The 288,358-nt window shown below is 34.7% G+C and overlaps 1 protein-coding gene and 1 long non-coding RNA gene across 4 annotated transcripts; both read left to right on the plus strand.

The window, feature by feature from the left end:
- Positions 1–27,054: 27,054 nt before the first annotated feature.
- KLHL1 (kelch like family member 1) lies at positions 27,055–217,529 on the plus strand. 2 transcript variants are annotated; one of them, XM_064408609.1, is made up of 12 exons: positions 27,969–28,143; positions 59,075–59,186; positions 84,324–84,506; positions 92,827–92,963; positions 108,150–108,346; positions 145,245–145,457; positions 162,912–163,098; positions 178,099–178,323; positions 190,645–190,807; positions 203,722–203,934; positions 208,007–208,178; positions 209,158–217,529. In XM_064408609.1, the coding sequence occupies exons 1-12, from the start codon at positions 28,104–28,106 to the stop codon at positions 209,215–209,217; spliced, it is 1,902 nt and encodes a 633-aa protein (XP_064264679.1). In that variant the 5' UTR covers positions 27,969–28,103; the 3' UTR covers positions 209,218–217,529. The 2 variants fall into 2 exon arrangements, with proteins under 2 accessions (XP_064264678.1, XP_064264679.1); XM_064408608.1 differs by lacking the exon at positions 59,075–59,186 and having other exon boundaries at positions 27,055–28,143.
- Positions 217,530–265,162: 47,633 nt separating this feature from the next.
- Positions 265,163–270,846, plus strand: LOC135293928 (uncharacterized). Of its 2 annotated transcripts, none has more exons than XR_010356040.1 (4): positions 265,163–265,809; positions 268,466–268,549; positions 269,154–269,398; positions 269,776–270,846. It is a non-coding gene; the product is annotated as an uncharacterized LOC135293928 (long non-coding RNA). The 2 variants fall into 2 exon arrangements; XR_010356041.1 differs by having other exon boundaries at positions 269,154–269,359.
- The last annotated feature ends 17,512 nt before the right edge of the window (positions 270,847–288,358 follow it).

The following is a 288,358-nucleotide window of genomic DNA, read 5'->3' on the forward strand; positions in this document are numbered from 1 at the left end:
TTCTAGGAAAATATTTTATGTAGGGTATGTTGGTTTTCCATCTTATACTGTTACCACTGAAGTAAAATGAAAGTTCTGTAAAACATTATGTAGCATAAAAGAACCCATAAAATGAAATACTTCAGATACATAGGACACTAGTAAATTAAAGAAGACATATAACTTTTTTTTTTTCCTGGGTTACTCTGGCATGCCTTTAGCTATGGACTAGTGTCAAAAGAAATATTAGTCAACTTCCCTGTAATGACTCATATTAAAATACTGCAGTTGGACAGGATATGTTAATTATATTGCATTTTGTTATTCTAAGAGTAATTTTGAATGCCATTTTGAGATGTATTTTGTTAAATATCTATATTGGAGTGAAAGAAATTTGCAATTTGTTGATATGATTTATTAGACTTTTTTCTTTGCACTCTACTTTCCAGTCAGATTTCTAAATCTGAAGGGACAGAATTACACACTAAGAATAGGGCTGCTCAAAAAAATCCCTTTCAAATCATGACCAAATTATTGAATCTACACCCCTATGTGTTTTGTTTTGGTTTGGGCTGTGTTTTTTCTTCCTTTTGGGAGTTATATGACAGTGATGGAGGTGCTGATACCTACATGCTATCTGGTAATAAAAAGCCATAGTGTCAACAGAGTTATGGAATCAAAGTTTGAGATGACATTGGCAGATAAAAACTATTCTCATCTCAGACACGTGCACTTCTAAAAGTTACATAACATTGCTGCCTCAAGGGGTAGACTGGGAGGAAGGTCAGATGGGTCAAAGCAGCAGTCACAGTTGTGTGGTACATGACCAGGGAGCTGAGTTGTGGGCTCCTGTGGCTGTCACCTTTGTACCTTTCTCTGCAGTCCTATCAATCCTGTGCTGGGCCCTCTCCTCAAATCTCACCCCAAGAATCTCTCTTTCACCAATGTCTGTGTTTCTGCTTGTCTCCATCAGCACCCTGCACAGCCTCCACAGGTGTCTCTGCAAGCACCCAGTTCTGGTTGTGTTCGAGGGTGCCAGGATGTGGGAAGGGACAAGAATCTTGACTCCATGTTTCAGAAGGCTGATTCATTATATTATGATATATATTATATTAAAAATGCTATGCTAAAACTATACTAAAAATAATAGAGAGAAAAGATCCATCAGAAGGCTAGAAAGGACAAGAGAGGAATGATAACAAAAGCTGGTGACTCTCAGAGTGTCCGATTGTGTTTGGCCATTAATTAGAAACAACCAACATGCACCAATCACAGATGCACCTGTTGCATTCCACAGCAGCAGATAGTTATGGTTTACATTTCTTTCCTGAGGCTCTTCAGCTTCTCAAGAACAAAATCCTGGCAAAAGGATTTTTCAAAAAATATCATAGCTACACCCACTCCCACCTGTCTTTCTCCACAAGTCTATCCCCATGCTCTCCCCAGCTGCCTCTCCGCAGCATGTTTCCTCATCTACCTCTTCACATACATCTCCCAAAGTGTTCCAACCCAGGATATCTCCTGTGTCTCCCTCTTTCCTAAATACAGGTGAGCCAGAGCACATGGGGCTCCCCTGCCTGGCTGCAGTTTGGGGTGCAATGGGATATTTACAACAGTGTCAGCTGAACAGGAGATCTGTCAAGATCTCCTCCCTTAAGAGCACCTGGCAGCTCCCAGCTACCCAAACCTGCCACTTAGCTCCAATACTCGAACATTTAATGTCAGATCTTCCTCTCTTTTCTCCTTCCCTCCTCACTTCTTTCAGAGCTCAGTCTCATACTTTGCTACTAAGATTTAAGACTTTCTCAGTGGATGATGATTTTCATTGTTTCTACTATATGTGAAATACTGACTTTTTCCTTGTAGAAGGCAGGTTTACAGCTTTTATTCACTTGTAAACTAGTTACTTCCTGATCTGAAAAGGATTGGGTTGTGGGTTTTTTTTCTCTTTTTCTTCCAAACACATAACTTTCCTTAAAGCAACAATTTTTCACCTTTTCAGTCACTTCAAAAAGGTTCTTTAGAGTAAAGTATTAGCAGCCATAGCTAAAGTCAGGACAGAAGGTTCTATATTGTTAAGGTTACCAGTATCACTATTTTGCAAAACCATGAGAGAGATGTTTCGGCTGTTTTTCAGGGATAAGATTGAGCTGGACAAATACAGTGCTAAATGACATTTTTTAACTTTTCAAGCATATTAGATGGTTTTTGTATAGATATATCTTATAAGCAAAACATTAAAAAAAGGAAAAGAGAAATATTTTTATTAGTATTTTATTGGAGCAAACTACTAAATAGATTCTTGATATAAGGTTTCTGTTTTAGTATACATAACCACCTTTTTTATGCATTTCTTGCTTATAATTTTGTCAACATCAAAAAATGAAAACAAAGCAAGCAGGATATGAAATTCTCAAAAGTGCCCTTTCTTGCTCTGAATGGTTGGTTTTGTTCTATCATGATACCTATCTTTCTTTACTTTTGGATGTTTGGCTTAGGGAAGCTGTAAATGGCTGACAGGTTCTTTTGACATTTATTTAGATTCCAGATGGGACTTTATGTATGAATTAGCTTGAGGCCATGATAATGAACAAAACTATGAAACATAAAATGTTTTCTTAGCATAGGAGGCCGCCTTCTACAGAGATTATGTGTAAAGCCAAACAGTCAACAAATATTCTGCACCTGCCAAAAATTTCAAGAAACCTTTGCTGTCAGATGTAGCTTCATATGCATTGTATAAAGATGTATATCTATTAAAAAAAAAAATGAAGTGTTCTGTGTGAAGCAGTTTTACAGTGCTTTTCTCTCTCAGTGCTTCCTGTCTTTTTGGCTTACCTGTTTCCTGGAGAGTCTTAAGACGCATGAGCACATGGACTTTTCTTTATCTTTGTGCAAAACCCTTATTATTCATATCTTGAGGATTTAAACTATGAATTGAAGATGTTAATTTTACATTTCCAGAAGCTCACCAGCCTTAAAGAAAAGAGATTTGACAAATCCTCCCTACAGAATGACTGTGACATTCTAGTTCTGGGGTTTTACTCTAAGTGAAAAAGGCAGGAAGACATCTAATTTTTAATTAGTTCTCCCCATTTGGGAGATCATCTGATTTTACTGGCAGAATTAGCAAGTGAAATCACTCAAGAGCTGCCATGTAAATGTCCCCTACCCCTGGGGATTCAGTATATTAAATGAGTACAGTGTTAACCTGGAAACATCATTATTGATTTTAAATGAGAGCAGCTCTTAAATTTGGCCAAAAACATTAAGTTGAAATAATTATTTTGATTCCATTCTTGATCACTGACAATGAAAATTAGACCTGTATATCCATTTTATGCAGAAAAGAGGAAAATTTCTGTCCCCCTCCCTGCATTTTGTTAATTATAATAAATAATTTAAATTAATTCCAGACAAATTTCAGTGTTTTCTTACACAATGTTTTAGTCATTTCACGAAGAACAACTTGAAGGACATATCAGAGAATCAAAAAGGCCTAAAATCTTTCCCTCCTTGATATTTATTTTTTAACTTTTTTTGTTACCTTATACATAGCATGAAATTTTGCTGAAAGGATTTAGAAAAAATATCCTGAGGTTTTGTTAATTGGTTTATTTTTCAAGCACCATTTAATTATTCAAATTAAACTATTTCTATGGCAAATTTTCAACACTCGATTTAATTACAAATGAAGACCATTTCTGGAGTATCAGTACGGAAGCTCATTTACTGCAAAATTTACAATGCTTATGTAAATTCTAAATGACTGCACCCTGGAGCCATACAGACAGCTGTCACATATTTAAAGCTCAGACCTCCGAAAGTTCTTGAATAAGGACCACAGCCTTACTAGCCAGACTAGTCCTACAGAACTGTCATTCTTATCACTCATCCTTTTACAAACAGTGCCTAGAGATGAGCAGAGATTTGAGTAACTATGCTTCTCAGTCACTATTTCATAAATTTTACTGCTAATGCAAAAGATTTTCTTAAAAATAATCAAGCACTTCCAGATAAATATTAAGACTGAAAACTAGTTAATGTAAAAATGCACCACTAATGATACACTCATATAATGTTTTAATGTGTATATATATAGATATGCATATATATAGGTTAGAAATTGCCGTTAAGATCATTGAGTCCAGTAAATTGTAGCAAGCATATCTGACAGAATCACAAAAGAAACTACATTCAGGCATAATGCATTACTACAACTTTCCTAATTCTCTTCTATCTTTTACTCTAAAGATGACACGTCTCCTTAAAATAATGATGCATTCTTACATTTCAAAACACAAATTACTGTAAAAAGACTGGCAAAAAGAGGTCTTAACTTCACAAAACCACTCTAAGTCAATGGGGAATACAATACATCTTCTAAAATCAGACAAGTAGTATGCAAATCTAGCACAATAATGCAGAGGACTAATTTTAAATGTAAGTACTCTAAAAGGATAAATAAAAGCTGAGTGAAAAATGTATGTATTACATTTATTATCATAAATGAAAAAACAGGAAGTACAACAACTCTTCATGAAACTTTGCAGTCTTTAGAATTCTAGAAAACTAGATACTTGCACCAGGGAGAAGTTTATCCAGTTTTTGACAGCCTCAAGATACATTCCTTCCTTAGTCACTAATTATTTTTAGAAATCATGTATAAGAGGACTGAGGTTGAAATAATGATAATGAAATACAAAGAAAAGAAAATAATTTTTATTTAATGCAAATTTTAAGATGACATCTTTCAAAACACAGGTTCAGCTAGAAAGTGCATCACTTTTTAGACAGCTTTGTTATGCTGTTATATTTTATGTTTTATTGTATATAGTCCTACAAAATTTAGGGAAGTGTTCCAAGTTTTGTTGTAATAGATTTTGGTCTTCTACTACTAATACATTATTAACACCATTAATATTAATAAAGGGGAAAAAAAGAGGCAATTCTATCAAGAAAATGTATTATTATTTTCAGTAATATCTGCATCTGCTCTCAATGATTAAAATCAATTGTCATTATATAGAACACTATACCTAAAAATGGAAATTTGTTTTTAAGAACTATCAAGGAGGATATGAGAACTCATTAAGAGTTGAAAGACTTTTGTTAAACAGAAGCAGAGTACTTGAAAATGCTTAGAAATCAACATAACTACGTACAGCCTGCAAAAATGTATTAGTAAAAGAGAAAGGGATTCAATTCTATAGTGCTCTTCATCATGCAGTTATTTGCAGCTGTAGAATAATGATGTAAATCATCATAATTTTAATATTTCTAAGGAAAGTTTGTATGTATACTCAAAACCAAACTCACTGGAATCTGCGAATTTAAATTTCTGGGACTTTCTATTATTTCTTTCTATTTTTGGAAAACTGAGTAAAAATGCAGCTTCTTATCAAATTTTCAGATAATTCTGACTTGTAAATAAGGCCCAAATTGTCAATATTTATATGACTCATAATAAATGTATACTTTCTGCATATTTCACTGAAAACATAGTCCCTTTTACTGCTTTTGTCGGAGCTTACAAAAAGAAACTACTTTAGCAACTATTTGCCAATAAGCTTCCCTGAATTATTCAGTGAATAATGTTGGAATATATAAAGTAGTGATTTATTTATATAAAGAACCATTTATTTATATATACATGTCCTGAAAATATGAATTCCAGTTATGAGAGAATCTGCCTGATTTATAGGCCAGTCAATATGGTTTTTTACAGAATAAAGGGATCATTAGAAGTAATGACTTTCTCTTAATTTTCTCATAATTTCAAACTTTTCTTGTCTTTTTCTGTTATGATTTCTCAGAAAGTTGAGTCTTATTCCCCTCCAAAAAAACACACAAAAAAAATATTACTCTAATAAAAAAGAGACATTTAGAAAATGTTTATGACAGAAAAATATCTCCAAGCAGCTGGAACTCAACAGGTATAATCAAAGAGATATCTTGAGCAGAAGCTCTTTCAAACACTTGAAATGTACAGCAGTTCGTCAGCATGTGTTCTCCACCTGGCTACTATTGGTTCTTTTGAGTTACTGATTTTCATCCAGCCACAACAACTTGTAGCAGAATTATATTTTATGAACTATGGTTATGTCACAGGTCTCAAATTGTTATATGCAGGCATAATGTTCTCATTTAATACAGACTAACATATGAATAACTTTCTAGTGAGTCTAGATTTTAAAGTATGTACAAACCATATGATTCACAAGTACTGTGAATAGATAATCTAAACTCACTATGTGCCTTCCTAGCTCTGAATTTCCACAGAAGTACCTTGGTGTGACCTCCTTGGGAACCTTTAAGTAAACCAGCATGTGCAACCCACAGACTTAAATTGTGGTTGCAGTGTTACTTCCAAGCCATTGGCAAGACTTGAGACTTTTTGAGTTTTACATAACTGCTGGGAGACAAACTGTTGCCTTTTTTCTATTTTACATTATTTCTTCGCAGCCAGAGGAGTAGCCTAGGCTGTCAAACAGCTTTGTTTACTCCACACTGTACACCAACAGGGTAAAAGTAACATCCTGGACATCCCAGGAAAAAGCTTTAGAGATTTTATTAAAAGATGTTGGGCTAAAGCAGACGACTTCTCTTGGTTCCTTCTTTTGAAGCGGTGCTTTTATGCAATAAGAAAAGTAATATTTAATGTATTAGAAGACATACCACCAGTGTGAAAATAACTCCTATATCCTCTCTATGTTGACATGACTTTGAAATTCTGAAATGGGAGGGATAAATGAGTGCCAAATTTTTAATTTCTCTCAGCTTTTCAACTGCTGCACTATTATTGTGGATTACTTTACTAGTACTGTACTGACAATATTTTTTGAATGTCTATTACAGTTTATGAGGGGAAAACATGGTGGCAAACTTTTTCATTGTGGTTTGAGATTTCTATATGGCCATTCAGAAGACACTGGATTCAGTATACAACTTCGAGGTTAAAGAGATTGGTTCTGCAAATGGATCAAAACGAGACTCCTTGCAAACCTGCACATAAACAAAGCACAGTGATACTAGTGATTTAAAGTCAAAAAGGGAGAGAAATAAATTTTTTGACACTACATGCCAAATCCATATTTTGGGTTTGGGCAAAGCCAAATTTATAAACCCCAAATTAAGACTGCAAAGTGTCCCATTGTGTCATGCCTGCAATCAGTTTTCAGGGGAAGCATTTGTTCCAGGTTGCATCTACCAGTTACTCATGCAGTCACTGCTTATAAAAGGCCTCCAGAAAACAACTACTTGCCAGCCTGGATACATGGATCTATTCATCAGCTTGTAAAAGTCAAATCTGTATGCCAGCAAGACTTCTAGGACTGCACACTGTACTTAATTTCCACAGTAGATTGTGGGAAGCGTAATTGAAGTGTGTTCTCAGTCAGAAGATATGAATGGATGGACGAGAAGATAACAAGAGACTTATCTCTGCCACTGCAATGCAGATAAAATATATCTATGTAATTAAAATTATCTAACTATAATCTAATGTGGATGTTTGTTTATCAGGATTAATTATAACACACAAATGCTATTTATGGTTACAACTACACAATTAAGGACAACATAGTATAAAATTCAAATAACATATGGCATTTGCAGAACCAGCAGTACCACCAGAAAAAACATACCAGTTGTCATATTTTATTAATCTTATGATAAATTATTGCTGCATTGTAATTAAATGAGCAAGACAGTCAGCCAACATCATTATCAGAGCTCCTGTTTTCTTTGAATCTCTTGCAACTTAGAAATCCAATTTATGAATATTACATTGTTTTATTGAATGTGAATTACTGTAGAGATAGTGGGCTTGAGTTATTCTCCAGTAATATTGTTCCAATATAGTGATGATTTATGCTAGGTATTAATTTTGTCATGTTTCATATTGCATCTATTTATGTGTAGTTCTTGGCAAGAATAACTAGCCCAATATTCCTTAGGTAATGAGCTATTAAGTTCAACAAGTGAACTTACAGTGCCCTTTGAAATATAGCGTTCACATTTAGCTCTCATTCATGTCAGAGGTTAATAATTTCACAATTTAATAACTTCCATCTATCAAAGGTAATCAATATTATTTTGTTTCATATGTTGTAATGAACATAAATTTATCTTGGTCACATGTATCAGTAGCATTCAAAATTAAAAAAAAAAATCCTTTCTGTATCCAATAAGATTTTATGAATTAAAATACCACTGAAAAGGAAATGCATTGTGAAAAGATAGCCCTAATTATTTTCATTACAGAAGCTGGAGATACAATCCCACAGCAGATGAAGTATCTTAAATTTATTTTGCGTTGCAGTGCTGACCACTCTTTGGATAAATAATCATTAAAATAATGTAGAATCTTTTATTACTGATTCTTCTCAGCAACAACAAAATTCAAGAACCTTAAATCTGTCAGGGTCATGTACACACCTTGTAAGCACTCATCTTGCATTTAGGGGCACCAGAAAAAAGACATTTTGCCCCAGAATGTCTTAGGTATTACTATATAGACACAGCTAAATAAACTATCAGCCTATTTTGATTTGAGAACTCAACAACTGGTCAAGTAGACACTACAATTACTTCTCTAAGAAAAAAATCATTTGACTTAAAATGGGTTAACTAGTTCAAATAGAAAAGTAACAGTTGCAAGAACAATTTCTAGTAATTTCTTGAAGATCTGGATGTAAAAAAAAAGAGACTAATTATAGGTGAAATACTGAGAACATTACAACCAAGAAGAAACTAAGCAGAATTTTAAACTTTAAGGACTGTTCTACATGTTCTTCTTGTTCTCAGGTAATATAAAAATATGGACCACAATTCTACTATATAGACCTCTCCACTCAAAAGTTACAATGTCCAATCTGCGTATTAAATGGTAACTACTTTCAAATTATGTAAATGTGTGCACCTAAATCTATTCAACTGATATAAGGGATCAGTCCCACAGCAGAATCCTTTCTGGAAAGGGCCCTGCAAAGGATTTATCTGAAAAAAAGGATTGTAGGAGAAGCTATGGCACATGCATAATAAACAAGAATAACAAAAATAAACAAAAAACAAAAAATAACAAGAACAAAACAGGTCCCATTAAAAATCCCATGATTTTTTAGCAAAAACACATAATATTTTGCCTAAAACTGCATTAATATCTGGATAGCAAAGTAAACCTCTCTAATTAAATACATTTTCATGTGCAGGCAGAGAACTATATAACTCTTATACCAAACAAATTAAGATGCTATGAAGGAGAGAATTAATTTATATGTGGATAGATAAGATCATTCAGTAGATTATGTATGCTTGTCTTTTTTTATCAAGACAAAGAAATATTTTAAATCTCTCTTTTCAAATTGCATATTTATTTCACAACCTCTATTGACTGGAGGACAGGGCATATGACAAACAAACAAAAAAACCCAAACAAAACTAAACCCACCAGAAAAAAGTACATTTAAAACTGAATCTATATCTACTATATCCAAATAAACTTCTGTTGAAAGGGAAACAAAACCCTTCTTGATGTGCTCTGTGTCTTCAGAAGAAGGACTGTTAATCACACATGGAGAAAACAGCCTCCCTGGGGACTGGTATTGTCTGAAGAGTAATGGCACTGAACAGATACTTCTCACTACTGGCTAACTATTGGCTCATCATTCAGCACTCTAGTCAGTCTCAAATATGTCAATCCATTTAGGGAGCTAATAGTCCACCAAAAATGACTGGGATTTCAGTCTGCAATGAACATATCTGCAAAACAGACTTAAAAATGAAGAACCACAATAATATGCTGCAGTGCCTAAATTCCTTTCCAAATTTAAATTAATTTCACACAACACTTAACACTGTTTTTTCTTTCTTTTAATGGAGTATGTTAATCATACTGGAAACATGTTTGTAAATAATATTTTTTTACTGTTTCCAAATGAGCAATTCATAAACAAAGTATATTGAGAGTAATTATATGAAACAGTTTTAGAACTACAAGAGAAGAGAATTTGTTTTTAACATAATTGAACTAGTTTTTGTCATGAAATTGGATTGATATATTTTGGAGTACACAGCTATAATTTCTTCTGCAAAAGTAAGCAAACAAACAGAAATCAAACCAAATAATCAAGCAAAAATAATTCCTTACCTGTCCAATGGTCTGGTGAAAGTGAGAGGAGATGCATAACAAATGTGACTTATCTAGATGGGAGCAAGAAAATGGATTTGAGCTCTTAGAAAACTCAGAAGGCAGTCTTGAGTTTTCTGGACTATACAGCTTTGGATAAATTATATTTGAGGATCATAATGAGAGATATTTGTATGAGAGAAAAATATATATTTTTTTATTACATGTTGTGTTATTAATTCAAATTTCTATACAAGCAGAGTGTATTTGGACAGCTCAAACAAGTATTAAAAAAAAAAAAACAAAAACAAAAACATAATTCTGTGCTTCTTTTTATGATTCTGATTTATCTCATTAAATGACAGGCTAACACATTGCAAACCATCATTCTCTGTTTTCAATGAAAATGAAATCCTGAAAAATACTTCCAAAACCTTCTGCATAGATTTTTAAATGTAAATTAAACCATACAAATTACATTAAAATAGAAGGAAGAAAGATTCTATAGATCTTTATCAGTGTACTCATGTCCAACTCCAACAGAAGACATATGTTTCATGAAAAGGTTTCTTCTGTCATGTCTTCTGACACTTTAGTTTCTCCCAGTTCCTTCCACCATATTGCCAAAATACTATTGCCAAAAAGAGAATGAAGATCAAAAAGCCTTTAGAACAACAGAAGGAACATAGCAATTGCCAAATCAAGTGCAGGAGAAGGGTTTATTTGCTTATTTATTATTTTGTTTTGGTTTTAATTTCCCTTCTTAACCATTCTTTATCTCATCATTTTTATGGCCATTTCTGTAGCATCACTTTTCAGTCATAGAGGACTTTTAATTCTCAGTCTCACTTGGCCAAAACTATTCCATACATTATGCACTGCAGGGCACATTACCAAGTTAGACTTGTATCCACACAGGTAGCATTCTATCAAGGAGGAATAATATGACACAGAAGTCTAATGAGGTTAGTCTGTGCTTCCATCTTTTCTGCTGGACATTTAACTTCATTGAATTTGAGTTTTTTGACCAGTTATTCTTTCTAGCATCTATATAAATCCAAATAAACAGTTTATTAAATTACAAGTAAAAAAGTACTGTCAAGAGAACATAGTAGCTGTGGTGCCATCCAACTGTGAAGTGCATCTGAGACTCAGACATCATATTTCTATCTGTCCATATAATACACTTGGTTAAGAGCAAACACAGCATTTAAGAATTTCTTTTGTTTCAACACAAACGTAATGCACAGGCAAATCAGAGAGTGCTACAGGGTTTGAATACACCATAGCAAAAAATACCTAAAACAGTATGTGACAAAATTCCTATAGGCACTAGTAAATTAAATATGTCAAATAAAAAAAAAATATTGTCAGTAGATGTGTCTTTAGGTGCCTCACGCAGCTGTAATTTGAAGGAGGGAAGGAGGAGGACAAGGGGACTGTGTTATATCTGTCATGTCACTTTGAATGGCAAGGGAACTGATGGTGCCAAATCTTACCATTGACTATAACACAAAGCACAGATTTAACTTTCAAAACCACGTGTGATATCTGAGCACAATAGATTTTTAATGTGTGCAGTCTGGAACTCATTTGCAACTTGCATGACCTTACACTTACTCTATCCTATGTTCTTACCAATTTCTGTCTTCTGGCCACAGAATTATCATTTTAAATCTGCCTTAGAAGTGAAACTACATTTGAAAAAGGACCTGAAGACAGTACGGGGGAACTAGAGATTATAAACTTTGCATTTTCTCTGTTAGCAGTGAACCCAAAACCACTTTAATTGTTAGAAACACTCAGAGAAGGGTCAGGTTCCAGACAATATGCATACAGAAAACCAGATTCACTGATGGTCTATTTCCACACCAGGAAAATACATAAATACTTTGTGGAGTTTAGTGTACAAAATCGTAATAACTAATAGATATGTTTCAGCTACATTTTCTTCCATAAATAAGTAATAAAATGCAATACGTATCTAAAATACAGATAATAATTTTAAGTTTTCAAAGTAAAACTCCAGAAATTGGTGATAATTTTCTTTATAGCTAAAATGAAGAGCACTGAAGGAATAATCAATACCTCTGAAAGCAGAATTGACTTTGAGTACATTTTTTAATTAACTTCTTAAATCACAGTTTGCTTTTAACAACATTTTAACATAATGAAATATCATATTGTGTTTGCAGTGTTCACAAATGTAGACTATTTTTTTAATTAGCTAAAATCTTTCATTCTCATACTTGATGACAAATCTTCATACAGAAAACATAAATACAATGGACTGCAAAATTATCAGCTACAGCTTTGTAACTTTTTTCCTTGTTCAAACTTTGTAAGGATCATTTACACTAAAAGTCTAGAAGAGAATTTTATTTTTCCTAATAAGAGATGTTAAGGTATGTTTTTACAGTATGGATAATTTTAGTGAGAAAATTATGTCAAAGTCAATAAAAAAAAAACAAGCAACAAGTAAAACATGATGTAAAATGATGATGTATAAATATGATAATAACATAGAAGTAACATTTTATGGAAGGCTTGAATGTTTTAGATAAAGAATCAAAGTCAGATGGTTCTAATAGTTACCTGACATCTCTTAATGCCAAATGCTTTTAGTGGTGTTACTGGAAAACTGGTGTTAACTGGCCACAGGTATGTTAGGAAGAGTGGCACAAAAGTGATGGACATTTATCTCTATCTGTGCCATGAAAATTTGTACTTCTATCATTGGAATTTTAGTCTCCTTAGTTGCCTGTCTTAATAGTATAGTAAGAAATCTGTACCTAAGTGTCCATAGACATGAAGATTGGCTTTAAACAGCTGTGAACTTACATAAAGGGTGGAATCTTGTTAGGGCTGCAAGCCCATGACTATGCTATTGGCTATAACCATGCCCTGAGATAAAGTTAACTGAGCTGGACACGGCACAGCATGGGAAATGGCTGGATGTGACAGATAACAGTATGAGAAGCTGAAATAAATTACAGAGAGTACCATGAGGCATGGCATGGGGTGCAGAGGTGGTTAAGGCAGAATTACCCAAGAAATGGCCAAACTTCACAGCAAATTGGAGGGATAACTTGGGACCTTCAGGAAGGCAGTTTCTCACTGGCAAGCAGTGACAAGGTAACCATGTCAGCAATCACCGACATTGAGGCTGAGGCGGCACAAGGAATGGTCACAGAAATAAACAATTGGGATAAGGATGCAGCCAAAACAGGGATCAGTAGGGAAGAAGTAATTGAGGCCAATTAGGAGGAGATTGGGCTATAGAAAAGGAGGTGGCAAAAAGAGTCAAGATAAAGGAAAAGAAGTAATACAGTATGTTAATGTTGAAATTCCTGCTGCCTGGGTGTACCATCTGGGCAGTCCTGCACTTGATCATTGCAGCCTAAATCAGGACTGTAAACAAAACCTATTCCTCTGAGCATAACACATGAGTCAGCCCTGCAGGAAAGACACCTTAGAGGAGCACACCTGGAAAACCAAACCAACAGTGTCTCCATGTGAGTACATGTTCTGACAGCATCCAAATCTGTCCATCAATTCTAACAAGAAGAAAATTTTAACACAAACATTTCCACATGGAATCTGCAATTCATATTTTGGATCTTTTTGGACGCAGATATAATTTGAAATAAGAATACTGGATCCACTAGAAATATTATGTCAACATTTAATTATCTGGAGAGGTCAAAGCAATACTTTTCTTAATTTTAATTTTTCTTTTTACTTGCTGGTATTCACAGTTTAGGAATCATCCAAGCACAATTAACAAGTTGTGCTTTTAATAGTACCAGAATGCTTCTTTTTTGACTTACAAGAAGACGGAGATGGGAAAAAAGCAAAAGGTAGACAACAGAGACTGTGCACACATACGGGATAGATTAAACTGCTAGGAAAACTTTGCCTGAGATCTGAAACACTTGGTTTCCTGTACCTGAGGAAGAACTTGAATTAGTATCTTGAATTCATTGTGACTAATGGCAGCTACTCACCTTAATATTTGACAATGCATACACACACATATACAACATTGTTGGACTGCAACTCTCTTAAATGGTGTCAGCAAGAAAGCTATAAAACTTAGGTACATGAAACACACTAGAGAGAAGAAACAAAATTATTTTCAGAAGTATTTGTTAAATTATTCAGTTTGCTTTTTTTTTTTTCTCCATCCTTTTTTGCATGGAGCCTTTATGATCAAAAGGATAACTTTAAATATTTACTGCCTACTTTTAACAAAATACAGAATAAACTGCAAAAAATATAATTTACTGAGCTGAGAATCAAGTGCTACATGTTAGAGAATCCATTGCTTCAAGAAGACTAAATATGCATTACCTTTATTATCAAGTAAATTTCAACAGAATCTAACCTGCTCATATATCTCTAAATCTTATATTTTCTATGAAAAATTATTTTTTTATAATTTTTTATTAAAATAAAGTGTTTTCACTTCATTTGTCTCAGATTTATGCCTCTTGCTCCACAAAAGGAGAAACATATGATGAACTCCAAGCAGGAAAAACATAAACTTTCAGAAGGAAGCAGCAGAAGTCTATGGCAGTAATGATAATTTCTTATCTTCATTACAAACAATTAAATATGGATCTAAAAAGAAATTAAATTCCTTTAGAAATGAAAGCTCCCGTCTCACCTTCTATAGATTTATCCTTCATTTGTAACATTATGAATTCCAATAAGGATTTTGTTTTATAGCATTTCAGTGTATTCAATAAAAAAGCAAGCTTATCAAACCATGAAGTATCTAAAATTTCATACAGTACAGACCAGATTAAAAAACGGTTACTATGTGACCAAATTAGGGGATGCTATTTAATTATTTTAAGAGATGAAGAAGGAAGAGTTTATATGCAGGCAGATTTAAAAAAGCAAGCCCTGTATTATCTGGAATGGTTTCAGTTTTAACTATGTAGGCAAAACCCTCACATAGCTGTCCATTATTGGTTTCTTTTTCCAAGTTAGCATGAGTCATATTCATTAAAATTGTCATACTTCAGCAACTCTGACATTCAGAGAGAGTTTTCAAATGTATCTTTGAAATAGTCCCTTCTGTTGTTAAGATGCCATGGAAGTTACAGCCTCAACAGCACTCTACAGTCAACTGATGGAGACATGGATGAGCATAGGAATGGTGGCAGTGACTTTGGAACTCAGAAGCAGGCAATGCTTCACGAATTAATTCTTCTCCTTACAGAAGTGTCTTGTGAAACACTTCAGCTTACATTTCTGTAAAGAAAAAGAAATTACGTGGAAAAACCCAGAAATCAATCAAAAAAGACATGGGCTTAAATGCAAATAATGACTTTTTATTTCTTTCAGCATATCCCATCAAATTTTGTGTTTTGCATTTGTATTCTTGCTTAAAAAAAATATCCTTGACAATTTATGACCCAGTTTAAAAAATATGTTGCACCATTAAGTCTACTGCAATTTGGTCAAAAACTTATGGTGGGGCTTTCAGCTCTGAAACTCCTTCATGAAGATGCCTAACTCATATCCATCTAGATCTACCTCAAATCCTGTAGACAACACTTTCAGTTAAATCCTTTTCTTAGCTGTTATTTTATATTTCTATTGTCTCTAGTTTTCCTGGTCATCAGGATTCTTCATATTTTCAACCATTTGATACCTTTATATATACTATAGATGTAACTAAGATGGTAATTTAACCTTAAAACTTACTGGATCTATACACCTAATACAGCTGCAGTACTAAGGCTTATAAAATTTCTTTTCTGTGTCTTCAGTGCTTTGCTTATCAATTGTATTGAGATGGAAAACATGAGGCAAAAGCAACATACTATTACTTCCCATACAGTTTAGGTAAATAAAAATTGATGCTATATTGGGATATTTTCCAAGAATTGTTTACTGTGAAATGTTAATGAATACTAACTTAAATTTAATCAGGACAGGATTTCACATAAATTTCCAATTAAAAGAAATGTGTTCTTCTATTGCCAAGAGATAAGTGGTGTTCAACAAAGTTTAAAATAGATCTAAAATTCAATTTTTATTTTGATACATATTTTACTAAATACTTATCAAGTGGTATAAAAGCTAGTTTATTTGAGAATGGCATACAATCTACTTAACAAAGAGATTTAATTCATGATTAAGTGTTAGGTGCTTTGTGAGTCAGGTATCAGTGAGCAGCTATCATTAAAGGTACAAAGACAAATATTCACTAATTAAAAAAAGCATATTTAACAGAGAAATGTATTTCAATTTTTTTTGAAGATGAGTTATTCCTCAAAAAATAAATAAAGTATACCAGTACAATAATCTGAAGACAAATTTCAGATAACTATTGAACCTGAAATCCATATGAAACCATGGAATGGTTTTGGTTGGAATGGATGCTGATCTTTTCCCCCCACCATGGGTGGGGAACATTTCATTACACCAGGTTGCTCAGAGTTCCATCCACATTTCCAAGAATAGAACATTCACAACATCTCTGGCCAATCTGCTGTAGTGCTTTGCCACCCTTACAGCAAAAAAATAAAAAAAAAATAAAAAAAATTAATATCTAATTAAACCTTCCCTTCCTAATTTCAGTTTGAGCCCATTCCCTCCCTGTCTTGTCACTACATGCTCTTGCAAAAAGTGTCTCTCCGTCTTTCTTGTAGGCTCAGTTCTGGTACTGGAAGACCACAATTAGGTCACCCTGAATTCTTCTATTTTCCAGGCTGAACAAACTAAGTTCTCTCAGCCCTTCCTTGCATGAGAATGCTCAATCCCTCTAATCATCTTGGCTCTCCTCTTGCATCCAGAGGTGGCTCCCTGGATTCACTCCAATGGGTCAAAGTCTTTCTGTACTGGGGACCACAGAGCTGGATGCAGCACTCCAGGTGGGTCTCTCTAGAGAGGAGTAGAAGGCTCTTGACTTGCTTTTGATGCAGCTCAGGGTATCTATAGCTTTCTGATCTAAGTGTACATTGTTAGTTAATTTCTCATCTCTCATCCACCACCACCCCCAAGTCCTTATTAGCAGGGTTACTCTCCATCAGTTCACCCCAGCCCTCACTGATACTGGGGATTCACCGAATCACAGCTGCAGCACCTTGCACTTGATCTTCTTGAACCTTATGACATTCCCATGGGCCCACTTGTCAAGCTTCTCCTGGTTCTTCTGGATGGTATTCCCTCCTTCAGCACCCCTCAGCTTAGTGTCATCTGCAAATCTGCTGAGGGTGAACCTGATCTCACTGCCCACGTCAGTGATGAAAGTATTAAATAACACTGGCTCCAGTATGGACTGTTGAGGAATACCACTCATCTCTGATGTCCACAGGGACTCTGAATCATTGACCATTCTGTCTGGATGCAACTTTCCAACTGACTCCTCATTCATCTAACAGTCCGCTCATCAAATCCATCTCTCTCCAATTCAGACAAGTGAAAGATTTTCACTTCTGTTTGTCTGCAATGCTTTACTGCTGAATTACTTCTGGCTCCTTTTTGCAAATCTGTCACTAGTCATCTTCAAAAGTAATTTGTCATTAAAATGGCTACATTTCAAAAGCCTTTCTCCATTTGGTCACCGGGTTACTTATCATTCCCTTGTCTTCAGTAAGTTAACAGTAGCCAAGATAGCCATGGCAAGGGAGGGAATACATACTGTCAGTTTATCAGAAGCAAAAGGATAAGCAAGAAAGAGCTGAGTCATTACTTAAGGGGCACCAAACATTGATGCTGGGAAGGATGAAGTGTCTACACTTCTGCTTCAGATTCATTAAGGAGGTTAGGGATTAATGGACACCACGCTAAGACAAAATAAGGAAAAATAGTTACTTAGATACAGGTCAGATAAAATTTCATCAAGTTGGTGAACTTTTCTGCAGGGGATTTAGAAAAGTGGCTAAGGAAAGAGAAGAAATGATCTTCCAAAATATTAGAAAATAGCAAAGCCAATATTTTTTTTAAAGGAAGGGAAATTTCCCTGACAAAGTGGGTCCCATTGAGGAAGAATATGTTAGCATAAAAATATGGAATATCAAAAGGTGTTCACTGTCAACTTGTACATTATGCCCTAACAAATTCATTCAACCAGATACCTTATCTCATTAGTATGTTTGAAATATTAGGGTATTTCAGACAGTGCCTTGTGCTATTTTCTTAAATGGCCTAGAAAATTACAGTAAAGAAAAGTCTGCCGCAAGGTAAGAATATAAATGGTTGGAAAAATGTACTTGGCTGCTATTCGTTGCATGCAATAGTACAAGAAAAAAAGCCATGCGTGTTTATGTTATATATATTTGTCTTTCCTTAACTGTTTAATACATTTATCATTTTATAACAGAAAATAGAGTACACTATTCAATTTGCAGACCTCAGACTGGACTGGGCTTTGGAGACCTTTCTAAAATTCAAAGAGACTTGAGAAACTGAAGTTGTTTGTCTTCCAAAACACCTGCAAACTGAATGTTTGCTGACAATAATGCATTTTTAGCTTAAAATAATAGGAAAGATAGCCATTGTTCTCACTTAAAAACTACATCCTGCTAGTCAAACTGCACATATGAATATTTGGGGAAAATAAGAAAATTGCCCAAAAGTTTACCATAATGATTCTATTACTCATATTTTTTTCAGTCCTCTTCTTTACATTATCAGAAATAATCAGCCTTCTCATTTTAGGCAGCAGTGTTTTGTACTGCCCATATAACTTCTACTGGACTAGTAACACATGTTCTGATCATCGCAGTATTCTAATTAGTGACCTTTGTTAATTATGCATTCTTATTTATTATATGCTGTAGTGATCAAACTGTCAAGCTCAGGTTAGAACAAAAAAACCAAAAAATATTTCAGCCCCTATTTACACACTCGCAGCTGCAAACAAAGTTGTGTCTGAGTTTTACATTTAAATTTAATTTATATTTATTCTTATGGAACTGCTAAAACCTACAGGAATAAAATGGAAAAAAAAATATTGACTTTGCATTAAAAGCATATTTTTAAAAACCAGAAAAATATCTGTCAGTTACAAGTCACTCAAACTTGAGGAGAAATTTGAGGGGAGAAGGGGAGAAAAGAAGGAGAGTAAGAGATTAAGGAGAAAGACATCATTGCCACATAGATTTTTGTGGCATCCTGCTGGTCCTTCTTCACCTCGGTCTTCTGTGGTGGGGTCCCAGAGTCATTCTTCTGTACAAAAACACTTCTGTACAGTCCAAGTCCCAGGTATCCACAGGGCAGAAATGTCGCTCCCACAATCTGGGTTGGCATGTTTGCGACCATATAAATATTTTTTTTGTCTGGATAAGTCTTATCTCAAATTCCCATAGTCTGCACACTCTGGTGTGCTACTTGCAAGTCTTCACCTTTGTTACACATGGAATTAAGGCCTTCCTGTTTTGCCACCTGCACTTATCTCAAGTTCCTGATGTGGTGGCTTATCTTACAGGAACTTTCCTCTTTAACAGTGTTTTGAGAAATGCAACTGCATTCTTTAAGTTCTCACAACATTCTACCTCTAAAAAATTCTGTGAGCAAGGGATTAAAAATATGGCATAGTTTGTCAGGTAAAATCAGAGAAAATGCAGTAGGAAAACAATTCTGCAAACAGAAATATTAATAATTAATATTAATAATTATGTGAAATTTCAGACATATACTAATGGAAAAAAAAATAAATTAGAGTGTCCATAACCATAGAATCAAATCTTTTTGCTTTTGTACTATGAAACTAAAGCCAGGAAATTTCAAGTAATTTTTGATCTTAAATTGTAATGTTAACAGTTATTACTGTAAGTGTCATGACAGTTGGATGGAAAACTATCAAGTTGTTCAAACAATTACAATATTCTAATCTGATCAAATAGCATTTTTTCCAAGGGAAAAAGCCCCAACAGTATACACTTTGGGACACTCAGTTCAAATGAAAGTATGAATAGGCAGATAAAAAAAACCATTCTCAAATATTTGATTTTTTAATTTGGTCAGACGCTGAATGTAAACAATCGAAAGACCATTTGTACACATAATTATAGACAAAGCCCCTCTTTCCTTTTCAAAAGGAAGGACAGGAGAAGTGACAAGAGCTTATTTTATTGCCTTATGTTCAGTGCTGAAGAATTCTTTTGAAGAAATTCTATATTTCTGAAATAAACCCTGTAACTTCTTACTTACTTCTTTTTAATGCATTATTTGATTGTGATAGGAGATGTGAAAGAATGAAATGCATTGTAAATAAAGATTTCATTGTCATTAAAGTTACTTTAAAATTAAAATGGCAGTCAGAGATCCCCCATGAGCATAACTACATATGTATTTTCTTGTTAGGATTCCTAGAAAGAACATGAAGTCAGAAGTTGTCCAGACATCCACCATTCCTTGAAAACAACAGAAAAAATCTCTAACTAGGCAATATAAAACTTTAAACTACTCTTACTCATGTGACAACAAGGCACTTGATACAAGCAACAAATATCTTGACTGCAACTAGAAAGTTTAATATCATGGAGAAAAAGCCAGTAGCTTCCTAATCTGGAAATATACAATTTTTTTCAGAGTCTGGGAATCTGTCTTCTGAGACTGGAAAATACAGGAAGTATAAGGTACTAAAAGTTTGAGGTAAAAGAGTAAGTCAGGTGAAAGAATATACCTCTGTGAGGGGTCTTACATACCATGACAGATGGGGAAAAGAGGGAAATGCTTCTCCTGTTAACGTGTGTATATTACATTTTCCTATAAAATGAAACAGCAAAGAAAATCATAAGTCAGACTTATGAAAAAAACCTCCAAAGTTTCTTTTAAAACAACCTGTTCACAGAGGATCCTTACAAAATATATCATAAAAGGTTTTCAATGGCAAAATTACCCCAGAATAATATTTTTTTTAACTTCAAAAGCACCTGTGAGCTGAAATATAAGCATTGTAAGGTCCTGTGTAGAACAGTAAACAAAATGTCCCTGTGCCTGTTCTCTGCTCTGCTTAGCTGCTGGACGCAGGCCAAATGGCATGGCACCATTCACCTCCATATGGCTAAATGCTCTTTTCCTCCAAAATGCTGGCTGTATTCAAAGTGCCTACTGAGTATGTTCCCTGAATTATGTTAGCTTCTGAATGAGGTTGAAAGATGCTGGTTGTACAACCAAAAACAATTTTAAGGCTGTGATGCCTTATCAGTATTGACCATCTTATGCCAATTCCATTGGCTCTGTTTAATTTAATTAAGCCCAATATAATTTACTACTACGTGTGTAGTTGCAACATTTTAGCAGTTTCCTTTTTATAGAGACTACTTTGTAAACCATCAGTGTCTCTATTACTGTGATTTGCCAACATATATTTGAAAGTTTTCAATTCAGATTAAAAATAAACATTGAATAAAAGATCAGCAGGAAACTGTGTATTTTTTGAACAGAACATGAAAGCAAACCGATTCTAAGAAGATTCTGAATCATAGAAAAATGACAGCAACTATTATTGAATCTAGCGAAGAAAAAACATCCTATTTTCTTTGCATCACCAGAGATTGATGTCATTCATAAAAACACCACTAGAAGTGTTAGTTTTAGATCAAAACAAAACAACATAGTGATTTTTATAAGATATTCTAGCACTTAAAATATATAGTTACTAGTGTCTATGTGAATCAGCAAGCGGTATGGACAACTGGCCTTCAAACGCCTAACCATATCAGGTGGAGTATGGCATAGGAGCAGAACGGTGTGTGCTCTGCCAAACCTGTAGTAGATGGAGTTTACCTGTTTCCCTTGACTATAACTTAGGAGAGAAGGCATGGCATTTTCTTCAAATAAGGGTGATTTATAGGCAGCTTGGGAACTGTGGGTAAAACCTATGTATTTCACAAGAGAACTGACAACTGGTACACCCAGAGGACTTGTGGGAAATGATTTAGGAATATAAGAAGCTTAATATTCTTTAGCTTCCCTACTTTTTGAAAATAATTAGTGTCATAACTTCATTTTCTCCAGCCTTAGTTTACTTGTGAATCTTTACCCACAACAAATCCTGTAGCACTTAAATGAAATTCTCTGACCATATAAAAACTGCTTTAGGATGTTTTATAAAACTGCTTGTGATCCTGGTGAAATGGATCAAGAAATTGCTGTCCTTCAAGCTTATGTAAGATAAGCAACTGCTCTTCTAGGCTCCTGCAATGCTGAATAAAATGTTCAAGTCACCACTAAGGGTAATTCATATATCATTTTTTTAATCTGGCATTACTAAGGAAACACTCATCAACAACTGTGGAGAAGAAATATTTTAAAAACCTAAAATAATGCAGTTGGTCATGTCACCACACTTTCAGAAACCTAACCTGAGCTGTGCTAGCTCACTTTTAATTTTGAAAAATCACACCATTGAACTGTTTAACTTATTGAAGGCAAGATAATTCTGAAAAGTTCAATCTCAGTTGAAAACTCACTACAAAAAAAACCCATGCATAAGTACTGACAAGCGAAATCAGCTCTGGTTTACTTTTTGTCTGGCTTTGTTATTCCTTTATGCCATTAGAAAACAATCACAGTAAATAAGCGTAGGCATATCTATAGTATTTGAAATATGATTTTGCATGCTATTATGGGAGGAAAATCACCTCAACGACTTGACTCAGAGGAATACCAAAGCATTATGTGTATACATTATAAACAATGTAAGAGTTTAATTTCTCCCAACTAACATCTATTCCCAAGGTTTCTCAGTTTACTTACCAAAATAGATTCAGAATATATCTACATATCATAAAAATTGTTCAAAGGCTTTGTACACGCTGAAAGTTTAAATAATAATTCTAAAGCATTACTTATTTGCTTGAATCACTTAGCACACTGACATTTTTTGCACTGAGTTTTGATCTCTCAATGGATCTCCCATCCCATCAATTTCTTTCTCCACTTTCTTTAGCTTGAGTATTCTATAGTTCTGTTTCACAGAATCTTTTTAACACTCTCTAGATTCTGAATGTATAATTAACCACCCACAAAATAAGCATCTTTATAGCTGAAGTGCATGTTCATTCATGAGTGTGAGAGCTCCCACATTAAAGTGAGAATTGTTGTAACACTATTTATTCTAGTATCATCCTTGCCCAAAGCACAGTGCTCTCTTCCTTTTTTTTTTTTTTTTTTTGTGTGCTTATTCTCATCAAAATGTAGTGTCTTCTGGATTAATTTATGTGACAGCATAAAATTCAGTAACAAAATTATGCCATGTCCTTATAGTTTGTTGAGAGGTGTATCCCTTCTCTTATTAGTAACTGCCTTTCCCCAGTACACATATAAGCTCATCACTCTCAGACTCACTCGGTGCATCTTTTGACTTTATGGAATGTAGAGACTCACATAGACTAAGACTGCTCTTAACCCTAAGGGGTTTCTTCGCATGGTGGCTCCTCTGTTGCTTGTTTTATCAATCAATAACCAACTAAAACTCAACTTCAGTCCTAATCCACCAGTTCTCCCTGGGGTACAACATGCAAATAGCTTGGCATAAATCATGTGCCTAAAAATAAACAGTACTCCAAACCTTTGCAATGGAAAGAAGGAAAAAAGAGGGTTAATAAAATCTTACTAATTTGGATACCTACTTCAAGCTTTTTTTCTTTGCAAGTGCTTTTGACTACTTTGATTTATTAAAAGGATATATATCCCTAGGCCATTTTTCCTATAAAACATGAGCATGAGACTTCCTTAGGGACATGACTATGCGAATTTATTTCATTTGAAGAGCATTAGAAAGGCAAAAACACAAAGAGAAAGTGTCAGGAATCTGACTCATAACAGGAACATAAAGATTAACCACTTTCATCTGTTTGCCTGACTGATAGATAAAGAAAAAGCCTTGAATACTTTCAAGCAAAGTCTGTAAAGTTATTCAAGATTTGAGTGGCAATGAATAATCCAGGGAAACTACATCGGGGGTGGAAGTTGAGAAATGCTACTTAATAAACAAAAATACAATGTGAGACACAGTGTGCAACCAACAGACAGGAAAGTTTACCTGTGACCATTATTATTTTGGCTATACTTCATGGAACACGTAAGACACAGATGGAAGGCTGCAAGACATCAAAATGTTTCCTTTTGACAACCTAAAAAAACAAGTGTAATTTCATAGTTCTGATCATATGTCTATGTCAATCCCATATCAGTAGACTAAGACATATTTGACTAGTAAGCTAATTATTTTAGTGTAATTCCTATGAGTAAGGTCCCTAGAACTCAAGTAGGAGAACTATTTTTTCTTCTTCAGGATGGAGAAGCAAGCCTAGACAAATTACAGAGTTAAGTTAATATCTCTATGTACCAGAAGTTTCAACTCAAACTCAAAAGCATTTTGTTTTTCTCTCGTGTGATAATCCAGAATATGTTCTTTGCCTCCCCAGCATATGCCAAAAGCATTCACAGGGAAATATGAAGATAAGATTCTGTGAAAACCTTACAAAACCAACCTGTTTAATTCTTCTACTTCATCCTCAGGAAACCAATTTATTAATTAACTACAAATACTGACAATGACTGCTTCTTCAATATAGCTTTCTTGGGGGGTAGCTCTTCTTTACTGTATATTGACAAAATAATTGTGATCGTGATATGAACTAAGATAATCAAGGCAGTTTTCCAGATTTCATTTTATGATACTTAAGTGTTCGTACATCTTCATGCAGGAAAAAAGGCTGGCATGCATGCCAAATTAATGCATCTCTTACTGCAAAAAATTATTTATGTAGTAAAATATGAAAGGATCAAGTAATGTTAAGTATTCAGTGCCTATACATGATCTATTGAAGAACTGAGATTTTAGTTATTAAAAAAAATACAAGACTTTATTTCGGTTATGGACATAACTGAAATAAAAACATATGAATAAGAAATAACCTAAAGTATTTTCTACCTTTTTTTCTTATAATTGCTTGATAGCTTGTACTGTGTGGACAGGTGATAAAAAACCAAAATCACTTTCTTGGGTTGCACTATAATATATATTCATTGAGTGACCTCTGAAGTATATTTAGAAAAGATACTTTTTTTGGAATGTACTTTCACTTATTTTTATCTATTTAGGTATTTATCTATTTATCTAACTTATCAATGGTTCACATAAAATTATCTATTTAAATATTAAAGCAGATTTAAAAATTACTAAGATTTATAACATGACAAGAAATGATGCAATCCTCCTCAAATCAGAATATGTGAATAGGCCTAATCAGTTAAGAGGTATTAAACACAGAAGAGACAGTATTCTGTCTATCTGTATATTAACTGATTAAATATATTTTATATGAAGATAATCCCATCTTTTAGATCATGTAACTAGACACTAAGTAGCCAGTATTCACTATAGATGATTTCATATATTTCATCATAACAGATGCATTTCTAGACTCTCAGAAATTACTGAAGTTTCATCTGTCCTATTCTAGATGAAGATTTCTAGGCATTTCTTCCTGCGGCTCTCCTAAGCAGCATATACTTAGATCAGTTCCTGGATAAAAGTGAACTGTGTCTTCTGTTTGATTTAGAATGGTTTTTGTCTCTTTTATCACTGAATACTGAGAAAAAAGTTGAGGCACCAGGGAGTTTTTAGTCCAGCTGCTGTGGTATAAATCAATATTTAAAATGCACAGTGGCAATTTTTCTTCCTTTGAAAGTAGGACTTGTTACCCTGAATTCTTGTACTGTTAAATCCAAGACTTTATCAGTGTTAAACACAAACCCTAATATTGTTTTTTATCCAGAAGCACTACTCCACTGACAAATTCAACAAAACAGTAATATACTTCAGTCATGAAGTAAATATAACAGTAATAAAATTTTTAATTCATGTTTGATTTTTGTGCTTCCCTGGAGGAATTTTCAAGCTATAATACTTTATGAATGAGGAGTTAAAACATTCCAGCTTGAGAAAAATAAGTCCTTCAACCTTATTTATTGATTTCACAGAGTTAGAACAACAAACTTTTAAGAGCTCATGGGTGCATGGGTAAAGCTGGCCAATGCAAAAATTCCTCGTTGAAAATACAATCTGTTTCATCACTTTCTTAGGGATAAATCTTCTTCTAAAACATTACTTAGTAAGGCACAGGTGAATTGCAGGTATTCTGTCTATCATCTTATTGCCACCAACTACTCATGCGTGGGGTTTACGAGCCAGGTGACGATATGCAATTTCGCTTCCATATCCCTCTCCTACATTTCACCATAAAGCTTTTAATTCTGTAATTATGTCCCCGATGCAGTGTACTCTGTGACACCCCTCCCAAGTGGGCAGATGTTCCTAAGCAGATCTCTTATGTTGTGAAAGGAACCTCCCTTGGGTTTAGCACTGTCAGACTGCATTAAGAGCAGGTATGAAAGGTAAGAAGCAGATGTGTTATGCTATTTCTGTTTGACACACTGTATCTCTAGCCAATGTTTTCTACTGGTACAGCAACACTGAGCCAACAGGCTAATGAATGGAGCCTGTAGAATACATTGTTAACCTGCAACCTCATCCAGTCTGCATGCAGTCTATTAAGTCAGTACTCCTATTATTCACATTTTTTGTGTTTACTGCTGCTGATACATTTGTCGTTGTACTTTATTTTGCTTCCAGTAATATACAGCTGTCTCAGAACCAAAATACCAAGGTGAATAGACCTGCACTGGAGGGAGAAGAGGAGGAGGCTGTGAGGGCAGTGAGTGACCTGCCGACTTACTTGCACGACGAAGCTTGAAGCATCTCTTTTTGCCTCTGTCTCTTCACACTGACGGCCCCAGAGCACATCTACGTCACATGCAAGGGAGGGGGCGGCTTGGTGAGAGGCGCCGAGATAGACAGAAAATTGTATACTGAGGACCTTGACAGCCTCACGGGCGGGATTTTTTTTCCCCCTCCTACGTACAGTGCATATAAAGGAGCCCCGATTTCTTTCTGTGCCAGCTCTCAGGCTTTGCCATCCCAGATAACGGCAGGCATGGGACTCCCCAGAGAAACGGGATGGAAAGGCGGGAGGTGGAGAGAGGCTTCCAGGTGACTTTTTCCTCTCTGCCTGCACTCGGTCACGGAGCTCTAAGAGACTGAGGAGGTGCCACCTGCCTCCCGCCGTGGCTGCTGCCGCCGCCGCTCCTCTCCGGGCTCGCTCCCCCGTTAATCAGATTAGCGCGTCGTAGCAGCCTCCCTCACCCGCTCTTCCATCGCAAGTGTCCGTCTCCCCTGAGAGATTTGTCTCAATTCTGCCTCTCTCTCCTCCCCTTTCCACTGATCACCGTGCAGTTCTCGTCAGCTCTGGGCATCTCTCCCTCTCTCTTTCTCCTTTTCCTGCTGGGTGTCTCTGCCTCCTCTTGGCTCTGTGCATCGCTCCATCCATCCTCCCTCTCTCTCCGCACTGGTGTGTGCGCGCATCTCTCTCCGCCCGGCGGCTGCCACCCTCGCCCTACAAGCGCGGCGCTGCCCGGAGGAGCCGCCGCTGCCGCCGCCGCCGCCCGGCCCTGCCTGGCCGCCGTGAGTCCCGCCTCAGCCCGCGCCCGTCCCCCGCCCGCCGCGGCACCATGTCCGGCTCCGGCAGGAAAGACTTCGACGTGAAGCACATCCTGCGCCTCCGCTGGAAACTGTTCAGCCACCCCTCGCCGGCGGGCGGCCCGGCGGGGGGAGGCTGCCTGCCGCCCGACAGCAGCTTCGAGCACTGGGGACCGAGCCAGAGCCGCCTGCTGAAGAGCCAGGAGAGAGGCAACGGCGTCTTCTGGAAGAAATCCGCCTCCTCCGCCTCCTCCTCGGCGGCCACCACGGCCAGCCCGCCCAACGGGACGCTGCTGCCCGCCGGCGGCCGGCCGGCCGCGGGGCACGGCCCGGGACCGCCGCCGCCCCGCACCGTCTTCTACGTGGAGTCCCTGGAGGAGGTGGAGGAGGAGGCGGTGCCCGGCGGGATGGAGGTGGCCCGCGAGCCCGAGAAGCCCCTGGCCCCGCCGGAGCGGGAGGAGGCGCCGGGGGGCTGCGCCGATGGAGGCAGCCGGGCAACAGGTGACGGAGGCGGGCACAGGTAGGGGAGCGCGGCCGCTCCGGCGCCGCCTGCGCGGCGGGCACGGCCGGGTGCGGGAGTCACCGCGGGGCTTTGCGGCCCCGGGGGCAGGGGCGGGGCGGGGGCTCAGCCGGGCCGGGGCTCAGCCGGGCCAGGGTGCTGGCGTTGTTGCGGGAGGGTGAGGGTCTGGGCGCGGGACCGTTCCTATAGTTTGAACTGGCAGGTTTTGGAGGCGCTGGAAAGGGCTGCTGGAGAGCTGTCGAGAGTCCCGGTAGAGACCAGCCAGCCTCATGGTCAAGGTGCCGTGGGCCAGGGATGCTGCCCTTGGCCTTCCCCCTGCTCCTGGCCTGCGGCTGCCCCTGACCTGTCCCTGTCCCTGTCCCTCTCCTGTCCCTGTCTGCCCCTGGGCTGCCCCTGCCCGTGGAGCTGGCCCAAGAACAGGCTCCTCTCAAAGCCGGCGCTCCGCGCTGGGGATCGTCGCTACCCAACTTTCCCAGAAGTTTATTAAAACGCTAGCAGGAGGTGGTGGTGTTCTGAGTGCTGGGATGACAGGTGAAAGCTCGAAAGTAAAAGCGTCCACTTTCCTGAAACTCGGTGTTACAGCCTACCTCAGAGAAAAATAAGACTCTTATAAGAATTTTATGAGTCATCAACCGAGTGACAAATGAGAAGATGTAAGAACAAGAAAGACACATCCAGATTCTTGTGTTTCATACAAATGCATTAAATTGAATTTCTTTTCCTTCCCATTCCCTGCCCTCCTCATGTCCAGCTGAAACAGAAACTAAAATCTTTTGAAGAAGGAAATGTAGCTACCAGAGATCTTTCAGAAAAACTCTGATACAGATTAGTCCTAAGGGTAAAATGCCTCATTACTTTAACTCTGCTTGCTCCTGCCTCCCCACCGTTAAGATTACTTCATTTCAATTTCCCTTGTCTTTTTTTTTCTCTATGAAGAGAAATGTACTGTTCTGTTTCTGAACATGAAAAGAAATAAAAGAAATTATTTGGTTTGTTAGTTTTTTTCATATTGAAAGTTAAATATATAGTATTAAACATTTTAAGACATGAAGGGACAGCACTGTGCATGTTTGAATTAGTACAGCTTAGATAAACATATGGATGTGTAACTTTGATTATGTTACACCTTTTCAGAGAGCCCTAAAGCGTATATTCTCGCCTTGAATCTCTTATTGTTTTGCGAGTTAGCATAGTTGGTTTCATAGGAGCTACATAATTTAAACATGTGAAATAGCTGCTATGTGAGTTAGGGTATATTTTTAAAGCGAAAGCAATACTGAAGTGTTTATGAACACTGGAAGTTGTTCTGAGCAACAAGAAGGTGTCCTAGGATTTAATTCAAATTGTTATCAGATACACTACAAAGACAGGTAGTACACCAACCCTAAAATTGTATCTTCAAGGTTTTTGAGGAGGGAATGGGAGAAGTTAAAAACCATTAAAAATATAGTTTCATTCTATGGACTTTTCATTTAGGTGTGTCACTGATCTGAAATTCTGTAGAGATCTGCATACTAACAGAAACTTACTGAGTGGCACCACTTGATTTGTACATAAGAGTTGACTTGATAGAATGTATGTGACATTATGTGACTCTGTGACATTATCTATCTGATTACTGCTTTCGATTTTCATAATCTATTTATTTCATGTTCTTCATTCATTGTTACTGAAACAACACATCTAGTCATCAGTAGCTCATAATCCTGTTGAAGAAATATGCTCAAATTTGTTCAGATTTAAAATAACTGCTTCAGGAGATGTGATTTCATTATTAGTGAAAATGCCAGTTTTTGAAGTATGAAAATGTTTAAGATAGTTTTAGAGTCTAAGACTTGACTTTCTGTTTCATATCAAAGAATCTTTAATTTACCTCTACAAACTTTGTATGTTATGTCAAGAGGTGGTTGAGTGCTGCAAAATGACAGTTCTGTGCTTGAAAGTTCTATGATCCAACAATCTTCTAATGCCCTGGAAAGTTATGTCTCACTCATTCTGTAGGCATAAGTTTTTTACAAATTTTTTTTTTCTGCTATTGACATATATGTAGATGTGAAAATTGCTTTTTGTTTTTTATTTTTAGTGCCTACTTTGTATCTCCAAAAGAGTGATGGTTGGATTCCTGTTTGGGCTTTTTGTTTGTTTGTTCTTTTTATTATGTTTTTTCCCAGTTGGCCTTCTCAGTTTGGTATGTGAATTTTGTACTGGTGTCCTTTTTCAGCCTAGCCAGATTTGTTTTTCAATGGAGTTTTAGTTACTGTTTCTACATCTAAGCTAAACACAAAGCTGGAGGATCTTGAATTCTTGGGTTTTATGTTTTGTTAGATACTGTGGGATTTATTTAGTGAGAGATTATGGTTGTGTAATAATAAATATATTCTACTTCACTAATTTGGGTTTTTTGCATGTTTCTGAAGAACATCTGCTCATGTCAATTGCACAGTTTTTCTGTGCAAATGCAAGGTATAAATGTGGGTAGTCCTACTGGCATTAAGAAGACTGAAGGGTTAAATAGGGCATGTTATAAAGTACTTACCTAATTGTTCTACTTTCTATATTGTATCCGTAAAAAAATGGGTTACAGTTAACAATTAGTGTTAACATGGTCTGATTGCTTGAAATTGCTTGGAAACATGCATATCAAATTGGTTTAGAGCTGGCATGACAAAATTGTCAATAGATGCAGTGAGTATTTAAAGATTCTTTTTTTTAATCTTCATTTTCTAATACAAAACTGTTAGGGAAAAAAATCTATAATACGAATTTATAATTAAGATTTACAAATCAGCCTCAAAATGCTTGGAAAATACCAGTGCAAAGATTTGTGTTACATCTATCAGAGCCTCAAAGTTTGTAATGGAGATTTTACATACTCACGATGGCTCTTTTCACATGACTTGTTAATCAACACCCAACATGAATGGGGTTCACTTAATAGGCAAAGAGTTAGTATTTTAACCTCTCCTTCCTGACTGGGTGCTAGCATTTTTTGCTTGCCTCACACTGTTCAAATCCTATGAAGATGTAATTCCTCATGAGCCCTTGGCGCTGTTCACCACTACACTCAGTATGTTCCTCACAAACTAGTAACAGGTTTATTTTTACAACAGCCCTATTTTACAGTGGAGGGGCAAGCCAGAAAGAAAAAAAAAAATGAATTGATTTGTTTCAGTGCATATAGCACTTTTCTCCCACTACTTTCTCTGTTCTCACTTGCACCCATAAATGATGAGCCCATCTGCAAACCAGTCCTAGACTCCTCTGATTGTGTGTGAGAGGAGTGGAGAACATAGGATTCAATTAACATTTGCTTTAAGAGACGGTTCCAAGAAGAATGTGCCAGATATGCCTAACCCACGTAAAGCAAGCACTGACAATGCAGAAGTCTTTCATAAAACATACAAAAAATTGAAAACACAGTTTCTGAAAGAAGGTGGCAAATCTTCCCACCATTAGATGCTTTCTAATAGTGTACCATAAAGAAAGAAGCAAAAAGACTGAATACTTTGCCTTCACAGAGACAGAAACACAACAGAGTTTCATGCCCAAATATTGAGTTACTAGAAAAGTAGTGAGGAAGGCATTTTACTGTGTTTCTGTTGAGTTTTGTCAATGGAAAGTAAAAAATTCAGTAATAATGGGAATCCAAAAGGTTAATAAGTGAGAGAATGATTTTCTAATTCAAACATTAACTAAGAAATTTAGTTTGCAAGTCTCTGTGGTCAAAACTATTTATTTAAATTAAATCACTATGTTCAGTGTAGAATCAGGAACATAAAAATGTGCATGGTTAACCTATATGATCAAAGCTTTTATATAAGTATTTCTTTTGTGTTTTTCTGTTCTGAGCCCACAAATCCTGCATTTTGATGCTTTTGCCCATTAGTCTCCACTTCCAAGTCTTCCTTTTCTCCTAGCAACCTACAATCTTGTGGTTTGCATGCTGCTGTAGAAAGTTACGAATTTGAAACCTATCAAGATGAGCAACATTCTCAATGCAGCTTTCTAATTTAATGAAAAATATTTTGTCCATTTTTTAGAAAATGTAGATAAAACTGGCATAAAAATTTGCTACTTGACTACTTGAAGTACTACTGTAAGTTTATCTAGTCTTAGGAGAGGATTCTGGTCCCTGGTTTATAAGTAAATTGAGCTTTCTGTTTACAGCTTTCATCTTAGTACCTGAACTTACAAGAAGAGAAGAATCAAGATGCCTTTCTATTTCTTAGTCTACCCTGTGAACTCTCATAAATTCAAGTATTTTAACAGCTGATCATGTGGCCTTTCTCAGGTGCTAACCATATTTGAACCATAGCTTCCTTCTCCTGTGATAACCAGATCCTAAAATTTGATCCTAAAGAACTCAAATTAATAGCTGCTTATGTTTTTATATTGTCTCATGTAGGCTGCTTTGTTATGAAGGTAATTTAATGCTTGGCGTGGAATATAGATCACACAATTTTGCATTTCTAGGTTATGGAATCAGAAGAGGGTAATCCATTTGTTTTTGTCATGAGCCAGTTTTTCAACTTTATTATAAAACTTCTAAAAATGGTTATATAACTTGTAGGCTTTTATATTTATACTTTTAACTTTCACAGCTAAAGAATCAGGGTTCCTACACAACACAGGCCACAGACCTTTCTCCTCCAAAGCTCTTATTCATTCTCAGAGGATCTATGCTCCATGCATGGGATGTGGAAGAATCAGGCGATAAAAATAGTGCAAGATCACATAGCTGAAGACTGTATATATATATATGCGTGTATGGGATTAGATAAGTTATAAAGAGAATCTAGGTCTAGAATTTCCTAACTTTAAAAACTGTCTTTCGTACTTGTAGAACAGCATTTCTAAAGCTTGGCTGTTTGTTTTGGTTTGATTTTTAAAATAAAAAAGAAGAACACATAAGTCACTTCATGTACTGTCACTTCTTTTGTCCATCACCTGAATGCAGAACTGAAACTTGAGGATTCACTGTGTATCCCATTGCCACTTGAACTGATAGAATAACTGACATCCAAAGAAATTTCTTAATTTTTATGTTGGTGATTACAGTGGTGGTTGTGTGCTTTTTTTTTTTTTTTTTTTTTTCTGCTTTCCATGGTCTCAAAGGTTTCCCAACTACCTTCTTCAAATCTTAGGTTCCTTACCCAGAAATCATTACCTGGTTTTACTTCTCTTACCATCTGCCTTACTAATTTACTTACCAGGTTACTTTCTGTCCAGTCTTGCCTGTACCTTGTCCTAGATGCTTCCAAAAAGAAAGTCAGATTTCCTCTAGTTCATTAACATCTTCTTGGACCTCTCATTCTTGTGTTTCTCCCTATCTTGTATTTGAATTTCAGTATCATTTAAACCTTCCCTTATCTCCTTAGTAATTTTTAAAGAAAATCCTAATAGAATTCCCGTTCCTTTGTTTTTACCTCAGCTCCCTGTTTTACTTTGTTCTCTGATTTGTTCTATCTTCAGCTGCCAAGCTGATGGTAGTATTTTCTGTGTTTAATGGGTCAACAAGACACTTCAGTTTGAGTAACTCATTCAGTTCATGATGGGGATTTATCTCATCTCATCTCATCTCATCTCATCTCATCTCATCTCATCTCATCTCATCTTTATCTTAGATAGACATTTTTTAATAAGGTGAATTATCTTTCAGGTGTCCCTATTTCTCTTCATTGAGTGTAACAATAGTGTAAAGTGGCTAGTTCAGGTTCAAATGTTTGATTTAAATGTTTAATGTTCAATTAAATTTGGTAAAAAGAACACCATTTGAAGTTTGCATTGCAAATTCAAACTGTTCTAAAAAGATGGAATAAATGGATACAATTAATTGAACCTATTATATTTTCACAGTGTTAGTAAAAAGCATATCACTCATCTCAATAAAAGTATGGATGCTGCTAGAAAACATGAGTCCATTAAACACACTGGGAAGCAAAGGACTTGGCTAGTTTTTTGGTTGTTGTTACCCATGTACTTTCAACACTGACAAAACCAACCATTCTTTTTTCCTCTGGACTAAGTTGCACTGTTTTGCAGAAATATTTTTAAAAAATACAACTTAAGATTTGGCACTGAAAATATAAGTTGCACAGGGAGTGACTGAATCAGTGAAATACCTCTAAAACTGTGGACCTCTTAAGGGTAACATCAAAGAATATTACAAAAGGGAAATGCTTTTCAACCTTTTAATAGTCAAAGTAAAAGAAAGAACAGAGAACAGACATCTTGAATATCCAGTTGATGGTGAATCATTATAGATAAGTCTGCAGAAATACTGTTGGCTTGAATATAATTTTTTTTCCCTTGATAAAACCATTTCTGGAATAAAAATAGTAGGGACAGATATAAGTCTATATATGCTTGAATATATATGTATCATCTGCATTTCTCTCTTAATAGAAACATAATAAGATTTACATATATTAAAAGAGCATATATGTATGTAATTTTTATAGTTCTTAATGAATAAATTAGAGTTTATTCATATATAATATTTTTGTGAACAGTGAAGTTCATTTAAATATTGTACATGGAAAAAAGTTAGAGCATATTGTTGAAATCTGTTAAATTCATAAGAATGCTGCTGATACATGTAGATAAACATACTCTTAACACATAATCATTGCTTTCTAGCAGCTACTTCTTATCCTTATGACACATTTTTTATACCCTGTTGGAAGCAGTTTAAGAATTTGCTTTTTTTATATCTCAAGCTTGCATTTTTTAGGTGAAAATTACTCCTTAAATGTTATGCTATGATGTTTTGGCACAATTTCTTAGCATAAAAATTTCCTGATGTTGTTAGAACAATTTTTTAGAATATAGAATTGATGATCTAAAGTAAACTATTTACACTAGGGAAAGAACTAGATGTTATTAAAAGTTTCAGAAAGGGAATTCATCCTGTAAAAAGTTGAGAACTGCTGCAACTTGTTCAGGAAGGCAATTGTGTAATCATCCCTAATAATACTAAAAAAACAAACAAACAAACAAACAAAAAAAAAAAAAACCCAAAAAAAACCCCAAACTCCCAAATCCTCAAAATTTAACTTTACCAAAAATTTAATTTCATCAGTATGTAAAATTTCTGATTTCTATTTCAAAAAGTCATAACTTACCAATAATTTAATATGAACATAGATTGAAAATACTAAAATATTATGACTTTTTAGTAAGAGTTTAAGTAAAAGTTATAATTTGGTTTAGATTTTTTTCCATTAGTAATGTAAATATTTTATTTATAAATTTTTGAAAATATTGCTCTAAATTGTATATACTGTATATACTGTATATACAGTTATTATACTGTACATACAGTTATTTAACTGTATACAGAGTAGATACAGTATATATACTGTATATGCTACTTACATCAGGTTGAAACAGTGTCATCATTTGCACTTTAAAAATAGACTTTTAAGTGAAAAGATTTTTCTGCAAAATAAAAGAAAGTAAGTTTCTCCAAAATTCATGTTAAAATCTAGCTGGAAGTTTCAATACATGCTTCAAGTTTATGTTGCATTGTTCTTTCCACATCTTCTATTTCCAACTGAAGTCTTGAATATTTGTATGGGCTATGCTGAGGATTACTGTTAGTTAGTCCAGTATTAGAGTTCTGTAGTCCTAATGATATATATTCAAGGCATCAGAGGTGATTGCCATGGTTTTCCAAACCACATTTGTAATCATATTTCCTATTTCTTCACTCTTTAGTCCTTTATTGCATATCTCCCTGCCACATTTTGGCTGTCACACAGACCTTTTCTACCAATTAGGGTCCTGAATCCATTCCTTCATTTAGGCACATCTTATCTCTTGTTTTCCATTTTCATACTTTGTGTGGAATTTCATCTGTTCTACTTGACTCATGAAAAATATTGACTTTAATTAATGAGATAAAGTGGAAGATAAATGATGGTTATTTAATTCTCAGAAACTAGCCAACAGAAAAACACGGAGAGAATTAAGACCTCAATGGTTCAAGACTTAAGGTTCAAGACTTAAGGTTCAATGTGGTGTGTATTCCAAAGTTTGGACTACAGCTTAGTCTATTAAAATGGAACATTAGAAATAAAACATGTAATATTATGTAAAATTAAAAATAAGAGGTTTTATATTTTAGTGTTTGCCATTATCTCAAAATATATTTGAGAGATTTAAATGTCTTGTTCAAAACTTAAAAATTATTTCTTGAATTGAAACCAACAATCCTTATCATATGGGATGGACTTTATGAATTTAATAAGGCAATTATTTTCTTATTCTTTAATAAGTAGCTGGATGTAATTCATGGAACACATCATCTGCAGCTCGTTCTTTTTTTAAATGTATCAGTCAAGTTTTCTGTTTGACTATGTTTCATCAACATTAAAATATTCAACCTTTTGTAACATTTGTATTTTTCTGTCATCTGTTTTCATCCTTTCTCCCACTCTTACCATATGGAAAAAACAACACTGTTTTGACTTCGGTGTCTTTTTGCTGTTATGTAGATTTGCTTTGTACAAAACTCATGAAGGAAAACAAAACCAAATCAAATAAAAAATCACAAAATATCCGTGACTCTGAATGGATATAATCATGTGCAGCATCTTTGCCAAATATAGTCCTAGGACTGAATCCTATTTTGCCTCCTAATTCTTTCTAGAGATTCTTCAGTGATTTAAGTGATCCATACTTAAAAATAGTGTTAAATTATGTAAGGAGAAAAAAGTACAGGATGCATACCTCATGCCAAATTCTGTTGTGCTGTGTGATTTTGTTTGAAACTATAGTTTCTGAGATTATTTTATATTGTAGCTGGGAATAGGTTCTTTCAGAGTGTAGAAGTTGTTTTACCTTCAGCAATATGGAGAAAACATTATAAAAACCACTGCATCTGTATTTGCAGGAATATATGGCACTTCAGATACTCAACTTTTAGTACTTGGATGGACTTCTGATTGCCTACAGATAATTCTAATGAAAGATATAACTTCTTTTCATGTTCTAGACAACTCAGGTGCATCGCCTGTCCAAGCCTTCAGGCCAATCTGGTTCACTGGGGTTTTTTGCATATTTCTTGTTATTTCTCTGCTTATAAATTGGAATATGTAATATTAGTGTACCTCCAACCACTACTAATTTCCACATGCATTGCGATATTTTTATTCATGGAGTCAAATGATAATAGTTTATGAATGTCCAAAAGATTAAATTTATAAAATTATTTCTGCTATAGAGTTTTGTAGTGCTAATCATCATGTTAAATGCAAACCTTCTGTGTGTAATGGCTGGTGGGTCTATTCATTTATTGAATTCTCTTCTGTCAGTTGTTTCATCATAATTTTTCCTATTAACTTATCCACAAAGATAACCACTTCTTATATTAATTATCAGAAGTACAGAACAAAAAATACCCCTTCAAAGTAGCAATAGTAAGACTAACTCCAAAGCAAATGAGACATCAAAACAGGGAAGGAAAGAGGAGAAAGAAGGGAAGAGAGAAAGTAAACAATATAAAATAAACAACTCCATATTTTCAGTTAGTGGGAACAGTTTTTTAAACTATTTTTAGTCTTCTATTGATAAACATAAGGACTTCAAAATTCTGTCACATCTCAGAAGTTGGTTTTTTTTAATAGCATAAGCTTCAATTAATAATGGTTTGTTAATCAACAATGCCTTCACCAACATATTTGATGATAATGAATCCTCCTGAGTCAAGTTTTTGCATATCTTGACTTTGGTATTTTAATTTTGAAGATTAATGACTTTTGTTTGAAAAGTAATAGTCTTTGAGAGGATAAAAATTTATATGAAAGTGAATGCTTCTGTACACTGTTCATTGGAGATGTAAATGGAATTTATGAAATTGCTATAAAAGGGATTGAAGAGGAAAGCCTTGACATGCAAAATTAGGAACAGTAGTTGTATCTGTAGGAATTCAGATGTTTCTTTTGCACCCAGTATTTTCATTCTAGTCAATAAGGACTAGAAATAATGAAGTAGCATATGCTTTTTAAAAATAAAAATGAAAACATTCTTAAATTATTCACCCATATGTTATAGGAGAGAATTAAAATACATGCAATAATCTTGAAAGAACTTAAAGACCTCTGGAAAAATGAATATGGAATAGTGCAACTTGCTATCCTGTCACAACAATAATCAGCAGTGATGTGAAGTAGGATCAAATGTCTAAATAGCATTCTGCAGAAGTGTTGCACTTAGTACAAAGCAAGTAAAATATGAATGATGTATTCCATACTGCCGCTAAAATTTAATCATAAGCGTAGATGAACAGACACATAGCCTGTGAAAAGAGGAATTTCTATTCTCTGATCTGTTTGGGTAGAGCCTCAGCTCTACTGTATTGTCCAGAACAGTCAAGAAATGCATGGACTGTTTGAGGAAATTCCAGGTAAAAAAAGTTATTATCATTTTAGAAAACATGTTGTACCAAGAAAAGATTATCACAGGAAAGAAATGTTACTGTATTTTTTAAATACCAAACAGATTTACTGTTGATGGTGTGTACTCTTAATATCTTGGATTATAAGATTATAATAAACTGGACAAACTTCTGTCAATCATGACTTATTTAGACATGACAATCTTTTTGCCTTGAAGAAAGAAGCACATTCAATAATTTCTCACAAACTGTCAGTAAGTATCTTTCTATGAAAAGGTTGCCTGCAGATACCAACACAGATTTAAAAAAAAATCTAACCTTTTGTATGAGGATTCAAAGTTTTTTATCATTCACTTTTTACAACAGTCATTGAATGTATCTTTTAGAATTTAAGTACATCCTCTCTTTAAGTTTTATGACATCATCTGATTTGCTCTTCTGCTGGAGTACTGTGGGGTGCCAAATCTCATGACTACACATAACCAAAATCAGTCCCCCTCATTTAGCCATTTAACATAATGCACAGACTAACATCTTAAAAAGCTTAGTGTTTAAAGAAATTTCACTTACTGAACGCGAATTCCAGTGCTATTATTTGTAGGGTGTTTATTTTGTTTATTTGTTTTCTGGGATTTTTGATTTGTTTGCTTTTTAAGAACACTGAAAAATAAATTAATTGCATGGGCAAATTTATAAACTGAAACTAGCCTTTTGAGTCTGAGACCTTAAAGACAATATCCTAAATCTCCATCAAGTAAATGTTACAGTAAAATAAATTTATCCATAGTACTCATAAAAAAGAAGCTTAAGTGCATAATGAAAACTTGTGTATTTAGTTCACCAAACTGTAACTCTTTAATTATGTGAAATTTAGTGTGTTCCTTTTTGTGCACAAGCTTTGTTGTTATTCCCCTAATTATCCCACTCTATGTCATATTGCTTATTACATTATCTTAAAAATATTGTGGAAAATCTAATGAGGTTTATTACTTCCAGACAGTAAATTAGATACAAAATAAAAACTTAAAGCAATTTTGTATGGTTCCCTAAGTAATGGCTAGTGCTATCACTCTCACCACCATGAAAGTTGAAAGGTTGATTTTTCTTCAGGTGACACTCTTTGATTGGCATCAAACATTACTAAAACTGAGTCGAAATAAGATCTTTTTATGTGTAAGACTCTTAATCCTCTCATAGTAAAAGAGTCCACATTGTTAAGAGTGTAATGCATAAAATGAAACATGGTTGTCTAATCAAGGAGATTTCTGATTGAACTGTCCCATTTCCCTCATAGTGGTGAGTGGAAATGTAGCAAAAAAGAGGCAGTGAGTAATTAGGAAAGAAAGGAATGTGAGTTATCTTATGAACTCTAATATAAGAGGCTTACTTCAGATGGAGAAATTAATTGTAAGGTTTCTTTCCAACTTTTGGTGATTAAGAAATGATACAGATGTTTCTTAAATCTTTGGTCTGCTGTTGAAATCAATTCCTTTGTGCATGACGCAAAAACACTTTTAAAAGATTGGTGAAAAAAAAAGATACAAAAACCTAAAATAGTTGTGAGATTAATTAATCTCAAAATCAATTTGGAAACTACCCTTTTTTCTTTTTTTCCCCCTGCAATCTAAGTGTTCTTTTACAACAGAGATGTGTCTAGGCATATGTTATTTTGCAAGGTGAACTCAAATAACATCTCTTTCCAGGGGCTTGTTTTTCTGTCTTGGCTTTTTGTGTAGTCTAAACAGAGCCACCCATGATTACTGTACTGTAAGAAAAGCTCAATATACTGCAGGATCTTTACTTAGTTTGACTTTTTATGTTAGCATATGAAAACAGAAGTTGAACAAGACCAACCCAATCCAACAGATGGTTTGTGCATTCTGCTACAAGCAGATGATAAATTCTCTCTCTAGTGTATGCATTGTCTGCTGAAAGTTTTTAAGAAGGTATGATTATGGCCTAAATTGCTCAGAAAAATGTCAATGTCTTTTTTGTAATTTATGTTAAATGGTGAGGAGTCTGCATATTTCAACATATGTACAGTTGTATGCTTCTGTGATATACAAAATATAGACATTTGATATCTAGATATAGTAAGACAAACCAGAAAAATGCTAATTTCTGAAAATATTGCTGCGTCACTTTGCAAATGTCATGTTTTGCCTATCTGTTGCAAACTTTGCTGTCAGGGCCACAACACTGTAACAAAACTTTTCTCACTGTATGTTTGAGCACATTGAAATAACAATTAGATGGGTCTCACTTTCCTCACTGATTTGTATTGGTTTTTTAATATGTATTTTTCATTATTTAGTCCGACATTTCCTGGAGAATATGCAGATAGTAATATTGGCTTTTTATCTTTTGAGACAAAACCCACTGCATTGGAGGAGAGTGTGATGGAACACAGAAAAACACAATTCCCTTTAGTGTGCAGGTGAAATTTTATTTATCTAAAATTCCTTACCATTACTATAAAAGGCAATCTTTCTGTTAGAAAACAAAATCTAGTGTCATATCAGAGTAAGCAGCAGTTGTAATTACTCTCTTTCCACTTTTGTAAAGTTTTTTCTCTTCAGGAACAGAGCTTTGTCTAAAAATGTCTAAAAATACACCAAACACAAACTTTATGTCATGTAAAGTAGACAATTTTAAGACTATCAAAATTCTGATATCAAAAAGCTGATGTAATTTAAAGATTAATTATCTATCAAAACCAGATATTGTTTATATATATGACTATTCATGTAAATATGTTACATGCCTTGTCTTTGCTGTGTGATATTTCAGAAAATCTTGTAAGTTTATGTGTATTTTTGCCATAACCTTTGTCTTCCAATCCCTGATTTCCTTTATTTCATGCTAATTCATATAAGAATGTCTGATGATACCACATAGCAAATGATTACACTAAATTGGTCCATGTAGCAAATTTATTTAGGCTTGTTTGAAAATTAATGGAAACCAAAATGTGTTGAAAGTTTGAAAAAATAATCCTTGTGTGTACAATTTGATCATTCTGTTCTAATTTAATTCACTGTGAATTGAAGCGTTAGTCGGAAAAGATCTGATGCCTCTATTCTGTACACAAAGCAGGGATTAACATGAATTTTCTATGAAAATATTTTTTTCATAAAATACTGTTTTATAAAAAATAGTGGGAAGGTATTCCACTGCTACCATTTATTGATTAAAGTTAATAATTAAGATTTTCAGAATTACTGAAACTTCCTGTATAGCATATGAAAAGTCTCATTAAAAAAAAAAAAGTTTTTTCACAGATCATAATTAGATAGTTAAAAAGCCTATAGAGTATAATAGGAACTGGTACTAAATTATTCAAATTACATATTTGATTGAGATGATGAGGACGTTTTATTCTGTAATTTTTTGCATTCTGGTTCATGAAAACATCAAGGTTCTGATTGCATTGTTAGAATTATGGAAAATTATTTATCTCAAAATCTCATCAAATTGTTCAAGAGATGATTTCAAATTTCATAGAAGAAGAAGGAAAATATATTTTATTATTTATTCTCAGATCACAGACCATAGTTTTGGGAGTTTTGGCACCACATGAATGGTTTTAAATTGCATACTTTTTCTGAGCACATAAGTTCTTCCCTGTGAACAGTTCTCTGGCTTAAGTAATCTTCTGGGTTTTAGACTCTCGTATGTTTTTGTAGACTTGCTAAATTATTGAGAATAGATAAAGATTTCAATAACAGTAATAAGTTTTAGATGGATGAACTTCACAGTATTCCATGCCTTTTGAAGAAAATATGCTAAATAGTCTAATATGCTAAATTAGTCTTATATTAAAGTTTATAATTTACTCTCAGCATAATATTTCAGTCTGATTTTCCATTACTGCTGATAGCTACTCAGTAAGATGTAGTGTCAAAAGGAAATGAGCCATAGCGATTTTATAGATAGGAAATAATATATTTGGTAAAAGCATAATAGGGGCAAAAAAAAGTAGTATTATTCTTCTGCTAAACCTTTTGTCACATGCTATGTATTGTCCCTGCTTTGTGACCTTTTCAAATGGCATTTCATTTTAAGTCTCCACATTGTATTAGAAACTAATTTCTGAGATGAAAGCAACATCACTTAAGTTTTATAATTAGAAAATTTAGGACAAATGGCACACAAACCAAAGGAACTAGATTTTTAGTAAACCTCCTCTGACTTCCATAACTTTTCTTACTATTACTATTGTGTATTGGATTACTAGATCAAAAAGAATTTAACAACTTTTCCGAATTCTCTTTGCTAAAACTGCAGGCAGTAAGCTTTGGTAAACCACTTTCATCCTTGTTTTTCAGGTGATACATTAGTTTCTTCGATTTAATTTTACTCATCTAACAGAAAGACACCTAGTTCCATAATCATCTAGTCAATATAATGTACTTGGTATTTGAATATAGCTTGTTTTCAAAAAGAAGATGTGCATATACTGCACGTGATGAGTCCTCTGTGTGATGAGAGGGAGGCAGGATCACAGCTCTTGAGTGAGATCATTGTTGAGGTAGAGCATTTCAATGCATTTTAGCTATTTATATTTAGATTACACATTTTGGTGTATCTGTCTATGTTCTATGGTAAGTGGAGAAAAAATACATACTTTAAGCCATGGTTCTGCTGACATACATCAGATGTCTACAGTAGTATGGATTGGATTGTTGCTTAAAAGTGCTTAGATTTCTATACTACCTATTCTAAGTTTCCAAAAAGATTGTCCATGAATAGAATAATGAAGTATAAACTGGGGCAAGGCAGAATCTGAATTTTACTATTGCATTGAGCTTAAATTTCTGGGAAGGCAGCCCAAGCCTGATCATCTTAACCTAAAATGATAAAAAGAATGAATTAAAAGAGAATAAATACTCGTTTAAAGGTAGAAATTAAGAATAATTTTTAGCTGCTCTCTTTCATATATAGATGGAATTACTTCAAATTACATCTAATACTCTATAAAAGAAGACATTAGGATCAAATAGTAGTAACTTAGTAACTCAGAAGGTTCTAAAAGAGATGCAAAAGAAAAATTGCACAGTGCTGCTAAAGAAAATTATATAAACTACTTTATAATGAAAATTTTGCAAATTAGAAAAACAAATGCAAAATAAACATTTCAGAAGTTAAGTTACTTTTGGAATTGAAAGTGTTGATTTCTGTCCAAGGCACATATTTTTAACATTACTGAACCACCCGCTGAAGGATCTATTTGAATTATTTTCACATTTGCTTAAGAGCTGCATATAAGAATTTCATACAGAGATACTGTTGAGAGATACTGGATGAACATTTCTGAATTCAAGCAGAATTGATTCAGATTGAGGCTCAACTTTACTGAGCCTCTTAGCTATTGACAGAGCTACTGGCATTGGCTAAAATATTTTTGGTGTCTGGTAACTAGTAGTTCCTGATCAAATTTTGAGATTAGCCAAGACAAACTCATTGAAAGTTTTGAAAGAAAGTTTCTAACAATTTCATTTTATTGGATCTCAATGATTATTTTCCTTTTTCTTTTTTTCTCTTAGGAATTGACCAAAAATAAATACCCCATGACAAAGGAGTATCAGAAAAGCATATCCATAAAGCAGCAATGCGATAAAATCTGTATTTTTTTACTTTCTGGTAGATACTTTTGCTGTCTTTTAAATAGAAATTGTCACAAGCTCAACTCTTGTCTTAATATTTCATAACCTTAAGCCTTATAAAACTTTAACTCTGATATAAAATTTTAATAGCTAGCAGAAGATGCTGAATAAGAATGTTTTGAAAGGCGTTCTTTAGCACAAAGATAAAAGCACTGAAGTAATTGTGAACATTTCATGTTTTAAGAACTAGCATCAATGTCAACCTTCATTTTTTTGAGAAAACAATTCCACCAAAAGGTTAGTTATAACCTTTGGAAAAGGTTACTTTAGTCATACCAAGCAGGGAAGCATATGAAATGTTTGCAAGTCTTTGTGTTTTTTATGTGATTGTTTCTGATGTCAATTAAAAATATCATCACTTAGGCAATAGTGCACTTTGAAATAAACATTGGCAAAAGATTTAACCTTCAGAAAGTATATTAAAGGAAAACAAATACGGGGGAAATGATTCACATGTATTTCAGATTGATGTCTGCGACCCCCATTTTATTGTGGGAGTTAGATAGTAACATTTGAATTTTCACTTCTGACTGACTATATCATTTTGCTGGGCTTCATTGGTTCCTCTAAAATTAGAAACAGAAGTAATGAATGACAACAACAGAATTGAAGGAAGTCCACCTAAAAAATCATGCCTGAGATCAAGAGTATTTGATCACAGCTGGATGGGGTAGTCCATTTATGCCAAGTTCTTTCAGCCACAAGTAGGTTGCTTAAAGCTATATGTGGTGGCACTATATTAATAAATTATTGGCTAACTAATATGATTGATGGGTATCCAATGTTTTTGTGTTTCCTATCTTCAACTCAGAAATAGCTTCAAGGACTGAAATGAGGGACATTTTGTTTTGAGCTGTCATTTCTTTGCTTCCTTTCCATGCCCCGGTTGCTCTGTAGTTTACAGCACTGTCAAATATAGGTCACCTTATCACTGACTATACAAGTTGTGACAAGCATTAATGTGAAGGAGAGTTTTATTCAGAATAAAGGAAACAGCTTCTCAAATTATGTTTTCTTCCTCTTTTCTCTCACCCTTTTTTCTCTTGTTTTTTCTTCTCATTCCTCAGCATTGAGCTGTATTGCTGTCATAGCCCTGTGAAAATACTACTTTGTAAACTGCAAACATAATAAAATTGCTGGTCATGACAAATGACTCAAGTCAGTCTTTCCTATTAAGTCCATGTAATGGCTGCAGTATGTACTGTGCTGTACTGAGGAATTGGAGTATAGCCTCTGCGGGAACTAACCTACCAATTTTTAACCAGAAGTAAATCAGACAACAATGAATTGTCTTCTTCTTCAAGAGTATTCATAAAGTCTCTACTGTGCATTTTCTGTGGAGGCAAAAGTTTCCCAGATTTGTGGAACTTTGTGCAGCTTCTGTGTATTAGTTTTTCGTTTATCAGGTTTTGTTTCTAACTTCATTGTATGCAAATTTCCATGGGGACTTTGAGAAGGTTTGGTTCAATAAAATTATATAAAATTGACCCTTCATTTTATGTCTGGAAAGTGTGGACTTTAGAGACATTACCAATAACTCACAAGTATAAGGTGCTGACCAAGGTGCCTGTGCCCTATCATCTTAAACGTCTGGTATCTGATTCAAGTCGTGGTTATAAGAAATATTTCTTTTAAATAATATGACTGTGGTGGTACATTATGCATTCTAGATTACATATAGACACATAGACAAATAGAAGAATTTTCCATTCCCACAGAATAAAGATAGTGAAAATCTCTCAAAATGAAACTGTGCCTGTATTTTAAAGTATTAAGAAAAGAATGGTCTTTATTATGAGAATGCTAAAAGAGGATTAAAATTAAATTACTGTCATATTACCTTTTTGAGAAGTTAAAGACAAAAACTCACTGCCAGATCAAAGATTCCAACATCTGACTTATTAAGTGGCTGATAAGCATATATTAACATAAGGAAAGAGGATCAAATGGTATTCTATATTTATTAAGAAAATAAAATTATCGACAATGAATCCAGAGTTATTGTCGAAGTGGTAATAGCCATTTTTTAGCCAATTTAGACCTCTTGTTTCCGATATGTGGTGATTGTTCCCCAGTCTCCTTGATTCTGCAGTTATCAACCCTGAATTTAGTCTACTTTTGTTGTTGTTCAAATGTATTGCTCAGTCATTTAGAAGCATGAGATCTTTCTTCTGCCATAAGATCAGGTTAGATGTGATTATCTTTCATAATTTAAATAAAATATTTGGTATCCTCATTTTTCCTGGGTAAATAATTAACAACAAACTCAGCACACAGATTGTTCAGGGATATTTCTGTGGACATCTCTTCAGTATAAAAAATTACTCTTCATTTAAATTCTTCTCAATGCCAATCTTTTAGCTGATAATTAATTCATTAAAGTTCTTCTTCTTCCTTTAAAACAGGATAGGTTCTTTCAAAGGTGCTGAGGGGAGGACCTAACCAAATTTTTGTTGAAAAAAAAGAATATGTTGTTCATATCATATTCATAGAATTGCTGATCCTTTTACATGCTAAAACTTGTAAGCTCAGGGTTTCTTCCTTGTAACCCAGTTTGAAACTGTAACTTAGGTATTCATGTGCATATGAATCATGATTCTTATTTTATTTTTATACTAATTTCTTTGTAATAGAGCTAAGACAATGACTAGATGTTTTCTTACAGTTGATGTCACACTAATAGGTTCTGCCCATTATTCTGATACCAAAGATGGTTTAAGAAATGGCTTAAACCACATCAGATTGCTGTGCATTTCACAGAAAATTTGTGGATAAATAGCGAATTATACACACAATTTATTAATTTCTATTTCAAAAATCCTTTTATTTAGCAGTTTCTTTTTGGGACTGCTTGTCAAATTTTTTTCCAGTAAAAAGAAGACATCTGGTCAGAGAACCTACATGTGTCCCTCTGTGACTGAACTCTATTGTAAATAGAAGATTAGAAAAGATACATGTAAAAACCAAAACAAAACTGAATGAAGCATAGGGCTTTTCATATTTTTAAAACCTTGAAAATTGCATATTTTTATGTGGCTTCCTTGCAGGTATGACTCATTCTTCCATTGTGTGATACTGCAATATTTCTGCTATCCATTTCTTCTTCTTTGCTAGAACTATCATCTTCATTTCAAGGGAGTCTCAAAAACAACAAAAAAAAAGCAACAGGCATTTAAGAATATGAAACTAAAAGATGGTTCGATTTTAGAGCTGTCATTCTGTCAAGCTTTTTGAAAAATGCATCAAAAATATGAGTTCATTATAACAGAAAAATAGAATGGGATGGAATAATTTATTTCCTCTTTTTTTTCTATCATTTTCTATCATTTTTCAATATACAAGGCAAAGTTAGACATATGATAAAGACTTAATTTTTAGTAATAGTTTATCCAAAGATTAATTTTTGTAGAAATGCATTATTATGAAATTAATTATATTTAATTTATGTTATCAGATGTTTAGTAATAACTGTTTAAAACTCAGCAAAGAGCCTTCTGGCTTTGTTAGTATAAGGAGATAATGTGACATCTCAGACATAGATCATTTGATGCTCAGTGAAGCTCATTTGAGCTACTTAAGTTTCACCATTTATTTGGGAAAAGGATTAGCTTCCTCATTACATTATATATTATCTCATTATATATGAGATATATAACAAAGCATCTTTGGGAAGGAAGAGCAGAAGGAAGAAACACAGGAGTCATTTAAATGCTTTTTAAATGTCCTTAGCATTTGGTTACTCTCCGCATGAAAGGTCTACTGAAGTATACTATTGCTTAAGACAAAGGTCAAAGTTCAGGAGACAGTCTAAGCCCAGGACATACATCAGAACATCAGCATGCCTCTTCCTGACTATGTTGGATGTCTAAACTCTCTGGATTCTGGGACTTTTGGTTGGTTATTTTTTATTTATTTAACTTCTAGTTACTCAGCATAAATTAATCTGCTTTAATGGTGGAATTCTGATAAATACTACTGTACGACTATATTACCTCTTGAGTATTCTGGAAGCTTCTGATAATACAGAAAAATAGTATGAGAAAGACTTTCTCCATTTTGAAGAAATCAGTTCAAGTAGTTTGATTATTAAAGTTTCCATGTTTATGTTTGTACAGTGCTGTAACTGATAAATAAAATGGCAGAATACAAGAACTTGAAATATGATGGTGAATTATGCTGCTACTGAATTCTGTGCCCAAAATTTTCCTGTGAAAATTTTAGGCAAATAGAAGTCAAAAATAATTCTTCAATAAAATACAGTCACCTACATTGTAATTTTATTTCCTTTTTAAGGAAAGTTTGAGCATATCTCTGAATCATTTGTGAAAGATTGTCTTTGTTCTTTAAAGGGTTTTTAAAAAATTATTTTTGCTGACTAGAGGATTATGAAGGTCTTCATAAACTTAGTAGGCTAGATTAAAAGCATAATTAGGGAATTATGTAATCACACTTCACTTCCTGCTCACTTTTAAATGCACCTACTAAAAAAATTCAAAGTTACAGCAGACTGCTAACAGGAAGCACAGGCAAAATATTATTTTGGGTTAGTTATATACTGATATGTGTACATATATATACACACATACATATGTGTCTATATGATCAAAATATACCTTTTTGTTTAGTGGCAACTCTGTATGGGAAATAGGCTTGGATGTTGTTACAGTAACCATTCACTTCTGCACACTAATGATCATTCCTCCCCCACCACAGAGGGCTGAAAGACTGGAGGAGGTTCAATAACCCCATCCTGCCCTGTAGAGAATACCAGAAAGTTCCATCATATCCCATGATACATTACCAGAAGAAAATGAATCAGTTTTGGTAAAAAAAATATTTTCTAATAATTTACAGTACTATTGTACTATGAGTACAATAGTTCTGTAAATTATTTCTATAATTGATAAAAAGCCTATGACATTCAATGCAAAAAATTCCCATAAGCCTCATAGAGTTTTGAATGAAGAACTCATCTCTAGAAAGCATTACTTACTTCAAAGTAAAGCATGTGTTTTTATTTAAAAATAAACTCAATGTATTAAAATTTTATTTTAAGAATAAGAAATATATATATAAAATATTAGAAAATATAGGGTTATTTGTTGTTATGCAGTACTTGATATCAATATGTTTTACTGAATATATTAAAATCCTTTAAAATATTTATATCATTATGACCTTTTTAATAATTGTGATTTAATTTAAATAATAAATCAAAATATTTGGGAATAACAATGCCAATTGTTTAGACTCCCAGAAAGATACTATTTTATTAATTTATGCCAGTCCTGCAATGCTATTGAAAGTACCATCTTGACTTCAATCTAAGAAACATTATGTTACCTCTATGATAGTGTAAGATTTAAAATTTTTCTTAATTATATTATTGATTCTGTATTAACTGGAGAAATTTCAATAAGAATGTATTTTCTTTACTTAATAAGATCTTTCATGAACAGTATCTTCATTACACTTGCTCTTCCATACATAGGAAAAAACTAACACTGAAGAATCTATGATACCTTCTAAGTAAGATTCTTACAAAACAGAGATAGTGTTTTCATTCTCGAAAATTTTTTTTTTCAACTTTTGACTACTGAACCAAACAGAATTGAAAAAGCCAGTCTTCTTCCTTCATAGAAGCTTTACACGACAGTAGAGTTAAAAAAGGGAACAAATAATTAAGAGTTTAACTTTTTAAATAGCTACTAATGTTCAGAATGCTGTGTAAACAGAAGTGGAATAAAGAGTCACCAGAAAGGTCTAATAAAAATACAAGTTGGAGTCCTTATTCTATGAAGTAGGTACAGCTGTTTAAAGTTATCAGTATTGTCAATAAGTAAGGTAAAATGTGTGTGTGTTCAAGGACCAAAAGCATTGTCGATTTTCTTTATACTGCTAAATAGGGAAGTGAGAGCAAAAGGTGTTTCCCTCCTATGTATCTCCCCACTAAATTCACAAAAGAGCACATAATGTCCCTTAGCCTTGCCTAAGCCTGGCTTTAGGCATCTAGTTGAGGAGTAAAAGTGAGGAATACAAGAACTTGCCATAATGGGAGTAGAAAAAAGAGAAGTATTTCCAGGTAATCTAGTACATTTTAGGTCCATTACAGCAGCTAACTCAGTGTCATAAGTGGAGCCTCTCCTCATTTTCACCTTCAGCTTTGTGACTCCTACAAAGGGAGGCAAGAGGAAAATAAGGGAACATATGGTAGTGCTGTAAAAGGTATGCAATCTGTCTCTGTGGAGGTCAGGGGAGACTGAGAAGGTGCTCCTAGCGGACACTTCCTAGTCTATCCACTCTAAGTAATTGCTCTCAGGTCAGTATTAGGCCATGAAATGTGGTATCCTGCTTGAAGGAAACATAGTTGCATACTTCCGTTGAGTCCAGTATTATTCCAGAAAATTAGATTTGCTGTGGTATTAAATTTGTTGTTTTCTTGTCTTGCCATCTTTCCTATGTTCTACCTTTACATGAGCCTATGACATGAACATTAAAGGAAGATGCAAGTAGAATTCAATATCAGGCTGATGAAGTGACATTTAGAAACAGCTTTGTATTTATTACAGACAAAAAAAGCCAAATAGGTATAGATTTTTACATTCTAATTTAGGACTGTAAATCTCCTGCCCTTTAATGAGACTGTTACTGTCACTGATTGTTGCAATTTCAAATACCATTTTGAAAAATGTTTTTAGAAACTCAGAAACAATCATGTATTTTTCTACTAATTAAACTGAACAAATTTGGTGTGTCAGCCACATTTAATTGAGAGTGTTCTGCATGCGTATGGATTCAATACTGCAAAGCTGTCATCCATTAAGATGCTTTTTCTTAGCAGGATAAACTGAGTCAGTGTGCCTAACAGAAACAGGAATATAAATATAAAAGCAAATTGATGTCCTCATGCACGAGCATAAGTAAAGCATTCCAAGGAACAACACTCTAAAACGGCACTCTTTGGAGATGTACTGAAATGTTGCAATGGTTATTTCTTGTTTAATAATGGACTGGCAAAAGAAAATATTTCTAAACTGAACAGCAGGCTTACAAACACTTAAATGTTACCGAGTTAATAAATCTAAAGTAAATCTAAACTGCCATATATTGGAAATCCTTGAATTAGGGCTGTCCATTAATGTTGTAAAATTTTCTATGCATAGATTGAAGTGAATGAACTCTCCCTTCCCTTTTACTGTTTTGTTTGCCTTAAGGATTGTTGATCAATCTATCAATCAACGAGTACTGCAGATACCCCCTCAGAATAAAATTTGTAGCTACGCTTGTTATCCTTAAGCATTAAGCTAGAATTGCACACAGTTGTACTCCGGCAGCTAAATGTCAACATGTCAGTCAGACATTGATCCGTCTAAGTCTCTTCAAACATCTCTACTAAGACACTTCTGAAATAGCATTGCTAAGATTTCATTGAAGAGAATAAAACACTTGAATTTTTATCATTATTCTTTTATTTCATGTGGGTTTTTTAGAGCAAGAGAGTGTACTTTGCTATTCTGATACAGAAAATATACTTTAGAAATACTCATTTGTTTGTCATTCCCACAAAGTTATGCATGGGAAATCATAATATTGTCATGTGCTTGTTATACGAGACAGCTGATGGTTTGTGTGCCACCGTCTACCAGCTATATACAAATAACTGCTGAGGATGACAGTTGTGGTACTCCCACTTAGCAGCTTTGGTGGGACCCTCTCAGCTTCAACAGAATGTCTTAAAGAACATTCATGACATGTGAGCAGTTAGGAGAATATTTGTCCTTTGGCTACCCTGTCTGGCTTTTTGAGCCCTAAGCAGTGTCTGTGCTTAATAAAATCAGGAATTCCTTTCTGCAGGCTTTACACAAATCCAAAGCTCAGAGGTTATATTTCATTATTTATAATTCTTGTTGCATAGCTGGATGCAGGTACTTATCCACAGAAATGCTGCTGGATTTTTCTAATTTTACTAAATCTATCACTACGACTGAGCAGTAGCAATGTAACTATTATACTCAAGAAATATTAAAAAAAAAAGTTTTGGTTTGCATTTAATGGTCAGAACAATGCCTGCTCCAGTTCCTTCTTTATGCAAATTTAAATCTTTTTACTGTCTTTTCAGGAACAGTAAAATTTTACTTGCAACTTCTGACCACTGAACCACATAGAATTGGAAAAGCCAGTCATTTTACTTTACTTAGTTGCTGTGATGCAGACATTTGAATGTGGTCGAGCAATTAAGCACACATTGTTAAAAGAAAAGCCAAATAATGCATTCAGAGACCTCATAATATCCTTGCTGAAGGAAATGTCAGTAAGTGTCTAGATGAACACTGCTCTAAGCTCCACTAACAGCGAAGTTCAGTTTCCCCTGTGCAGATATCTAGTGCCATTTACATGCCTTGAGATATCTAAGATATGTTCCACAGGCTTGACAGGTACTACACTGGATCTAGAGGAGACCATTCTTTATGTGATGCCATCTGAAGCCCAGACAAGACATGTGAGAGCATCTTAGATTACTTCAAGATGCTGGAATGTGGGCAGCTGTACTGATGTAGCATAAAGAGTGCCACAGTGACACCTCTATGTTCAAGGCATAAAGACTTTTTTCAGTAACAAATAATAATTTTAAATATGCAGATTTATCTTGTGTTTACTTGGTGAACAAATGTACTGCAGGAAAGATAGTTTCATAATTCCACATGTAACATTATACATTTTTACTAATTTCTCCACTTTAAAACAGCATAACAGGCTGATAATTAATATGATACAAAATACTCATTTCTTACTTAATATACACATACAGCAGCCTTTGTTTCTAATATTAAAAAAAAACAAACAAAAGACCCCCAACATATCAAAGAGGAAATAGACTGTACTGTAATTTGGTTTTGACTATTGTAATTTCTTTTCTGGAAAAAAATCCCCACAGTATGAGCCATATTATATTGTGCTTTATGATGGCATAGCTGAACTATAGTATTGAAAAATGAATGTTCTGATAGAGGAATAAAAGTTGTCAATTGTGATCATGAAAAAAAAAAAAAAAAACTTCCTGAAAATATTTAAGATTCATATAGCACATTTGTTTCCATTTATTTTTTTCTCACCTATATTCTAAAATAGAGAGCAGACACATTATATATTTATATATACTGTGTTTCTTTACATGTTATAAGTTCTTCACTTAAATTGGTCCCTCCATCCTGAAGTTATTCATGCTATATATTCACTTCAGATACCTTGAAATTTCAAATCTAGGGAATAATTTTTGTAGATTATTTCACTTTCAAGAAGCACTCTACTACAAAGATTTATTTAATGATATAATCATTGACTATGTTGCTTGAAAGAAATACTATCTCTTACTTCAGGAGTTTGGAAGCAGCAAAAAAAGTGATGGATTTGTAACAAATCAAGAAGGGTTCATTGCATAGGCTTAAGACAGGTGGAGCACATACACAGAATTTCACTGAGGTACCTTTATTCTCAATAAATAAATACTGATCTTATAAGATTGTGATCAAGAGATAAAACCTATCCTCCTATCACCGGTATTTGAGTAAATCATGTCTAACCAATCTCTTTGTTAGATTGACTTTCTCAATTAATTAAAACCCAGGAAAGATTTTGGCACTTAAGCTAACTGATAAATGAACTATTGATATATGATGTAGGTGTAATCTGCCTCTGGTAAGTGTTCAGCTGCTTAAAAATCAATCACAGGATAGTTATTAAAGACTTCTTGTTATGTAAAAGGACATTTATTACATTTATGTTCGGAATCTAGTTTCATCCATTATTCTAATAGCTTGAATAATAAAATAAAAATTAATACAATCTGGAGGTGAAAGACAAAAGAGATTAAAAAATATTTCAAATATAAAAGTCTGATCTCCCATTGATTTTAAACCATTTGGAAGGAAAAGGAAAAAAAAAGGAGAAATCTAGATTTTGAAACACAAGTCTCACACACACAAGCAAATTACCCATGGGTACTGTTTTACTAATCACAGATGTGTACATCCCACAACAAATGCAAGGCAATTTGTATTAATATATTTCTCTTGCAACAGTGATAAGCTATTCCACGTTTCCAGTGTCTGTGGCTAAGAGTTGAAATTTTGGTCAGCTGATATGTACTGTCTTTTGGTAACATGTTTGGCCTGAGATATAAACACTGAAAACAATTACTAAAGACATCTCTAAATCTCATTCACTAAGCAGTTTTGAGAATTGCACAGATATCTTTTAGCAATTTTCAAGGTTTGCATAATTAGTACTATGCAGATAATTTTTTTAATTTTTCATTTTAACATTTAAATCACTTTTATTTTAGCTTTTTGTCCACTATATCAGAATCATTGTCCACTATCTCAGAATCATATCTTCCCAGTACAGTTTATATAATGAGCATTTCTCGTGTCTCTTGCTTGGCCAAATGATGAGCACTTGTACTGTTCAGCAGAACCCCTCTGACTCACCCTGAGGAGTGCACTCTCATATAATTTACAGAGTGCACCAGAAAGACCAGGAACAAGAGTGTCACCTCTGCCACCCATGTTCTGAACTTATCGGGCTGTTTACTGTGCAGTTGAACTAATCTGCCTTGTGTTCCTAAGTGACATGTGTGCACAAATACTGTCTGGATACCAGTGCTATCTGAGAGACACAAAGTCCTCAGCCTTCCCCAGCAAGCTGATGCCAGGTCTCCTAAGCAACCTGCTATGACTTGTTTACTCTTCCTGTGCCTCCCATTAGCCTTGATGACCTGCTGTCCAAGGACACTGTGAGTGGTGTACCTCTGAAGTGGCACCTCCTGGTGCACAAATAATGTGCATGTGCATCTCCTGAGTAATCTCAGGTCAATTTAGAATTGTTCTGCTTGCTGACAGTATCATTGTACAAAGAAATGCATTGCAGCAGTGAGAAAATAAGGAAACAAGATTGGCAAAACAAATTAGTATCTTACTGTGGCTTCTTTTGAGACCACGATAGCAGTCTCCCTCTGGTGTGTTTCTTTTCTCATCTCTATATCCCAAGTCACACAACATGCTAGTTCAGTAATTTGGTGCTGTGAACATTTCACAAGAGCTTCTCCATAGGTGTCAAACTCACAGCTGTCATAATTTTTATGAACCATTGTCCCTTCTGGTAAGTCAGCATCTGTCCTGCAGACTCAACTTTCTGCCTGACTGTCTGCTTCTAAGGATTGCAAGTAGCCACTCTGTTGTCTTCTTCAGTAACTCTAGGTTTCTACTTGCACTTGCCATTAACTGCAGGAAAAGAAGCAATAGCTCACCTTACTGAGCAGGAAAGTTTCAGCTGGAAAGGAAGGAAGCGGTAGAAAAATATGTGGTATTGTTATTGTCAAGCTAAGATACTTCCACACTGAAGCTCAAGAAAAAAAAAAATTAATTCTCTCTCAGAACTTGTGCAGTTGTAAGACTATCCTCTCTTCCAATTCAGGGTGTGGTTTTGCACATATGCATGTGTGTATATGTACATGCAAGGGACATTTGTGCAATGCAACTGCAGTGCAGACCATCTTGGCAAAAGTTGCTGTCTACATCTGGATGAGGTCTGCACTGTTATGAATTTTTTATAAAGAAGGAAAAAGGAAACCTGGAATTAGATGTGTTTGGTTTTTTTCTTTAGGAGTTCAGAGCACTCTGACAAAGCTATTTACCACACAGTGAAAAACTTCTGCTGCAATTGTGACAGTAAATAAATTCCTCTGCTCGTCTGCTCTCATTCTATACAGACAGTGATGATAGGACTTATTTTTCAAGAGTAAACAGTTTTTGTAGTTACCTTTTCTTATTTATTTTTATTTTTCAGCTTTATTAGAGTGTTCTTACTTGTGTTGGTTTTTTTTTTATGCAGATTTCTGAAATCTTTGCAATAAGCAATCCTTTAATGAGCGTATAGGTTTCTACTTTTTAAGATACAGCTAGATAGCAAAGTAAACAATCAATCTGCGGATCATCTGTTTTCTCAGTTCAGCATATTTTTCCAGGAATCAGCATGATTCCTGCCATAACAGTACTTGATGAACCACTACTTCAAAGCCCTTCTATTTGTTGTTATTTTGGCCACTGGTAAGTAGGCTATTGCAGCTAATGCTTAACTGTGGCCAAATCTATCAGAAGGAAATGACAGTCCATATAGTTTTATGTAGTCAGCAATGAATTTCACAGAAGTTTAAAGCTTTGTTTTTTTTCTGCAAAAAATCAATTGCAGCTAAGCAATCCTGTATTTTTGCTGTTGCTGTTGTTACATCTATGCTGAAAGATTGCCACAAGTTAAGAATGCACATGCTAACCAGGAACTGTTTCATGTAACATAAATGCAGTTTTGTTTTAAAAGAGATGATAATTTTATAGCTAGCTCATATTAACAAATGTAGATAGTAATAAGTAATTTATGTTACTGCTTGTCCTCATCAAACTCATTACTGCAGAGTCTTTCATCCCTCTCCCTAATCAGAAATACGAAAAATTCTCCCAAAAGGCCATCTTCATATCTCTTCCCTTTCCAACCCCCACAACTGAAATTTTCATATAGAAAAGTAATGAGAACAAGCTTACAGGACATGAAGTAAACAAGCTCTGGAAAACAATCTCCAGCTTTCAGTTGCCATTCTATTAAAAGTAGTCATTTCTCATGGTCAGAGCATAATTTAAGTGCATGGAGTTCCCTGTGAAAAAGCAGGGGGGAGTAGAATGGGAAGGAAAAACTTTACAGAATATTTTTGTAGAACTTCCTTTTAATTCAAACAGAAAATCAATAGGTTGCCTTAAAATTTTCACCTTCCTTAACTTCAAGACTGGGTCTTCACAAATGGTTTTGCTACAAAAGTGTAGCTCATTTTTTAGGGAGAAGGGAGATCAGGGACTGATGCGTGGGGAAGGGGAGCAGTGAGCAGAGGGTGATCACTACATGGATGCTGATGGGGTACAGCTCCAAGGCATCTGAACACAACAGACAGAGGCCAGGGCTTGTCACTGGGTCTGTTGCTAACCCCAGCACAGTAAACAAGGAATCACAGCCATGGTGCTTCAGAGGGATCAAACTATAAGAAGACAAGGCCAGAGAAAGACCTGGAGACAAAGCTACAGTGTAGACAGCAGTAGAGTTTTACTTTTAAAATTACTCTATTTTCTCTTTCATTATTTTAAATATGAACTATATTCCTGCATGCCTACAAAAACAGCAATAACTCAGAAAACTTGAATCAAGCCTCTATGACCACCAGTCTCTGTAGACATTAGAAGGAAGAGTGCTGCCTTCCAGTTTTTATTTCCCCATGGAAACACTCTTAAGGTGCTTGTGGGTCCTTCAATTTAGATCTAGTTTGAGACCTTAGAAATATGCAGTCAAGATTACAGGCGTATAAAGGAGGTTAAATATATCCATGAAAAATTCTGAGCAAGACTAAGAAACAAACAAAACAATATTTTAAATATTAGGAAGAAATGTACTTTGCTTACATCAAAACCTGGTAGGCAGGGCATACTGAAAATACAGCAATCATATGCCTGATATGGTGCATTTGTAAGATTTCTTTCATTGAAATGCTATATGATCTGGTTTTAATTTGTGAGATGTTAATATTGAACTATTAAGAGTATATAACTGATAGCAGACATAGTAACAATATGTTTATGAAAAGTGAAATTCTTGATCAAATCCTTGAATTAATGTTTGTTAAAAAAACCAAACAGAATGTTGGATCATATGTCAATGTCTAAGGAAACGTTTGTTTCTTCTAGGAATTCAAAAGGGCAGCTTCATGTTACAGACAAACTAGTCCCATTTTAATCCTCAGAAAATATTAGAGACGTTGATATTGTATGCACTATGAATTAAGTAGTTCAAAACAAAAGAGCTTCATGAAAGATAAGTTTTACCAACTCAATTAATTATCTTTCTTCAAAAGAAGAAATGGATACAGTTTTGTAACACACTAATAATACATTTTGACACTTGTAAGGTTTGATGTTAGTCTTTCATAAGATTCTAATTTAAAAGAAAATAGTTGGGTATGGGAGTTTTTTTACCAGATAAATGAGGTGTGACTTGCAATGAGTTCATTAATTTTCTCTGCTCTAGACTTTATGCTGTCAACATGCATAAATATATAATTATTTTAAAGATAATATATAAATTTATTGATGAAATCTGCAGATGATTCTGAAATTATAGAATCTTACATAATAATTACTAAATAGTGTGGTCAGCATCCATGCTAGTAATGGAATAATGCAAGGAGAATCTTTTGAATACAAGCTATTTCAAGGTACCGATGTATATCTACTAGGAATATGAATATTTCTATGATAGGAAATAGCATGAAGGATGATAAAAATAATGTAAAGCGAGGATCAACAAAGTTTGAATGCACAAATAAGAAGAGATTAAGACAATTTATGGCAACGATAATGGCATCACAAGAGCTACACATGCTATGATGGTATGCGTTTTGAGGAGAGCATGGGTCCAAAAACCAAACAAAACAAAGTAAAAACTTTAGACAAAAAAGGAAGAATGATCTGATAATTATGCATTAGAGAAAATTAATAAGCAGGGTAATATTTTCTTGACTGAAAGACAGGATTTACAAAGAATTTCATCATGACAAGTATTTGTACACAGGAAAGCATTTCTTGTGTACCCTAGTCTTCGTAAAGCAAAAGCATTGCCATGTCATTTCTGACTTTCTGGATTTCAGAACTGGTATTTGAGTTGTCTTGTAAATCCTGAATCCTTTCTGAGCAAGCAAAATAAGTAGGACTATTACTCACTTGATCCATGTGTGTATTTCTAGCGAACTCAATTGAGTTCTCGTGTGTTTTTCTAGACAGCTGTGGGGAATTCAGTACTAAGCACCATTCCTTTCTGCATCATGTTGCATGTGTATGGCTGCATTCATCTTCATGTATGCTGGGGCTCTTGCTGTCTGTTGCTCTCAGGTATGTTGGTAAATATGCATTTAATGACAGTTTACTGTACCTCTGACTTAGTAAAAGGTTTCTTGCAGGGATATTAGTAACAGTTTGGACTCTAGAAAACATTCAAGGAGACATAATCATGGAGGCTGGTCTGAATCATCTTGGAAGCCCCTGAAAAATGTGCACAATAAATAAAGAAGCTGTGGATTAATAGATATTTTGAGATAATAGTATTTTTTCCATTTATTCTTTTCTTTGAATATTGTGGCAACAATTCAGTTGTTTTGGATTTGTGTTTCTAATGTCAACAAATTCCATGTATATTGAAAGGAAATAGTATCTCTAATCTAATAAAATTTATTAAGTGTGAAAAGAGCACCTGCTTCTTTTTTCCCCCCTCCAACTCCCCCTGCCTTGTATTTGCCCTGTCACTGTTGAGCTATGGTCTTTTTTAGATGAAACCAGGAATTTCTTATGTAGAATCCCTTAAATAACATAATTACACTGACTGGTAGAAGTATGAGCTCTGAGGTTTATTAATATAATCCAGTTCTACTTTGTCTCCAGAGAAACAATGGAATGTGGAAAGGGACAGAAGAAAAAATAGAGTACAATTTATACTTATCTCTGATTCTCATTACACCCTAACCAAGAGACCATTTTTCTAATGAAAAGCATGTGTGTGAAGCCACTGTAAAGAGTTTTACTTCAGTGATTCTAGAAAAATATTTAGCTAGGCTTTTTTGCTCTTACTTGGTTGTCATTAACTTAGTGAAATACAAGATTTAAATGAAAAGAAAGGATAGTTCTGTTGTTGAAACATTGTATTAATGTACAGGAGATTTAAGTTTAGGTTTAGGCTTTACTTCAAGCCTTCTATGTAATTTTGTGGACAAGTCACTTAATCTCAAAGCTTCCACATGAAGATATGATATAAAGATATATATATATATATATATATATATAAAATTATATAAAAGATAGTATATAAAGATATGATATATACAATATATGATATAAAGGTATAATGAGATATAAAGATATAATATAAAGATATACTCATTTTTCTTTTTATTAGGCTTGAAGTGTAGTATTATTCTAATAACATGTGATATTAAGCTCCATGAAAATAGGAGTTTTTTTGCCAAATGTTGCAAAAGATATAATTCTACAACATTGTAAACTCTTTATGTTTTGCTAAGCTGCCTGATAACTTAAAAAAAAAGAGAGGCAAAAAAGATTACTGTAAAAGGATAGTTGTTAAAGAATTAGAAGAAATCTGATAGATTGCTCTTTTCATATCAGAGGATTTTCTTAGGATACAGCTATGAATGCTGATGTGTAGACACATTTAGGCATTCTTGTTTCTTCTACAACTGATCTGTTAAAGGTTGTTTTAAACACAGGGAGAACCTGAATCTATAGGATCATGGGATCATAGAATTGTGGAATGGTTTGGGACGGAAGGGACCTTTAAGATCCTTTAGTTCCAACCCCCCTGCCATAAGCAGGAGCACTTTCCACCTTCTGGGTTCCTCAGAGACACATTCAACCTGGCCATTGAACATTTCTAGGGGTGAATGGAAATGGTAGCATTGTGATTTGTATGCACAACCAGTGAAAATAAAAGACTTAACACTGATAAAAGACTTAACACTGAGGATATTAAGTAATTGTGCAGCCAAAGGCATCTTCTCACCATAAAGTTATGTTTAAATTACAATTGATAATATTTTAAATATTTTTTATTATTCTTTTCAACATATATTCTTTTCATAATTCTTTCAAACATATAAACAAATCAGCAAACTGAAATCTTCAAATATGACAGAATAAAAGTGGTAGAAGTGAAAATGAAGTCTGTTGTTAAATATAACTGAAGGATATATTGTCATAATTTTTAACTGTTGCACATTGAACTGCTTTTTGGCTGTGTATTACATGCATTTGTCTAATTAATGTTTGCCCTAAACAAAAGAAAGGAAGAAAAGAAAAAAAATTATGACACATAAACTGCCTCTTTACTCATACTGGAGAAACAAGAGAGAGCACTAAGAGATGCACCAAAAGATACTGGAAGGATATTGGCAGTGGGGCAGATTCTTGAGGAATGATGTACTTGGATTAAGATCAGTGCTTGCAGCTGTAGACTGTTTATAACTCCTGCTCATCATCTAAATTTTTATTTATTTTGTTGAAGGATTGTCTTTAAAAAAAAGGGTATTTTTGGTTTATGGTTTTGGTTTACAAAACTGATTTTTAATCTAAGAAGATGCATTTCAGTCAATGGGGAACACTACTCAAACCTCACTTTCTCCAAAGAACAGTGTTTCTTGATCTGAATAAGAGTGCTTTGTAAAGGCATAAAATCATACATGCATAAAGATCATGAAGAGAGGAGATACAGTTATTTTAAGCCATGTCATTCAATTTTTATGCCAAAGAATAATTGTCTATTTAGGTATCCACTTATGTATTAAAACAGAACTTTCAATTAGTTGCATTCTGTCAAGAAATCTTAATGTTTTGAAATGGTTAATTCTAAGCAGGTAATGTGAACTTGTTTTAAAGAAAGGGAAAAACAGTGAGGTGATTCAGTTGAGCTGAAAAGTGAATACTAAAGACATATCTTTGGAAGGGCAGATAGCTTTGAAGAAAAATAATTGGAAAAAAGTGATTATGATTAGAAGGATTAAAGTATATTTAAATGTGTGCAGTATATTAAATAATAATTGTGTCTTTCCAACATTTGTAAAAGGAGTCGGATTAATTGTTTCTGTCAAAGATGTGTTTGCTATTGACAAGATGGTACAGAACAGCTTAAATAGCTTTCAGAGATTAATTATGAATGCCAGTTTGAATCCTTTACAATATATATCTTATGAATAAATATAAAATGCATGTGCTAAGGAAAAATCTTTTAAAAACCTATTAAAAGCTTGGGGGGAATAACTCAGTCAATTGATGGCTAAGTCATTTCTACAAAGCTTAAAAGTATTGTGGGGAGGCTGGGGAAAGCACACTGTTTCTGGTCCTTGTTCTTGAAATTAAGTATCCCAAAATGACATGTTATTGTAATTAGGTTTTTTTCCCTCAGCCAACGTTTAACTTGGCATATCCTAAATGAAATTCCTTCTACATGATCTTCTCTAGAGCCATAAATAACGTTTCAGTTACATAACCAATGTTAGTGGTCTGTGTTGTCTAGAGAGGGCTTCCAGTACAGAATAGTGTCTGATCACATGAGCAAGAAGCTTTCCTGGGCTGGCAGCCACAGAACCCAGAGTTCTGGGTTTAAGACCCATGTCTCCCACTGCCTGAGGAGATTCCTCTTAACCTGAGCCATTACAAACTGTTACTCTTAACAGGTGGAGTGAATGATGTTAAAGGTCTTTTCCAACATAAATGATTTTATGATTAGTAAGTCCAGTATGTGTCTCTTCATCTCTTTTTTATATTTATGCTAGTCTGGATTCGTGAGGGAGTCTCTCTTAGGCTCTGTGTCTGTCTTTTCCCATCCTACAGCATAAATTCAATCTTGTTTCTCTTGCTGGTATTCCATGCTGGCTCAGTTAGGTGCTCCAACCTCTAGTTATCTTAACTGTTATGAAACAAACAAGTTTTTCTGTCTTCTATAACTCTACCTGTAATTAGTTATTAGTTTAATTTCTGGAAGTAATAGGCATACTGTTAGGCATCTCATTATATCTATGAGTGCAATGAACTATAATTTAGGCTTAAATCCTTTGGATTTTGTTCACCCTGCATCAGATTTTACCTGGCATTATTTTGTTATGAGCTTAGGCCTGTTTGGTCAATCAAGGATGAGCTGATGCAAGGTTACAGTATCTGCTATCTTGGTTCTTAAAATCTGCTAGATCTCTGGTTTTACAGGTCAATCAGCCAGCCTTTCAGTTGCACACATTTGCAAAATTTATATAAGAGGCAGGTCACTGCTGAGACGGTATTTCCAGAAGCAAAGAGAAAGGGTAAATTTGTGTTTGTTTCAGCCATTGACAGGGCATGGCAACAAAGAGCTGTTAAGTTCACTAGGGGTCATTTCATATAACATGTTTCATCTGTGAATTAGTATCCTTTTAGGCAGCCTAATAGAGCTTGATGGGAAGGCTATATTGGCTCTGTTTTTGTGTCTCTTAGGTTTAAAGGGTTTCAAACTCTAGAGTATAATAATTTGAAGTTAGTAATTTATCAGTGAGAGCTGGAATTGAATTAAGGTGCAAAGGTTATTTTAAAACATAATATAAATTTGCTCTTCTGTTTCATTTGGTTCCAAGAGTAGAATAGTTGATGGTTAGGTATGTAAGGATGAGTACTATACCATGATTAATGTGTATGTTATCAAAACATTGTTAGGACAATAAGAACCTTTTAATGATAGACAGGTTTGGGTTTTATTTTTCATTGGGAAGGATGAGGATGAAATTTCACTTGAGTTATTTTTAATTGCCTTTTTTTTTTCTTTTAACAACAGTAGCTTGTATTTCCAATTAACTTTTTATTATAAGAGCTGCCCACATTTAAATGCATATCCATTTCATCTGACAGTAGAAATGTTTGGTGTATAATTGTTTTTTCATGCCAAAACCTTTAAATATATTAATTAACTCTATCATCCTTTTAAAATCAAGTAAAATCTTTTTCCAATGATATAAAGTAAATTCATTTTAAAAGTAAAATTTACTTCATAATAGTATAAAACTTTATGTATCCTCGAAGTTGTCCTACTGGATTTGCAGCTCTGACACAGCAATTTTTCCTGTGTGTTGATACTATAGTTATGCAAAAATCTATTATCATTCTACCCATTTAAAATTATTTCACAAATCTGAATGTAAAGTACACATGTGCTATTGAGTAAGCACTGGCAGTGAAAAGTGCATATTGGACTGTAAAGGAAAACCTTGCTAGGTGGATTAATGTTACAAGCTCTGAGAAGTTAGGAGTCCTTCCTTTCTCTTTGCTAATAACTAGCATTCTCTTTTCCCCTTTCCTTCTTGGAGTGGCTCTCTGGGTGAGGAATGCCAGTGTGCTTGTAAAGATGTGTAAACATTCAAGTCTACGGCTATTTTTACCTAAATGCATTAAGTTTTTTAATATTATTTAAATATTTAGATTTTTGAATGTTATTTTACATACATTATTTATATTATTGTTCTTTAAATTGGCTCCTTGGTTTAATGTACTTAAGCTAGTTGCTCGTGGGCTTTGAAGCTAGTTTGTCTGTAGCCCAGAGTAATCTGCTGGTATGTTTGAACACATAGGCTTTTAAGAATACACAACATGATAATTGAGACAAATCCTTTTTCTTTCTGTAGAAAATCTTCCAAGAACATTCAAAATATAATCCATCCCACAGTCAAAATACTAAACCCTGTTGCTTCTCACCTCAAGCAGTGATGGAACATAGAGAAATCTACTCAATGATCCTAAGTGTCTTTTCCAACCTAATTAATTTTGTGACTCTATGTTTTAACTATTGCAAGGCACAGTTTCTGATATGTTTTGTTCTCTGATATTTGTGCAGCTATTGAAATTTATTACATTTGGTTACCTACATTACATTATTTACAGAAAATACAGCATTTTGCTAAGCTACAAACATGATTAATTCTGGCATTTATTGCTTCATTCATTGCTTCATTTTTACTGGCCAGGAGTTTTTCAAATACCACTTCATGTGTTGATGACATAGTTTCTCCAATACTAAAATGCAGTTAATAATGATGGCATTTTTTAAAGAACAATGATGTTGAATGTGCAGACTTTGTCTAGATAATATTTGAGTTTAATAGAAATATTAGATTGGTAAGAGTAAATTAGTATGAAGGGTCATATAAAGTCATAATGTGCTACATTACTGTTAATCTTTTAATCTATTTTCATTTTGAATGTAAAAACATTAAAGCAGTCAGTTGCTTCATATTTGTGCCCTTTCCTAAATGTCTCACATATGAAAAGGCATTGTAAGAAATTGATCTTTTTCATTTTTCAAAATTAGGTGAGCAAAAATCTCTGGTTGAGAATAGTTTGACATAAAATCCAGTTGAGATAATGGAGCCATGAGTTCAGTAACTGAACTTGGCTGAACTGATGTACAGTGCATCGCTGGTATCTTCTGAGAACTAATGTCTTAACCATACAATCCTTGAGACCCATAATACCATCTTGGACTGTACCTGGAATTTAATAGACAGATGATGCAGCTTACAATGCAGTCAGGTCACAATGCATCCTTGGAAGTATGGGTTTTTTTTCCCTTTCAAAACATTGTTAAGAATAACTAATTACAGCTAGCCAAGCTAGAGGAGGTCAAAAAGCCATACTCTGATCTGATAGCTAGGGTCGTAATTATTGTGCAAAATGCATGTGAAATAGATGAACTTCACAGTGAACCACTTGAAACTTCACAGATGATCACTGACCTTATTGAATTCCTCCTACACGTGTAGCTCACTAATACTGCTAACAGTGCTTGATACAATTGTGCTTTCACTCCTTTTGAATTGCACTGATTATTTTATTTTAGTTTTGTTAAACTAAAAGCTAAATGTGATATGACAAAACTCTTCGTGAGTGAATGTGTCTGTGTGTATGTATGTTTGTTCATATACACATGCATGCACATACGTATATATAAATATGAAAACTCACACATACCAAATGTATTATGTACAAAAATATATAAATACCTAATAGATTAAAGTCAAAGAAAAACCCAGAAGAGAAAATGTTCTGGCACATCAGATGCCTGAATGGTCTGTTCCCTCTCTCCATTCAATAGTTTTTCTGGAGTGTGGAAAACAAAAGGTAAAAGGCTAGGTATTTACTTTTCTTTTAAGAAAATGTACCCTCCAGTTTCTGTGTCTTAAGATACCACTGAAGGACTGTAAGAAAAGTGTTAATGCTATATTTGTATGTCTTTTCCTCTATTGCTTGAGGAACCTTATATGGTGCTCATGTGAGGAAATGTTGCTTAACCTAAGGATTACTGCATTTTTACCTGAGGGAGAAGCAGTCTTGTGGTCGTTCATCCACTAATTGCTGTTGACGTATTTTTTCCATAACTTTTTAATGTGTCTTACTTAAAGCACTTTGAATTGGTAAACAAAATCAAGGTTTTTTGTGGTGTGAGAGAAAGAATGAGAGGGCTATGCCAGCAAGCAGAGTGGCCTTTAACCGTGGTATATCCAGGTGCCAGAAACTGGGCAGTTGGGGTGTCTGAGTTCGGTTGTTGGAGAAATTCAGAAGCTGCATTGTGCATAACTTCTTTCTCTTGGTTTTTGTTATGCTCTCTCTTTTCTTTTAATGACTGTGTATATTGATAATAATAATTTATTGAAATTATTAAACTGTTCTTATCTCAATGCACATGTTTTACCTTCTTCTTATCCTCCTCCCCATCCCACTGGGGAGCAGAGTGTGGTGGGGAGTGAGGTCAAAGTGACGCAGCAGTGTGCATTCCAGCATTTAGAATTCCTATTAGAACCAAACTGTTTTCAGATATTGCAGTTGTATCCTAAATGTAACAACACAGTATTGGAATTGATAAGCACTTCAATGAAAGCATTTTGGTATTAAGGTAAACTTGTGATGTGTGATTTGTAACACAAGAACACGGAATGGATACACCTTTGAGTTCAGTGTTAGTTTAAATATATTTTGCATTTCAGCAATGGTGCAGGTGGTTTTCCACAGAATTAGGAGTTATGTCATGTATAATCAACTTACTAAATAAACTAGTTAATTAGTTAACTAGTTAATCAATTAACTGTGTTAAATGATTTCCTAAATATTTTTATAATCTGAGGTGCTTGCAAAATTATGTACTAAACTGATTTTTCTTAATTTCTATTATAACTGGGTTTTAAATCATCAGAAAAGATACTGCCAAGGGAAAAAAGTGAATAAATAACATGCAAACCAATAACCTTTTACTGTCTTTTATTGTAAATAGAATGATATTGTGCATGAAATTTTTTAATTACATACTTGTGCTAGCCATGCACATATGTCATTTATTAATAAATTTGCATTAAATTAAGCCCATAATGATAAAGTCATCATTAATTGCTTAAGGAAGGTGAGCATGCTATTTTGAAAGCAAGAAAAGTGATAAGGAAATGTTATTTCAAGAATTTTTTTTCCAGAGGCAGCATTTAACAGCAAGCATAATGATTGGAAGTCAGGCTTTTTGAGTGTTTAGGTGTCTGGTGATGTTTTAGGGATAACATTGTTCCATGCATGCACAAGTAGAATAATCTTGAATAAGCAAAGTTTTGGAAGAAAACTCACAGAGTTGGTTTATTTGTTCTGTTTTGTGGGGTTTATTCCCCCCAGCATTGCATGTACCTTTGAAATAACTTCTGCTGATGCCTTGTCAGTGGTAGTGTTTTAAATCAGAAAGGTCTGTCCAAAAAGAATGACTAGTATTTTACAATCTGTTGCAATTTCATGTTATGATTGAGAGATTTCATATATTATAGGATGAATGAATCGCTCTTTTTGACAGTGAGAAAAAAATATCATGTCAAGCACATTGGAAAAGTTTCAATGAAATATGAATCCTGGAAATCTGTGCCTGCCAATAGCATAATGCGTCCTTGACAGATGCCCAAATACAAGAACTGAGAAGCCCAAAAATTAGCGGGCTTGCACACATCAATATTTTAAATTGAATTCTCCATCACAGCAAGTCTTGGAGACATCAAAATCATTAGCAGGTGGATTTCATTAATAAGAGCCAGTCTCATACACAATTTTACCTAATTTCATTATATATGGTATGCAATGATTGCAATTATCCAACAAACATTTATTAGTAACTGTTATATTATGGCCACACAGTCTACAGAGGAGACATACTGGTTTGTTGCTCTGTTTAATAGTAACTCTTGTTTTAGTTTCTGGCTATTAAAATGCAATGATAATGAATATTAAGATTGTCAAAATAATTTGGAAATAAAGAAATTGTACTCCACAGTAACATGTATAAAAAATACAAGTGTGCTGCTTTAGTCTTTCATTAGTGAGAAATTAAAGGTCCTCTCTAGTAAAAAAAAAAAACAAAACCAAAAAAAGCCCTGTGTCTAGTTGGGAATTTACTGATGTGGAGTAAAATTTCTTGGCTTTAAACTGGAACTGTCAGTGTCTTTTTTGATAAACCATGAAAAAATGCATAATCAAGCAATTATTGTTAAAGTAATTCTAGTTAACATTGCTTCCTGTTAAAAGAAAATATTGCATGGTGTAAAGCGGTACACAATTTATCCTTGTTTCAGAATAAGATTGGCAGAAATCTTTGTGTTTGTTTTTACAGCACTCCTAATGAAACATGGGTCATGCTTACAGGGATTGATTTGTCTAAGTTTGTGAATGCAAGTTGCTCAGGTACAGGAAGGAAGCTGTCAGCAAAGCTCTCATAGCCTACAAGTCTCTCTGGCCAAGAGACTGAGCTATAACATTGCCAAGTTGTCACATTCTGCCCTTAAGCATGTATACGATAGTTTGATGTGTTCCGCTTATAAAACCTTTTCATACAAGTTGGGGTTTTAAGTGACAATTAAATGAAATTAATTCCACAGTTAGGGCTCTTTAACTATGCATTTTGTAAACTACTCATCCAAGGCATCAGTTTCAATAGTGAAAAATTGTCATATCTATAATCATTCTTAGAGGTAGGCTAGTAATTACAGCATTAATGCCTTCTCTTTTGTCTTACAGCTGCCAAAAATATGGCAACATTCAGTCATGACTGGAAATGGCTTTTCAGCAAAATAATCTCAAGCAAATAAATGGATATGGCTGCAGATAATGCTTTCTATAGCTAATGAATATTAGCTGTTGGGTTGAATAAATAATGAACCTATCAGGGCAGTGCACAGGACTAGGCAGTCTGTACAAATCGTAGAGCTATTTAAAATGTTTCACATGCAATCAGTTACTTGCAGTTGTGGCTTTTGGTCTGGTTCTTTAATTTTCTTTTTAAAATTTTATTTCATTTTTTAAACTAAGGGCAGGATTTCCTGTTAAGTGACTTGTTCCCTCCCCCTCAGACTTCTGATATGGAGGAATACTCTGGTAGCAAGAATTTTGGCACACAGCAACAAATCCTGAGGAAATAAACCCATCATGTCCCTTTTGCAGACATGAGATTGCCCTAGAGCTATTCAAATTTGAGGACAGAAGTGAACAGTCCCAATAACCTCACAGACAAAAAGGTGTCTCAGAGATACCCTATGCTAACATATTCATTTGAGTTCTATATGAAACATGATGAGGTCAGATATGAAATAAGACTAGTTTTGTTGCACCAATGTGAATTAATTGTAATAAATTCACTATTATTATACTAGTATGTCTGTGGCTTGACTGGATTTAAAGTGGTTAAAGAAGAATGTTAGTTGAGCCTCTATATTGTTGTTCTGTATATTACTGGATTTGATTTGTTGAAAAAGCAAATACTATTTAAATCTATATACCTTTGTGCAACAACAGCTTTTAACTTTTTGGATATTTTAATTTGTTTTAATTTTTAAAATTTGTTTTGATTTCATTTAATTTGAAAATTTTGAAAGTGCACTAGAAAGCACAGGTGAAGACTGTAAATATATATATATATATATATATATATGCATTTAATTTCCATTTGAACATATGTAGTGAAAAAAACCAACATTGTAAATATAAATCTAAAACACTGTGATACCTACTTGATTACATTCTTCATGATCTTTGGTTGTTTAATCCCAGAGGGATATTGGTAGTAGCTTGCTCAAGTCTGAGGCCTAAGAAACATGCTCTTCGCAGTAGGCAGGACTTTCTATCTCTTCTGAGTCATATGAAGGAACAGCACTAAATACATTCTTAGAGCTTTTTTTGTCTAAGTAGGATTACTTTAATCTAAATAGGCTTTAAAATGTCAATTATTACTGAATTTGGGTAATGTCTAGATCCTTTCTAGTATTTAAAAAAAAATGCAATTATTTATTTATTTAACACACTCAGATGTGTTCTATTGTGTTTGGATTTCATCCAAAAAATGAAAAATCAGTGCAAATCTATCTTTCTTTCTAATCTTGGGTACAGACATAAGCGATGTTACAGACATTTTTAAAGTGGGTTGATTAGAAGTACTTTCTGTTCTCTGTTTTTATATTAATCTTCTAATTTCTGAATATTAGATTACTCAAGAAAGACTAATAAGGTATAATATTCAAAAGTACAGTTATATTTTGTAACATTTTAATATTTATAACATTATAATATTTTATAATAGAGTAATATCAATACAATGTGTTTTAACACCTAGTATTATGATGAAGAGAATATGCATGAGTTATACTTCTAAGATATTTTTGCACAATTTCAGATATTTTTCTTTAAATAAGTTGTATGACTATAGAACTAAGGTTATATTCTACAATCAGTGGTCATTTTTAAGTGTGTTTCCAGAGATATTGGATCTGATATCACATTAATTATGTTGAATGAAAATTCCATAATAAAACCATTTGAGTGATTAAAGAATAATCTCAGAAGTTTGAGAAATTACTCCAAATTTGACTTTGTCATTCATATCTTGATGCTGTTTGATAGCTTTGTAAAGGCTGCAGGAGTTCTTAAAGATGTAATATTTTTAATTATTTTCTTAATGAATGGTATGAACTTTAATTTTTTGTCTTTTCAAGTATACTTGAGCTAGAATTTTATGTTATCCCAAAGCTAAAGGAATAAGTATTAAAAAACCTCTCAGTCACAGGTCTTAACTACTATTTGAATAGTGCTATAATTCACAGCTACTCTATTCTACACAGACAAAGTTTGATTCAGATAGTCAGGGAATGGAAGGCTCTGCAAATTAGTCCATATGCAGTGAAATTAGCTTGACATTTGAAAGAACATACTCAGAAAGCAAAAGTGAGTGCATACAAGAAAAAAAACAAGTAGTCTTGAGACTTGACTGGGCAGGCACTTTTTGAGATGGAAGCAGTTGCAGTACAAATTAGCCTGGTTTATAATGAGCCTGATTAAAATAAATCTTATTTTAGTCAGTAATTCTTAATTTTGAAATGGTGTGGGGTTCACTGAAGCTAATTGGGTGTGAATGCTAAAAATTCTGTAGACCTGGGAAATTAGGGGATATTTTGTAATACAAATGAATGTTTTTGAAACACTTGACAAATTCATGAATATTCCATATGGATTAAAGGAAAAATATAGCCAAATAATCATTGCTACCATGCTTTAAAGCTGTTCTGAGATAGAAGATGTGATAGAAGATTCACAAAATATGTGAATAGATTTTCTCTGTGTATATGACCTGCAGTTTGTTTCTCTTGTTCTGTATCTAAATATGAAGTGGGAAAGAAGAAGATGGAGAATGGTCTTAGAACAATTGTTGTGATGTAATAACCTAAGCAAAAAATGGGAGCCATACACAGCAATCAGTGTTGTTACAAAATACTCCTAGACACTTCTTTTCACTTACACCAGTGTGGCATTGTATAGAATGTAGGCAGAATTGTAGTTATTCGGAAATCCAGACATTCCTTTTGTCATCACTGGAGCTCAGCTTACAAAGGAGACTGTTGCTGCAATGTTGAGTACTGAAAGGCCTAAGGATGAGTACCCATTATGAAAAAAGATTCTTGGGTTCCTTAAATGTTTAATGCAAAAGGCTAAGTGCCCCAAAATGGAGATCCATAAAAGCCATTACACTTAGAGTCCTCATAAACTAGCTAATTTAGGGCAGGTGAAGAAAAATAAATATATATATACCTTTTGTTATATCTTGCTTTTTTTCTCATGTGTATGGCTGGAAGCACCTCCACCTGCGTCAGATTAGCAGACAGGACTGTCTCATATCTGTATCTCTCTAAACACAGGAGAAAAAAATGTGCAAAATTCTTGATCACTTAGGTCTGGCTTCTTTGTGCTATTTGCAATTAATTCTGTGGTTAGAGCACTAATGCTCTGCTCTAGATTCCTTCTGCAGAGAAAGGTCTGATCTTGGATTTTACAGACTGATCTGTGAAGGAGAGAGTAAACGTATTTCAGCTACTTCATCTTTCAAGAAAAATTAAGCAAAAGGCAGAGGGGTACAAAGAAATACCTTTGCCTTAATGGAAAAAATTTGGAATTCTAAGTTTTGATTTTTTGTTTGTGTCACATTTTGGAATTTAAAAAAAATTAAATGACAATTAATAATATGGAAAAAAATAACATTGGTGGTTTTTTTCAGTTCTGTGAGGTAATCATTAATTATGCCACTGGCTGCTCTTAGCTGTCTGTAACTGTACATAATATTGAGGCTTTGACTGGAGGTTTCATACTTACAAGTTTGCAAATTAAGGACAGTATTTAATGTAGATATATGCATACTTACCTTTTTATGTGGTTCAGTCTAGCATATCACTCTTAGTGCCTGATTTTGGCTTCTCTATATAGTAATTTTACAAATACTGTGGTAGACAAAACCACTATTAATGGTTAGGTGTTTGTGCTACCATGCATGCATATGAAAAATTCATTAGACCTTTTTCATATTGATCATGGAGTGAAGAACACAGCTTGGGTTTGTGCTGGGTTAATGAGTGGTAGCTATTATGAAATATGTAGCATTTAATTGCTTGCAAGTTAAATTCACAGTGTTGTAGTGATCCTGCAATGTAGAAACTGAAACCATCAAATTCATCTTAGACAGGATTCACCAAATTGTCAATTTTAATTGCTGTTTTCAGGATCAGCAAAAAAATGTACTGACACTTCAAAACAGCAGGGCAAAATCACCTACAATTTATTTCTGTATTTCAGACATATCTTTCTCACTGATTTACTGGTGCTGTGAAATTTGTGAGAGTCACCAAAAGATATATGACACTTGATGGATCTGTAACAAATAGCAGGAAGAGACTGTATGCTGCTTTCCACTGAATGATGCAAGCTCTATAAAAGCTTGTCTTGCAACAGGACACGGGCTGAATCATTCACACAGTTTACTGAAGGGCAGAGTGTGCATGCATGTGTGTTGTGGTCTCCCACCTCACTGAGTGCAGTACTTAACTGAACTAGAATTTCAATCTGGGAATTTTAAAGATTCAGCCTCCAGTGGTCTTTGACTTGATTTCCATTGCAGTCATAACATGTTTTAAGCTCTGACATGCTACCTATGCTGTGGAATATCAGCACATAATATAGTAGCACAATTAAATTTTATTGAAATGCATCCTAAGCTCAATATCCATAAAATACTTGTTTATCCTTTCTTGAATGTCATTGCCATCACTCACATATATAACTACTGTTTATATGAAGTCCCTATGTCACAAATTAAATTTTGGAATAAAATATCTCCTAATAAAAAAGAGATCTGCATGGTTGTATGTATTTGTGCCTGCTCTGAATGAGTAACTGTGTCAGCTAATTTACTTCGTTTATCCATATAGATATGGCCTTTCATCATGACTAGATAGTTAACACATGACATAAACATCTCAGCCAGAGATGCCTGAAAGATATGGGAGTTTTCCTCCATACTATATTAGAAAACTCACCTATGCCTAGTGTTGGCTTCATCAGTTTGTGAATGTGCAATCTTTAGTGTGTATGTTTGTAAAAATCTCATTCTCTTTGGAAGTATATTCATAAATGCTGGGTGATGATACTTAAATAATATAGGAGAACTACTCTGTTGAGTTATGTTTGACCACTTAGGTTAAACCACAAAAGCTCAGGGCAGTTTGTCATCTGGAATAGGATGTATTAACAACTGGGCATCAAGGAAATGTCTGTGTTTTGTGAGAGTGTGAAGCTTGTGTTTTTGCTAGCACTGCTCAGCTGACAGTGCACAGTGGTACACAATACATTTCCATTAATTTCTTGAGCTATTAAGAAAGGAAAAGGAATTTTTCTCATTTTCACTATGGCACCTACTTCTTGGTTTTCTTCCTCTGCTTGTCAGGCATTTAACTGCTCAGGCCAGTAATATTAGCCTGCTGTAAAACAGTCTTTACCCTTTGTCTCAAACTTCTCAGATGATAACTCCCACTGGGAGGACTTCCACTTCTGTAGGGAATTTGAGGTTGGGTTAAATTAAGTTTTGAATTTCTGAGTCCTAGTAATTCTTTTCATTCAACTTTTTGTTGGTAGAAATGGGGAATAATAAAATGCTAGAAAATGTTTAACCAGAGTGTTAAAAAAGTCTTAGGGTGTCAGTCTGTCTTCATGAAGGAGCTGGTGTATCCCCATTGTATTAACTGGGTAATTAAAATATGAATGGACCATGAATGCATTGTGGCTACTTGATGCCTGTGATGGATGCAGGACACTTTCCTGTTTTATGTAATTATTTGCCATATAAGCATAAGAGGCTTGGAATTTGGGTTTTGGGTTTTTGGGTTTTTTTTAATGAGAAGGAAACAGTCTCACAAATTTCATTTTTACAGTTACATGTTTTATTTATTTATTATTTCAACTCAGGGTCAAAATCTTCATTAACTGAATATGGTGAATGAGGGTAATGATTTTGATAGGCTTGGGGAAGAATGGAGAAAGAATGTCTATCTAAAGATAGAAACCTTACTTCTAAAAGAAGCTTATTCCTGGTCTAAAGCAAAGTTGTTTCCTTTCAGCAGGAATTTTGTCTACTGCTATGATAGTAAAAGGAAAGAGGGATGGAAAGGAGAGCAGCTGGGTGGTACTCTGATGAGGCAGGCTCACTTGAGTCTTGACCTAGAAATAGAGAAATTTTACTGTCAGCAACTTAAGAAAAGGTGGTTGTGCTTCTTGATTGTTCTCCAACAGCGTATGTATTTTAAAATTGTGGTTTCCTGTGTAGTTTGTTCTGTATTGTGTTTTCAGAAAGAACAGGTTGCCTCCTTTCAGGAAACAACTTACCTTTTTACTAAACTTGCATTTTACTAAAAGCGTGCGCTGGGGAATTTTACATAGCATGAGCAAACAGTTGCTAAAAACTTTTTCACCTGGAAGGGTTATATAAAATGGGTGTTTTCTCAGTAATGGCACCATTTCTGTCTGGACTATCTTTCATTTTCCCTCTCAGAATACATAAATTGGAAAGGAAATGTCTCCATTAGTAGTACAAACCTATACATTTTCAATAGTGTAGTGTTTCCTGTATTCTCCATGATTCAAAAAATAAATTCCTACAGCAAGATCCAATATAATAGAAAGTTCTGTCAGCAATGTGAATGTGTAAAATATATCAGTATGTGTCCTAGTCATTAAAATGTGACTGTGGCTAGCTAGGAGAACTCTGTTCAAGTTAATAATTGGTTTTCCAGGAACAGCTGGAACAAACTGCTCCCTCTATTTGGGCATGCAAAGCTTAAAAAGCAGTGGATACAGCATTAGCTCTGTGTGGGAGAGAGCAGTTCAACCAGCATCTTTTTCTGTTGCATAGCATAATTATTTAAAGGCAGAATAGGTTGAATATATGAGGTGAAGGGCAGAAGGTGTGATTTGTCAAGGAAATGTGATGGCTGCTCACTTGTGACAGATGTTTGTAGTGGTAGCATTATTACTATAGCTGTCAGGTGCCTGGCACAACCAGTATGATGAACATTAAAAAATCAGCTTTCCTTCAACAGCTTTCTCTGGACTTTAGGAAGTGCTTGGAACTTGAAACAGATTTTATAAAATTATCGTCTTTTGTTGAAATGAGTTTCAGAAAGTCTGAAAATGACTTTAGGTATGAATTTTCTGCTGTGCTACACTACAGTATATTGTTGTATTTTTTCATGGCGAGAGAAACACTATGAGATCTTAGTTACATTTTTAAGACACTGTAAGAAGCAATGAGTAGATTTGAAAAAGTATTAAAAAAATATTCCTTTGATTGGTGGATATTGTGCAGAACCGAAGAAAACAAAACAAAATATTCAGTGTCTTAAATCCTATCAGGCAACTCTGCTGTCAGTCAGGGAAAAAAAACAACAACCTTTTAGTTTAGTTTTTATTTGTATTTATCATCTTTTAGTCATGATTTAGAGATTTTGGATTTTCAGGGAAAAAATAAAAAGTGAGAACACGTGAGAGAAACAGCCCTGGAGATGCCAAGATCAGTGCAGGTGTGGGAGGATGTGTTCCAGGCGCTGGAGTTGAGATTCCCCCAAAGCCTGTGGTGCAGACCATGGAAGTTTGTGATGCAGCAGAGATCAACCTGCTGCTGGTGGAGGAACTCAGGCCAGAGCAGGTGGACACCTGAAGGAGACTGGCTCTGTGGGAGGCCTGCTGGAGCAGGCTCCTAGCAGGACCTATGGACTCATGGAGAGAGGGACCCGCACTGGAGAAGATTTCCTGGTAGGACCTGTGACCCTATGGGTCCTATGCTGAAAGTTCTCAAAGGACTGCACCCTATGGAAAGGACCCACACTGGAGCAGGGCAAGAGTGTGACCTTATCCCTCTCTACAACTTCCTGAAAGGTGGTTGTGGTCAGATGGGGTTTGGTCTCTTTCTCCAGTCAGCAGCTGGCAGAAGGAGAGGACACAGTCTCAAGTTGCATCAAGGGAAATATAGGTTGGATATTAGGAAAAATTTTTTTACAGAAAGGGTGATAAAGTTCTGGAATGGTCTGCCCAAGGAGGTGATAGAGTCCCTATCCCTGGATGTGTTTAAAAAAAGACTGGATGTGGCACTCAGTGCCATGGTTTAGTTGAGGTGTGGGGCGTGGGTTGGACTCGATGATCTTGAAGGTCTCTTCCAACCTAGTGATTCTGTGAATTCTGTGAATTCTGTGTAAGGAGTCCTCCCCCTGAGGAGGAAGGAGTAGCAAAGTGCGTTGAATTTACTACAACTCTCATTCCCTGTCTCCCGGTGTTTCTGAGGGGGAGAAGGTAGAGAAATTGTGAGTAAAGTTGAGCCCAAGAAAAAGGAGTTATTGGGGAAGGTGTTTTAAGATATGCGTTTTATTTCTCATTATCCTCCTCTGCTGATTGTTAGTAAATTAAATTAATTTCACCAAGTTGACTGTTTTTTGCTTGTGATGGTGATTTTTGAGTGATCTCTCGAGTCATATTTTGAGGTGTCTCAAAAGCTGTTAAAATGAGACCTGAAATTCTGAATTAAAGCAAAAACACACACACACAAAGCAAACAAAAACCCCTTCCAAGATACATAAGTAATCTTAAAAGACCAAATTGACTCAATTATATGTGAAGCTAAATGAAGTCAGTTCCACAAACTTGCTCTTTTCTAAAAGCATGCTCTGGGGAATTTTGCATCACTTGAACAAAACAGTTGATAATAACTTTTTTTGACTGAAAGGGTTATATAAAATGGATATTTTCTCAGAAATGGCACCATTTCTGTCTGGGCTATCTTTCATTTTACCTCTCAGGATACATAAATTGGAAAGTAAATCTCCATTAGTAGCACAGACGTGTAAATTTTCAGTTGGAAACTTCCATATCAGAGTGCTTTTATGTATTATTTCTTCCTGAAAATTCATAAGTGAATAAAATTGATAAAAGCTATCCTTGTAAGTATTTTGGTATGTCTTTGAAGACAACTGTCTTAGTTGTCTATAGTTGTAATGTAAAACAATATCAAAATGAAACTTTTTTAACCTTGTCAAATAAAAGCATTACAATATGTAATTTCTCTATCTTTTGAGGAAAAAATCCCCGTCATCCCAACCCCCCAACTATTGACTTGATTTAAAACCACCAATCCACCAAACTTCAATGTTTAAATGTTACATATGTTACATATGTTACTTTAAATGTTACATATACTTAATTTTTCTGCAAGTATTATATTATGATATTTTAATATTTTTTCAAAGTTTAAAATCATTCTATTGATAATTGTTGATGCTCACTCTCAGTCTTTATTTGGAAATTCCAGTTTTTTAATATGAGTCTAAGCTGTGTTGGGCTGCTGAGCCCATTTAGTTGTTCATCCACGGAATCTAAATTGCTGGGAGCTGTAAGTATTGGAGAGAGATGCTGAAAGTAATATTGACAGAAAGTGGTGCACAATATTAGTAGGAGTACTAGTAGAGGTGAGCAAAAGCTTGTGCTATTTTTAACACTGGGCACTGGACTGTGGAGAAAGAGGAGAGGAAATAGGAAGCTTGAAGTAGCTGTTTAGAAATCTGTGGAGGATAAAAGATGAAAAAGTATGAAGAGATAAAAGATCAATGGAATGTTTAAAGAATGAATCAAACATCCTAACAGTTTAAGTGGTTCTTAGGGCATATGACGTAGAACAAACTTGTTTCATCAATAAAAGTAATAAAATCTGGAAAAAACTGGGGGAAGACTGAGAGAAGCTAAAGCATTTGTTGTCAATATTGCTGAATTCTGTAAGTAATTGCTTTCAGAACAATGAAATTTTTAAGTAATTGTTCATTAATTAAATTAATTTTATTTGACATTTTATTTTTACAACAAAAAAAGTCAAAAATAAGACATTTTAAAAAGAACTGCAATCTAAAAAACCTCGGTATTTCAGGAGGCTATGGAATTTTTATGTGTTAGTTTATCACCACTGGCAACAGAGAGGTCTATGCTTGTAGCTTAGGTTAGGTCATTATCTGATGAAGGATCATAGATAAGAAAAAATCTGACTGAGAGTGTTTTGAATGTATTTTCCCTTTCCGTGGAGAGGGTTCTCCATGAAATTCTCCACCATAAGTCCATCCCACAGGCAGCGGTTCTTCAAGAGTTGCTGCAAGCAGGTCACTCTCCCACAGGCTGCAGTCCTTCAGGCATAGGCTGCTCCAGTGTGGGTCCCCCAGGAGGTCACAAATCCTATGAAGGAAAATCTGCTCCAGCATGGGCTCATCTCTCCACAGGCCTGCAGGTTCCTGCCAGTGCCACGGGGCTCCCACAAGTTCACAGCCTCCTCTCAGACATCCACCTGCTCTGGTGTGGGGCTCCTCCATGGGCAGTAGATGGATCTCTGCATCCCTGTGATCCTCCTTGGGCTGCAGGGGCACAGCTGCCTTGTCATGGTCTGCACCACAGGCTGCAGGGGACTCTCAGCTCCAGAGCCTGGAGCACCTTCTCCCCCTTCTTCTCCACTGACTGAAGGTGTTACTACTGTTTTTGATTTGCCCAACCTTGGCCAGCAGCACTTCCATCTTAAAGTTGCCTGGAATTGGCTTTGCTGGGCATGGAAGAAATTCTAGCAGCTTCTCACAGAAGCCACCCTTGTACCCCACCCCCACCCACACTTTTACCCCACCCAGGTAAAAACCTGGCCACACAAATCCAATACAGCTCCCAAACAAGGGAACTATTTTTTGTCCATAGAAGCAGTTTGGTGTGGTAGAGCAGACTCTTCTCATTGTCTGTCCCATGTTTCTTAAGAGCTCCTCAAACAATTTGTCCAGTATCACACAATAAACTGGTAGCTAGTATTTTGTTTCTTGTATCTGGTAATACTCTTGAGATGTACAGAAATACACAACAGTAGGGGATTCAGCTGTACTTCTGCTGGGCACACAGATCTCCTATGACTGTATTTTGCCTTATGGTGTCCAAAGAATGAGTTACAAGTATCTTGATTCAGAAATTGCCTTTAGGAGGAGACACCATTATAAAGTATTCAGGTTTATCTATAGAATGAGTTTATAATATGCACTGCATTCCTTATTTGTTTTTTTGTTTTGTTTTACATAGAAAAGGGATCTCTGAGAGAGTACCAATACATCTCTGAGCAAACATGGTAAAATTAAAAAGTCCTATTTGATATTCTGATTTTTTTTTACCTGGCACTTCTGCCTGCTGAAACTCTGGGCAGAACCTATAGTTGCAGATATGATTGCTGGTAGCTTTTGTTCACAAACAGAACTTTAGTCTTGCTGTTGCAGTAAGAAATCGTAAAGTTTTTATGAAACTCCCTCTTGCCTTTTTGCAAGTGATCACTAATGAGAGCCATGACTTCTGACAGTCCATCTTAGATGGTGCAATTCCACAGGCTATTGATTTCTAAGCATTCAATAAGTAATTTTTAGAGAAAGAATTGTGTGAAGTTTTTTTTCACTCTTACATATGGAATACTTCTTCTGGTTTTGCAAATTATAAATAGCAAAGCAATGTTTCTTTCATTGAAGAACTGGATATATTTTGTTTCTTGACTATATATTTTGGGTATGTACCCGATAATATACACTAAATTAAACTGAAAAGGTTCTGGATGGGTTTGCATAATCAATCCTGCATAAGTGAAAATGGAAAAAAAAAAAAAAGTTAAATACAACAGGATTTAATATTCCAGTAATGATGAAATTATATGACATTTTCTGGTTAAAGAGTTCTTTATTTGGGGTCAGGGCCTTCAGTGGAATGAAGAAAAAAGTATTCAAATTGAGTATTTAAAATACCTAAGTACTCTTACAAAGTTTTCTGTTATACACAGTGATATGAATCTGTTGTTTTCTGCACCTCTATGAATATAATTTCCAGAATGGAAGCATTTCTAAATCTAAACCTCTGTTTGCGCAGAGAAATGTGGTATAATTTCAAGTCATGTAAGTTCTCTATTTCAAAGTACTTCTTGTTATTCTTTTGTTTGGGATATGGTTTAACTACTGCTTTTACTAATTAATTAACAAGAAAGGTATAGGTAGCTAAATCTGTCTGTGAAGTCCCTTTTTCCCTGGCATTTTCTCTTTAAATGCTTGACATTACTTTAGCTTAAAGGTTTTCATTTCTCTATTCTTCAAATCAGTGGTTTTTTTCTTGTAGACGAGGACCATTTTGGAGTCAGATGGTTTAGATTCTCTATTTTTTTTCATTTTTGTTTACATTGTTTTAATATCTGAGATGGCTCAAAGACTGGATTTTTCTCTACACCTGCAGGCTCTTTAATTATTTCTCTTTTAAGAGCAGGATGCTGTTCTTAACACTGAAAATAGTCTGTACAAATTTGCTAAGGTGTATTTTTTCCTTTTTTGTTTTTTATTCTTTTTTAAAAATTATTATGCAATATACACTCTGGTTTGCCATTTCATAAAAAAAACCTTTTTAAGATTATTGGTCATTTGCAATGTTGATAATTTTTGTGAAACTTAGTATTCTCATGCTGCAGTCACCCTTCAGTAGCATTGCTATAATCTTGAGAAAGGTTTGATTTCCTTATTTCTGTGCAATTAACTAAGCCATTGAAAGTGTTTTAGGCTGTGCAACTCCCAAATGTTTGAAATTTCCACACTGGGTTCAGGCTTTGCACTTACCAGCTGAGGAGGATTATTGAAAACGTCCACCTGGAGTCTGTCCAGTTCACTGATTACACTGATTATGAGGTACACAAATGCTAAAAAGGGTTTTGAAAGACTTTAGGAAATTTTCAGTCAAAATTGTGTTGGAGTTGCTGCTGAATGCAATCACAAAGCCTCTCTCTCCATTTGTGGTTTGATTTGCTTGCACCTAAACGAGCAATATATGCAAAGAGAAAATGTGATTTTCTTATTGCTAATTGGCTCTGAGTAACTATATATGCCTTTCACAAACTGGTAATTGGTAATAAATGGTATTTGCTTTAACTAATTCCTACTTTAACAAGTTGCTATTTGAATTTAAAGCATTGATTATGCAGACAGAGCATTTGTAATGAAACAGAGATAGGTCCTGAATAGGAGTAGCAGGCTTTTTATCTGGGCTTTCTTAGACAATAAATAAAAGAGTAACTTATTGTCTTCTACCAAGCTTATTGCTTGCTATTTCTCATGATAATATTTAAAATATACTTTGGATGTTGGTTGCTTGCTTTTGAGCAGTCATTTTTTGACTTGCTAAGTGACAGATATACTGAGTTAGTGGGTAGAAAGTGTTGCTTATAAATGGCTAGCAGGAAACAGCAAAATTTGTGGCAAACACTGCCTAGCAATTCAAGAACAAAATAGACCAAGCTTTTTACAGTGCAATCTTACTTCACAAGACCAGCATAAATTCAATCAGGATAGTTCTCTTTCTGACCTGAAAAAGACAGCATTTTGAATAGCCAAAAAAGATTCAGGACTAGTATCCTATTGTTAAAATTTAAGCTGACCTAGACCTACCTTCTGAACTAACAAACAGTATGAACCCATTAAGATCTGCTCATTCCTGTTACTTTCCTTTCTCAGGACTGCTGTTGTCACTTCTAAATTCCCCAGAGGAGAGGAGGAAACATGCCTGTTTCAACCTATCAACCTCATTTATTAGGCATTACTTTATCTCTTGTAAATTACTTAATATTCTAATTCTCCAGCAATAAAACTAAAGAAATCTGTGTATGGCTACAAATGTAAAATGGAAAATAAAAAAAAAAAAAGAAGAACTGAAATATCTGCCCTCTGCCCATTCTAGTGAGCTTAGCTCTGTCAGTAGAGTTTTGTGGGAAAGCATTAGTTGATCAACCAATGATGTGAAAATGAACTTGGATTTCTGATCAACATGGTCGATCCAGATTAGCTAGGAACACATAAGGAAATTATGTCACTCACAGAATGAATGTGTTTGTTTTTTCCAGGAGGAAATATCTGGCATTAAGTACTTAACAATATAACAATATTACCTGTAACATAATTAAGCAAACATTTCTTTCTAAATCACCATTTTGTAACTATTTCTGTTGAGGAATCACATTTAATAACATTTTGCCAGTTCAGTTTCCTATAGACAGTCTCATGCATATTAAAAACTCTGAAGCATAAAAATAACAATATCAATTAATTTAAACCAACTGATAAATTTTCACTATTCAACTTAATGTTACAAAAGTGAATTTACTTATTTTAAATGAAATTTAAGTAAAGTTACTTAATTTTAAATCATAACTCATTCTGTTAATACTTGTACATGGCACAGAATAGGTGGTGAGGGGAGTGAGATGCAGAAGTACCTGTGTTGGCTGCCTGTGAAATTACCTGCATGTCACCTTCAATTATGCAGGATTCCAGCTACTTTAAAGGAATGCTCTGAAGCCTAGTGATTCCTGTGACAGAAAATGGACCAGCCCTTCTTCCTTAAACCTGCTGAGCCCTGTACAGTGAATGTAGAAGACTATGTGGAATGCTTTTGTACAAAACATAATTCAAAAGCAAATCACTAGCATGTCTCAAGGATTTGGGGGGTTTTTATTCTTTTTATTTTATAAATGCATTTCATTCTGATTTTCAAGAATTATTATGTTTATGTACTTTTCAATATTTTTTTTTCCACCACAAGGAGTGTAGACTGCATTTTCTTACACTTCTTTCAATGTAATTTTTTGAATGTAATACCTACTGAATTCAAACCTTGGGTAAGGAAACTGTTGTATTATTATTGTAAATAAAAAAAAAAATTCTTATGTGTTCCTTAATATTTATATTTCAATAGAGTATATAAAATGAGACTGGTTTGAATTGATTTATAATATTGTTTCATATGCTGGACTATGATAGGTTGTTTATTGCTCTTCTATTGATTATGTAAACTCTTTTGTATATATGTATTGAAGAAAAAAATTAGCTTCATTTGTGAAATCTTTCATTTTCAGCACTACAAGTCATATATATGATCTTAAGGCTTTCATTTGAATCCATCTCATTACGTCTTAGTAAAAGAAGAGGGTATCTTCTGTGTTGAGAACCGTTTAAAAATTCTAGCATAGTTTCCTATTTTCCTCAAGGACTAGTGCTTCCTGACACTTAGATTTTCCAGTGCAACACTGAACTAATTTCAAACTAGGAATAGATTGCTATATAATGCAAAACAGAACAAAACATTTTTTCTCCTTTTTATTTTTCCCCTTTTAAATATAGACATAATTATCTTTGCAGGCTAAATTCAGTTTTTATTAATAAGTATTTTGGATGAAAAGTAGGTATGTAATTTTTCATTGTGAGAATAATCAGAATTCATTACAGATTAAGTCAATTAGAATTTTATTTTTCTTTCCCAAGGAGTGCAAAATGGAAGTGATTTTGAGAAAGTAAACTAGAGTATGTGCTCAGAATCAGTGGAAAGATAGGATTGCTTTTTCCATCTGTCTCCCAATGCAGTAAGGTTTTTCCTATCTTGTACTTACAGTGATGAGAGCAGGGAATGGTTGCATTGATTTGCATGTATCAGATTCTAGAAGCTGTGATGGAGTCAACACTTGGTCACATCTTACCAACCTGGAGTGTCTCTTGTTCTTTACAGACTGTCAGGAGCCAGCCACCCCTTGCCACCCCACTGTGACATGGATTCATGTAGCTCCGAGGAATTCTACCAGGCTGTTCACCATGCAGAGCAAACCTTCAGGAAAATGGAGAGCTACTTGAAGCAGCAGCAGCTCTGTGATGTTATCCTGATTGCTGGTGATCGCAAGATACCTGCACACAGGTAGGATATAGGCATAAAACATTGAAATTACAAAAGTTAATGTAGTTTTGGGTATGTGTCTTTCTTAGAACAGTGTTTCCTGTTGCCCCTTATGATTCTTTCCTCTCTTTAAACACAAGTGTAAGTGGCTGGAAAAGGTGGGTTTGAAGGCTGGGGCTTTGAAGGTAAGGGTTTTTTGTACAGATTTTAAAAGTTCAAGTAGCACTCAACTAGCAAACTGATGGTAAGTGTGACTAACAATTCTCCCTGCTGTGATGCTGTTCTTATGTGAAGAGAATGTGAATTTCTGAAATGGGGTGCTCTATAGCTACACTGAACAGCATCATTTCTAGCTTAAGATCCTGATCCTGTGATAAGTCTGTTGTACAGAGTCTCTTAGACACTTATAGTAGAATAGTGAATACTTTCTTCCTATAACCTGTGCCTTTCAATGAACTAAAAAATTCTTATTTACTTATAATTATTGGGATAAAAATTATAGTAAATTTTAATTTCTAAAATTCTGTAAGATTGTCTGATATTAAAGCAGCTTGTATTTATGAAACTACTTGGTTTTGGATAAAAATTAAAATTAAAGTAGTTCATTGAGATTTTGGTCTCAGAAATAGGTTTTCATTTAATGCATGAAAATAAAAATATCATCCTAGAGTTTAGATTAAAATACAGACAATAATTCAGAATTTCCAGGTGAGCAAGTATTTTTGTATCTCAACTCTGCATAAGGCTGCAAACCAAGGGTAATCTATTCCTTGCTTGTGCCCTGATTTCTCTGGTGAGATACTAAATTCAGAGCAGGATTATGGTTCCCCAGCAGGAAGTCAGAAAAGCAGCCAGTGCATTTCTGAACTCATAAATTAACTTCCTGGTGCAGAGGAGTACTGTAAGGGCATCTTGGCAACTTGGACCTTACAAAGTTCCTTTTGCCCTGAGTGAACATGGACACAGAGACTATTTCTGTTAAACAAAGAAGCTGGATAGTCTGTATTCCAACTCCTATAACAGTAAGTAAAAGAAAAAAAAACATGCAATATACAAGACTGCAGAGCCAAATGCTAAGTAAAACCAGACAGAATCTTCATTAATATATTTAAATAATGGGGATTTTAAAATTAGTTTCTTTCATTTCCCCTATTATTTTGAATACAGCTGTTCATGTTTGGATGCATACCTTTTAGTAGTAAATTTAATTTCACATTTGTCATTTCAATTCTGCAGTATATATAAATCCTTCTGGAGCTGAAAACATGCCCTAATAAGAAGACTAACCATGAAATAATACCTATAATCCTATTTAGATTTTCTAATAAACCTTTGGACATTTTTACATGTAATTTTCTACTTCTCTGTCGTCTGCGGTCAAAATTCCAAATCACAAATAACTGGAAAATTTTGATAATGTTTATTCTATGTTTGTTTAGATAGGTGTGTCTGGACAAGCACAGTGAGTTGCTTATTTTACTGTAGTCATTGCAATCCTAGAAATTACAGGTTCAACTTGCCCTGCTCAAAGCAGGGTCAACTGCAAGGTTAGACCATTGAGGTCATACACAGTTAATTTTTAAATATCATCTCTTATGGACATTCCTCTCTTGTTGGCCTCTTCCAGTTTTTATCATCCTCATTGTTGGTAGTGATGCAGGTTGTGTCATCCAGGCAAATTTGCTCCATGATCTTGGTGAGGCAAATAAGTCTGTAGGTGCCTACATCCTTCTTCTTAGGGATTTACATGAAAATTGACTTTTCCAGTCTTTACAAACTTAGAAACTTCCTGCAATTATCATGATCCATTACAGATACAAGAGAGTGGCCCTTGAATAACATTGCAGAGCTTCCTCCAGTATTACACTTTAAACTTCTCCTCAAAACACACCATAATATATATATATATATAAAATAAAAAAAAAAAGAAAAAAAAAAGACTGAGACAAATAAAGCTTTTTTGTGCAGTGCACAAAATCTTTCAAAAGTTTTACATTTGCTTCCAAGGTACTTACAGAAACCCTTCTTTACTACAAAATCCCTTGCTGTCTTCATCTGTACATGATCTTTGGGCCTCTCTAATTAATTTTTTTTATGTTTCTATATTTCTCCCAGACCATTCATCTCTGCTTTCATTTTTCCATGGACTCCTGTTGTGTGTTTGGGAAATAAATATTGTTCAGAACTATAGCGGCATGATCAGAGTAAATGAAAAATTTTAATCAAGCAATAATCACATGGGTCAACATAAAATTAAGAATATGTGTTTGCCATCATTGATTTGGTTGTTCTGAGTGAAGGCAATTTACATGAATTGCACTGGTTTTAGATAACTGTGCTTGAAGTGCTGTGTTCTACAGCTGCTGAAGAAACAGCAAAAATGCTGGGAAGAAAGGAGCTAAAGTCACTGCAAATGATAGATGGACCTTAATATTTGTGCTGGAGAGTTCATTAAAACTTCCTTCTAGGACTGCATAATATTACAGCATCTTTAAACTCATACTGTAGTTTAAGACATTTTGATTAGTAATGCTGCACAAAACAAGATAGGAACTCTATGCTGAAGGGAAACAAAAAAAAAGAACAAATGCCATATAAGGCTTAAATTCATATGCCTCGATCCAATTAAAACACTCCCATATAACAGAGACTGGATTCAATAACACAGAAAATTCAATAGAACCAGAAAATGCAAAGAAGATGTAGAAGGGGAGTTATATCCTCAGCTTATAGTTCTGACTTCCATTGCACTTGTTGAGAAACCAAGAAATCGACTTTTGTTGTTGTTATAATATAGTCAGATATAGTTGAGTGCATAATGAGAAATACGAGTTTTTATTTACTGTTTTCTCTTAATATAACAAAAAATAAAGGTTTGGGTTTTTTTCCAATATTCAAGAAAAGGATCATGGGGAACTCCTACCATTGGCAGAAAAGGTAGTACAGAACTATTGGAAAATTACCTATAGCATATGAAACAAAGAAATACTTTAGTAAGGTTACCCAAAGCTTTCTACTAGTATTTGAATGACATGTGAAGATAAATTTAATAAAACCCCTTCAACCCCTTCAAAGGCAGTTAGCATTGTCTGTTTCAGTGCCCTGGGTGGTTACAACTTTTTCAATCCATTTTGAGTTCTAATGTAGAGAGGCAAACTTAAAGAATAGTATTAGTAAAATGAGGAAAAATTAATGGAGAACGTTTAGCTGAAAGACAAGATGAAAGAATAAAGAACGAGGCAGAAAAGAAAGGAGAACCAGGCAGAGAAAGAAGGAAAGTGTAGAAGCAGGGAGTGAAAGAAGAAAAGTGCGTAGAAAACAGAGTAAAAGCAGTACAGCACCCCTATGTTATTCCCAGATATCTGTAAGGTTTGATGAACTTCCCATATCAAACAGTGCATCTAAAAAGAGTTGTTTAACACAAGCCATTGTCTCTGAGTTTAAAAACAATTCATTCAAGTAATATGGTTGGGAAAGAACAACAACAGCAAAAATTCCGGCTATCAGAGGAGCAGCAAGGCAATTTAGATAAGCTTTTAATATTAACCTTGATTGATGATCTTGATATGGGGGTTTGGGTTGCTGGCAAGTTGAATGAGTGTTAGCAGTGCCCTGGCAGCAAAGGGGAGCCTGGGAAGGACCAGGCACAACATCACCAACCCATCGAGGGGTGATTGCCTGTCTCTGCTCTGTGCTGGTACAGCTTCACCTTGAGTATTGTGTGTAGTTTTGGGAGCCACAATATAAGGACATCACACTCTTGGAGCATGTCCAGAGGAGGGCATCCAAGGTGGTGAAAAGTTTTGAAGGAAAAATGGACAAGGAGAGCAGCTGAGGTCACTGGGCTTGTTCATCCTACAAAAAAGAAGGCTGGGAGATGACCTCATCACAGTCTACAGCTTTCTCAAGGGGAGCAGCAGACGGGGAGGTGGTGATGTCATCTGTCTTGTGACCAGTGACAGGACCCAAGGAAATGGAATGAAGTCAGGGGAAGTTCAGATTGGATATTAGAAAAAGGTTCTTCAGCAGAAGGGTGGTAAGTTGCTTCAACAGGCTTCCCAGGGAAGGGTTAAGAGTTCAAGGAGCATCTGATCATGCACTTAATCACATGGTTTATTTTTGTTTTAGGAGCCTTAAGAGTCCTTTTCCAGCTAAAGATATTTTATTACTGTATTAAACCAGAATACTAATGCTATTACTTTATGGACTGGAAAAAGGTGCAGTAACTGAAATGGACTTAGAAAGGTGAAAGAACCTACTCTTTTACTTTAAAACCATTCTCCCTTGTCCTATCACTACATGACCATATAAAGAGTCCCTCTCCATCTTTCTCAAAGGCTTCTTTTTCCAGTACCTTCAAAGGTACTGGAAGGCAGCAATTAAGTCATCCCTAACTCTTCTTTTTTCTAGGCTGAAAAAGCCAAATTCCCTCAATATTTTCATATGGGAGAGGTGCTCCATCCCCTAATCGTTTTGGTGGTCACCATTTTGATGACTCACTCTAAGAGGATGATGTCCTTCCTGTACTGTGAACTATACCACTATTCATTGAATGTGAGATTTTATTCCTTTCAGAAGTCAGAGCTTAAAATTGCAACTTTTTAAAAGAAATAATACTTATGAATGCATAGATATAATTCTATAGATATAGATATATATATATATGCTTACTTTCACAATGCCATCTGTCAAAAAGTAAATTAAAATTAAAATTTAGTGTGGAAAAATTCTAAATATTACCTTTTATCCCTAGAATCTTTGTAAATGAAAGCTGCTTGTATGCAGTACTCCAGGTGGGGTCTCACCAAAGCGGAGTAGAGGAGCCGAATCCCCTCCCTCACCCTGCTTGTCACCACTGTTTTGATGCAGCCCAGAAAATGTTTGGCTTTCTGTGCTGTGAGTGCACATTCCAGCCTCTCATCCAGAAGCATGACCAAGACAGTCTCAGCAGGACTGTTCTCTATTCATTCATTCCTCAGCCTGGATTGATACTGGGGGTTGCCCTAGCCCAGGTTCAGCACCTTGCACTTGGTCTAGTTAAACATCATGAGATTCTCATGGACCCAGTTCTTGAGAATATTCAGCTCCTATGTGCATTAGCATAATATACATGGAAAAAAAATAGTGTCTTGCCTATGATTTTTTAGTCTATATAACATCTGATATCTACTCAGTTGGCAGTAAAATATTATAAGAGTTTTCTTAAAGATTTTAAGTGATCAAAATTTGTTTTCTTCTTTTAATAAATGCACTCTCAGTGTTGAGGCAATTCTCTGTCAAAAGTGTATATGAAAACAGTTGTGAAAGTACCAAAGAAATATTCTATAATACACTAAAATATTGTGTATTCTATAATATTTAGTGTATACTATAATATACTAAAATATTTTATAATACACTAAAATATTTATTGTTTGCATAAAATAAAATCTGATATCCTGGGAAAAAAGGTCACAACCCTAATCAGTCATATCAGCTACTTATAAAAGAAACCAGAAATTGATCAGTCTGAAATTAGCTGTAAAGAGAAAGAAGTCTCTTAATCTGAAGAAATCTTTCTGGGTTCACAAACTCAATTTAAGCCATGAGTTACCTGCTATGAGTCTCAAGGATGAAAGAGTTTATTATGTATTCTCACTACCAGATCTGAAGTTGAAAAGGTGACATCCTCAGCCACCTGACCTTCCTTGATTAATAGGTCAACATGCCTTTAAACCAAGATTTAGGGATGTTTGGAGTCTTCTGAACTACAAAAAACAGCAGATCATTACAAATTAATTGATCTCTTTGATTTCTCACTTTTGATCTTCCATCTCAACCCTGGAAGACAATAAAGATTTACAAAAGGTGTCACCTTTCAGAGTTAAGTGTAATTAGCAGTTCCTCTCTCTTCACTTCAACTTGCAGAGCACTTCCCAAGGTAAAAGTTAGTGTCTTGAAACTTAGTCTTTTGGTTATAGTAAGGTGATGAAATAGCTGATTCAGTATTTCTGTTAACTATTGATTAGTTAACATAAGACACTTAAAAAAATAATCCTTGTTTTTTTATCACTATGTTCAAAAGCTTGTCTTGCTTCTGTAGGTGAGCTGCTACATCACAGAACCTTTCTGCTCATTTAAGCCATCTTCTTTGATAGGTGGTATGAAACAGTAAGGATAAACCTCTAAGAAAAATGGGTAATGCTGAGGACCTGACATGTGTCTTATATTTTTTTCTTTTTTTTTCCCCACTTTGCACTGGCTCTTGTGTGTTCCTGTAGACTGAATGCTCCTTTGCAGCTGAAATCCATTAGATAACATCTTTGATTTTTCTCACACAAACTGTGGAAAATCACATATTTTTATAGAAGTTTGTGAAAGAGATTTAATCTTTCTGTTATTTATTTTCTGCCCTCCCTCTATTGTTTTTTATTTGTTTTATATTTGACCATATATATATATACATATATATATATATATATGCACACATATATACAGTAAGATTATATAATAAGTAACTGCTGAACATAAATAATGTGAACTTAAAATACAAGATATTACTGTTAGAAAATATTTCCACTGGTCATTAACTGGTGTATTAAAATTTCTGTTCATTCATTTGTCCTTTTTTTTTTTATGCAGCCAAGGATTTTGGCCTTGCTTTTGGCAAGTGATCAAATCAAATATCCATAGCTGAACTTAAATGATGGCTACTAAATCTGAAGCAACAACTAATGGAAAATGAAATTAAATTAAATCTTCATGAATGAAATGGTCTCAAATTAAAATCTCCATCACATACCTAAATTACATCTCTGCTATCTGTGAGAATTTTGATCTCATAGAAAATCATTATGTTTTTTTCCTTTCTGTGATTTTTTGATGCTTTTATTAAAGCATCTATGAAGAATAAAGTCACTTATTTATGAGTGGTCAGAAAAAGTACTAGGAGAAGATTTACAAATATCATAATATATAAATAAGCAAACATAGAAGTAAATGTTCCTCAATGATGAAAAAATAGTAAATTAGGAATTTCTCATGACAGCACCAAAGTCTGTTTCTAAGTTCATCCTTTTGTAGTCATCCATTGATGTTTAGTCATTACATAGATATAAATGTGAACTGTTTATGAATTAGGATGTTGACTTCTAAAATTCATCATTGCTGGAGTTGAGCACAACATGAAAAGTGATAAAAGTACTATACCTGTTGAGTCATTTTCAATCTTTAGAGGCAAAGATCATATATATATGTCTTCAGTCTCCCCTACTTGCTGGTAAAATATAGCAGCTTAAAGCACTGTAAAATTATGAAGCCAATTCAAGCTGTCATATTTTACTTAGCTATCATGAGCTAAGAGTGCAAAAGCAATCAATTACCATGGTGGCTGATAAGACTTAACGTGTTTATCTTCACTATATTTTTAGTAATAATTTGCCCTGAACTAGCTAACAATATACAAAAGGCTAATTATTTTTCTCTTTGTTTCCAAGTTCTCCAGTTGTAATTGTAGTGTCTTTTATTAATATGTTTGTATGTCATGTTTTCAAATGAATCCAGAAATGTGGCCATCATTATGAAAGCACATGGTACACTATTTATATCTGTACCACATTTCTATCTCACGATCATCTGTGAATATTGACTCCTAACAAGATCAAAATTTCACTGTAGATGGTATTTGGAAGAATGCCTTAACTTAAAGCCCCAGTAATTACAGTCATACCTGATACTGCTGTGGTATTGATCTATATCAGATCTCTAAACAGTAAGCTATGAACATTTTGTAGGTATTTTCAAAATATATTCAAAATAATTCCTTGGACATGTTTATTAACAAAAGCATTGTATTACACAGTGATTTTATTACATATTTTTAGCGAGTAGCATGTTAAGCTACTAACAGTTTAGTAGATTATATTTAGTATAAATATAGATTATCTAAAGTCACATGCTGTTATTAAAGTTTATAACAAATAAGCCTGTGGGAACAAAGAAGAGTACCTCTGGATTATGAAATGCCTATCATTATTAAGTTGATATTTGATACTGAGAGATTCTCTTGTTAACAGTTGGGACATCTGCATGATTGGAAGATTATCAGAAAGACTGAGTGCTAATTTCCATGTCTGTTTTATAGTCATATGCTAAAGTACCACTTGGTTCATATCACAGGAGCCAAAATCAAATTAGAATTAAATGTCATTCTGTGTTTTGCTGCCAATGTGAATTAATAATATATTCCTCCTAATAATTTTAATTATTATTAAAATAATTTTAAAGAAGTTTATAAATATGTGATATTTCTAACACATATATCCAAGCAAATTGCAGCAGTTTCTTACTTCTTTTTTTTCAGACTTGTCCTCAGTTCTGTCTCTGACTACTTTGCTGCCATGTTTACAAGTGATGTTTGTGAAGCCAAGCAAGAAGAGATCAAAATGGAAGGCATAGACCCCAATGCGCTGTGGGACCTTGTTCAGTTTGCATATACAGGTATCGTGGTGCATACATTATGTACTTCCTATAGAGGCAGATGTGGATATTTTTGTTTGCTACATTCCAGTTAATTGTATTTTTTATTTAAATATTTTTCTTTTTAACCTTTATCATCCAAAATGTTTATTTACCATTTCTAGGGATGAATTCAGGTTGTTATCTCATCTCCAAACTGTCTAATATTTCAGACTTGTCAAGTGCATTGGGACAGCCAAGAAAAGGATATATTTTTCTTGGTCTTCAAATATTTAAAAGGAGTGTCTCATACCCACATGATTCAAATTAATAGGATCACTGAAGAAACAGTTGTATTTTTTGAAGAATAATCCTATGTTGCTGTCTTAATCAAATCTCAGTTTAAATATTGCATAAATCTTTAAAAATTTGAAAGAATAAAAAATTGAAGTTTAAATAAGAAAATGTTTTAAAAGGTTTTATTATGAGCCTGATGTTTTCACTTTCATTTCCTTTCATATGCTAGTACTCTGTTTTGAAGTGTGAACTTATGAATAACTCACAATTCACAGTTAATAACTCAAAGCTCTCTTCTGAATAGTTTTTACATTTTAATACATTATAGATTTAGGATTTATCCTTGTTAAGCAACTTGTTATGCACATTGTAACTGGAATGCATTAATCTGACAGAAAGAATGCTAATGTTACAAAATGAAGTAATTAGAAGAGTGGAACTGCCTGTAAGATTTACGTCGAATAACATAAGTATAAAATATATACTGTTTTCTATTTGTTTCCTGAAAGACATCCTTATATTGTTTAAATTAACCATATTTTATAATGATGATTCTATCATATATTTGATTTAGATTCAATTTTAAATGGATGCCCCAAACCCTGCAGTTTTAATCTGCTCTAAATACACATATAATAATTTAATCACAAATTCCTGTTTGCTTTGATGTATTTAATCAGGATATGGTCTGGGTTTTTTATGACATAATAGCTGTACCATCTTAATAGAAAACAGAAATGGCAAATAAGCATAATTTAAGCCAAAAATACTCTTTTTGATAATAATGTTTGAGAAATAAATGTTCAAGGAATGTAATACCATGATTTAGATAGTACTCTACATATTAAAAGGGTAATGCCTCCTCCCTCCAGCTGTGGCTTTGCCACTCAGGAATGTGCATCATCTGGAGGGTTTCAAGCTAGGGATCCATAAAATTAAATAGTTCATATAAGAAGGATATGAAGGATACGAAGGATACAATAAGAAGGATCTGATTCCTTGGTGAATGAATGGCACAGGAATACCGGGGCAAAATCAAGAATACCTTGGCACAGAACAGTGAAAAAGACTGGGGGTAATGTTAAATCATTTTGTAGGAGGAGGTTAAAGATAGAGGAGGTAAGAGAAGAGACTGTGTTGTTCCCCTGGAAAGAAAACTGTGGAAATCCTAAAGTAATGTATTGTACTTTTGTCTCAGTATTCATTAAAATATCACCTGGAAAGGTACAAAAGAGTTGTAATTGACAGCAAGAGATAGCATGTGAGTGTAGATTAAGGAAAGTTGGAGATTCAGAAGGATGGGGGGAAAAATACAGACATTTTCAAGAAGAATAAAGTTATTTAAGAACTTTATGGTTATCTCTGAGAACTTTGGAGACTGAATGAAGCAATGAGAAAGTAGAAGAAGCAAACTACTCCTTACCAAAAACGTTTAAAATTTTCAGCTCCTTTGTGTTCCGTGATTCTCTATGCCATGTGATGTACTCTGTTCATTATATGAGATGTAAAATTCAAAAGTTTCTTTTTGCTGTATGGTAAATAAGGGCCAGACTTCACAAATGGATGAAAAGAGAGCTCCACAGCTAGTATAATTTGCATGTTTTCTAATTTGCCTCATATTACTTTGCATCTGTAATATTCATTCATTTAAACAGCCACACAGTCCAAACTGCCTCAGAAATGGCAACATTATGTACTATTATAACATCACCTGGAAGAATTAGAAACCTAAGATGATAACCAAGATCTCTAATGTCTTTCACTTGAAGTGGCAATACACCATTATTCTTTTTTTCTAACTCATTTTGTAGACCAAATAAGACTTTTAAATGCCTTAAGTTTACACTTGCAAGTTTCACATATACTTCATGACAATAGAAGAATGATGAGGGTCGGGAAACGTGAGAAAATTTTACATGCTAAAAGATTAAATATATTGGATGCCATGGATCATTATGTTTTTTATTACTCTGTCTTGTATTTCTCTTCCATCAGGTTCTTTGTCCTGATTTATTCTTATTTATCCTTATTTATTCTTAGCTTGTATCCTTATCTCCTGGAGTTCATTTGGGATTATTTCTTTCTCTATGTCTTTTCTCTGCATCAGATATCTTAGCAGACACCTAAATTTCCTAGCTACAATTATGCTAATAAATTAAACAATGCTGGGGAAGGTTTGCAGGAACTGGAACACAATTGTCTCTATTGATCCTGGAAGTTTTAGCCAAATCCAAATAGCAATCTCTCTAACAAATGGTGGGTATACCTTGGATACACAGCTCATCATTAATGTGCCTAACCTTGCACAGAGGGTAAGGGCATTAAAAAGTGCTATGGGGAATTCAGTGATAACTCACATGATTCGTGAATTCCTAGAAAATAGTCCTAAACTTATTCTGTTTATTGAAATTAAATACAATCTGGGATTCTCAGTTAATCACTCTGTTTTCCCTTGACCTTGCTAGAGCAAAACCATAATTTTTTCCCCATTTTGTTTCCATCATCTCAGGTGATTTATCTAGATTCATAGTTTCTTATCTCCTTTCTTGCACTCTGGTTCCTTATTTACCACCAGTCTAGCTCATGTCCTCTTTCCCTTTGAGTCAGTTCACTTTCCTTTTGCTGCATGGATGTGGACACACAAGTGGAAATTTAAGAAAATAGCCACTGTTTGGATAGCCAAAAGTACAGAAGCCAAGAGAAAGTCCCTTTCAGACTTTTGATCGATAATCTGGAACATACATCTGTCTAGATTTAGGCAGAATATCTGGAGAATCTGGCTGCCAAATTCCAATTACTGATTGCACAATGTGTGAAAAAGTTTTCAGCAACTCATGTCTGTGACCAGTTTAGCTTTTTATTGTTTTACCTCAAGAATAGAAAACAGTTTTGACAAATGGGCAGTTATTTACTCCTATTTTCTTTTACTTGTCACTAACTTCTTAACTCAAAGAAATTTTTTTTAAAAAATCACCTATAGTTGCTGCTTGTTATAGAGATTTCCCCTGGGGACAACTGAAAGAAAAAAATACAGCTGAACTTGTTTGCAAAAATGTAGAAGTTAAGAGTATTGCAGTGCAAATATGTTTAGACGTGATTTAAAAGGTGGAACCATTTCCACATCTTATCATCTGTAATTCAGTCAATTTTATATTTTTTAAAATAATCTAGTCAAATTATTGCATTTTTACCTGTGAATCATACATATTAAGGAGGAGGTTAAGAAGGATAAAATATATGTGTCTATGAAAAGCATTATTATAGGTGAAGATATCATAAACTGATACCAGACCCTCCACCAATGTAATCTAATATGGTTGCAAAATATCAGAATTAAAGTTCATCCAAGGGAAAATTTTGTACACCAGACATATATAACGAAAAATAGTCCGAGGGTACATCAGGCACAGCATCACCAGCTGAGCATGGGAGGGGATTGTCCTGTTCTGCTCTGCACTGGGGTGGCCTCATCTAGGGTCCTGTGTGTGGTTTTGGGCACCACAATATTAAGAAAGACATTAAATTATAAGAGAGTGTCCAAAGGAGGGCCTCAAGCCCCTTCACACGAGATTTGTGAAGGGGCTTGAGGAGCAGCTGAGTTCACTTGGTCTGTTCAGCCCCGAGAAGACTGAGGGAAGACCACATTGCAGTCTACAACTTCCTCATGAGGGGAAGAGGAGGGGCAGGCACTGATTTCTTCTCTGTGGTCATCAGTACAGAACCCAAAGGAATGCCCACAGCTGTCTCAGGGATCATTCAGGCTGCATATTAGAAAAACAAATTCTTCAGTAAGAGGAGGTTGGGCACTGGAAGAGGCTCCCCAGGGAAGTGGCCACAGCATCAAGTGACAGAGTTCATGAAGCATTTGGACAGTGCTCTCAGGCACATGGTCTGATTCTTGGGGTTGGTCTTGTGCAGGGCTTAGATAAGTGACGCCTGAGGGTCCCTTCAAACTCAGCTTATTCTGTGATTCTGTATGCAAATAGGTTTCTAAGTAATTGGTGAGGTAGAATTACATGGTGACCAGCAGAGCATTAAGTCTTGTACAGGCTTGATTAGATCAGCTCCTCAGTGAAGGCACCTGCCAATCTAAGATTAGTAACAGGAACACAGAAAATTAGACAACCAAAAGTATTGATTTAAAGATAATAAAGGGTGCTGAAGTTTCTGTGAAGATTCAGTATGAATAATTCTGTAATTTTAAAGTTATGTGATCGATGTACCTATAACACAGAATTTGATTAAAGCTGAAAAAATTGGCATGTGTTAAAATATGTACTATAAACTCTGTGTTAGGTCAGTCTTGAGGTTGTTTTGGAAGTATTTTTTTATTTATTAATATATATATTTAACTTATATTTTTTGTAAGCAAATTAATAATGTAGTAATTTCATATTGTTTTATCTGAAATATGCACAAAGTTTTCCAATGACATAGCTACATTATAATGTAATTATGACTTGTATAATTCAAATTATGTAGATGATGTGAATTTATTAGAAAAATACTCCATCAAAATTATATACTTCTTGTTCTGTACATACACTCACAATGATAAATCAAAACAGATTTACCATAGTTTTTTGTAAAGGATATATTTGACCAGTAAAAAATATGCGACTTCATTAGTCTATCCACATTTTGCTGTATTTTTTTTTGGTTTATTCAAATAGACAAAGTATGTTTTGTCTGTGATATAGTAGAACTGTAACTTAATAGGAAATAAAATTTCCTCTTTTGCATATCTGCTCCTTGTGAGCCAACTGAGGAAATCAGAAGCCAACACATAGGTGCAATGGCTATGCAGAAAGTACATTTCATTTTTTAAGCAGCAAGATGATTGATAGCAAAAAAATCTATGAGATATTAGTGCCGTGGGATAGATGGATATGTAATCTTTGATATTTTAAGAATTCAATATAAGCAGTTATACAGATGAGTGTTTTTGCACCTTATTTTCTTAGATAGTGCTTCTTTCTTGATCTTAAAACTTGAGTTTTCATTATTTTCAATTTTGCTTCAATAGTTCAGAGAAGAGTGAAACTATAGATTGATATTCTGTTGTTTTTCTCCTATTGGTGACTGTGGGAGCCCTCCTTTGAAGATATAAAAGAGCTGTGAAGTTACTATAGATTTCCTATATCAGGAAATCTAATTAGCTTCAGGATATCTAATTAGCATACATTCCTGACAGTGATCAGAAGAGTAGGTTTGTTCTTTCATACTGTTAATGAAACTGGAAAAGCAAAACACATTTAAGCAATAGAAAACTAAAAATTGTTGATTTATTTATACATCTCTGAAAAAAAATAGAGAATATTTCATACATGGAGGAGGTTCAAGCCCTGCTATATAGCTTTTAATTAAACTTTATATGGGAGATTCTTTAATTAAAGTACTGTCAAGTGCCTTTGTCAGTGTTATAGCTAATAACACACACAGGGCAGACAGCAGGAATGCAGCAAGTAGGAACATGCCTTTAAGCACAAGACCCTTAGGTTCTTGCACCACAGAAACTATATTAATTAAATATCTCAAGGAGATATCTTTCTTGGTTTTGGTTTGGGGACTTTTTTAATTGGTGAAAGTGATTTGTTTATGTGAACTAACATTGAAGACAACTCAGCATACTTTTGGCTTGTGTCAATTATTAGTGTATGAGTGCAGGGGTTATCACAGCTACTGGATTATGCTACAGCATGCTGTTTGAATATGACTGCCATTGTTTGGAGGATGACAGTGTTTGGAGTAAAACTGAGGCCATTTCATTCCCCTTTGCCTCAGTGCTAGAGGGAAGTCCCAGACAACTCAATAGATACATCAAAAGGTATTTTATTAAAAGCTTGTGCTCAGGCAAATAATGCCTGGATTTTAGGTACTTGTGGCATTTTTTACAGTGTTTCAGGCTACTCCTCTCTAGTATATATTGATCACATTGAGAAGTGGAGCTACCCTGATATAATAAAGATCATTTCCTCTACCTCTCTGACATGTTGAATTTGTTCAAGAGTTATTTGTTCTCTAGCATCATGTTAGAGATCCCTGTGAAGGTGGACCATGTCTAAGTAGCACTTTTTGAAGGAGACTATTAACTACTGCTGTCCCACTACATTTTCTCTGCCATGTATTTGATGGTTGACTTTGCAGTTACAGACAATAGGCCCTTAAATTTCAATTAATTTCAGATGGGAGATCATTTGTTCCAGGATGTGTGATAAAAGGACAAATTAAGGTGAATTGATCTGAAAGATTTTGTCAGCTGTTCTGTAATAGAGAGTACAGAAAAATGGTCATATATCATACTAGGTGCTCATAGACCTTGAATAAACTTAACTTCTGGATATGGAGGATCCCCTGTGAAGTCTCTTCTAGAAGCAGATACTTGTCATGATACATGTCATACTTTTCAGGAGTAAATAAAGAGAGTGTTGCAAAGAGAGTTATCCAAAGAAGCCTTCTTTATCAGGGCTGCTTCAGTTTAGGAAGTAGGAAGTGGTAGTGATGGCACAATCAATAGAACCATAATTCAGATTATCTGTCCATGGATGTTCCACATTGATTATACTTCAAAGTTCATATGTACCTTTGCTCCAGTTACATTTCAGATTGACATTTTGATATATAGTGTTCCTCATAAGATTCTTATTTATGCACCTGGATTAAATTCTCAACTATACTGTCCATGTGTACAATGCAAGAATCTTTCAAAATTCCTCAATGTAGCTATAGGATCAGATTGTTATCTTCTGTCCTCTGTGACTGTCAGCCCACTTGGATAAAAATACCTTCCTTCACCAAATATTTTTCTGATCCTGAAACAAACAGTGGGCTTTCATATAATTCAGGTCTCTGGGAAAGAACTTCAGAGACCCATTTATCGTAAAGAACTGCAGACACTGACTGCCTCCCCTTTTTTTTTTTTTTTTTTTTTAATTTTTTTTTTTTTAGGGCAGATATTTTCCATTCCTGTCACTGAAACACAAAGTTCTTGCTCATTCCTGGAGCTCTACACTACACTCCAATGAATTGTTATTCTTCCTTTTACCCAGGATACTTCATTAAGGAACAGAATTGGTAATTATGTACCAGGAACCATCTGTTGTCTCATTCTTTTGACAAAGTATATGAGAATCACTTAGGAAAGAACTGGATATCCATAAATTTTGAGTATTCAGAATTATCTAGAATATTATGGAGAGGTAGATAGTGACTGTGTTTCCTTGTACTGTGATGCAATCTGCTATTCTGGAGAAGTCAATAAAAATAAATTCAGACAGACATAGGGAAGCAATGAGTATGGAGGGGAAGAGCAGATAATTGGGTGCACTGCAGGGTGCATTTTTAAAGCTGTCCCTTGCTAGGCTCAAAGCCTTCATCTCCAAAGAGAGATTAGAACAAGTATTGAACATTAATACAGGACATGGTTGGAAAGTGAGTGTTCCTTTGAAAAAAATATCATCCCTCTATGTTGCCATCTGGGACATGCCAGCCTATTGCTTAACTGGCATCAGTGAGTGATTAGACAGGCTGCTGTACGATGATCTGCCTCTTTAATGTGTTTCTTTCTGGAGCTCCTACACTGGAGATGTGTACCCATATCCACTCTCTTGAGCTCAGCTTTCTGGCTGTGTATCTCCTGTTCAAAAACAAAAGCAGAAGAATAATGAAAATTGCAATGGTAGTTTGTTAAAGAGGTCCTCACCTTTCAGGTGTTTACTCCTGCTTCTGCATTGTAAAACACCTTCAATGCCTTTATGCTCTGTGCCCATCTGACAGCAGCTGTGATGAAATGTACCCTCAGAACATGTACTCGAGTACTCACTTCTCCCACCAGTGCAATCCAGCCCAAAGAAAAGTAGATTTCATTAGGCTGTAGGGCAGACTCACAAGCAAAAATCTTTTCTTGGCAATTGATGCCTCAATTTCTGTAATTTTTTGTTCTCTAACCATGGATTTGGACTGCTCTGTGCTGTAGCACAAGTTGCCAAATCATTGCCTGAGAAGTTAAGAAGCTTATCTGGCAGAGGTGAGTGCTCCTGCTTCTGAGCTAGCTTCAGGTGTGGAGAATAAAATACTACTCCTTCCTTGTCCTTGAAACATTTTTTTTCCTTTTTTCTTTAATTTTTTTTTTTTTCTGCCAGAGTCCAGGTCTTGACTGTGTTCAGTCTAATAGAAAAGTTGTATCTCTCCAAGAGGTACTCCATATTTGGAACAAGTCTTGTGGAATGAAACTTCCCTCCCTTCTCAAGCTGAAGTTTGCTTTTGTTTACAAAGATAAATTTCTGGAGTGCCTTTTGATGTGTGCAGCATGATGATCAGAACATACAGTCTGGAAGCAAACATAAGTACTGACGTCCATTGACTAAAAGCAAGAAAAGTTAAGAGAAACTAAGGCCTTGTAGAAGAAATGAGATTTTTGAAATATTTCTTGTCATCTCACAGCTTATTTTGTGAATGAGTGCAAGATTTGTGTTGTTTGAAATTTAATTAGTAAGTGCTGTTTATATTTATGTATTTTTTGAGGTAATTTTTATCTTGGCTTTTTCTTTCTTTGTTTTAAGCTGTGAGTTTTTATTCCTCTATTTATATACATAATTCCAAATGCAATGCCTGTATATTAGCTGAATTATTGGTGACAAAATTGCTAACATAATGGTAATCTGTGCAAGTACAAACCAGTAATATTTAGCATAATCTCAAGAATGATATTAATATTTTAACAATTTTTCTATAACTAATGGAAAAACATATTTTCTATCTAGAGTGCTAACATATCTTTCTTCACAATTGATTAAAAGGTTTTATTAAGATGAGGCTCACAGCTAAAATGATTTGCTCCTTTTAGTCCTGTTATTTGTATGTACATCTTACCGGCGACTAAGTTCAAGTGTGTAAAACGAGCTAAGGCACGTGAATGGCATAAGGAGAAAATAACATTTTAATGTGTCTCTCTAAAAAGCTGATGTGCATGAGTCAGTGGAAAATTTTCTTTAAAACTTGACATTTCAGTTATACAACCAGAGGTGTTTTGGTTTGTAGCTTTGAGGGGATTTTTTCAGAACAGGAGATGAAAAGGTAACACGTGGTGGATTATTTTGGTTAATGTAGTTTTCTGATCTTTAGGCAGACATTTGTGAGAACTTTCCTGCTCAGGGCGATTTTAATTTCTTAATAGCATTTCCTTATCACTCTGCAGTGTTGTAATTTTTCATGCTATTTAAATAAAGGGGACTGGCACTACTGACGAAGGTCATGTGATTAGGCCAGTTTAGTCCACTTACTCAAAAGATATGTCATTAGGATGCAAATAATTATACAGTATTTTAAAAGAGTGAATCTAGTTAATTTATAAGAATTCGCATATTTCTGTGATGGTGTTTATTCATTTTTTACAAGCTGCATATTTATGTCTCTGGAATCATGTATGAAATTATTTTATACATAATAACACTTAAATGAATGGAGCTTACAGGAGAGGTGGAGTGGGAATATGTACAAGAGCACATGGTGACAGAACAAAGGCTTCAAACTGAAGTACAGTAGGTTTTGATTGGATAATAAGAAGAAATTCTTTACTGTAAGTACCACAGTACTCACAATACTGCGGCAGGTTGCCCAGAGAAGCTGGAGATGCCCCTGGAAGTGATCAAGGCCAGGCTGGATGGAGGACACCTGGTCTAGAGGGACGTGTCCCTGCCCATGGCAGGATGGCTGGAAGTAGATGATTGCCGTGCAACTGAGAGACAGGACTTTAAAGGAGGGGTGTAAAAAGTAGTCCAAGCAAGAAGCCAAAGCCTGAGCGAAAAGAAGTCGAAGTCGAAGTCGCTGAAGTCATTTATTGAAGTTGCAGTATTGTTCTCACAGTGCAGTTTTATACTGTTACAGCTCCAGGCAGCCACATCTTTTAGCAAAAATTTCCCACTAGCTGCAGATAGCCTATTGTTCACATTACGTGGCAGCCTTACAAAGCTATATAATTTCAAAGACCTTGATAGTTACGTACAGTTCTTTTCCCTATCTGTGGTCTCTTTTCCCAGGGTCTGTATCCCACCAAAGCCAGAACAACCCATTCTATAAGCTCCACTGTGGTCTCTGTTCTGTCTCCCCTTTGTTCTCCCATAGATGATCTTTACGGTCCCTTCCAACCCAAATCATTCTGTGATTCTAAATAAACACAGCCACAGAATGGCTTCTTCCTCAAGTACAGCTGATTAATGTAGTCTGCAGCAAATAATTAATAGAAAATAAAATACATTTTGATCAGAAGAAACTTCTGCTAGGTGAATATATTGTGTCCTGTTTTCTTTTCTGAAAATATCTTCACCTTTATAATAAGTATGGAAGACAATGCAACACAGAATTTATCTTTTAAGGCATAGGTCAAACTGGAGACCAAAAAATGTTTTGCTACACAGAAGATACTTTTTATAGCATTCTTCATTGACTGATGCTCGTGGATAGACATATCAACAAATATGAACATCAGTGTGTCTCAGTAAGTCAAACGAAGAGCTCCTTTTGTAGCTGAAATCAAGAAACAGCCATTCAGGGAGTGATTAATCTCATTCTGCAGTACATGACTGAAACAGAGCAGGTGAAAACTGCTGTAAGGCTTCCTGTTTCTCTCTGTGAACTGTAAAAGGAGATCTTGGGTGATGAGGTCAGGTGGCTACCTCAAAGTACCTAAAATTTGGAATGATTAAGATAAACAATGGCAAAAAGGTTTATTACAGAGGTGTGAGGCATAGCACCTTTTTAACAAGTTTTTCAAGTCTTCAATTGAATTAGATGCTTTTTCAAGAAACCAATTTCTTATTGTAGTCAATTAATCTACTATGCATAAAATGAATAAATATTATCTTGATACCATTTACTACCTTAAAAAAACCCAAAACTTAGACCTCCTAAAACTGATCAGCCTTCAGAAATAATTTCATTCAGCAACATTTCAAAACTGCAACACAACTGATCAAACAACATGAAATAGAAAGATTAAAAAGATAAATACCTAATTTCAAGGAATTAGTTTTGGACTTTGTTTCTAATTCCTTGACACTTCCCATGATTTCCCTTGGACACACAACACTCTTAAGAATGTTGAGGAGTTGAGGAGTCTTGCTATGAATGGGTAAGTGTGTAATTTCAAAAGAGAAAAAAATACTACTGTGAACATGATGTAAAATTATATTATGATGTGTTACAAATTTAGGTAAAAATTCATTGCTTATACACAGGGCAAATGATCTGTATCTACTGAGTTGTCCCACCACAGGTCCAGTCTGTTGGTCAATTACATGTGGCAGGCTGTTCCTGTGATACAAACTGACCTTATTTAACATCATACAAAGATGGGCAAAGGTGCAGTGGTTCCCTGTAAACAAAAATAGTTCTAAAGTATAGTCACTAGTGTAGCAGAGAGAATAAAAAAAAAAACAAACCAAAAAACCCCCCCCAAAAAAACAACCCAAAACAAAACAAACCAAAACCAAAAAACAGAAGAACCCCAAAAACACCAGCAACAAAAAAACCAAAACCAAAAACCTAAACAAACAAAACCCCAGAAACCAACTCTAAGATATAACTGTCCCTGAACTTGGGAAAAGGTTTAGCAACAGAACAAGAGTATCAGAAATTCTTATATTATCTCTGCTTCACATTTGGTAATGAGGTAATAAAATGTAGGTAGTCGCTATAAGAATGTATGCTAAAGGCAGGCATTTTAATTTCTGCATAAGCAATGCACATAAAGTTTTTCACAAATACAGCTATAATTTAGAATAACAATTAGAATTCATTAAAGTTCTTCTGACTGTTTTTTCCTCATATTTTTTCATCTTAATTAATGCAATGCAAAAGGAGATTTTAAGCTCTAGTTAATTTGTTTTTCTCAGACTAAGGCGCTTGTGCAAGCTTTTATTGCATAAAAATGTGAGGGGGAGGTGAATTGAAGAAGCAGTAATATTAATGCCCCTTGAATATCCCATTAAACATTTTTAAATAGATGCTTGGATCTTCTAATTGCCAATATGAAACTGTCTGAAGATTTCATATTTTATGTACAGAGCCCCTTAACAGCTTTCTTTTTTCAAACTCTGACCATGCTAAACACTCGATTAGCTCAATTCCCAGAGGAATTTGAATAAAAATGTCATAGCATTCTTCTGAAAAAGGGAATACAGACCTTGTAAACAAATTTATGAAGGTGTCTTGATGTTTTAAAAATAAGATAATTAAGATTTGGAAGACATTAGGTGGATTAAAACCTATCTATCATTGAAGCTAAAAGAATGAACAAATAATTCTTTAACTCATACTGAGTGTATTTTTCTAGCTTTTATCATAGATATATTAAGTAGTAAATTACTATTTCTGAATATAGTTAAAAATATGTCAAGCTATAATATATTCGTATGCCTAGATATGCCAGAAGTGGTTGTATGTTTACTTCCTCTATTAAAATGTAAAGCAGAAATGTGTTCACGCTCTTCTATAATAGTGTGAAGAATCTTCTTCAAAATGTCCATGTTAGTTACATAAAAAATAGATGACTCATAAAACAGATAATATTTTTTATTGTTTTAAACTTAGTTTAATCCTACTATTTCCAAACTAATACTGTACCACTACTAGTGTACCTTAAAGTGAACAGAAAATATCTCAATTTGAAAACAAATAGATTGATGTGGTTTCAACTGATTCCTTTGGGTTCTTCTCCTAAGGGTAGCTACCTTTAGCAATAAACAGGCCAAACCATGAGAGTGTGACCTTTCCTTATAAAGTTAGGATACCGAAAGTGATTCTTTCTACACTTACATTGCTTTGTAAATGCTACCTGGAACAGTTTTCAGTTTTGTAGGGCCAGAGACTTTTTTGAGCTCACTGTTGAAAAATAAATGGCGTTTAAGCAAAGGAGATTTAGAATTCCTTTTTTTTTTTTTTGGTTTTTATTTTTGTGGGGGTTTTTTTTGTTTGTTTTGTTTTTGGTGGTTTTTTTTTCTTTTTGTTTGGGTTTTTTTGTGTTTTTTTTTGTTTATTTGTATGATTTGTTTGGTGGTTTTTTTGATGGGTTTTTTGGGGGTTTTTTGTTGTTGTTTTGTTTTTTGAGGGTTTTTTTCTTTTTTGTTGTTTTTTTTGGGGGGGGAGTTGGTTTTTTTTGTTTGTTTGTTTGTTTTGGTTTGGTTTTGGTTGTTTTTTGTGGGTTTTTTTTCCATTTCTCAGGTCATCCAATTTTCAAAGGTGTTTTGCACATTTTTAATTTTTTTACTTCTGTTACCAGGATGGTCAGTTTTAACCTGAAAACAACTATCTTTTGAATGCTTCCACTTTACACACTGGAACTGTCTTCCAGAATTGTGTGTTGAGCTAGCCATTACCTGCAGGCATGCAGCAAATGTGGGAGTGTCATTGATGAATATATGGGTCAGCTAAGAATCTGCTTCTGAGGGTACCTTCTGATCACACTGCATAAAGATGGGGTATGCAGAAATTGTGAGAAAAGGTTAGCTAATATAAAGAAATCCTCATGTGACATTAATAAAATAATAAAAATAAGGAGAGGAAACCCAGTGAAATTAAGCTGTGCGCTTGAGCTGATGCTCTGACCTTTGCAAAAGGATGTATTATAACTAAATCTGGTAAAGTATAACTTCACAGTTTCCCTCTTATATTAAAAACTTGAGATAGAGTGGAAGGAGAAAAGATCAGATGTGTCGTGTTAATGTTACTGTATTTTGGGTGTGGTACTGCAATATAAAACGTCTTTTCTTTTCAATGGCATGCTGTTATGAAATTGAGGATTTTAGAACTCCTTAGTGCCATGCAATAGATTAGGATTTTTAGATTTTTTTTTATGTGACAACAAATACAAAGATTCTGTGGGGAAAAGAGTGAGTTTATCTAGGTGTTGAACTGTAATACTTTTAAGAGAAAGATCAATATGCACTTAATCCTCTTACAGACGGAAATTGCTTTTCTGAGCACAGCACAATAAAATCAGAAGTATTTATTGGCAATTTGTATTAAATTTGCACATTTCATTCTCCTATTCTTTTTTTTTATCAGTTCTCCAAAACATCCTTGTAATCTTTAGTTTGAAGATTTTTAAGTTATTAATGTAAGAGATTTACAAGATTCTAATGTAAAAATAAATTTTAATATTATGGTTTTGGGGAGCATTATAACAAGAATTACATATTCCAGCATAAAATAAATTCTTTTTAAGGTTTATTTTATTCTATTTTACCTTTTATATATTATAAAGTGTGTCAGTCTCCAAGGTAATGACTTGTGAAATTACAGAACTAAGTGCAATATAAGTATTAATTAATGGTTCTATTCCCCAGTATAAATTATTTTAGAGGAGCTATGTGTTATGAGAAGCCTGCCAGATGTTACTCAGATAACATTAATCCTAAAGTCACATTACAAATAAGCAACACAATGTTTGAAGACTGTTAAGCCTTGTATTGAAGATGTATTTATTTATGTATTTATGCATACTATACTAGATAGTTATTTCATTCTTTTCAAGGAAGTAAATGGCTGTGAGGTTTGGTCTGTTCCACTGAAGATAACACAAGTTTTATCACAAATTTCAATGAGAAAAAGAAAGGAAACCCAACAAAAAAAAACCATCCGCAGCCTGGTTGATATTGAGATATTCTGAGTCTTCTCTTCCATTTGATACAGTCTCTCTTTTTATGCCTGTTATATAGTTGAATTAATAGTATTTTAAAAAGAAATATTTCTAATACTGTAATTTCCAGGTTACTGTGGTGTTCAGTCAGGGAGGTTAATCCTTCTTTCCTTCACTTTTTCTGTAGAGTTATTTATATAGAGCTACAATTATTTATAAAAACATCTTTCAGTACTGTATGTTTTGTAAATACTAAGTAAATAAGTTTGCATTTGTTATCAATACTTTTTTTTTAGGCTGCCTGGAATTAAAAGAAGACACCATTGAAAACCTCCTGGCAGCTGCCTGCCTTCTCCAGCTCCCCCAAGTAGTAGAGGTTTGCTGCCATTTTCTAATGAAGCTTTTGCACCCATCCAACTGTTTGGGAATACGAGCATTTGCTGATGCACAAGGGTGCACGGAGCTTATGAAGGTGGCTCACAACTACACCATGGTAAGGCAGTTTTGGAATATCTAAATTCAAGTCTTGTGAATCCTATATGTCCTCTACAAGTAAAAATACTGTGTTAGGTTTTGGATTGAAATTATTCTGTATTATATTTGGTATTTCTATGGAACTTTATTTCATAAGTGAAAACCATTGAAATGATGATTCCTAAGAACTTCAGTGAATTATGACAATTGGCCTTCTATGATGGATGCACTGTTTGCTGGGTCAGAATGGTATATAACTTATTTAGATGCATGACCTCATACAGGTGATAATAGTAAAGTGTATGTAAATCATTATAGTACTTTTTAATCACTTTAGTTTTTCTTTAGAGAAGCTTTGTAATTGTCATTGTTCTGTATGGGAACACTATGAAGGGAAGTTGTGTTGGGTAGTTGATTTGGGGTTTTTTGTCAAGAATTCTAGTCATCCTTTTAGTCATCTGTGAAGTAGATTAAGATAGGAAGTTCTAGAAAGAAATTTTTATCTGGTAATATTTAATATTTTTCTATTTCATCTGACAAAACAGGTATGGAATTAATGTCAAAATTTAACCAGAATTAATGAAGCAGAAATATACTACTTATTCAGATATTAAATCATATTGATTTTCATAGTTTGAAAAAATTAAAAACATCTGGCTCATGAAATTAAGCTTACATAAAGAGCAGATTATATATAATTTATGAGAAATAATGATCCCTTTAGGTCTCTACTGAAATGATTATTGAAGTAATAGAGCACATTTCAGTGAATCTCTTTCTCTTGTTCAGTGTTTTTGTCCTTATTTTATGTACTCTTTTCTGCAACTAATAACACATTACAATTCACAGGTTTAGCTGTGTTTTTTATCACTACAGTTCAGATAGTTATACCCATGTTACACTTTTGGAGCAAGTTCTGTGATTTCTCTGTATTACACGCCCAAGCTAGTCAGTAGAGATAAATGAGCTGTAAGAGCAGAATTCATATGATCTTCTTTTGAATGAAATTGTATTAGGACTGAACAGATGTGTTTTGAAAAAATCCAACCTTTTTATCAACACATTTCTTAGATTTATATATTACTTTTATATTTTCAGTCTGTTTTGTTGTACAAACATGAGAAAAAGACTGAAAAACATTGATTTCAAAAAAATTTAAAATTGTTTATGATTCTTTAAAAGAACTTATTGAAATATTTTTGGGTGAATGAAATTGCTCATCATAGTACATTTGAAGACTTGTGACTACTACATATCTAAAGTATCACAAAGTTCACAAAGATCTGTGCCACATCTCAGATATTTGGTATCTAATTTATTATTCTTTTAATGCTGAGATCTAAAATCTGAATTATGTGTAATGGGATGAGAAAATCACCAAAAAAATGGAAGATCATAAAGGAATTTGGTTGTAATTAATAAGCAAGCTCTGATTTATCTTCAAGGGTATTTGCAAGCATGCATAAGTCATGCTTTCTCTTTGCAAGAACAACAGATAATCACCATGACATGGCAATATTTTTTCTGACCCAGTGAAAACATAACCCTAAAAGATAAGCTTCATAGTGTGTGATATTTTCACAGGCTTTGTGTTACTTCTTTTAGGTGTGTCAGCTCACATCTATTTGCCTTACTTTTTTGTGTAAATGTGTGTAGAAGACTACACACTTTAGGAAGGAGTGCCTTATTGCCTATCTTCAGTACAGCACTTTCAGTCAAAGAGAATTTACATAAGAGAAAAGTGATTAGTTCTTCTGCATGGGTACATAACCAGGAAAAACTTACACAGTTCAAGGAAGATACCCTGAGTGTGATAGAGGAACACCAGAGACCTGGGAATATGAAGAAAGGGGAGGAAAGTGAGAAGCACAGGCAAAGAGCAGATGCATAGTCTCTGAGGTGACAGAAAGCATTATTTTTTCCTTCAGATTTCAGGACAGTAGTATGGACTGTGATGAGGGCAAACATAATGTAGGGAAAGAGGGAGTTTCTTAATAAATTCCTCCAGTCTTATGCAGAGGACTTGAGGGGAAGTGCCAGCTAAAAAATTGGTGGAAAATTCACTGTTTCCTTAAAAAATAGTTCTCTTGCTTTCCAGAGAACTTCAAGGTCCTTTCTTTAAAGTTTTTTGGGGTGCTTTTTTTAAGAGTTCAAAGTGGTGTATCTCAAATTCTTGATATGTGAATCTTCTTCCATAATGTTATTGCAAAAGTTTGTTATGAATAGGAAGTAAAAGTACTCCCTTAACTCTTGAATCTTGTGCAGTTTATTGCTTGATATAAAAACCTCAAAGAAACAATAGTTCTGTACTGGTGTAGGAATGGGGAGGAAGACAAAGTTTTTCAAATAATCTTGCAAAAATAGGTTTATAGGCATGGCTTATATGACTGTGCAATAATTTTGAGATGACTTAAGTTGGATCTAATCTTTGAATAATTTTGCTTCTTAGCTAATAACATCGTTGAAAATAAATACTCATTTATTAATTTGAAAAAAACAAGTAAAAAAAAATAGCTCTCTGCCTGCATTATACCTGGCAAATGTTATACAGCTTTTCTCCACCAATTACTTTTAAGCAGAAAGTCACAATTGTCTTCACAATAGCATTCTAATGAAAATCAATATATTTTCAAGAAATATTTTGCTTCATTGAGTCTCCATAAATGTTTTAGTCTTCATTTTTCAAATAAATCTGCTTTCCTAGTCTCAGACTTGATATAAGTTCTAAATTACACTGTTGTTGTATGTCACTTTGTGCTTTCACATAACATGTTATGAGGGCAAGACATTTGAGCTCATAAACTTATTTATACTGAAGAAGAAAAAGCTCCTGAACAGCAGAAAAATTAATTTAAGAATCCTGTTGACAGGAGATATATAATTTCAGACACGTTTTCTCTCACACTGAATAACTTCTATTTCCCTAACCATGAAATCTGTGGAAACAAAGAATACCAGTTTTTGTTTGCATAGTGCTTGCAGGTATGCCCTATATACTGTAAATAAAATTTGTTAACTATGAAGTTATATATACCTTTCCATGAGCAGAGGTATAGTATCCCTGGTGTTTACTGGGATATTTAGTCTTAAGTGTCAAATATCAAACCATTATTTTGAAATGCAAAATCTAAGCAAGGAAGAGCAAATGAGTTCATAGAGGAGGGTAGAAAGTGAGGAAATGAAGATAAGCAAAACAGTGAAGGAAAACCAGATAACATTTGAAAAATCCTAGAAAATACATTTGCCATATAGCAAAATATGAAATTGGAGGAAGAAAAGAGGAACGTAGATTTCATAAAATTTAGTGAACTATGAGCATTGGAGATTTCTGTGTTTGTGTTCCCTGTACTATTTAGAAATGGAACTTGGATGGCAACATTGTAAATGAAAGCTTTACAAGGAAGAAGTTAGTAAGAGAAAAAATGTAAATTGTCATTGGTTTTTTTTTTTAGGCACATCAGATTTAATGTAGTTTGTTTTATTTCTGAGGTATGAAGTTGCCCTACCAGTGTTTTATGGCATGATATTTTATTTTTTTTAATTATTTTTAATGGATCTGCTAATTTAAATGGCAGCACAAATATCCATGTCTCTTGATTTACGAATTCTGTACTTCTTAATTGCAATCTGGGTTGTTACTAGCTTGTCAGTTTCTGAAAGCTTTCAATCTGCAGAACCATATGTCTGATAAGTTTAAATTCCTAGTTTATTGCCAGAGTCAAGTTAGTTGACTGTAGAATGAAATGCATGTGTGATGTCTTAAAAAAAAAGCAACATAAAAGCAGCAAAATGAAATATATTAATAAGTTGAAGCAAATTATTTCTTTAAGCAAGCATTTTTAGTGAAAGTTCTTTATTTTAGTTGTAAGGGGCTTCATATATAGGGAAGCTAACCTCTAAAGTCTGCAATTTATCAGCTTGTCATACTTGTCAGTAATTTCAGTCATACTGTATGGACTTATCTGTCTCTTTAGAAAACAGAGTTAATTTGAAATCGTGATGGCCACCTCGTTGGGATGCAATTTTTTTTAGAGTAGATTTTTCAAATATGCTCTAATTTGAACCACTGTGTGTTTATTGGTGAAGGTTTGTAATTAACCATACTAAATAGACTCCGTGGCTTTAATGTACCATTAGCCCTTACGACAACTACTTTGGTGCATTGGTAAATATTGAAAGAGGAAAAGTATCTAATATTTTTCCTTAAAAAGATAATTGCAGTTTGGTTTTAAAGCCTGGAAAATTATTTTTAAAAATACTCATACTTGGTATGGTTTTGAATACAAATGCTTTCTTTCTCCCAGTAAAGGCCATGGTTCTGCTTGTGTTACAATGTACAGGTAATGTTTAGAAATTGAGAGTGTTACCTTCCAAGATATAGTACCACATTCTTCATCTCATTATCATGCCATTTTACTTAAACCTGATTGCTTCAAACAGAAAATTGAAATACCTCATAGATATAGCTATTTAATCTCTCAGTGCTTCACCTCTTAGGAACCTTCATTGAAACCTCAGTGATCATTTTGCATCTTGAAACTGCAGTTTGAGAGTTGAAATGATAGAGCTTCTCCCCTATTTTTATTTCACCATATTTCAAAATGAATTGCTAAACATAATCTTGTAAAATCTTCAAATTACTTTGATGCACTGAGCAGAAGAAAGACCATAAGTAAAAATTCCTTGACCAGAAGAACATGAATGAATCAAGTGATTGATGTGTCTGTAACCCACTCATAATGTTAGCAATATAAAGGACATTAACATATGTTACAGTTCCAAGCCTGGGAGATGCAGAATGTTTGCAAGTGCCTTTGAATGAAGTGGTAAGAGGTGTTTAGCTTCTCAGAGATGCAGTTCTGTGCTTTGCACTGCAAGGGTCATTAGTCCCAGCACAACAAAACATTATTCAATCTTAATTATGAGCACGTAAGTATCTCAGTGACATGTGCTGACTCTATGTGGGCTCTTTAATTTACTGAGAAGTCTGATTGTACTGCAGATGGAGAAGCCGTTTCATTTAGTTGAAGTGTATGCCTTATGGAAAATTTTAATGATCTTTTATGGTGAAGAGCTTCAGTGATCATTTTATTAGTTATGTTTATTATCTAGGTTACAAAATTTCACAATGGGTTAAAACCTGTTGGGCTGGAATGGGGGAGGAGTTATAGGTAAAACCTTTCCATTTACAGCAGTTTATCCTGAAGCATATTGAAATATTGTAACGTTACTCCATATTCAAATTAAGAAAAATATTATTGATATATTGGTAAATGGTCACAACAGTCATTAATGAGTTGTAGTTATACATTCAGACATCAGAGGTTTATTTCAGTGCTAGTTTTAGTAGAGCTTTAACTAAAGTCAGATAACAAGTGAAGCAAGAAAACTCTCTAGTATTATAATTTAAATTTAACAGTTCTTTAAAGTCATGGTAAGGAGTAGTATTCCTCAATTTAGTGTTCCCACTAATCACTCCAAACCATGCACTGCTCACTCCCTCCCCCTTTTCTCTCCCCCTCCCCCTGCAGCAGGACTGGAGAGGAGAACTGGAGGCACAAAAGGTAAAGACCATAGGTGAAGATAAGAACAATTTACAGGAAACAGCAATGAGATAGGAAAAGGAACAGTAGCAGCAACAATAGTATGCAAATGACAGAGTGTACAAGAAGGAGGCAAATAATTCACATGTTCACTGTGGCGAAACCCCACAACAATACTCAACTCTCCATCTACCACACTAGCTGACCGGGAAGGGAGCTTTTCCCAAGTCCCTGGAAAATGACATAAAGTGGTATACAATAACGTCCAGGTCCTTGCTACCCCTCCTCTTGTCTGCTGCAATAATTAACCCTGTCCTGGCTGAACCCTGCTCCGGCTGATTAACATCATATATGTACAGGGTCGTAAGGTTTCTTGCCAGGGTCGGCTGTTACTCGACTCTGCCCCAGCACGGGAAAAGGTGGTTCTGGGCAGGCCACGCTTTCGAAGAAGGAGTCTGGACTCTTGCTTTTCGGTCTTCAGTTGAGTTTATTGATCCTTATCTACAAAGTTTTTCTGTCTGTCCAGCTGAGGTCTGATCAGCAAGACAACCAAGGGCACTCTCTCCCGCCCACGGGGCAGTTGTCTCTTTTATAGTGAAAACTACGTATTAGATATTTACCTTCTATTTCCAATACTTTTCGCCCTTGTTGGCAAGTGCACCTTCACTACGAACCAATCCACACATGCCAACATCATCTTGAACATGGATGCCAAGGAGAAGAAAGAAGAAGGACAGGGCACGCCCAAATTCCTCCATCTTGGGACTCCTGACCCATGCACAGAATTCTAGACCCCCCTGTACAACATATAAAACCCCCCTGTACAGTGCATTATAATTCAAATTTTATCAAGTGAATATCATCCCCTCACCATTCAGGCCTGAATTTCTCTCATTTCCTCACATTCAGGTGTCTTTGGCTTCCTGCCAGGGTCTCCGAGCCCCTGCCAGGGCTTTGAGATATCCAGGGCATCCAGAGAGATGCTCTGGGTTCCGACAGTTTCTTTCTGCTGTTTTATATAGCTGACCACATGCTGCTCAATAGATACTGATCAAATAACAGGTTTTTTAAACTTCAAATTGTACTTCATTTTCACCACTTTGACCTCTTCACCACCACATTGGTGACATATGGATAAACAGACAATGAGATAGATGGAAAGCTGACTGGACAGAGAGGCTCAGAGATCTCTGGTGAGTAGTAAAAAGTCCAGCTCGTGACAGCAAATAGTGAAGTTCCTCAAGGATAATTCTAGGGTCCAACACTGTCTAGCAACTTCAGTAATTATTAGCTGATAGGATGGAGTTCTCTCTCAGCAAGTTTGCAGATGTCATCAAACTGGCAGGAGGAGGTGATGGATATGTTTAAGAACAAGGCTGCTATTTAGAGGGCATGCTGAAGCAATGGGTTGAAGTCACAGAATCATTAAGGTTGGAAATTACTGCCAAGATGAAGTCCTGCCTTTGAATAAATACCACCATACCCACTAGTGACAAAAAGTGCCACTTCTACTTATTTTTTTTTAATACCTCCAGGGATAATGATTTCACCAGTTCACTGGAGAACATGTTCCAATGCTTCACCACTCTTTCAGTGAAGAATTTTTTCCTAATATCCTGAGCCTCCCTTTGTGCAACTTGAGGCAGCTTCCTTCCACTTGTCCCGTGTCTAGTTGCCTGGGAGAAGACGCCAAACCCCACTTCAACACAAACTCTATTCAACTGCAGAGAACAATAAAGTCTCTCCTGAACCTTCTTTTCACCAGGCTAAACCACCCGAGTAACCCCAGTCACCCTAAGAGGATTTGTGTTCCAGACCCTTCACTAGCTTTTTTGATTCATGGCCACTCATCCCCAAGCCTGCAGTGTTGCATGGGGTTGTTGTGACCCAAGTGCAGGACCTGCACTTTGCCATGTTGAGCCTCACACCACTGGCTTTGGCCCATCAATCCAGCCTTTCTGATCCCTCTGCAGCGCTTTTCTACCCTTCAGCAGATGACACTTCTGCCCAACATTTTGTTTCCTGCAAACTTACTCAGGATACACTTGATTTCCTCATCCAGATCACCAATAAAGGTATTATAAAGGCCTGGTCCCAAAAGTGAGAAGCATCATGAAGTTCAGCAAAGAGAAGTGCAAAGTCCTGCAATCTAGGAACAAATAACCCCATGTACTGCTACAGGCTGGGGAGCAATTGTCTAGGAAACAGTTCTGCAGAAAAGTACATCAAGTTGAGAGTAAACCAGCAATATACCCTTTCTGCTAGAAGGCCATCAGCATGCTGGCGTGTATCAGTGAGAGCGAGAAAGTTGAAGAAGGTGATCCTTCCCTGTTTGGCACCCATGAGACCAAATACAAAGTGTTGTGTTCCTTTTTTATTCCTCAGTACAAGAGAGACATGGATATAATGGAGTTAGTCCAGGGGAGATCAGCATGCTGATTGGATGCTGTAAGGCAAGTCTGAGGAAGCTGGGCTTGATGAACCTGGTCTACTGAGGGAGACCTTTCTGCTCTCTGCATCTAAACGATTGGGGGGATACAGACAAGGGTCCAGAATGTTGTTGAGGGTGCAGAGTAATAGGTAACAGACATAAATTAGAATATAGATAATCCTAACTGGATATTAAAATTATTGTTTTAGAACATTAGGAGTAATTAAATGCTAGGAAAGTAACAATCACTGGAATTTCTGGGATCTGTTCTTGAAGGTATTAAAGAAGTGACTGAAAATGTTGCTAAGTAACATGATCTAGTTAAGACATGTACTGAGCAGGGACTGTGACTACATGAGGTCACTTTGAAGCAAAACTATTCTGTAAGGCTATTAAATATATTTCCTATATGTTTTTAGTGGTAGATCTGAGCTATGTATCCAGGGATGACATGAAGCAAAAGTTCAGATTTTTTTTTTTTTTTAATTTTACTTCTCTGGGCAACAGATGGGTTTCCCGAAGCTAGTTTTTAATTGACTTTTATTAGCAGTAAGCTACTGGTAGCATGTTAGCAACAAGTTAACAGTAACACACTGATATTTTAAAACATTCTGCAATTTTCTGTGTCTTATGCTCAGAGTACTAATTTGGAGTAAAAAGTTTAATTATATCTCTATTTAAAATGCTTCCTTGATCTATATAGAATGGTAATTTTAAAGGAAACAGGTCCCTTCACTTGACTAGGTAAATTCTGATTTTTAAAGCTGTTATTCTGATACTCTTTTTAAAGGTTGGTTTTTTATAATATCCTTTCTTTTTCTACCATTCCTTGGACAAGAAAAATTAAGTTGAAAATACTCCAAAGACACAAGAATAATTGAAATAAATAATATTACCAGAGATAAAAAAATGAAAAATATTTTGTATTTACAATCCAGTATCAATTATGCCTGACTGATATTTTTTGAAGTTCAGAATTTCCTCTATTTTGCCCCTCTAAAGCCATACTAATGATACACAAAAATGAACAATTGCGGCAGTGCAAACACAAGCAAGAGTGACAGAATCCTTGCCACTTTAAATTGAACCACAAAATTTGATCTTTTATTTCTCTTGATAGGATTACTTTCTCAAAATATTTCAGTAGCTTTTTTTATATATAAACTATTATTGCTATTATTATGACTCCTATTCTCAATTTATTTTGTCTTTTATTTTTGAAAAGAAATTGTACTTTATAGATCACCTTTCATACTTTCAGTATTTTTAAGATTCTTGTTTGAAAGCAATAATCAGCACTTAGCGCAGTGTGCTGCTTTCATTTTTAAGTTCTCCTTAGTACAGCTGTGACATAGCACGTTACAGTAGCACTCCATCAAGACACAGTTGGAGAAGAGGAAGGTAAGAGCGTTTCAAGAACTAGCATATGGACAGCAAGATAATTAATAGAAAATAGAAAAGACAACTGCTGGTAGAAAAATACTGTGAAGTCTACAGAAAAATAGTTAAGGAAATAGTCTATAGTGCTTTAATCACAATTTGATGGCTTCACAATCACCAGGAACTTCAATTTTGTTGCCGAGATGCTATATTTAAAAGGTTAGTATGGCAGAATTCTGTATTATTGCTAGAGAGGGATGCTCTGAAAAGCAGTGTTCTCAGCTAAATAACCTTTTTACATTTTACACAAGTATCAACTGTTCCTATAGCTTTAATTTGTTTTTCAAGTTTATTGTAGTTCCAGAAAACTGAATATTCAGCAGCAATGTTAATATCCCATTGAACTAATACCTTCTATGCTTTAGGCATATATTTGCATACTAAGGGTACTGTGATAGGTCTCTTCTTCATATGATAATTGTCTGTGAGGTCAGCAGATCTACATCTCAATCTCTCAAGTGAAGAATATATCAATTTATAAATCCTGCTTTATCTGACTGAACAGTAGGCAGCAATAAACTACCACTCTTTGAGATATCTCAGGGCAAGAAGAGTTAACCTAACAAGCATTGGTGAGTGCATAAAATCAGCATGAATCTGTTTCAATATGTACAGAACTGCAAACATCAAATGAAAAAAGCACTCCAAAGACAGTGAATCTTGGAGGATTTTCATGCCATTCATGAAAAATAATGAAGATGAAAAACAAGGTAGCTCAATTTTGTAGCTGTAAATTCAAACCTTTGGGTCTGCATAGCAGTGTAAAATCAAATACCTGGCATTTTTCCATGTCTTTGGTAAAGTTAAAGGATGTGTCCCAGTACTAGGGATAAGAATTCTTTCTTTGTTTTCATGAAAGTATTCAAGGGTGGGTAAACAAGAGCCCTACATGAGTTCTTAGACTGCATGTAGAAAATTGTTTGACGTCTAAATTCTCTGAAAATGCAATATGTATTGAATTTCCTGTTCAGGGGTACCAAGAAAACATGACATAAGCTTTAAGTGCATTTTCTCTCTGCTGTTCCCAACACTTTAACACTGCGGAGTAGTTCTTTAGGGTAGAAAGAAGATTCACTGTTGCTTTCCTTGGGCATCTCAGCCAACTAAGAATATAGCCTAACTGGAATATGTAGCTGGTGGGAGGTGGAAAAGAGCTAATATTGGACAGGGTGATTGAGCTTATACTAGTATGGGGAACTCTGGTAGGAAAAACAGAAGAAAGAAAGATACAGGAATGAGACATGATAGAAAAGAGAATCTTAGTCTTTGGACGATGGTTAAAGCAAACAGAACAGTATTTGACCAGTAGAAATTTTACTCTATAGAAACTCCATCACCAAGATTCTTTTCCCTGTTCATTGCTCTGCCTTCTGAAATCATCAGAAGGCAGAGCACTGTTAAAATGGCTTGAAAATATTCAGTCTGATCTTATCTGACAATAATGTGTTCAGTACAATGCAGAACAGACATCTAATTTTTCTATTGACTAAGAAAAAATTTGCAGCCAAAGAAAAATAAAGTCAAGGAAATCTCAAGGAACAGTATGCTTTTGATACTTCCAGTACTGGTGGAAAAGAAAGCTAACACTTCAGAGTAGAGGTTAGCCCTCATCTTTCCTGAAGCAGTCTAAGAAACTCAGGCTTTACAGTGTTCTGTCAGTGACAGGAACCCTTCAATACAACAATGACAGATATTAGAGAATCTTAACACAGAGATACTGAGAAAAAAAATCACCTGCAAGTATTTCTTCCTAGACTGCAGGCAGAGGAACAAAAGAGTTTATGGTCTCACTTAACACCATTGATATTTAAAAAAAAAAATCTAATTAATAGACAAGACTTTGGTCTTTCCACTTCATTTGCATGTTGCTCTATCCTGAGACTTTTTATATGCTGTTCCATAAAATATTTCATTTTATTCACATTCAGAAAACTTATTGTTATTGCAAACTTTCAGAAAGTTTTTTTCTGTTGTGGAAGCATCACAACCTTGCCATAATAAAGACCTGGGTGACTGGACACAATGAGCTGTAGATGACAGTAAAATGACAATACAACTCACTCCAACAGAGACAGAGTATGATAAGCCTTGGTACAGGCTGTGGGTCAGCTGCCAGAAACTTACATCGTATCATCATGGACTGATTTTGTTTGTGGCCTATGTGACACCTCAGTGTCAGTACCAGGGATTGGGACCAGAAGGGCAGGGGAAGGGGCATATTGTTAATGCAGGCATCCAACACTGAGCTGCAGAAATTACTGCATTTCCCCTGGCTCCACTGTGTCAACTCACATTTAGGGCCAGCTTTGGTAGCTGGAACTGTGTGTGGGCTGTATGTGTGGGACTGTGAAGTTTTTCCTGACACAGCTTACCCACTGCTTTGGTTCAATTATTAAATAGAACTTTGCAGCATCACACTGTCTGGTGCTCTTTCTCCCTGCCCCCTCCTCCTTGACAGCTGTTCATGGTGAATTTTCTGCTTGGCACCAAGAAATAACAGATAATCTCATAATGATTAGAAAACATTCTTACCAGAAAGAATTTTTTTTTCTTTATGAAAACATTTAACTTAAAAACTATTACATTTTTGTAACTCATTTAGACTTAGACATTTTAAAGACATTTTAATACATAATAGCTACAAAAGAACCATATATATATGTATATAATATTTGAAACTGAATATTTATCTACTTTTATCTTTTCTTTATAGAAAAGCTCATCAGCCACATTGCATCTGCTTTTTTCCTACAACCTGTTCTGAAAAAGAAACAACAAAACTATACAACAGAAATATGTTGTGATTTTTATTTGACCAACATGTGAAATGTAGGAGGCTAGGCCTGGAAATACAGCTGTACATAATGAATTACATAATTTCATTTTTGCCTCTCCCTGTCTTTCATAATATCATTAATTTCTTTCAGTTTCCCTGTGTTCTTCTCCTCTCCCTCCTTCCTCTGTTCCTTCCACTCTCTCCCCCTCCTTCCACCTTCTCTATGTCCCTTTCCTCTCCTCCCTCTTTCTCTTCCTGCCTTCCTGCCTTCTTGTCCTCTCTGCTTGCTGCTTGCTTTCCTTCCTTCCTCCTTCCCTCCTTTTTGATTTCCATGCTTTACTCTCTCTCCATCCATGACGGGTTCCACCTCTTGGTCACTTAAAGTAGACGCACCCTTAATACTTGTCAATAGTAATTCTGTTCCACACAGAGGAAAAAATAGTAATTCTGTTCCACACATAATGAGACCTTTGAAATTAAGCTGGAAAAGGCAGTAAATATTGAAACATCCAAAAGGATTACTGGAAATGACAATATATATTAGCTTCACTGTTCAGGTATGCTGTTCATTCATAAGTATATATATATATATGATATAAATATGTAATTCTGTACATATATAACACATAAGCTATACTATATGTACTTATGGTTGTCAGGTTCAATGTAATGTAATTTTAATTATGAAGGCCTTGATGCTGTGTAAGCACTTCTCAGCAATAGCGAAAATATCCCTGTGTTATCAATGTTGCTTTAAGTATAAATTCAAAAATCATAAAAATGTTTCCCAAATTTTCTGAAAATGTAACCAATGCTGACATGGAATGAAAGCAGTAATTATTGTTGCAAGTGTTAAAATTTTCTAGGGAATGGGAAGCTTCTATCAATTCAGCATTCCCCTAGGTAGAGAAGACTTTTTTCAATTAACAATTATAGCTGGTTCTCATTCCCATGAGGATTTGGAATCTGGAGATTCTTTTTCTTTTTTTCATGATCAGGCTTGTGACTTTATGATCCCCCTTGTATGTAATCCCCTTGTATGTAACCCCAGTGTACTTGCAGCCTAGCAGCGAAGAGCAACTGTTCTATAGAATAAGATGAATGGCTCAAAAATTAAAGGAAAGAAGGGAAGAAAGATGGGAAGAAGAAAAAACCTCTTTGAGTGATTCCTTTAAATAACTTCTAATCTTTTGGAATTGCAGTTCCAAAAGCCTGTCTGAAGATGAGTGCTTCTGGATTACTTCAAAAATTAAAACATGCCTCAAAAGAAGATGAATCAGTTACTTCTTAGAAGGAAATAGCCTTACTTGATTTTGAGATCATTATCACATCTAGTACTTTAAAATTATTTTGAGTAGTAAAAAATAACATAATTTAAACAGACATAATTTCATTAGAGTCATTAAAGCTAATGCTTGTTTATACCAGCTGGCAAACAAATATACTTCTAGAATAACCCTATTAAGACAGTTGCAATTTTGTAAGGGTATTGCATAATCATTCATGACTCTCCTTATATTGTTTCTTTGCTTGCAACCCCTGCAATTATTTGTTCAAAATGGTGCCACATTACCATCATACCTGATGTTAACCTGTTTAGCCATTGTGTTTTACAGGGTTGAGTATATAATAATATGGTATAATTTGAGTGTCCTCCATAAGGGAAATGCTGGTGAGAGCAGGGTGTAGAGAATTGTGTGAATATTTCTTGGGGTGTTTCTGTGGGATGAAAAAGTTGGAAAATCTATCACTTAATACTGATGTTGTTGAAAAAAAAACTTAAAAGGATATTCTCTACGGCTGAACTGCCCATAATAAAAGACTGACAGTTGACTCAATGTTAAATATAATTTACTTCAGTAATTACTGAAAAATACACAAGCCACTGAAGATTAGACTTAACATCAAGAATCTGTGTTTCATTCTTCCGTAAGCTATTGTTTTAGAACACTAGAATTTTCAATTTCAATTTGAGTTCATAGTTACTGAGCTCTCATTACATGTTATAGGCTAGACTGAAAATTTTAGTGCTCAACAGAAATTGTATGTCATGGCAGTTGGGTATTTAAATTCTTTTTTTCAAAGAGTTCATGTTTGTTGTCAATATTTCTATTTCATTCTTAGAACTCCCCCTGGTGGATTATGTAAAACATAAACAGACTCTAAAGAATCTGCCTCTAGAGGCTAATTTTACAATTTTCAGTACTAAGAATATTTCAGTTACCATTTTATAAATATATGTATTATTTATCTTGACAGTAGCTATAAATATTACTTAAGTTGATATTAATTCTCAGAGAATCTCTGAGGTTTTTTGCTTGTCTATAATGTGGGTGTCCTCTAGCATAAAAAGGAGAGTTTATTTAAAAAAAAAACCCAAACAAAACCCAGTTCTAATAAATTGAACAGCCTAAAATCTGTCAAAGATAAAATGCTTGTCAGGGCATTCATGAGAAATACCAGCCATGGAGAATTGCCTGGGCTGGTTATTTAATACTAACATTATTTTTAATGTGCCCGCAAGTGAATTAGTTTCATATCCTAGGGAAAAAAATGATGAAGGATCTGAATTTGAAAGTATACCCTAAGTAAGAAAGACCAAGAAAGGAATGCTAGAGCACAGGAAACTGTGAGGGACAAGAAATATCATACTGATATGTAAGTACCTATGTGCTCAGGTTAAGACAGAGCAGCTAACTGGAAAAGTCTTTCTTTAATGTGTGAAACTGGATTTTATACAGATAACAACAAGTTGATTATTGTGAATATCTTCCATTCATTCATGGTTCATTCATTAAAGGAAGAAAGTGGAAAGTAGTAATGGTAAATGGAGTGGCAGGCAGGTAAATAATAAGAATTAGCACTTATCAAAGAAATTCTGATAAATTGAAAGAATATTAAAATAGTGAAAAGTGTCTGTTGGAGACCTGTAGAAGTAGACTTGTAAATAAATGCTGTTGTTTTTCAAGCTGTAGAAGTGAGAGATTTTATGAGGGATTGTCATTATGGAAGATTTGAAGATGTAAAAAATGTAGCACATAAGTATTGCTAATAAAAGTAGTAGACTGGAGTAAAATTGAGATAGTAGTTGCCAGGTTCCTTTACCAAATAATTACTAAGCCAAAGCAAATTCATAATCTCATGACCTCATGGTTTGAGAGCATCATTGAAACATTGGTTCTCAAAGATAAAATTGATTCATGTGATGACTTTACATAAAAATAAGGATAAACAAAAAATTGGTAGGACTTAACAGTCGTGATTACAAAAGTAAAAAATTATTATAACTAGTCAGCTTGACCAAATACTTATTAAAAACCAAGATAGTGAGGAGATCTAGATCTTTAAAATCAAAGGTATAATATAAAATTATGTGTAAAATTATTTAGATTTTGCATTACCAGAAAGAGGGGAAATGCTTGCACATAAGATTCTAACCAAATAAATAATTTCCTCCAGCAAAACCCCACAAAACAATCTAAAAATGAGCTAAGAAAATATAAGTAATGAAAAAATAAGTGCAGAAAAAGTAGAAATCACTAAATACAAGCATACAGCAGAAAGTGTCAAGAGCAAATTTTAACTATTTCTTTTCAACAAATGCAAGAAAAAAAGTAGGATTTTAATTGCTAAATCAAGAAAATAACAATGTAATTACAGTGAGATGGTACATGTATCTACCACTAATTGTATAAATGTAATGAAATGTAACAGAAACATGAATTTGCTTATAGTAATTACACTAGTTTCCCACATGTAGACCAGAGCAGGATGTGCTTCAATGAAAACTGGAGTTCCTGAAAGGAAATTTACCACAATAAAAATGAAGGTAAAATTTGGAGTTCAAAATATATTCTAGTATATATGTGTATATATATATATGTGTCTCTGTACATACATATATTTCCATATATCCTTTTATAGATATAGATACATATGCAAATATCATATATAAAAATATGTGTATATATATGTGTGTGCGTGTGTGTGTGTTTATATATGTGTATTTTTATATGTGGAATAGATAAAAACTCCCTTCTGTGTCAGTCTGGTGCTATAGGGAAAAAAAAAAAAAATCTAATCCCTGGATGCAGTGGTGGTTTTTAGAATTTTTTGTATAATTCTCATATCACTGCATTTAAATAGTGCTTGACATTTGGAGGGTGTGAAGAGGGGAGACACATAGGATTATAGGACAAGAGAAAATGTCTTGTAATAAATATCTTAGAGTGCTCAGGCTGTTTCAGCTTATTAAAAAGAAAAGACGACAGGGTTCCTGATGACACTGTATCTCCACAGGGAGAAACTAGTGAGAACTAAAGAGCTCTTTAATCTAGTTGAGAAGTCTTAGTAAGAGCCAATTCAGTTTAGATGGATTGGAAATAAAGTACTTTTCCATCAACGAAATTGCTTAAACACTGGAACAAACTGGGATAACTGCAGAGAAAAGCATTGAATTCTCCATCTTTAGGTATTTTCATCTCAAGATTGAATATGTTTGAATAAAATTGAGACAAAGCAGAAATTATTCTTAGTCACAGAGTAATTGGTGGGCTTCATACGCAGAATATATTTGACTAACTAATTTCCTGCCTTTAATTCTAAATATCTGTGTCATGATGATCTATTTTTTTTTTCATTGTTAGAGATTGATATTTTCTGATAAAAAGGTGGAAGAGAGGAGCGGGCTGCCATTTTGTTAATTCATGAATGCTGAAAACTGAGTGAAGGGGAATTGTGTGGGACAAAGGCCAAGTTCTCTTTAACAGGTTGCTCAGTAGAGGGAACATTTTAGAAGTTTAGAATGTCGTTAAAGAAATTTTGCTAAGCAAGGAATCCACAGAGAAGATAGGAAATTCCTTAGCTAAGGAGGAAGTTAAAGTTTAGAGGCAGTGGACTTTTTTTTCAGGGCATCCCAGAATGTTGAGTTGGAAGGGACCCACAAGAATCATTAAGTCCAACTCCCATCCCTTTAAAACACCATTCCCAAGAGTCACACCATGTCCCTGGGAGCATTGTCCAAAGGCTCTTGAACTCTGCCAGGCTGGTGCTGTGACCATGTCCCTGGGCAGCTGTTCCAGTGCCCAACCACCCTCTGGAGGAAGAACCTTTTCCTGAAATCCAACCTACCCCCCCCGACACAGCTTCAAACTATTCCCTGGGTCCTGTCATTGGTCACCATAGAGAAGAAACTTCTTGCAAGAGATACATAGAGTTCGTTGCTGCACAGAAATATATTGAAATATATTGCATTGTAGTTCAGTCAACAGAAGTAATAGTTGGTTGCAGTGTGCTCACTAAGGGAAAGATGCAAGGAATTTACCTCAGTGCTCCAGTGATTCTGGAGCCTATCCTAATATCCAACTATTCTTTTGAAACCTTCATTGTCAAGTGTCATGAGGGTATGACATGCACACATAACTCATGTTAAATGAGTTATGTATGCATGTCATAAATTTAATAGACTAAATAGTAGTCTTAAATTTAATAGGCTAAATATCTTACTTAGTTTGAAAAATACTTTAATATATAGAATTAAAAAAACTGAACAGAAATATGTGAATTCATGTAAATTCCCATAGGGATGCTGGCTATCCAGAGAATGAAGGATTGATTTATATAAGTAAAATGTCAGTATTTCTGATACTGGAGAAATAAGCTACTTACATGTTAGACATTAGCAACTATCCAAGTTCAAATTCAGATGATTAGTAGTTTACATGAGATGCAATACTTCTAACTGCTGCCATTATATCCCAGTGATAATAAAGAAGATTTTTTTCTTTCCATTTAAGAAAGAATAGCAAGATTTATTTACAGTAAACTATTTCTAGAGAGAATTTATAAAAGACAGTGCATCCAGGTGGTTTGCTCTAAGAATACCTAAAACTTTATTTTTTTCTTGTGTACTTGGGAATTTATCTTTCCATCTGAAAGTACAGAGACATGTTAAATGTGTACAATATGGAGCATCATTTAAACAGAACTTCAATCCTTTTACAGAATTCACATGGTAAATTTGGCTTACTGTTCAACTAGTAGAAACAATGATGATTCTTTTTTTGTGTGTGTTTTGCTTCTATTAATGTCCTTAAACTTTTGTATCTGGAGCTGAAAAGCACTGTAGAAAATGAGACATTAGACCACCAAAATGTCCCAATACTTCTAATATGTTTAAATAAATGACATGGCATTAAAAAATGCGTACAGCCCACATCTAATTTTCAATTTTCCTTTTAAACATAATTGTCAGTAATGAATAGCCTTATCCCAATTAAAAAAATATTAGTTCATCCATTAATTCATACTTACACCAGTGCACACTTATTATTCACCTTTTAAAATTCAGACTATAAATGAAAAGCCAGAGTTAGCTTGTATGACTTGGTCATGTTAATCTTGGTTGCCTGGTCTAAGCTTGGTTTCCATGCCTATTCTGTCATCAGTGGAAAAATAGAAGGTTCTCCAAAGGATATTTAAATGTCATCTGTTTTCAATCTCAGTAACAATAGCTACTTAAAGATAAAATATGAAACAATTCTTTGTAATGATTATATAAAATGTGGCTTCCACATTCTCATTTATGGAGACAAATGAGAACCACTTGTTCCTTTCAGAGAGTAATTCTCTTGCTCATCATCCATTCAACTCCTGCATCCAGATCAGGGACATGTGAACAGTCACCAGCAAGATGTAGCCTCATTGCTACAACTATTCAAATTTCACTGTTTAGATTATTTTGTAAATTTAGAAACCCTAAACATCAAAGACAGGCTCCTGAATTGTGTTCCAGAGACCAGATACTTAAGAAATCGTCAAAGTATTTAAATTATTTTTGTTGCTTGCAGATTTCAGTGGAAAAGGTCATCCTTTCAAAGAATGACATTAAATTCTAGTGGTGTGTACAGTTCCACATAAACAAGGATAGTTACTCTGTTTTCATTAGTTGAGCAAGCAGTGATTTCTTATTTGCTATAGTGATTAATATTTATTCAGTACATTTATTTGTTTTGTTAGGGAGCAGGTTGTAATTTCATTCAACCATTCCTTTCATAATAGGAAAACTATCATGGATTGATTTAAGAAAAGTAAGGTATAAACATTGTAATGTATAATGCCTTTTCTTCATTGATTAAGCTTAGAATAAAAAATGTCCTTTTAATTTCCATTATATATCCCTTATATATCTTTATGCAACACACTCTTGTTAATAAGAATAAAAGAAACATAAAATAATTGTGTATTTTTCAGATTTATTTTATTCTAGGCATTGGCTAACATTTGTATTTATTTAGCCTATATCCTTTTGATGTATGACAAATGTTATATGCTTTATAATTATGCAAACTTTATCTGACAGGTTTCTAGCCTGCTGAGATTACAGGTGCCTAGGTAGGGAAAGCTTTAAGAAGTAGACTTACAGGTTTATTTAGCTACTGAATGCAAGAGACAAAACAATGTTTATTAGTTCATATTATGTAGATTTTTCCTAGTGTGTCGTAACTTTCTTTCTTATCTTTAAATTGGGACTGTTCTAGGTGGTGCTGCTTTAATGTGATGGCAGTAAAAACATTGTATTTTTACTTTGCCAATATTCATTTCTGAATTGACACCAAATGAAATTTTAATTTAAACAGATATGTGGAGTATTCTGTGTAAGATTAAGGGTGGTTATTTGTAAGTAAAGGAATGCTGTTCAATTTTTACTTTTTAATTTATTATTTATGTTATGAAACCAATCTGCAGTCTTGGAACAAAGCTTAATCTTATGTGTCCCCTGAAATATTTTATCATAATTAGAGTCAATAATGAAATAAGACTCTAAAGTTCTACCAACTTATTCTATGACTACATCTTAATTAAATTATTAATTATAAAAACTACTTTTGGAAGGTCACAAAATGTCTTTTTATTAATTTTTTTTTTATTTTAACTCAGCACTTAGTTAACTAGGCTTGTATATTTTGATAAATTAATCACGAAAATGTCTATGAAACTCATCTTTCTGAACATTCTCTCATCAGCACATTTCCATCAATATCTGTTATGTTTCCTTTTTTTTACATCTGGATTAGAAATCTATATTCTTCTCTGCTGGCAGTGAGTTACCTAGACAAGTCTGCTCAAGAAATTAATCTGATATGATTCATAAAATAGATACTACTGAAAAGACATATTAAAAATAACAATATTTTTCACCTATTTTCATTATATTATTTTGAGGTCCTGTCAATTCTGAGATGTTATTTTAAACTTCTTATGATTTAAATTGATCTTTCTAAATAAAAATTTGACAGGCATACTGTGCCCTTTGGCATAAATACTGCTGTTCTTGTGTACTGATGATTAGTAGAATTGCAGAGAATCTTTTCCATTTGTAAAACTAAGCTACATCTGTGCTTTTCATGTATCACTTCCTATTGAAATTAAGGAGTTGAATTGTGATTTCTGTTTATGCTAATTAAATATTTTTAAAAGAAATTATGTAAATTGGAAAAATGTGTTTGTTTAAATCTGCAGTTTCACAAAACCAAATTTTGCCAGTGGCACCGGTAGTTCAGTATAGCCTCCTGCAATGTCTTAAATAGATCTAGACCTGTCAGATTTTTTTGTTGTTGTTGTAAGAGCAATGTATTGTGTTTAACAGTAATATAATTTTTAGAAGGTGAAGTGCTGTGCACTACTAATATTAACTAAAGAAACATCCCTCCCTTCAAACCCTTTCAGCAGGGTTATATCTTGCGAGTGTAGCTGCTGTTTGCAATAGGGTTAAAAAAAATAAAGCCTGAGGATGCTGCTATCACAACCAGGCAGGAAAGGAAATTGCTTTTCCTCAAAATATAAAGGTTAATGAGAATTAATAGTTTCACTTCTGTTTCATTAAAGACTTTCCTAAAGGTAGTATAGTCTAATTCCCTTCTTCTGTATCCTACATTGAACTAGGTTTTTAAGACTTTAGTTAAAAGCTGTTTCTCAGACATATATCCTTTTAATTTTCTTAAACTTCCAGTATGTGCCAAGAAGGTGCTGATATTTCATCTCCCCACATATTTAATTTATACAGAAGGCCTCTTAGTGGCATGTAGTAATATTATAGTTTGCTATGGATAAATTCTAGCTGAGTCAAAGCTGTTTTCTTTTATTATATCTCAGATGTCTTATTTTGTTTATTGTTGGCTTTGCTGTTGTTTGCAGGGGTGGGGAAAGTTTGTCCTTTTTTTGCTTTTATGTAGGGTGCTTTGTATTTTCTGGAATGCTCCTAAAGGTTAATTAACGTTCCTGCTTCACATGTAAAACATACCAGAATATATTGGATTTATCTTGGTTTATTCTTACTTGAACTATTGTCCCCTAAGATTTTATTTTAAAATAGTTATTATACAAGTCTTTGGATTTCTCAATGGAGAGCAACACACAGAGAGTCTACAGACCATCTGAATGACATGCAGCTAAAGCCAACATTATCAATTTTTAATGTGTGGACTCTCTACTGAAATTATTAAAATATTCTCTGCTGATGAAGGTGTGTGCTGCATCTGTATGAAGACCAAGCATATACTCAGTTGCATTAGCCAGAGGGTTGAAAGAAATTATTACTCCCCTCTACTCATGATGCCAAAATGGAATGCATTTTCCAGCTGGTGGCATTTCAATTGATGAGGAAATTGAGCCAGCTATGAAGCTGAAACAGGAAGCACACAATATATGAAGAGAACCTGAGAGGGCATTCACGAAGAAAGCTAAGAGACATGGTATTTTCAACATCCAATCAGGGTGGTATAAAATCATTCTTTTCTTACAGGTGCACAATGAGGGGATATTGGGCACCAGTCCTAAGTTGTAGTTTCTAAGTGAAAACCACATCTTTAAAGGGAGAGTAGTACTCATTGTAGCCGCTTTCTCTGAGAGGCTGTGGAATCTCTGTGCTTGGAAATATTCCAACCTAGACTCAACAAGGCTATGAGCATTCCGTTTCATCAGTCAACCTGATGCATTTAAGTCCGAATTTTCTACATTCCATTGCTGTGCAATCAAGGGAAAATGTAATATTCACATAGCACTCAGATGTACTTATTTGTGGCGTTATGCAATTTTCAATTTTCAGAAATTTCATGAGATTAGAACTATGATTCAGATCAGATTCAAAAGCCTGTAGTGGAATGTCTTATACAAGTGTATGTTTATACATGTTTATACATCCATATGCATGTGCATTTATATATTATATGTATTTATATATTTGGGGCATTACTGATCAAGTTCCAATTATGAAAACACCATTTAATCGATAATGCCCATAATTATGGACATGCTACTCATGTAATTGAAAGGAAGATAATTTAAAAGAAATGTGTTAATTCTTGTAAATTATTACTAAATAATAGCCTCTAGACAGATGACATTATAAACTAAGCACATTCTGCAGACAAATTTGTAGCCAGAGCAACAAAAACTATATCTGTGGCTCAAAAAGCCAAAACTATCAGCCTACGAGTGTAACTGCAATTCCTATTGTATTCTGTAATGGGCTTACTATGGAGTTAATAATTAGTGTTTCACACAGAAATTATGCTACATATTTAGAAAATAACAACTTGTACATGCAATCTCTTCACATAAGGGAAAACTGTCAAAACTGTGGAAATCACTGGCTGTTATGAAATGTCTCCTTCTACTTGGAATTGGACCTGTGACAAGATTGTATCCAAACCCAATCAATTTTCCATCAGTCTTGTGCTTTTCATAAGACTGAACACGCTGATTGTTTTGACTCTGAAGACATGAGCCATGTCTGACACACAGAGCAAGAATTAAAAGTATTGCTAAACTTCTCTGTGACTCTTCTGAGGATCTGTATTTTAGAGTAATCCAAACTTTTTCCTTAAACCTGTTTAATTCAGCTGTAAAACCTATACAGACTTCAGAGTATGATGCTTGGCATAGATTTAGACAAAATCTGAGCAGGAGTTGTGAAATTCCTGGGGGACTAAATAAACGTTATGTTAATTAGAATTTGATAACAATTTTAGAAATATATTATCTTAAGAATTTATTCAGAAGTACACCTGATAGTTTAGCTATTTGCAGTGAATCTTAGAAATGTATTGCTATGGCTTCCTCATGAAAGTTATCAGAATGTATATCCAGAAAGGATTTTGCAATCTAGTTTTTAAATACTTGCAGTTTTCTCATTACAAATTTTATACATATCAGCATAGATTAATGAATTCGGTAGAATAAATTACTGAATTATAATCCACCTTTTTTTTAACATTTTGGTAGCTAAATTGCATTTGAATAACATATGTTCTAAACATATGCTCTTAAGTCTTAACATTCTTAATCTGTTATATTCATCAAGACATGCTGAGATATTCTGCAACTGCCTTATTTATTGTATACTTGGTAAAAACCTCTTCCTTTTAAGAAGTGAAATCTGGAATATATTTTGGAATTGCATTACATAATTCAGTACCTCTTATTAAAGAGTTTTGTAAAGTACCTGCTGGTACTTTACAAAAAGAAAGTGGATATATATGAAAATACAGATACTTTGATTCATTTTCATTCAAAATGTTGCTGTACAATGAAGCAGAAGTGCAGAATAGTATCTACTGCTGTCTGTTTTTGTTTAACTAAATTTGATAAGAGGCAAGACCTTCCAGAGTTTATCAACACTTCCAAGTTTTCAGTAAAATTCAGAGTTAGCTGAAAATTTGCTTATTTTAAATAAGGTTGTATTTCCTTTGCAGTATCTTGCTTAGTAAAAATTAAAAAAAACTTACTGGAGAGGCTTTAAGAGACATTTAAGACACAAGTGACCTTGAAAGAGAGAATAGGATATTACTTCTCTCAAGTCAAGAATAGAGATTTCATCAAATCTATTTCAGCCACAGCATTAAAAGTAAAACAACAACAAAAAAAGGAATATTTGCCATTTATAGGCGTGTGCTTAAATTGTGTATTTGGCTGCAAGGGATTCTATGAAGGCAAAACCTAAATAGATTCAAACTGCTGTTAAATAAATTGAAGATAACATCCCAAAGATCTTCTAGGCATCTCATACAGGAAATCATTAAAATCACAATTTTTCAAACTCCGTGATACATGGAGAAGATAGAATATTCACCATTTAAACTCCTTCTAATCATTTCCAAGATTGCATTTGATCACTGGTCACAAATGCATCTCTTGCTTTAACCCTGTGCAGCCCTTTTTATGTACACATTTAACCACTGTGTATCACCTAAATACCTGAATTCTGTGCAAGACTTTATCAGGTATCAATAAATTTATCTGAATAAATACAATTTTAAATATAATGTATAGCTTCTAAAGCATCAGAAGATCCACTACTAAAAATTCAACAAATCCTCATGTCATTTCAAATCTTCATTTTAAAGAATGTTTCTGTTTCTATTCTGCTGTGTTAGGTAGCATAATTTCAGTGTAAATATCATGTAATAGTTTCTGTTTGTTTCCAGAAAAAATATTATATATATTATATATTTAGTTGTGTCGGGTCCTGCACTTGGGTCACAACAATCTCATTCAGCACTACTGTCTTAAGGAAGAGTGGCTGGAAAGCTGCTCAGCAGAAAAGAACCTGAGCCTGCTGGTCAACAGCCAGCTGAACATGATCCAGTGTCTGCCCAGGTGCCTGAGAAGGCCAGTGGCATCCTGGTCTGTATCAGCAACAGTGTGGCCAGCAGGAGCAGGGCAGTGATTGCCCCACTGTACTTGGTGAGGCCCCATTTTAAATGCCATTTTCAATTTTGGGCACCTCACTGCAAGGAGGACACAGAGGACCTGAGGCATGTCCAGAGAAGGAGTGGTAAAGGGTCTGGAGCATAAGTCTGAGAGGTCTGGGGTTCCTAGAATAAAGGAGGCTCGGGGATACCTTATCACACTCTACAGCTCATCTGAAAAGAGGCTGCTGTGATGAAGGGATTCATCTCTTTCCAAAATAACAAGTGACAGGACAAGAGGAAGTGGCCTCAAGTTGCATGAGGGGAGGTTTACATAAAGTATTAGGAAAACATTCTTCACTGAAAGAGTGCTCAAGCATTGAAATAAGCTACCCAGGTAAGTGGTGGAAACATCAACCCTGAAAGTGTTCAAAAGGTACATGGATATGGCTCTTGAGGATTTGGTTTAGTGGTGAACACAATGGTGCTGGGTTGTATTCAATAATTTTAGAGGACTTTTCTAACCTTAGTGATTCTGTATTTCTATGAACTTGAACACATCATAATGAAAAAATCTCCTAAAAAATCAACAGCAGGCCACAGCTGTAAAGTTGTCTTCGCCTCCTTCCCTTTCCAAATAAAGAACTTACAATCAGAAATTAATGCACATTACAGTTAGTTGACAGTATGAGATTATTTGATGTTAACTCTCAGAAAGAGTGAAACATAAGGTCTGTTCCCTCCAAATTTGTAATTTTCAAAGCAGCAATAAAACAAGAATAACTGTCAGTATAATCAATGTTATGTGCAGGATGGCAGATGTTTTACAGTTTCATTTCAGTCTGAAATTTGTCTTTTGGGATTTACACAGTAGATTAATAGATTTTCAGTATTAATGTAATAGTTTTTTAAAGTGTTTTATCAAACAACCTAATGTGACAAGTTTTCAGCAGCCTTATATCTTGACAATCACTTAAATACTGTTTTACATTATATACCATTATTTTGTTGGAATGAATGTGAAAATTCCATTGTTAATGGTCAGACGTCTTCGTGTGAATCATTCTATTTTGTGAAATATTATGGAATACAAAAATTTTAGTCATCTAAAAGAGGGCCTATCTTAATTGAATTTGTATCATGATACTGATTCTTGAGCATTATCCTGGATTTAATAATGTGCTTGAAGGTTGTAAGTGCTGTCAGAAAATGATTACCATATGAGTTTCTTCAAAAGTGCTTATAGTGTGAAAATCTTTGGAAGTCCCCTTTCAGTTGAAAGGTGGTTCTTTCCCAGAATCACATTTGTGTTTTGATGTTGATCTAATTTAAAATATATTCACTTTTTTCATACTAAAATTCTCAGGAATGCTTCAGTTTATGCTGGATGCTAGTTGAAAAGATGAATCAGAGTTCAACAATGGAAAAGAGAGCATATCAGGGAATTATTCAGACACATAACTGAGACCATTCCTGAACTTTTGTCTTTTCACTGCAATGGGTTTTTTGTTTCCTAGAGTGCTCTTGGCCAGTATATACATTTTCAATACAGTGATTTATTATAATTTAATCAGAAATTCTAACATTTTCATATGTCTCTGATATGATATTTTAAATATTTGGTATTAAATTGTTAAAATGGTTATTTGATTGAAATAGTTATTTGGTTAAAATGACTATTGTGTAAGAAATACTAGCATAAAATACCATTTGTAAATATTTTACTCCTTAAACAAAATTTTAACTGAAATATTCTCCAGAAACTGTGTACATGACATGACCCAAAACACATAAGATTTGAGATGCGTAGTGAAGATAAAAGAAACAGTATTGTTTCAAATCTTTATGATGTGGAGAGTCACAGAGAAATGCATTTTTTCCTCTATGATCTTGCAATTGCCCATGAATGCTTTTTTATTTTAATGGCTACCTGTTTTAAATTCAAATCTGAAGAACAGAATACCAAAAAAAAAATTCACGCCAGTGCTCTGACTGATGTTCCAATTACCTTTTGAAATACTATCTTAATTACAGTATTTATTAATATTTTATTAAAGTAGCGGCTTTTTTTTTTTGGACATGATCTTGCATATGCCTTCAACTCTTGCTTTGTGCTGTATTCCACCACATAGCAAGGCTAAGTAGGGTCAGAATAGGTCAATGGATGATTATAAGATTGCAAGTATATTTTTAGGTGCTACCACGAAGAAGAGTGCTAATGATTAAGTATCTTGTTTTCACTCCTGAATGTTACAACAGGACTGTGAATGAATTGTAAAAACAAGACCATAACCACTCAGCCCCTTTGAGTTACTAAAGACCCAAGAGATTATTTTGAGGCTTTCAAGTTTTGGTGCTAATGGGCTCATTAATCAGACTGAGAAATTCATAATAAGAACCAGAATGTATGAGTAGAAGACAGACAAGTTCAAATGGAGTGTTAGACATACATTTTAATGTTCAGAATGATTGCTTCTGAAAGCTACTGTGAAAGTGGCAAATTATCCATCTCCACATGTCTTTGCATTGATGCCTTTATAGAAAGAAATCTTCAGTGAATCAGATGTTTTTAGGCTCAACAGAAGAGTAACTGGGTTGAAACAAAAACTGAAACAATTCCAAGGCAGCTTCCTGCTTTGAGATACTGTTTAACACAAAGCAGAAAGGAATTGCTGATACTCTAGAGAGCTGTGCAGCCCTTCAGAAGGACTTGGACAGGTTGGAGAGAGGAGCTGTCTGAAATTCATCAAGGGCAAAACAAGCTCCTGTGCCTGTACGTTAATAACCCTGTGCACCAGTACAGGCTGGGGGCTGACCTGATGGAAAGCAGCTCTCAGGCCATGAGAAGGATCTGGGGATCCTGATGGACAACAAGCTGTCCATGAGCTGGAAGTGAGCTCTTGTGGCCAAGAAGGCCAACAGAATCCTGGGATACATGAGGAAGAGCATTGCCAGCAGGTCAAGGGAAGTGATGTTTCCCCTCTACTCAGCCCTGTGGTGAAGCTAACCCTGGAGTGCTGTTTCCAGTTCTGGGCTTCTCATTACAAGAGAAACATGGAGCTCCAGGAGCAAGTCCAGCGGAGGGCTCTGAAGATGATGAACATCTCTGTTATGAGGAAGGGCGCAGGAAGTTGGGCCTGTTCAGCTTTGGGGAAGAGACAGCTGGGAAAGGACTTCATCAATGTATATAAATATGATAAGGGAGAGTCAATTAAATGGTGTCAAGCAATAGGACAAGAGGCAATGGACAGAAATTGATTAGCAAAAAGTTCCCCAAATATGAGAAAGAACTTCTTTGCTGTGCAGGTGACCACACATTTGAGCAGGTTGTCCAGAGAACTTGTGGAGTCTCCCTTATTGGAGATATTTACAAACCATATGGACACAATCCTGTGCAATGTGCTCTGGGATAACCCTGCTTGAGCAGGAAGGTTGGACTGGGTGACCTTTCCAACCTTTGCTTTTGTAAACTGTATCCTATGTTATTACACTGGTTCTAACAGACATGTTCCCATCCTTTCCACTGGAAATCTGTTCCAGAGCTGAATGCTTTAACAGCAAGGAATACTTTTTTTTCCCTGAATTCCTGAGTTTTATTTTAGTCAGATTTAATTTAGATGAGTTTCCTGTTAGACTTGTTACCCTCTGTTTTCCTTGTTTTCCTCTTCTGTGCCTGTAATCAGTATAAACAAGACAGGGGCTCTATTAGGACATAAATATGCTCACCTTTACATAAATCAACATTATCATAAATCAACATGTTATCAACATTATTCTCATACTGAGTGCAAAAAGCAGCACTGCATCAGCTAAGAAAATGAGTTCCATCACAGCCAAAAGCAGTACAGTAGGAAAGAACGAAATGTTGTGCTAGGAGAATGAGAAACTGAGATTGTCATGGTGACTACTTTCCTGAAGTGTTATAATTTAAACCCAGAAAATTGCCATTCTGTTATCTACATGAGAAGGGTTGCATTCCTGCTGTGGAAACAGCACAATTTAAACAGCTGAGGCACCTCATATTTTCCATACTTGGGAAGTGCTAGGGATAAATCTTAGACAAGTAACAGCAAACCAAACAATCACCAGAGTTAGCACCAGTATGTACCCAGACTATACAATACTGCACCATTGTGACAATTTGCACTGTGTATCTGTATTTTTGCTACTTGCCACCTTTTAAATCCAAAGTACCTCTGGATGATCCAGAATACTGATCTCTTCTCCTATTTACTTGAAATTGTGCTGTTAACTTTTCCAATGACAAATAAATCAATCTGGGCCAATTCAAGTCAGACAACAGAATCATAGAATATGTTAAGTTGAAAGGGGGTCTCAGGGATCATTTAGTACAACTGCAGAGGACAGTCCCCAAGAGTCACACATGTACCTAAGAGCTTCTTGAACTCTGTCAGGTTTAGTGTTTTCACCACTACCCTGGGGAGCCTGTTCCTCTGCCCAAACACCATCTGGGGGGAGAACCTTTTCCTACTCTCCAACCTAAACCTCCCCTGATGCAGGCTATTCCTTCGGGTCCTGTCACTGGCACCACATCAATGCCAGCCCCTCCTCTTCTGCTCATGGGGAAGTTGTAACTGCAATGATGTCTCCTCTCAGTCTCCTCCAAGCTGAACAGACCAAGTGACCTCAGCCAGTCCTCATAGAGCCTTTCCCTCAATCACCATCCTTATTATCCTCCTCTGGATGCTCTGTAACAACTTAATATCTTATACTATGGTGCCCAAAACTGTCCTCAGTACTTGAGGTGAGGCCACCCCAGTGCAGAGCAGAGTGGGACAATCTCCTCCCTTGCCTGGCTAGTGGGGCTGTATCCAATGCACCCCAGGGTTGGCCCTCCTGGCTGCCAGGGCACTGCTGACATTCAACTTGCCATTGACCAAGACCACCAGGTCCTTTCTATGATGCTGCTCTCCATAATCTAATTCCCCTGTCTGTCTGTACATCCAGAGTTATCCCATCCCAGGTACAGGCCCTTCCTCTTGTTGAATTTCATGCAATTGGTGATTGCCCAGTCCTCCGATTTGTCAAGGTTTCTCTGCAGGGCTTCCCTGCCTTTGAGGGAATCAGTAGCTCCTCCCAGTTTTGTATCCTCTGTGAACTTGCTTAGTGTGCCTTCCAGTCCAGTGTCCAAGTTATTTCTGAAGAAGTAGAAGAACACAAGGCCTAAAATGGAGCCATGTGGACTCCTACTAGAAACAGGTTATCAGTCTGATGTCAAAGATGGCACCTTTTCAAGTTAGCTCCCCTAGGACCTGTTCCATGAAGTTCTCATCCAGGCATTTTAGGAACCTTCTTGCCTGGGTTATACCAGCTGTGTGATGCACTCAGTCATTTGTGGCAAGTTGAAGTCTAGGGTAGTTGACTTGGAAATGTCCCTAAGTTCTCAAAGGATAATCCATCAGCATCATCATCCTGGCTAGGAGGTCACTCCTATGGTGACATCTGAAGTATCTGTTTGCCCCTTGATTCTCCCCTAGAGGCTTTCAACTGTGCTGTTTCCAGCTGTGAACTTCATGCATTCTAACACTTCTATTACATACAGCATCACCCCTCTGTCTCTTCTGCCCTGACTTTCACTCCTGAAGAGCCTGGAACCATCCAACAGGGCACTCCAGTCACAGCACTCATCCCAACAGGTTTCATTTATGCAACTATGTCAAATCCCCGGGACTGGGCCAAAGGTGTCAGTAGACCCATCAGATGTCAATAGACAAAGTGTTGAGTAGATCATCCCATCATCTGGGAGCTACAACGCCCAGATTTTTCTGCTTGCACCAACCTCAGAGCTATGCATTGACCTGATGGATCTGCCTCTTGCTGTCAGTATTTTTTTAGGTCCCCAAACTGTGCTCCCTCATTCTACTAACTTCATTTTGGAAAGGTAAACAAGCAATAACAAAGACCACCAAAAAAAGGAAAGAATTAAAAAAAAAAACAAAACAAACCCCCCCCCCAAAAAAAAACAAACCCAAAAAACCCCAAAACAAAGCAAAACAAAACAAAACAAAACAAACAAACAAAAAAAAAAACCAAAAAAACAGAAGGCAGGAATGAAAGATGAAGTAATTAATATTTAATTTGTTTGCAGGCTGCTGAGTTTTGGTTTTCCTAGATACCATGGTAAGAAGAAAATGTTATCCATACATTAAGAACTAATGCCAAGAAGTTCAAGGGTTTGTAGGATGCAGGACCTTCCAGGACAGTGTTGGAAGATTTTTTAAGTCAGGGGGAGCAAAATGTGTACATGTCCTCATCCATCTAGCAAATTGTGCCTGTTTTGTGTGCAGGTTTAGGCTTCTTGAATCTTCTTGGATGTGAAAAAGAATATAGGCATGAGTTGAGACAAGATCTTTCCCCAATACAGGAGAAAAATATAAATTATTCTGACATAGCTTGAAATTTTCAGACAGTTTATCATAATAAACCGTCATATTAGCAAATGTCTATGAGCAACATCTATTGAGCTGTCCTTAGACTGTGAAATCCCAGAATGCCACATCATATTCACAATAAATTAGACTATAATATGGCTATTTTTGCAGCCTCATATCCTAAACTCTATTTTTTAATGAAATCATAAGATGCAAGTAAAAAAATAAATTTTTTAGATTGTGAAAGTCTAGCTTAGTAATTAAGGAGCCTTATACTGAGATTTCAGTATGCTGTATAAGATTGTGCCCATGGACACAGTCTATTCTATCCTTAACCTGCTGTCTCCTCTCCCCAAAAAGCAGCACTTGCTTATCTCTTTTCCCCTGCAAAGTTGAAACAGTGGGATACACAGATATATAGGATCCCTTTTTGAAATGATGATACCAGGCTGGCATCTGGTGCTGGAAGAAACATAGCTCTTTGGATTACCTAGGTCAGATGGAGCTCACCCTCAAGATAAAATCTGAGATTTGGTTAGAGATTCAGGATCACAGGTTCAGGTTTCCAGATGGAATCTGGGATTTGGCTGGGGAACCAGACCATAAGCATGTTAATAAATACTGGTCCTTTGTCTAATGGGAGTTAATAATGGGCTGAAAAGTCCACTCTCTTTAGGGAAGAAGTTACGCAGTATTGTAAAGGAGGTATAGTCTTATATGATACACAGCTGATACAGAAAATGGAGCATTTTGTGAATTCAGGGTAGCACAGCAGCAATAATTCCAGACTGAAATAACTTGTGTATTGACCAAAATCAAAATTTTCTTTCATGTCTTATCACTTCAGAAAGTATACTACCAATATAAATCAGATGCATTATTTATTCATTTATTTAAATATTCTCATGAAAACTTAAGTTCTAAACTGAAAGTAGTATGAGCTTAAAATATTATAAACATTAGTTACGTACTAAGTGAAAGCCTAGTATATGGATATCTCTTTCTTGGGATTGGTTTATGTGATTTTAGTTTTTAATTGTTAAGGTCACAGAATCCAAATCACAAAAATATAAAACATTTTAAATAAGACCCCTACATCCAAAACCAAAACACCTGCTAAGCATTTTACTTCCTTGATAACTCTGAGGTAGCAGGTTCACAATAGCACTCTCAGAATATGACATTGTTTGTCAACATATGAAATTATTTAATATTTTTCAGGTTCTTCATTATAACTGATACATGATGATTAGTGAAATCAATTACATAACCATCAATGAAAACTAGCTTTTGCAAGATAATTTGATTCCATGTGGAATAATAATCATTACAAGTTAAGATTAAAAAAAAACTAATTTAATTGTGTTGGTGACATCATTATAAAGATATATGGTATTAAATTCATTTTGGTAATAGTTTAATTTTATTAGAGACTTTGTATTCCTCTGATGCACAATATATTAGATACTTGGGCAATTTCTTATCTACCTTTAAACACAGATATATTTTGTTTACATGGCTCTAATGTTTACATGGTTCCAATACTTCAAGTTTATTTAATGCTAACCTTGTGTACTGCTGAAAAGGTTTAAAAGTGAAACAGCTCTACCACTGAAATGCTATAACCCCACAGCAATGGTTACTGCATGGTCATTTTTAGAAAGTGGAAGAGCAATCAAGTGACACAGCTTTGTCCAAGGGGGTTCAGAGACTGTCATACTTTACACTATAAGTTACATTTTCTGAATTAAAAGCAAAAATCTACTACTCCACTTAATTAAAACATAGAAAGGCTATGTGAATGGTGCATGCAGAGCAGATCCAGTGCATCTTATGAGACTTATGAGATGGTAAAGACCGATCTACAAAGCCTCTTAAAGTATTAGTCAAAAATTACTGGTCGTGGAGACTCAAACAACTCTGTCATGTAATCTTCAGTATGCGGAAAGGTTCAGTGCCTGTTCCCATAATAAAGGCTTATCTGTCCATGAAGACCTAGGCATTCCTGAAAGCACTTCACTAGAACAAGGTGAGAGGAAATGTCCTCCACTTGTGCCAAGGGAAAATGCCATTTGATATTAGGAAAAATTTCTTCACTGAAAGGGTGATCATAGTGTGGAATCACTATTCCTGGAAGTATTCAAAAAACATTTAGATTTCATACCTGAGACATCGTTTAGTGGTGAAGATACCAGTGTTAGATTAATGGTTGAACTGGATGATCTTGTCTTTTCCTGCTGTAATGAATCTGTGATACTATAACTGTGTGCCTCAATTCCTACCTTGCATCTTAATCTCAGGAGAATTTAAAATTTGTTTAATGCATCCTGAAAAGATGTCACAGATATCTGTTGTATCCTGTTCCCTAAAGTGCAAAAAAGAAGACTAGTCACATTAAAAAAAAAAAAAGGTGGATATTTTTTTCCACAATTAGCATATGAGAAATTATTTAATGATTTCTGTTATGGTAGAACAGTTAGCCATTGAAATATGCTTTGCTGCTCCAAATGAAATGAACCTCAAGGAGTTAAAACATTATCTGGGAAGATTTAACATTCATTAGTCAGTTCAGGAAGTGCTAATAAGTTGAAGGAGAAAGTTTTAACCTCTGCAGATCAAAAACCTGGATTTCATATATATATCAGAATTATATATATTGCAATTATATTCTATACAAGGATATATATGGTATATTTATAATATATATTACATATATATATATATATAACATAACATAAAGTTATTACGTTCTGCAATACTCATGCCCAAGTAACATGAAATTTATGTAAGTCCACATGTTTAGAAAAAGGGATTTGAGCTTAGGTGTTTTGTCTGAAAACTTTGTTTGATTCTACAATCAGTACAGAGGCTGGAATAAGTTCTCTTTAAGCATGTATGCAAATAAAAAACAACTTAAGATGACCAAAAAAACCCTTACTCAAATCTAAATTTATTGTTCTGAAGTTAAAGCTCCTGCTTGGAATGTTATTCTTAATAAATGAAGTTCTGTGGATTCATGAAATGTGTTGCACCATCACAATGCTACTCTATAGTATTAGGTCTTTGGATTAATATGCTATTGCAAAGTTTGATGTTGGTTCCTATTAAGAGGTACAGTTATTTCTTTTTTTCATAATGGGATTTAATGTCAGTTGAACCAGGCTTAATTAAACCTTGTCTTATAAATCATTTAATTGAGAAGTGCAATGAAATCTTGTGAGTTTTATGACTTTTTAATTAAAATTAAATAAGCCAGTTTATGGTTAAGTGCCTCCCTACAATCTAGTTTCCTTACATTTCCAAGCTATTCTAAAATGTTCTAGACACACAATTTAAACTTTATCAGGAAGTAATGGTTTAAAACCTCATTCCAGAAAAATCTACATTTTTAGGGACCTATTGACTTTTATTGTAGCAATTTTAAAAAGAACTGAGTCATGTTTTGATCCAATTATCATTTATGTTAAGGTAGCTTAACAGCATGGTTAATATAGGTCATGACCACATATACATCTTTGATTTTCTGTTGTGTAAGCATCCTATATATGTTGAGTTAAAAAGTAGCACATTGAAACTTAAGTTATACATATCAAACTATTCATATTTATAATAAGCATAATTTTCAACTTTGTCTAATTTATTCTATCTGCACTTACGCATTTTATCTGTAATTACACATTTCAAGGAACTTCTGTCTCATGATTTTGTCACGTATGTGTCTGCAATATTCATCTTTGCTGCCTTATATAAAATAATATGCAGTTAATTTTTAATAAATATGTTTAAACAGTACATTTCAAAAAGTATTAATTTGGAGAATTAAAAGAAGAGTTTCCTTCTATTGAGTAAGTCAGGCAAGGACAGCATGTGACACGCAAGAGCCAGAGTATAATTCTATTGTTGTAAGTCTTACACATTATTTTCTTGTATTTGTTATAATGTCTTATATTTGAGTTTTTGATGACCAGTCACTATTTCCCTGGTTCAGACAAAATCAAGCAATTATAGGCAGCATTGATTGGATTTGCATGTGCTAAAAGCTGAATTTAGAGGGTTATCCACTTCTCTCAGTTTTGATGTTCTTACATTTGAGTCTTTGACTGATGTGTTGTTATTCTTTCCCACTTCTCATCTTAAAAATTCATTATTATTTTTCATAAATTCGATGTTGCAACTTACCGTTCCCAATATTGCTTTTTACATTTTCAGTTTACATTAAAATATAGTTGTTTTTTTTTGTACCTCCAGTATTCAATTACTTCACTTTCTGTCTATAAATTGAGAATATGAAAACACATTTACAATTTCTCCACAGAGATAAAGCACCCTAAAAGAAATATTTGGAGAAAAATATCTGTAGAATTGTGATTCTACTTTGTCCTGTTGATGTAGAATAGGTAGTTCAGGGAGTGCTTAATTCAGTCCTTAGGATTCAGACAACTAAATGCAACACTTTTATGGGGGTTGTTTGTTTGTTGTTGTTTTTGGTTTTGGGTTTGGTTTTTTTTTTCATTTTATTTTGTTTATATGTTTTATTAGTTTATAGGGGATTTTTTTAAGGTTTTTCAGTTATTCCTATTTTTATTTGTCCTGGTTCTGTCCAGGACAAGGTTAATTTTTTTGCAGTAGCCAGGAGTGGGACATAACTAGGACACAGACGTCTGTAAAACCTTATGTCATTGCTGGGAGTGGGGGAGAAAGGTCTCTTCCAAGGGAATGGGTTCTTTCTGGTCAAGTAAACACGACAGAGGGATCCATCTGGTGTTGTCTGTTGAGGATAGGGGGAGTAGGTGTGAGGGCTGTGGTTCTGTGTGAATAATTTCCTTTCTTGTCTCTGTCATTAGTATAGTTGCTGTTACTCTTTGTTTTCTTGCCTCATTCCTGTTTCCTGTAATTTATTCCTATATCAACCAGTTAGCTTTACCTTTTGTGCCTCTAATTTTCCTCTCCAGCCCACTGCAGTGTGGAAGGGGGAGGGAAAAAGCAGGAGAGAAAGAGTGTCAGTGGTTTGGAGGGTCTCAGTGGGGCACTGAACCGGGGAGTACCATTCCTAAACTGCAATAGTACAATAGTTTTCAATACTGTGAGATCCTAATTACTGTAAACTATTTGCATGATAGCTGGATATTAAAAATCTGTTTGGAGCAATGTAAAAAAAATAAATCCTTAATTCATGATGGTGATTGTCCCCTCAGCCTTGTCATATATGTAGATGGAAATCTAGATATTTTTAATATAACTATGTGACTGACAAGTTATTTAAGGAATAGTAAAGAAAGACAGTGAAAATATCCAGGAAAATGTAGTATGAGCATGTAAAGACTTACAATATATTTAATGTGCTCAATTACAACTGAGTTTATAAAAATTTCAAACAATAGCCTTTGTTAATTCTGACAATTTTTAATTATGATATAATCATATAATCCTCATTGTTTTCAAAATATATTTATATGTGAACTACAACTATAGCTGTTGAACTCTAATAATTTATGTTTTGTTTTTCTCTTGAGCTGCAAGGATATGGCAGAGCATACCCATATCTGGGCATGGCAGATACTGACTAATCCTATGCTTTATTAGCTTTAACATGCTTTTTAATTTTTTTGCAGTATTACTGAATCTGAAATACTTTTTTCTTCTCAGGAGAATATAATGGAAGTTATAAGAAATCAAGAATTTTTACTTCTACCTGCCGAAGAACTCCATAAACTTCTTGCCAGTGATGATGTGAATGTTCCTGATGAAGAGACCATTTTCCATGCCTTAATGATGTGGGTGAAATATGATATGCAGAGGCGATGCAATGACCTAAGTATGCTGCTTGCTTATATCAGATTACCACTCCTTCCACCTCAGGTATTTTTTAAATTATGTAATTATCACCATCACAACAAGAACGTCATTGTTATTGTGTCCTTGTGAAAACTCTATCAGTTTACAAACTGCAACTTCTGAATACTCTGTGTGTTTAAAAACAAACCTGTTCAGCATCAGAAAAAATTAGTGATAACCTTTTACCCAGGATGATCTCAATAAACTTGAGGATTGGACCAACATATTCACAAGAAGGGCAGAATTGTGAAACTGAAGAGGAGTAACTGCACATTTCATAACTTCCTAAGACAAAACAGGCAGATTAATAAATATTCTCAGAAAAACCAACAGAATGTAAACAGAACAAGCAAACCAACAACAAAAAAAAAACCCCAAACATGTGGGATTTTTACAGCTACCTGGCTGGAGATGAGTCAATACTATGAATTAAGAAAACTCTGTATTGTTTTACAACACAAAAAATTCTGTCACCAGGCAATATGAAGTTACTATTCCTATAATACCTGGCGCTGCTAAGTCTGCGCCTACACAATTGTTTCCAATTTTGTAATCCATTATTTGAAAGGCATAGGCACAAATTGGAGAAAGTTCAGGGGTTGGCTACCAAGATGGTAGGTCTAGAAAGGAGAAGCAGAAGTGGGATTGTTCAAACTAGTGAAAAGAAGGCTAAGCAATGACCTAATAGCAACTTAAGACCTGAAGGTAAGATCATGGAACCACATTCCTGGGCACACCAAAAATGTAAGAGACAAACACTCTTAACTTGTAGATGGACAGTTCAGGTTAAACATTGGCTGAGGGAGGAATTACTTGGACTGCAATGAACAAATGCAGCGGTGTTTTTAAAGGTCAGGTGTGCTTCTTCATTGAAGGTTTTCCTGAATTAGCTAGACCAGATCACTAAATCCAGTGTTGGCAGAAGCCCTGATTTGAGTGAGCAGACCTAGTTGACCACTGGCAGTCATTTGGATCTCTCTCCTATGAATGCTTCTATCAATCTGTGATTCAGGCAGCTAAGTAGCAATTCTTTTTCATAATTCCATACACTCAGTCGTTCTCCTTGCAATTAGTGTGCTGGGCCTGGCTGGAGTGGACTTTCTTCATGACAGCTGATAATGTGCTGTGCTTTGCACTTATTAACAAAACAGAAGGTGAGAGTAACCCATCCTGTTAATAGATCCTTTGGGGCAGATTGGAGTGAAACAAGGCTGAATGACTGGTGTTTTTAAACATACACATGTAGGCTTTATTGTAGAACAATTTGGTTGCACAGAAAAACTGGTATATAACTAGTTATAATATAAAAGCATAAAAATAGCACTTAAGAAAATTAATTTTCTTAAACATTAAGAAAATGTTTAAGAAAAAGAAGGAAGGCATAAGAGTAGAAAGGCCTTACCACCCATAGGCCTCAAGACAAGACTTGTTTGAGGCAATTTTGATGTCTGTTGAAGTGATGGTCACCATCTTGGTCAAAGTGACAGTTTCAGACTTGATCACCGGGTGATGGAGGAAATCCCAGTGAAATCCACAGCACAGGAAAGCTATTTGGTTTATATCCATTCAGGTAGGAAAGCCCAGGTACCTCCCTTGGAGTGGGGAATTTCATCTGGATTATGCAATGTGGATCATGGGACACTTCTGGAGTCTTTGACACCTTCTAAGATACAGCTGCTTATTTCATCAATGAATTTGGGTTCCTTAAGGCCCATTATGGCCCATCAGCAGAGACTGATACCTTCAGGCTATGTGTGAATGCCACAGTACTTCCCTGAAGGGGAGTTATCACAGCTGAGTCACTTGAGTAAGGACAAAGACTGAGTAGTGTGCCTATCAGGATTTCCCTCTGTCCTTATCTGGTTCAACACCAGCTGTAGCCTGAGGTGTCAGGTGTGCTCTCCCCCTGGACCTGGGAGGTTACTTTGCACATCAGCAGCTTGTCCCCAATTGTTTGAGCCATCATCATTCCAATCTCTCTTCCAGTGTCACTTCTGGTGTGCCCCCTTTTTCTTATCTCAAGTTCTCCTCACAGTCCAAATTCTGGTTAGTAGGCATATTTAGGGAGATGTGGGTTGTGATGGTTGCAGATGAACAACTGGATCTTTGCAGTTTTCTACAGAGGGCAAAAGTCCTCTGATGATTTTAGCAGTGTTTAAGCCATTATCCATTTCAGTCTTTACATGTTTTGGATGACTAGGGCACTGGGTACATGAAAAGAAAAAGGTTTAAAAACCTTTTTAAAGATTTTTTAAAAATCTTTTTTAAAAAATGGTTTTTAAAGCTTTTTTAAAAAATTTAGGAAGATATGTTTTATAGTGATGTACTGGCAATTCTCTTGAACTTTCTGTTCTATTTAATCTGGAAATTAAGTCTTATACACTCATGCTGGTCTGTAATTGAGAACTGCATCATAAATGTGTCAACTATAATGCTAAAAAAGCAAGGTCTTTTTCAAATTAGAATTAAGATATAACAGAATTTCAGCAAAAAATTATTTAGAACTGAAAGTGAAATTTTACTTTTCATTACCAAAAGGGTATTTTTTTCCTTCTGTGGTTTGTACTTAAATATATATCAAATAAAAGCCTCTGCCATTTTCATTGCACTGAAAATTAACTGAAGATTTCTCTGGAAAGAAGCCAGGTCAAAATTAGGAGCTCATCATTGGACCTTTGGGGAAAAAAAAAAAAAAACCAAACCAACTATCTACATTCCTTACTTTTAAATTCACTTAAAAAAGAGGAAGTCAAAGACTACAGAAGTTATTGACAGACTGGAAAGATTGTACTGAGATCCACTTAAAATGAAGGTTTAAATTTATAGTCTGAGTTTCCATGATACCTCATTTCACTCTCAAAGTGCAGTAATTATATTGGCAATGTAGTCAGACTTAAGTAGTACAATATTAAACTATGTAATTCATAATCCAGTAGATAAATTTAGGAGAAGGCAAGCCAGTATTAACTTGTTAAAAGGAAACTATCATGAAGCTGAAAATTAAATAATAGAACCTGCAATGTTGCCATAGAAACTTTTTTGCTTCTTTGATCTTCCTGGAACCATCTTCTAAACTAAAATGGTTCATATTTCTTCATTCAAGTCAAAAAGGAAAGACTAGTGGCTTGGCCAATATAAGAACTTATTTCATGTTATAATAGGTAATAATACAGGTAATAGTAATATTATAATAAGAATACTTAATAATATAAAACCCCACTTTTTAATGTGTGTTCCTATTGAACACATAGAGAAAACATAATTTATTCTCATTTTTATTCTTAAGGGATTTGGAGAGAGTGAAAATGTGGTGGCATCCTTGAACCTTGTTACTGCTGAAGTTTTTTAGGTAATTTATTTGAATTGTTAATTTACAAGCTTATCAAATATTTTCCCTGTGACTTTTGATAGCATTCTTTACAGAGAGTAAGTTAAAAAAGAAGTTAAGAAACAAGCAAAAACTGTATTAGGAGGACCTTTTTTCAGTTATTCAAAAAGTATAAGAAACTACTTTTGTGGCTGAATGGTGCCACTGTTGTCCTCAATTTTCAATTTTTGAATGCATTTTAAATAAAACCCTTTTAATGTTAAAAAACCCCAAGAAAATTAATACATATAAAACAATACAGAAACACTACAGATAATTTATATACAGGGGTGTGTGTGTGTCTGTGTATGTATTTTTTTACATGATGTGATAAACATATATATAATCGCAGAATCAAAAAAAAAGAATGCCTGAGGTTGAAAGGGACTTCTGAATAACCTGTGGTCCAACACTTCTGCTCAAGCAGAGATAACCTAGAGCCATTTATACAGGACTCTGTGTAAACAGTTTTAAATAATTCCAAGGATTCTGCCAGTGCTTAATTCCCTAACAGTATTAAAGTGTTTCCTGATGTTCAGAGGAAACCTGCTGTGTTTCAGTTTGTGCCCATTGACTCTGGTGCTCTGGGCATCACTGAAAATAGCCTGGATCTCTCCATTATGAACCTTCTCTTCAGGTATTTATGAACATTAGTAAGATTTTCCAAAGGCTCGTCTTTTCTGGGATAAACTGACACAGCTCTTTCAGCCTTCCCTTATAGGGGAGGTGCTCTGGTCCCTTCATCATCTTTGTGAGCCTTCATTGTATTCTCTACAGTATGTTCATGTCTCTCTTGTACTGAGGAGCCTAGAACTGGAAACAGCTCTCCTGGTTTGACCTCTCCAGTGCTGACTCTAGGGGAAGAATCAGTCTCCTTGACTTACTGACAATGCTTTGTGTGATGCAGCTCCACATATCATCTGCCTTCTAAGGCAAGGGCACAGTGCTGGCTCCTGTTCTGCCAAGCTGCTTTCTAGCTGGGTGCCCCACAGCATCTATTAGTGCATGATTGTACATTACACATACGCATGGACATACAAATATTCATAAGAATTTATTTCATTCTTTTATAGTAGAATGTAGTTAGGAACCCTTTTCTTAGAAGTGAGAACCTATAGTTGTGGAAATACGATTAGAACAGCTGAAGGTGTTCTTACCTAGTTCCCTGATGACTTGTGATATAGTGATTGCCATTCCCACCCATCAGGGAGCAAAACAATTCATCTAAATCCTCACTAATTGTGTACAGACAAAAGTCTAACCTTGTCTGCAGCTGAAGCTGAAACATTAACTTCTGCTCATGAAGAAAAATGGCATAGAAGAGATTAGGTGTATGTCACCGAATTCTCCTTTTCTTTCTTTCCACATTTCCCAAAAGACAATAATTTATTCTATGTTTGTATCTCCTGTTCCCTGATTCAAACTGTACCTTGAAACACTCAATGCAATGCAGCAGCATAGTTGAGCCTCTGCCTGTTTTGATTACTAATGATGCAATCACGTTTACTAAGATGAAAAGCTGTTTTTTGCTATTTGTAACATGCAGTGTAATGTATCTGTTAATGTTGATGCTACAGCATGAGCCAAGAATGTGTGCAGTTACTGTTGGGCAAAACATTATTTTTATGGTGTGACAAGTTGATAATGATACCTGGGCTGCTGAAGGAATTTTTAAGCAAGAGAAGTTAACACGATACTGAGTACCTCAAATAGCGTGACAGTAAAGATGAGGATGTTTAGTGTTTTTAAGTGAAGATGTGCATGATGAAAACAGCACAAATATTTCCTTATAGAAATGCTTAAATTAAAGTTAATTTGTATTCCACCGGTGTGCTGGGCTTATAAAGGCTGTTATTTGCATCTGCCTGTAACAGTAGATCAGTAGATCACTGGTTTACCTAGCAAAGTTAAAAAATAGCATAAAGCAGAGATATTACTGTCTTTTCCTCTATAACACTTTTAACAATATCACTTTCAGAGGCTTGCAAATCACATCAGTAGGATAATGCATAGTCTCTGAGTATTAAATACATTGTGGCTCAGATCCAGTGAGTCTGTTATAGGCATCTAAATTAGATTTCTTGCCCAGGAGCAGAAACAGTGCAGTCCTTATAAAATGAAGTACTTAAATACTGTGTAAGACACTGGAGAGGAAGTGAACAGATCCACATGGGTTCTCTTATTTCTACAGAGATGCTGTAGGTAAACTGTAGGAAGTACTGAGCCTCTAAATCCCCTTAGAATTCACACATTACATCTCACTGTACATGATCTTAAAAATGTATATGAATTTACATATAATAATTGACTAGAAACCCCTTAAATATTATCTTAGATAACTGGTTTTACATGATTATGTAAACTTGTAAATTCCTTCCACAACTCATCTGGCGTTTGGCAAAGTATTTATTTGTGCTACTAAAAACCCCTAATTAACCAGTTGTCAGACAGGTTCATTAAGTTTTGACCTTTTCAACATATATTGAGCTAGAGGAAACAACTGAAGGTCCCTTTACTTAACAAAAATGGAGGGTATCATTCTATGTCAGACAATCTTTAAATTTGTCTTTGAGAGCAGTGTGATTGATAATATGAAATGAGAAGCTTCCTCAGTACTCTGTCTGCAGTGTCACTAAACAAGTGCAGCTGATAAGAACTCACATCTGAGTAGAGTTCCAGGCTTTTAAGGTTGGTTCCTACCTACTGGTCTGGGGTAAATATTAAGGGTGAGTATAAACTCTGTCAGCCTCCACAACATTTTGTGAATTCTTTCAATCATTTCTAAGTAATTGCATACCAGGAGATTATAACTTGAATCTGAAAAGTCTAAAGGTATGATTCAGTTTCTTGTTCACCTATGTGTGCAGGCTTCTACACATCAGCTAGATTCCTAACCTCTCAGTATAGGCAATGAAGATCTGGTGCAATTCCCAGCACACAGGAGCAAACCTGTCTGCTGATTTGACAAGTTCCATGGATTATCATGCTGCCTGGCTCCAAGCAATTTTTCTAGAAACATTCCCTTCTAAATCCAGTACTATATTTACTGGCTTTGTGTGGATTCTAAGACACCCTGTGGTACCTCAAATGGTTGGTTTTGTGCAAGTGGCTTAAGCCAATTAAACCAAGCAATATTTTTTAAGAAATATTTATGTTACTTCCAAGAAAATATAAATTAATTACTTTAATAGTTAATAACTTCCCAGTCCACAAAAAATAAATTTCTGGCAAGCTTCTAGGATGATCTCCATATTCCTCTCTTAAATTATCAATGCAATAAAAATTTGGGCTTGAAATTTCAGTTGCCTTTATAATGACAATTAGTTGAGTATAGCCAGCAGAAACAAGATAAGCTGTTATTTCTTCATGTTTCTTATATATATATATATATAAAAGCTAGCTTTTAACTTTTTTCTAGCAGCTTCTCTGGATGTACCTTGTCAGCTGATACTTTACCTGAACAAAGATATGATACTTCAATGCAGTGTACAAGATACAGTCCAAAGGATTTTTTTGCCTTTTAGATAGTTCTACAATTGTGTAGATGAATGACATGTGAAAATTTGTAAATAGTGAAAATGATAACTGCTTAACACAGTTATGTGTGACCTTCATTTCCAAATACATTTTATTATCAGTAAAGTTCAGTAAATACTGGTAAATATCAGAAAATTTCAGTAAATGCTTTGAAGTTGTCACAAGGTGCTGTTCAAATAAAAGCATGTGACAACATACTTCTATAATACTATTTCTTTATCCAACACCCAGGCAACTTACCTGACTTTTATTCAGTTTCTCATGATATAGTGAGCATATGGTCACTAATAAATATTTCAGGGTAAATTTATCTAATGGAAGACTGGATTTCCACTAATTAAATCACATTTTCACATGGTCATAAAATACAAACTTGGCCACTTAAATTTATTCTGTGTTGTGAAATATTTAGAACAACACATACATATCCCCATTAGAATGTATAGACTGTGTCCATATGAAAACACATATTTTTGAATAAAATAGATTATATTAACTAAATAATCAATTAGAAGCTCTGGTCATATAAATAAGAGGATATCTTTCCTTGACCTTTGAAATAGCACCATTCTTAAATGATTTGCATTCATAGTACAGTTACATTCACATAAAACGATGTCTTCTATTTTGAGAAGGCCTGTTTTGCCTGTTGCTTGTGTTTTTTACAAGGTCATATGACCTGTAGTCTTTTTTTTGGTAGGTTTATATCTTTTTCTCTCTTACTGACTGTCAGATTGACAGTTATATTGTTGTGTGTTGCCTCTGGCTGGATGCCACTCTGATGCCAGTACTTCTGTGCAAGGCTCATGAATTGAGGCAAGTTTTGCTGCTAGCTGTTGATGTTCCATAAACCATGCCTCCAGAGGTCATGCAAATATAACTTATTGGACATAGTTAGGATAAAGATCAGTCACTGCTTTCAGCAATTGTTAACAACAGGTAGTTTTAGAAGCAAAAACCATTATTGCTGTTGATGTCATTGAAATCTGTCACTCTTAAGTAAAGAAGGAAAAGGGGAGGGCTATGAAATGGCTTGGGCTTAGCCTCTGTAATGTTAAGTCCCTATTTTCTTTAGTGTAGTGCTCTTTTCTGCTTTCTTCCTCGTCCCTTAGATTGATTCAACATAATAGACAAGCACAAAGTAAGACACATTTTCTTTTCTAGTTTTTTTTTTTTAGTTGAGTCATCAGAGATTGTGAATGCCTTAAAATAATTCTTCCTAAATTCTTAAACAATTCTTCCTATTCAACATTCGTAACATTTAAACATTGAATATACTGTCTGGAAAAGGTGCTTAAATACAGTCCCCCTTCTGTGATGTTTTCTTATCTGTTTTTTTTGCCTAATTCTAAGACTGAAAATCATATCTGAATCAGGAAGACATTATTTATGGAAAAAAATTGCTTCTTTTATGTTTCATTTCTTTATACTTATTCTCATATTAGAATTTTATAAAAGTTACATCAATTCTGGCAGACTACAGCTTACTGCAGTTAAGAGGTAACTACAGTAAAAAAATAGCCAGTAATTTTCAAATATGGGCTGTTAGTTGTTATTTACTGAATAATGTTTGTATTCCATTTGTTAGCATCTGTCCTGCTTTTACCTAATCTCCTATTTATCACTTTTAGAAGAAAAAAAATAAAGAATTCAGTTCAGAAGAACTTGAAATAAAGACATCTGTCTTCAAACAAAAGGAGACCAGCCAACATTTTAAAATGTCAAAGGCCAACCTTTTTGTTGCTTCTAGTGTTGGGGTATTTTTTATATTTTCTTTTATTTTAAATGTGATTGGGGTTTTATTAACTTTTGTTTCACTTTCTTTTGAATACAATTTGGCCTTTTGAATACAATTTGACATTTTCTTATTTCTTATGTAGTATTTTAATACTGTGGCAAAATATACATAGCTCTTGAAATTATGAACTTATTTTTTTTCCTCAAGGAGTAGGGAAAATAACATGAAAGGTAGTCTACAAGACATTAATCTTACCCAACTTTATCTAGAAACTTAATGTTTACTCTAAGAAGCAATTTATCTTGAAATAAAGATATTTTTCTTCATTTTCTGGAGAATAAGCATACCATGATGAAGTAAAATGTAGATCTGGGCATCAGTAGAATTGTGTAGTAAGCTTGCATCTTAGATTTTGGTCTTCTTATTTCAACCTCTCTGTAAAATACATAGATTGATAAAATTGTCATGAAAATATGTTAATGGAGGCAGAAGCTGGGGTGGAAAGGTTTAAAACAATTTCTCTATTCTAAACTGAATAACATATGAATCCATAATACATGTGGTTGATAAGTCAATTGGTCAAATTAGTACCAGTTTCAAAGACTCCTGGTTGTACAGGGAGTTCAACAAAAGTCAGTATGTGTGTCAAAAAAGTGTGCATATTTATAAATTAAGTTAAAATTTTAACAGTGTCATAAAAGATAACAGGGGTTTACTTATAGAAAATAATACTGAAGATTATAATAAATGAGATTGTTAAATCATAAGCTTTGGAGAAGAGTTAATGTTGTGAAAGTGATTTCAATACCACAGTTTAATTGCTTGCCACAGATGCTACCAATGAATGTTCCAATTCCATTATGTAGTTTATTTGAGAGGAAGAGGGGGAAAAATAATTTTCTTTATTTCTGTATCAAATGTACAGCCTCAGGGAATGTGTATGTACATGGCTGATTGTTTCTCTAGTAAATTCTTTAGAGTAATCTAATAGTAAGTTAAGGAAAACAAACTTCAGTTATGCTATATTCATATTTTTGGTTTGGATTTTGTACCCTAATGGGGGGAAGGAATAGGGAGGACTTGGATGTAACTGAAGGGTAGAAAGCCAGTTTAAAATTTCTTCTGAATATGAAATAATATTTAATGTGTTGGGGAAAAGGAATTACAAATTAAATGAATACTGAACACATTTCCTCTGCCAGTGACTGTGGTCATCAAAAATGCAAGCTTAGCAGATGTCAGAATTTGGATTTCAAACAGAAAACACAATTAGAATTTTTTTCCAAAATTTCAGTCAGAGAATAGTCATTATTACTGCTATGTGACTGAGCTTTCTGCAATATATTATCACCTGCATGCATACAGAGATCACAGACTTGCAGGCAGACTAATGAAAGTCTGTGGTGTCTAAGCAGTAAATCATGGTGTACATTATTCATAATATAAATTATTAGCCATATGTTTCAAGGAAGAACTGGTCTTTCTCAAAGATCCATAGTCTGCTGCATCTTATTGCTGAGGAGAAAATAATCTTTGTCTGAGAATACAGAAAACAGAGGGATTTAGTATAGTCTTTCTTCTTGAGTTGGTTGAGCAGCTGGCTTGACTAACACATCATGAATAATTTAGTCCATAAGCAACACAAATATTGAATTTCATATACTGAATATTTGTTGTACTAAAGAAAAATGCCTGGAAATCTCTGTGCTAAAAAAAACTTTACTGAAATCATTAATTAAACATGAGTAAGAAAAAAAGAACTTAAAAGAGATCCAGAATGTTCAATGAGCTGAAAAAAGATGGTAGAAAAAAAATGAGACGTGCTAAATTTGAGGTATAATTAATTGCAGATATTTTCCATTATTTTATTTCTAAGACAAAATATTGGAATGATTGTTTTAAAAGTGAGCAAAACATCAAATAATAAATTAGAAATAAACTGTTTTTTAAAAATTCAATATAAGGCTTCTGATTACAAGTCAAGTGAGTAAAGCAGATGGTTATCTTGGATTTAGCTCAATACATTCAATTCCTAGCAAAACCCAAAGGTCTTTTAATAATATTGCAAAGGTCCATATGGATCAAATGGAATTTAGTAATGGAGTTGAAATTTCAGGTACATACAGGATCAGTTTGAGGCCCTGTGTTCTCTATGTTTACAGGTGCCCAAAAAAGTTTACAACTTCTAAACTTTTTTCATTGTTTAAAACCTAAATGGGAGACTGAGGGGATGTTTAAGTGTTTTCATTTTCTTTATATGAAATGTACTTGCAAATCAGGATCTGTATAATAAATGTATAAATAATTATAATTAGTGTATAATAAATGACACTATTGTAATGTATAAATAATTATAATTAGTGTATAATAAATGACACTATTGATAATACCTCAGAATGCAAAAATTGGCAGAAAATTCTATGACTGAAGTGCATTTTACTTTCAAGATATAGTAATTTAAAATAAAGAGTTAAGGGATATGTATTTTTGCAGTAAATTCACAATTATACAATTCTTGATGTTGCACCTTCTGTTATGAAAAGCTAAGGGGTTTTTTGTGTACAAAACTGTCCCAATTTTTAAATTAATCCATAATTTTTGCTTTTTTTTTTAAATGATGACTATTCAGAATTTTAGTCTGAATTTTTAAAGGTCTTTAAATTTATTCTTCTTCTCTGAGTATAATTCTTAAACATTGTAATAATGTTAATGTTTAATAAATAGTCCCAAATATTTTCTCACATAAGCACTGCAAACATGCTGCTCTTCATACTCCTGTTCTCTTAGGATTTTTTCATGGATACTTAATTTAGTATGTATAAAAATAAGATTTGCTGTATATTTTTCCTTTTTGAAAGTATTACTGATGACTGAAATATCTTGCACATTTTACTTTCCTTTACCTTTTTTTTTTTACTTTATTTTTTTCAACAGTTAACAATATTGCTACTAGATATCACTTACATTTCTAATGTAAGCATGTAATTAATACCTTGCATTGTCAAGACAGCCATAATGATCTTATACTAAAATCTATTCCTTTCCAGAATAAATGTTAAGCAGAATATTTAGTTGATATTGAAATAGGAAAAATTAAAGTGGTATTGAAAGAAGCAAACCATACTTTAATTCCATTCCCCAGTACCTGTGATTACTTTTCATAACCTTATCCCAGCCAAGACCAGCAAACTAGTAAGAAAATACTCTGTAAATTTTCAACTGAATTTACTTAGGTCACTATTATGCCTATCCCATAAGTTGAAAGGTTTTTAATAAAGAAGTTTAAATACACTAAACAATAGTCTTTATACTAAGAGAAGTGCTATCCAACAGATGTAGCTCAGAGTTTATTCCTTTTGTAAAAAAAGAAGTAGCACTTCTTGGGGGACTTTTTTTTATGTTTGCAGTGAAACATAAATAGCCTGACTGATTTTTCTTAAAATGGGTATATTTATATAAAGCTTTAATCAGAATAGCAATTAATTAAAATGAAATTTGCAGCTGCAATAATGTTACAGGTATTTCCTTCAACTATCTTATAGTCAGAAAATACAAAATATCAAGAAATTTATTCCTTTCACCACATTAATCAATAGAAAGGCTTGTATTCATATGGTAATATTTTGATGTAGGAATCATGACCTCTACCAGCTTTAGACAGATAAAAATTCTTCAAATTGGAGCTTTGTCCATAGAAACACAGCATTTCCTAACATCTAGAGCAGCTTGAGCATGGTAAGAATTTGAAAGTATACTGACTATTTTTGTAGAAAGTTTCAAAGCAGTATTTTTATTCTTTCCAGAAACTCATATAAACTCTTTATTTGCTTTTCATTTTAATCTGTACAAAGAACAATCATGACCTTACATTCAGACGTCTATTCTTTCCTAGCAGCAGCATTACCATGATCATCAACAATAACCAGCTGTAACAAATCTGTACATGGAAGAAGACTCATAAAAGGACAATGATGGCTAATCAAACTTCTCTCTTGAAAAATGTTTGAAATGCAAACTTTAGGTCATTAATTCTTCAGAATTTTTTTTCATATGGTAATGTGATTCTCTGATTCAAGGTTGTCAAGTGACTTGGGATATATTTTGGATCAAGGAAGAGACTTGTGGACTTTTTAAAAATGAAATGTGCCATGAAAATCCACATTTCATTTATGCACAATGCATTTAAAAGACTTTTAACTTTTTGTTCCTCTGTTATAATTATTAATACTATTAAGATAATTCTAATCCTCTGTTCTGCGTGACATTGGCATGTAAGTTTCTAAGGGCAAAGAACTGTTTAGGGCTTTTCAGAGGGAGAGTGCTTCTAGATACTGGGATAATTTTTAGAGAACTGGAAGTTGCTTTCTGCCTGTGAAAAAAAAATCAATATATTTGGGTATGAAATTTAATCCTAATCAGTAGTTTTTAAGGACTATTCAAGATTCTAAATAAATACTCATGGGCAGATACAAACCTCATAATGCATAATTTGGAATGATACTGTCCCAATTTTGGAAACATCTATATCTTAGATTACAGATTAAAACTTTTGCATGTGCCCAGTATTTAATTTTGACACTCAGGGAGTACTTTCTCACTTTTTTCAGTTTTATAGCTCTGATAGCTGTCCTGGAAGAAATACCCTTTTTTTTTTTTTTTTTTTTTTTTTATTTTAGTGGTAGGAATCAAATGGTGTTTCATCATTTCCTCTTTTGGACAATTACTGTGTCTGAGGCATGTATCAAGGTGGAAACTGAGGTTAGTTCATCCTGACTGAGTGAATATTGCCACACCTTGCACTTTTCACAAGATAGAAAGCCCTATCTAAATAACCAGAGTGTGTTCTCTGCGTCTTCAGAAGTATAAGGTCACTATGGAGCCTTTGGTGAGGCTTCTTCCATTGCCTTGTAGTCTCTCCCAAGAGTGGAGTAAAGGAAAAAAAGTGGTCTTTTTCCTTCCAGGTAGGTGGAAACTGTTTCCCTAGTAGTGGCTGAATTTCATCCTGGATGACACAGGGTAGAAAGAGACCAATTCCATCTCTCAGATGATTGTTTATATAGAACGTGCGACTTTGCTTAAGGCCATTCACATGAAGTATTCAGATCCCCACAACTGTAGCCGCAAATCACTGGGGTAACAGAGAGGCTGGGAGAGATCTGCCAGGAAACAGCAATTGCAGAGCTGCTGATCAAGGAAGGAAGGAAGGAGGGCACTGAGGGTAAGAGCAAGGCAGGCAGCAATCAGTGCAGTCCTGCAGTGCACCCATGGTTGGTCATTGAACCAGTACCCAACTACTCCTTTTTTCTCGTTAGACTTGACTTTCCTTTTGGCAGTACTTGCGTGCTTTACACTCCAGATCTCAAACTGAATGTGCTTCACTGAGTTGAAACATGCCTGCTCTCTGTGGCATGGTGCTGGAAGTCATTTGGAAGTACATCTAAGAAAGGACTTTTTGGGCGTTTTAACTGGGAAAAATGAGAAACATGATGACAAAGTGACAAAAAATTCTCAGGATATTGCTAGTCTGATAAGTTCTAGTAATGGTAAAGTTAACTATGCTGGCACTCATATTGTAGTCTTTTGAGAAACTACAGCTCTGTGAATTTCCAATTACAAAGCCCAGCAATATTCAGTAATGAATAATGTCATAGACAGGGAAGAGCAAGCTGAACATAATATGGTTTCCAGGGAAACATCCTTATTAACTGAATTTCCTGATCAAGTGCATCCTGATTTAATAAAAATATATTGATTGTTGTGACATAATCAGGAAAGATAACTATGGAGTAGAAAAACTTTGAAGCAGATTACTGAAATTTAAACAACATGGACAACATGAAACAGCTTTATATAACTTCTGATTTCTAAATTGTATCTTAAATTTTTTTGTTTGTTTGCTTGTTTTGTTTTGTTATTCACAACTTCTAGCCTTTAGGAGATTGAGAAATAGAGTGTTTTTCACAAGTTAGCCCATGTTCTAAAAAATTTAATAGGAGGAATGATTAATTTTTTTTGTCCACTTTTAAATGTTTATTTGCATATTTTCTGGTTTTGGGTTTGTTGTTTTTGTTTTTTTTCCCCATTTTCTGTTCAATTTTAAGGTGAATCTCTAACTTGAAAGAAAGAGAGATTCAGCTTTTATTTGTGGTTGGTGAATTAAGTCTCAGAATTTTGGGACAAAATGGTGTTCACCGATTATTTCTTCTTTATTTGAAACACCTGGAAACTCATTTGAAAGATTCCAAAGATCAATATTTGCTTTAAGAGCCTAAGCATTTCTGGGTAAAAGACTAATGGTCTAAAAAGAAATCACCAATATTATTGTTAGACTTTGATCCTTACTGATAAAATAAGCTTGCCATAAAAGGCTTCGTCATCAATTTCATTAATTCCATTAAGCATTAGAAAGTCTATGTAACTTAATATTACCTCAAATTTATGTAGGGAAAACTGGTAATTTGATTTCTTAGCTCTCTTGTGCCTGTATTCTATTTAGTTAATGTTGACAGAGTACTCTGTTTGGTTCTGTAGTCCTAAATGTGTGTTAAATCATTTTGCAATCATCCTGCCTAAAATCTGGACATGATTTGTCTTCAGATGTTTGATTTTCTATTCTACTGAGCAGTGTGCTGAACACTGTAAAGGAAAAAAAATCACAAAAAGAATATATGAAAAATCTTAAGGTTATGAGATAAAAAATAATCTAATGTTATGAAATGGGTCTATCACCTCTGTTTATAAGCATACATTCCATATTCTTATTTAGTAATATTAATTGAATAGTAACCAGAACAGGCACACACAGATACACAGAAACCTATATCATAGAATCATACAGAGTGGTTTGGGTTGTCAGGACCCTTGAAGATCATCTCATTCCAGCCTCCCTACCAAGGGCAGGTGCACCTTCCACTAGATCAGGTACCTCAAAGTCCCATTCAGCCTGGCCTTGAACACCTCTGTGGGGACCCTAAGAGGCATACCCTGAGTTAGGGAGACACAAACCCCTCCATCCCAGCCCCTGCATTTTTACACTTCCAGGGGTGTGGCACCCACAATTTCTCTGGACAATGTCCAGAGTCATTCCAGTGTCTCATCACCCTCAGAGTAAAAACATTTCTTCTTATATCTAATTTAAACGTACTCTCTTAATGTGAAACCATTCCGCCTAGTTGTGTCACTGCATGCTTTGTAAATATTCTTGCCCCATCATTCCTGTAAATTCACTTGAGGTACTGGAAGGCTGCAATTAGGTCATTCCAAAGCCTTCTCTTTTCCAGGCTGAACAATCCTAATTCTCTCAGTCTTCCCTCATAGGAGAGCTGTTTCATCCTTCTAATCATCTTTGTGGCCCTCCCCTGGCCCCACTCCCACAGGACCATGTCCCTCCTGTGCTGGGACCCCAGAGCTGGATGCAGCACTGCAGGTGGGGTCAGAGCAGAGCAGAGAGGCAGAGTCTCCTTCCTGTCCCTGCTGCCCACACTGCTTTGGATGCAGCCCAGGACACGTTTGGTTTCTGGGCTGGGAGTGCCCATGGCTGGGTCATGTCCAGCCTCTCACCCACCAGTACCCCCAAGGCCTTCTCAGCAGGGCTGGACTTGAGCTGTTTATCCCCCATCCTGTGTTGATACTGGGGGCTGTAACTTTTATCTATTGCCTTTGTTTCAACCATCGACTCCTTTCATGACTAATGCCTAAAATCAGAAGCAGACAACAGCTGTCTACATGTGCCACCTGTTGATATTTCAGATGTCACAGAAAATTTGTTATCTGCCAAAGGCTGACAGATTGACAAAGGACATTCAAGCTTCTTCTGCAGCCATTGAAGTCCAAATGAAATAGCTGAGAGCTCTTAAAAGGAATCTAGCTTCTTCTCTTTAGGCGACTGCAAAATAATTTGCACATGTTTGCATATATATCTGTGGGAAGACATTCTCAGACTCCAGGAATGAAATTCTTCTGCTTGCTGGCCTTTAGCTGTTTCTCTGAATATTATTTGATCTCCCAGATAGATGTTCTGTGATATCTAGAAATCTACTGCACTGTACAGATATAGTGTTATATGCAATTAAATCTTGCTCTAATTTGGATGTCTTAGATTGTCTGATATGTCTCTATGGGTCTGGCAGACATGGCACAAAATTTGCATGAGCATTGCACTCTTCTGGCCTGACATCAGTGAGATCACAGAATCAGAGAATAATTCAGGTGGGAGCAGGCCACAGGAGTTCTACAGTCCAACTCCTACTCAGAGCTAGGTCAGTTGTGAGGTTAACCCGGGTTACGTAATACAATGGAATCTTGAAAATTTACATGGTAATTTACAACATCTCAAAAGCTGGTGGATATATAGGCAAGTGAACCAAACACAACATTTAAAACTTGCAGTCTCCTTCTTTGGAATGACAATAGAATATTCTTTTACCTGTATGAACTGAGAATTGTTGGTTTTCAGGTTGGAACATTGTTTTGGTTTGGTTTTAAAAGTAAGGGATATTCCTGCAAAGAAATACCTTCTGGGTTCTTTCAGTGTTGTGTTGGAAACCATTAAAAATAAGTCAGCCTACAAGAGAATATTAATTTTTTTCAAAGCCTTCAATAGAAGATTAGTAAGATTGTAGTCTTAAGGGCTGGTGAAACACTGGCCTTAAAATCCTTTTAAAATCAACTATTTAATTTTCTTTCTATGTTCCAAGAAAAAAGAGCCCTGCAAAACGGTGTGTTCTAGAATGAGGAAATACACTTGTGACATCCATTTGTATTTGTCTCTCATTGCATGGTATTGCTTTTCTAGGAATTTCTTAGATTTTTTTTTTTCACTAATTGTCATTCACAGATATTGGCTGACCTGGAAAACCATGCACTTTTTAAGGATGATCTAGAGTGCCAGAAGCTTATTCTGGAAGCCATGAAATATCATCTTTTACCAGAAAGAAGAACTCTTATGCAAAGTCCAAGAACTAAGCCTAGAAAATCTACAGTTGGAACGCTTTATGCTGTTGGAGGAATGGATAACAACAAAGGTATTAGAGATATTTTTTGCTTTATGAGTTATACTTCTTTTTTTATGTCAGAAAATGGTGAAATAACTTTCTATTCCAAGATTGGTGGGGGGATGTCTAAATCAGTCAAGAAACGTTGCCAAGATTTTGGTCCAATGAAAATCTACTGATATTTAAGGAAAAGCATAATACAGTTAGAGAAAAGAAACTGAGTTTTGAGTTCATTCTTTGTTCAAAATTATTATAATTTTCAGAAAGGAATTTAACAAAGAAACTAGAATGATAGTAATATACCTTAGTTATAGATTTATAGATTTTGTTTTTCCTTCGTAATTCAAATACTTCTCTCAGTTTTTTAACCTTTGATAAAAGGCAGTTTGATATGCAGTGTATTTGATCCTTAAGTAATTGTCTGGAACATTAATGATGATTCATGGGTCTTCCAATGCAGAAATTTTTAAGTCTTCTAGAGAAAAAAGATAACTAGCTTCAACTAGATTGCTTGTTTGTCAGCAGATAAAGGAAGGTAAAATTAGCTCCATTTTTCTATGAAGTGGGAAGAAGTGGAAATTTCATTAAAGCTTTTTGTTGTTATTTGTTTGAAATAAGAATTATTATGATACATTGCGCTTTCATTTCTGATAAATTTAATCCACTGATTTCTTGAATGGAGTGAAACAAAATATTTGAGCTAAAAGCTAGCTATATTACAAGTTTATATACTCAAAAAGGCTTTATAAGTTTTTGGTGATATTCACAAACAATTCCACAGCATTTAAATTTTCATGTCCATATTTAGAGTGAAGACTACACCTCCATAAACACTAGTTCTAATATAAAATAAACTGCACTTTTAAAAGGTATTGTATAAAATTATATCTTTAGTGTTTCACAACTCTTTGTCTAGGTGCTGTTATTGAAATTGTTTCACTACATAGCTGTGGCAATATTGTTTGCAAAATTCCATGGCATGTTTTTTCCCATCAAGTTGTACTAGTGATTAGAGTGTATGACATCTGTTCCTGTGTGAAAATAAATGGGTGGCATCAAGAGAAATATGACAAGCAAGTCAAGACAGCTTCATGCTTTTGGAATGAAACTGTGTCAAGGGAGGTTTAGATCAGATATCAGGAAAAGTTTTTTCACCCAAAGGGAGATTGGGCAGTGGAAGAGGCTCCGCGGGGAAATGGTTACATCACAAATTCTGTCTAAGTTCAAAAAGTGTTTGGAAAATGCTCTCAGGCACATGGCGTGACTCTTGGGGATATCCTGTGCTGGGCCAGTAATTAGACTTCATGGTCCTTGTTAGTCTCTTCCAACTCAGATTACTCTGTGACTCTGTGACTGTGATTCTGCCCTTTGACCCCACTTTCTTGAGGCCCCCATGGAGTATTGCATCCACCTCTGGGATCCCATAATGACACAGAGCTTCTGGAGTGAGTCTGGAGCGATCAGAGCACTGGAGCACCTCTCCTGTGAAGGCAAACTGAGAGACCTGGGACTGTTCAGCACAGAGAAAAAAAAGGCTCTAGGGAGACCTTATAATATTCCACCTTCCAATACCTAAAGGAGCCAACAAGAAAGCTGGAGACAGTTTTTACAAGGCCATGTAGTCATAGGACAAGGGGCAATGACTTTAAACTGAGGTCATAGGTTCAGATCACATATTTGGAAGTAATTGGTTGCTGAGGGTGGTGGTGAGACACTGGTGCATGTTGCCCAGACAAAGTGTCCCATGCTTGGAAGTGTTCAAGGTCAGGCTGGATAAGGCTTTGAGCAATGTCGTTTAGTGAATGGTATCCCATATAATGGCTCAGGGGTTGGAACTAGATGATCTTTTGTTTTTGAAGGTCCCTTCAATCCCAAACAGTTTAATGAGTCTATGACAATAAGAAATTGTTGATGAAAGAACCCATATAGAACCTATATATATATATATATATTCTTAAAGTAGTTGCAGATAATTTTTGTCCTTTTAACAGTTGTAAACAATTGTGTAGCTAAATGTTAGTCATGGATGTGCACAGAACATTGTCTTTGGATGATAAAATATGAATTTCCTCTTACTTATGATGAATACAATAAACACAAACATTCAGGTAGGAAATGACCCAATAATAAACCCAATTTGGGTGCAGCTGTATTTGTTCTCATTTACTATTAATATGTGTTTCTCAATAAAAATACAGAAATATTTAGGATGACAGCATGAGGCAAAGCACCATTACCACATCAACACACAGCCTGTTTTGCAGATTCAGGTCAGGCAGACGCAGTTCATTTCTGTAGCAGCAGGAGAAAACACAGAGCAGCAGAGGTTCGGCCCTCTGTTGCTGCAATCTGTGACTGAAAACTAGCAGGACTTTTACACATTTACAGCAGATAAAAACTGCTTTGAGAATGGGCTGGTATAGCAGAGAAGCATCTGCATAGCAGGAGCCTGTGTTACAGCTGATGCAATATGTATTCCCAGCAACCCAGGCTCTGCAGCTGTGCTGTCTCATCTTGCATCTGTTCAGCTCATCCCTCTTGTGATCCTGCTGTGTTCTTGACTAGCTTTTATGTCCAGTAAGTCTTGTTTCCACATGTCCATTCAGAAGACCTCAGTGCTGTTTTCCTGCTTTGAAGAGTCACTGAGTTCATAAAGTGAGCCTGGGCTGGGAGATGATGCTGATACTTACTGTATTATTTCTCTTAAAGAATTAGTAATTTGTTTTCTTCCCCACAACTTTCTTCACTGAAATACTGATATAGATGGTTGAAATTCACAATGATGTATTTTTAATGCTTCCTGATGTTTGCTACCAAATGTGAAACCGTTGCAAATAATTTGATGAGTTAGACAAATTAGCAATTTATTAACTAGCATATAAAACAGTGGCTAAGTGCAAATATTATGAAAGCATTTGAAGGTTATATGGCTCATCACATAAAAAGTAGCCTAGCATGCTAAGTTTGTTTTGAAGTGTCTTCTATAATTATCTTCCTTTACATAAAAATGAAGTGATAATTAAACTCCAGCAAACAGCAACTGGAATTTTGCCTGATGTGAGAAATTAATGCAGCATAGTACTAAATGGGTAGAGAGGAAAGTACCAAACTTAGATGAATTTGTAATTTTAATTCCCTAGACAAACTAAAATAATTTAAATATCTTTTTCCATGCACCTTTGCTTATTTATTAATTTAATTTTAAAGGCACATATAAGAAACACATTTTCTCAGTATGTTTGCATTCACGGAATGGGATGCATTAATAGATTGCGGGTATGTGCTGCTGACAATGTTCCATTCACTTTACCCATTAATATCATCACACTGACTTCTCAAATTTGGATTAGCAATATTTAATCATGTAATAGTATAGAGAAGTCCACAAATAGAGGAGGATGATTGAAATACATGAGTAATTGCAAGAAGTGGACATACAGGAATTTTTAGGAGTGATAAAGCTCTGACTTCCTGCAGCCATCCTGGAAACCCAGAGCAGAAGCCAAGTGGTAGAACATGATGTATATGGTCTGTGTTAGATGGTGCTATGGATTATGAGCAGGAAAATATGCAGCAAGTGGAGACTGGGATCAGTAAGCAAGCAGTGTTGCAATTATGGCAGAATGCTGATTAATTTCTCTTGAGGTGTTTTAGTCTGTCTCTAGGTATCAGTTAGAACAATAAGGGAAAAGTAGAATTTGCAGAAAAATAAAATAAAGGTATTACAGTAACCATGATCCAAAACCACTGGTGTATATTACTTTTGGAATAGCCGTAAACTAGTTCCTCAAAGTCCTAGATCAGTTATTTGTTTACTGAATCACAGCCTTAAAGTAAATACAAGGGGAAAAGTAATGAAAAGTTGCATGAGCAGGAAACTTTTCCATAAAAATGTTGTAGGTCAGTTTAAAAAGTGATGGAATAATCAATTTACTGAAGCACTGATATATGTGTTTTTCATTAAGCTTATGACTAGATATAAAACCTGCTGCCAAAAACATGCTGGTGGTAAATATGTAATGTTCATGATTAAGCTGTATCAAGCAATAAAAGTTATTTTATTGTTGTATAGATACCTGTTGGAAAGATCTCTTCTATTGCCACAGATATATTTAAAAAGTTAACCTTTTGAAATATGAAATTGAGGCCTCCAGTCATTCTTCCTTATACACCCATGTTGCATATTTTTATTTTTCTTTAATGTATTTTAAATCATTGCAGTAGTCCTCTTTGTTTCACAATTACATTTTATCAAATGTGCTTTATTAAATATACATATATATATATAATTATTTCACAGGAATGACATCTAGCTACATGAAGTTACCCTTGTTCTAGTGAATTTTGGATATGTCCTTGTTTTTCTGGACTTTTTTAGTTTTGATTTTGCTTTTTGTTTTGTTTCTTTTTGTTTCTAGCAAGAACGTTTCTCAAAGTAGATTTCATTTAAACTTTGTTTTAAATTTATATATTTTCATTCTCATATTTTTAAATGCTGAAAGAAATATTCAAAAACCTATTGTAAATACACTAAAAAGGGGCAAAAATAGGGAAATATAATGTTTTTCCTCTTAGGTAGTTTTTCCACTTGAGATATGTCTGAGTTGTCTGTGACTTGAATCTGCCTTCTTCGTCTTCAGTTTAGTGGGAATTTTTAAAAAAATAATAAATAAAAAAAAAGAAGAAAGTGAAATCTATCAAGATTTTTCTATGGCACTTTACAAGTTGTAAAAATTGCTACAAACCGCTTTGTCTTTACATACATAAAACATTTGACAGCATTCATTATCTATCCATTTGATGCACAAAACTATCTTGAGTAAACCTCTTATTTTCATCTTACTTGCATTTTCATTCTAAATATATAATGTACTGTAACTGTGTTTCATTTTCAGAATGTGGGTGCTTAAAGTCCTGTATTTGTATAATACATAAATATCAAAATCTACTTATGAAGATAGAGTATTTTCCTTTAAAAGAAAGAAAAGTCCAAAGTGTTTATTACTGAATATTTCTCCCTGATGTGCTTTTTGAAAATTTTATATAAATATGCATGCTTTGTAAGTGTACTTATGTATGTGCATATATCAGCCCTGGTCTGACCACAGGAGCAGCCCCTGTCAAGCAGGAACATAAACAAACATGCTGTTGTTACCTATTGCATAAATAGATGTTCACAAAAGAACTGAGAAGTGAGAACTTGATGGTCCTTCTTGCAATCCTACTCTTTTTATTGATGACATCACATATATGTCATTACCACTCCTCTGTATGAGTTTCTTCTGCCTTTGGTGCTAATTTGTTTTCACCTGTGTTTTTCATGAGGACGTTTGTTATCTTAAAGAATCTTAAAGAATGTATTCATAGCCTTAAAATACCTTAGAAGGACAATAAGCCAAAATAAATTGTGCCTCTGACATTCCAAGCAGCTGTCAGTATACCACTTTTTGTTTAGATACCTACAGTTTTTCTCTGAAATCTTGCCTGCTCTATTTAAGTAGCAGTTCTATGTGAGCCAAACAACTAAAGCGTTTTCAAGAATCAGAAGTGAGTAATTTGCTGAGATGGATGTGAAGGAGCAGTGAAGGGTACTGGGGTTGTTTAGGCTGCAGAAAAGGAGGCTCTGGAGAGATATATCACTCTGTACCACTATCTGAAAGGAGTTCGTGTAAGGTGGGAGTCTAGGGTGTCTTTTCCCTAGTAACAAGCAATACAATGAGAGAAAATTACACCAAATTTCACCAGTGGAGGCTTTGACTGGATATTAGGAAAAATTTTTCCGGTGAAAGAGTTGTCAAGCATTGGAACAGACTGCCCAGGGAAACGGTTGGGTCTCCATCCCTGGAAATATTTGAAAGATATGTAGGTGCAGCACAGAGGGACGTGGCTTTGTGATTCACTTAGCAGTGCTGGGTTAAGGGTTGGCAATCTTTTTCAACCAAAATGAGTCTATGATTTTGTGTTTGCTCAGTTCCATGTAAAATATTTTGCTATTCTTTCTTATACTTTCTGGAATTATTTTTTTTTAAATTTACCCATTTAAAGGGTTTTATTTAAAGATAAAAATGTGTGTTGGCATAATCCAGTGTTTTTCCAGACATTCTCTAGCTAGATATGGAAGACATTGGAAATGGAAAACAATTTACCTTAAATCTAAAATGCACTAATAAACAAGTAACATTCCATTAGGTTTAGGTTAACATTGTACCAATGACCTGTTTTCCTTTTTCATGTTTTCTGGAAGACTCAACAGGAAATGATAATGGAATATATAGAAAGAAACAACAACACAGGGAAATATACTCTTGTTGGAGAAATCAAGATAGCGTAGTAATGTCATCATAGTGGACTTTCATGAGAAAATTGGAATACCATAGTAAGTGGCAGGCAGGCTATGCAGAATGAATAAGTAAAATTTTCAGTGCCTGTATTGCAAATATGCATTGAAACTTACTTTTCCTTATATGTTCCTTAAACAGAAAAGATGTAATTCAGCTCTGGGAGGGGGAAAAAAATCCACTACTTTTTAAAACAGAAAACCAGACAATGGATTTTGGGAGAATTAGGTATCTTTTACAGAAATTCATATTTTTAGTACAGCCCAAGAGTTCATTTTTGAATATTTGCTTGATAAACTGAGAGTCTGATTTTTAGTTTGATTCACACAATAATAAATAGAAAAGAAAATGAACTGTTTCAAGAAACATATATATCTTCTATTTAGCTAGCAACAAAACATTCTGGAGAGAGAAACCATAATTAATGAAACAGCAGGAAGTAACCTCATGAAGTTCTATATGGGGAAGCACAAAGTCCTGTGTCTGTTCCTGATAAGAACAACCCCTGGAACCAGGGTAATTTGAGGGCCACGCAGCTGGACAGCAGCTTGTCAGAAACATGTCTGGGATCATTTGCCCCAGTCATCTTCCTAACAATTGCTCAGATATTTGGGAACAGCAAAATTGCACATGCAGATTTGGTCCCTGGTAACCGATCTAGGGAGTAGAGGAAGCTGTACAGAACAATCACCCTCTCCACTCACTGTCTGCTTCCTGGGAGCCCTGACATGAGAATTTTATAGCATGTGCTGCTATGAAAGAGGAAGATGTGAGGGGATTTTTTTCCCCCTGCTTTCATTTGCTTTTGGATTCTCTTTAAGGCACCAAGAAAGATTTGCCTCAATGCTTACTGCGGAGGTGAGAGATTTTCCCAGAGGATTTTCCCCCTGGCAGGTTGCACCATAAAAGGTCACTTTACATGCCTCGCTACTAAGACCATGCTCTGCATTTCTTTGAGAACTGGGGCTACGTCAAGAATAAGGAAACCGTCTTTTTTGAGATAGTTATCAGAAAAAAAAAGATGGGCAAAATACCACGATTTGAGGTTTAAACCGCCCTCTATCCCTTCTCTTTTCAGTCATCAAATTGCTTACATCTTCCTCACTCTGGTCAGATCTTCCTGGAAATACTGGTCAGTCCTTTAAGAGCATCTCAGACAGGTGATCAAAGGACCAGAGCCTCTCTCCTGTGACAAAAGGCTGAGAGATTTGGGACTGCTCAGCCCGGAGAAGAGATGACCTCCAGAGGTCCCTTCCAGTCTCAACAGTTCTGTGACTCTGCAACATGTTAATGTAATTGTAGAGTAAAAGTAGAGCCTGGATAATTACTTCACCAGAGGAATATGAAATACACTGGCTAATTACTAATGAGATAATTAAATGTATAAATCACACTAAAATTCTCTTCTCGTCCAGTTCTTATAAGTATTAGCATGATTACTTCCTTCTTTTCACTCCTATGATTTTCAATATGTTCTAAAACACTCAGTCTCATGGGCTAATTAGCAGTTTAAGTACTTTGATTTAGCAGAGCATTTCAGAAAAGAAAAAAAAAATAAAAACAACAACAACAAAAAAACCCATCATATTTTAAGACCATCTGGTACTTTTTCAGTAGTTATTTTATATCACTAAATTTCTGGCTTTTTTTCAGTGTAATTATCTTCTGAAACTGCTGATTCATTTATAGTCTGAAACAAAAAGAAGATCCTGAAGTGACCTATTCTGAAGCCTCCATGGCTTCAAATGTAAGAGAAGAGCAAAAGTTATCGCACGCAAGACAAACTTTATAATCCCACAAACTTCTTACTTTGTCAATCTGTTCCCCTGGAATTCACACCTGTTGGTACAAACTATGGGATTATGCAGATGGCGCAAGAGGGTTGTGAATCATGGGTTTGTAAGGGGGATTGTCCCAAGAACAACCCTCTGCTCCTCCTAATTACTTCCCTGCAACTTACCCTTTTGTCTGACATCTCCAGCACAGATAACTTATCACTTAAAAAAAAAAAAAAACAAAAAAAAAAACACCAAAAAAACCCCAAAAAACAGAAAAAGAAAAAAACAATCAAACCCCCCACCTTTGTGTGTGAGCTAGAGAAGACACATGCCTGGCAAATGGATAACTTAGAGAACTTCTGTACTACCAGAAACCTTAGCTTTTTCTATACACTAGCCAATTTCTATACCCTGATCACCGAAATTTCATTTATAGTTGTCACTACTGGTATTGGCTTTAGAGTAAACCACCACAAATTCTGAATCTTGCTCTGTAAATAGTTCGGATCTGGAACCCTCAACAGCAAGTGAGGGTAAGGCTTGAGAAATGCTGGCATCTCCCAGTGTAGTCCTCCAGCACTATCTTGCACCTTCAGCCACCTCACAAATCACCTTGCCGAATTCTAGGAAATGCTCAGGAAGTCTCTACTGTCAAGCACAAGAGCATTCAAGTAATCTTCAGTAGAGCTTTCACTTCATTTTTAATACTCTAAACTGGAAAACCAAATGAACACAATTATCTTTTTGAACTACAGATGGCACCATATAGAATCCAATCAGTATTATCTGGGTCACAACTGTAGAGGTTAGGGATAGCACCCTGTGCAGTGGGTTTACCTGAGAGGGAAGTAATTGTAGCAAAACAGAATCTCCCAGGAGCTGAGCTAAGGGCTAAGCAGTGTAGATGAGCATCCCTGCATCTATAATGAAAAATAATGAAAGAAAGCTAGGGGTTATAGGAAACTGGTGCTGTTGCAGCACCAAACTGCTCAGTTCACATTATTTAACCAAATCATGATCAAAGAAGCTTATTGATTTAGTATGGTACGTATGAACTCCCAATCAGATTAACCATGTGCTTAGAATCGGTATCAATCATGAATAGATAAATTGCAATACTAGATACTTGAAAAATATGAATTTATGTCTTTAAATTTCTTAATGCTCTTCATGACCAAATTCCTCACGATTCTAGTCACAGACCCCCATGTACATAGACACACAAACACAGATACACAGCTTTTGTAGGTCACCATCACCTGCTCCTCACTGGTGGGAGCTCCACCCCTCCTGCACACCCCTCCTGCAGAATATTTAGCTTCCCTAGAATTTGCATTTTTCCACATGTGGAACTTTTGTTATTATTGTTAAACTATTATTTGTACAATTTTCAGTGGGAACAGAACAGTTTTAAAAGAAGAGGGATGAATTTGTTGCTGAGCAAAGGTAGACTGCCATACTGCATGGCATAAATCATTAATAAAAGGAACTTTTGGAAGTTTTAGACTCCATAAAAATATAAAATAAACCATGAATGTTTTATGTAATAACACATAACATTATATTGTAAAACAAAGTGCACAGCATCAAAGACATTGCCTAAAATCACTGTTGAAAAGCTGTTAGTTCTGATACATTCAGAAATATACAGATTTGTGGGAAAAACTTGTATTGGTTTTAGAGAATTTGATCATATGGTATAATTAAAAATTCCCAGAAGTTCTCTGATTTTTATTTCCTATTACTGTATGGAAAATCTTTCTGACATTTTAGTACGTTTTCACGAAAAAACAAAATAGAGATTCCTTTTGTGTATGTGTTATACATTTTTGGAGTGCTTAAAGGAATTTATAGCAGTCTTATTATAGAGTAATGAACTGCTACGCTATGCTACCATTTTCTGTATAGCTGTTTCTTTACCAAAATAATCTCCTTGGGATCTGCATCAGTAACCTCCTTAGGTCGCGTTCGTTCCACTTGAGTCACCATCTTTTCAGTTCAAAATGTAATGTTGCAGATCACTAGATCAAGGTCATCATTTTGCGCCTACTCACAGCAGCATCTCTAAATCTTGAACAAAATGATCAGAGTACATGTCAGAAACAGCTTTAGTAATAGCAAAATCAGCAGAAAGTCTTACAGGAGAAAAAATGTAGAAATTTTTTGATGATAAATGTAGAACTCCTAGCCTTCTCCATGGGTTTAAATACTGGATCATTCTACCAATAAGGGGAAAAAAAGGTATTTTATGTGGAAATGTTTACACCAAATACAAAGATAGTTGGACAAGGGGGATATGTTTGGGATTTTCATCTGCTTCTGAAGCAATTTTCACTTTATTTATATGAAAAGTCCCTCATTTATATCTGGCTAAAATAAATACATAGCATTCATAGTCTCAGACAATCTTCATTACTTCATGTAGCCAATGTCAGCTTGTTCAGTTTCTAGGTATTTCTGTTTGACTTAAAATATTGGGTTGCAAATAATATTGCTATTTAAATATTATTTTTCATTCAATGACCTTGCTGTATCATTAGTCTTTCGTCATCAAGAACGCAAAAAAGTGAGAGTGTCAGTCAGGTTTCTATAAAAATCTTGATTTATAAGTCATTAGCATGGAACTGAAATATGCTTAATTTTAGAAATAGACAAAGTTTAAAAGAAAATTAGTGGAACATTTGAAGGATTTTACCAAAACAATCTCACAAATTCATGTGCTTAAAAATGGCAACAAAAACAAAGAAATAGAAATTTGTATTTAGTGCAATGGTGCACTGCTGTGTAGATATAGGTGAAATTGTGAGAACTAGTACCTTAATGTTTCATCAGAAACATGGAGTGGTAGGATCATCTTCATCCCTGCTGCATACACAGAGGAATTGTCAGCAGCAGCTGGACATTAATGCAAAATTAACCTGATCATCTATGGCATTTCATTTCTGAAGGTTTCTTTCTCTGTAGGTTTCTCACTACTTCACAGACCTTGATTAATCAGGGTTTATAATGCCCATATGCACAGTACACAGAATTAATTTCATCCAATGCCCAGCTGGATCCTAAGTAGAATCTAAGTTAGGAAAAAAAAAAAAAGTTGAAATGTACCCAGAACATCAAGAAACATTGTTATGTTCTTACCAGAAATTATTTGTGCTGCCACAGTCATGGAATAGTTTTTTAATTTACTATACACTTTTATTTATCATGCAAATAGCTATTAAATTAATTCTGTTTCACCTCACTATGTCTTCTTCATATAGTCTCTCTTCAGTGCTACATCGTGAAATTAGTCAGTTCTAGAGTTCTGTCCATCTGAGAAATAGGAGGCTGTGTGTGCCTAGAGGAATTGTCTGGTGTGTAGTAATTTTACTGTAAAATCTTCAATATTATGGGTATTTGCTTTTCTTTCATCTTTACAGTTTCATACCCAGTATCTGAAAGACAATCTAGTAAGCAATTTATTTCCTCTTTATTAGACCACTCAAAAAGCACTAGTGATACATCAGTGAAGGAAAAAATAATAGAATAAATTGTAAAATAAAATTTAATGTACTTTTTAATATAGTTCATATTTTCATTTGGATCTATGTGTGTGTTATTTATTCTGTGGTATTCCATCTGTTGTTTTTTTTTTTTTGCTGGAAAATACGTCTGTCTCTGCATAATCAGCAGATATGCTTCAGCTCAAAATGAATAATGAATTTTTCCTTTATTTATTTTATTCATATCTTCACATTAAACCTGTATCTCCAATTTCCATAAATATATATACCAGTCACTTCCCAATTGCTTCCTACCATCCTCATGTTCTTGGGAAATTGGATTTTCTGATTTGCTGAAACATGTAAACAGAATTACTCCGGTTGTTCATGGGGATTAGACAAAACTCTCTGTTTACAGATTTCTGACATTGCTAAGACATCCTTTCACAGCCTGTATAGACTGGGGTTGGCAGTATTAACCAACACAGCTCATTTCTTTGAGTTTGCACAATTTGGAAGTTGCTTCAGTTAGGAGTTGGCTCTGTGGACTGCCATCCACTAGTTATAGTAGAGTGGAGAGGACTTTCTTATCTCAGCTGTCATGTGATGCTGCCAATTTTTGCTGTCGCTGGAGCCAGCATCTGAGTGAGTGACTATTCCTCCACTGCACCACAGCATGCTGGTTTAAAACCTAGATACTGATCTCACCTTGGAAGTGATGAAAGTGGGTGGAGATAGGGTTCTGTCCCTCTTTCTGGTAGTTCTGTATGGGGTACTCTATATTCCTTCCAGGTCTGGCAGCAAAGAGTCTGGCTTATCAACCTGCACTGTAACTATAGATTATAAATTCACTGTGCTCAGCACTGGTGAGGCCCCACCTCAAATTCTGTGTCCAGTTCTGGGCCCCTCACTGTAAGAAAGACAGTGAGCTCCCAGAGTGTGTCCAGAGAAGGGCAGTGGAAGTGGTGAAGGGCATGGAAATAAGTCCTGTGAGGAGTGGCTGAGGAAGCTGAGGTGCTTTAGCCTGGAAAAAAAGAAGGCTAAAGAACAGCTCATCACTCTCTATAACGTCCTGAAAGGAGGTTGTAGCAAGGTGGGTGTCTTATTCCAAGTAACAAGTCCAAGGACAACAGGAAATGGCCTCAAATTGCACCAGAGGAGGTTTAGATTGGATATGAGGAAAAATTGCTTAGCTGAAAGTGTTATCAAGTGTTAATGGAATTGCCCAGGGAAGTGATGGACTCCCCATCCCTGGAGGTATTTAAAAGAAATGTAGATGTGGTGCTTGGGGTTTATTAGAGGATTTGACAAGGCTGAGTTAAAGGGTGAATGATTTTAAAGATCTTTTCCAACCTAAAAAATTCTGGAATTTGACAATTCTATGATTCACTTAGACTTCTGGCAAATAAAGAACTACTATGCAAAGTTATAAAATATACTCAGTTACTTAAATGCTAAAACAGATTTCCATGAAATTACCCTAAAACTTTAATGTTTATGAATTTCTTAGCTCCAGTAGCCTTACCATAAGTCAAATTTTTGTCAATATAGAATTTGTAGAAAAGGCTGTGAGAGAATCTAACAATGACATTGTTGTCCTTTTGAATTACGATTCCTAAAAACTGTGAAAACAGATGTTTTGTAGTCCACTTAGTGACAGGAGATTTTAGCAAAAGTATCTCAAAGGTGTTGTCATCAAGGTAAAGCAATGACCTTGTTGTTTGTGCTGTGTTTGATGTACCCCTGGATTCTTTAGAATTTCTGCTTTTATTTTGTTGCAGAGCAAATTTGTGATGTCAGCATTTGGCATTGGAATGATACTTTCATTCTAAGAGTACTATATGCAAATATATTCAAACCATATGATAGATGAAAAGTCAATATTTCAATATGGTATTGATTTTATATACAACAGAGAACCTGACTCTTAAGTAGCTAAACTAATTTGTCTAGTAAAATCCTATTGGTATCAAGATTTTGCCACCTCTCCTGGGTGAAAATCTTTTCACTTTCAAGATCAAAACAGTTGAGCTAAAGAAAAGAAACCTATTCCTCTGTCAGAAATACCCAGTTTTCTTCCTAGAAAAGGTAGAAGTTTATTCTCTTTTATTGTCTAAGCTGTGTGAATATTTGACCATATGTATGAGAATGAAGAACAGTCTAAATATTATACAAAAGAATTTCTCAATAATCTGCAATTAAAGATATCCTAAAGACTCTGCTGATGATACCTTTCAGTTGTTCCACCACCTTTTTGTTTAAAGATTTTTCTATTTTGAGTGTTACTATTGCAGAGTCATTGCAATCAAAATAATTACTGCTATTTAAGAGGTCTTTTCTTGTCTGAATTGTAGTCTAGAATGTATTATATTCGTGTTCTTGATAATAATGATTTTATATAACTGACACCTATTTCCCTTTGTGTTGGTGATTTTTGTCCTTATTCTCATTCTCATTTTTATTGTTAGTATTCTATTATTCTATTAGCCTCATCATCATCATTATTAGAAATTAGCAGGGCACTTTATTGGATAAACAGAATCTAAGCAGTCCAGGAACTCCCGGATTAGGTTCTCAGTTTGTAATATAATAAAATATTGTGGCAACTCAGACTTGGCCACGATTAGAAAATTTGTAGCTGAGCATAATTCAGACTGTTAAGCAAGTACAAATTTCTGAAATCAGAATGAGAAAACTTTTAAACTGTATTTTTTACCATTGAAGTAAACAGCTTTACAGAATTCATACAGTGCTACAGGTCTATCTTTTAACACAAATAGATCCAACATATAAAACATTACAACTTTATGAATATGCATCATAATATGCCCTGCACCACCTCCAAGAAACCGTATCAAATAAACTATATATTTTGTTCTTTCAAACCTAAGTATTAATGAATGTTAATACTGTCCAGCTGTTTATTTTAAACTAGGATCAAAAAGATGTCTCTAAATTGAATGCAAATTTGGTTCATATGTCTTGTGGCTTAAAACGGGAAGGGAATTTAATATATCCAGTTGTAGTGTACATTATTGCTCCTCTGCTACACTTATATACAAATTGAATTTAAATTATGTCTTTTTTAGTCCAGTTAACAAAATTATTGCTTTCATGATGTTTGTTGAACTTGGTTCATTGCTTGTTGGTTCCACATAATGAACGAATCTTAACAGAATTATTTTCCATGGAATTACAACATTTTATTATAATCTAAAGGGTTAGTTCCAAAGAGTAAAGCTTCATAATTATGTTGATTTTTTTTGGTAGGATTTGTAGGATATTTAAATTTTGAAAGTGAAGCACATTATGTGTATGTTAAAATAAAGTGCTGGTTACATTTCAGATGAATTATTAGGTTCATTTCTTAAGCATTAATTTAAATGCATCCATAATTTTGATATTTGTAGTTCTGCTTTTATGTCTCATCAGGAGCTACAACTATTGAAAAGTATGATCTCAGAACAAACATATGGATTCAGGCTGGAGTAATGAATGGCAGGAGGCTTCAGTTTGGTGTTGCTGTCATCGATGACAAGCTGTTTGTCATTGGAGGCCGGGATGGTTTAAAGACATTAAACACTGTTGAATGTTACAATCCAAAGACCAAGGCTTGGACTGTGTTACCACCTATGTCAACCCATAGACATGGCTTAGGTAAGAAAAATGTGTTTTTAAACATGCCACATTTTTTTTTGTTATGTTACTTTTAATGGAAAACTCAGTAGTTTTAAGCTCTGGTAGCATTCCGACCAGTAACAATAACTGGGCTTTGCAACATGATAAAAGGAACTATCCTGTCTCCACACGTTTTGCATCTTATTGGCCTCCAGTGGTGGGTGGTCACCCCTCCGATTTATGTCGACCAGAGACTTCACCATCACCCACCCAAAAATTCACCTCCTCCCCTTTGCGAGGGTGCACCTTGTGGGGTGCAAAACTTGGTCTAGCAAAACACCCTACCACCTCACAAATGGGCAAATGTTTGACCCATTAACCATTAACACCTCAGACTTCTACAGACACGTGTGGGGATAAAAGTGTTAAAAGTGGGAGAATGCCAAAAGTGGGAGAATGGCAGACTTGCTTAAGTGATATTGCAGCCCTGGAATGCCAAGGCTTGGAGAATGACACTGTGGGAACCACATATATATGTTATGCCTGCTGCTCTATCTATCTATCTATCTATCTATCTATCTATCTATCTATCTATCATCTATCTATCTATCTATCTATCTATCTATCTACTATCTTGGTTTTGAGAAGTAAAATTTCTGTGTAGAGATAACATAGGTGTTTGGAGAGGCTTATGGATGTGTTTGAGCTCCCTGTTTTGGGACAGAGGTCATAAAAAGCCCAGACGAGATCCCAGCACATTGGTAAACTATGCATGCATGGGTGCTTGATAAATGGGTGCAAGCAGCAGCCCAGCCACCTGCTGGGATTGTGTTCCTGCCTGTGTGTCTCTGCCTGGGTGTTGCTTTGGCATCCTCTGGTTAGGAAGGTAATAAATAGGAAACAAATTTACTCTTTGCATTTCAGCAGTGGTTTTGTGGTTATTCTGGCTGCCTGCCTGTGCTGACTCATGCAACACACGATGTTATCCTGTCCATTCCCTTGAGCTGCAATCAACAAGTCCTTTGTTGTACTATTGCATCAATATCTCACAAAATGACCATGCTTTCCTGCCCTTCACTCATGTCATTGGACACTTGCAATATGCATATGTACTGTTGCTGTTAAACAAGTCTTACAATAGAAAATAGCAATGGGAATCTATATCAGATGGCATCATGGCACTGCATATCTCACTGATTTAAAAGTGCTTCCTAAGTTTAAATTTAATTATAAATTAGAAAATACATGAGAAAATACATGAATTACATGCAAAAATATGTCATGTCTTTTCTGCCAATGCTCAAGAATTTTACAGAATCAGTGCTGTTTCCCAGGGTGGTAAAAATGCAATGGCTTCAGTTATAACTACAGGAGACTAGTAATACAACATTAGGGTATACTAAACAGAGAAAATATTTGTCTCAGTAACAAAAGAGGTGAATCTATGATTGAAAACCCTTGGCAATCAGTTAAAAAAATAATTTTGGACTATAATTTTACAGATTATTTTGGTCAACAGATTTAAAAAAATACTATTGCAGTTTAAGTTGAGGAATGTTGAGATTATGATTAGGGAAAAACTGGTATGCTTTCTATGCTAGGAAAAAAAGAAACAAACTAGGCATTTGACCATTTGAGGAGTTTTTTTTAACTATAACATAATTTTTGAATTTTTATATCAAAGTAATTCAGGCTTTTTGTAAACAACAACATGTAAAGTGAGAAAAGAAGTCCAAATTGGGATGATTAAATGCAGTTGTTTGGGAGGCATTAGAAAGGTGTTCTTTATCTGGAATTATTTCCTAATCACATTATTGCCTGAGAAGCTTAGTTAATAGAATTTAATTGTTTTTTTAATTTTATTTTTTTCTAATAACCCATAAAGTTATTTCAGTAAATGCCTTTTGTAATGAAAGTTAATCTGAAGTAATACATAATTTTAAAAATGTGTTTGTTTTCTAAACTATGTTATGTTACATCCATGTAGTAATAATGCTAGAGCAGTTTGAATTGGATTTTATATACAGGATGAAAGAAAGAACCCATCTTTTCAATGGATGTATTTTTGTTGACTTAGCAAAAGAGTTGTCAGATGTACTCCATTGTAATTAAGGGCACAACCAGATGATATAATTCACTTTGTCCTGTATTCATATAGAAGCTGATACATGTATAGAAGCTGATACATGTAGAAATGAGGAAATAAAAGTTGACAGGTCTTGTAGTGAAAGTACATAGTGTAGGAAGTCATATGTTAGGCAGTTTCAAAGCTGCCAATTGAAAATGATTGAAAGCTCTTTTAATGGCATTGTTTGAAATAAGTGATGCTAAAGTACAAAAAATAAAGGGCAGACTGTGAGATCCAAAACTATTATTTAAAGTAATAGTGATTCTAACATTCCTGTTGAGTAGTCCATAAAACAGAATGGAGTATGAAAGAGCAATAAGACACCAAAAAGGTGATGAAAGGCAAAAAATGAATTATGGGAAAGGTGAAACTTGGCAAACAGGAAGACCAAATCAAAATCCTTATAGAAAAGGAAGAAAGAGACTGAAAGAACAAAGATGTGAAAAATGTAAAACAGATTCTGCTTTATTAATTCAGCAGTTTTATGAAGCAACACTGTATCCACTTTTTCAGTTTCTGTGCTGAACTTAATAGTCTACGTGGAAGAGTAGAGAGAAAGGAAATATGGAACCAATGCTAGACTAATTAGAATTTTAGATATCAATTCCCGTGAAACAGTGATTAAAACAAAAACCAAAACAAAAACAAACAAAAAAAAAGAAAAAAATCCCAAAAAACCAGAAAACATAGGTATTTGGCTTGTCTTTACAAAAGAAATTATTTAAGAGCCCTAGTGAGAAAATTAGACTTCCAATATAATTAGGGGAGAATAGCACTTTTTTCAGGTAAGTGTATTAAATTGTCCTTTCTATGAACTATGTAAAGTGTGTCTAAGCTTCTATTTTAGGTTTTGGCTTTGAAAATATACTGATCTCACAATCCATAGTCAAACACCTCTTTGCAAGATGATCAGCATGGGAAGGAGGCTGGCCAGCTTGTAAAATCCTATGTTGCTTAGAGTGGAGACAAGCCACATGTTTTTCTTCCTCACCTCTTGGAAGAGAGAATCTTGCTGGTTCTTCATCTGAGTGAAAATGCTATAAAAATATTAATAGATGATGGGAAGGCCTTAGATTTGTTTACATAGGATATAGGCCTAAGGTGGATAGAATTCACTCTACCCAGAGTGAATGGTCGTAGAAGACCTAAAGAATTTCCAGTTCTCAGTTTATACAGTGGATTAGACTTTAACCTATTGTTCTGAAGAAACTGAATATGTAATGTAAATGGATTTTAAAGTACCTGAGAGTCATGCCTGAATTTAGAGTGAATACTTTCTTATAATGTGGTTATCATGAAACTGGTATGTGCAGGAATGAATATCTAAAATACTAGGTTCAAAACCCAGAAGTGGAAAGACAATACATGTAGTTAGGTACTAACAAGACAAAATATCCCAGGATATCTCAGATGTTGCTGACAAAATATCAAATTGCACTATGGGTTTGCACAAAGGCCAATTTCTATATTTCACTGAAAGGGAAATATACCCAATGTGCTTCTTAGACCCAGCTTGATTCTCAACTTTCACACTTTCTGCTCTAGAGTCCAACTCATGAGTCAGAGAGAAGGAAAAAACTTTACTTGGGAAAAATACAGGGATTCCTCTGTATCTTTCAAGTAGTAATGAGAAATGCTAATAGAGGGAAAGATTGTGGAGAAACTGAATTATCAGTATTCTTACTACATAGTAAATCTCAGAAGTAAAATATGTGTATAAATATAGGTAATAAAAATATTAAAAAATATAAAAATCTAGACATATACATTACTTATCAGCCTGTATATTTTTTAAATCACTAAATGATAATTTAGAAAATATTCTATCTACTTTTAAAAGTATTCAAGTGTTGACCACTTCATTGATTTAAAATTAGTGAAATGCTTTCCATGTTTGCATTTTCAAAAGGAGTTATTGTTCATCAAATAATTTTGCACTGTGTGAAAGTTTATAGCATAAATACAACTCCACAGTTTTAGAGATCTAAGAATTTGTGTAGGATTCAGCAGCCTAAGTAGGTATACGTACAATGGAGTGCAGCAACTGTGGTGGCATAATCTGATTTCCGTGGGAATAAGAAGTGTAGCATGTTTAGAATTAAATTATTTGTGGCTTGGGAACAGTTCCTGCTTCTCAAGGTACAACAAATACTATTGAGTAGACTGGAAACTGAGAATCTGAAAAAATAACTTAGATTCCTGTTGCACTGGAACTTTTAAAAAGTCAAAGATATTTTATTGGGTATTTATGCCTGTATGTTTGTATATGATTTGAGAGATGTCAAAAATATTGATTCTTGTGAAACCATTGAAGATACAGATTGAAACAAAAAAAATACAGTAAATTTTTATGAACTCTTCTATTTAAATAAAGCTAGCATAGTAATGAAGTACATAATGTCTTAAAGGGCTAGCAGTAGCAATGTAGCATCAATGGAACTGCTTACTTCAATTACAGTTTAGTAATTTCTGGTGTAATTATTCCTTCATAAAGCAGTAAGTTGAAAAAAAAATATTCTGTATAACATTTCTCTATATAAATATTGACATGAAGCAGATATTTTTAATCCCATTGCTCTCCCTTGATGAAGTAAATAATTTTTGACAATATATTTCTAAAATTTCAATAATTTTTAAAAATAAGCCTGCAGAGCAATATCAGAAAAAGTATCAGATACTAGAAACGTTAATAGATCCATAATAGCAAAAAGAGTATTGAATTGCACTGAAACAAGTGAAGGAGAAACAAATAGGTAACACATATTTGATACTATAAATTTATAATGAACAGGCCATTGCAATAAAATTATATGTATTAAAGACACGTTTTACAAGAAGAATATGGAAAGTAATCACCTCTAATTTATTTTATGCCAAATATTTTGTTAGGAAACAAAGCCTTTGAAGAATGAGTGCTACTAAGAGATTTTTTAAAACAGTTCCGCCAGGAAAACATGGGCTGTAGGATTCATAAGCAGAGTAGATCAGATACACAGCAAAGTACTAAAATTATTAACTGTACAAGCTGTCTGAGTTTTACCTCTTTCATGAACCATAATGTAACATAGCTTACTCAACACCAAAAATCTAATGATGAATGATACCTGTTTTTAGACCTGGTTTGGAAGATAATTTTGAAGTCAGTGAGAGCTGAAACTTCATCTACCATTTAAAAAACTTTTGCTATGGCAGCTAAGCAATGATGTTATTTTAGAAAGTGCTTAAGCCCCAACAAAAACATGTTTGTCTGTGGAGTTAAAGTCTGTCAGAAAGCAATTTGAAGAGTACAAACCATTAAAATAGACTAGGAATATAAATAAAAGCCTTAACACGCCCATCCATGGTAGCTGTAAAAGAAACTATAAAAATGTTGAAGATAAAAGGGAGCTTTGTTCTTCTTGCTCTGGTATCTTGCATGATAGCTTCTTCTTTTTATCCTGGGCTACTAAAGAGCCAAAAATGACAAATTTACACCTTCGATTAACATACCAAAAAAGAAAAAGTTGGTATTTTTATTAGGTTTTGATTTTTTTTTTTAATTTTACAACATAATGAATACAGATCTTTTTGCATGTTTTCTGTATGTAAAAGAAACCACTCTGTGGAGATTTAGAAGTACTGAGGTGCAGAGGCAGATGCATGAGAATCTGAGATTCCATTCTGGATGTCAGGGCACATGTGAACCTGGAGGCCGGAGATGAAAGGCAGGAAGGAAGAAATGTCAGTAAAATGAAGACAAGTGAATTAGTATTGAAACCAACAGATTAGGGCATACCCTACTAATATGATAAAACTGTAATTATTTATGACTAATTAATTTCCTAATATTGTGGAGCAACTATTTATAAATAAAATAATTATTGAATTATATAATAATGATTTTGCATAATGTTTGTTACAGTGCCAAACAGCTGGATAAAGGAAACTTTTCCATATAGTAGATTCTTAGAGCATGCAGACAACTGAACATATTATAGTACTTCATGCTATCACATATATGACACTGACCAAATTCTACTGAGCTGGGCAGTGATAGTCCAGATTTCCAGAGCATGACCACACAGTATCATTTTGATATAATTTTGATGCCATATCATATAATTTTGATCAGCTGTGGTCAGCTGAGAAAGATTCATGTCCCATAAAAGTTCAAGTCAAGATCCTATTGTAAATATCTTATTTTTCTGCAATGGTTAATCTTTCTCAGTACATCAACACCTCATGAAACAATGCTATAGTTAAGATGTGTGTTCTCCATCTTTATGTGGTGATTTCTACGCACAAAAAACCCCCACAACCCAAAAACCACAACAAACAAAAATGCCAAAACCTCTTGCCACCTAAACATTGAATGGAAGGGTTCCACAACAGAGTGCCTTACCAGAGTACATCAATCTTCTGATATAGATGCATTTTTTACCCCAGAAGCAGAGATTAATTTGAGAATTTTTCTTTTAGGCAATATTGACCTATGTGCCTCTATGTAGTTAAATTATAGTTATTTTTCCATGTGAAATCTCAGGAAAAGTTATGGCTTTCACTGTGGGTTGCAATAAGGGCTGAACATTTTAAAGCATTTTCTCTGGAATATTGATTTGCATGTATTAGATTTCTGCTTTGGATTTTTCTCCTAATCATGGGGAACATTAGAGGGATTTTTTTTTCTGAGTTATTAAGTACGTTTTCTTTGTACTTTGCACCTTTACTAAGTAGTAGATCGTGACCCAATTCACTAAAGAGTTACAAATAATAACAGCAACACTTATAATAATTTCTCAGTCATGTTCTCAGGATAATAGTGTGGCAGAATTGAGAACCTAGTGTCTTATCTGCAAAACTGAATGCAAATAAAGGGTCGACAGGCAGATCTTTGCTTCTATAAATTTGCATTATATTAACAAGTTAGTGTAATATCTTCTGGCCCAAGAGGGCAGTGATATTGCTATAATTCTTTAAATCAGCCTTGATACTTGTGAATTTACATAGGAATAGGTATTTTCAACATTGAGTCACTGAATATTCTCTAAGGAAGGTAAGCCAGTCAATTCTAATGACACACTAAATTCTAAGATTGGCCTATGGCAGTCCTATATGCAGCATCCAAAGAACAGTATTTGTATTTCCCACTCAGTTAATATTATGGCTTTGAGAACTAAATACAAGATTTAATCATTTAATTCATGATGCATAATTTAAATAAAATTGGACTTTACTTTCTTTGATAACACTACTATGGAAGAAGACTGGTTTAAAACTTAAAGAGGGAAATAATAGAGTAAGGACAAGCAGCAATATTAATTACAATTAATACAAAATTGTATAAATATGCTTCTGTGGGTGAGAAAGGAGTTTGTTAAAAATGGTCTTCTACCTGGACACTAAATAAATGCACAGCTTAAAAAGGTAGAATAAAGTCCGGATGTTATTTGATCAAGTTTTATACTTGGATAGTAAACTACTGATTTGTCTTCTCAGCTTCAATGTCATGATATAGTGCATGTCTGTTATCTTCTTGAAATTAATGTCCTTATTTAAAGTTGTTGCATACAAGTATATCCTTGCAAGTTTAAATTTCATGTTTGCAAATATCAAAATGCAGAGACTACAGTACAGCTAGCACCACCGATACTTTTTCTTTGACATTTTGTATCCAAATGTCACTATGAAACTATATTTACAATAATTTTATTAAAAAATTACACTTTTTAAGATTTTACTCTGTAAAATTAAGTCCATCAGGCAGATAGGGAACAGCAGAATTAAAAATATTATAGGCAGTGCTCCTTTATTTTGTAACATTACAGAAAAGCAATTTAAAATCCCATTCCAGTCTTCAAGTATAAATAATTGGAACTGTACAGATTGAGCACCTAATTAGGCATAATAGGGTTTTATGCTGCATAGCTTTGTGAAGGCAATCAAAGGAAAATGCCTGCTACTGCAAACTAGACAATTAATTTTTTAGATCTCATTTAGTTTAGAAAGAATACTGTTTACTTTTATAAATTCCTAGGTCAAAATGCTTAGAAGAATTATTTTCCAAGTACTTTTTTTTGTTCAGAAAAACATTAAGGATTCTCTGCACTGTACTTACTGCACTTAGCTACTCAAAATATTGCTGAGAACATATCTCCTCTTAAGAAAACAAGCTGCTTCTTAAAAGGGATGTTCATAGCTTGTTTAGCTCTGCAACTCTATGAGAACTAGGAAAGCCAAACTATTCACAGTGTCAAGTAAATGAAAGTAATCAATCAAAGGAAGGGTAGAACAAATTACTCCCTCAGTGCCAGAATTATTATTTTCTACAAATTAAAAAGTAAGATCTGATTCCACCAGTTTTCAGTTTCTTTGTTCAGATAAAGAATATATTTTATTATTTAATGTAATTCTCTTACAGTAAAATACTCCCTTTCTGAATGTATTATTACATTTGTCAGAAAACAACAAAGCACTAGTATCATGTGAAAAATTAAATCTAAGAGGATTTTTTATTTTCTCATGGCTTAAAATGGTTTTGCCAAATTGTTGAAGATGACGTACAGGAAGAAAAGGTATGAGGGCTTTCTGTCCTTTTTCTTCTCTTAGCAAATTCTCCTGAAAGAGCCAACAGCATTACTCTTCTGTGCAATTTGCTTAATGACAAATATGAGTTCAAGTGTCAGTTGGAAATAGTTATTTTCTCATTTAGAAACAGGAAAAGCCCATTCCTGTAGATATTTTTCAATATCTACATTCTGAGTGTAAATCTAGGAGGATGTTTATTATCTTGTGGACAGAGATGACAGAAAACAAAATTATATACTCTGACATTAGTATTCTCTAGGATACACAATGAACATGAAAACCTGTCTCATGAAGTTGAAATGAACTTTGATCTTCTAATACACTGTTCAGTATCTTGACTACAAAAAGATGAAAAATCTTATCTCAAGAGACCAAGCAGAAATTGGCTGCACCATTTTAAAAAAATAAAAGGTGTATAGAGTTCAGTACCTTTGCTCTTTAAGGAGGAGGAATTCGACAGTGTGCTAATAGTATGGGAACTCTGACATTTCAACACAGACTACTTACAATGAATTTAATTTTTTTTCTATTAAAACAAATGACCTGGAACATTCAGAAAAGAGAATAGTCTTGCTTCATCAATTTTACTGGAAAATATTTTGCTTTCTGATCTTGGGGAATATGTCCCTTAAGATTTTGATTGTAGTGTTGCCATTTGCTGTTATCATGCACTGTTCAGTAACTTCAGTCAGAGAAGAAGTGTACTGCAATCCATCCTGCGTGATAAGGAGGTTCAAGAAATACCTCTGGAATACCCTTTAGTCCATATGTGTGATATAAAAATCACATAGACATTCTAACATGTAAGCTTAGAATGATGATGGGTGATTCAAACCAAATGCTTAAATTCAATGCTTTAATATTGAATTCTTCATATGAGATGCAGTCTCTCTAATAAGAAATGTGTATTTATACACTTACTTATATAAGTGAGTATTTAAGATGATTACATTATCATTACTACTCATTAGAATATTTTGAAACATATGATTCAAGCGCTGCTAATGGAGAAAGAAAAAACTTCTGTGTAGCTTAGAACATTGCCAACGTGGCTTCTTAGAAAACATAAGAATCAAATACAGGGCTTCATAAATAAGTGGGTCTAAACACAGATAACAGAGATGCAACCCAGCAGATGCAGCAGTTTGTGCAGCAGATTCCACAAAAGGGCACCAGAAATTACTGAGGGCAGTATATTGGTTTCTGAAATGGGGAAAAAATCAGAAGGAACTGTGCATCTCACAGGGTTCAATCTGAATTGCATACACTCAGAAAAGTTCTGATGAGAAGAACAGAGAAGACTGTTTTCTGTATAAAATGCATTTAATTAATGTTACCTTTCTCTCTTTGTAACAAGAAATGCAGAAAGTAACCTTATATTAATGCAATGAGCTTATCAGTTTTCATTGTCATAAAAAAATAGCAAAAATCCATGAAATTGCAGGAAGAATGGTACTTTGATTAAGAGAAAATCAAATTTTCTACAAAAAGTGAATTAAAAAAGTGTAATGGCTTAATTTCCAGCAGGAAATAGATGAGAATAAAGTTCAACCATGAAGGACTGTAAATAAAAAAAAATTAAATACTGAATGAGATAAACAGAGTAATTGAGGAAAACACTTTCTATCCTAGTGAAAGTGCAAGTAAGTTACCTGAGGAAGTAAAAGCTGGAAATTTCAAAACTGATGTGTTTTTTATGCATATTATAGCTTCCTTGTGAAATTCACTGCATAACAATGCAACGCAACACAACACTGTTTATGTGTGAAGGTGACAGAGGGTTTGTGTGTTTGTCTAGACACCAATTATGTGTAAATGTATGTGTATAAAAACTTTTACCCCTCTGAACTTCCTTTGAATATGATTAATTTTTTATCCCAAAAAGAATTTGATTTTCTATTTAACTTTGCATTTAGTGAAGAGTATATAGATGAAAAAGCTAAGGAGAACCATGTTTTTATAACAAATCATAGTAAATAATTCTTTTATAATGTAAACCTCTTTGTTCAGGATTTAAGTATATTTTAAAATATTAGATATTAGAGTAAACAAAAAAACACCCCCAAACTACATATGTTAGCATGTAATCCCATAATTTTTTATGTGACCACTGACACATCCTCCCACATTCATTGTGTTCTGAGATTAAATATTGAGCTATATGGATCATTACTTCAGTTTAATATCCACTTTAATATTCTGGAGAAATTATAACTGGAACATGTGATTGAATAGAAAGTATTTCTAGGTAAAGCAATGAAAAAATTGGAGAATGAGTTCTATACAAAAAGAAAAGGTTCAACCTTCATTTGGAAGAAAATTTTTCTAAGGGTTAGTAGGGTTTTTTGAATTATTTTCTTTTTTCAGTTAAAAAATATTGACAAACAAAAATCAACACCCAAAGTTCAGGAGTACTTTCTGTGAACACTGAGATGAAACATATTCAAACTCATTGATAAATATAATTTTAAAGTAAAATAAACTTTTAATTAATTACTTTTCTGAAATAGAACAAAACATTCCTACATAGTGAGAGGAGACTTCACTTTGTTTAAAATCAAATATAGACTTTTCTTCAAGAAAAAAAACAAAGCCATTCTCTGAAACTTTAATGATCTATTGTTTTCTGACTTTTTGATTAGTTCAAACCGTGTGAAATGGAGTGAGGAAGAAAAAAAGACTTTAACTTAGAAACAGGACTGGATTTAGCCTGAGATTTTTCAGAGCAATGTACATTTGGGATCATGGATTCATAGAATGGAATTACTGAGCTCACTGTCTTGTAACAAATGGTGCTTAGCTATAACTTATCTTCCAGAGCCTTCTAAGCTTAACTGAAGACACTGTGAGATAGAGAACTCATCAGTTTCTTTGACTGGGTGATTCAAACCATTCACAGTTAAAAAGTGTTTCTTATTGAAATATGTTCAACTTCAATTTTCACATGTTACATTTAGTTTTATTTTTTTCAGTAGATAAAAGAATGTTTATATATCCAACATTATTTTTCTGTGAAGGTGTGTGGCTATTTCTTTCTTTTTTTTTTTTTTGGTGGAATGAAACTGGGGAAGCAGCTTAAATTTCTCAGTTTAATTACTTGCTCAAGCCTTCAAATGTGTTTTTTGATTCTGTACCAGTCCTTCAATCTTCCTGCTACTGAAGAATTGTTCATTTTCTTCAATGTTATTGACAAAAATGGTGCAAAAAAAGAGACTTCAACCCCTCTAGAAGCAATTCCATTCAGTGAAATCCCCTTAGGCTGACAATAATCAGAGATCTACCAGGTGTCCAGTCACTACTTTATTGTGTGCTTTACTGCTATTCTAAAGAGCTAATTCATGATTAGAATGTCATGAGAAACTAAAGGGAATACAGAAATCTAAGAAGATCAAATCACTGGCAGGTTATTCTCTGAAGCAAACAATTTTCTCAAGAAATTAAATTAAGTTTGTTTGACATGACCTGTTTTTCATAGAGCCATGTGGAGTGGCATTAATTTTATTCCTGTTTGTTGATTCTTAATTAATCAAATCTCAAATTGGTATTTCCATTTTCATTTTGAATATATAGTTCATTTGTTGGTTGTGTTTTAGAAAACTTTTTTAAAATTTTTACTACTGATAGAGGGAACATACTTTTATCTTCTCTCACTTTCTCCTTCATTTTAGGAGTTACAGTGCTTGAAGGGCCTATTTATGCAGTGGGAGGACATGATGGTTGGAGTTATTTGAACACAGTTGAGAGGTGGGACCCTCAAAGTCAGCAGTGGACATTTGTGGCAAGTATGTCAATTGCCAGAAGCACTGTTGGAGTAGCAGCATTAAATGGCAAGTGAGTAGGGTGTGCTTACACAATTGAAACACTTCTTTTGAAAACCAATGAAGCTTAATTGTCATTGCTTTCCCTTATTAAGTTACAGTGGCATTGATATGTTCCAGGGTAGATCAAATGGTCAAAGCTGCTTTAATAGCCCTGTTACTCTACAAGAAACTGGTTTCAGTGGTGAACGAGCCATGCAGCAGACTAGCAGAAGCAACATCTAGACAAAAAACCCTGGAAAAAATGATTTAAAATCATGAATAGCAGCATATGGCCATGCATATATATTCCAGCTTTGTTTGTTTTGCAGAGCTAACCATATGTTTAATGCTTCCCAGTTAACTCAATTGAATTTTGCATTACTTATATCAAACACTTTCAAATTAAAAGAGGTGTTATCTGTGTCCAAGAAAGGCAGGATGGATGCCATTAAAAACTGAAAAGCAGTGGTCTCACTACAACAAGTAGAAATATGCCATTGATTTTTATTACTTTTATCTGAGTACCCATCTTTTAAAAATATCCAATATGTCAAGAACTGCAACTTGAAAACATACGTAAGGACCTCTCAACTTCCCGGTGCTATTCTTGCTACATTGCTGTTTCACACAACTGACATGTGCTGCATTCCTCAGGATATTGGAAATGGATTTCTCATTGAGAAACACAATGTTTGGTTTAACATTCAGCAAAGGAGAAAAATATTTTAGTATGGAAGTTCTGAGGAGTTTTTTCTTGGTTATTGATTATGATTTCTTTCTTCAGCAGTGAATTAAATAGGTAAATAAATAAGATACATTAGATGATTGTTGAAGTGAGAGTGCTACAAACTATTCTGCATGTGTACCTCTCACACTATTTAAAGTTTCAGGCACTTTAAATAAAATGGATAGTGGTTTCAAATGTGAGTTTCTTAAGAGACTTGAAAAAGTATAGCCACTTCTTTTGTGTTTTAATGTGAGAAACTATTCCATTTGTGATTTTCCATTGCTCTGTGGTTGGCTGAATTTGTTTTCCATTTAAATTGATTTTATGCAGAAAAATGAAAATTGTATTTTTCTCTTGGTTTACGAGAAATAAATAAAAAAATTTAAAGCTTTAATATTCTGATCTCGTCAGGATCTGAGTAAGGAGATTGATTTGTAAGTAACCTCTTAGTAATTCCTGATGCATTAAAGTGTTACGGAAGCTCACTTGTGTAGACCATGCAAGTAAATTATCAATTATTTTGGTGCTCAAAAAAATTGAAAACAATACTATCTAAATTTGGCAAAACAGGGCGCACAGAAATGAATGTTATTTCACTGAAATGCATATTTAAATTGAAATTGTTATATCAACATCTTTCCTAAAAGATGAAAAGGATTGTGTCATCATATTTTTCAAATTAGATCATAATCTAATTTGAAAAATATATTAAATTATTGAAGCAATAAATTCCTACTGAATTTCTCAGAAATTCAGAAAAATAACTATCTGAAGTTTTGGATTTTTTTTTAAATTTTAAATTTAGTCCATTTGCCAGGGTTCTTTTCTGTAATCATGCTGCCTTATTACATTTCTAAGTTGCAGTACTGTTTCACCCAGGAGGGCTATGTGGAGTATCTTCACCTCCCCACACAGCGGTTGCCTGGTTGTTACCTCCAGATTTCCCAGAGTAATAGGATACAATAGTTACTATCCTTCAATAAGAAACACAGGCAATATTAATTTTCTTAAATGTCTTCTTAGTTGTAAGGAGAACTAGAACAACTAATAAAAGATAAATGTGTTTTTTGAGATAAAAGAAAGACACATGACAAATTTATTTTACCAGAATTTCAATGGAACAATTTATCTGGTGCTACATATGAAATAAATACTTAAGATGAAAAAAAGGTGTATAGTACAGGGATTTGAAGAAGAAAAGGACTGTGTACAATAACTAGGATGTCACAGTTACCCCTGCAATTCTTTACAGATCTGTCCTGGTTTAAAAGAGTATAACAGCAAGAGCAAGTTAGTTAATTATCAGACCATTCAAAGTGGGACCAAAGGGAATAATATCATACGGTTCATGTTGGCCACATGAATACAGAAATATTTGGATGACCTTAAGAAGCAACACAAATAGAATATTTAGTAGTTTATGAGTGAATTAACAAGCCTTATGTTTGAAGAAAATTAATGCTAAGAAGTAAAAGAAGAGGTGAAAAAAGCTTTGTATGTTGTTAGCAAAGAAAAAAAAATAGAAGAAGAAATCTGGGAGAAAAAAATGGAAAGGCTACCTAAGAACACATAAAGTTTTATTAATACTGGAAATGTTCATGTTGCCTTAATGTGTGGAATTCTTGTCATCCATACTGAAGAAACTTCAAGTGAAATTGCAAAGGTCATATAATGTGTACCATGACTATCAAAAATGCGTGTCATACCACAGAAAAGCCACAAAACTGATACAGTACAGTTGCAAAGAAACAGAGGCACAAAATAGCTGCAATTCATCTGGGAAATTAGAGATGAAAAAAAAGTAATATGGGGACAATAAGGTCATGTCCACAAACCTCGCATCAGGTTCTAAATGCCTGTTTATTGGTTCATATAAAGGGTAATGTTATGTATTTTTATGTAACTCCAAAAACTGGAATATGAGAATTTTCATTTTCAGTAATATTTTTTTGTTTTCAAAGTCAACAATAGGTTCTGGGTAACACTAACAATGTATGGTGAGGCTTTGGAGATTCCATCTCCTTCATCTTCATGTGTTTCTCATAGTCAAACAGTAACACAAAAGTGGAGTGTGTTATCTTACTATATATAAAATTATTTATTTTTAACTTGATGTCTTTATCAATTTTCAGTGTATTTTGGTAGGTGTTGTAGGAATTGCCATGGCTGTAGAATTGCCTGGGATGAAATATGGTCAGTAATCCCTTCTGATATGGAAACAGCATCATCCTCTCTGCCTTGTTACTGTTAACAACCCTGTTGCAGAGACTGGAAGAGAAAGAGTGTGCGAACTTCCTCAGATTAGCAATAGATATGGGTGTTAAAATACTAAATGTGGGATGGAGATCTACACTTTGAAAAAAAGACTGGTAGAGGATGGTGCTTTTTACATGCAAATAGTGAATCAAAAGTTGGGATGACTTATTTGAATCTTCTTTGGGGCTCAAATAAGTGGTGTGTAGCTGGTGTGCAAGTTATACTATATAAAGACCAGCATTCTATGGTTGTCAGCAGACAGTGCTGAAGCAATAGAACTTTTGTGCAATATAAGTTAGAAGCACCAAGGAACCAAAAGTGTGAAAAAGTCTATCTTTTCCAGAAACTTTTTAAAATCATCACTTATCTATTTCAAACTTTTCTTAATTTCCTAATTTTAAACTCAAGAAGAACAAAAAAATCTAGTTGACATATTCAATCCAATAAATACTAATCCTTTCATTAACTTAAAATCTAAATGCCTCCAAATTTATAGCTAATACCATAGCTATTTATTATCCTACTATGAAAAAACTCCAATACATGAACTGCTCATTCCCTAAAAACACTAAACCTTTCCACTAATTTAATTTAATTTCAGAACATATTTTATGCTAATGGTATAGCTCTAAGTGAAAATGAAATTTAGTTTACACACTTTCATCAGGAGTACATACTCCTCAAAGACATTCTCTGTATCATAGAGATTTATGTTATTCTAAACATTTTTATGTCACTACCATAACTGAAATTTTTCTGTGTTGCTCTATTATATGTCCACAAAGACTGCATTACAAAAAATATTCCTTTGTTTCTATTGGTATGTTCGAAATTTTCACTATTTTTTGAAGCAACTGTAGCTTTCATGACAGAAAGCCTGGCCCTTAAGTCTTGAGCCCTTTAATGAATATCATTTAAATCTGTGTTACAAAAGCATAAAATGCTCAGCTGTTGATAGGATCCACAGGCTGACTGAATAGTAGAACATCACAGCAGTACCTGAAGTGTCAAAAATCATGACTTTGACACACACTGGCAAGCAGTTCAATTTCTTGCTATCTTGTGGAGTCGAGGAAAAGTAGTCCTGCCCTTTATTGATTGCCACATCTTCAAATATGTGCTATAGTTAACTTGATGTTTTCCCCTGCTGCTGTTGTTATTATTAAATACCACAGAATGCTGTTGATATATGATAGATGACAAAAAGCGAGGAATTGTTTAATCTTAACTTTTAGAAATACCACTGTCAGTATTCTTTTAAATAATATTTTACTTTTTTTAAGGAAAAGTTTTGTACATATTTGTTGTCTCTGAAGGAAAGTAAAAGAGCAAGGAGAAATGCTGCAAGAAAATATTATTTCCCATCAATATCCAACTGTCTGCTTACCATTTGCTGTCACAGGCAAAATAAGCTTGACTTGGAGAAAATTAATACAATTCATTAGTAATAAAAATAGAGTCTGGGTAGTCAGAAGAAACCCCAAGTTTTAAAATGCCACCTTTCTTCCCCCCCTTTCCTAGGCTCAGTTTGTGTCTTGTATAACATTATAATCCCACCCCTGACTGGTGCAGGGGGATGGGAACTGGGGATTGTGGTCAGACCAAAATTGTTTTTCTCTGCTGTTCCTTCCTCACACATTTCCCGTGCTCCATCATGGGCTCTCCATGGGCTGCAGTCCTTTTGGAGATGACCTGCTACTGCAGTGTAGTGTCCCCCATAAGCTGCTGTGCCTGTGACTGGTGATTATCTTAAGCAGGAAAATGCAATGCCAATACTACAGGCAAAATGCATAAGCTGACCCAGAGATATTTTCCTTTACAGGAACAAACCCCTAAGCATAGATCCTCTTAATCGAATCCGACATCTTTAAAATTGGAGTTGTCTGGCAAGCCTCATCTCTCTCCATCAATTATGTTGAAAAAAAGTCCTTTTTCCTGTTTGCCTGATACATTGATATTTTTTTCATAATATTGTTGAAAGACAGTCTAACATAAAAAGCACTGTTTTTCTGGCTGTGTCCTTTAAGTAATTATTTATTATCAATTGGTAATGTCAAATTTTGTCTCTTACTTAACTGCAACAGATAGAATTTAGATCAGATTCCACATTCTATCAATGCTGCTTAAGTACTGATAGAATATACTAATTGTTATTTTTAAAAAATGTATTTGTGTATGCATATTTATTATTTTTCCCTTTACACCCATGCAAATTAATTTGTTACATTTTCAATTTTACTAGTTAGGTAGAGAGACTTTAATTACTATGTAGCTTTGGGATTTTTTTAATAGTTATTTATCTATTTATATTCAGTTACATTCATTCAGTTCCACCACTTTTGCAATAATTGGATTCATTTAGCAATGGATTTTCATAAATTGGATTATTGTTTTGGCAGTGTTTTCCCAGCTATTCTCTGTTTCATTTTGAATGGGAAATGCAGAAAGCTACCCAATAGAGATGTTGGCCTATGCACAGTGGAATGTTTTGTTTTCAGGTCATTTAATGAGAAAAACTGGAAAGAAACTTGTGTTATTTAGATCAGTATTATGTCTGCTGTAAATAGCAGTTACTTTAGTTTAATATGTCCCGTATAATTATTACGCACTATTACAAAGTAACTATGAGAAAGTTTAGCCTGATGAACCTTAATTTTTATGAAAAATAGCAAAATTCAAACCAAATTAGTGTGAACACAAAAAGGTTCTCAAAATCATCTTATAGTTAGTCACTCACAAGGAATATAATTGCTTTGAACTGACCTTGGAGAGATGAAGGTTAATAATTCCACAAAATCCTTAATAGCAGTTCAGTGTTTGGCATGAGAGAATTAGGAATGTATTGCATTCATATAACCACCTAAAAAACTTGATTGTATGGCTGATTACAGCCTCCTCCAGGAGTTCTGCTCCTTTGACTTTCATGCATCATATAATAAACTATCTGTGGCATTTTCTCTTAGCAGAATCATTAAGGCTGATTACTAATTCAGTGCCCTGGTCTGATTTTTTGTGCTTTTGCACACAAATTCATATATCCTACATGGGGGTCTCATGCAGATCAGTGAATGTTCCATTTAATTCAAAGTGCATCATATTCTCTCTTTCTCAAGCAAGATTTAACTTATTATTTTACATCCAGCCTGTAAAGAGAGAGACACTGCACAGGTCTGCTTTTCTTTCTGTGGGGCTAGGCTACCTTAAAAAGATACAAGCTAGGTAAATATATGTCACTGTTATAAGAGAAAGGTGAAATAATGAATCTTTACTGAAATCATGAGTCGTTAATGCAAAGTCACTATATTTCCTACAGTTGAAGGCAGATAATATGCAGCTAAGATGCCTTCCTCTTTAGAAACTAATTGATTGGTAGGAGACACAACAGATGCTAAAAACATTGCTTATTTGCAGGGTGGAAAATTGATGAGCCTATTTTCTCTGGCTATACTGTGGCCAGGGTCCCACATTCTTGGACCACATTTCTGTTTTGAATGTTTACTGCACAACTACATCTTTTAGTGTGTATGTCCCCACTATGCCCTTCTCTTCATCCATCACCCACACAACAAAATTTTCAGACTAGCTGGCTGTTGACTGTTGTACAGCTGGAATGACTGTAATTTGTGATAAGGTCTGTCATTCAGGTTTTGTAATAAGAAACCATTTGTCTCTACTACATAATTCCTTTTTTTTCCTTGTAAGTTTTGTAATGAATGATAAATTCTACATAGATATGCATATGATCTAGTATGGTATGAATTAATTTGGACATGTACGGGTACTTCAGCCAAAGAGACTTAGTCAGTTAACTTTGTCCTAATACATGGCAGAAAAAGGCAGTAGTGTCACTCCATCTAATTTAAGCTTTGAATGTAACATATGCACCAGTCTAGACAGTGGGAAGCAGTCTAGGAAAATTTACTGCCTATTTTTTCAAAAGCACAGTTTCCACAATTAAACACAGATTTTTTTAAAAAACAGTGAGAAATAACAGTTTTCTCTCTTGTGGTCAAGACTGCAAAAGGTATTAATATCCTATATTTTTGATTATGACTAAAATTTGGATTTTCACTATTATCTTTAGTGGGAGATAAAGTATGGGAATCTGAGCCTGTCTCACATGGTTCTTGGGGCCTATATGCTGGGGCAGGAAGGAAGCCCTTGTGCAGTGCAGTTGGAGCAGTCTGGAGATCCTCCCACATCAAATGTAGGCTTCAACTTAGACTACACACACAGACATGTGTACATGTGTATTCCTGTGTGTTATCATCTGTATTCACATAATTCCTTATTTCCACATACATGTAATCTGGAAGGATATTTAAATATACACATCTGACTGAAATTAAAGAAAGTTAAATATTAATTTAATGCTCAACTAAATATCTTTACGGACAACAGCTACCAAATACTATACTCAGCAGAATAGAATACCAAGCCATCTCCACTCTTCCTATTCTTCCAATTTGAAACTTGATTAACTTTTTAATAACTAATATTTGGGTAACATGAAATTTCTTTTGACTCAGTAGACCAGCTTCAGATAAATCTTACACTATTGATTGAATTTGTTGAACAGAGAAGGGTTTGTTGATGGTAAAGATCACAGACTAAATGCCCTAAGACTTTTTTGCAAGTCAGCCATATAAGTGCAATGCATGGATAATTTTCATACTTCAGCAAAGACTAGGGAACTGCTCAAAATTATTAAATAAAGGAAGTATTAATATGCTTAGTTGTGTTTTTCAAGGCTGAAGTATCAATTCAAAATTTCATGCCAAACTAACAAGACAAGAAAGTATGACCAAAACTACTATATTTCCCATCAGTGCCATTTTTTTCTCATAGCTTTGTTGCTTGAGGTTTTTTTTGCTCTTATGCCTTATTGGTGATTCACTTATTCTTTTACTAATCCTTTTGAACTAAGAAAAGTACCTTGATTGTCATGCATACTGTCAGGTAAGGAGAAAGGAAAATGCCTTAAACTGCATGTTTTCTGCCCACAATATTCTCACTAACTACAAACAAATGAATATATTAAATATGACCAAGATATTTTGCATCCTGCCTAATTATATCTTTTTTTTTGTAAAAAAAATTCATGCTGTCACATGTCTGCTTTCATCTATATCATCTACCTAACCAGGCAGTATCTTAAATTTGTCTTAGGAAATTATTAGCTATTATTAATGAATTTTGTGAAGCTCTTTTTCAATGGGAAGAATAACAAACACACTTACCAGCCTTAGAATTTTTTGGTTGAAAATTTTGTCTCTGTTTTTACTATGTTTTACTCTAAATGTACTTTCATCTATAAATAGTTTTACAAATTAATTTGAATCTTGAGAAATTATTTCAGGTTCTTTTATGACATTGTTATGCTGCTGCTGTTTTGTAAATATGATGTTTGATAATTTCTGGTTTAAATCAAACTCTTTATTTTCAGAAAAAACAATTATTCTGTATCCCACTAGAGGGAAAATGAGACACATATTGAAACTATGGAAACTATATTGAACTGTGGAAACTATAAAAAGGTGTAGATATTTTTAAATATTTTAGTCAAAATCATTAAATAAATTGATACTGAGACAAAAGAAATTGAACAATTGTATGGTCTAAAATTATTAAACTCACAAAGAAAATTAGTTTCATAAACATTATCTCAGTCTAGCACAAAGTAATTCTATGGATTCACTAAAAATTCTTATTTAATGACAGGTTCACTGTGTGTCTTAATAATACAGCAAATAAAGAGCCTCATGCACATGCTGTAGTAAATGATTAATTTACAAAGATTATTTTGCCTTACCTACTTGATAGCTTGATAAAGTCAAGAATGTTTTTCAGCTGGTGGAATCTGCATTGAGTCAATGGTCTTGTACAGAGAATGTAGCCCATATAATTCTGATTACAATTAAAATTGCTTGAAACAAGTTCTTTCTATTAGGAAACTAAAATTTTCAGTGTAGGAAGTCAAATTTTTTCATAACAATATTGTCCGTGAAAAGGGTGGTTTTCTCTCAATATTTTATGTACAGAATCATAGAAGGCCTTGGGTTGGAAGGACCCAAAAATATCATCTAGTTCCAACTCCCCTTTCATGGGTAGAAACACCAGCCATTAGATCAAGTTCTCAGGGCCCCTATCTAACTTACTAGCAGTTACTACTAATTTAATTCCAGGAAATTACACTATGACTGTATATTTTTCCATTTTTGGGTGGTCAATTTCTACTTTTAATTTACTTCCCTACTGCATTACAAATACTTCAAATGGCCTTTCAAATTTACACACAGAAATAAGACTTCATTAATGTGTTCCATTCACAAAATTATTGTATTTTCAACTTTTGCCAGTGAACTATATTGGCTTAATCAAGGCAGCATGGATAAATATCTCTCTCTATATTCTGATTCCTAGGCCAGGTATGGACTGATTCAGCAATACAATAGTCCAGCACTGATGAAAATTATTACTGTCCCTCAGTGCTAATAAGCAGATATCTTTTGTGCCAGAGTAATTCTCTGCTACTCTTTCAGACACACTGAAAGGCCAGAAAAGGGTACAAAAGGGCCTAAGCAAAAGACTGGATAAGGTCTTTGATATTCATAGTGAAAGAATTTTGAAAGGGAAAACCTCATTAAGAAATGCAGCAAGGGCATGATTCAACTGGTTTCACAAACCATACCCACCTCACATCAAAGGCAGTCTGGTCTTTTGAGGTTGGCTTGTCAAACTGAATTTAAAACTGTCTTTTCTGAGTAGTTATCAAAGGTTTGTAATGACAGAACTGAGATAAATGCTTTTGATCCAGCTGGTTGTGATTTCTCCTAATGTTTCCTACTTTGAAACCTCTACGTCATTTTTCTAGCCAATTATACATATAGTTATATGTATACAAATGTTCAGGAATCTCTCTCCATCTTAGTAAAAGTGACCAAACCCTGAAAAGACAGAAGAGGCTGAGCTTGGCCTAATTTGTTATCCATGCACAGTGTCTGAATCAGCTGAAATGTAGACTATTTAGGAATAGAAATCTACAATATCTCCACAGGCAGAACTTTGACTGTGGAGATAAAAGTGTTCAGTCCTGGATGATTTCTTTTCCTTGCTGGTCTTGCTCTCTAAGCAGGGATATATGATTACTATTTTTATAATAATTCTAGTCTTGATGGGATACACCATGAGGAGTAATTCAGCTAATTCAGAGAAATGCATTCTGTTTTTCCCTATAGAAATTGTATTACAAATTTTTGACAAGCTAGAGAAAGCTGAAAAAATTATTTCATTTAAAGTCATCTGATAAAATAACACCCCGAGCTTTAAAAAGAAAGACTATTAAATAGCCTTAATTATAAATATTTCAAAAATTTCAGATAGATGTAGAGTATCCTGAATATTCAGTGCCTGTTGCAGAGCCGTTCCCCAGTCATTTTTGAGCCTTTGTGAACATAGATTTGGAAATTTGACTGAAGACTGGAAGCAAATTCTGACTGAATTGTTCAAACAGCCACAACCACAGCTTTAAAACAATTGCTCCATTTCCAACTTTTCCTTATCTATTTTTATTTTACCCTTGGGAAAGTAAAAAAAAAAAAAAAAAAAAAAAAAAAAAAAAATTATTAATGATTCCTTCGAGAAAAAAGATAGAAACACAACAAAACTCAAAAAATGTTAGCTCCAAAATATGATTTTGAAAATGAATTTTGTTCTGAATACCTGAGAGCATTTTAGCAACAGACTAGGTGGTCCCAATCACTTCATAAGGTACTTGTGAACAGCATTTGCTGTCTTTTTACCAGCAATTCAAGAGTGCCTTCAGCTATATTTTATTACCTGTCTTAATTGGAATAGAGGAATGAGAAAGTATGTTTTACTTTCAGTGTGCAAATATCAGCTTATTGATTTATTTCAGTTGAAAGACAATGGAATAAATAAGAACTTCTCATGCCAGAAGAAATATCGAAGTTGTTGGGATTTTGCTTAGGGGTACACCAGATTATTTGCACTGAAGTCTGCAGAAATGTTGGTTCTTTGCATTTTTTAAATGGTGTACAGTGTTTACCTGTCCAAGTAAGAAAAAAATTTTACAATCTTAGAAATCTTAATCATGGTTTATGTTTTTGGGGATCAATTCACTTACCGATATGTAGTTGTCTACTTACATTTAAATTGCTTCAGGCTGCCAGCAGTCATGTTTTTTTTTCTACTGGTTTTTGTACTATACTATTTTCCATATCTCTCAGCCTGGAAGGAATGTCAACATAACTTAAATGTCACAAAAAATGTTTTATAACTGTCTGTGGATAGCTGAACCAAGTCACATCTTTGAAAATAAAGATAAGATCCTTGCAGACACCTATATGTAAATGTTTATATTTACATTTATATTACTATAACTGTTTTTGGTAAAATTTAAATAATTTTATTGTTGTTCTTTAGGCTCAGATGACTAGTCTGAGTGAACCGCAAGTTGGATACTGTAGACATCCACAGATTAACAAAATTGGATGCTTTAATATTGATTTCATCTTTAGATATCTGATAATCATAAATGAAGTTAAATCCAAAGGTCTGGATCCAAAGAAGCAATTGTAAAAAAGTGTATTTGCTTTAGTATCTCTCACAGTGGAGTATGGATTCTCCTGGGTGCTTTAGTCAGAGCACAGGTATGGCTGTCAGGCACTACCAAAATGTTCTCAGGCTTCAGTGACATATTCAGTGGTTGTACAGCATTTTCTTATTCATCAGCATCCATACCAATGAAATGTAATGGCAAATGCACATTTAAATGGCTCTGAATTCATAGAGTGCTTAGGACAGTAAAAGCTTCCAAATGAGTAATTGCTTTACAGAGACAGCTTTCACGTCTGAAATTGCTTAGTGGTTGGACTTTAAAATAGCCTGTGTTTCTATTAGTTAATCTCCAGGCACTATATAAAAGGCAACAGACTGCAAAAAGATTCATACAGAATGAATACAGCATGGTATAAGGGAGAAAGAACAATCAGAACTATTTCCTCCTGGGACCCATTATAAACAGCAGAACGAAACAAGTTTCTTGCCTGCAGATGCTTACAAACACAACATCATTTTTGTTAAACCACATTTTTATAATTTCAAGTTTAAAATACTCTTCAGAAGTTGTCCACTACTTTTCAACATAACTTTATCCTCATAAAACATTCTGATGACGAAAAACAACACACCGTGCTTGGGGGTTATAATTTTCTTGCAAAGTAGATATGTTGCTGTTAGTGTGGGTAAGAATTTTCTCCAGTGTAAGCAAGAGCCTTGAAACTGAGGTAGCAATTTTTAAAAATCCATGTTTAAAACGTAATGTGACACTCCTATCTGCAACACATTTCATATTTGATCTCTACTATATTTTAAGTGTAAAATTCATGCTGGAAATGTGTTCCTATTGATAGATTTTTATGTGGAATTTGTTGAATATCAGATCCTGTTTTCCATATTGTTTGTGCTTCTTAATAGTTTGATGCACAGCAAAACCACAGAGAAACTATAATAAATGGATTGCATATTTCTTCCTTGTCTGGATTACCAGTTATAAGTTTGCACTTCCAGTCCCATCTCCTAAATGGTGAGTTTAGGCAGCAACCCTGCTTACATGATTTTCAAACCTTTAGAGACAAACTTGCATATCATTTGTAATGCTCTTGACTGAATATGCAGTAATGAAAGAATGAAAATATTCATTATGAGAAAGAAATATCTTCCTTCCTCTTCAGGTGGACAAAGTACTAAATAGCACGTGAGACTGGTAATAATATTGAAAACTGTGGTTTTTTACTATATGAGATTCACATGATTTCAAATATTATGTATTTTTTTTCTATTTTCTGTTGTCAGATAAAAAACCAGATACTCATTGTTTTTACTTCTGCAATTCTGAGCTCTTGTTTTATCAACACTTTTATTTGCGTGGACTTTCTTAGGTTATATTCTGTTGGAGGTCGGGATGGAAGTTCATGTTTGAGCTCAATGGAATATTATGATCCTCACACAAATAAGTGGAATATGTGTGCTCCTATGTGTAAGAGAAGAGGAGGTGTAGGCGTGGCTACCTGTGATGGCTTTCTTTATGCAGTTGGAGGTCATGATGCTCCTGCTTCTAATCACTGTTCTCGTCTGCTGGACTACGTGGAAAGGTATCAAATTATGTATGCGTGTTTTAAATACAAAATAATATCTGGTAGCATTATTTTCTTAGCTTAATGATGGTAAATTTAAACAGATGTTCTTAATCCTAGAAATGTCTAATTAGTACTTACTTGAAAATTCTATAAAGGTGTGTGAAAGACAATCTCTTTGAAACTTATTTTAATCCCTTTTTATTCACAGTACTATCGTATATTACCACAAACACAAAAAATCACCCTTTACACATCCCATTTAAGTAATTTTAGGACACTATTATTTGTGACACTATGCATTGAAGTGACACAAACTAAAAATTGTAGAGATAAAACTTTTTCCTTGAAAAAATTTTATAACATAAAATTGAATTGTGTTTAGAATATTTTCTAACTCCAAAAACATAGCTAAGAAAAGAAGAAATAAAGAACTGTCTAAGTGATGGATATTCACAGTACAATGAATTCCTTCCTTTATCAAAATTGTCACTTTCAAATGTGGTGATATAAGCCTAATACACTTTATTTACAGTACCTTGAATTTTGCAAATAGATTTTCTACACATCCAAGAATATCTAGTAGGGCAGTACACCACAGATGAAGTGATTAAAGCTCTCAATTTAAAGGTATTCTTCAAATTTTTCATGAATGTTTTACTTTTTTTTTTCTGTTTCTGAATGCTATAAAAGAGAATAATGAAAGTATTCACTCAAATGTGTACAGATTGCAAAAGTTAAAGTAGGTATATTTGAGTAATTGGTTTATCTTAACATATAAGGTGGGAAAGATTTATCTCATTATTTCTTTTCAGAAGGGCTTGATTAAATGTCAGTAATTTTTTCTGCTAAATACAACTTGGTATTCAATATTTAATTGAAAAATTATAAGTGAATACTCCTTGTGTTATCCATATGATTTTGCTCAATCTTAGACTCATTGCCATCTCTGCTGTATGTAAGCAAAAATCATTGCCAATTCTTCTCATCTGCAACAGAGGGACACTTAATCAGGGAAATCCCATGATGCCTGTACTTATAGGGCCTATGCTTGTAGACCTTTATTTATAAGGAACAATAAAAAGAATTTTCACTTAAATAAATTTATAATAAGACTACTAGCAACAGTCTTGAGATATTTTCAACTGCTTCTGCTTATTGGTATTCAGTAGGGAGCTTATATTTTATTTTTCATTCACTGAGAAGAAAACCCTTCTGGTGTTGATGACAAACCATACTCCATTGCATTTGTCTTTCTCAGGAGAGACTGCAAAATGAGCTAAACCTATCATTATGCTGTTTTATGTACTAGTATTAGAGTGACAGTATATAGTATCCCTCATCTAGATATTTGTTCCACTGGTAGCAAAAGGTGTGGATGATGTACTTCATCAAAAGTTAGCTTTGAGGCTAAAATTTCGGACTAACAAAAACTTGTAAGACTATAAACTTACATTGAGTGTATGTGAATTAACTGGTGGACTCCACTGAAATGTGAAAGAACTCTCATGGCCCTCACAGTGATTGATTAGTTTATAAGATGGCTGGAATGCTATTTAGTATGTCTGTTTTTTTATTCCAAAACAATGCATCATTTCCAAAAAAATAAAAGTCCCTCAATATGTTAGGAAAACAAAGAATAGTAAGTGATGAAGAGGTCTATTAGTCTAAAAGTTTTTCTTTCTGTAAATATTGAAGTCTTGTTTTTTAACTAAGTCTCTTGTTCTTCAGGAATGAGTCTGCTTCAGTCATTTTGTCATTCTAATGCAGCCTGGTAGGATGTGCTTTATTCCAGTATCAATTTCTTCCTGGAAGACTGTCAAACCAGAGATAATATTTTCAAATTTATTTTTGAGATTATGCAGATATAGTGGAGCCAGCAGATATGTGTTTTCTTGTGCTACTGCTAAAGTACTGGTCAATATTAGTTAGGTACTCCAGTTTATGTTTTTCTAAGGTTGATGCAATTTTAAAGGATTTAAATGCTGGATTCGAGCATTCTCAAATAATAGTTACGTTTCACTCATCTTCACAAGTTGGCAAAGTACAATCTTCTATTCCTTTTTAAAGGCAAAATAACTACTTCATAAAAATTATAAAATTTTCAATATATTTTGGCAGATTTAATAAAGAAACTTTTCTCTTTCAAATGTTACTCAAAACTTGACAGATGCTAAAAACATAGTCATTTGACCTATAGTTTTTTTCCCCTTTGTGTCACCTTGATTTCAAAATTGATTTATTTCCACATTCAGGAGCTTTTATCATAACCCTATTCAGCCTGGGGCATACTTAGCTATCATAAAGATGACATATACAGTTGCTTTTTAGCAGCATAAAGGATGTAAGAAATCTCAGGTATTTTCCTGGAAGTTACAAAACTAACAAGCTCTTTTGCAGTTCTATTTTGTTGACAGAATTGAGTTATAAGGATTCGTTTTAGCCTTGCACACCAGTTTATTGGAAGAAGAAGAAGAAAAAAAAATGGTCAAATGATGATGTTAGTTGTATTGTTTTCCAGCTTTAACTTTTGCACCTCCTCACCTTGGCCCTTCTAATTTAAGAGATGTGTATGGAGGAGTCTATTAAACATTTATGACCTTTAGGTAGGCAAAGATACAATGCACACTGGTGCATTTCAGTGGATGGGAAATTGTTTCACCTTGAGGCGTATGATTCTGTTGTTGAAAACTCACACAGTCTTTGAAAAAATCCATCCAAAATATTTTTTTTGGCTTGTTACATGGTGATTTCCCTTCCACATATTCAAGCAATATTTTGCAGTATTTTCCTCTAAAGTTAGGAAAGACATTTATCATATATCTAGATATTTGACATCTTATTTTCTGAGAAGTCCCCCAAATGCCAGGATTAGCAGCTAGCGTGCAAGTAGATTGTTTTCTTAAAATGTATTTACCTCTCAAGAACAATATGAACAAGGTTACAGACAATTTTTTATTGTCCAATTTAAAAGTTATATTTATGAACTAAAAGGCTGGTACAAGCAAAACACTGTAGCATTGCTGTTTCAGTGCTTGTACTAATATATATATGTATAATATTTCATTGTTCAAATATGTAGGACTTCAAACAGTATCCCTCCAAGTTGCTTATTGATAATATGGCTTATGACATAAATACTTACACATCTAAGCAAATTAATACAGTCAGACTTTTTAAAGGATTTGTAGACCAAAACTGCTTATTTTTTCCACTGATCACATGATTCTATTACATAGTAGACTGCTTAAGGACAGATTAAATTAATTTTATTATACTGTAATACACTATTCTATTTTACAAATATTTGACATCTAAAAATGGTATCTAGTGTAACCTAATACTTCAGACATTCTTGGTAAAAAGCTATCAAAAGATAATTAATTTCTGGTTTATGCATGTCCAAAAGAGTTACAATGGAATGACTTCTGAAATCAACAATTTTACTTTGTTACGGAATATCTAAATGAAAACCTAGATTAAATATTTTATTTTTAAATTACAGGCATTATACAAAAAGAATTTTACCCTCCATTTAAAAAATTCAGTTGTGATTATGTCTAAAAACCAATATTATTTTATCTACTTGAGCAAATATCAGGAGGAGACACTAATTTTAATGCAGTTAAGCATGAGAATACATAGGGAGATTTTTACTGTTTTATAGTATAATTTCAGAAATTAAAATATAGTGACATTTAATATTAGAAATAATATTTCTAATATTTTAGATGTGCTACAGGAAATACCCCACTTTAAATGTATTCATAACATATAAAAAAATTTTATACCCATCCATTCAGATATTGCTCATATATCTTTCTCAGATCTCTTTATGACACACTATCCTACAAACAGCTTAGTTTATTCTAGAATGTTAGCTGAGCAAAAGTTTCTAATCAACATCTACAGGGCTGAATTGGGAATGCAATAAATCTGTATCTTTTTGATGTTAGGAAAAAATTTTTGGATAGGATACTAAAGGTTTGGTTTTTCCCCCAGGAAAAAAAGGACTATATTCAAGTGAAAATCAACATGGATTGATGCTTGTCTTCTCTCCACATACCCAGTTTCATTTTTCTTTGCTCAGGTATGACCCAAAAACTGATACGTGGACAATGGTGGCTCCACTGAGTATGCCTCGAGATGCTGTTGGTGTTTGTCTCCTTGGTGACAAATTATATGCAGTAGGTGGCTATGATGGTCAGACATACCTGAACACTATGGAAGCATACGACCCTCAAACTAATGAGTGGACACAGGTAATTATAAAGTTTTTTTTAATATATACACGTGCACATACACACATATATATATGAATTAGCCATTAGCCAAACTTTCTTTAAACCTAGTGCAGAAAGGTTCATACCTTGGAATCATGACCTTATCCTAAAAAAAGCATCTAACATTGGTGAGATGTATTATACTCCAGAATGCCTATTTCTTTTTATGATTGCAAGGGGGACCTTCTGTTGACAAACTTGAATGCAGACACAAATGCTTTAAAGTTGGTTCAGAAGCCCATGTTTTTTAATCTACTATGAATTACTGAGAAGAGCATTTTTATGATGTTCTGTAGGATATATGAAATTAATTTGGGAATATTCACTTTTTGCAAAACCAACAATTCACATTAAAAACCATTAATAAGTATGATTATTAACACAGGTAGTTTGAAGACATATAAGCAATGCTGTGATTTATACAGTTGTACCAATTACAGTGTGTTGCTACATACATATAAGCTAACTCTACTGTGATAGTTTCAGCAATATTCAGTCCCATAAAGGTTTTATCCTTGTGTTGTCTTGAATACTGTTTAAAATTGCCAAACATATTCTAAAGGATACTGAAACCTGTTTAGGAATACTGGAACCATTTCTGAATTGGTAGCTTTCACCTTGCCTCAAGGACTAGAGTGGAAGCATCAGCCACAGTCTACAGAATATAGAAACCCCTTGCATATCAATGGTTCACAAAATTGATGACAGCTCTAAAATTAATTCCTGCTTTCTGTTCTCAACTTTCAAATGAAAGGTGTCAGGTGTAAGCAATTTTAAATTACAATAGTAGCATAATATGGGTTTTATTTAATTTTAGCAATTTATACTCCCATTAGTTTTGACCATTTAAAAATAATTTTGACACAACACTTGTACAATCTATGCATGGCTTGTTCCTGCTTGGCAATTTTTGCATGGTTTTTTCCTATTCAGTTAATTTGTGTCTGTTTTTCTGCAGATGGCTTCCTTAAATATTGGAAGGGCTGGTGCCTGTGTTGTAGTCATCAAACAACCATGACTTTGTCAGCACTGCTTAGGATTTTACTGACTGTGAAATGATTATTTTTCTATGAGACAAGAGAATGATAACTTCACAAGAACAAGGATCTACACAGTGAATACACTGTTGATCACAAACTTGAAGTATGGAAGTGACAAAGATTAAGTATTTATGCCCTATAAAATCATAAAACCGTTCACAGTCAGTGAACAAGAAAAAAGCCCCCAGAGTATTGTAGGCGTAAATATGTGAATGTAGAGTAGTGAGTTCAGGTATTGCTCTCATGAATGTGTCCTGAAGAACTGGATAATCATGGGAAGTCTACACAAAGTGTGGAAAGGAAAATGAGAACAGTTTTCATGGCTGCAAGGGAAATATGAAAGTCTATTTAATCAATTTTAAGCTGTGTTTTTTAAAAGAGAAAAGTGGATAGTAATATAATTTTTTTTTGCTGTTCAGGTCTTGTCTTCAAATGGGTTATGGTCTTCTCATTTAAATAAGCAGTTTGACTTTACTGAAAGGAAGAGGTCAAATGGTCTGAATATTCATAGTGACTGAGTTGTGACTCTAAACCAGGAAGAAACACAAAACTAAAAGTAGGCTTTTTTTGTAACTTCAGATTGTACCTCCTCACCTATGTTAATGCATCTTATAAATTATTTTATTGAGTGGGAAGCCTGTGTGTTTAATCAGGTAATATAAAAAAGTCCTGGGGCTGCACTGGGGCTTTGTTGCAAGTATGGGAGTCAAAGAAACAGTAACCTAATTCTTTCTTAAGCTTATATTCAATTTAAGCATGTGGGCTCTAACCTCACTGTTTGATGCATCTACTGCATGTTGGAAGCTCATGACAAGCTGGAAAATTGATCCCCTTATTTCGCTGCATCATGTTAATGGATGAACCGTGACAAGAACAGTCTATAGAGACTCTTTTAACATTTCAAGAGGGAGAAAAATCCTACATTTTATTTATTTCTGATGCTTGTAGATACACAATTTTGCCTACTTAGAGCTGCAAAATTATGACTTTCCACTTATGACTGAGAATAACTGCAAGTCAGGAAATCAGAATAAATGCAAGTGGAATAAGGAAAATTAGACCATTTGATTTAATACATTTCATATGGTAAATATACTAGTGTCATCTGTGCTTCCCTTTAGGGTTGATAATTTCTGCCAGTAATCATAGTCTGAGCTTTTGATCTGGCAGTAGATTTGGTGCTGATGCTTTCTGTCTGCTCAGCTGAATCAGTTAGAACCTAAGGCCACTACTGGAATATGAAATTCTGCTATTCAGGGATGCACAGCTACTGGGAACAGGGCACCAAATATACTTCTCTAAAGCCTGGCTGATCCTATAGGAAACATTTCATGGCCCAAAAGCAGAAATTTCACAATCCTCTATCACTAGCAATTTTGAGAAGGAATACTGGTTGCACTAAAATGAGTTCTTGTAGTGGAAATCTCTGCAATCATTTAAGATGAAAAAATATGTTGAGCTTCCATCACTTCATTTGAAGATGTGCTTTTCTTCTAACTGCATCAGTATGCATGGAGGTCTTTGCTTACTGATGTCAGTTGAATTGCAATTCTGAAGCCGAAGTATATGGATTTAAATATTTCTCTGTCCTAATTTGGAATCAGCTGAAAACAATTCAACATTAATTTTCCACAGCCAGTTGCCTTTTGAATTGCAATTAGTCTCTTTCACAAACATATGAATTTTTCTCCAACTACAACAATCTGTCTAAAGATTTTGCTTCACATAAACACAAGTTTTGGAGACCAAATTAAGAAGATTCTATAATTATAACTGTAATTAAATATAGATATTGGCATTCAGAACTCCTACAGAGGTAGCTTAGAAGAACTTAGAAATTGAATTTTAATGCTATTTCCAGAACTTTCCTTTTATTTCATTATATTAATATATATAATAGAAATATTATTGCTTTACCTATACACAGATCTTCAAAGTTGGATTATTCCTATTAATTTCATTCAGTGCCAAATTTGTTTTAAGTGCCTTGATCATTATTTTCTTCCATTTATCCTAATTTCATTTTTCATTCTCAATTGCCTTTTTTACTTTTTCAATTTGCTTTTATTTTACCAAAATGATTCTCATGTGAATTTTTTTAGTCTATTCCAATTCTCTTATTCTGAAACAATAAAATCAGTATTTGTTTTATTTTGATTATGTAAAATCTAGCCACAATAAGAACCAAAATCGGCTTTCATATTTATACAAGTGCTACAAGTTTCTTCTAAAGAGAACTGATGAAATTTTTTTTTTTTTTTCCTTTACCATTATGTTTGCTTTCCCTAAAAATAACAATAGTTTTACCTTTTTCTCAAAGGGAATGTGTTTAAATCCAGGTATTATATAATTGTAGTCTTGATTTCTGTGGTTCATTAAGACCCATTTTTTATGTATAAGAGTTACAATCACTTCTGATGCACTAAATTTTGCTAAACAATGTTAAGTTTACTTATTAAAGAAAGCCACTGTCTTTTCAAAAGACAGGTGACCTTGTTCATCAAACATGATTTCTTTTCTCTCAGATAACCTCTTCAATGTCAAAGTATAAAAGTCACAGTGAAATCAGAGCTGCAACAAACATTAATTTTACTGAAATCAATTACTAAATTCCTTGAAATATAGATATTTCCTAATATGTTGGAACCCTTGTATATCTACCGATAAAAACGTCAATTAATAGCTATTCTTTAGTGGAGCTCTTTAGTATTGACATTATATGATTCAATTTTATAGAAAAGTTTTGCATTGTTGTCAAAGTCACAAATAAACTAAGAATATTGTTTCATTGGCTTCAGTTACAATTGTTCAATAATTATTTTAATATATGTTCTTGTAATCAAAATACTGATATTATTTAGAAATCAGTAGTAAATTTTTAAAAATCCTTATTACATATAGAACAGACTTTTTATTCGTATGAAAATTCCAGTTATTAAGACAATATTAGGATGCTTTCAGAGAGTTGCCTGCCTCATAATTTTACTTTGTTAAGCTAACATTAATTGATGCAAGGGAACCATTTTAGCATAGATAAAGAATCATTTCCTTGGATAGCACTTTCTTCTGCAGAAACCTGCCGTCAATTGACCATTATTTTAAAAGTCTTAAAATATATCTAGAAATAGATATTTATTATATCTATAATCTTATCTGTATATATTATTCAGATACTTTCAATATGTTTAGAAGGCCTATATAAATTCCCTTAAATATATTTATGTCTTAAACATTTTCTATTATTTCAATAAAAGTAACTCACAAAACAAATTTGAGTTATGCAAGTTATATGCAAGTTTTAATGGCTCAGACCTTGAAGTCCATGAGCAAACACCAGAAACGCTGTGTATTGTGATTATGAATGAAATACACTTTTTCCACAAGAGAATTTACATTCTCGAAAACTTTCCTTATTATTTTGCCTGTAATGAGCTGGGGAAAAGAAATGTGACCTATGACCTATGTTATCTATGAATTTGCATTAGTTATTTCATGAGGAATAAATAGAGAAAGCATTTCCACAAAGGCTTCAAGAAAGCTCTTGTAACTTTTATCAAATAGCAGTAATAGATTGCATCTGTTAAATTCTTAAAATACCAATTTATTGGATTTTTTGCATTTACTATACCAAGAAAATGTGCATAAACTACATAATGCAGGCTTATTTCCAGCTCAGAATCTCAATATGTTAAAGTAACTCCAGATATATTTCTTTAAAAACAGATTATCCATTCAGTATATCTGTTCTAACTTAAATGAGAATGCATAAAACTTTCAGCAGAATAATTATTCTTCAGCATTATATTAAATCCAGTGTCAAGCTGCTCAAATTGGCATAAACTTGAAATTCATTGCAAATTCCCTCATTATAGTTCTGCTTCATAGTTCATGGGGACTGAGTACACTTTGGGACAAAGAAACCACTGAAAATCATTATATCAGCATAAGCTTGATTTCCACATGTAGGACTGCAGCTGTCAGACATTAAACCATAAGGAAAATTACTAGCACAGGTAAGAATTGTAGTGACAGGGAACAATACAGCTTCAAATCACTGGCTGTTCACATCTTCACCTTGGGGAATCTATGCAGCTGCCAAATTCATCACCTAAGAATTGCAAAAGTAGTCAAAGCTGAGGTATAACCAACTTACACTTCTATCACCCCATATATTCCCAGATTTCCCATGATGATTAAAAAATGCACAAAAATTAAAATAATGATGATAATAAATCCTCTCTTGCAGAAGTCTAGTACTGCTCAGAATGAGGTCTCTGAACCACGTTCGTGTTCAATATTCTTCACTTAGGTGGCCTAGGTTGTGTGTTAAGTCTGGTGACATCTTTAGTGAACTCTTTCTCATGTCCCCAACAAAAGTGTCATTAAGAGGGCTGCCTTTAATGACCTCCAGGAAGAAATGATGTTTCAAAGGTGAGAAGTTTCCATTAAATAGATGAGCATTCAATTTAGTCACCTCCACATAAGTGTCTGATACCATGTGAGATGCCCAAAATTATCTAAGTTGTCCACACTGGGCTGGCACATATGACACAGAAGTTATGGAGTGGTAACAGGAATTTTAATAGACTGTAAAGTATCCCAGATGATATTAGATACCTTTCTGGAGGCAGATAGAATCCATGATCCCTCATATATATATTTATGTATGTGTATGCACCCAGTGTCACTAGTTATTTGAAGTTATTATCTAACTACCAACCTGTGTGATGGGACAACCTGAATTTAAAAAAATATTTTACTTCAGGCTGCTTAAGTTTGAAAATATTAACCTCAATTGTCCAATGAATGATAGAAATAGTGAACATAGGTGTGATATCCATTAATACTCATTAATGTTGGCATGCATGGAAAATGCTAACTTGTAGAGATTCCCTTTATATGGAAGATTATTTTTTGCATCACTTCAGTAAAAAATATGTTCTGTAAGCAAGTCAGGAGTAAATCACCCTTACTCAGCAGTTATTGAAAAAATCGCCAACATTAGTTGCTATTACCTAATGTAGACTTTTTGGGTGGCTTTTTTTTTTTTCTTCTTTTTAACAGTAAAATGTTTCTGGCTGCAATTTTGTAAAGGTTTGGGTGGCACATTTCAGTCACATAGGGGAAAATCTCACATATAGACATAGTGTAAAAACAGACTATTTGGCTTAGGTTTTTGGGTGCTTTATTTTTGTTTGTACATCTGTATATTTTCCAGAATATCAAAATTTTAAATGGTCATTTGTTCCACTTGAAAGGTAAAAGAGAAAGAAGACTTGCTATAGCAGGCTGAATGGATAAATATCCATGTTGTAATAAAGAGGGTTCTACTGCATAAATGTCCACATCAGAATTATACATCCAAAGGATTTTCTTATAGCCAGACTAGAAGAATCACTATTTCCAGGACATGATTCATCATGTTAATAAGTGAAATAAATCACACTTTAAAAATGTGTTTCTCTCCATTGACTGCAAAAGTGTTTAAATTACTATATCAGACGGAATTATTTAAGCTGGATAAGATGCATCTCTACCCTTTAAGAAATGCCTAGAAGGAACTGGCCCAACAAGCATTTATTTCCAATAAATATGACAGGAATTTCATTTAGAATATAAGTCCAAGACTCAAATATGCATTGAACAAAAAACAGTTTCCCTGTTCTGAAATCAAAAACTCTTATGATATTCAGAAAGTGGATAATTTGGAGCTTTCAAATGACAGGCAAAGGAAGCAAAAGATATCTTTTTATTATCCTAGAAGGAGAAAAAGTGTTCAGAAAATTACAGCTGCAGCTCCTGGTTACCTAAATTTTTAGATATCTTATATTTGAGGGATAAGGGAGCAATTTAATACAGTAACCTACAAGATATATCTATATAATTAGACTTCACAAACTTTCAGTACATGAAATAAGATTATTTACAAACAGGATTGCTGCAATCAATGGGCATCATTATTCCAGGCCCTTGGTTGGGAAGAGAAAAACTGGAGAAAAGCAGGCACCTCCCTCAAGGTGGGTCATCTCAGCCAAATGTAAGCATATGAAAAATCACCTGCTTGAAATGCATTGTTTTCCTCTTTGATTTATAAAGGTGTCAATGAGAATAACCAGATTTAGGCACCTAAATTAGTAGAAATACCAACAATGAAGTGTAGGAAAATGCCAATCATATTATCTATCTGAAACGGTAAACCCAGTTGACTTGCTTATAGACTTATCCACATTAACATTTATCTCACAAGTAGTTTACACCAGACTACATATTCTTTGACAGCTCTATATATATAGACAATTAAAGAGATTTATTTTATGTGATCAAATTCAAGTTCTGAAATAACATTCATTGTACAGATAATGTAGGTGAATTTCTTGTGTTTATGAAAGTTCAGAGTTATGCACAAAGTGCAAAATCACCAGATGAATTGTTCCTTTCATTATAAACTGTGAATGTTTAGCGCCTTCTAAAATCACAGACCATATTCTTTGCTCTTTAAAATCAGATGCTTATTTTTTTATTCCATTTTTCAAAATTGTGGCTATATTTTACATAACACATTTTTATGAAATATATGTGTCCAGAACCTTGCAGAAAAGTATATGTCAAGATTCTGCTGGAATGAGATTAGAAACTGCACAAGCTTTTATAAATGTATTTTCTATGTCACATACTTAACATATTTTTGGTTATGTTTAGTTGACTTTAGGAAACTAACTCAGAGTTCTTAAAAAATTTATAAAGAAAATCAAATCAAGATTTTGGTTTAAAGAAATTAAAGAATAACCTTTATTTGCTTGACTGCTATCATTCTCCTCTTCCCTCCTATAAAGCAACCAAAAAAAAACCAAAACCAAAAAACCAAAAACAACCCAAAAAAAAAAAAAAGAACCCTGGATAAGTTCTAAGTCCTTTTTAATTTCAGTGTACATTCAATAATTTATATTGTCATACATTATGGTTATTTGTAAAATTAGAATTAGAGGAAGAGCTGCAACCAAACTGACATAGAAATAACTGTTATGCACAGATTGCAGGTCATCACTAATTGGGGAAATAAAAACTAATTTTTTCTAGAATGGTCTAGTAAACACAAAGTGTCAGCAGACTTATGCTAATGGTGGCTCATTCTTTAACTAAAATGCTTCTGCCTTCACCTTGCATAACAAAAAAGATTATGTATGAGATTATGGCTGCTTGCTTTGAGGAAGAGACTGGAAAATGAGGTCTGAGTCCTTAACGCAAGAGGAACATTGTTAAAGTAGGAATGATGTGGTTAACAGCATGTCACAAGTATAAACTCTCCAGTGCTGTCATATGAGCGTGCAACTGTTTGCAGATGTATTATAGGAGTTTTTGCATCAAATGGATCCAGTCAGAAGTTTTGAAGCTTTAGTCAAAAACAAAATCAGTATTGAAGAAATATGTTGGGATGTTGACATATGAGTTTACTTAGTATAGAAAAGGAGTACAGAGCAAAATAAGCGTACAGTGTTTTGGAATGTAAGACAATAAATACATAAAAAATGTATAAATATGGTTGTAAATACATTCAATTAAGCTGTCCTAAGTTTTGCAATATTTGCAGAGCAGTTTACTGAATGTTATGCTTTTACCATGGTTCCGTTATGTCTTGGACATATATGTATAGAATGCAAGTGAAGACAATAGAGCACAATGTTAAACTCTTAACCTTTGTTTGGCACAAATTGTTTCTAAGAAATTTGAATATTGAAAATGTCACTGTGCAAAAATAAACATGCCTGTTTTTATGTGTTGCAGAGGTGATTCTTTTAAATGAATATGGTAACACAATTAGGGGTTCAGCTTGAATATTTTAAACTTGCCCATACACAGTTTCACTCATGTAGATCCAAAGGGCAAGAATTTTAAGACTCTGCTAAATATTATTATTTGTTGTTTATCCTTTTCTTAAGTCACACTATTAAGAATATAATGGGATGACAACGTCATTAAAAATTCAGACTTTCAAGTTTTTTTGATCACTTTTTGTTGGAAACAACAAATGAACTTATTCCCCTCAAAAAGAAAAAGAAGTCTATGTGCAGAGCTATGTGATTTAAGTAGAGTAAGAGCATGAACTACAAGTGAGTCTTATATGCTGTTTAATATGATCAATGAGAAAATAAATTTTCACTGAAAAAAAATGTACCTGTTCAGGCCAAACAGATTTCTCGAGTCACATGTGTTTGAAGAGTTTTCTTGAATCACATATATTTTAGTGTCCAAAATGTTAACCTGGGATATAAAATAAATCTATGTTATAAGACTTTGGAGTAATTAATATTTCTTTGATCTGCCTCCAGATTCCAGATTTGTTCTGAATTCATCTTAGAGTGAGATCCAGCTGCACTTTACTGTCTGGGTAGACATTTCAGATTGACTGAGATTCAATCAATTTGTTTTCCCAGTTTTCATATGTCATTTGGGAGAATCATGTATTTTCTCTTTTTTAAATCCATTCCCCATTCTGTGAAAAATGGATCATATTATATACTTAAAATGCACAGGATTTATGAGAAGATACACTAAAATATGTTGAAGATATGAGAGGGATGCATGACAGGTTGAAAATTCTGCCAAAGTCAAATTTGAATAGAGATTCCTGGAGCGTAAAGAATGCATGTACTACAATTTTCATTAAGTAATTTCAAACTCCTTGGAGAGACAAATACTTTAGACATGAGTGCACCAATAAGCACGAATTTTGAATAACTGATATCAGGCTTTCTGTGGTGGACAGTTTAAATGCAGAAACTTTGCTGAGAATGTACTTCTCTTTAACATTTATCTTAACCTATTTTGGATGAGGGTTGAAGTGTCAAAATTCTTTTTTATATGAGATGCTAGAAAATATTTAAGCAAGAAATTCTTTTTTGTGATCAGCTGAGTTTAACTTTGGATACAATGAACCTTTGACACATAATTTACTTTTCCCATGGTCTTAAGATTTCTCCTGAGTAATATACAATCAAACAATGGGTAATTATTTATGATTCAAATTAATGAAAAGGAGGTTGTCAAAACCCATCATATATTCTATGTCATATTAATTCATGAAACTTTTGATCTGGCAATAGAGTACATGGCCAAAACTGTCTGATCTGTTGACATAACTTTCCAAAAGAAATACAGGGGTCTTGAGCCCTGATCACTGTATTTTAGATCATAAACAAGATAATATAAAAATGTTCTTAGAATGAAAAAAATTCTCTAATAGGAGCAGAGGTTTTATTTATTAAACAGAGATATTGAATTATTTAATACTTTATGGTGCAAGATTCAGTTTTGAATCATCATATGAAAATGTCAGACCTCTGAAGAAATTACATCTATGTTTTCTTACTACTTACTCTTTTATGCATACTTTTCTCCTTGTTTTTACCCATGTTTCATCCTACTATCAATTCCAGCTTTCTGTCCCATTCATATAATTTTCTTCCATTCAATAAATGCTGCTCTTTTGTGTTTCCCTTCTTTTCCCAATTTTCTTCTTATTGTAGCATTCTACCTAATCTCTGGGAACTTAATTTTTCTTACTGATTTTTCTTATCATGGGTTGCAATATCTCCTATGTCACTTTTAGCTGGACCTCATAGATTTGTTCTCCCTCTCAGTACTTTTCCTTCAAATTCCTCTATTTTTCTATGTGTGTACATATATATAACATAGAAGTCCTGCTTGCATTTTCTTGAAAATTGTTATGTCACAGCCACCCATCCTTTAAAATTTTTTCCTTTTGTCCTATTACAAGCATTGGGAAATTATTTTTTGAGGATGAATTATTAGCAATAATATATTGACCTACAAAAAAAAATAAAATAATTGCTAATCATACAGTCATAAATGTTTTGTTTTTCTTCATACCTTCCTTCATACTATAACTTTGTACACTCATGCTGCACAACACATTGCATAATTTGCTTGCCAGAAGGACTTAATATATGTAAAAAAAAACAGCTATTACTGTTCATTTTCCTCTGATAATTGTGTTCAATAAAACTGTGAGGAGTTGAACAGGGGGATTCAGATTCTACAAGGGATTCTTGTTAAGCACAGTGAAATTAAGAGCTAAAACCACTAGCTGCAAAGAGAAGTCAGGAAAAATTGGTAGCCAACTAAGAGAAAATAATTATTTACAGGGTCAGAATGGGCAGGAAATAATACATTTAGAGGAGTTAACAAAAAATGTAGAGAGAAAATAGAAAAAGATGCTTAAGCAGGAGAAGACTAAACTTATGGAATTACCTTTTAACAAAAATACTTAGAAGTAACTGAAAAATTGATTAATAAACTTCAAAGGACATAAACCCTACATTACTCCTTATATCAGATAATTTTATCACATTTTGGCCAGGTCCCAAATTGTCCTGTGAGGACTCTGCAACTTCAAAAAGTAAGTTTTGGAAGTTTGGCAATAGGAGGTACCCAAAGCTGGTGCCATTCCTTGAAAATTGTAAATACAAATGAAGATTCTCAATATTATAGCAGCTTTTCTAATAACATTCACATAGTTATCTTGTCCTCTTTTTATAACAATATATTATTTCTACTGAGAAAAAAGTGCAGAAATAAATCACGATGGTATCTTGATCCGCAATTTCCTTTGGCCCAAGGACTGTAAAAAGTGTTACTTTGTGAATTTATGATGCTACACTCTCTCTGTAGTCTCATGTTTAACTTTTACACTTGCTATACTCATCAGCCTTGCAGCTGGTACCCCAGCTATGATGAGGGGATTTCACAGAACACAACCTCCACATTGCTGCAAATGCGTCATTAGGCAGCAAAGAATGAGAGGTTCATTGAGCCAGAGAGAACATGAGCACCAGTGTGAGACTGAATATGACTTTCTAATCTATTAATCTGGGCATTCATCATACAAAATTTCTGGGGTTTAGCTCTGCATAAAATATTTCATATATTACATTTTGTAGTTTATGATCCTTTAACATTAAAAAGATATTAGGCAAAATACTCATCAATGAAATGTAGTCCTGGATCTTCCCATTTTCAGAATTTCTTCTCATCTAATTTAGGTAGGTCTAATCACTTATATGCTGATTGGCTATGTACCCTGCTTAGATTAGTTCAGATTTCTGATCCTGGGCAGTTTTAGCTACGTGAGGTTGTGTTTCCACTCTCTGTAGTTATAGTCCTGCTTTACCTCTTAAAATTGCTTAGGGAAAATTGATGAAGATAAACTGAGATATTTAACTTCCAGGAGATTTACTAATGGAAGTTCTAAATAATTTTAATACAGTCCCACAGACCTGCACTTCATCAGAGGAAGTTCACTTATAACCAATACATATTTTATAAATCTATTCTTAAAAGATGACATAGCCCCTCCCTTCTCCCCCTACAGTTTTACTATGGATAGGAAGTTTAGAGTCCATATAGTATTTGGTAGCTAGACAATTTCTTAAGTGGACAAGCACAGCAAAAAAAAGGCAGCCTAACAACAAGAAGTCCTACTATGAATCCAAAGGAATTTCCGGAATTTTAAAGGTCCAAAGAAATAAAACTCTGGATAAATTTCTGAAGGCAAAGATGGCATCTTTGAAGCAATGGAAATAAATTTCCTTTGGACTTTATTCAAGCTAGAAGACAAGAATGTATTGTAGTGAGTATGCTTTTTTTGCACCACCTAACCAACAATACTAGGATCAGGAAATTGGTAAATCTCTAAAACTAAGAAAATTTGTTTGAACTATAAAACCTGGTTAGCAGGTTAAAAAAAAATAAAACATAGAAATTATTAATTTATTTTTATCAGAATCTGTGGTGGCACTTGTCTATAATGGCAGCCTGTGACCCATAGTGGGTCAAAGAATTAAGCAGCTGTAGGGGTTATTTTTCATTTTTGTTGTGTTTTATATAACCTAACTACCTGTGTTACCTACCTCTAATTACCTACCTCACTCAAGCAGATTTTACTTTTGTTGGTTTTAAAATATAGAAAATTAGTTTAGTTCAGAACATTAAATAACACAAAAATTGATGGGTTTTGTTTCTTTCTTTTTTTTTTTTTATGGTATTATATTGCAAGTCAAAGATATTCATCAAACAGGCAAACATAAAAGAGAGGCTGTCTGACCACAGGCAGAGTTCTTCAGAGTCTGACAGATGCTTTCATCTGATGCCTCATACCATTACACCAAGATACATTTAGGGGATAAATTACAAAAACAAATACAAAGCTCAGCCTGCCTGAAACTGCCTTTGAAGAGTTTGACGAATCTCATGATTGTATAACATAAACACAATAGTGATCACTAAAATATGTCAGAATTGCCCTACTATGACAGTAGAAAGATATCTAGAACTTCATTAAGCAACTAGGGCTTGTGTTGAACAAAGAGTTTATTCTAAACATCAAGGGGCTTCTGAGGCTGATATTATTGGTAAAATAAAGTAATAAAAAAATTCCTTTATGTGCCTCTAGTGTATAAGGAAGAATCAAATGAAGAGCTTTCTCTTGTATCAGAAAGAAAAACACAGGTTACCTGGTGGAAGTTGGGAACACGTCATGACAGACTTCCAGTTGTTTTGAATGTTTCAAAAAGAATAAGAAAACCTTCCTGTAAGAAGGTAGGTTTATCTGCAGGATCCTTTTTCTAAGAATAGATAACTTATAAATGTTTATAATTAGTTTTAATTAAGACCATTCCACACAGTATTATATGTATTGGCCATTAATTTTATCTTTTTACTAAGTTATTAGAACACTCAATTCAGGATTTGGTTTTACAGTCAAGCATATTTTTTATCTGTTACAAATGTAACAATCTTTCACCCATTTTCTTCTTTATCCCTGTAGTAATCTTGGTTTCATCCTATGATGGCTTAGTTTCTTTAATAAGATTTACAACATCATCTTAAAAAGTTCTGGAAATCAAGGTGCACTTTATTCTAAAAAGTCTTTCAAGGATTTCTAATTTATTTTTCCAGTGTGACTTCCTTTAAAATAATAGATATTGACTTTTCCTGATGTCTTTAAGCTAATAATTTTATTCTTTCCCACAATTTCCAACAGTCACAGTTATGTAAAACTCAGACATAATTGTACGCAGATATTCATATCCCCCCAAATCTTAACTCTTGTGTTACTTTTCATATGTCTTTCCCAAAGGTAAATTAAAGCCAGTCTTATTATTTAACAACTTTGTATCTGGCTTCCTTTAACACTCAGGGGTGAATACCATTTGCTACTGGAAATCTGAGTATTTTATTTTATTGATTAGCACTTAGTCTATTCTGGTGACACCTGAGTTTAACGAAAGTTCTATCTCAGTAAAGGAAAAATTCAAAGGGACAAATTTCCAGAACTCCTCCATAAGAAATGTAAGCTACTAAAATAGCTCCTTTTTCTACAAATGTGGATTTTTTTAATAATTCTTGCTTTTTCTTTTATATCATTATCATCTGTGCCTATGGTAAAATCTTTTGTCATTCTTCTGGATGTGAACTTTTTTCTGTTAATAAGATTGAGGAAATATTTTCTCAAATTTTCTTCTGGCCATTTTCATTAAGGATTTATATTTGTCTCTTTTGTTTTCTTTGTTTCATCATATCTTTTATCAGTTGAAGATTTCTTTTACTTTACACACATATCTCCTTTTTTTTCCCAACAATTTAAATTTTCGGAGTTGGTTTTGATAGGTGGCAAATATTTCCATTGATGAGCCAGTGCAGTTTCTTTAATAATGTGTTTCATTTCACTTTGGATAAAATGGTCATATTACATAACAGCTTCTCACTAATACATTACTAGGCCATTGCAAAGTCTTTTATGAAAATATTATTTTCTCCTTCTGTCACAAAAGGCTGATGAATGCCAGGACTAATACATGGTCCTTTATATGACCTTTGAGACATCTAAGAAATGTCAACAAAAAGTGGAAAAAAAGGTAATTTGTATATTCATTTCCTGAGATTTACTCAGTAGGATGTAAATTGTGAAGCTATATAGTAGAGTCTTTATGTCTATGTTACTCTTTTTATTGTGTGAAATTCTCCAGTAGCACTAGGAAGATACTGCTTTCTTCAAGTTGGTATAATAAACATTTGAAAATATTGTATAGCATCAAGTATTTAATCTTTCACTTTTAAGCTTTACTTTCAGAAATGTAAAATGTATAATGTGAAACTTATGTGTCAGTCTAATGACATTAATCCTTGCAATAAGAATTACCATTTCATAGGAAAATTTTCAGTAGCAGGTATGTTGCTTTCAAATGATGGAACATTGTAATGGTCACAATGGTTTCATAAACCCTTATATCAAAAAGCAGAAAGAATTTTATTTAATTTAAGCAGAAATTATTAAAAATATGCCAACAATGTAAGATACATGGCTGAAGGCTTTTGAACCCTAATACAAGACAAATATTGTGGTATGACAACCTTTGCTATCAAAGTTAATAATGAATATTGAACAGGCTTCTAATGCATGAAATACACAATATATGAAATTTTCATCTCATTTTAGTCAGTTGCCTTGAACTAAGAAAAGAAAAATGTAAACTGAGAAAGACAAGCTCACTACTTATTCTGTGCATAAAAATGAGCTGGATGTGGTAAGTTTGATCATAATCTTTTCAATAAGTATGCTTACATAAAAACTCATAAGGCCATAAAGATGAGCTTGTATTTTTACAACTTCAAGACCAGATGCTTAAAATGAACAATAAGATATCAGACAGGGATATATCTGAGACAAATATAAACAGAGAAAAATTCAAATGTCTCACTTTTCTTTTTTCAGAGAGTGTGTCTGGTAGATTTAAAGAGAAGTCTTAGCATGAGAAGAGTTACTACATCTTGTTGTGGAAAGCATAGTAGATCTAGGAAAACCAGAATTCTTTCCGCTCCCTGTTTCCTTAAGACTATCTGAGTCTTCCTTGCAAGTTTGTGGTAAGTGCAGAGAGAAAAGAAATCATTATAGAAGTGTAGAAGTGACATTGAATTATCAGGAAATGTTGTTATTTGAAATATGAAATAAATTCCTTTTTTTTAAAGACCTTTTAGATATGTCAGCCATGGGACACTGGTATTTTATAGACCAAAAAAAAAAGTTTAAGGAATAAATATAATAAAATACTTGAAATGTAAATTAAATTTTCATTAGTATATGTGCTTGCCACTTATGTAATTCTATGATGAGACTGTTATTGAAAAAGAAAAATTACTGTACTAAAAAATTAAATTAAATTATTTTATTAAATGATTGTTTTTCTCTCTACTCCTTAAACACCCCTCAGCAGATCACCCCTTTTCACAGTTCTCAGTCTTGTCCTCATGATTTCTCCTTTCCCCTCCTAGTTTTATCAGTCTTCAATTTCTTCAGTCCCTCCTTAACACGGAAGGAAAAGTTACTGTATTCAAATTCCTTGTTATTTATATTCTCCTCTGAAACTCCATGTTCCACAATAATCCTCCCTTCTCTTCCTATTCCATTCTATAAAGTCTCTTCAGCTATATTTTAGCTTATTAATGTTAAGGCATGGAGGGAAACTATTCTTCAAAGCAAACGACTTTCTTAGGCTGAAAAGGAAGAAGTTATAAGAATATTTCATAGAATCTAGCCATACCTCAAGGCTGACTGATTTTTTGCATAAGGTGAACTAATTTAGATAGTTAGGGAAAGAGAAATGATACTAGAAATTTCTCTTTCTCTTTACTGTTCATAAGGAAAGTCTAATTAAATAGCTCAGAAACAGATGTGTGATGCATACAACTAAACTTTATTAAGAGGGATACTGCATAAATGTCAACTTTTTCCTAAAAACAACATGGTGGCAATCTTTAATAATGAGATTTGTTAAATTTGACAGCAGATCTCTTGACTCAGAGCAGCTTCTGATTTCAGTCATTTACATTAATGAAAACTGACAGTCATAAAATTAGTCTCTAGAAATGTTCATACAGTAAGATAATGACTACTGGAAATTTCTGTGATTTTTAAACTCATTCCTCCATGATTTATACCCAGTATTCCTTGATATTTCTTCCTCTTCCAAGTAATGAATGGCTCATCTTCTCCACATGGACAAGAAATGTTCCTGATGAAAAATTTTCCATAGCAACCAAGTGTATTATATGAGAATGGAGTATTTAAAATAATAGACATATAGCTTAAAAATAAAACTAGAATATAGTATAATTACATTTCCAAAACAGGAACATTGGCTTGTATCCCTTTGTTACACAAAGGAGAGAAAAGTTCCTTTTTCTTGTTGCAAGACAGACATTAAAGGACAGACTTTGCTACATGGAAAACCTGAATTCATAGAGACATTCATGCAAGGAACAAAGCTGAATCCCATTGGGAAGAAAGAGGAAGGAAATTATTATGTCTAGGATTTTCAAGTGTAATCTTAAAAGATGCAGATGCATGAGATCCACATAGGTTCTGAAGAATCATGAAACCCTGTTTTACTCAAGGAAGAAGACACTGATTGGAAACAAAGTTTTCAGTTTCATAGTTTTGTCCCTCTTTCAAATTTTTGTTTAGACTGTGGTTACCCCAGCTTGAGTTTTCACTTGGAGAATTAAGATGGCAACCAGAGGGGGGTATTTAAAGCAAGGCTACTCATCCTTAATAGTGAAATGGGAATGTTTTTTATGTGAAACTGTTTGAAAAGCAGAGACAAAACTTCTATAATGGTACTGCAATAGTCTCAGGCATTCTCCCCTTTGCTGTCATATCATGGAGGCACATAAGACTAGAACCCTGAAAGTTTTTTACAACATAATACAGGAGCCTCTCCTGGATACTTCTTCAGTAAGAGCTTGAAATATTGGTCAGATGACCACTCTCTGAAAAGCCTGAAAAGTCAGAACAAATATGAACAAATATTATTTGGGATTGTTTTTAGTTTGCTAACATTGTCAAAGCAAAATGTTAAAATAAGTAAAGAAGTAATTTGTTTTCAGAATTCAAACACAGATCACAGAAATTATTTTCTAAGAGGAATGTAAGGGTTGGTAAGAAAAAAAAAATTAAAAAATATATACTTTCAACCAATTTAAAGTATTTCAGATTTGATAAATGTTTTTCCATAGCTATATCTTGGTGAGATGAGACTCACTTTTATTTTATAGATTTAGAAAATATCTATATGCAATTTTTATATTTGTTCATTTGTTTTGTATAGAAATACTCTTTATCCACGTATATAAATACAAATATGGATGATACTTGTTCCAAGTTGCTGGATGAAATTTGAACAGATGTATTTGTACTTTCAGGGTAGTCTCACATGACTAGTTACCTCACTTTTGGGAGTGACCATGCACTAACATACACCATGTGATAAGTCTGAAAATAAAACTGCGGATTAATTTTCCATGACACCTAACTTTACGAGATCTAGCAACAGAAAGTCATAAGTATTTTTAAAAGGATGGACTGTGTCTTTTGTTACAAAAATTTCTTACACAAATTTCATCAAGTTGTAGTCAATGTTTGTGTCCTAGGAATTTTTTTAAAGAAAATTTTCATTTTTGTTGTCTTTAATCTCAGAAACAAATGAACATAATTTGCTGGAAGATATTCTATGATCATCCATAAGCACTACATCTCACTTTTCTGGAAAAATAATTTAATTTCATTCTATGATCTAAGGTTTCATCTAAAGATTGACTTTTTCTTCTTGGTCTTTGGTTTGGTAAATAAACTGATGGATTAGTATATACTGTGAAAAAGACTATGTATTTACAGTGCTATATTGTTTGAAATATCTTGGAATTCCATTAATCCAAATATATCAGGTAACTGTAATACCTTGTTCATCAGGTACTTAATACCTGGCCATATTTTCCTAATGACACATATTCAATCTTTTGGGTTCACATACACATAACATACAATAGTTTGATTAACTTGACAACAACAATGCAAATTTCAGAATTTTTGAACTCCTAATTAATAAAATAATTTTTTAAATAATTTGTTGGGGGGGGGAGATTGTTGTTTTTTTCCTGTCTGCCATCCTGAGGTAAGAGGTTTCATCTATATCACACATTCTCTGAAGATTAATGAACTCAGGAAAAGCACCCAAAGAAAAAGAAAAAATTGCTAATGTCAGATAGGAATTCTATAATTCTCTGTGACTCAGAGAAAAGTAAATTGTGGTACTTACACTGAAGTGTGTACAAGTCTTTCAAAAGTTGTACTGAAATAAGAAAACTGTCAGAATAATATACTTCTCAACATTAATACCTTTTTCAGTTATGATTGTGTTAATTTTGTGAATTTTTCTGTCACTTCTGTACGTATTATTCTCAGTAAGTGCTCAGAAGGAATTCCATAGGAGGATAGCTCACAAATATGTATTTTTAAAATAAAAAATAGTGAAACAAGTGCAACCTCAGTAGAAGGACTGCTTGCAGCTCTGTCCTCATCTCCCTTCATTTGCTGCCACATAAATTTTCTTATATTTACATTTTATTACCTTTGTCCTTCATCTCTGTAGGGGAGCACATTCTCCGTTAATAAGGAGTAAAAATTGAACACAGTCCCCGTGAGTTCCTGATTGTCCTGGGCATAGCCCTTCATATAAATGTGGATTTAATACTGCTGCAGTTCACTGAACATCCAAAAAGATAAATGTTCCCTACATAGACTGCTGTGATGACTTTGACATTGCTGGACATATATTTCCACAGGAGTGACATTCACTCAGGAGACAAAAGAAGGATTAAACATTATAATTGTACTTTGACAAGAACATATGACTTCTGGGATGGATTAATATTCCTGTGGAGGATTTTACTACTATGTCTGACAATACTGCCTCATGAACTTTTATTCTGGGTGCCTTCTTTCCTTTGCAGAAAAATGATGCATGAAGTGCTCTGAGGAAACCTTTATCTTTATTCTAAGCAAAATATACTGCAAATTTATGAAAGGTTATCCAGACCTTTCCACTGCTAGCAGAATTTGGTCATCTCATCTGCCCTTACAGCAGGTCAGAGATTTTTACTTTTTATCCTGAGTGACCTCTTCTTCTGCCTATTAATCTCAGGTAACTGAAATTTAGGTTGGATTTTTTTTTTTCCTGCTGTATAAGTCTGAAATCTACTATAGACTCCATTTAGATGGTTGGCCAAACTGTATATAAACGGAGTTTTTCTGGTCATAATTATCAATTTTCTTCTGAACGTTTGCACATGGCCAGACTCATCTTCCAGAATAGTAACACTGCCTTCAGTTGTCTGTCTTAAGTGATTTCAATGGGATCCTTATTTACACAAACATTTGAAACAGAACTGACTAGATCTTTTCTTAGAGAATATTACCAGAGTAACAAAATTACCAGAAAGGCTTTAAAACAAAATTAGCAAATCCCAAAAAACAAGACAACAAAATTTAAAAAAGCCACTTCAATTCACTCCCTGCCCAAAATCCAACCCAATCAATAAAAAAACATAAAACCAACAAACCAACCAAACAAACAAAAAAACCCAACAAAACCCACAAAAAAAATCAAGGAAACAAACAAACAAAAATAGAAAAAAAGTCCCACAAAATAAAAAACAAATCCAAACAAAAAAAAAACCAACAAAAAAAACAAAACAACAAAACAAAAATCAAACAACACCCCTCGCCCCCACCAAAAAAAAAACCAAAAAAAACCAACCAAAACCAAACCAACATAAATGAAAAGAAACCAAACAAACTCAGAGCAGAAAGTCTGATTCGCATTTCAATATATTACAAAGAAAGGCAAATCACTGTATTCATACAACCTTTCAAGCTCTAGGGTTAAAGTTAGTCTGAAAACTGACTCTACACAGTTCCTTTGAAACCACCTTCTGTTTGTTGTGTGTTCTAGTCCAGAGCACTGCTCTCTGCTCTCTTCCTCCTAAACAATGTCTTAGTCTGTGCATAAGTGGCAAACTTGTTTTTCTATTCTAAACTGTCGCCATTTCTCCTTTCCCTACCCCAGGAAACACCTTTTCCCAAAGCATGCCCAAACAGATATAGAAGTTCATTGAGATTCCCTAAGCAGCCATGGGGCTTCTACCTGACCTTCTAATTCTTTTCTTTAAGAAATACACCACAAGAAGAGTAAATAAAGATATTAGCTGTCATATTGATACTGCAACCATGTTGGTATCAAAAAAAGGTGCAGAGTAAACACAGTAGTTGTCTATAAAATTCTAGTTTTACTTTTTACCAGGGCCTGTAGTGACAGGACAAGGGGCAATGGTTTTAAACTAAAAAAGATTTATATTTGACAAAAGTAAGAATCTATTATAAAGGTGGTGAGTCACTGGAAGAGCTCACTCAGAGAAAGTGTGAAAGCCCCATCCCTGGCAAGATTTAAAATCAGATAGGATGAGACTTTGTGAAAGATGTCCCTGACCATGGCAGAGGGGTTAGGACTGAATGATCTTTAGGGTCCCTTCCAAACCAAGTCATTCTATGGTTCCATGATTCCATGATTGTTTGACTCTGACTCATGTTGGAAATGAATTATTAATGCTGATTTACAAACAGAATTACAAATAATTTGCATAATAGTATCATTTTATATTTCAATCAATTTTGAGATGTTAGTGGTTCTTCTTCATAGCATTATAAGAATGAAAAAACCTTTTTAAAAAATCTTGAAAATTTTCATGATTACCTGAGTAAGAATTTCGTAATTATATTTCTGGAAATACAACTTTTCTGTAATTATTAAAGTTATTCAAACTCCTATTAATCAAACACACACACCAAAAAATCATCATCCCAGAATACAGTTTGGTTAGTCTCAGGATTTCCTAATAGACCGTGCATCAAAGCTTTCAGATACAACAACTGGAAAAGAAACCTCTCATCATAGAGTAATGCGCCCAAACCTATGCTTCAGGTCTGTTTGAAGGAGATGCTTTGAGAGTCATACACTGAAAGAAAAAGATCATTTCAGCTATGCAACTTCAAAGTTTCTCTAATATAAATCAGATCTTCACAAATACTAAAGTCCCAAAAGGCAGGAAATGCCTTTTGGTGGGTAAAATTTATCTCCACTTTGACAAAGGGAAGTAAAAATATTAAAGTTTTAATTGTTAAGCAACAATATGATGGTAGTAACCCCATGTATAGACTGACACCATAATAAATAACTTATTTAAATCAAAGCAGTATTCATGCCAGATGGGATTTTTTGTTTCTTTGTTTGTTGTTATTGTTGTTGTTGCTGTTTTTTAATCAGAAAATTTGATTAAATGATAAATGTATTTGTGTAAGCACTCTCCACCACTCAGATCACAATGACATTTTTGTAGCTAATTATATTAGTATGTTATTATGTACATGAATGATGCACATTGTTATCTAGCAATTCTATATTGTTAAAATCCAGGGCAATTTCGAACATGTTCAAAATCCACTTCCAACATTAAAAAATTGCTGCAGAATTCAATATATTATTAATCATTCATATTTTAAAGACTGTGGGGATTTGAGGAAACAGCGAATCCAGTAGGATGCCAGACCTGTTTTTTGAAGCAAAGATGAAAGAGGTTGAGAACCATACACGCACATTTTGTCCATGCTTCAAAGGGAGCAACTGAATAGAAAAGAAATCAGGTATTTTCTTAAGGTGATACTAGGACATCAGCAGTGTCCCAAAAACACACAAGGCCAACAGAATCCCGGGCTGCATAAGTAGAAGCATTACCAGCAAGGATGAGTGAGGTGATCCCTGTGCAATAGTGGGACACATCTGGTGCACTGGGTCCAGGTCTGGGCTCCCCAGTGCAAGGGAGACACGGACATACAGGAGCAGATCTAGTGAAGGGACCCAAAGGTCATTAAAGGACTGGAACATTTATCACCTGAGAAGAGGCTGAGCGAGCTGAAACTGTTTCTCCTGCGGAAGAGAAGGCTCAGGTCTTATCAATGTGCATGAATAGTTAGTGGGAGAGTTTAAAGAGCAAAGATCAGTGGTGCCCTGCAACATGAGAAGAAACAAGGGGCATACATTGAAACAGAAGATACCACTCAAATATTAAAAAAAATTAAAAATAAAAAGCATATTAGTGAAAGTATGGTCAAACATTGGAACAGGAAGGCCAGAGAAGTTGTGTGTGTCCCCAAGTTTTCATGGGTAATATTTTGCTACCTAACTGATTTGTACTCTCTCTTCCTTTGTCCAGATATTCAGCAAGTCCCGCCAGACACTTCTTAATTGATTTTCCTTAGCATAATGATCTTTTCTAGTAGAGTCTTTCAGGTCTGAATTCTTACCAATCCCAGGTAAAACTGCTGAATGTCACAGCATTGATTCATTCACTTAATCATAAATGTGCTGAAAAAATAATGCTCATCTTCTATCAAATCTCACCCAAATTGAGTGAAAACTCACTAATTAAATCTTTCTGCAGCTCATTTGCCATTCTGTAAAAATGGGAATAATGCTATTACAAGACAATAAATGAGTATAGTTAATATACATTAATAGATCCTAGCCACATGGTGATGACAGACAGAAAAATTCAGAATAAAATTTGCCATTTATTTTTAGAGAAATTTCTATGCACAATTTGGACTGGAAAAAATTTTTGAAATTATGTTAAACATTAATCAGTTTGACCAAAAAAAAAAAAAAAAAAAAGAAGAATAGAAGAATGGTGTGGATAGATAGAAGGCAGGAGACTAGAGCTAGTGGTGAACGTAATCTCACCCCTAAGGAGTTACAGCTGTGCTAATTATCAAGCATTAAGAACAAGCCTGCCTGTAATAGGCCACAGCTGGATCCACTTAAGAGGGGTATTATAAAAGAGCAGGTTGGCTAGTTGAGGAGGGGATGGAGTTTGTTGTCTGTGCTGAGAAGAAGGAGTTAGTGCTGTGAGGAGCTGCTCATGAAGATCACTTAGAAGGTACGAAACCTTTCCAATAGGACAGCAACAGAATGGTTCATTTTCATGTCCTCTGATTCTCTTAAAATCTGTTTGAAGAAAGTAGAAGAAGTAAACTAAGATTGTATTTTAATGCAAAAGCATGACCCTAAAACAGTGAATTAAAATTTCACAAGTTTTCACATGTGACATTAATTTTTGTATTTCAAGTCTATTAAGTTCTTGACCCTATGAAGTAGCTTAATGTTTGTTTAAGATGTTTCAAAAATATTTATACAATCTTCAACAAACTTACTTTTCTATAAAGTTACTTTTGGTATTTTCTAAACATTTCAAAATGGGATAGGCTTTCTATTTCTGGATTTATTATCTGGATTTCTTTTCTGTTTAATCTCTTGTTCCCATAGAGTTGGGTTTTTTGCTTTGTTTTGGGGTTTTCTTGATAGGTAATTTGTTTGTTTGTTTACTTGTTTGCTTCCCTAAAATATACATTGTGTTTTCTCAGGATACTTATTGGCGAATCTATACATCTTTGCATCTGCAGTAAACTGGAAATGCACATAAGCAGGCTATAACTAAAAATTAGGTTTTGTTTTCTCAAATATTTCAAATTTCATAAAATAACTGGAAAAAATGAATAGTAATACTTTAAATAAGTAAATATTTAATGACTTCAGAACTAAATATTTAATCGCTTTGGAAATCTTGTGTTTAAATGCACTCTTTTAACTATTTTACCAAAATCTCTTTTTACCATTGTTAGAAGAATTCATTTCCATGGCTACATACTTATGCTCGGGATTTTATCTTCATTTCAAAATAAAATCCTTACTTTTTTAAAAAAGCAGTAATAATAGATGTTAGTATTATTGTTCATGAATTACAAAGAGTAGCCATAGAAATTGTCAATAAATCTTATTTATATTTGTATAGAGATGCAGGTATCTCCCCTGCCCCACCCTTGAAAAAAAACTGCATAGCACAGCTTCAGAAATGCTTATCAACATGTAAAGCTCCAATGTTTTTTCATTTGTTGTATGGAAGTCATCAGTTTTTCAGAGAAATCCAGTTCCCCATGCAGCAAAGAAGGCTGAGGATAGACGAAACTTACGCTGATAGCCATATCAAAGCCTGATGTGAAAGGAGGTGCTGTTGCATTTCATACTTGTCTGCAGTCATTTGCAACTTGGGATTGTGTCCTGTCAGGGAGTTATCTATGACTTCTAAAGAGCCAGTGAACATTACTGAGAAATGCAGATGCACCAGAGGCAGGTTTAAATTTGGCACGGCCTGAGTTGTTACTGGTTTTTTAATGGATTTGTAAAATAAGATTACCCTGAAGTAAAGAATCTGGCATATTTCTAATATGTATGGTCTCTGGACTTTTTTAATTTTATCTCATTTCCACATACTTATTGATATAATTTTAATTAAATATCACTAAGACAATGACATCCATAAAGCTCAGCAGGTTTCACTGTCATAAGCAAAATTTTCTTCATCTCCTCCTCAAAATTTATATGTAAAAGTAGTAGTTGAACAATCTTAACAAGATATATTGCAATCCAAGTCTCAGAAGGCTAGTCTTTTATTTCTTATATCATTTAAGCTTACTATATTTAGGCAAAAAAATCTGTAAATATTATAATTAAATAAAGTTATGTCCATTTCACAGCATTATTTTCCAATATTTTTATTTCACTATATTTCATAAGGTACTATTTTTCCATGCTACTATCTTTTCTTCCTAGAATTTTAACTAAAACAGAATATAGCATCTTATCCTATATATCCTGTAATATTATTTTTAATTCACCAGTTGAATCCTATTGTTTTGGCATATATGTGGTTCAGTTTACATGTTGCAAGTGACCTGTAGTAAAGCTGATAAACCACACACACCAGCAAAGCAAAGCTGCTGAGAAAATCACTATTGGCTCCTACAGCACTTATCAGAAATAGTGGCTACCAAAAGAATGGTGAAGATACCAAGTCAAAGAGCCTGCCATATGAAGATTTTTAATGTTAAACAAGGTTATGATACAAACAGCGTAGAGATAAAAAAATGTTAAGCAGGCACAGTTTAGGCAGTCAAAAGTGCAGCATCCCCTAACAACTAGGACTGAGAATAATGCTCTGCAGAGTCCAGGCTAAACAAGAATAGCATTTCCATATAGTCTTAGGACAATAGCATTGTCTTGTACCAACAATTATTACTGTCATGTTTCTTGGCATACCAGCTTGTTTTGAGTGCAACAATGAAAGTTATCCGGGCATAAGCCTACTGATGTGGTGAATAAGCAACTGCTATCATTAGTCACAATCTTTTTCTTACCTCAGGAATATTGTGCTTGATTCTTCTTCAACTCTAAATACAATTTGAGAGGTTTATTGTTCTAGCTGATTGCTTTCATGCTGAAAAAAATTCTCTCCAATGAGAAAGCATTCATCACAGCAAAGTGCTACCTTTAGTAAAAAATTATTTCTTTAATTAATAAATATAAAAGTTTTAAAATCCTGTACTTTGTTACTCAGTAGATATAAGGAACCAGATCTTAAATGAGCAACTATTATTAATGTGCATCTTTATAGGCCTTGAGATACTTATCCTTTAAATCAAATTTTAAAATCTCCTTCATAGTTTTATAGGTTATGGCTGATAGATATCTCACTGAAAGATTATCTGAAACAGTTGCAATTTCAAAACTAAATAAACAGTTGCTAAAATAGACACCCAGTGACATAAAGGCAGTATATAGGAATGGCCTCTATTTTCAATCATATATGTAAATATCTAATATAGATAAAATCTGCTCTTTCCTGGTGTTCTTTAATGGAAAGCCCTATAATTTAAGATAAATGCCCTACTGGTAATATTTAATCTAATTCAACACCATTAACGTTCTTCACAGCAAAAGCAGTTCCCTAGTTTATGGGGGACTTGGTGGCCTCTAGGGCTTTTTCTACCAAGCTGGTTTCCTAGTGGGTGGCCCCCAACATATATTGATTATTCATCCACAGGTGGAGGACTTTGGATATCTCCTTATAACACTGTCATAAAACATAATCCGTATTTTTCACTATTTATATGTAAGTAATGCCACAGAAATTCAAAATTTTGGAAAGTGTATGAACTGAACTGAAAATAAAAATTAATTCAAACAGAAATGAGAACATTAAATGTTTAGCACAGCATAGAATAACTATAGTGAAACATTTTTTGGAAAAAAATGTAAAATATGAAAGATTTCTCTGGGATGAGACCTTTACTTGATGTAGCATTAGTGAAGAACAAACTGTCAAATACTTACAAGTGGATTCATGTAGCTTTTGAGATAGAAATGTGTGTGACAAAAAGTTCTCTTCAGTTTCTAATGTTATGACCTATTTTTTTTTCTAAAAATTTTGTTTATATCCTAAAATAAACACTTTTGGACTGAAATGGAGTTATATGAGAACACAAATTGCACTATAAGTACATCTATATCTCTGTAAGTATATCTATAAATTTTGATAATGTAAAGGAAATTTTCATAGGATATTCCTTCACTAATTTTTTCAGCTATTTTCCCCTTTGTATTTCCTTTTATTAAAGTGAACACCCTTCCACAATTCTTCACCTCACAGGATATTAGCCCAAAACTAAACAAAAATACTAACCCTTGTGATTGATATTCCATTCCTTCAGCAACCTCGGTTAATTAAAACTTCATTCCTAGCTCAACTTGCATTTAAATTCACCTTGAAAATATGGCCAGGTTACACCTTATTTTGTATTGCGTAAAAGGCTGAGGATTGTTTATACAAAAATAAACTGACAATCTTTTATTCTAGTCTGTGCCAAATAGCAATATTTTAGACTGCACAATGATATGATAATTAATATGGGAGAATATGATTTTTAAATGAAATTTAGGGATTATTAGAGGCTAAAATTCAACAGACTGAATGTGAAATACATTTTTTTATGTTTGAATTTACTATTTTTGTTTCTTATTCCAAGAACATCCAGTTTTGTGCAATTCTGCTGCATTATTTTGTTGAAAAAAATCGGAAGGATCACAGTTGCACTAGAGAAGGGGAGGCTTAGTTGACGTGTTATCAAATCCAAACAGAAGACAATATACGCGGCAAAAGAGTTGAGCTATGTTCATAGGCTTGCCTCAGGCAATCCAAATGTTCAGTTAACTTTTACTCCTTATTTGCCACAGAAAGAGACTATAAAATCTAGGGGAAAAAAGTCTTTGATCATACTTTATTCCTATGGAACCTTGCTGTATCTAAAGCAGTATGATCTCTACTATTTTTGATGGGAATAGTGCTGTCTGGAAAGCATCAGGTCTGTTCAAACTCCCTGAAGTGAAATTTTCATATACAGTACTTTTGAAGACACATCTCCATTGGAAATGCCAATCCTCTATGGCACAGCTAAGATTTAACCATCATTTTGTTGAAGTAGCTGGCTTTAATATGCTTCAGCTGCTTCTGGAGATGGGGCAAAGCATGCTTTTATTAACAATGTGTATTTTGAAGTGATCTTACTGAGTCTTGGGAGGAGTTAGAATCCACTTATCCCCAAGCAGAGATCTGTTACATTGACTGAAGTACAGAGCAGCTAGGGAAAAGAAAACCACTTGCACCAAAAACCCTTTTTTTTTTTTTTTTGACAAGCCCACTCAAAATAAAAGCACAAAATAGGAAAAGTTGCATGATTTCAAGTTTTTAATAAATAGACATGGATTATTTGCATAGTCAGCCTTACTGTGACTTTCCTCATCATGTTTGCAGAGCAGGCAGAGAAGGAGCTCAAGTGTACAGTGTGCATTTAACCTCTTCTGCTATCCATTCTGGCAGTGAGACACATCATCACAACAGGCAGCAAGAGAAACAGAAAGGGAAGGGAAAAGGACGTGACAGGTGAAGATGATATTGTCAGATGCAGCATGATGGATAACTGTTAAATGAAAACACGCTCTGTAAGTGAGATTTTTGAAAGAATGAAATGTGATAAAATTGCATATTGCCACAAACAAGGACTCTACAGCCCAAGATCCTCTAGTAACTATGCATACAAACCAGGCTGTAGCTGACTAGCTCAGAGAATATGCTTAATTTTCACCTTCTGAAGCAATGCTGATGTAAGAGTATGTCATAACAAAGACTGAAGAGTATTAGTGTGGCCAAGAGGATTTCTACTGAGATACTTGTGTCTGCATGAGATCCCTTTAGCAGCTGACAGGCCTGGTTATGTTTATGGCTCTGGTTACTTAGAGAACAAGTGGAATTAGGAGCTATTTGAGGGACTTTTCTGAGAACAAATTATTCTTCCTGTATTTGAATTTGATCTGTCTCTAACATCAATAAATGAGCAGCTGTCTCCTTGTTACACCATAAGCATGAACTGATGCCACCTGCTAGCTGGCATAGATGTACAATATGTACTGATATGTACTAATTGTCCTGAAACCGAGGTGTCTCTGGTATCTGAGAAGCCAGAGCTGCACAGAGAGCAGGGGTATGAGGGCTGATTATTGGAGGGACAGACCAGAGATTGCAGCTAGACTTGATGGGACTCATGCTTGTGTATGTGCTACATATATACATATATATATATATACATGTATATATATATATATACATGTGAGATCTGACCAGGCAGCAAGTAAGAGCAAGATCATTTCTGTTACTCACCCTTATGTCAATGATGGTCAAGTGCAATGTGCTGTCAGTAAAGGCACCACAATTTATCAATCCATGGCTGAGATGTGTGCTAGCACACATATGGGTCCTGCAGTCTACCAGATTCAGTCTGACATTAAGAATTTACACAAACATTGCTCTCTGCATCTCCGTGATTAGGCCAGTGAGTCAGAAGTGATGCCAAACTATAGTAAGCAATCCACAGCTACTGCAATCCAGAGAGACGAGAAAGGAATTTACATACTATGCAGAAAAGATTTAAGTAGAGTGAAAGAACCATGAATTAAAGATAAAAATGGGAGTTTTGAATTTTTCTTCAACAGATGAACACCCTTAAATCCCAAACTGTAGCAGTGCAAATGAAATCTTGTGACAAAGCACTTTAATTAAATACACAATGTAGTAAATGTAAATGTTGACATGGTAATTTTTCATTTGCAGTGATAAAATATGGAAGTGCAATATGTAGAAATATATTATGGAAAATCAAATTTTCCTGTTAAAATGGTGTAATTAATTACCATCGAAGTTTTCATACTTTCAGTGTTTTAGTAGGATCACATGTCAAGATTTTCCACAATTATTCTTCAGGTTTTCAAATGTAGAAGTTATTTTAGAGTAGGCTTACTAGTGATAAGCCATAAACCAAATGCATCAAATATTTTGCTGTGTTACTAAGGTAGGTAATATTAGCCTCCTTTAATAGATGAATTTGAAAACAAAATTTATTGCTATTTGTTGTTTCTGTCAAACATGATTAATTCTCACACAAATAATTAGTTATTTCTGTATCTGTAGATGTATCACTTGAAAAATGCATTCAGATAAATTTAATTCAATATTCTCTATATTTCAAGAAGTCTCTCAAATTAAGATAGCAGAATATTTTAACAGACAAAATCCACCTGTGCTAAAATGTATTTGGGAGTAGAATATTTTAGCATTACGATATTCCTCCTTAATTACAGAAGAGCTGTTGATGCTGGCACCTGGATTATGAGGTAAAATGGCAAATCCGTGTGAAGTATATATATGGTCCAATTTCAAATGTATATGTGCAAATTTTATCTTAGTTACTGTAAAAGATGTTTCTTGTTTCCAAATAAAATAATGCAATAAAAAAGTTATAGTTAGAAGCACAGAACATTAATAGTATTGATATTAAATAAAATGTCAGAAAAAAAATAAACTATGTTTTCTTCTTAATCAGATGCTCAAAATCTTAGCAACTTCATCAAACATTCCTTAGTTACTAGGAAATGCCTACCAAAACTCTGCAAGTACACTTTTTCATCACTAGCATTAGCTAGCTTATATCAAGAGTCTTTTGTCTAAAATTTATTTTGCTTACTAGGTTGTTTGCTTGCTTCTAAGAGCACACTTGCATAGTATACTTCATGTTTTGGAGTGACAAATGTCATAAGATCAGCCTTGCTCAGCAAATGAAGAAAAATCTCGCACTTCATTTTCCTTCAAATTCACTCCTTTGTAATTTGAGAGGGAAAATGACAAGCTTAGAGTAATTTGAGGATTTGAGATATATATCTTGTAATACCATAAACCTCTAAAATATGAGTATTTGAATACAGACAGTAGCTATTTCACAGCTCAGTTTTTAATATCATGAGGTTAGGTGCTAAATTTCCAAAACAATGCAAGGGGATTTATTGGTATTACTGCTGGATTTGAAAGCAAGTCAAAGGTTCAATCCCTATGTACTCCTCTGTTAAAAAAAAAAAAAAACAAACAAAAAAAACCCCAAAACAACAACAACAAAAAAACCAAACAGCAAACAAAAAATCCCTCAAAAAACTCCCAAACTATAGATTTCTGAACAAAGAACAGGACTTGTATGTAGCAAATTTTAACCTTGAAAGAAAATAGAACAATCCTCTCATCTTACACTTGTGTTATTTTAACAGTATATCTTGTTTCATCTGTTCACGATAATATGATCTGAAGAGGGCTGGCAGGTCTTTAAGAACATTATTCTTGGAGTGAAAGAGCTCTAAATTCCCACATGTAAGAAGTTGGACAACATGGCTGAAGAAGGACCTCTTGGCTAAACTAAGATGTTAGAATGAATTACACAGGGACGTTTGTTCTGAGAAGAACATAGGGACATTTCCCAGATTAGTAGGGATGGGATTGGGAAAGCTCAAGTGTAGCTTGACAAGGCATGCAGAGAATAACTGCTTCTAAAGATACATTGGCCAGAAATAGAAAATTAAAGAAAATATACTCCCCTTTGGTAGATAATACAGAACAACAAGTAACAACCAACATGGATAAGGCTGGAAATTTATTTTTTTCCTCAATATTCTATGTTAGTATCTTTCCCCATACCTCTTAAGTCCCTGAACCTCAAGGCAAGGATAGTGGGAATTAAGTCTCTCCCACCATAAGTGAAGATCATGTTTGAGACCACCTGAGGAACCTAAACATACACAAATCCATGGGAACTGATGAGATGTATCCCAGGGTCCTGAGGGAATTGGCTCATGCAGTTGCTAATTCACTGTCTGTCATATTTGAAAAGTTGTGGCAGTAAGACAAAGTCACCAGTAACTGGAAGAAAAGGGAACAGTATACCCAATGTCAAAAAAGGGTAAAACGGAGGCCCCTTGAATCTATTGACAAGACAACCTCCCCTCTGTACCCAGCAGGATCATGATACAGACCTTGCTGGAAGATATGTCAAAACATATGGAAGACAAGGAGATGATTAGGGACAGGTGACATGACTTCACAAATGGTAATTTGTGCCTGAATCATCCAGTGGCCTTCTATGATGGAGTGACTGTATCTGTGGACAAGGAAGAGCTACAGATATTTTCTATCTGGACTTCTGTGAAGTGTACAGTGCCAGACTGAGTGGGGTTTTGAGCAACCTGGTCTAGTTGAAGGTATACCTGCCTATGGCAGGGAGACTAGAACTAAATTGTCTCTATGGTCCTTTCCAACCCAAATAACTTTACTATTCTATGTATAATAATAATAAAACTTAATATTAAGATATTAATGATTCTTTGTCATCAGTTATTGGGGGAAAAATCCATGAAGAATATGTCAATGGATATTTAGAAATGGAGGCACTTTTGTTTTGCTCCTTTTTTTGGCACCATATTTTTAATCACTATAAGAAGGTAGGTTCCTTTTTATAAAAAAAAAATTCTTTGCTCTCAGACCTCTGATTCCAGAAAAAAAGAATTAATAATTTAGTGGTACAGAAATAGGAACAGCTTGAACTGGGTGTCTCCAGAGAGGGACTGAGAACAAAGAAATTCCTGGACCTTTATAATCTTACAGTCTGTACTAGTGATCGTCACAGACTCTTCATGCGCCTTACATGTGATTCTTGATGAAGTGGTGAGTTTTGGCCTCTGGTCTTCTTTATGCCTTAGTGAATTGTATCTCTGTCTTGTGGCAGATCATTATCCATTTCTTATCTGGACAGGTTATGCTTCTGATCACAACCACAGTTTCCTTATCTCCCCATTTACATTACCTTCAGGACCTCCCTTTATATAACAGCTCAATGTAAGTTAGAGGGAGCTGGGAGCTTCCTGCCTAAGACTTCAGCTACTTTATATATATTTATCTGAGTAAATTTTTCTTGTGCCAAATTTACTCAGATAAAAGAATGCAGTTGAAAGAATGGATTTAGTTAAAATGATTTTATAACATCTCTGTGTGCACCCTTCCTTTGGGAAATAAGGGATGCTCTGTTTTTAAATGCACCTCTGCTGGCATCATCACCTTGATGATGGATCTATTGCTGATAAATCACCCATACTTGCACAATTGAGGTGTGATTGCTGCAGTATCACCCTGAGTGATAGACCCTCCAGTGCCACTCCACTCAGCAGAGAGCAGCTGCTCAAACTGCCCTATGTCTGCTTTGTCCTGCCTGGGAAGGGCTGGGGCACTGCAGGGTGATTTCCAACATTGCCGAGACAGGCTTGACTGCTACTGCTTCCCTTACAATGTCTCTGAACGCTGATTTTTCTTCAAGTTTCCTCCTTTGTTTGACAAGTCACTTGGTAATTCAATGCTTACTGTTTAAACCAGGGGATTAGTCATCTTTCTTTTTCATGTGCAAAAGCTTGTCTTTGGCAGACATCCTCATGAGAATTTTGGTTGTGTCATTCACCCCCCATTTTTTTACTCTCATTTCTACCTTAACAGCTTTGCCAGTCATGGGCTGCATGAGCTTCCCTAGAAATTCTGTTCTCTACTGAAGTAATACCTATAAGATTTTATTAAAAAAATATTGTTCATACTTGTTAAAAGGTCATTTAACATTTTGGAAAGTCTTTTCCATAAGATCACCACAATATGGATAGGCTTAATATGAAGTAGTATTTTTTAGTAGCAATATTTCAGTAATGCTTTTAAGAAGTAAGTTTGAGAAATTATTTAAACCTGGAATATGAGCAAAGGTTTTAATTCTCTAATTTTCATTGAAAGTTGAATACACACAGAAAAAAATAAAAAACACCTTTAATAAAGAAAATAATATCTGCAGAAGTTGTAATTCATACAGACAATTCCTCATACCTGAAAAAGTAAATTTAAAAAGTTTCTTGTTTTGCTTCTTCCCAGATGATTCATCAGCGAGTCTCTCTGAGAAATTTTCTCCACTGATCATGATTTTCTATGGTATTATATGAAGGATAGCTTTTTGGGCAACTTTGAGAACATTCCTCAATTTATTTCTGAGTTTCAGGACTAATTCTGAAACATGTATTTAAACCACTGAAGAAGTAAAAACATGTGTTGGTTGCCTCCTAGTGCTGGGAAAGGATGCGATCATACTTTACTCTAGTCTTTGCCAGGATAAAGTTAATATCTTCTTAAAACACTCGAGTGACAAACCTATAATGAAAGTGTTGCCATTTTTCATCCCACTATTTTGTTCCAGGAAAGGAAAAGCACCCAGAAATCCTGTATATTTCAATTCAATAAAATACATTTAATTATATTTCGATACTATATTTTTCTTAGAAGTTGTTTCCTACTGAGGAAACAGTTTCTTCTTCCTCCAGCAAAAAGCTAATTTACAGAAGCTGTAGGGCTTTAGCCAGCATCACTAAATGAAAAATCACCTGCATTACCCTTGGTCCAAAATATTTTCTGGCTCTCCATGGAATATACCCATGCAACAGACATTTGTATTTTCAGTCCGAATTAATACCTCTTCTCATATGGTGTCTTTTACTCACACTTTTTGCACACTGTTGCAAAACTGTTTTACACAATATAAGAATTTTTTTTAGTGAAGTATGACTAAGAGAACATGGTTTGTGTTTAAAAGCTGGTAGAAAATCTTTTTCTTTCACACTGAGTTTAGAAGTCAGTGACTTCTACTGACTTTTATTAGAAATTATAAGGCTCATTCCATCTAATTTTAATCATCCAGTTGTAATATACTGACACCTCTGCTGCTAATTCTCTTTCACTCTATTAGCTACATAGGGAATTAAGAACTAATTTCCAAGTCTCAATCACATCTCAGTTACCTGTTTTAAGTACCCAAAACAGATAGTGTGAATAATGCCTTATCTGTTTCTGCTGCCACTCAAAACACAAGCTATCCTAAGCTGGCATTTACTACTCTCTTGTGTGTATTAAGAACAACACTGCTTTCAGAGACAGGGAGGAATTACTAAACTTTTATTTAGGTGGTGATTTCAGAACAGATTTTTCAATATCTGGGATCCTGTGGGGTAATACTGTATGGTTGTATTGGTTTTCTGTGGCTTAGGTAGAGAGGGACTATGGAAGTGGCTTCTGTGAAATGTTCAACAGAACTGGCTCCATGATGGACCTGCCACTGGGCAAGGACAAGCCCATCAGCACTGGTGGTAACACCTCTAGGATAAAGTATTTAAGGGCATTGGAAAAACTATGCAATTTCAGCAGAGAGAGGAGTGAAAATATATGAGTGAAACAGCCTTGCAGGCACCAAGGTCAGTGAAGGAGAGGGAGGAGGTGCTCCAACACTGGAGCAGAGATGCCCCTGCAGCCCATGATGAAGATCATGGTGAGGGAGGCTGTCCCCTGCAGCCCATGGAGGTCCATGGTGGAGCAGAGATCCATTTGCAGCCCATGTTGAACTACAGGCTGGAGAGACCCCCTGATGGAGGCTGTGACCCTGTGGGAAGCCTCCACTGGAACAGGCTCCTGCCAGAATCTGTAGTCCCATGGGCAGAGGAGTCCACACTGGATCAGGTTTTCTGGCAGGACTTGTGACCCTGTGGGGGACTCTCACTTAAGCACTCTGTCCTGTAGGGCTGCACCCCATGGAAGGGACCCATGCTGGAACAGTTTTTAAAGAAGTGTAGCTGACAGGAAGGACTCACATTGGAGAAGTTAATGGATGAGACTCTTCTGTGTGTGGGACTACACATTGGCAAAGGAGTGAGGAAAAGTGAGGAAAAGGAGTGAGGAGAACTCCACCTGTAGAGGAAGGAATGGTAGAGATGTGTTATAAACTGACCACAAACACTATTTTTCAAACCCCTTCATCACTGGAGGGGAAGGGGTAGAGAAAATAAGGAGTGAAGTTAAGCCTGGAGAGAAGGTAGGGATGAGGGGAAAATATTTTTAATATTTTATTTCTCATTATGCTACCCTGATTTAATTGATAAGAAATTAAGCTAAGTTCCCCAAGTCAGCTTCATTTTGCCCATGATATTAAATCATGAGTGATCTCTCCCTGTTGTTATCCTGAAGCTTGAGCCTTTTGTTACATTTTTTCTCCTGCTATGCATCTGAGAGACTGACTGGTGGAAGGCTGGCATCCATCCAAGGTGAAGCCACCACAATGTGATATAATACTGGTCCTGTATATAGATAATGGATATATATAATAATATATAAAAATATATAATATATATGCAATATATTATATATTATATATTATATATTATATATTATATATTATATATTATAATTATATATTGGTAGATAATGTAATCAGATAGCAAACAGAAATTAGTTAGGGATTCTGCTTTTAAAGGACTAATCCCAAATAGATGATAATCCTTTTATTTGAAGAGAAATATCTTCTATTTAGCCCTCCATCTAGGTGCCACTGAACAAGCCTTTACAAGTTGCTGTATGTGCTATCCATCCAAGTAACTGGACTCTGATCATTGCCACCTCCCTGGCAAGCAAACAAATACTGTTCTTTCTGGTTTATTTTGCTCTGTTAATACATTGACAGAAGAGGGGAACATTTTAGGGAAATGTAATTTAGTCATGTATATTTTAGGTGAAAGTGGAACAAACCCTAGCATAGTTTTGGATTGGAACAAGTAACACTCTGCCTGACAATTTCTGGGCACAGCTCAGAGGCTGATATGAGCCAAGATCATCTTCCATATTCAGTTTGGGTGTTGCCAATTTTTTTTTTCTGAGGTGAAGATGGATTAATAGAACAGATATGGGCTGTTGGCCCGAGTGCCAGAAAAAATTCTGGGCATATATAACTTACTGACAGATGAAGTGCTAATTTAGATGGATTAAATCACCCTTTGGAGGTCTTCAACAGAATATATGTCTCTCATAACATCATTATAAATGCATATGTGTAACACAGCTGAAGAATATGGTATCCTATGATTTTACAAGTATAAAACCAAGTAGAGAGTTTTATAGTAAAAAGCAGAAAGATTGTCTATAGAAAAGGGATTGAAAATTTTGGCAGAAGGTCAAAGATAAGGAAGGCAGAAATAGTAAGAAGGTTAGTACGTGTCACCTATAACTGAAAAATTTATTTCAGGACTAGCCTGTATCTACAAAATAAACTTACTCATCAGAAATTGATAACCTATAATTGCAGAAATAATCAGAGCCTAAAGCTGCATTATACTCACAGGGAGTATAATGCTATGCCTTACTCAGGAATTCCAGAATGAGGAATTCTGAGATAAGTAGCACTCTAAATCTTTAGGGTTGGAAAGAAACCTCTAAGACCACTGAGACAGTCCTTTAACCTAGTGCTACTATGTTCACCACTAAGTAATTTCACCAAGTTCCAAATCCGCATATTTTTTGGACACTTCCTGGGATAGTGATTCTACCAACCAGCCTTGACCCATCAATCCAGCCTGTCCAGATCCCTCTGCAGGGCCTTCCTACCCTTCAGCAGAGCAACACTCCCACCCAACTTCCTGCTGTCTGCAAATTGACCCAGAGCGCTCTTGATGCCCTCTTCAGGCTGTTGAGAGAGATGTTAAACAGGACTGGCCTTAATACTCAGCCCTGGTGAACACCAGTGGTGACTGGTCACCGACTGCATGTATATCTAGCTACCACCTCGAGCCCAGCAACCCATCCAATTTTTTGCCCATTGAAGAACATATTATACATTAAACTCTTTAATATTAGTAAATTTAAGCTATGTTTATAGAGAATTTGCGTAGCAGAAATGCTTAGAGCTTAGTATATTTTTTCTAGTTTTCAGATTATACATAAAGCACTATGTACGATCTAGATTTGTCACAGAAATTTCATCAGGCAGTAATTTTCTGTATTTTTTTCATTTTAGTGAATAAAATTTTTAGATATAAGTAATTTTAGGCCCAATGGTCTTTTAACATCTTCACAAATATCTTGTATGAAGAACTCAAAGGTATATTCCATAAGTTGGCCAATAGTTACCTGGGGAGAGACATTGGTCAGCAGGTGGTGACCAACTCCTTTGTGCATCACTTGTTCTTCTTGGCTTTTATTCCTCTCTCATTCCTTTTCATTACTATTTTTATTATTATTATTATTGTTGTTGTTATTTTTATCATCATTATTGCTGCTGCTATTGTTTTTTGGTTTATTTTCAATTATTAAGCTGTTCTTCTCTCAACCCAAGAGTTTTACCTTTTTCCAGATTCTCCTCCCCCACCTGGGAGAGGGTGAGAAGTGAGCAGGTGGCTGATCAGTACTTAGTTGCTAGGTGGGGTTAAATCACTAAACATATATCCTTTTAATCCTTTGGAAAATTATTTCTTTTTCCTTATCTAAAGGAAAAGATGAAGACAAAATGTTCTCAGCTGTTCTGGACTGGAACAATTATGACCAAAAAGAGAAATGAAGAATGATATCAATCTTCTGAAGTTGAATTCTAGCTCTTCCAGAATTCCATGTAACACATCTTTCCCCAAACAAAAGTAATTTTGCAGGAACAAGTTGAGAGATTGCTTTCTTAGAGGTGCAACATTCTTATGAGAAATGCTGTGCATATGAAATGTAAAGTGAAGTGTTATCTCAGTTGGCATCCTTAAACAGAAAAATTGAAGTTGTTTAAAGATGACTGAGGACTCTATTTTCAAAAAAATAAGATGCTCTACCCAGAGCAGCAGTGAAGCTTAGTGGGTCTTAGATAAACAACACTGTCAGAAGAGGTGGGTGTCAGCTGTTTTGTAAGTTTGATAGCTCAGAAGTATGATGACTTTTAGATCAACCAGTTAGAAGTAAACTTGAACAGAAAATGGTTTTCCATGAACAGAGAACTTCTGCAATTAAAAAAAAATAGTGAAAAATTAGGCAGTCTCGTAGTATTTTGAAGCATCAAAAATAATAGACTCGGTGTTTAGACTCATGTCCAAGTCATGGCTCTGACTTAGGTAAACTGTGGATGTAAAGGTGGGTTTACCGTATCATAATGGTACTGGTTACTGTGAGCTACTGGTTATTTCTGTTTCTCTATAGGACTGGTTTTAAACAGCAACAATTACATAGTTTACTAATACTTTACCAGGAAAAGGTTAACTGCAGCTGAAATGATTGTGAAAGACATCAGTGATTTAATTAGAATTTAAGAAACAAACCAAACAAAAAAAACCAAACCAGAAAAACACCAAACCGCCCCCCCAAAAAACCCCACAGAAAACACATTTCTTCTCTAAGCATATCCTTTGAAATAAATCCTTCACTTAAGTAATAAATGTTAAAATTTACGAAAGTTAACCACATTTTGAAAAAATCTACAGTTTTGTCATATTTAAACTGCTATTTGTCAATATGCTATTTGTTGTCTATATATTGCTTCAATTTTTTTTTTTTTGTTCTGAAATAACAGAATACACAAAGATAACAAAAATGCATTAAATATTTAGTCTTTTGGTTTATTTATATTTATATCTGCTCCTCAGAAAAAAGCTTCTTTGGGACATTTTTTTATATGGACTCTGTAAAAATTGATGAAAAACAGTATCTAGATAGTGGACTATCTAATGTTTGACACTTGTGCTAAACTATTTTGCATACAACTTGCTTAATTTACGCTTTTTGTCTGGTTTATCAGATTTTGTCCTAAGGAATACGAAAATAAGCCAGGGCTACTTATCAAACATCTAATAAAATATGAATATTCTAATTGCATGTATGAGTGAATGAAGTGATTATTCACAGTAGGATGGCAATTATAATCAAACGCTGGTTTTTACTACACAAGGGGAAGGTCTTCATAATGTTAAGTATCTATTCAAATAGAAATAATGCTATATCAAATATATTATACTTCATGGACACTTGATTCTTCACCTTTGGAAGATAATAGAAAATTCAATTATACCTGGAGAACACTTAGACTATATTAGCTTTGAATTTTTTCAACAGTCAAGAGGAAAAATTACTTGGATAAAGATGAGATTTCACTAATTTAAACAAAAAGAAAAAAAAAATGAGAAAAGTTTTCTCAAAAGTGAAAAAAAAAAAAAGAACTACTAAAGAATCCTGTCCCTGATTAATAAGTTTTGCATTGGCAGATTTGAAATAGATCACTAACCTTTAAAAAGTATCTAAAATAATCCCTTTTTGAGGGCATGCAAGAAATGTCTGAAGTTTTAGTGACACGGCAGGACTTCTTTAAGGACAAGCAGCTAGTATCCTGCAACGCTGTGGCCAGAGAGTTTTTTGTGCAATCCTCACAGGGTGTTATCACCTTAGGAGGAACCACATTTCCCATTAGAGGCAGCAGGAAGGGCCAGGGTATGTGTGTGTATGTGTGTGTGAGAGAGAGAGAGAGACTGCCAAGACCTGGCCATCATTTTTCACTGTCACGAAGACCAAATAGAAAATATATTGGAGTGAAACTACATGGCAAACTTCTTGGAAAGAGAGTGGTAGCCAAGGTGACCTCCTCAGGACCCTTCAGTCCTCTTGTCCAACCCCCACTGATGAGAACACCAGTGATATAGCCACTAAGAAAAAGTACTTGGAACGCTTATGTAAAATTGGTTTCCTTACAACTAAGATATATAAAAGCATCAGTTTTCATATGTTCATCTATATGTCTAGAAAAAGGACAGAATTCTCATCTGTCAGCAATCTAGAAAAATATCATCTGACCTATATCCAACTCTCAAATAAAGAACGTGGTATTAATTTAATATCAGTGTGTTGTTTAACATGTTGTTTCCTTTCTGTGAAGGTGTTACTGTTACCATTTCTCCAACTTTGGGATGAAAAAATGTGTTCTATCCTGGCATTGCAGTAGAAATGGAAACATAGTGAAAACCAGAAAATTCATTTTTTCCAGAGGAAAAAAACAACCAGGGATTAGGGTATGGAGGAGGTTGTGTAGGTTACGTAGTTTGTGCTGAAGCCATTGCTTCATCTCTTCTGCCTCCTCAAACTGCCTCAAGTGAACATTTCTCTGGGAGTTTTAATAACAGATTTTTATGTCCCTTGGGTACACTAAAGCCTCAATAACATACCATGCCATGAAGGAGCATCAGTGAATCCTCAGTCATGGAAAACCTAGAAAATGTTCTGAACTCCCAATGTGTTATGCCTCCAGATCTTTTGCAAGGTTACAGTACATGCAGGCTGCAGTTTAAAATTACTTTTGATAGACAATAATTTCATCACTAGAGCCTTTCTGTCATGAACTGTGCTAAATTTTCTTTGTCTTGGTTTGAAGAATTATCTGTAGTGTTTATTTAATTGGAGAGTTTCTGATTACCTTTTGTAAAAAGATTTTTCTTCCTTCTATAAAAATATAATGATAAATCTACCACACCTTGCAAGGCTACATCTACCCTCAAAACTCCAATATATTTGATTTGAAGAATGCAACATTACGAAAAGATCACATTAAGATGAGATGTAGTTTTCAGTTGTTCTTCTTGGCAGAGACAAATCATGCTAGAAAAATTCCCTTGTATTTCCATTCAGAATGCCCCAGCTCCACCTTCGCAAAGTCTGCTGGAAGAAGCTTTTCCATGTGCACACATATTTTTCAGTCAGAAAAGTAGGAATAAAAGAGTAAATTGTACAAAGTGGAATCTTTTCTGCAAAATATTGAGAAATTAAAATAAAATACTGAGTTTGCAGAGCATAATGTGAAAAGATTATGTTTGAACCCACAAGGCAGAAGAAGCCAAAGAAGTAATGAAGATTCAGAGACATGGTATAAACCATGTTAAATAAAATTAATACACAAGGAACAAACTGCAAAAGGATATCTAATCTATTTAATTATTTATTTTTAGTTGTTATTCAATGAGACAAAAACTGTTAGACGGTTGTGAGACATGCCCCTTTCTTTTTAAGTGAAAAACACTTAGTGGAGCTATCTAGTTAAAAGAAAAAGAAAGTGATATGTCTTTCTCATGGTGAAGGATGTATACTATTTTCATAATTAAATACAATTTAACTTTAAGGAAAAAAAAAATTAGAATTCAATATTTAGGTTTCTTTTATTATGGTCTTTTCCTCATGTACAGTATCTCCTTCTTTTTCCAGTCAGTAGTAAATATTTTCACACTGAAATTTGAGCAAATATTTAAGCCTTTTGTGTGATTATTCCCTAATCACACAGCAATTCGGATGAACATATCCTAAAATCCTAAAATTCAGGATGGAACTCTGCTTTTACGCAATGTTTACTGTAAGTAAGAAGACCTACTGTTCTAAACATCAATCTATTTTTCATTTATCTACATGGCAGGTGAGTGGCATACAGGTCTTTAATCTAACCTAAATCATCAGGTAAATTGTTCATCACCTGCTTTTTTCCATGGACATTCAACATATTCTGTAAAAAAAAAGCCTTTCAGTGAAGATTTTGGGCCAAATGACTTCAACAATTCTTATTAGTGAAACGAGAGACTCATAACCCTATGGAACAGATACAGCACTTATAAAAAGATACTTAACAGAAGGTGAACTTGCAGTCTTTTGAGGCATAAGATAAAGTGGAAGCAGAGGTCTGACTTTTTTCTCTTTCTTTTCATTTTTCAATAATATGATTTTCTAATTTGTCAACTTTTGTTAAGCATAGCTATTTCTGCATCTCTTGCAATGTGCATTTTCCCAATAACTCCCAGAGTGTTAGCACTCAGGATCTTTAAGAAGGCTACAGTCCACACAGGCTACAATTTAAAATAACTTTAGATAGACAATAACTTGAACAGCAGGGCCTTTCTACTCTGAATTGTGTTAAATTACTGTTGTCTTAATGGCTTGAAGACTTCTCTGTAAGACTTATTTCACTAAGAGTTTCTGATTGTCTTTTTGCAAACTACTTTAGCCTCCTTCTATAAAATGTGCAGGTAGCTGTCTTTTCCAGATGAATTTCCACAGTTCATGGCTTTTAAAACAAATTCAGTCACTTTTTTCACTCATATCTTTTTAGGATATTATTAACCTATTTTGAAGTCATTTGAAAAGCAGTGAAAAATCATCAAAAATACAGAAATGTCTCCAGTAGATTCAAAGCTGTGTACAATTTCATTGAAACAAATGGGGAAAATTATATATATTTTAACCTTGATGAATTATTAGTACAAAAAGAAAACCTGAATAAAAAGAAAATACTGCATACCCATACCAATCGAATTGTTTCTTCCAGGAGAAAACTAGCATTTACTGTACTGTTGCTACTACAACATCTCATAAATGTTTCAGTTAGAATATTTAAGGCTTGAAATAGTGCTTCATGTGGTTAAAAATTTGCAATTAACTCAATTTCCATTATAAAAATCTATTTCACTTGACCCTAAGTGACCTAGGATAAAAAAAAAAGTACCAATCAAACAGGAAGGTAGGTTTTTTCCATTAAATGCCATCAAAGACACCTACCTCTTTCCTTTGACTAGATTTGCAAGTTAAGCACTTTTTAAACAGACTAAAGATCTGTACTTAAATTATCAATGCATTAGTATTTCACCCTATTTTTGGAGGAACTTTAAAGGATTTCCTAATCTATTTCTGTATTTCTATTCTCATATAAAAGTGTCAGGTAAGTATGAACAATTCCTCAATTCTGTGTAACTAGGTAAGTTGCATTTTTGCATTAAAGTTGAAAATGTAGCATGGACAGAAGATACTAACATTTACCAGTTTCTGTAAACAAACTGGAAAACTATGTGAGTCATATGCATCTCTGTAACAGAATATTCAGATCATATTCATAGCCAATGGATGAACAAACAGTGGGTCAAACTGCCAACTAAAACTCTTATGTCTCTGCAAATTATGGAAAACTCTCATTGTCATTAACAGAATAAGGAATTAAATTCCAAATAAGAATAATGTTCATGGCAACTTTATGTGAATGTTGTATTAGGTGTCATTGCCTTGTAATGTAAATTAATCTGCTGCAGCACAATAATTCATCTAAATAATCTGACTAAAATTGCACTCTTCTAAAAAAATATTACTTCATGGTGATATTTTTACTTGTTTTAAAGTTTACTAAAGCATTTTGGAATGGTTAGGCAAAAAATTTACCATGTATAACTAACAATTTTTTAATACTGAAAATGTGTATCTAGAAAACCTCTATTTTTTGTTTTTAAAAACTCTTAGAGATAAGCATAAAAGGATCTTGATCTTGATTTAATTAGTCTTGGGAGTTTGATTCTGAAACATGACACAACTGACTTTCCATCCTTCCTCTTCACTCATAACCAAAAATATTGCTAAACTATCAGGTCTGTATATATCTACAAAAGTAATTAGTACACTTTAAGTCATCCATGTAAACGCACACACATGTAAGTAAGAAAGCAACTAATAAATCATTACATAAAATCTTATATTTATTTTGGTACACAAAAGAGGGTGTACATGTGAGCTCTTATCGGAAGATGCTAATCCATGTCAGGAGAGAATTAAATCAATAGAACAAATGTATTATCACTGGTTCTAAAGAGGCATTTTAGAGTGTTGGGAAAAAATCCCACAAGAAAAAAAAGATTGTGTTTTGCCTGACTTAAAATTTTACACAAGGTTACAGTTCTGATTTTTATCTAACAAGAATCTTGATGTAAAACTTCACTTAGAGAAATTTATAGGGAGCAAGTCCTAACTATACAAAGGATTTTTTATTTATACCATTACAAAGCCTACAAGATAAACAAATATAATTAAAAGAATGTCTGCAAATTATTAACTTGAGTTTTATTTATAGAGAATATTTCCCTCACAAAATAGTCTGTTTTCCAGAGAACTGCAGCCAATTTGTGTAACAGCTTTATAAAGTCTGTATATATGGATCCCACATGCATCATAAATTCAATGACAACACAGTTCCTTTCTATATTCTTTACTTTTCTTCTTTTTACTGACACAGAAGAGGAAGAAAGGTAACTTTTAAAAGAACTATTTTAAAAACCTATTACAAAAAAAAATAAAATCAATGGTTCCCTCCATAAAAGTCATGCAGGCAAACAGAAGACTGGAATACTTTGTGAGTGACTGTACATCAGAAGGAAAAAATCAATAGTTTCCGTAAAGAAGGTATCCTCAGGGACAGAAAGCTTCAAGGTATGAATAGAACAGTAGCTACAGTGCTTGGAATCTGCAGAAGTGATAATACATTTTCTAATCCCTGACCAAGAGTGGGTAAAAGAATACACTGTTTCAAAGTTTTAATGATCCAGGGTGAATATATTACACTATCTTTCCTGCTGAGATGCCTGAGCCCTACTTTACCTGTGGGATATGTTAGGAGACAAATCAAATAATTCAGAAAACCTCACTGCTTAGCCAGAAATGTTGGAATGGTGTTTATCCTTATTTCTGGGTCCTCTAGTGTTTGCTGAAATCTCAGATACTTACCTCTGGCAGAAGTTTGATATTTGCTAGCAAATATTTCATTGGTAGGAAGGAAAAAAAAAAAAAAAACAACGTAGTTTTTGTAAATCTGTTTTGTACATTAAATTCACTGTGAAGTACAAAAAAATACCAAACCAACACGGGAATTCCAGGTTCTTGGGATTAAGTGTTTCCATTGGCTGGTACAGTCCTGACTCCACATCTTCTTTATCCATTTCTCTTTCCCCTATTCCAGATTCCATGGAAGAAAAACTAGAATTGCAGTGTAATAGCATGCTCCAGATGACAACATCACATTCTGCTTACAGGAAATAAGGTGGGATAACTTAGACATATACTCACTGTCAAATTCCATCATTATAATTGTCTTTCTTGATTATGTCAATCCATCATCCATGTTTTCTTCAAGACAAAACAAATCACAAAAATATGACTTTCAGGACATAGTTCACACCAAAAATTATTCTCTAAAATCAGTAAAAAGAAGTTCAACCTGGTGTAGGCACTTTTGTCTCTACATTATTACCCACGATTTCCTAGAAACGCATTAAGAAAAGTCATTGAGAAAAGAAACAAATCAACTTGTATTAAGAAACTGCCTCAAGATACTAAATACATTATTTACCTCTCAAGTAAGAGTGCTGTGCAGAAGGAAGGTAAGGAAAAGCAACTGGCTCGAGAAAATGAAGAAGAGAAGAAAGGGTAACAGACAGTCAGATGAAGACAGAAAGAAAAAAAGACAAGAAAGAAGTATTGAAATAAAAACATATGGAGAGCAAGAAAGATGGAAGGAAAGACAGGTGCACAGAAAGACAGGCAGATGAGCAGACAGAAATGAAGTAAGAAGGCAGCAAGGAAGGGATTAAATGTGTTACATTATTTTAGACGTTTTAAACTGAAAAAGTTATGCCTTAGGGTTCCAGGAATGTCACAGCTCTGAGAGGACTCAGGGCCAAATGTCCAGTAGTTTGATCATCTGACTTTAGAGATTACCTGAGAAATATGTTTGAAAACCACTCTGATCTGCCAGACTGTGAGTGTGCCCCTTGGGTTCACTTCATTTATCAGTACAGATAAATAATGGATATTGCATAGGGATACTAATTAATATCCCAAACAATTTGAAGATATTATTTCAACAAATAAAGAAAAGTTTACCTTAGAGATGTATAGATTGCCACCCTTTATCCATAAAAGCAGTGAAGACAGAAATGACAGTTTTTGAGGGGAATATGTTATCTGCCCTTCGGATGTGCATACCCCAGCTGGGTGAGACAATCTTCTGTCATCACATTTAAAATAAGCAGTGCTTCTGTTGAGTCTGTTAAATATACACAGGCAATATCTGTTCAGCCTGATTCTTTTTCACGATCAAATGAAAAGCACTGAAGAAGATCCTTACATCTCTGAGAGGCTCCCTGCAGATCTGCAAATCCCAAGCAGCTGCAGGTGTCAAGCAAAATGGTTAAGAGCTGCAGAGCATTTTCAGTTGCAGCTTGGATTTTTTCCTTCCATGAGTGCAAGTCAATTCATGCTGTCCATTTCACTATGGCGCTTAGGAAAAAAACAAACACATCTGACACACTGCATATAAAATATCCTTGAATCTATGTATAATCTAAGCATAGGTTAAGAAAATTCAGAAAGATCTCATGGTTGCACAATAAAGTTTAAATTACTCAGATTTGTCGTGTATTTGACACTCTCTTTTCCAATTTTTTTTGCATAAACTTACTGCTACAATGTAATGCTTTCATTTTATTTAACATACACAATAAGTTCCAGTCCTTATCTAGAGTTCTTTTAGTCAAAATATGTACACAAAAGTTCCAGATAAGCAAATATTGATGCATACTTTCCAATCATTCTGCGGGTTGTCTTGGTCTTTTTTATGTGGTGAGCTAGTTTTGGAGGTTTTATCTATAATAGTCAGGCTGATCTAAAATTATAAGCATTATAATTTTCACATTTATCAGTTTGAGGTATGGTTTTTCAGTTGGAGAGGAAATCTGATCATGTTCAAGCATTAAGTTTTCTGTTATATCTTTCTAAGGCGCCTATTTCTTTATTTTCAAAATGCATTTGGCAATGTAGCTAGCACCGTAATTGATTAAGTGACTGCAAGGCATGCTGAATGTTTTTCATTCTTTGAGGAGAAGCCTTCAGAAGTTTTCCTGCTCTACATCTCCTGCTGTGCTGAATAATAATTTTACTTCACAAAGTGAAAGTGATAATGATGAATCTTGTAGAAATTCCCGATGGCTGTTTATTTAAGCAAACAGAAGGGAAAAAAACCCCTTTGGTTATTTAAAATTTTAATACAGTATTGCCATAGGAAATGGTGACATAATTAAAACACTAAATAATGTCTAATCTTGTGATGTAGAAGTTTGCTAAATTTCACACAACATATTTAAAAAATAAAATATACTTTCATAATATACCATTGTGGGATTTTCTTGCTGAGTTTTCCCGACACAATTGAGCAATTTAATGTTGCTTTCTGTAATAATAAGAATTAATCCCAAAAATGTAAATATTTTCAGATATAAATTATGAAATCTATCAATTAGTCTCAGGATGCTTTGATACCCTACTTCTGTAGGATGAAACTTAAAGATTGGAAAAGTAAAGGAAAACACAACATAATAAAAATAGTCTAAATAATTTAATTGAAATTATATATCATTTCATAGTGTTTAAAGAAAATAACATTTTTTTATTTCTTAGTACTTGTATATTTCATAAAAAAAATTTAAAATATTCAGTAGGTTTCCATACCATCGGATAATGTACATCTGGAGTCTGTTCTTGGTCTCTCATTTCTCAGTCAGTTGCAGTGTATGGTTATTTACTCTTAAGCTGTCATTTTTAATGAAAAATCACATTATCTTTAAGACACAACACAACTGCAGCTCTCAAAAAATTTCATTCCCCAGGCACCTTCCATGTAAACAAAATGGAAAAATTAGCCCCAAATTATTCCCTTTACTGTGCAGATTAGCAAACCATGCGCCCTTAAAAAAAAACCTACATGCTCTCAGATATCATTTTAGAATATGTAATTTACATTTTTTGGCATATTGTCCTAGTGAGTTGTGACATAGCATTTAACTGAAAAACTACTGGAGAAGTGATGATTGCCCCTGAGGGTACAGAGATTCTCTGGGAAAGTTCTTTGTAGTTGAATAAAACCAGTCCACCCTGATAGACCTTAACTGATGGCTGCAGACACAAGAAATTCTATTATTTTCTAGCTGGAGGACTAGGGATTTATCCAGCGTGCCTTTAGTTACAAAGACATGGATTGTCTTGTGAACTGTACTACTATATTGTTAAAAGGTTCATACATTTTCTAGTAATTATTCAAAGGGCTACAAAACAGCAGCTCCTACTTTAGATCCAGCTTTTTCTTTACAGATACTGTTAAACAATCTGTAGAGTCATCAGAATTTGCAATTGTGTAGGAAATAGATTCATTTTAAAGAATGCCAGAGCAGTACATTAAATGTTACTATTAAATTATTAAATTGCTTTCAGAGCCTTGGGTGTCTTGGATTTCTCAGAAATATAGAAATACTAATAACTACTTGAACAATTTATGTTATTACTTGAAAAAGTATAAGCTTTTTTTCACTGTGTCAACACAACCAATTTTAATTACAAAAAACCAGTAGTCTTAAATAACAAGATGGGGGTGGGGGTGGGGGTGGGGGGGGAGTGGAAAACTAAACAACAAAACCCCAAAGCACCACTAAACAAAAGAGAGAAATAGATAGAACTTGACTGATGTAAATTGCAGGATTACCTAGCTGAAGTGGAATTCACCACCTTACAGTATGATTTTGTGTGGTTTTGAAAGAATATTAAGTAAATTTCAATATCAGAGATAGGAAAATACAATTATGTGACACTATTAAACAATATGCAAATGTGTTTTTTAAATACAAAGTTATCAGAAGATTGTGTTGTTTTGTCTTGTTTTATTTAATAGAGACATCCAGAAGATAACAAGTTTTTAGGTGTTTTAATTTGCATTTTGGTCTTTAGCAAATTTAGCACAGTAATATTTTTTTGTTGTGATAGTATGGTATACTAGAGGTCCTTTCTTCAGTGAGCTGTTTAAGACTGTACTTTCTAAAGGAAACGAAAAAGATATTAAGTTTTCAAAAATAATTACAGTGAGAACACAGAGATACAGACCTATCACAAATTAGTAGAATACTTAATAAATGTTCTAAGAAATCATCTCCTACATACTTTTTCTCAAACAAGTAAAACATGAATTAATTCGATCAGAATTTGGTTTTGTTATCATTATTGAGATATCTTGTGAGGTCTGCTTTGTAGTAGTATTTCTGTTAAAGGTATTGTAAAGAATCCAGAAGAAAAACATCCATGTTAAAAGCCAATTTGTTATGAAAAAAAGAAACACATACTGTTTTTTAAAAAAGTTTGAGTCCAACTTCTTTTCCAATTTTGAAGAGATTTTTAAGGAATTATTAAAATTATTAAAATTATTATTTCATTTGTAGAGTGAGTTTTCTGTAAGAAACACATTAAATAGAAGCTATGTGAAATGAAGACAAATTTTTTTTGCAAGTGAAGGATAGTGACTCACAGCTTCTAAAAGTACTTTCAGTGACAAAAAAATATATCAGACTTTGTTTTATGTTTTCAGCATGAGAATAGCTTTGGTGGACATTTTAGTAAGAGAGACTTATGCTCCCCTTATTTTTGTGTCAGAAAGCAGCTCTCTTGTGCCCCTCATAAATCTCTTGCATGCAATGTAATATATCTATGTCAGTGGTGAATCTCACGTGATAGAAATATGAAATGAAGTGTGTGTAAGACACATACCTAAATAGTACAGAAGAAAAATTTTAGACTATTCTGTTATTAATTTGTTCCTTCTGTGTTGTTGTGATTTTCTTAGATCTGCAGCTGACCTTGCCACATAAAATCAAAGAATTGTTTAGCTTGGAAAGACCTTTAAGATCAAGTCAAACGATTGACCAAAACCACCACTAAACCATGTCCACATGTGGCACTAGACTTGTGCCACACCCATAAGTCTTTTAAATACCTCCAGGGATGGTGAGTCAACCACTTCCAGCCACACATTCCTATGTCCATAGCATTGAGTTTCTTGGGCCCTAGAGCAGGATCCTGCAGTTTGTCATGTTCAGCCTCATATCATTGCCTCAGCCCAGAGATCCAACCTGTCCAGATCCCTCTGCAGAGCCTTCTTACCCTCCAGATCAACAACACCACTGAAATTTGTGTTGGGAGCTCCATTCTGCCCCATCCCTGTCTTCTAGCTCAGAGGTCTGGGTGCCCAGTAAACAACTGGTCTTGCTAGTAAGAATGAGGCAAAGAAGGCGTGAAGAACTTCCCTCAGCCTTTATTACTTACCAAATTAATTCTTATCAGTTTTATGTTGTACGTAAGTACATACCTATACAATGCAGCAGTATGGAAGGCAATTATTTTTTTTCCCTAAGAAACCAGCTTTATGAAAGCAACAAATGTTTGGTGTGACTATGCTGTACCATACTGCTAAAATAAATCCCAAATGAATACCAGGCCATACAGGGTTTATAATAAGGGACTTTTATTCTGCTCGATAGAAACTCATCTTTTTTTTAACCAGAAAATGAATTGCAACATTTTGTTTAGGCTTTTATGGATTCCACAATTGTTGTTATTTTTCAGGGTTAAGAGTTCTACTTTAATTGCTGTTTTCACAGAAGCATTTCCAAGTCAGTTTTCATCTTTGCTAGTCTTTATACTCTTTCATATCTTTTCATACCTTCTGGATTCTATTCAAGGTAGAGGGTCAGAACTGCATGCACTTTATTATGTATCAACATAGACATATTAATATATTTTGTTTTCTTTTTTTACTTTGATAAAGTAATTTTTTTTTCAGTCTTAAAGCCCCATTTAGAGCTCCTCAAATATGTTCAAGAAAGCTGGATTATATTTTTAATGTGAATTTTGTGGGAATTATATTCACAGTGTTGTGTCTCCATTTAATTTTCTGATAAATCCATAGTATAACAGCCTTCAGTAACTCTTTAGCCTTTGACAAAATATATAAATTTTATCTTTAGCAGTCATTTTCCAGATCATTACTTATAAAATGCATATTTTGCCAGATATGCCCATACTCAGCACCCAAACATCCTCGGGGGATTCCATTGATGAATTTCTTTCAAAATGAAGCTTCCTATCTACTCCTACAAATTTGTCTCCAGTCTTTTCATTAGTCATTGTAGAACAATTTTACATTTCACCCCATCATACCTTGTTCTCTTCAAGTCTTGTGGTAAGGGGTCTATCCAGCATGCTTATTAACTGCTTCAGGGAAATTTGGAATATAGAGGAGCAACCTTCCATACTTTTGTCATAGATATGAAGTGTGACTTAGGCTTGCTCAAGCTAAGATTCAGAATATACTGATATATTGCATGATGTAGAGCTAAATTCATAAAGATTGATACTGTTCTGATAGCAAGTTTTCTTCCACATCAGTCATACCAGCTCATATTCTAGGCCACCATAGCCCAAGAAATGCTGATACATAAATCTCTTCTGTTCAGGATGTCTTATGATTAATTGATTTTGCTGTCTACAATAAGCTGGAAAATATGTTGTTAAATCATTTTCCAAATCTTAAAAAAAAATAAAAATGCTCATATCCACCTTCTCTAGGAGAGCAATAACAGCTCGGGAACACACGTACTCATATCTGCATTTTATGACTTTTTAATATCACACTATCTTCTGAAATATTTTTTGCTTGTTACAAAAACTTCTTAACAACTCAACAATTTAGACTACACAAAAGCATTATTTTAAAAAAACAATCAAAACCAACAACAACAACAAAAAAAAAACCCTACAGTAAACCACCAAAATTAAAGAGAAAATTCCTTTTTTAGTTTAAGAGCAGCATTATTTTGGTTAATGATCTGAAGGTTGCTCTACCTGTTTGTGAGTCTTAAGTGAGTCCAGTTCTTTAGTAACCAAATGTAAATTGCTACAAAACCTGGAGGGGCAAACATGTCCTGGAGGGCATCAGGGACAGCATTGCCAGCCAGGCAAGGGAGGGGATTGTCCCCTCTGCTCTGCACTGGGGCAGCCTCACCTCAAGTGCTGGGGCAGTTTTGGCTTTCAGAATAAGATATTAAGCTATTAGAGAGCATCCAAGACAAAACAGAGATGGTGAAGGGCCTTGAGGGAAAGCCATATGAGGAGTGGCTGAGGTCTCTTGGTCTGTTCAGCCTGGAGGAGACTGAGGGGTGACCTCATTGCAGTCTGCGACTTTCTCGTGAGGGGAAGAGGTGGGGCAGGCACTGATCTCTTCTCTCTGGTTACCAGCGGCAGAATTTGAGGTAATGGCCTGAAGTTGTGTCAGGGGAGGTTTAGGTTGTAGAGTAGGACAAAGTTCTTCACCCAGAGGGTGGCTGAACAGGCTCCCAAGGGAAGTGGTCACAGCACCAAGCCTGAGAGAGTTCAAATATCTGGACAATACTCTCTCAATTATTTTCAGTGATGGTCATGGTCAGAAGCGTTGAGGGTTGATGTAAGATATTAATGGCCCTTAGGATTTCTATAGTTGAGATACATCTGCTTTGACTTTGATATGAGAAAATCAGAGTGAAAAAGGATCCTCAGATTTTAGAAATTTAAATACCACTGTCTGCATACAGAATTATCCATTTTAGATTATACTAATGGCTCTCTGGATCCTTTAATTTTTGATCCCTTTCATTTTCTAGACTGTTGTTTATTATTATTTGAGATGCCCTGGGGTATCTTGGCCATCAACTGCCATGTGAGAGTGATACAAACACAAAAATAAATCCTGCCTTATACGTGGTTATGAATAGCCATGTACCCTAGGGCATCTTATATGTCACAATACCCCTACATGAGAAGAACCATACTGATTTCTTGAATTTTCATTTGGTATAATCAGGGAGACAAGTGCAGTTTTACTTTTGACAGTCTATGGACTGCATCCCACGCCAGCTGCCTTAGACAGAAAACATAAGGTCCTTTTCTATTCAACAGGGAGTAAAAGAAAGCTCTGGAGAGCAGTTTGTCTCCTAATGCAATGCAAAGTAAACAATCACCTGGAATTTCTGTTTCTAGGCCTTGGCTGTAAAAGTTGCTAGATTAGATGTAGATATGGGATATCTTAGAGACATAGAAAACCACTGCTCTCTGTAGCTTCACTTTGTTTCCTAGAAAAATCTTTGAGTGAAACCTCTTCAAAAACACTTTGTGGCAACAAAGGAGGAAATGACTGGGAGCAATTTGTAGGGATTTGCCAAAGATAAATCTGAATGACCTGATTGCTTCTAAAGACAAAATGACTGAATTTGTGGGTGAAGGGAGTGGAGAAGATGTAATTTGAAAGGCAAGCCTGTGAACACAGTCTCCCACAATGTCTAGGATGTTATAGCATAGATGGGAAAGCTCAGAAAGACCTGGCTAAATGATTCAGCTGAGCAGATAATCATTAATGGTTTGCACTCTGCTAGGATGCAGTAATCAGAGGATGGTGCAGAAATATGTGCTAGGGCCTGTCCTGTTCAGCATCTCTATCAGTGATCTGGGGGGGATGACGGTGTGCTATCAGCAAGGCTGCATGTGACATGAATCTTGGGAGGATGCATATGCTTCAGGGCAGGGCTGTCTTTCAGGACAGACAGGAGGGAGAAATTAATGAAATTCAACAAGCACAGAAGCAAAGTCCCATCCCTGGGAAAGAAGATCCCCTGACATCAATACAGGCTGGGGAAAGGCCAGTGATCCACCTTGTGGAAAAGGCTTTTGGGAATCCTTGGCAGGCAGTGACTGAATGTTAGCCAGCAATGTGGCATGGCTGCAGAGGTAGCCCACAGCCTCCAGGATCATATTAGCAGAAGCCTAGGTAGCAGATAACAGGAGGGGCTTATTTCCTGTGTTCAGCATACAGACCACATTTAGAAAATCATGACTAATTTTGGACCCCCCATTCCAGGAAAGACACTGGCAAAATGAAGCAATTTTATCAGATAGAGAGCAGATTGGCCAGGGTGAGAAACTCACCTGTGAGATGATTCTGTGAGAGAGAAGCTGGTTCAGCTCAGAGAAGAGACTCAGTGGCAGGATGTCACAGAATTCCTGACATTACCTAGAGGGAGGTTACTGAGAGGATGGAGCCAGGCTCTTCACAGCAGTGTATGAGAGGAATATCTAGGATGACGGGCATATATCTGAGTGAGACAGGTTTACACTGGATATGAGGAGCATTTTTTCTTCATTCCCAATGGAATAAATTGCCCAGAAATATTGTGCAGTATCCAGCCTTGAAGGATTCCTAGGGGTGACTAAATAGAGGCCTGAGAAACCTGATGTAACCTCACAGCTGACCTGCAGTTACCAGGAGGTTGGACCAGAAACCTCTTTAAGTTCCTTTTTGCCTGTTATCCCAAGGCTAATCTCCTGATACATGTTCCAGATTTATGAAAAAACACAGGAAGAACATTTTTGTATCTGACCATTCGTTTTCTGCTTTCTCACTAAATTTCAGCCACTTTCAATATAAATTAATGAACTTATTAGTTTATTTGGTTTTTATAGTCATGCAGACTAAATAGAGTCCTCTTATCCTAAAGTAGATTAGACAAATCTAAAATGACAAAGAGGCATTCATTTAAATGTAGAATATGCTTTGAAAATATTTTAACTCTATGAAGATGCATCCTCATCCAGAAAGATTTAATTTATTCAGTTGACTTCATGTTTTGGAAGTTATCTACGCAATGAAAAATCAAAAATTTGAGCTCAGTTTTTGGCTGGAGTGAAGCAACAGTTATTTATTGTTCTCAATGTATTAAAAGTTCTGAGGAACTTTTGCTGCTTTACTGAAATCTGAATCTTTCTTAAAAAAATATTAATAGTATATTATAAAGATTTTGTGAGAATAAAACCAGATCACAGCTATATTGATTTTATGACTTAGTATTATCTCCAAATCATACAAATAGTTAATGCCTGTTTGTTGATTTACTAAAATGTAAAAAAGGACAAACAAAAATAAATATTTATTTTGTAATTCTCCTTTAAACTGACAAATATTGAACACTTTGCTTGCAATGCAGGTATGACGGTCAAATAGTATACTTAACGGTGACTTCTATTAAATACATGCATGATACAGCACTGTAAATTCATGTCTGCTGAGCCTTACAGAATGAATAGATTGATAAAAGGTATTTTCAGTCAAGTCCAAATACATAAATGAAAAAATGTGACTTCATAAGAAAAGCTGCCATTTCAAACACAAATGATTGGCATCTTCATTGTGAATAAAACACTCATTACAAGAAAAATTTCTGCTTAGAAATGAGAAGGAACATAATTTAAGTAACAGAATAATATAATTTAACTAGAGGAGAAGATGTATTATGTCAAATGGTTCATCAGTCTGGTGATTCATAATTACCCCTTGTCAAGTTTTCAATAGCGTTTTGCCTGATTTAGTTTTAAATGTTCAAGAAAAATAACGCACTTCATTTCCCACAGGAGACTCTGTTGGCTGTGAAAGCTCATTTCAAGGAATTTTTTTCAAGTTCAGTTTAATACTCACTGTATCATAAATAACTGGGAATTATTATCACTATTTTTATTGCTGTTGATGCTATTGTTATTATAATCTTAAGTTTTACTCTCTTCTCACCCGATATTCTAAAATACAGTTTTCTTTTTAAACCAGTATGCATACATTACTTTGAAATAATGTCCCTGTATGTGAGCTCTCCAAGTTCATGCACTTATCAGATTCTTTAGATCTGTCTCAACACAGTTGTTCAGAGGAAGAATGATGCCTGTGAAAAACTACATTGAAAACTCTTTGTTATTATTCATTGCAAGTTATTACTATTTCTTTTAGGTTTTCATTTCTCATTAGCCTTTGCTTGTTACACAACATCAAATATTTTTACAGTTCAAGAAAGCAGACGATTTGTTAGATGAAAATTTGGTAAGTGACAACCATGGTTTCCATGTAGAGAAAAAAAGAAAAGTGTTAGTAGGCAAGATATTCACTAGGTAAGTGTGTGAGGACTGGTGGTGTGGGAACTGGCACTAGGTTCATAATCAATGAAACCACTAATCAGTGGAGTTATATAAACATATAAGTAGCTCTATTTTAGCTTTATTATTAGAATGACAGTAGCAGGCAACTGTCTTCTGAGAGGTGCAGTGGCACCCACTTGTCTCAGCATTTGCCATAGCACGTGTCACAGTTGAGATGACCATGATACACAAAGTATCACTACACAATTTCAAAAAGCTTCAACCCATACAAGAAAACATCCCACCACACCAGAAGGCTTCAAACAGCTCCCCTTCCTGTTCTTTAGCCCAACATTTTATCTCCTTTATCTTACATGCTTTACCTCTGTGTGCCCTCTGTTCCCTTTGGTGGTTGGTCAGTGCACCCGGGCACTCCGTGTCTCATTACCTTCAATGCTGCTCACCTGCCCTGTACAGCTGTACCCATTGGGGATGAGGCTCAGTGCATCTGGGCACTCCATATTTCATTGCTTTCAATACTGGTCACCTGCTTTTCACAGCTGTAGCCCATTAGGGATAAGATTTGTCTGCAGCCCCTCTCCCAATTACCACAAACTGTGTGCCTACACTTGCTTGCTACCCTGATGTGTAAGAGGTGTGCTACTTACCAGGGGCATGTTTCAGGGATTTCATTGAGAGAATACCAAGCTTCATACAGTCTTCTGACTATGATTCACTGCTAAAGTTTTGTCCAGGCACTAGAGATGCAGCCAGGAGCAGTATGAACCTCATCAATAAGGATCACAGTTACAGGAGTGGCAGTAAAGGACTATAGAGCACAAGTAGTTTTTTGCATTCTATGAAAAAAATTCAATAGCTTTTGATTGTTGTTTTGCAATAATATTTCTGCTTTTTTTCTCCCAGGTTAAAGTGTTCCCAGATCCCTGTGAAAAGTACTCCTACATTTGTGTAATGTGCCAATTGAATTGAGTTCTACATGAGAACTCAGATGTCTTTATGTACATATATCCTTGTGAAGCTTGAATTTGTGTTGCATTTTATCTGTAAAGAAAGATATTCTTTTATCATACACATTTTATTTTAGCCTTTTTTCCATTCTTTGCTTAATTTTTTTTAAACTATTTATGGTTATATCCAGTCTGGCAATATTAAATCCTATTTTTATTTCCAGTAATTGCACATGATTTTCTTTCTCCCTTTTTCATACAGAATGACTATTATTCAATTCTCTTACTTAATCCTCTCCACTCTGCGATTCTTTTAACACAAAATGCAGAATACAACAGTGGTTATAAAATCACTTCAATGAGAAACAGTAAATGAGCACTGTCTTGTAGCTGTTACCATAGATCTAGAAATGGAAATGAAACCTGTGCTTGTTAAAATGTTCTTTTGACAGGTTGGTACTAGCATCAGTAAGTGACCTCTCATTATGCTTAATGATTACCAGGTTTTGATTAATTCTTGATATTATGGAGTCTGAAGGAAACCAGAACAAACAAATTAAAGCACCCAAGGATGTTTTGGAGGACACAGTGGTGTTTGGGAAGGCCTTAACTTTGGTTGCTGTTACAGTCTCTTTGCCCGGAGGACCAGAAATATGATATTTTGGTTTGCAAGCAAATATTCCTGTTAATAGGCTGTTATACAGCTGGAATCCTAATAAGGACAGAATGTTTGTGAAACAATATATTTTTCCCCCATACTGTCCAAAAGCGTAAGCATATTTTCTCACTTGAGCTGTCAAGCCCTCCCATTACTTAGTCACCAGTTTCAGCAGTCAGAAAGCAGTGATATGTTTTATTTTTACACCAAATGACATTAAATGCCATGCCAATAAAAAATGCCTCTTTTTTCTTCAGCATGCAGACACATTTTCCCATTCTTATATTATAGGAAAGAAAACTGAGAGTTACCAAAATGTGGCTCTGAAAGTATTCATATTATAATCTACTATCATAACTGTGTAGGCTCATTTATCTTTCACCTATTTATGCTCATAATGAAGTTATCAAATTTTAATATTTTGACTAGATTGTGTAATTTATCTCACTTGAGCACTAAGAAATGTACATATTTCTTTTTAATTACACGTAAAGACAAAAAATGTACCTGTGTGGTACAAGATATCCCTGAAAAACAAGTAATATTCCTTTGTCCTAAACTGTACTTCACTCTTTAGACATTTGTATTTGCAATTGCTGTAAAATTCTTCAGAGAAATTCCCTTTTGGTAGAAAATAAATATATTGTCGATGTGATGGTATTTATAAAATAATAAGAGTATTATTATGTGGCAGAATGCTCTTATAAATTCTAAAGGCAAATTGGTCTGACATAAAAGGTGAAATAAAATACAAACTATTTCAAACATAAACTGCTGTATCTTCAGGGTGAAACGAGGAAGTAGACTCTGAATTGTTTATGCAGATAATCAGAGATGGTGAAGTGCCCTGAACTGTAATCATGTGGGATTTCAATAATCCTGATGCTGAAAACAATGAAAAACTGTGGAGCAGTTAAAAAAACAAGAACAACAATAGCAACCAAAAAATGAAAATAACCCCCAAAAAACTTCAGAAAATCAAACAAAAAACCTCCTTAACACTTTCTATCTCCAAACCATAAAATATGAATACCCAAGCATGATTCTTTTGTCTGCTGACAATTCAACAGGCATTAACTGGAATACTGAGAAAGAGAATAACATGATAAATGAGGTAAAATGGCTCTCATCTTATACAGCACCATGGTGACCCATCTCTGTGGGGAAGTAGATTCTGGTTTTGTCAGGACACTGTCCTCACGCCTCTAATTTTTGCCTAAGGGTTGCCAACAAAAGCCTTTAGATGCTATATCCATATATCCCTGCAGTACAACACACTCTTTTGTCAGCCATTATTAAACATTTTACTGCTGTTCTGAGCAGCCTTAGGCCTCTGGACATCGCTTTGTGCCTTTAGGGATCACTATCAGAAAAAAAGAAATCAAGCAAATTATATTATTATTTCAGAAATTATATATAAAACACAATTTCCATTTTTTTTGCTAGAAGAAAATACTTTAGGTTTCTTCTACATTTCAGTTAGGGGTTGTGTTCTAGGTTTTAGGTTAAGGTTTTGATTAATCTTGTGAGTAAAATAGCAGTATTATTTTAAATACAGCATGAAACATTCATTTATGAAAATAAACATAAGGCAAAGTGAAAGCAATAAGAATATTACAATCAGACAACATTCTGAGTTGGAAGGGACGCACAAGGATCATCAAGCCCAGCTCTTAAGTGAATGGCTCATACAGGGGTCCAGCACCCAACCTCGGCACTTGTAGTACCATGCAGTAACCAAGGTAAATGTTGTTATCAAACTTCTTGGGACAAGCACCACTGTTTTAAAGCCATGATAAGTAATATGTTTGTATGTTAGGTATTGTAAGATTGTTGAGGATAACAGGCATCTATAATTCAAATAATTTGCAGGATTATGAGAAAGTAATTGTGCATTGAAAATTTTAAGTTGCATCTGAAGAATTTTTAAGAGAAGCTTTGCAGAAAAATTGAAAGGTAATGCAATTATTCTGTAATATGTCCATAGATTTTCAGAAAAAAAAATTTAATTACTGAGAGTATATTTGAATAATGAGAGTAATTCTCATTAAAATTATTTTTAAAATTGTTCTTATTGAACTCAGAAAATACCTGTTTCTTTAAGTTAGATATTAACTTTAGCTCCCCTTTTTTTTCTATTTTGGTGATGTTGCAATTCATACTATTAAACTCTTCAAAAAATGCAAACTATGTCCTGAAACACTTTCTAGCTTAAACTGTCATCAAAAATCACTGGACTTACATGAAGTATTTAATACTGTGTCAGGAAATAAAACAAACTTGTCAGATTTATAATGATACAAAACCAAATTATGACATTCAAAAACTAAACTGTCGAGAAGAGTTTTCATGACCATGAATGGAGATATGTGGAGATGCTTCATGTAAAAAATACAGAAAATCACTGAGGCATCTCAGTACAGCTGCCAACCACATGATAGGAAAGATGTAGCTGATTGTTGTAGTCAGGAGGCTGATTTCCTGATTTCCATAAACTAACTTAAAAAAAGAAAAAATCTGACAACAGACTGAAGCCTAATGAGGTTTTATATATCTTTAGGTTTCCTGCTTCTGAAATACTACTGAAATAAAACCAGAAGATAATTTAGATTGGAGAGGACCTCTGGAGCTCACCTGTCAAACCAACTTTGAAGCTGGATCTAATTTCAAAGTTTGATGAACTCGCTTATTATCTTCTTTGACTGATTTTTTAATATTTGAAGACAGATTCAACAAGCATTGTGTGACCCAGTTGTGGATTATGAGGTTTTTTTTGACAAATCATGAATTCCCTTATTGCAACTGGTATTTATTGTCTTATACCTTATAGCTGTACTTGCCCAAGAAAAGTCTGGTTCATCCCCACTATAAGACAGTATAGATATTTGAAGGCAACCATAAAATTATTCCTTAGTCTTCATTTGTTACGATTCAAGAAGTCTAGCTCTTTCTTTCTTTCCTAATCTCTCATATTTAAGAATATGAATGGCTACAATATCTACAGGGCAGTTCTCTGCCACATAGTTTCTGTTTTCATAAATGAAATCTCAGAGCAGTTGTAACTAGCTAGTAACAACAGTGCTTGATATAGAAAAAATCAGAATCAAAATTCTATTTTTTTCTGTCATTTAGAATGTATAAGGATTTCTAAAATTGCACTAATTTGCACTTTTTTGCAGCAGCAGCAGCAGCAGCATCAGTGATACGCAACACTGCACTTCTGGATGATGTATCAGATTAGTCAAACATCCCTGTTCCACAACCTGTGTGATTGTGCAAGTATGTACTGACATCTGGTGGACGTTTGACCAAACACTTCAATAAACCATTGCAACTACATAATGCTTATTCAAAAAAAGTACTTACAGTGGGTTTCATTGTATTAGTTCTGAGTGATTTTTCCAACAACACCTGTGGCAGAAAATAAAACCCCAGTAAAGAATTCAACGTCAAGATTTCTGTTTCTATCATTCTATTTGGGAAGAAAATATTTCCAAAGAAAGTCTGACTATTTTCTGGTTTTATTTGTAAAAAAAGGCACCTTTTAAAATATATACAGCAGCAGATCAAATCATTTGGACACATACGACTATATTCATGTATGTCCATCTGGCAGTATGTGACAGAGTTTAGCCCATCTCTACTTCGGAAACCCCCACATCATAGCATTTGCTGGCTGTTAGTCCATGAAGCTGTGCTGAATGAGTACCTACCTGATCATAGAACAGACATTGTTTGAGAATAAATGATTGTACTGGTCGACAGCGGCTCAATAGGAACTAGCAGTGTGCCCTGGAAGCCAGAAGGGAAGACCACATCCTGGGATGCATCAAAAACATCGTAACCACTTGGCCCAAAGAGGTGATTATCCTGCTGTATTCAACATCAGTGCAGCCTCACCTGGAGTGCTGTGTGCAGCTCTGAACCCCAGAATTTTACATGGATGTGAAGGTGCTTGATTGTGCCCAGGGGAGGGCAACAAAACTGGGGAAAGGTCTGGAAGGGATGTCCTGTGGAGAGTGGCTGAGGAATAATCTATGGGGCTCTCTAGAGGGGGAGGCTGAGGGGTGACCTCGCAGCTCCTACAGCTCTTTACAGCTTCCTCAGGAGATGGAGAGGAAGGTGCTGATCTCCTTTTCCTGGTATCCAGTGCTAGAATACATGAGAATGGTTCAAAGCTATTCCAGGGGAGGAACAGACTGGATATCAGAAAGTATTTCTTTGCTAAGAGGGTGGCCAAACACTGTGACAAGCCTCCTAGAGAAGTAGTCAATGCACCAACGGTGTCAGTCTTTATGAGGCATTTGGACAATTCTCTTAAGAATGTACTTCAACTTTTAGTCAGCTCTGAACAGGTCAGGCGGCTGGGCTATAGGATTGCTGTACATCTCTCCTCTCCTCTCCTCTCCTCTCCTCTCCTCTCCTCTCCTCTCCTCTCCTCTCCTCTCCTCTCCTCTCCTCTCCTCTCCTCTCCTCTCCTCTCCTCTCCTCTCCTCTCCTCTCCTCTCCTCTCCTCTCCTCTCCTCTCCTCTCCTCTCCTCTCCTCTCCTCTCCTCCACTCAGCTTGCAACAGATCAAACAGATAATCCACAAAGTGAACTCTTACAACTGTAATTTCATTTTGCTTGTTCTTGAATGTCTGGTCTGTATGTGGAGGGGTTGTGTAGTTTCTTACTCAAAAGTAATTTTTCTTTTTGTTCTTCCATTTATAACTGCTGAGTTTCTTGTTTTCTACCTCCATTGCTTCAAAGTTCTGACTTAATTTTCAATCTTTTTTGCTCTTATGCTCTACTTCGTACTGATAAAATCAGTGCAACATCCACCACTGATGAAGCATAAAAACCTTACTTGCTGCCTATGTATTTTAAAGGCCATTTAATGTTTCCATATTAGAGGATGACAGATGATATATGTAATCACAAACTGCTCTGTGAACAGACAAGCTATATAAGCTGGCTGGATGTTAAAAAGGTTATGTAGAATCAAGAAAAAAAATAATAAGAATTTAAAAAAATCTACTGAATAATTGAGAGGAAACAAACAAGAAAATATAAGAAGTAGAGGAGTTGCTAATTTAACATTTTTATTGCAGTATGTGCCCTTCATTTAGCTTCTGATAATGTATTATCTTTCATGATACACATACAACATAAAAAACCCTGTTTTCATCTATATAACATGGGAAAAGTATCTCATCACTTTTAATAGCTTAACTTGTTATGATTTTTTAAAACTTTTTTAGCAATAAGAATCAGCTTTTAAAAGACAGTTTTATCTCAAAAGATTGCAAAATTATTAGGACCTAATAAATTATTTATCCTTGAAGACATATACTGCTCAGACTAAGAGATAGCTTATATAATTATAATTTTAAAAATCCTGAATTTCTATTCACAGAATTTCAACTCATAAGCCTTTCCTTTTTGGCAAATTCTAATGCCCATTTCCACAATAAAGGGAGATTGTTTTTTACAGTTCCATGCATAAATTCATTTACAATTATTCAGTTAGTTTAGAGAGTTGACATTCTTAGCTTAAAGTCATAAGAATTACAAGGAAAATATATCTTTGACTACAAAAGATGTTATGTCTTTTAATGTCTTGATTCAGGCATGTTACTTTTTAATTCTGTTCCAAATATTCTGAAGAATTTAAGAGGGGGTTATTGTTTGAATTGCTTTTTGTTGTTATTCTGTTTTGTTTGATTTTTCATTATATGAAAAGGAATTCAATGTAGTTACATGTCTTGTGAAGCAGAAGATTTCAGTGAAATAATACATATAATTACATTGCAGTAAAAAGCTCTGGTCTAACAATAAAACCTTCTGATTTGCCATGTCGTTACTTATTGTTCTATGATCACATTACATGACTACTACTGAAAAAAACCCCAAAGGTGCAATATTTAAAATATGAAATTATAAATATCTGGTGTTTCGAAGATAGACAATGAGAAATCTTTATTTTGCGCAAGGAGGGAAAAAAAAAATCCATACACAAATTCTTAAGCCTGAAGTGCCAACAATCTGTATGTTTCATTAATTTCTTCATTTTTATTTGCTATTTTTTGTGGTCAGAAATTCATTGGAAGTATTTGGAAGATGAAGGTCCCCTGCTGAACAGGGCTGGCAAGATAGTTCAAAATGACGTGGAAAAGGCTGGGGTATCTTGTGTCTTCTATGACTCGGTTCTCATGGGGAAGTATCCAGTCCCCAGGTATCCATCTGAAATAAAGAATTAAAAAGCAAACAACAAGATAACTTCTAGGATGAAAAAAAATTAAAAATTAAAATTGAGTTAATAATTGCTTATTTGGCAACATCCCAATAGCCTTTGGGGACAAACTGGCAGAATAGAACTGGAGAGATGTACCATGATACGAATGAAAAGCTGGATAAACTATCAAGCTCAAGGCCAAGCTTGAAGGGAGGTGATTAATTGTTCAAAAGCTGAACTGACAAATTAGAATCCATACACTGTAAGAATTTTCACCATCCATGTGGGACTCTTATAGTGTCTTGGGTCCTGCTGATCATTCCTTCGCTCTCCAGTCAAGTCTTGGTGCAACACTGTTACTGGTGCCCTGCGCTGGTAGTATCTGTCATTCTTTCGCTTTCAGCGACCCCAAAAGGGAGAGATCAGACAAGGTAGAGCAGCTTCTTATTTTCTTTCATCTCTAAGACAACTATACTGAAAACCCAATGGTTTCCTTTTCGGCTTTTGAAATACCCTCTGCTGAGATAATTAGTCTAATCCAAAGATGCATGGAACCTCTGGGCCAACAAAATGGGTTGCTTTTGCCACTCATTCCTAGTTTGGCTTATTTCAGCTTCCAATAGGTTTAGCTGTTGAGATCCTCCTGTCACTCTGGAAATACAAATGGGTCCTGTTCCTGTATAGCTTCAAGGCATAAGGGTACACTGTGCACCAGTATCTTACTGGACCCTTTTATCTCTGTGAGTCTGATGTGCCAGGCCATCAAATCCACACATACCGGCGAATCTGGCTGTCCTTCTCTTCCACCTGACTAGAGGCCAAGCCTCTCTAGTACTGATCATAGGAATCTCATCTTACCTCGTGTAAAAAAGAGATAAGAATTCTTTCTCACAGAATCCGGGAGCAATATCAGCAGTTCTACACTCTCTGGGTTCTCTGCCCACTGGAGACTGGAGCAGCAACTTCCCTGGAAGGACTCCCATTTGTGATTGTTTTTCTGGTGATTCCTGCACCTATGCTTCCAGGATAGAGGTAGTTTTTCCATCCCATCTCCTCATGTTGTCTCTTTGGCTACACAGGAAGGAGACTGTATTATTCTATATCCTCACCCTGGAGGAAAAAAATACTTACTGTTCATAGCTGAACAGTATGCAAGTGCATACAAATGGGATGTGGGACATAGCCTCTTTTGATTTGCTGGAACCCCTGGGATAGTTTTCCCCACTTTTTGGACAGTTATTCCATTGCCAGGATGCCAGCCTTTAGGGAGAAGAGAGGCTTTATTTGTATTTCCAGAGTTGGTGGGACAATTCATGTGTTGAGGGTGATTCTGTTTCTCCAGGGTCATTGCTGCCATTGGGTTTGCATGTGACAATTGTGTGCTCTACTCAAATTTCCACCACATGGCTCATCTGCGTTGGACTTCTGGATCTCCATGGTGTTTAAATCATGAGAGATCATCTCTATCACAGCTAATTCCCTCAGGTGCTAGATACCTCTCTCCATCATGGCCCATTTTTCTGTGTGACATAAAATATTTTCCTTGAAAGAGTTACCTTGCCTTAACATTTGACAGGAGTTGCCTCCAGAGACGCAGGACTTGTGTCCCTTTTCCAGCTGCCTCATCAAAGCCTCTTTCCATAGGAAGTGGTGCCAGCTGTTTGACCTCTCTATCCTCTAATGGCAGCCTGTCATCCTTGTTATCAGTGTCAGACAAGCCATGTGATAACACGAAGTTTTTTCGCTTATCCTATAACACACTCAGAGATAGGAATTTTTGGTTTTAATTCTTGTTCTGTTTCTTCCTCCTGTTCTTGTAGTGACCCTGTTTTGCTCTCCTTAGTAAGCAGCAAGGTGACTTTCATGTCCATTTCTGCTTAAAGACAGAGGTTACTGATGCTGGTATGGATTGCTTCTCTGGTTCAGTTGCACCACTCATCACCAGAGTCTGAGTAGCTGCAGTGTCCTATCCTAAGTGGGGTTTGAATAACCACAGTCTTCATCACCAGGCTTTGTGTAGCTGCAGTGCTTGTTACAGGAATTGGGGTAGTCACAGAATTGCTCAATCATAAACAAGATCTGAACCACATTCATGGTTCCTAGCAATAGGACTATGTTGGCTTCAACATCCCAAGGATATTCAAAATTTTCAAAATTCTTAAACACTATTGCAATTGTCCTGCAGGAGAAGATACGGGAGGCTTTCTCCTCTACCCTATCTCTCCGAGTAGGTAAAAGTTGTAATTATTAACCATTTCCGATAGATGGCTCCCGAAGTACAGAGCTGACGGCAATACCCAGTACAAACCTCAGACAAATTTCAGGACCAGTAATTCTATCATATCACAAGGCAGTGTTACAAAGTTCAGCAACATGATAACCTTAGTCCAGCGCCCAGAGGTGATAATAGCACAATAGTGTGATAAGGAGCACACACTGCAAGTAAAGTTAAATGTAGCTCTGAGAACAAGTACAACTCTGAGAGCAAGTAAATATTCAACTTATATATAGTTATAAAAAAAATTGTTTTAACATGCTTTTGACAGATCTGTTGTTATATCAACCCTTCATGCCCCACTTTGTGTTTCAAAAAGGACTTTTTGTGGTTTAACCCCAGCCAGCAATTAAACACCACACAGTGCTGGCTCACTTCTGCCATCTCCCCCACTGGGATGTGGGAGAGAACAGCAAACAGCTAAAACCCTTGGGTTGAAATAAGAACAGTTTAATAATTAAAATATTAAGAAAAATAAAAAGAAAAAGAAAAGAAAAGAAAAAGAAAAAAGTGAGAGAAGAATAAAACCCAGGAAACACTGGAGATGAACAATACAGTTACTTACCAACCTCTGACTTACCTGACCCTCTGATGCCCTGGCCATTCCCCAGCAGTGAACGGCCCCTTCTGACCAACCCTCTCCAGTTTATATACAGGGAATGATGTCCTAGTATATGGATTATCACATTGTCCAGTTCAGGTCATGTGTTCTGGCTGTGCTCCCTCCCAGCTTCTTGTGCATTTGGTGACTGATGTAGTATGGGAAACTGAAAGTCCTTGACTTAGTGTAAGCGCTACTAGCAGCAAGCAAAACAAGCTTCAAAATTTATGTAATTTCTTGACAAGAAATGCTCTTTCCCAGTTCTTATTCCCTGATTTATGGTCCAGTTCTAAACTTGATCAGAAACACATTTGGAAATAAAGAATATCAGTGAAAAGCTGTGTGTGCCAGGAGATGGGCTTGGATCTATTCATGGCTGTCCTGTAGAAATCAGGACATCCCAGGAATGAACTCCCCACACCAAGCAGGTGCCACATGCGGGTACAGTAGAATGATAGATCAGGGCCAGAGGGTAGAGTCCGAGAGCATCATCCTGCAGTGCAGTAAATACAGTTATGCCCCTAGTAGTACCAGGCCATAGCTTTATGCTGAGTTTACACAGCCTTGGGTCTACGACTTGTCAGTCTTACTTTTTTAACATGTAAATCCCTAAGAATTTAGCCTCTGAAGTCAGTTAAACTACTCATTCAAATAAAACTACTGACATTTTGTTATTATTTATTGTTGAATCAGAATGAATCTCATTTTGAGAATTGTGACATTAAATTTACTTGTTTAGCATGTATATTTTTAATATTGAGAAACTCAGCAAGGGTTATATTTAAGTGTATTTGTTTTTTTCTCCAACTTTGATAAAGGAATTACTTTAATCCAGGAATGTAATGACATTTTTTCAAGTTAGTTTGATAAGCTTTAATATTTAAATCTCACCATAAATTCCTTCCACTCCTGAGTCACCTCAGTGTTTACATCTATGTCATGCACAATCACTTTCTAGACTGCATCTGTGTTGGTAACTTAAACACAACCAGGCAGGCAATGCAACTGTCTGTATTTTTAAGCTCTTAAACCATTCTCAGAAATAATTTTGACCTGAGCCAAATAGCAAACTCTTAACTAATTCATAGATACAGCTTAGAAAGTTGAATATTCCAGGTACTGTGTCTTAATGTCAGCTGGCATTTTATATGTAGCCACTCTCTTTTTGTTGTTAAAAGCATTTATTAATAGATTTGAGTCATTCAATTCAACCCCATGCCCAGAAAGATTTCTGACTTCTGTTTAATCTGACATAGCTATTGCCATAGCTTTAGCTCCTGAGATTGAAGATTTTCATCCATCATGTTCTTCTGGTGCTATACGAACTAGAGGTTTGTGTACTTTAAAAAGAGTTTGACTAATTTGAAAGAACAGCTTTTTTGATTTCAAGGGTAAATTTTTGCCTTTTTAGGAAAGCTTTTTTTAGCTGTATGAAAAATTATAAGCATACAAAAATCATCCAAGGGCTTGCATATATTTTGAACTTGATTTTTTCAGATACCTTTCATGAGACAACAACCTTTTTTTGATATAGCAGCTTCTGTCTGAGTATGGATCTTAAAGTATTCTTAAACATTAATAAGTGAGTCAGTAAAACCTTGTAGCATAGCAGTGAGCTGGGGAAAATTGAAAGCTGGATTTATAATTTATTATTATTGCAGCTACATACCAGAACATGCCTCTGAGAAGCAGAAAAGCCATGTCAAACAAAAGTCCCACAGCCTGTCTAAAGACATTTCATCACCATTTGATGAGAGTGGGTTAATAAAGAGTAATTAATCTACTTGCCAAATATTGGAGAGTGTAACTCCCATTAGTACTAAACTCTAGACTTCTATTTTCTCCCTTTAACAGACATTTAGCTTCCATTATTCAAATGTCCAAATTCTGCATTAAACATGAAGTGTCTAATCCTTGATAGCAATCACAGTACCTTTTCTGCAGTACACCATTTCCTAAAGCTGCTTTGCCTTGTTCTCTCCTAATCAGCAGACGTACTACTGAAAATCCCTTCATTCTGGGCAGAAAAGGGAGGTTGCTCAGACATCTAGGTTTACAGTAATGGATTCCTAGAAGTCTCCTTTTATGAGAATTAAGAAGTTGCAGGTAAAAGCTTTGGGGTCAGGCATGAATGCAGGCAGTAGATGGTGTGGACCAGGTCCTCAGCACAGTTCATTTAAGTGAGTACCTACTATAAGAAGACCAATACTGAATACAACATCACAGAACAACTTGGCTCAAATCCCTTTCTGAACACTTCTTACTTGCTATGAGTATATCCTTGTTATGCAGAGGATAACCACAGGTAAACCACTGCACAAAAGAAACAGAAGCAATTGCAGTTTCATAATTTTTCTTCATTATTTTTAAGGAGTTCTTCAGTCTAGTGTGGCCAGTACTCCTGATCATATGTTACATTTATTTTGATTGTTCTATCTTTGCTTTTGTAGCAAAAATTTTTGCTATCTTTTCTAGGCTGGCTATTATTTTAAGCTTCCCTATTAGATTAAAATACAAGAAACTATTTTCAATAGTCTATGTTTTGGTGAATAAGAATTATTTCTCCAGATTTATAGTTACATTATCCCTATCTGCTGCATGACCAGACAAAGTTCTGGTATTGTTTTTCCTACTACCTCAAATTACAATAAAAAATTATTTTTGAAATGGTCCTCAAATATCTGAGCTTGTTACAATGCAGAAACTGTTATAGCCACAAGAGAGAGCTCTTGTAAAAACATAAGGCGACTTGAGAAATAAGTACATTTTGCACTTTAAAAATGAAAAATAGTTTTAGTAATTAGTGTTTACTTTAATTATTGTATTTCAGGAAATTAAACGATGTAAATTAGCACAGTATTCCCAATTCCATTTACATTCACCTTTTTATTTGTTTTTAATTAAAACCAAGAACAAGTAAATAATGTATACAGCTACATATTTTTTGAAATAACAAACTATGTTATGTAATCATATTTTCTTTAACATTTGATCCCTTGCTCTTTGCTTACACAGTGCAATGACCCTTTGAAGCAAAACAGATCAATTCAATATGAAAATGCAGCTCCACTCCCAGTAATGTGTTTGCTTCACAGAATAACATTTTTATCTGAGAAAATCTTCCTCATGCCCTTTGTGGGTTAAATGACACCCTTTTAGGTGCCGAAATACAAGCTTATGCCTTTGGGGCCTTTAGGAGGACATATCTCTCCATGTCCTAGAAGAGGATGCTTTGTAAATGCAGAATAGAGCATGGTACACATAGTCGTAAACCAGTGGAGTTTTGCAATATAACGGTAATTCTATCTTGGTGACAGATACCCTTGTTCAAACTGAACTTTGTAGAGAGAACACAGGATTACAGGGGAGCTAGTTCTTCCTTCTTGATTTGAGCTACCTAGATTTGTTGAAGATCTAAGTATAGGGCTGCCCTAGTCTAGGTACAAATAGGTATTTATGTCACATTCTTCTGTCATAAAAATCATTTAAATCCAAAGGAATTAAGCTACTTTTGTTATCTGTTTTCCAGAAAACTGTTCCCCTGACTAGAGGGCTTGGCCTGTGGTTCTGTTTAGCCCCTTGAAGTTCAATTTGTGTTTAAAAAGTAGAAAACTGCCTCAACTGGAGAATGTGGTCTTTTATGTTTACAACCTTTTCTCACCACTTCTGATGACATACTTTATTCTACTCTCATTAAAATCAATGGGAAAGCTCTGTTTATTCCAGTCACTGCAGGATCTGGCCATTAATATGTTAATTTCTAATCTTCCCTTCCAAATTCTACCATCTGCTTTTTCCCCCCCCTGTTTTGAATTAAAAAAATGTGTTTTACAGACATATTTTCACTTACTAATGTTATTACTTTCCTTATGCCTTATTTTCTTCAGCTGAACTTTCCAGATGGTATCCAAGATTCAAACATCTTTACTTTAGATTCTTCATTTTAAAGTTGCTACTGCATGACAAATATTAAATTAGAATAACAACCTTTCTCAGGTACCAAAATAGCTCACCCCTCTGATCTCATTATTTTCTTCCATTCTTTCTCTAAATCTAATAGCTTTCTGTCCTCAGATTGCAGTGCTTAAAATATCTGACTCATTAATTGTAAAAAAATTGTCTTTTTATTCATTAATAGTAGAGCTTTTCCATGAACGTCCCAGCAGTGGCCCAAGTAAATTTAGATAAAAAACCATTATTTCTTCTGTCTAGACAGGAATGGATTTGTAGTTTTGCCCTTTTGCATGGAAATGATGGAGAATTGTTGTCATTTGATGTAATACAGAAAAGACTTTTGCACCTTTAATCTGCAGATCAGATATTGTCAACATTCCCTTTAGGACCAAGGTGGCCACAATTCATCCAAGTACTAAAGCAGATATTTTTCCTTAGTGATGTAATTTCACAGTAATTGTGAATGTATTTAAAGTTACACTTGTGTTCAATACATTGGCTTTCTGGGCTTTATTATTTGAATAGAAAGAAAAGAGATTATTTTTCTTTCTTTTAAATAAAACATCACCAGGCTTCATTTTCCCTAATAGAGACTTCACATTAAGTACAGATCACTAAATTCTAAGCCTGGAAATAAAACTCTTCAATCCATAACTAATACTGAGTAGCAGATGGAATCATCAGACAAGACAAGGCTGCATGTCTTATGACACCGAGTGACTAAAGATATGAATAAAGCACACATTTAATCAGAAGTATTTATAGAACATACCTTGTTATATATGTCATCTATGTTCCATAAGTTTATAGAACATACATAACTATATTACAAGTTTTCTTTCTTTTCCCAGAAAACTTTATAATACTTTAATATTTCCTTATACTCAGCATTAAAAAAAAAAAAAAAAAAGTTCATTTGGGTTTCAATTAAGGAAACAACCTTTCTTTTTCAGAAATGCAGATGTGCAATTGCACATCTACTTTAAATCTCCTGACATGAGCCTAAGCCTTTCATAGATTCAATACTGAGTTTTAAAATTCTTTCAAGCTAGTCAGGCTAAACCATGGTAACTACTAAAATTTATGCTGAAGACATTTCATTACAGAAGGTCTGGTTTATTTTTCCAGTCCCTTCTCTTGTGCCTGTTTTCAAGGTACTTTTTCAGCTACAGCAGAAGCTGTTTTCAGAACACTGAGTGCCAGTCAAGCAAACTCCTGCCTACTTACAAAATGTGTGCAAACATGATTTTAGTAATTCTAAATAACATCAGTGCATTTCTGTCTTCTTTAATTTTTAGCTGTGGCCTGGCTCTGACATTTCCATCCTCAATAGCTACATCTTGGCAGGTTGTTTTCAAGTGTGAATATGCCTTGTACCTGTTATCTGTAGTCTTCCAGTAGGTGTTTGAGCACAGCAGTGGTGCACCCAGGTGATTGCCTTCCTTGCGGAATCATAATCAAAATCATTTCTGGGGCACATCTACAGCACACCATCAGCACTGCAGAGGAAAGGGTTTGGCTCTTTAGACTGTATTTGTCATTCCTTGGAACCATACAGCTGGCACAGACTACTTGTAAACTATCACATGAATATTTTTTCCAAGGGCAAAAATCTGTGATGTGAAACCAAGTATTGGTCTTTCCCTCTTGTTAATGTAGAAGCTGACAATGTAAGTGCAATGAAAGAGAGGAAAAGTTATGCTATGAGAGGTAAAGAGTAGAACATCTCTTAATCCTGTTCAGCAACCAGAAGAAACCCCAAATACTGGATATTAAGAACAGTAATAATAACAAGACCATTTACAGGAAGTGAATCTAAGGACATGTGAAGCAATGAGTTTCTTGTATTTAACTATCATGGCTGACAGGTCACTGAGTTGTTTTACAGTGAGAAGTACTTTTGTAATAATTGCTAATAATTTGTTTATGAGCAATGTTATGTCCACAGATCCTGTACTTAAATAGATCTCCTCACATTGTATTTTCCGCTCAGACGAATCCTGTTTTTCAACACTTATCTTACTAGACTAAGCTAGCCATAGGTTTCTATTCTCATAATGTAAAATATATTTTCCATTTATCTTTATTTCTTCAAGTTCAAATTTGTTCTTCCTGACCACATCTGACCAGAAATGAATACAACTACAGGTAGACTAACATTAGCTTCTGTAAAAATATTGCAAAGATTTTCAGACATTTATTTATTTATTTTTCTTGAAGTTCTAAGTTTCATTGAGAAACTTAGATTATTGTTATCAAAGTTTCTCTTCATCTGTCATGGCCTCTAAAAAAAATCAACCCATCAACCCCCAATTTAGAGAGATATTATGTACTTCAAATACAACACAGTTTCTGTGATATCAATATTAAATGCAATTTTTTTCTTTCAAAGGGCTGGTCAAAATTTTGAACTCTGTGTTTTGCATAGACTACATGACCTATACTTGAAAACACAGCCAATTTGGAGAATAATAAATATTTATTGCAAGACTGAACCCAAGAAGCACTGAAATCTTCCTTTCATTTCAGTAACCTGCATTTAATAATCAGCCAAAATTATCTCTTTATTCATTTAATAAATTTTTTATTAACTGATGGAAGATTTCCAACTTGAACTTTTTTTTATGAGAATATCATGCTGTTTAGATATCAAGTCTTTTCAATTAACCTTATCTTGGAAATTAATCTATTAGGGGAGATGTTTAATAATTCTAATGTGATATGTCTTCAATGAGTCCATTTATGTTTTATATCATTGTTCATTTTCTTCTGTCTCTGATAATACTGATATCCTTACTAAAAACTCTATTAAAAAGAACCCAAAACATGATCCTTAGAATAAAGTAGCTGACTATACTGGTCTCATTCTGATTTCTTCTTTTTGTTGTTTTTTTTTTTTTGCTTGTTGTTGTTGGTTTGGTTTGGGTTTTTTGTTTTTTGTTTTTTATTTTTTTGTTTTGTTTTGTCTTGGGTTTTTTTTTAATATGAAAAATGTGTTTTTCTCCTAATATAATGCCAGGATCCATTAATGTCTTATTTCATAAGTTAGTTCTTTAAGTAGCTGGGACATAAATTTTTCAGATATTTAATAAAGTCATTAAAAGCAGACAAAAATTTACAGCTCACATATGATTTTCTAATTCCTCTTTTTGATTGTCTTTAGATTACATCTCCATTAGTGTTACATGCATCATCATCCTTATTGAAACAAGAACAGAACATGTATTTAGTAGGTTAGCAACACTTGCAAATTTCCTGATCTTTGTCCTTCCTTCCACAAACTCTGGTTCAATTATCTTTTCATCTCCTTTCCATATAGATCTGGGAAGAATCTTTTCACCCTTCACTTTCTTTTCTTACTACTTTTTGAACTTCTGAGACAAAACTGTCCTGATCATACACTCACAGAATCACAGAATGTTTGAATTGACTTCAGGGGGTCGCGTGGTCTAACCACCCTGCTCAAAGACACCTTGAGGCAGTTGCTGAGGAGAGTGTGCACGTCGCTTTTGAGTATCTCCACAGATGAGACTTCACAGCCTTTCTGGGCAAACTGCAGCAGTGCTCAGTTACCCTGACAGTAGAAGAGGTTTTTCTGATGTTCAGAAGTCCTGACAGTGGAGACCACCATAAAGAGCCTGACCTTGTCTTCTTTACACCCTCCCTTCAAATATTTTTATACATTGAAAAGATCCTCCTAAAGTGAACATCTCAGGAGAGGAGCAAATGGCCGCAAGCTGAACCAAGGGACATTTATATTGGATATCAGGGAAAAATTTCTTCACTGAAAAGATGATCAGACATGGGAAGAAGCTGCCCAGGGAAGTGGGCCATCCTGAAAAGTTTATTATACATGTAGAGACTGGATGTCTTGAATCTGCTAGATAACTTTCTCGTAAATATACCTCTTGTTGTGCAACAGAACTGTGGTTATTAAATTCTCTGCTCTTTAACAGGAGATCTAAGAAAAATTTTTCACCTATAGGCAGCCTTAGACTAAAGCCCCTCCTTTTTTTCCCCATGGTTTTTAATTTTCAAGCAATATGAACTGTACAAAAGTAATCCATTTTTAAAATTTGATTTTATTATTTTATTTTATTGCCTATTTTTGGTCTTATTTAGCTTGTTTCGAAACAGCTTTCCTCACCCAGAGATGTTGTTAATGTTATGCTCCAGGTAAAATAACCAGCAAGTAGAACTTCAGTGAAAGCTATGCCCATCTATTTAACATTTTCCTAAAATTCATCCTAAGTTATAAAACCATGCTTTTAAAAAGTTAGTATATCTACTAACTCCTGGGTACACTGAGCTGAAGCATATCCAATGTCTGTAACTGTAGGGAAGAAACAGAAATCTATGCATGTCTCTCAGAGAATTTTTGAAGCTCTGTGACTCTGCCAACCAAGATATGTGTATTCCCTAGTACAAAGAGATTATATATTGAATTTATACATCAATTGTCTTCATTTTATTGACTTTCAATATTTTGATCCTTTTAATAAGCCTCAAAGCCTTATTCTGACAGATAGTTCTGCCTTCTGGGGCCCCTGTTGATTTTATATTTTATTTCATATTATATTTAATATTCCAAATTAATGCCATGAGGTTGTTTGAATGAGATATCTACTTAGCTTAAAAAATCTCCTGGGGCAACTCAGAATGTAGTATTTTCAAATGGTAGAAATATATTTTCCACACAATTAACACAAAACCATATTTTCATAGCTTTGCCTTAAGCTGGCACAAACTTTCTTAAAAGACTCCTTTGTAGGAGCTAAATGTAGAGCCTAACACATTTCTGGTGTGGTAACTTCAACTTTCCCTAACATCTGACAAGAACAGAGGATCTCTTCTACAGTGCAATGAAAGGCATACAGTTTTTATCCAGAAGAAATTGCTTACCAGCTGATAATACATTCCAGACTCTTCCAGCAATTATTTGTCATGTTTGGAAGATTCTGACTTTTATTAGATTCACTACTGCATGTTAAACACTTGACAGAGCAAAGGTCATTCATGGTGGGTACCATGCTGAGGATTTCATTTGTTCTGTTTTTGGAACCAAGAGCGTAGTGTAAGATGCTGAGCAGCTTGAAACTGGAACTCACTAATGTGCAGAGATACAGCTTTTAGGTAATGCCATACTGAAGATTTCCTCCCTACATAGTTTAATGATGTACTTTTTCTGTAAACTCTTTGCAAAACTCTTAACAAGTCCACTACAGCACTACACTTTCATCTTCTTTGGCATGTTTGCTTCTTCAGTAAAGCTGCAGGGATGTGCATTCATCTCTCTGCATCTTTGCTGTGATTCTGCTGGTAGCATTACCCTTTCCTGGGACCTTAAAGCCCTCTAACTTTCCTTTTATGTCTCAAAGGGTTCTGGATAGTGAGATAATTTTTGAGCTCCTAGGACTGCTTCAGGATGTATAAGATTTTGCTGATATTTGAAATTTGTATTGTTTTTCCTCCCATTATAATAATTTTGGTCACCACACAACCTTCAAATCTGAGGGTTTTAGTGCTACAGAATTGTTCGCCATCTGGAAAGATTCTCTGAAGATGTATTTCATTGGAAAATGAATCCAAAGTACAAACGTATTTTTTTTAATGATCATAAATAAGATTGCTTCATTTTTTCCTCCAATGTTATCATTTGATATTATTTCTCTTGTTTCTTATACCCACAGCACATTTATGTTGGTTTTATATGCTTGCAGTCTCTGTAGCTAACATCGTCTTCTACAGAGCTCACGTAACCAAAAAAAAATTTATCCCTCCTGTATATTAAAACAGGAGGGATATATTACCTCTGCACAGGTATCTCCATATGTCCATGAGTGTCATGGTTTAACCCAGCCAGTGACCAAACTCCACACAATTGTTTTGTCAGTACCCCACCAATGGGATTAGGAAGAGAATCAGAAGGGTAAAAGCTAGAAAACTCATGGGTTGAAATCAAGACAGTTTAATAGGGAAAGCAAAAGCCACACATGCAAGAAAAACAAAACAAGGAATTAATTCACTGCTTCCCATGGGCAGTCAGGGGTTCAGCCATCTCCAGGAGAGCAGGGCCTCATCACATGTAACAGTGACTTGGAAAACAAATACCATTGAACATCCCCCCACGCTTCTCTTTTCCTTTCCCCTGCTTTAAATACAGAGCATGATGCCATAGGGTTTGGAATATCCATTTGTTCAGTTTGGGCCACCTGTTCCAGCTCTGTCTCCTCCCAAGTTCCCATGCACCCCCACACTCCTTGCCAGCATGGCAGTAGGAAGGGCAGAAAAGACCTTGGCTCCGTGTAAGCCCTGATCAGTGATAGCAGAAACATCTCTCTATTATCAACTCTGTGTTTGTACAAATACAAAATACAGCCCCATACTAGACACTGTGAAGGAAATTAACTACCCTAAACAAAACTAGCAGTCAGGCAATGTGTTACCAAAAAATATCTCCTGTATGTTAAAAGTGTTTTTGCAGGTAGGTCCAAAAGTTCATGAGTCATCTACATGCACATTAAAAACCTAGAGAGATGGGTGGGAAAGAAACTGTGCAGGACATTGAATTTACCACCCTGATAAGGGAAATTGCAATGCTATTTTCCTGCAATTACTTTCCCTTCAACTCCTCTTTCTCTTTGTGGCCATGGAAATATGTAAAAAATATTGTTTAGTTATAAATCTGGGAATTTCACAATTTTTGAAAGCATCTATTACAAGGATCATTCAATTTATGTTAGTTATCCCTTGTCTCACCTTTTTAACCATGGTAGAAAATTATGAGAGATCAAAGGAAAAGGGACAAAGTATAAAACAATAATATGAAAAATGGTCATGTTAAAAGGGCTTGTATTTTCAAAAGATCTTAAAACTGAACACCATGCATATTCTAATTGCATTAAAAGACTTCTAGTAGCATTTCTCTCTTTTTACTTGTGGTTGTTGTTGTTGTTGTTGCTGTAAAAGTTGCAATTCAAATCTCATTCAATTAATAGCTGTTAAATGCCCAGTGGAAATGATCCTCAGAAAATATTATTTTTCCTAACCTTGATCTGAACTGGATCATGATGCTGCTGCTAATAGCATCCTTCTTTAAACACAGTACCTTAGTGTAATGCTTGTTTCTGAGATTCTTCTGCTTATCTTCTTACTAAAAATTTTAAAAAAACCCATGTCAGGAAAGAAACCTTCAAGTTAGGCTAGAAGTAGAAGGTTGTCGTGGTTTGACCAGGAAGTGAGTTTCTGGAAAAGTTGCGGTCAAACCAATCAGTGGCCAGATTTGAAATTGGCACCTGTTGTGGCCACTGGGGATCTGGATATGCCTCTGAGAACACACAGGGGTTAAAAGCAGAAGATTCCCAGAGAACTTCTTCTTTTGGATCCAGTGGTGAGTGGAGTCTGACCTCGCCCCTGCCCAGCTGCGTCTGGGTGGGGGAGGGGAAGGCCATACAGCCTGTGGGGAGGGAGGCCGGAGCTCTGCAAGGTGCAGGGATGGAGGAGACCTGGGATGTTTGGGCAGCTCCCTCGGGAGAGAGCGATAGAGACTGTGCTGGCAGCACAGCCGGCCAGAAGTGGGGGATGCGGTGAGAGAAGGTACCCGGCAGCTGGGGAGTCCTGGGCAGACAGAAGTGAAGATTTTAACCCCTTGGTAGAATAATGGAAACCTTGCAAATACTGATCCTCCTGAATTAGAATGAGGAAAGAGAGATTAAGCATGACGAAATGGGCAAGTGTGAGGAAAGTTTGGAAGAGGTGAGAAGAATCCGAGGTGGGAAGAGATGATGGAGTGGCCTTGAGCTGGACTCTTTCTTGTATGGCCATGGACAGACCCATGTTTTTTCCTGTGACCCAGAGACTGCATTTAGGGGGAGGCAATACCTTGGAGTCAAGAGTGAAGCAGTGGAGTGAACAGAGACGGTTGAGGAGGGTGTGGGATGCCCTCTGTCTCTGTGGAGGGGAAGATCTCTGTTCACAAGGCCCCTCGGCCCCAGGGGGTGAAATTTGGGGGGGACTGGTGTCCCGAAGTTGAGAGACTGCTGCTTCTGGAAGTGGGTGGAGCATCCTTAAACAGGGAAGGCTAAAAGCAGTCCTGGCCCATGTGCAGTGGTGAGAGCACTGGACCCCGGGGTGGGGAAGAAGTCACGAGGGCCGATGTTCTCTGGGCGGTGCCACGAGTGACATGGAAACACAAGAGGTTTCAATTGTGTTTCCGGGGGAAGCCTATGGTGCAAGGGTGGACTCCTCTCTCCCTGATGGATTTGAGGGTTGATTATTTGAGGGATGATGATGGACTGAAAGTTGATTATGTGAGAGATGGTAACGGGGTGGAAATCTATGGTGTTATTTCATTCTGTGAAGAAAATGGAGGGGAGGAGGAGGAATGTATTTGGAAGGTTTTCATTCTTAGTTTTGTGTTTATTCCTTTTTAGATATTGTAATTAATAAAGTGTTGTGTTTTTCCCTCCATTCCCAAGTTGGAGCCTGCTTTGTTCTGTTTCCGGGTCACATTTCACAGTAACCATTTTGGACCTTTCATGGGGGCCCTGGCATTGTGCCAGGGTCAAACCATGACAAAGGTGCTTAGCACACATCAATGGTCTTGATGGCTGCTTTGGTAAGCCAAAGAATTACAGAATGGTTGAGGTTGGAAGGGGCCACTGCAAATTGTGCTGCCCAGCTCTCTGCTTTAAGAACAAGTTACAGGAGGTTGCCCAGG

The sequence above is a fragment of the Passer domesticus genome, chromosome 2, assembly GCF_036417665.1.
Source record: "Passer domesticus isolate bPasDom1 chromosome 2, bPasDom1.hap1, whole genome shotgun sequence".
Taxonomy (NCBI): domain Eukaryota; kingdom Metazoa; phylum Chordata; class Aves; order Passeriformes; family Passeridae; genus Passer; species Passer domesticus.

Coding starts and splice junctions, on each gene's coding strand:
- KLHL1 (XM_064408608.1), top strand. CDS start 27,656: ATGTCCGGCTCCGGCAGGAAAGACTTCGACGTGAAGCACATCCTGCGC. Junction 145,458..162,911: donor TACCACTCCTTCCACCTCAG/GTATTTTTTAAA, acceptor TGTCATTCACAG/ATATTGGCTGACCTGGAAAA. Junction 178,324..190,644: donor AACCCATAGACATGGCTTAG/GTAAGAAAAATG, acceptor CCTTCATTTTAG/GAGTTACAGTGCTTGAAGGG.